This window comes from Mastigoproctus giganteus, chromosome 8 (assembly GCF_048544385.1).
Source record: "Mastigoproctus giganteus isolate SK-2022 chromosome 8, ASM4854438v1, whole genome shotgun sequence".
NCBI lineage: Eukaryota > Metazoa > Arthropoda > Arachnida > Uropygi > Thelyphonidae > Mastigoproctus > Mastigoproctus giganteus.
In genome coordinates, this window is record NC_143582.1 from 199657985 (window position 1) to 199905135 (window position 247151).

General features: G+C 37.1%; 1 protein-coding gene and 1 long non-coding RNA gene across 4 annotated transcripts; one reads left to right on the forward strand and one right to left on the reverse strand.

Annotated features, from left to right (window-relative positions):
- Positions 1 to 73882: 73882 nt before the first annotated feature.
- On the forward strand, positions 73883 to 175092 carry Wee1 (Wee1 kinase). Its single transcript, XM_090380023.1, has 10 exons — positions 73883 to 74419; positions 97688 to 97769; positions 103889 to 104058; positions 111528 to 111649; positions 115302 to 115448; positions 120374 to 120487; positions 124959 to 125104; positions 125939 to 126046; positions 130959 to 131104; positions 174939 to 175092. Exons 1-10 carry the CDS (start codon positions 73920 to 73922, stop codon positions 175060 to 175062), a joined length of 1659 nt encoding a protein of 552 aa, XP_090236149.1. The 5' UTR covers positions 73883 to 73919; the 3' UTR covers positions 175063 to 175092.
- LOC150082170 (uncharacterized) lies at positions 79478 to 242351 on the reverse strand. Of its 3 annotated transcripts, none has more exons than XR_016547311.1 (3): positions 242263 to 242351; positions 237752 to 237991; positions 79478 to 79637 (listed from the first exon to the last, which is right to left on the reverse strand). It is a non-coding gene; the product is annotated as an uncharacterized LOC150082170 (long non-coding RNA). The 3 variants fall into 3 exon arrangements; XR_016547309.1 differs by lacking the exon at positions 79478 to 79637 and adding an exon at positions 95118 to 95177; XR_016547310.1 differs by lacking the exon at positions 79478 to 79637 and adding an exon at positions 221675 to 221746.
- Positions 242352 to 247151: the final 4800 nt, after the last annotated feature.

Here is a 247151-nt window from a genome sequence, read left to right on the forward strand (position 1 = left end):
GGTAAAACTGCTATAAATGAATGTTCTAGAAGCAAACGTAAGTTGTGTTCTGCCTTTCAAAAATCTCTTTCACATTACTGAATTAGTTTATCTTTCTATAAATTGTTATTAAGATTTCAAACGATGACCTTTAGATCTCAACCATATTGAAAGCGTCATAACAGACAGAATTCTTCAGTAACCTCTTACAGAGAAATATTTTTCCAACGCGACATATGTGATCGGACAGCATTTGTGGTTTAGGGTTTGTGTAGGGTTTTAAGCGCATCAGCGATTTAGGACATATTGCGCCATATGTAATATGTCAGTAAATTGCGTGTTTGTTGGTGGTAGATTTGTTGTTTGCTGGACGAAAAAACCATACTACCCTCCCCTGAAACTGACTAACTCAAAAAAAAGCCCATAAAAACTCCTGGCATCATTGACGAGTTCGAACTCGAGCCTTTTCCACCCGCTGTGGGGAGGACAGCGATTCCACCAACTGTGCTATCGCAAGGGCATCTACGACGTGACTCCAATATTTCGAGATTGGTCCAATAACCGAATAACAGCTAGTCAAAGGCGATCCCCTGCTCAGAAACAGTTCGTTGATTCAGAAGCCAACGGACGCTGACAAGACTGCTTCACGCCGCTAAAGGCTATAGTCAGCCCAGTAGTAGACGTTCAATGATAGTATAAATTGGGACCATAGTTCATGGTGAGAGAGAAAAACAACCAAATATGGTCCGAATATATTGACTCATAGGGTTCACTGTTAACCAAAATATTCAATATTTTCAATCAAAGTTCAAATCAGTTCAACTTTTTATTCAAGGTCAATAGTAGAAAGAAAAGATAACATTAAAATATACCACAAAATTTCGGATAAGGAGATTGTTTAAACATGACACAAAACAATCCAGAAAATATGTGAACATTTTGTGCAAAGTATCTTTATATAACAATAAAATTTGTGAAAGCAAACAGTTTAGAAAATTCACAAAATCGTAACAAAATCTCAACAACTATCTAATTCCGTTGGCGCCTTGTGCGTCGGCTTAGAGTTAAGCCAGATGCACAGCTTACCCTGTTGTTATCAGTTCAACAACAGCAGGTGATTTGGAAGGTACATCCACTAAAACTAGGAATTTAACAGTTTTAGTATACCAGTAGTGTCCAAAGAGGCATTTTAGAACTCACAACTCGCAAAATATCGCACAGCCGACGACTACATCTGGTTCTACTGCTGTCAGGAAAAAAACTAGAAGATACTGTTACAGAAACACCAACACCGGACAGTAAAAGATTGGAAAAACATTGTATGGTCCGACGAATCCCCGTTCCTGCTTTTTCACGCTGAAGGTAGGGCCAAAATGTGGTGAAAATAGCACGAGTCCATGGACTCGTCCTCAAATGTCAATTGCAGATTGGTGGTGGTAGTGGCGGTGTAATGCGAGACGTTGCCAGTGGAGCAAATTCATTTGGATCCCACAGAGTATCTGGAAATTGTTCGTAGTTTTTCGTGATGCAGTGTATCCGTCTGCATTCTTTCAACAGGATAATGTGCCATCTCGCTAGACTTATAAAGAACTGGTTCCAGGAACATGGGAGTGAATTCGGTTTACTACGGTGGCCTCTCCATGATTGTGTTCTGGGCCAGAACATGATTGTGTTCTGGGCTCTCGCAGTACAAATAACATCACTCACATCAAAGTGAAAAGTATCCTTGACAATCGAAGTAATGATGATGAGATGAGGTTTCGAGCCATGTTCCTCATCAGGACAAATAAATTGGTGAGAGTTGTAAACAGAAAGCAGATGAAACCAAATTAGCCACATCGGAGAATATACATTCCATCTTCTTCGCAACACGATTTAGGGCATGCGCCAAACAGCCTGAATTATTTTTATATTTTTGTACAGTGGGTTTTCAAATGTAAGATGTCTAGAACATTCCACATTTAAAGTTTTACAATCGTATTACAAAACGAAAAATATTTATTCAAGACAGAATGCTGATAAACCTCGATTTAATAAATAGATTCCTTCTCCCTTAACATTTTACATGACTGTTTATATACAAGATCTTAAAAAGCCTGTAGAATAAACAGATGATGTTTTTTATTTTTATTTTAAAAGTATCATTTTCTTTAACAGGATTTAAATTTTGGATGTGTGATGCAGCTACACTTGAATTTGTTCCTGAAGAACCTATCGACTCTTGTGATTCTCCTTTGCTCGATGATATTTTTGGTTCGGTAAGAATTGATGCTAAAGAAGAGGTTTGACGAACTCATTTTTATTCTTGCAAATTTTAATTCTGGATTTATGAATAAGCATAACGATAAACAGAATGTATTAATTAATCAGTGGGATGTTGATCTATTTATTAATTTTCATTCGCATTGCAAGAGTAATTGTGCTGTTTCTTAGATTTACGAAGACCATTCGAATGAAAGCCGGAAAAGTTAAATAAAAGTTGGATTCCACGAAAATCAAGGAACCTGTGATGTCTGTCTTCAATGTAGACTCCATTACGTTCCACACGCTTTCTCCTACGCTGAACCAATACCTAAATCACTCGAAAGAAGAAGTAAATCTGACCAGAATTGACATTTATTTAGTACGTCTTTAAGTGGCCAAAAAAAAGTGTTAATCACATCGAGTTAAGTCTGGTGAATATGAATGGTGGGGGTAATACCTCAGACTTCACTCCTGTATCTGATTCACTGTAGACACACACTAAGGACAGCAGCCAAGGACTTTTCTTTCGAATATCTGGCTTGAAATGGTTCAGAAGCACATCATTGTATTTGTCCCTCGTCACTAATAATATTCCAGAATCACTCCTTTATGATCCCAATGTCCAAAGTCCGTATCGGTACTTTCTTCAGTCGAGGTTCCACTCTGAACTTCGCGTTTGCTTTCTGGTATATGTTGGTTCACTTGGGAATCATCTCCGGTTGCTATCAGTTCTAAGAACTCATAACTGTCCATTGACTCCTGTACTTTTCTCCATACTGAGCCAATATTCTGCAATAAATTTCAGCAGATTTTGTTTTTTTGGCATTCAAAGAGCAGATTACAAATCGCATCTCTACTTTGGTGTATGACTGCCACGTTTCTGCCATCTTGAAAACTAACTGTTTCTACATGAAGACAGCAGATGGTTCCATGCGGGTAATCAGTGTTTCCAACAGACTTTGATCAATAATCTGACACAATGCGGTTTTTATTTGAATGAACTTTGTATTTTAAAATTGAATTAAATGTTTCGATTGCTTGCCGAATGCACAGAATAGAGTACTATCCAACTGACTTATTGTGTCTCTCATGGTCATGTTTTTGGAAATGCGCCACATTTAGGCAAGAAGTGATCTTCTTGTATAGTAGAGTGGGAATCAGCTTATTGTCATTAAGAATTACTTTGGTCACATTACTTTGGCCTCATGTGATCAAATTTTAAGTCATTATGTATTTTTATTATGCATATTTTATTAGTTATCTTCATTCTCTGTCTCTCACGTTCTCTAACTTCATTCTTTTATTTCTCTTCTCTTTTTACTGTTCTTTTTGTTCCTTTTCCTCTTCTCTTATCGCGTTATATGAGCGAAATCATCTGAACAAGACATGCGCATATACCTAGAAGAGCACATAGGTTGGTCGAACAGTACAATTCCCTAAGATAGCCCAGTCGCTAGCAATTCCAAGAGTACTCCATCTAGTAGGATTAGGAAGAGTTACACGGTCCCAGACAGTCGAGATGCTGTGGATATTTCAACTTCTTATGACTTTAATCAGCCTGTTCACTTACCCACCAGAATACGGACAAACAATCTTAAGCATACACCCAACACTTATGATCCGTTCCTCAAAAACAATCATTCAAAGGTCGCGGTCAGAATTACTGTGGTCCTCTGGACACTTCTGATCACAACTTGGCGATGGTCCCTTCTCCAGTGGACTCATTCTCAGCCTTGTTTTGTTTGGCATTACAAGCTTGCGAAATGGAATGATCTGCGTGATTTCTACTCTTCTTTTCCTTATCTGGATAACTGTTTCAGATCTTCTAATGTTGCTCGGATCGTGTCAGTTAAATTACAATGTCACATTTCTCTATTGGGATTAATCCTGGCTTCTAATTTCTCTTGATATCACAAATTAATAGTGGACTAGAAAGAGTTTTTCTACTCCACTATTAATTATCAATGAGTAGTAAGTTGCACGTGAATAGCAAGATCATCTCATGATTTCAGTTATTAAAAACTCCTTGGCTAAAAAGGAATTAACGCAATGAACGTGTAATAGGATCACCTGGTTTGGTTCCATTATAGGAAACAAGGATAAGACAGGGCCCTGGACTCTAGGAAACCAGCTGGTTTGGCAGAGACGCCTGGGGTCCTATCTTCAATGGGCGAGCTATAAAAAACAATCTCTTCTTTTGTATTGTTAAGTGGATATTAGGAAAATATAAGGGACCCTTTCAAGGAAATCTAGTCAATTTGCCAACTAAATGAATTTTATTTCCATTTCAATGAAGCTTCAAATTTTCGGATTATTGCGTTTTGTATTAACCAAGTTTATCAGTAATCTTTAGTATAAAAAACATTTCTTCCGATCCATTATTCTTAAATTGAGCATTGCACTATTTTTTAAATCTAACTTCAGCTTTATATCTTGCAGGGTGGAGAAAAACCTGATCCCCTGAAAATTTCGAAGACAATGTCTGAATTTAGTGAAGACAATATGACTGAAAATGATGCAGTGACCTCTGTTCTTATGATGGGTATATTAAACAAGCAGTTTAAGCAGCATCTACAGAATACGAGTATATCTGAAAGAGAAAGAGAGATCTCCATCAAAAATTTCTCTGAGAACACCATAAACTCCATGGACAACTTATTATGGTTACACAAAGGTGTTCTGGACAGAATGGACCAGGTAACCATAAATTTACTACAAACTTGTACCCACATAAAATTGTGTTTTTCATATACACTGAGTGATCACTGAATTATGACCACTTACCTAATACTTCGTGGATCCTCCTTTTGCCCTCAGTACAGCAGCTGTCCGACGTGGCATTGATTTAACAAGATGTCGGAAGCGTTCGGGAGGTATGGGCAACAAAGCTGTGTGCAATGCGGTCAGCAATGCAGGTATGGAGGTGATTGGTGTATCCAGATGACTGATATGCCTTTCCATAGTGTCCCACAAGTGCTCTATGGGATTGATATCGGGGGAGGGAGTTCGGAGGCTAATCGATATGCTGGAAGTCAGAACTGTGTTCCTCAAACCATTCCTGCACAACAAGTGCCCGATGCCTCGGCGCATTGGCATCTTGGAAGACACCATCGCCATTCTGGAAAATTGTAACGTAGCGGGGTGTACACAGTCAGCAAGCAGTTGACGATAGCGGAGACCACTGATACGTTGTTCCACATGCACCAGGGGTCCAAGTTCCTGCTAGTGAAACATGCCCCACACCATACAACTGCCTCCACTTTTGATATGATGGGTGAAGGGCCTCGTGTTGTTGACGCCAAATCCGTACACAACCATCAACGGTGTGGAGTACATAACGTGACTCATCCGACCAGCACACCTTCTTCCAGTCTTCTAACGTCCAACTTGCACCAGGCTAGTCTTTTACGCTGATGAACCTTGGTTAGGAGAGGATGCCGGAGGGGTCGTCTGCTGGTATAGCCCATACGTGCGACGCATGGTCATACCAGATATTGTTCCGGGTTGGCCCATGTTGTATTGGGCAATCTTCAACAGTGCTGCGCCTGTTCGTGTGTATGAGTCGTCGGACCGGGAGTTCACCTCTAACATCAACCTTTCACTGACCTTTACAGTTTTGCCAACGGGTCGTTGTTTGACCAGCCCTGGTACACTTTAACTACGGCGGCTCTCGAACAAATTTCGTTTAAGAAATCGAGACCAGCTCGTCGAGCACCCACAATCTGTCCTTTATCAAAGTCCGATAAATCCTTCCTTTTACCCATCACGCTCAGAATTTTACTACCTACTGAACCAGTGACGCCTTATCTATGCTACGTAGGTCGACTAATTCTGCGCTCCCGTACCTCACGTGGTCAATGGGTCGCATTCAGCTTTCATAGGGGTGGTCATAATTCAGTGATCACTCAGTGTATATTCGTTATGATAAAACTTAATGTAATATAAAAGAGCTGTGTTCTATATTACCTTCAATTTAATTACCCTTAAAGTAAGATTGAAATAGTGCACAGAATGATTTCTTAAAAAAAAACAGTCCAGGCTACATTGTTCGATAAATCTTTATATTAAACTTCAATGTCAGATTTGGATTCCGAATTTTTAAAACAGTATGCTTAAAGTGGTATGAAATAATTAGATAAATAAATATTGAAACTTCAATTGAAGCACCACTCAGTCCAACTGATGCCATTGCATGGAAAGTGAAGTGCCTTCTTTCTCTATCTTTTATCACATGCGAATTTGTTGAGATCAGCATTAAGTTTGTAGACCTTGGAGAGCATCTGAAAAGGGAGGAATCCATCTGTCAGAAAGAGTCTGGAATTCTGGGCGGCCAGTCTAGGAGTAGTCCGCAAGGCTGAGATAGTAATCTCCAGCGCATGTATCCCAAATGGATGGCTCGGAGATAAGTCCCGCAACAATTTTCACTGTGATGACCAACCTCCGGGAATCAATAAGCTCGGAGAGACGGGGAACCCCTATTGTATTTACTAATGCTGCAGTTCTAGCTTGAGGCGGAAGATTGGATTTCCAATTGGCCCATTTGTGTAGTCAATATTCAGAAGCAATGAGAGGCTTTTTAGTCGTTTGGGTGGCTGAGGCCCAGACTTCCGATGCGTACAGTAATGGTGGGTAGATAATCGTTTTGATGTATTTCCTGATTATCTTGGGATCTTTAATGTGCAACAGATTTTGTTTTGTTATCCAACGAAGACTCGAAGCCCGTGAGGCGAGTTTATCCAGTTGCGTATTGAACCGAAATTTAGGGTCAAAGATTACACCTAAGTGAGAATGTGAAGTAACAACAAAGATTTGGGTGTTTCCAAAAGTGAGAGCAATCACAGACGGATTAGTCTTCAGAGAGAACATCATTATCTTAGTCTTCCCAGGATTGATCGTCAGGCCAAAGTGCTGTAGAAAGGATGCGATTTGCAAAAGACTATTATTAATGTGGTTAGTGGTTGTGATGAGGTTGCGACTGGGCCCGATTGGGATAAGAATCTTAAGGTCATCTGCGTAGGAGATGATTTTTTGGTTATTCCGCACCAGTGGGGCAATAATTGCTGTGAACAACAATCCAGAGAGGATACCCCCCCCCTGTGGTACCCCAGCGGTAACAGCCCTGCAATAGCATCCTCCTCCAGTGTCAAGTCGCAACAACCTCTTGCTAAGGAGAGCACATAGAAAGCACAGCATGTCTCCCTTGATGCTATAGTATGATTTTAAAATCCACAAAAGAGAAGGGACATTCACAGTATCAAACGCAGACTCAATATCTGTGTAAGTTATGACAAGTTCATGATTACTTTCGAACGCTGCTAGTATGGCATTTGTGGTTGCGAGGAGGTTTGTAGTCGTTGATCGCTGTGAGAGAGCGTAATGAATCTGGGGAGGCTTATCTGCGAGTATTTGTTTGGTGAGGACTGATGGCAGCATTTTTTCCAATAACTTCAGAAGTGTTGAAGCTTTAGAGATTGGGCGGTAATGTTTACTTAGCGATGGTTTACGGATCTTTGGTATAGGCCTGACAGTATAGCTGTTCCACTCAACTGGAAAGGAGCAAATCCTCAGGATGTCATTGTAGATAGACAGAAGTAGTTGAATAATAAAAGGGCTGAGGCACTTCACGATGAGTTGAGGAACATTTATCAGCTCCTGCAACAGCAGTGGGACCAATTAGTTGATGGCTTTTATAAGTTGAGGTGAAGTGAAAGTATAGCTGTGAAGGATATTAGCACTAGCATTAGCATTAGTAGAGGCATACGATGCAAGAAAGCAAGCTTATGCAGCATCAGCCAATAAAAACCCCTCCCATTTCATCCCTCCATTCGTTCCAAATGCCTGTCCAGCTCATCCTTAAATTTATTTAGGCTATTAGCTTCCACAACAAAAGATGGAAGCCTGTTACACCAATGAACTACCCAGTGGTTAAGGCAAATTTCCGCACATCTATTCTACAACTATCTTTCCTCAACTGTGCCCCCTCAGGTTCTTAGTCTGGGCGTCTCCGTAGCCAGGTGGGCAAGAGCAGCAGTGCGTAGCACACGCTTCTTGATTAGACCGGGGTTCGAGCCTGTGCCCACCAAATACGGAGGATGCGGAAAGGTCACCGCATATCCCCCTGGAGCAATATGGCCTTAGCTGCTAATGCTTCTAAAAACCAAAAAACAAACAAACAAACAGTTCTCAGTCTGAGCAAGACGAAGAATCCCATCAGCATTCAGCTTGTTCAACCCATTCAAGGACTTATACACCTCAATCAAATCACCTCGCAGGTGCCTACTCTCCAGGCGCTGCAATTTGCAGAATTTAAACCTTTCTTGGTAAGAGGACCCCTTTGTTCCCCTCACCAACCTTGTTGCCCTTCTTTGTACTCGAGATAACACATGTGATCTGGCATGTCAAGTTTTGGGAACAGCACACTTGACGGTTGAAATCTGGTAATGTGGTCCATCCATTGGTGAGGATCAACAAGGATTTGGTTGCTGAGACATCTATGACGATAGGAAATTTTTCTCATATGAAGCTGAGCATTGAAGAAATTGGCAATCGCTGATGATTTTCGTCTGTTGAAATGGTCCCTTGCTTTTGAGTACGAAATTCCATCACGAACATAATAATAATAAGATTCTTTATTAACATATATTTTATACACTAGTGATTCCTTACACAGAAAGCCAGAGAAATCTTACAATTAGTTGTTTATACAAGTGATTTTGATTTATAAAAAAAAATAAATAAATAAATAAAATAATAATAACTAAATAATAATTAATAGATCAAAGCAAAGATAATAGTCAAAATGTAAAAATGAATGAAGTAGTAATTACAGCGAAAAAGGACTACAAGCTGAGCAGAACATGAAATTACATCGGCTAACTAAGATCGGCATTTACATAAATGTCCTTTACAAACAGCAAGATGGGACAAGATGCCATCTAGATATGCCTTGTCTATAGTCCACAGGTCGATGTCGATGTTGAGCGAGTTGAGAGTGTCCAGAGTCACATTAGCGAAGTGTCTCTTGAAATTCTGTACCCGCTGGAGCCTTGAGCATAAGGAGGGAGTACTACGGAGATGTCTGCCTGGCAAACGCCAACCAACCGTGTTCCAGATGTTGATGTGATCCTGCTTAGCTGAGCACAGATGAAGGAATGACTTTATTTTCCGCACATGGGCTCTGTGGACTATGGGCGTATATTGCAGGTTGCAGCAGAGAGTAGATTTAGATGTTGTGTAGATCTGGTGCGACTACAAGTTGGCCCACTTCAGCACCCAGAATTCGAGGCCCCACAGTTTCCTGAGGCTGGTGGGTGGTGCCGCCGACCAAACTTTCACGGCATAGGAGAGTACACTACAGAAGTAAGTTGCAAGGTACTTCTTGATTATTTTCTTATTGTGCGTTTTGCACAGATCAATTTTCATTCCCCAGAACGCTCTCAGGGCTTTGGAATACTGAGCTTGGATTTGTTTTTTATAGGCGAGGTTGGCATCAAGGATTACTCCTAGGAAATTGACACTATCTGTGGGAGTCAGGACATTTCCTGCCAATTCCGGAAGTAGAGAAGATGCAGTATCAGTAGAAGTGATCCGACTTGGCATAAAGATGAGATAGTTTGACTCCTCTGGATTGACTGACAGGCCAAAAAATTTAGCATACTTATAAAATGTATTTAGGTAGCTGTTTACAGATTCAGAGGCAGTTTGTCTTTCTTGTGAAGGACCAACATGGCGTTTGCATGGCAAGTAGCAAACAATATCATCAGCATACGATAGGAACGCTGGAATTTGATCCATTAGTGGAACAAATATTGCTGCAAATAACAAGGCTGAGAGACAACCACCTTGTGGGATCCCTACTTCGACGCTTTTAGTGACTTCAATGCCATCGCCTTTGAAGTGAAGCATTCTCCTAGATAGCAAATTATTGAGGATCTCGAGCATATTTCCGGATATCCCGTAGAATCTCTCAGGTAAGGCAAGAAGGGGTGTTATTTGGACTGAGTCGAAAGCAGATTTCATGTCGAGAAAAATGGTGTGAAGATCTTCGTTGTCATTCCAGACCTGAAGTATTTTCTGTGATAATGACTGTAGGCAGGTTACCGTAGATCTATTAGGCATGGCATAATGGGTGTGTTCTGGCCTATGCGCAAAGATTGCGAGTGCTACATCATTATAGATGCACTTCTCGAGGCATTTCAGGAAGGGAGAGGCAATTGATATTGGCCTGAAGTCAGTCGGTCTTTTCGCATGACGCTTTTTCGGAACTGCCACGACTCTGTACGACAACCAGCTTGAAGGCACCTGTGCAACTTTGAGTACTTTGTTGTAGAGTTGAGTGAGCTCTTTGCTGATGAAATGAGAAGCAATTTTTAGACTAAACAGAGGTATTGCGTCAATTCCTATGGTGGACTTGTCAGGTAGTGAATTTATTATTTTTATTAGTTGTTCTTCGGAAATTTCTGTATTACTAGTAGGTGAAGAAATGTTAAACGCATCGTTCCAAGGATATGCTTCGGACACACGGTGATCTCGCTTAAAACGCAGCACATGCTCACACCATTCCAGGACATCTAAAGATAGAGGGGCGCAAGTATGGCTAGTGGACCACACACGTTTTCCCCTGGATAGCCGGCCGTTCATGAAATTGTCAATAGAAAATTGTTTCCTCTCCTGGAAATCCATCCTTGCTTTGGAAAATCTGGCGTATGACTCTTGTGAAGGCGACTTCTTGTAAGAGGCATGGGCTGCCTGTTTTTCCCTAAAGGCCTTGGTCAGGAGGTCATTCCACCATGGCTTTGAGTGGGGTCTAAGGATGCAAGTTTTGGACATTGCAGACCTTGCAATGAATTCCATCCATCTCGAAAGCCAGTAGGCAGCCTCATTTATGTTAAGCTCAGCCAGTATGTTCCATGGGTAAAGTTGGAAAAGGGTAGTAACTTTTCCAATGTTGATGTATTTTGGATTGTATACTCTCCTGACAGTGTTCGTAGTTTGTACTTGTGTACGTTCATCCTTAGGTGCCTGCAGAGCAGAGATATCATCACAGCAATCGGAACATGATCGGACGGGAGGAAGTTCTCAGTTATGGTCAGGGTTTCCTCTACTAAACAGTTTGAGAAGATGCGCTGCAGGGTGGCATCGCCGTGTGAGGGAGGAACATGAATAAGACCAATGCCCATTTCCGACATGTTCAATGACAGAGTATCTAGGAGCTTCTTTGTGGCTGGCAATGGAAGGTTAAAGTCTCCGAGGATGATGAGCTTTAGCCAATGATTGATTGTGGATGACAGCCATGCTGTCAGATTAAGGACAGAATCCTCAGAAACTGGTGGAGGTAAATAAACGGCACACACAGAGATCGACAAACCAGCAATTCGGTAGATTCCAAGAACAGCTTCTATGTCACCTCCTGGATAAGTGGATGCCTTAATCAAGGGTAGTGAACTCCTTTGACAGATTGCTACACCGCCACCTCGTCTCCCAATTCTATTAGCAGCCAGCGTGTGATAGCCAAGATTTGAGGTGAAGGCAGCAATTTCCATTTCATCTCTGAGCCAGGTTTCAATCAGAATGACGAAGTCGTACTCTGAGCAGGAAAGCAAATCAAGTAGACCATCTAGCTTGTTTTTGACACTCCTGATGATTTGTAGGAAACATCGAATTTTTACTTCGACAGAAGGTTGTACTATGATGAGATTACTCTTGGAACAGTATTTGCTTTTCACATAATGATCTGAAATCTCGTCCCGGGATCGATGTCGCGTTCGATGTGCTCTCATTCTGGATATTCTAACTGGAATGCGATCGGTCCGATGTTCGCTCGTACCCGCTCTCGGATATAATTTGGGAGACTCCGCTAGAGAGGACAGGTAGCTATGCTGGTGTAGTTATACATTGTTGTGGAATGGGGTTCGGGCTTGATAAGTTCTTGTTCTTTGGTGTCCCATAGTATGGCATTACCAACAGACCTGTGGGCCAGTTGAAGTATTGCTGGTAATTAGGCCCATCGATCTGAATCCTAAAGGAAACATAAGACGGATGCTTGGTATTGATTTTGAAAATCTTACCGGGTATGCCTAGTTCCATCAACAGTGCCTGAATTTCTTCAACTTTTGTCAACGGATCCAGCCTGCTAATGAAGATATTTGCATGAGTATTGCTGGTGGCTTGGCGATCTCGTATTCTCGTACTCTCGTGCCAATCAAGGTGATTTTGCTGTTTCTGGAATACCGTTGGCGTGGGGATGCTTGCGTCGGTTGAGGTCCGGGCATCTGGCCTTGCTGTGGTCCATTCATGCCTGCAATGTCAGAGTTCCGTTTCGTTGATATTAGCATGGCGCTATAGGCGCTGTCTTTAGAGAGTGTAACTGTATCCGTTGTATCCGTTTCGGGTAGTAGCGATGACTCAGGTGTGGGAGATGGGCGTTCCAGTGGGCCAGGACAAGGGAGTCTAGTGTTCACGGGCAAGAGACCTTGTAGTACGCTCAAGGACTTTCGTTGATAATCTTCAAGCTGGCTGAGACGTTCCCTTAGCGAGCTATTTTCTGAATACAGTTTTCTTAGAATGCCTTCAATAGTTTCAAGTTTCTCAGTGTTACACCCGCAAAAAGCGCAGCTGACTTGAGCCTGTGATTCCATTTAAGAATAATTATCAGCAACCCCAGCCAAAAATTTGCTATTTGTAGCCGATTCACTGAGAGTGGAATTGATATGTGTGGTGACGTCATTAACAACATTCAGCATTCTGGAGGGAGAGACTGTGGGGGGGGGGGGGGAAGGCAGATGCACTAAGGGAGCAGCCAATATGTCAGCTGTATCTGACGAATCCCTATTTTGCTTGCGGCAGAGTACACATCTCCACTTTGATTTCCTAAGTTGTGCTGTTCGTTTTAGATCTTTAATGCCACTACAAAAATTGCAAAAAAGAAGCTGGCATGATAATGATGAACATTTTATTAGACAGTCGGAAAGTTTTTCGCAGCTCGAGCAGGGTTGCATATTTTTCGACGGCTTTGTACCCAAAATTCGCTAAACACTACAGGGAGAGATGGCAAGGTTGCTGACAAAGTAAAAGCAGATTACTTACTGACCCAGGAATGTTCCTTCAGGCTAGGATTAAGTAGGGTGGTGAAGAGCTGACCACTTACTTTTCGCAGTATGTGGGCTCGAACGGGTAAATGAATACACACTGTACTCACAATGGCGAACAACAATGTCCGATTCAACTTTAGAAATTCTGCCAGGAAATCCGAAATTACTGGACGAAATAGTAGCAAAAGCACTTTGATTTTCACTCTTCACGAGCTATGAATATAGATCTAAGACATTAGATGAAAATTAAGATGGTTACACTAGTTTAAGAAACTAAAACAATTGAAGTAAGCGGAGCATGTAAATAACCCGACCCGAACAATCACGCGCACGCGCAGAACATCCTTAATTTCCTTCCAAATTTTGTGCAGTTGTTTCAGTTGAAAGGCTGCATTGAGGTTCTTGTTCCACCACGCGCCTACCAGTGGGGGATAATTTTAACCTTCTTGAAGGCGGAAAAGTCCAAACTGTAGATACATATAACTTTTAATATTTATGCAGTTTGGACTGGGCACCTCATGGTATAAGAAAGTTGTGATTGTAATTTGCATTTTGAAACATTCTAGTTTCAAAAATCAATATTTCAGTTGTTACTATGCGTAAAGTTTATAAATCGCAAACTAAACCAAGTACACTGAGTGATCACTGAATTATGACCACCCCTATGAAAACTGAATGCGACCCGTTGACCACTTGAGGTACAAAAGTGCGCAGTTAGACGACCTATGTAAGGTCTCAGTAGGTAGTAAAATTCCGAGCGTGATGGATAAAAGGAAGGATTTATCGGACTTTGATAAAGGACAGATTGTGGGTGCTCGACGAGCTGATGCCTCGATTTCCTAAACAGCTGAACTGGTGTGGTGTTCGAGAGCCGCCCTAGTTAAAAGTGTACCAGGACTGGCGTCAAAATGGTCAAACAATAACCCGACGGCAAATCTGCAAAAGTCAGCAAAAGGTTGATGCTAGAGGTGGGCGCCCAGTCCGATGATTCGTATAGGCGAACAGGTGCAGCACTATTGAAGAGTTGGCTACCCAATACAACATAGGCCAACCCAGAACAATATCTGGCATGCCCATGCGTCGCACGTATGGGCTATAACAGCAGACGACCCCTACAGCATCCTCTCCTAACCAAGGTTCATCGGCATAATAGACTCGCCTGGTGCAAAGAGCATGCAAGTTGGACATTAGAAGACTGGAAGAAAGTGTGCTGGTCGGATGAGTCACGTTATTTACTCCACACCGTGGATGGTTGTGTACGGATTTGGCGTCAACAACATGATGCTCTTGATCCATCATGCATGGTATCAAAAGTGCAGGACGGTGGAGGCGGTTGTATGGTGTGGGGCATGTTTCACTGGCAGGAACTTGGACCCCTGGTGCATGTGGAACAACGTATCAGTTGTCACCGCTATCGTCAACTGCTTGCTCACTGTGTACACCCCGCTATGTTACACTTTTTACCGAATGGCGATGGTGTCTTCCAAGATGACAATGCGCCGAGCCATCGGGCACTTGTTGTGCAGCAATGGTTTGAGGAACACAGTTCTGACTTCAGCATATCGATTGGCCTCCGGACTCCCCCGATATCAATCACATAGAGCACTTGTGGGACACTATGGAAAGGCATATCAGGCGTCTGGACACACCATTCACCTCCAAACCTCCATTGCTGACCGCATTACACATAGCTTGGTTGGCCATACCTTCCGAACGCTTCTGAGATCTTGTTGAATCAATGCCACATTGGATAGCTGATGTACTGTGGGCAAAAGGAGGACCTACGAAGTATTAGGTAGGTGGTCATAATTCAGTGATCACTAAGTGTATATTCAAAAGCTGTTTTTTTTTCACATAATATGCATTTGTCTCGCCCATGAGAAGACATAGCAAAACTGGACACGTTAGTGAAGCATTCACTGAGTTATTCAACCAAACTAAGTCATTTTGATGACTTCGTCCTGGATTCCTAGACCCTTGGAAATTCCATTTTACAGGATTCAACCCTCTATTTTATTCTACTAGCTGCAACCAACTATATTAGCATCAAGGAACAGCAAATTTACGTCTCCGTGTTCTCCACATCATCTTGTTTCCTAGTGGAGTACCAAAGTGAATTTGGATTCCAAAGGTTTCTGTGAAGCATTGGTTTTAATCTTGTTTCCACGAAAGAAAAATGTCTCTCTAGATTACCTGAACTTTTGATTGTTCTAGAACATCGACTGCTGTTGTTTTCATTAATCTGTTGACCAACGTATACTGCATGAATAGAGTTCCATAGAAGGCTCTGATATGAACCAAGGTATTTGTATGCATTTTCCCAGCCTGTGAATGCGCCTGTTGGGATGTATTACTGCTAATTCCACTTGTAGTTTTTTTTTTCTTTCCAATAAAGAAAAGAGACATCATTATACTATAACTAAGTGTTTTTTGTGCAACTTCAAAATATTTCTGGGCTTTCGTCTTAATGGTAAGGTACATAATTTCTTTTTGTTTTACCTCAGGAAAAGAAGAGGGTCAGTATCGCAACAATGATTGACAAAGTGGAGGAAGTGGGATGGATTTCTTCGTGCCACTCAGGTGAAGAAACAAAACAAGAACTTACAGTTCAAAAAACAAATATTGGTAATTGTTTTTCTGGCTTTATGTAATTGTTTGTAGAACACCTTCCTCTTAGCCTATCAACAACGTTTGAGCATGCTGGTGCTTGTAAAACAAATTGCAACTAGGCACTGGTCATCAGAAGACACAGATTGATTCAAATACGATTGACATTATTATATAAATTTGTATCTAATTTTATTCGCACTAACAACCATCGTTACTTCTTTTGTAGGTTCTGTCTGTTGGTTGGTTGGTTGGTTGATTGGTTGGTTGGTTGGTTGGTTGGTTGGTTGGTTATTGTAGAGTTTTAGGTGCATCAGCAACTTAGACCATATTTTGTGGCTTGTATATTATGTCTTTAAATTGCGTGTGTTGTGTGGTCGATTTGCTATTTGCTAGAATAAAACTGAAGTTTCAGGAAGAAAAAACCATGCTACGCTCTCTTGAGACCGACTAACTCAGCCACGTTTTCAAAAACACCTGTAAAAATATTCGGGTTATCCGAGAAATTGATTCACTAATGTGTATACTGCCCATGATTGCGCGAGTTCTCTGGTGGTGTTGCCTGTTTTGCTGAATGAAAAATCAAGTTTCTCAGAGAAAACATTGGCTATCTTGGCCAAAGACTCACTCATTCACTCAGTTATCTTCCGAAACTCTTTTTCAAAAAGGTTTTGTGGTTGTCGAACCAGAATTGCAAGGATCCACGACGGCTTCGTTATTTGGAATTTTTAGCGTTGTCGAAGAAATCTTTTAATGGTGCGAACAACACTACTCAAGAGAACTTTAAACCTCTTCGGACATGATACTGAATGATGATTAAACTAGTCTCGCTGTGCCTACTATAGCTAATCCTTACCCCTTCACCCGATAAGATCGTGGTAGCTGCTTCGCATCCCTAAGTTTCTTAATAACCCAGTACCAAAAACTCTAACTCATATTTCAGCCATCCTCATACAAACGATTTAACACAAGATCAAGTTAGAAAGCTGCAACCCAGATTGCCCTGCTCAGAAGGAAATAGCTGAAGACGTTTTCTCTGTGAGCAATGAGTTCACTGCTTACAAACTGCCATACCATTAAAATCCGGGCACCCATCAGTTGATAGTTGGCCCATTAACACAACTATAAATATGCTCGTAGAGCTTTGTAGGCAATCAGTCTGTAGGTGACATTTCAACGGCACTGAAGATTCCTGTATCGAAGATTGTATCTGAAAATAGAAGCAAAATGGCGCTGAAACCGTCACGAAACGACCTAGGAAACCTCCGAAGCTGATGGAACGTTACAGGAGAACCATGCAAAGAATCGTCTGTTAGGGGCACAGGTCGACTTTGTCGCAACACACACACCCAGGCCCTCAGTGCGACGACCAGTAAAGAGAGAGTATTATTAGTTATATGGGAACCAACGACATTTGGTGGATATATATGGAGAAATTCTGAAAAACGTCCTCGAGTTAAGTCAGAACATACAATCAGTGAATTATGAGCACCACTTCCGTAATGGTCTATGCCACGTAGCTTGCAGGCAGATGTCGGTGGTCGCTTAATATGGGACATGTTTTGGTGGCAGAAACTAGGATCCCGGGTGCGTATGAGCCAACATGTCACTGGTAAGGTCTATCGGCAGCTCTTAGGCCACCATGTGCACCTTGCCATGTTGCATTTTTTCCCAGAGATAAATAGGATCTTCCAAGACAATAATACACCGTGTCATCGGGCCTCCACTGTGCACGAGTGGTTTGAGGAACACAGTGAAAATATCCCCCATCTTGATTGGCCTCCGTATTCGCCTGACCTCAATCCAATTGAACACCTGTGGGATGATTTGAAACGGGAAGTGAGGCATATGGACACGCAACCGTCATCTATTCCAACACTGTGGAAACCCTTGCAGGTAGTATGGCTGCAGATCCCTACGACGTCTTCAGACATCTAGTGGAGTAAACGCCTAGAGATTAACTCAAGACCTGAGGAACCGAGTATTGGAGAGCGGAGGAGGGGGGATAGTCTGCCCTAGCTGATAGAAGGAACTTGTTAAGAAGATGAACTTGTATGTATGAGGGGTGATCATTTAATTCGCGCACTGATGCAAGATTTTATGTTTACCGCCCGAACTTTCCATAATTTCTGCTGGAGTCGCTCTTCCTGATCGCTACTGAGCAGATTCTTTGTGCACATGCCAGTACTTGTCGAGCTTGCGTTGCGTGAAGAGAGTTTTTTAGCCGCGTGTCAGTGACGATCGTTTTGAAGCAAGTATCATGTCGGACATACAGATTGAACAGCGATATATGATTCGCTATTGTGTCAGACGGGGCTTAAATGCATCAGAAACAGTTAAAGAGATGAATGAAGCTTATGATAATGAGTGTCTTGGTACGACGGCCATACTCAGGTGTGAAGTGGTTTCTCCATCAAGACAATGCCAGGCCTCATACGGTAATATTGTGCAGGCAGTGATCACTGTCATAGGTGCCGAGTTCTGCCACATCCCCCTTATTCAACGGACTTAGCCCCGTGTGATTTCTTCCTGTTTCCATGTCTGAGGAAAGCTCTGAAAGGCAAGCAAGCATTTCGCGTTCGCCACAACTGAAGCACTTCACAGTCTCTCAAAAAATGGCTTGCAAGAAGCATTGAGTGCGTGGGTACGACGATACCCACGCATTAAATGCTTCAGATGATGAAAATTAAGATAAGAACTTGCACCAGTCCGCGAATTAAAAAATTACCCCTCGTATATGATATCCATCTTACTCTTATTGTTTGTGCTTTGATTCAGTAAACTTTTACAATCACCATCTTCTATTAGTTTAGCTTCTTAAATAAAGATTAGAGAAAAATTTTATCAATTTATAACTGTTGCTGATTGAGAACCACAGCTCTGTGTTTTACATGACTCTCCCCTCATTTGATAATGCTTTAATAAAATGAATTAACAAATCAATATTCGCTGTAATGCATTTAAAACGCAGTTCTACTAAGATGTTTATTTTAAAGGCTCTTCGAACTTCTTGAGGAAACTCAAAGAGTTATTGTGGAAGACTTCAGTTACTTTCGGGAAGAGGTGGCATATAACAAATTAGCGGTTCGCCTAAGGAGTCTTATTATCTCGAACACTGTGATAAATGAAGTTATTGATTAGCTGAATGCAGCCACAAAAGTGACCATATATCGGCCTTCCAGCAATGTGCTCTTTTGCAACTCTGATAAATGCCAAGAGTACGCAGTTAATGGAAGAATGAAAGCCAAGAGGGTAATCTCGCTTTACCAACTGATTCGTGTCAAAACCCCAGAATTCAATTTTTATAAAATATGCAAATCTATTGAGATATTTTCCCTACGGCTTATTTTGACTCGAGAAAAGATTATTAATGAGCAGATCTCTTCGGCAACAGCCTCCTTGATTATCCCTTAAACCATTTAAATGCTACATAAATTATGTCGTTCTGCCATTTCGATACTGTTGTTTTTCTTTTGCGTCAAAGTAACCTAGGCTGTGATAAGTCAGTGTTTTGTATGTAAATTGCGTTTATTATATGTTCTTTGTTTTGCTGGTTTCGCCGGATGAAAAACTTGAGTTACTCATCTAGAAAGAATTAAAAATTACCTTCTAATTCTGCTTCTGTGTGAAAAAAAAAAAATGAAATAATAAATTATTTTCGGCTTTACGGGATTTTATTGCTACTGCTAACACTAGAATGTCTTTCTATTGCCATCTTTAATCTTTGGCTACATCGTGAATATGAGATCCAGCCTCTACGAACTTCTGGAGGACACCCAGAGTCATTGTAAACGACCTAAGTCATTAGGAGTCCGTCTTGGTCTGTTTGATGTTTTCAGCGAACTAGGTCAGTCGGGAACAAGGTTGAGTTGGCTTTGCGCTAGCAACCCTCCCCCCTTGTGTAGAAATGGACTGGTCTGTGACGCTGGTGAAGGCTCGAAGTTGGGAACTGCTGTTATACGGGGTGATCAGTTTTTTTGTCTGCGAGGAAGAATGGATTGGCGTCCAGATCTTTCCGACTTTGAAAGTGGAATAATTAGGAGAAAGACGTGCAGGTGCCAGTATCTTGACAACGCCCAACGTGGTTAATTGCTCCCGTTCTGTGGTGTCACCCGTCTACTATGACTGACTCAACAACGATCGAAAATACAGCCAAAGGTCGCACGAGGAACAGTCACGTATGGTCTACGGGCGTGTTACAAGACGACGCAGCACAGTTATCCCAGCTAACCACCCAGTAAACTATCCACATGGACTGTGTAGCGTACAGTGTAATGGGTCAGGCAACTCCGGAGGTTCCCTCAACTCAGTGTTTGTTCATTTGTGGTATATGCAATACTCTGCAAAGATCAGATAGTATATATTGGTGTTGGCTTGTGTGGGTAACTGTGGGGTATGTGGTTCATGTGGCCTTAGCATAAGACCCGTGGACCACCACCGACCTAAATAAATAAATAAATTTTCTGTTTATACTCCGGGACGGCCAAATGGTCAGTGGAGTTCACAAGATAGACAGAATTCAAGAAACAGCACCGTATTTAGCAGTCACGGTTTGAACCCCGGTCACTCAAGGAACCTGTATTTATGCACCTGCGGACTGACCACTCGGGCGACCTAGTTACCGTCCATGGGTACGGGGAGCCGGACTAGGACAGTAGGACTAAATTCACTGGCAGAGCCAACCGTAGAGTTGCCTGAACTTTCTGAGAAAGGCCTTTAAAAAAAATATTGAGTAAGCACGGGAAGATAGAATGGGAGTTAGATAGGGTAAAAAGGGAAATAGAAAAGGGTGGATGAGAGAAGGAGGCATGTCCCAGCAAAATGAAAAAAAAATGGGAAATATAAAAATATCTGAAAGAGATTTCCCCAAGCAAATCAAATCCTTTTGACAACGAATTCATCGTCCTCCCATGGCCGCCCAACTCAGCCGATTTCAACCCAATTGAGCATGTTTGGAACCTACTGGAAATGAGCGTTAGATGCAACTACTATCCACCTGACAATGTGCATACATTACTGGACACATTGTAAAAAGCATGGGTAGCACTACCACAGGATACCCTGCAACGCCTTGTGGAGTCCATGCGAATATGTGTATGGGCTGTGTACAGGCAATGTACATACAAAAGTTCGCCCCACGAGGTATTAGGTAGGTGTTTCTAATGCAAAGCCAACTCAGTATAAGTACCATATTGCCAAGATTACCAAGACTCCTCTGCGCGGACTACAACCATGTGACAATATCTGCAAGGTAGCATTTACAAAAAGCATCACGATAATTCAGACGAGGTCTTTGGAATGTTGAATAACTTCAAAATTATATCTTACACTACTTTGTCCTGTGATATCAAGCCATCTGTCGAAATTCAAATTCGAAAAGCTTGTTTTTGGATATAATGTATGTGACCTAAATTGCACTTCTACCTTAGAAAATTGACAGTTTTATCGTGTTTTCTCTCAATGTAGCTCTTCAGACGTTCTCGTTTGACAACGTAAGTGAACAGTTCCAGTTCCCAAACAACAAGATTCTTAATAAGACCGCCACCCTGACTCTCCCACAGAACTTCTTCAGAATTATGCCCAGTTCTTGTGAAGGAAGAAAGAAAACAGGTGTTGGAGTTCACCATCTGATTGTTGGAGAATACCTGACACCACGTAGAAAAGGGTAGGTTGACACAGTACTAGGTATCAGATCATATCAGAGTACTTGATAGACTGATAGTTTCAGAGAGCTTGCATTTCACTTTTTAAAAAAATGGCTATTTATTCATTTTAATTAAATAAAATACGCTTTAAATAATTCGCTACATACAGGGACACAAGGACCTTACTTGTAGATAAACATTCTATTTTTTATTGCAAATAAACACCATTAAAAGCGATAAGACTTAACTGAAAATCTTAATTGTAAAATATATTTTATTCTTCCAATAAATAAATTGAGACACCAAAAAGGATATACGAATAATCGTTATACAAAAAAAATGTAATTATTTAAATAAGTTTTATATAATAAGCAAAATTTTATATTCTATTCTTAATTTATTTAATTAATAAACGAAGATTTGTGTAGACATCTTTTATTTTTCCCTCAGACAGCGACTTCATGTTGCAACTGCAAAATTTCGAAGAAAAAGCAATTTTTAAAAATCAGTTTAAGAAAGCTTCCGAAATATACCGCTAGATGGCAGGTGCTGGATACTTTCTCGTGCCAGCATTCTCAACTGGAAATAAATATGATTGAAAAATAAATATTACAAAATAAATAACTGTGATTTTTATTTAAGAATAAATAGTATACATCAATTGTAACTATTTGCTTTATCGCAGTAATTATATAAATATGTTTTAATTGTTTTTATGATACTTATCAGAATAATTTTGCTTATAGGGACTCAGACCAATCGCAACAAATCGTGAATTCGGCTCTGATCAGTTTTAGCCTCAACGAAAAGAATGAATTTCATCCCCTTCCTCAAGGGATACTGGTGAAAATTACTTTCGAACACAGGCAGCCTGGATATGCAGATCCTACGTGCGTCTATTGGAAGAATGGCAGGTATTTGACTTCATTATTTGGTTTTATCCAAAAGTAACCAAAATGCAATGCAGAAGAAACAACCAGTTCGTTTATTTCATAAGTTCCCAATCATTATCTCAATAAAAAATTTCCTTGCTACCTGGAATCCAAAGGAAACAACTGATATTTTATTTAGCATCCTTAAAAGCCTCAACGGCTTTTCATTATACAATCTTAATTAATTGCTGTTGAAATTTATAATTCTTTTTTCTAACTATTCCTTATCACAATTATTTTTATTATGTATTCGTTATATTGTAGAACGCAAGGGGCCCCAGAATGAGAGAGAGAAAGATAATGAATATATACTGAGTGGCCACTTTATTAGATATCCCCAACCTTTTCATGAAATGGAGCGTGCCTTCTGTAACAGCATCACGTGCCCTTCTCATACCTTGTAGCGTAGGTGGACAAATACGTAGAGATGCAATCTATGTACAACTCATTGCTGGGATGGACAAGACTTAAGTAAGTTAAGATTTACTTGGAACGTGGTGTGGTGGTCAGCAGCAGACACGCCGGTATGCGTATCTCTGAAACGGCAACACTGCTGTAGTTTTCACATGTTTCGGGTATATCGATCTTTGTCCGATAACCAAATATCATCCAGCCAACGGCTGTAGTGGGAAATAGCTCATTGGTACGAAAGGCCAACGAAGGGAAAACTGATATTTTTCCTTCAGCCAAAGAAAGAATAGAATCAGTCAAATAATAACTTAGTACAACAATAGTGACCACCAAATACCCATTTGGAACTCACAAATCGTCGTATCTTATCGTAGATAGGATATTGAAGCCGACGACCGAACTTAGTTCCACTCCTATCAACAAAAAGCAAGGTTTGTTTAGGTTGGGTGGAACACAAACACTGGACAATGGATGATTGTAAAAACGTTGTTTACTCTGTTGAATCCAGATTCCTGCTGTTTCATGCTGATGGGATCTCTAGAATAAAGCGAAAACAACATGAGTCCATGACCCATCAATGGATTCATGCTGTCAGAGGTAAACAATGCAGGTAAGCAATGGTAGTGACGTGTGATGGTGTGGAGAGCCGCTACTGGTTATCAGGAAATTGTTTTTGACCATGCGCGTTCCTTCATGGCTGCAATGTATTCATCTGCGAATATGCTCTTCCTGTAGGATAATGCGCCGTAAAACAAAGCCAGAATTGGACAGAAGTGGTTTCAGGAACATAAAAGTGAATTCAGCCTGCTACACTGGTCTCTCTAATCACCAGATCTCGATCCAATTGTGCATTTGTGGAATGAGATGAAGCAAGCTCTTCGGTGTGGATTTACAACGATCCAATTTGCAACAACGTGGAAAGCAGCTTATTTAACGTAGATCAACATCAACCCTTTCGACACCTCATTGAGTCCATGCTACAAAGAGTCAAGATGTTCTGGCTGTTAAAGTAGTCAAAACATTTATTCACGATCGTGGAGGCAATCTGAGTAACTGCCCCTTGATTGTGAATTAAAATTGTTTTAAAGTCGACTCCAAAATTTGCCAAACTCACAAACTGAGCAGCATTTCATCCAGTGAATTTTTGCGGGCGATTAAAAAAACTGTGATGAATTCTAAATTTAAAGAAGGTTGATGATTTTTGAGAAAAGTAGTGTCCCTAAAATATTTAAGAAAATTCACTCACTTTTCATTCAAGTATTGCTATATGATAAAGTCTAGAATTATAGAAAATGTTTTGACAGACGACACCGAAAATCGACCATAATGTACCCTAAGGATCGATAGAAAATACATCCTTTGCACACTAGGGCCATCTTCAGAGGACAACATAGGCTGACTTACGTACTTCCTGCCTTTGAAGGCAGAAAGATTCGCTGTATAACATTTCAAAAGGAAGCCAAATAAACAAAACAGATTTACTTCAGTTATAGGAAAATCAGAAATAAAATACTGGCGTTAATGTCTAGCCTTTATATTCACCATTGCTGAATCGATTAAATCACTTCTAACAAAATCAAAAACTTCCATTTCTGAGAATAAGTTACGGGTTTCGTTGAAGACGTTGAGAATCAATTACTGTGAAAGATAAGACTTTAAAATGGTTTCCTTTTCGAATGAATGAATCCACCAACATTATTTTTATCCTGAACCATACAAGAGGAATCTGACTCCAAAGGTAACTAATTAGGAATTGACAAAACGAGCACATTCGGAGATTATTTTGAAAAGAAGGCTTAGAAATGGAACTCCGATGTCTGAATGTTCGGTAATTGTGCAAAAAAACGTAACCGGAACCTATTCAGAGGACTTGCAAGAATTACAGACTAAAATATCATTTTCTCTTGCTCATTTGCAAGAGAAACTTGGCAAAAAATCGTCTGCTGTTAAATATTGTGTTGGAGCAAGCCATAAAAGTATCGAAATCAATTTATAAAGCTTGTATTGAGATCTCGTTTATTTTCTATTCTGTACGTAAAGAAATGGGTTCTGAGAATGGGTTCCACAAATGGGTACCACTTACTGTCGTCTGCTAATTCTCGTTCGTCTGTCGAGTGATAGACTAGATGAATTGACGCTCGATGATAAAGTTATTTATTCGAGAAAATAAATACACGCTTAATAAACGAACCCGGTTATAAGAACACTTCTTTGGTTTGTCTGTAATTAGTTCAATTTTTGAATAAATAATCAATAGTAAACCTTCTCACGTTTAAAAAAAAAAAACTCGCAGTGGCAATTTCAATATATTTTCAGTTATTAAATAAAATAAAATCTTCGATGCTCACTTGTAATAGTAATTTTATCGAGCATTCTTATATGTGGCTGTCTTAATAAATAATTAATTTTACAATTTTATTTTTAAATAAAAACTCAAAGGTTTTGTTATTGTGTCGAGTAAAATGAATAGGTGGCGCTCTTGCAGTGTAGCATAACAGCGAAAATCTAAGGATTTATTATTATGATTACTGTATCATTAAAATCAGTTTATTAATTATAAATGATACAGCCATTAGTTCAGGAATGAATAAGTTTCAGTTTAAACATTTTGCTAAATTTATAAACAAATAAGGCTATGTAAATTTGTCGCGTTTATTTACAGATTTGCAAATTTAAACAGTGTATTTGTATATTAAATGAAATTAAATGAAATTAATTAAAATACGAGGAGTAGTCATAAAGGTCTGAGAACAGGATATATAAAATGTATCAATAAATTACATAAAATTATATAATTATATAAAATTAATAAATTATATAATAGGTTTTTTTGAAAGCTTAGTGTCTTATAAAATAACAAGGAAAAATTGTATGTCTTACGCAGTTTATAAAATTTGATTTTTTTATGTTGGTAGATTGAAGAAGAATAAATATTTAGCAAATCGAGCATTGTTCAGTAATGAAATGTTTGACCAAAGAGAATAGAAATGCTAAAGAAATACATGAATGAATGAGTAAAGTGTTTGGGGAAGTATCACCCCACGTGTTGATGCTTGGTTCCACTTGAGTAATTACGTAAATAGTCAAAACAGCATGGTATGGAATAATGGAAAAGCCTCATGTGTTTCATGAAAAGCTCTTCATCCACAACCAAATTGGGGTGTGGTGTGGTGTTTCACGTCGCCAAGTGATTGGGCCACTCTTCTTCTTCAACTGTGTTCACAATTAACGGAAACATATACCGGGATTTAACACACAAGTTTATTGCCCTACTTGACAATAACCAAGTTAATGATAATTTCAGCAGAACAGGTGACCAATGAAATAATGCAATGCCAAGACTTTTTAGATGGACGCGTATCTTTCTCATTTCTCTTTTCCTATTTCTTTCTGAAAATAAAAGAGAAAAAGTGAAATTAAAAACATATTTCCCTCAAGAAAAATGTACCGCTGTAAAGAATTAATATGAAGTGCATGTTATTTTAAAAAGGGAAATTTGTTGCCAATAAAAATCAATAATCTGCTTTCTCTAATGATGAACACTGGTCAAAACAATTAGCAGATCACTGCATAATCTATTAGATTCTACCATATCGATATCCACTCCAATCTCAGTAACAGCACACGTTCGTGGACTGACGTGCAGTAAATACAGTATAACGAATATTTTGCATGCTAAATATTCGTTAAATACTAGACCATTGAGCATGGTGGACTGCCCTAGGAAAATGTACTGAAATTCGTCGGGACTGTCCACTTTGCTTCTGATATGCCTTGTTCCAGTAAAGCCACAATTATTGTTCAATCAGTTGTTTTAAACCTTTTCTACATGAGATATGTATGTCTTAATATTTATATAAATATCGTTTGTACATACTGTGGTCCCATATTTTGATCCGTGTAGTTCCACCATCCATTAAAAATTTGTCAGTTATTTGCATTTGATATTTTCTTTAAATCTTGGTGAACTGGGGAAGGAATAGCTTCCTTTAATGAAATTCCTAAGGTTTTGTAATGTATATTTTTTGCTGATATCGCAGGTGGAATGACACTGGATGTAACATGGTGGACACCAATGAGACTCACACAGTTTGTGAATGCAATCACCTCACTAACTTTGCAGTCCTCATGGATGTGTCCGGTACAGGGGTGAGTCTCTTTCATTTTAATTAAAGTACTTGGTTTTTATATGATAATGGTATATTTAGTTAATAGCAAAAAATATACATTCAGTGATCACTGAATTGTGACCATCCTATCCGTAATGGACTAAGCCACATAGCTCGCAATAAACCAGGTAACTACCATCCAAGACTAAATAACTCGGCAATGGCAGGAAAAATGATCAAGATATTTGTAAAAACTAGTCAAATCGTACCAGAAATTCTATAGCAATTATCTAGATTCTTACTGTATCTAAGTAATTTCCTATATATGAATAACCCTCAAAAGTTTATGATGCTAAGTGCTTTACTGTTACAGAACCGTCTATAAAAAATGGGTTGGAGACCCATGCATAGGAACTTTACCCTGAAGAACCAGTTCTGTCTGCAATAATGACCCAGATTTAATTTGATAATTTGAAAATTTTAAGCAACCTTTCCTAACTGTAACATTACCATTATGTCTCCATTTGGTGATTGCGTCAGCCACCATTGATCTAGTTGCAATTTTCCTGCAGTTGTTGTTGGTATTTTAGGTCACATCAGTAACTTAGGCCACTTTTTTTACTGATTGCTGTTACTTCAAGCTCTGTACTGAATTTATTTTCCTCTCCTACTTCTTTCTTCTTCTACTCTCTTTTTTCTTTCCTGTTTTTGCTATTCTTTTTTTTTTATTTGGTATTATCAGTACGCAGATAATAGATCCCTGGCTGCCTCCACATGACAGTGATGGTAACTAATTAGTGATAGTGTATGTTTAATATCTGCACAATATTGTAAATAAGTGAGCGGGTCACTGCACAATCTGTTCGATTCTACCGTATCGATATCCACTCAGGCCTCAGTGACAGCACACGTTCATGGACTGACGTGCAGCAAATACTTCTTCATCATATGATGAAAGGCAGTTCCACCGTCTTGATGAACAAACTGTTTCGGATCCAGCAGGCATTGAATGATAGGGCTCAGTTAGATATCACATTATTTGATATTACAGCTGCATATGATAGAGTGAAAATCCCAGCACTGATCCAAACCTTAAAATACTGTTTGAATATTACTGGAAATATTCTTACCATAATTCAAAAAATTTAAAGCAAAAATACCTAATCATTATTAAAATTGATTATTTGCTCTAGATTTGGGCAACGCAACGCTGTCACCCTCTCGCTAGTGGACGAACCCACCGCTTGGCAGGTATATAGGTACACTGCATTCACGTAGACGGTAATTCGATGTCAGTATCAATAAACGTCGTGAGTTAACCGACTTTGAAAGAGGGATGATAGTGGGTGCCCGACGCATGAGTCACTCTATCGCGAACGTTGTACAGAAATTGCACTATCCCCGTTCGACATTATCAAGAGGGTATCCCGAATACGCCATTTCCGGAATAATATCTCATCGTGTACAGCACTGTGGGCGGAGAAAGGTGGTGGATGAACATGGCCGTCTGTCTCTCATTCTCATTGTTTAAGCCAACCAGAGAGCGACAGTGGCACAAATCACCGCCGACTTCAACGAGGGAGGTGCCAGAAACTACTCCACCAAGATCATCAGGCGATCATTAACCGCAGTAGGTTAGGGGAGCCGCCGACCCACAAGAGTCTCATTGCTAACACCACGACACAGAACTCTACGCCTCAACTGGGCTAAAGAACATCGGCACTGGACCTTGGATGATTGGAGACGGGTCTCCAGGTCCGATGAGTCCCGTTTCCAGTTATTTCGAACGGTTGGGAGGGTGCATATCTATCGAAAACCTCACGAAGCCATGCACCCGTCATGTCAACAAGGAACTGTTCAGGCAGGTGGACGGTCAGTAATGGTCTAGTAGTGTTTAATTGGCACACATTGGGACCTCTAGTAAGTCTAGACGCATCTCTGAACGGTTATGTGTCATCCTTGCAGACCATTTGCATTCCTTCGTAGTCATCGTGCACCCACAGGGCAATGAACTCTTCCAAGCAGGACAATGCGCCTCCCCCCCACAGATCCGTAGTGACTAGAACATGATTCGAAGAGCATTCCGCAGATTTTACCACCATGTAATGGCCTTCCCGTTCACCAGACATGAACCCTGTGGAAAGGTCCGTTCGAGCTTTGGATCCTCTAGATCGACCCATGAATGCGACGGAATTATGGACAGCGTTGCAGCAAGCATGGATGAAAATACCTGTGGCACGCTTTTGTGAACTAGTGGACTCAATGCCTCGCCGTGTGACTGCCTTTATCCGGGCGAAAGGTGAGCCTACCCGTTACTAGGTAAGTATCCCATGATTTCTGTCCACTTAGTGTACATTTCAGCAAGTTTTTGCTCGACTTTTGCAGAAATTTAACCTTGAGGTGCTTTTGTGGCAACACTGAAGCCATTGGTGCTGAGCCACACTATTTCCCTTCTAGAGGCGTCAGTCAGCCTGGGCCAGGCGTCTATCCGTGCTACACTTGTTATTTTCGATTGAGCACAAACTTAAAATTTAGCATGCTGCGTAAGTGTGTAAACAGTGTGGATAATTTTTATTATGTTTGTGGTGAAGTGACGTTTGCATCACAGAAATATGCCATTACTCCGATAAGAAAAAAAAAAACATGCAACTCTTATTTTGGCTGCAAGGTTAGTGACTAAGACAAAAGCTGGGTACCTCTATTTGCTACAATACTTGTGCGTCTAATCTCAGCAGCTGGTTAAATCACAAAAGTTGCTCAATGCCTTTCGCCGTGCCTATGATATGAATAGAGCCTTCAGATCAAATAACAGACTGTTATATTTGTGTGGTACCACCTCTTCAGCGGGGAATTTCCAAAAAGAAAAAGTGGACTTTAAGCTGCCCGAATATACCATCTGCTGTTCGACCTGTACCTAAGGAGGACATCTCGTTCGTTTTTAATGCTGCTTTCTCAACTCCGCACATATACAAAACAATACAGAAAAAAATACTTTCATCAAAGACACAAAAATATATTGCAAATTTGTTGACCAGTGTTATCCATCATAATTTCCATGACACATGCACACTTTACAAGGGAGTTCCTCAGAGAGATGTACCCCATTTGCTGCTGTCTTAGATATCTTTCCGTCCAGCAGAAATTCCTTTCGTATGTTCATAACTTGAAATTTTACATAACTTTGTCAGATCCCAAACAGGTACCCATCATATTCCAGCAAGCAAACTTAAAGATTCAGCGAATACCGAAATTTTTATCATCGATTGGATTCGACATAAACCCGAAGAAAACAGCCCACGTGACATTCACCAAGAAAAGGATAACATTCACAAGAAAAGAGTTTGCGCGGGTAGCACAGTGGTATCGTCACCGTCCTCCCAATACCTGGTGGAAAAGGCCCGAGTTTGAATCCCGTCGATGACGCTAGGAACTTTAATGGGCTTTTTTCAGTCCGTGGCTGAGTTAGTCGGTCTCAGGCGTAGATAATAAGGCTTTTCCCTCAGAAATTGGGGTTTTTTCATCCAACAAGCAGGCAAATCGCCCAGAGAACACGCGCAATTTACAGACAAAATAAATACAGTATATGGGTAGATGTAATCATTTACAGGGAACCCTAATATCATTTTTTTTTTTTCACCAAGAAAAGAAAATGTTTATTATTGCAAGGAAACCACATACCATCTCTAGATTGATTTTATACACCAACTTGAAAGTAACCCCCTGTAGAAATAATAACTGGTAATGCAACATCCTGACGCTAGCCAATTAATCACAGGAAGTCTGAAAGCCCAAAAGGTGGACAAATTGATCACAACTTCTAGGTTGGCTGGGAGAAATCCAGATTACCCGCGACTTCCTCTGTAGACTAATCTAGAAAACCTAAGTAGCCAAAAAGTGGAGATTCCAAACATCAATAATAAATTGCCTTGGAATGGACATCAACAAGTTTTGCTAGAGTTCATAGATCCAGAGCTAAAGGAAACTTATCAACACACATAGAATCTTTTAGCTTCACGATTGCCACACATGACTGTGCGGGCCATAGATTCCCCGAAAAGGGTCGGATTCATGACTGACAGCCTTGCAGATGGTCTGAATCATTTATTTACCCATCTACTACATTTCATTGGTGTGTTTACTTTTAACATGAACGCAGTTGCTTTTATCAGGCGTAGATAGCAAGGTATTTTGCAAGAAAAAACCGAGGTTTTTCGTCCAGCAAAGCAGGCAAATTGACCACAGAACACACGCAATTTAGTGACACAATACACATGAGTAATTGAAAGCAAATTTCCAGGTGACCCTAATGTAATAGTTAATAGTTTATTGATGTGGTAGTGGAAACATAGTGACTTGCATTTTATGTATTTAGAAAGAATAACAGATATCGTAGATTATACAGCAACTGTCTTACCTAATTCAAATCATTTTTCTTTCTTTAGTTTTCAGAGAAAGATGAATATGCCTTGAATATTCTGACTTATATATTTTGCACCCTCTCAATTGCATCTTTAATTATCACCATCATCTGCCTGCTTACTATAAGGTGAGATCTACCAAAGGTATGTTGTACTAAATGTATAAGAAATGTATATTTTCCTATATTCAAATTTTCTTTACAGGGTGGAAAATAAATCACAGTATCGCCTGTGTTTGGTTATACGGGTCAGTTTGCAAAAATTTCTTTTTTAAATGATTCGTTAAACAATATTATATTTTAAAACAGATAAATTTGTTTTATATTTTTAATAATTATTGTAATTTTATTATTAACAAGTATTTTGGCCTTTTATTTTTAAGAAATGTTGCTTTATGATTAAAGCAAATCTAAAGGAATATTTTCTATTTACCATTCTATTCCAGAGCTCTCCAGTGTCGGCGAAGCACCATCACCTGCAACCTGAGTGCTTGTCTTCTAGGTGTGAATGTGTTTGTCCTGGTAGGCCTTGATAAAGATGGACCATTCATGAGTAAAGTACCGGTGAGTCTGTCTGCTACATACCAATATTTTATTCTTTGCATTTATTTATTTATTATTATTATCTAATTCATTGAAACACTCACTGACCAAAAAATTAGAAACCTTTATTCAGAATCCAGTACAGCCGCCTTTTGCCTGAATTTGCTCATACACGTCGTGGCTAGTATAGATTACACTAGGGATCTGAGGAAGTCAGGATGTTTGTCAGCTGAAATATTGTGGTTGGTAAGGAACTGCGAAGCCGAACTGCTCCTTCCAACATATCTCAGACATTCTCAACTGGATTCAGACCTGGCCAGAGTAGAAGTTGGAAAACTTGAGAACAGTCCTCGGACCATCCGATACAGTTTTTGCAGGGTGCATAGTTGGGTTTTTGTCTTGTAAGAATCTATTGCAATCCATGTAAAAAAATGACTAAATCACTGCAGAGTGAAATTGGTCCGATACGACAGAAAGATATTCATCGGAGGTAATACGATCTTCTAACGGTATGAACGGATCCACTCCGTACGAATTGGACATAACCCATACCGTAATATGATATGGGTTATGTCCAGTCGTTTGAATGGTGGACACGAGACAATTTGGATGCATGACTTCATGACGTTCACACCACAGTGGAAAAAAGTGTAAATCGAGACTCCTCAGACCTCGTGATCTTTTTAAATCGTTCCACCGTCCAGTCTTAGCGTTAGCTGCACCATTCCTGTCGAATCTTAAGATTATTACAGAAAAATGAGCTATCATAGAAATCCTAGTTTCCTCAATTTCAGCCGCACAGTTTGGTTGGAAATGGGTCTTTCTTTACCTAAATTGAATTTTTCCATCATTTGCTGCACATTAAACCTTCTATTCGCTTTAAATTCCTGCGGTCTCGTTCTTTGAGCTGCATATTTCCTATCGTCTTCCACTCCTTTTGGTTGCTTTCGACACACCAGTGATTTCCTTTGTTTTCTCAATTGTCGCTCCTGCTAAACGTACTCCAAAAATAACACCTTTCTGAAAATCGGGAAGACCACATGAGTTCTCCATGATTGAATCGACTAAGAAGCCCCAGGAAATCGTACAGTATTTATTTGATGCTGAGGGACTTGTGATCATATCAAATGACAACTTACTAATCGCAAAAGGTTTCTAATTTTTGACTAGTGAGTGTACATTCTGCATCAATTAAAATACTTAAATATTTTAGAAATGCACCAAATTTAACAAACAATAATGAAAAGACTGAGCTTGCTCTTGTTTAAAAATATTTCTCTGAACTACTCTTTTGTATAGTTTCATCAAATTCACAATTATACAGATTTAATATTGATCAGTTCAACTGATGAGGTTCAGTAATCTCTCACTATATGTCACTTCTGTCCATTTTAGAAGTGGCACTCTCTCTTTATCCTAATTCAAAAATGAAATACTCCTATTGTAGAGTTAATAGTTATTAAACTAATCATAAGTAGTCGACGTATTCTTGCTGTTTATCTCACATGCAGGAACTGTGTCCCATTATGGCTGGGGTGATCCAGTATGCATTATTGGCTGCTTTTTCCTGGATGTTGCTGGAAGGTTTCCACCTATATCAGATGATAGTCCTGGTGTTCAGTAATATTGGGTACATTCCTATTTGGTTCATCTACACCTTTGGTTACGGTAAGTACTTTTTAGTAGTGAAATATATGTCATTATAAATAGGAAAACAATATCCAGAAGACCTGAGGCAGGTCCTAATGTTAGCCAGTTTAAATGTTGTGTTCATTTAGTTCTCCTTTGGACTGAGGGTGGGTCCTCCTTGTTTGGATTTGGTCTCTTTCAATCTGGAGGACCGCCACGTTGCATCTGTTACACCTCTCCCATTAGGACTATTAGGACTGCCTTTGTCCATGTCATTGAATAGATAGTTGACAAAGTAAACAGAATTTTATGTATTCCTTAATAAATATATCATTAAATCTTATTGGGTATGATCACCTTAAAATTACGCTACATCATCTTTACACAAATACCAATGTCTTTTCATGACTGGAAACGTTTCTGGACAACGGATATCTCAATAGTGATCTCAATAGTGAGATCACATTATTTCGAAGGATTTTATTTTAAATGTTTTATATGGATGCAAAATGAATTCCTTTCATATGATTTTTCTCCTAGTTTTAGGAACATGAAAAAGGCATAGTGCAAAGTTAAGGGAGTACGATGGATATTCCACACTTTTTTGGCCTTATCGAAAAATTTGCATGGAAGCTCATTGTCATGATTCAAGATTCGATCGTGTTCGACGAATGCGATAATAGAATTCCTCAAAAATTTCAATATGATTGTTTATTTTCAAGCATTACATTTGTAATGGACAATTTCTTTGACCTTCGATTTTGGTATGCGCACCTTTACGGTCTGGTAGGCCGTTGAAATTTTAGTGTTTTGTTTCTATGTTATATAGAAAGACCCAAGTCTCCTTTCCAGTTATATTGTTCTCCAAACGGTCAGATTCTTCCAAGATTCTTTCTCAAAGATTCGATCAGATTTCTTTTCTTCTCAGTTTTACTCTCCTCTCTGAGATTTTTTACACCTGTAAAAAAGGACCTGTAAAACTCTTACTACAACCATACCAAAACAAAACTGTTATATTAAGCCACCCGAATATTTAAATTCATATGCCGTGCTGTGTCATAGGTCTGTTAATTGCTTGTGTTCTACTCTTACTATTACCATTAGATTTATTGAATAAAACAGCTGATAACTATAATAATGTATTGCTAAGTCTTATAGTGTTGCCAAGTGTCCTCATCATGGGCTGCAGCAGGATATTTTGCATGTGGGAATAAATTTTTTGTTCACCAAATTTTCAAATCTTATGTTTCAATAAATTAATGAAAATATTAAAAATTAGGTTTTGAGCCTAATAACTCCTTACATGAATAGAGCAGACAAGACACTCTTCGAACAGGAATTAGCCGAATAGGCAATCGTTCGGGTACAGTGTTACACGTATTTGGGTTGACCGGATCTAATTTGTATCCTTGATAATTATTAACCCACAAAGCAACTAATCAGAATTAGTTTCGATTTTATCCGATAGATGGCTCTAGAAGTAGGATTTCTATATTTACAGTACCTTCTATGAGTCGAACTGTCTTGGATTCTGAGTGTTGGTTCCTTCTCTTCAAAAGAAAATTAAGTTGTTTTATAAGCGGGTTTGTCCTTTGTAGGCTCACGGCATGAAAATCTTTGTTTTTTTTCTTAAGTCACCTACCCATATACAGGTACTGTACTTGCAAAAGTTCTTGAGGACTGGGCATATTATTATTATTATTATTATTATTGCTCTTATATTATTTCTCCCTGATTGGGGGATTCCACTCCGTGACACACAGGGTGGTTGTTATTATTATTATTATTATTATTAGCCATATGGTGCAAGGAAGCCTAAGGCTTTTGCTGCACCAGCCAAAAAAATTTTCTGAGTTATCCTGAGAGAGAGAGAGAGAGAGAGAGAGAAAATCACCAAGAAAGAGAAGAATGATGATATCCAGCTCAGGACCCTGGGTGTTATGTCTGGTGTTACTGTTGGTCGAGGAACTCTCTGGCTATCCTACAGATATTCAGGATTGCGACTTTCTGGAGTTCCTTGTATGTGTTCTATGAGAGACCTATTGCTGCTAGGCTGCTATGTAGAGTCTTTGGCCCCATACCGGTAGTTGACACGATGATCGGAATGGTCGTTATTTCTTGCATATGCCACATCTCCTTGACCTCATGTGTCAGGTTCCTGTACTTCCTAATTTTTTCCTCATGGGTTTTCTGGACATTGCTAGTGTTGGGCACCGCTATGTCAATCAGGTAGGTTGCCTTTTCCATCTTGCCCACAAGGGTTAAGTCCGGTCTGTTGTGCGGGATGGTCTTATTCCAGTGGCGGATTACCCATTACGGCAATGAGGCACGTGCCTAGGGGCCCCAGGCTTTCGGGAGGCCCCAACCCAAGACATTTTCCTATGTTGTTCTAAAATAGATTAATGTTTTCAGTAAACATCATAAAAATCTTGATTAATTTAAGCAAAAAATTCAAAAGTACAAAATTTCATTTATTTGCCACCTAACTTTTATTTATTTTTTATTCTTTTTTTTTTATTATTATTTTTTGGGGGGCCCCCAAATATAATTTGCCTAGGGGCCCCAACTATCCTTAATCCGCCACTGGTCTTATCCGTTATTATGGCGCGGTCCCAGTACAGCTTGTGGGTTGGGGTTTCTAGTACTGCCTGGGGTTCGTACTTTTGTAGTATGGTACACTTCCTTTGGTCAACTGGTATTTCCTCGCTTGCTTATTATTATTATTATTGAGACTCTACATAGCAGCCTAGCAGCAATAGGTCTCCCAGAGAACACCTACAAGGAACTCCAGAAAGTCACAATCCTGAACACCTGTAGGATAGTCACAGATTTCCTCGACCAACAATAACACCAGATATTACAACCACCCTGTGTACTTGATGGTTGTAATATCTATTATTATTATTATTATTATTATTATTATTATAATTATTATTATTAGCCATATTAGTGCAAGGAAGCCGAGACTTTTTCTGCACCAGCTAAAAAAAAAAAAATATTTCTGAGTTACCCTGAGAGAGAGAGAGAGAGAGAGAGAGAGAGAGAGAGAGAGAGAGAGAGAGAGAGAGAGAGAACAAGAGTCAGAGGTAGAAGGAATCACCAAGAAAGAGAAGAATGATGATATCCAGCTCAGAACCCTGGGTGTACCAAGCCCATACTCACCAGATGTGAGTCCCTAGAGTTGATTGGTTTGAAGCTGTCTTATATCAATCTAACAAACGTTTAGGGAGCTTCATTCTCTGCAGAACTAAGAAACAGTAAATTGTCTAACACCATTGAAAAAAATCAAACTTCTATCAACTAACCATAAAAGTTCGTGTGAATTTTTAAGATAAAATTAAAACGTACGTAAAATATCAACCAAAACTATTTATTGGCCCTTTGTGATCGTTTGACCAGAAGGTAGAAAGAAGCTCGTAATAGAAGATAGCACCTATATTCCACCACACAGAGCAAAACCTTTTTTGGTGAAGTGGTTGTTGTTGTTGTTGCAGTAGAGTTTTAGAACCATCAGCGACTAAGGCCATATTGCTCCCTGCATACTGTTTATAAATTGCGTGTGTTCTGTGGTCGATTTTCTGTTTTGCTGGACAAAAAAAAAATCCAAATTTAAGGGAGAAAAAAACCATGCTATCCTCGCCCGAGACCGACTAACTCAGCCACATTGTGGAAAAGGCCAATAAAAATTCCTCACGTCATCAACGGGACTCGAACTCAGATCTTTTCCACGCGGTGTGGGGAGGACGGCGATTCTACCAAGTCTTTCGTGTTACTAACGTAAAACTTTTCGGAGTACGCCAACAAACATCAAAAATGGGTCATCATCGTGAAACGAAAATAGTGACAAGCAAATTGGTAGTCCCCGTAGGTTGTTGTTGCCTGTGAGTTTGTGTGGAACTCTTTTAGCTAGTGCACCTTTCCCAGTCGATGCAAATGAAAACGACTACTCTCATCACTCACTGAATTTTTCTGCAAGCATTATTCGATTCAATGGTTGTCTTCAATTCGTTATTATCAATAGCAGTTAGTCGCTCCTTATGGAATTCTTCATCGCCAAATCACCTGATTTTAAAAAATTCTAACCACATTTTGGGCTGTGTCTTTTCCAAATTCTGGGCATAGTTTATGGGTTGTTTGGCCCTTTGTGATCGTTTGACCGTTTGTGATAAAGTACAAACTGGGTACGAATAACTGTAATTGGAGCAGTCATTTTTAATTCACTTTTCACTACTTTAGCGACCAGGGCTTCACTCGTGCCAGATATAAACTGACTCAGTGTCGCTTGCACTTTCGAAATACATCGATGGATAATCTTTATCTACATTGGCTTCTACGCAGGATGTGCTGCCAATTTGTTAACAAGGGGATCGCTCAAGAATTTCAGCTAATGGCCATCTCCGCTTAAAGTAGTCTGTTAAATTTTATAGAACTATTTTTTTTTAACAAGGAACACGGATAATCCCCAAAAATTTAACAAGGGGCTCACGGCGAGCCCTCCCGAATTCTCTACTTACACATAATTTTAATCAAAATATTAATCATTAAAAACTGCACGAACTTGATTGGCTATTTATATATTAGAAAACTTTCTAAGGGAAACTTTGCCAAGTGTTCCATTAGTTGCATGAAAATAGAAATAGAATACAGTTCTAGTTCAACATAATGTCTCCAACCTTCTTTATTTCTGCAAGGCATGTTACCAAATCAAAAGCAAATCCCTTTACTGATTAAGATCTCTTCTGTCTCAAATAGACTTCTTTGCCTTAACTGTGGTAATTCCGCAGTCACTCACAAGCTAACCACCAGAGTCTTATTGGCTCTCCGGATTCTGTTTTCTGCATTCTTCATTTCGATTATCGCTGATAGCATGATGATCTTTTTTATGCAGATTACTGAAAATATGTTATCAACCCTGTAAAACATGCATTGATAGTCAACTAAATTCGTTTAATCAATTCCGCAGTCACTCACAAGCTAACCACCAGAGTCTTATTGGCTCTCCGGATTCTGTTTTCTGCATTCTTCATTTCGATTATCGCTGATAGCATGATGATCTTTTTTATGCAGATTACTGAAAATATGTTATCAACCCTGTAAAACATGCATTGATAGTCAACTAAATTCGTTTAATCAATTCAGAGATGCCGTGAAGGCATTCACCTCCAAATACGTGTAACGCAAACCTATCCCTGCAGGCATATTCTCTACCATGACATGTGGATCGAATACATCCATGTTCGTCTTATTTTCCAAATAATGGTGGCATCTTTCAATATGATAATAACCGTGCAGCCAAACGTGTACAGATAAGGTTTTTCAGGAGACTTAAAAGACTTTACTTTTCTCCAGTGATTCGTTAACTCCTCAGATTACAACAAATCGTCGAGCATAGGGCCGGCTCGATCCAGTAATCAAGGCAAGCATCGCATTGTGATGTCATAACGACAGGTTATTATAGGTGATTTGATCGACTGGTATGGCTACAATACCCGTAAATTCCTGTTGCAATCAGGAGAGTGCACTGATCCACCCCACCCTGCTTCTGATACAGAATGGACCCTAAAACGCTTATTAAATGCTTATAACATTTTCTTAACAAAAAAGGTAGTTTATCTTGATCAGTACTACATTTCACAGCATACTAGTTTTCGTTTAGCACAAATGTTTGTTTATTACATGGCTGCAATGCGATGAATTAATGAATTTATTAAGTCGTATGAATGAAAATCGGTGTTTTATGAAGCTTGGCATGCATATGTAATCATTTAAATTAATGGGATTACCATATTTCACTATGCATGATAACATATGTTCCTTTGAATTGCAGGTTTCCCCTTAATCATAACAATCATCTCAGCTGCCATTAAGCCCGGAGGTTATGGAAATGATAAACAGTAAGTTTTAAAAAAATTATACTTTTTTTAATATACAGAGGACGAACATAATAAATTGTATTTAGTTGATCTTTTAAAAGCAAAACCAATAGTTGAGATGCTGAATACAGTCACTGTTCAAAAGATGTAGTAGAAAATAACCCCAGGAGCTCACATCTGGTGAGTTTTTGGCTTGACGCACCCAGGGTCCTGAGCTGGATATCATCATTCTTCTCTTTCTTGGTGATTCCCTTCTACTTTCCTTTCTACTCGCTCTCTCTCTCTCTCTCTCTCTCTCTCTCTCTCTCTTTTCAGAGTAACTGGAGAATTTTTGTTTTGGCTGGTGCAGCATAAGCCTCAGGCTTCCTTGCACTATGTAGCTAATAATAATAATAAATTATAAAATATATATATACATAGTTCCAAAACCTGCCGTAAGGGGGAAACGGGAACTCATGTTTTCAAATAACAATTATGCATGCCTGTAATTTCTAACACTTGTCTTGTTATAACTAACACAACTATTTTTAAGCGTTCCTCTGAAAAACTAATTGACCTTCTTGTCAGGTAGTCCAATTTCGTGTTTCATTAAATATGGCACACTTCTTTTGCTAAACTATTTTCATAATTAAATAGCGAAATCCAAATGTAGCGTATTAATCAAATATGGCTGTTATCAATAATTATTGAAATGCTAAATTCGTTTTCAATTTAGTTGCTGGCTTTCGAATGAGGACGGTGTAATTTGGAGCTTCGCAGGTCCGGCTCTGGCAATCATAGCGGTAAGTAAAGACTGCAGTAGTTATCTTGTACAGTATATTGTACTAGCTTGTACAGTACTACATAATTTACAACTGTGTCATAATGAATATAAAATGCTTGAAAGATTAAAAGATCACTAGTAAGGACAATCTGTTAATTATATATTGTTTAAATTGGTACAAAATTTGAACGATTTTTAATTATTTGTTTCTTATAATTAATATACATATATGAAAATTAAAAAATCTATTAACAAAACATTCAAATTCTTAATGGAAAAATTAAATTCAAAAATATAAATATATATCCATACTTATTCGCTGTGAATATATGAAGTACATACGCTTTATTTGGAATTGAGAATATGATTTCAGTTGCAGGGAGGAGGGAGTGGTTGAAGTATGTATTAAAAGGGTTTATATTCAGAAATTCGAATATTTGCTGAGAATAACTGCTTACTGGTGTAAACAGAAATCCAGTCTGATAAAAAGTAAATGAATGGATAAAATATATGCTACAATATATACACGGAAATATCCTAAGTAGTTTGTTTACTTCTTCAGATATAGGATAACGGCTAGTGTCTATTACGTCATTTGACAACGGTTACATCGTTGACGTCATAAACACGTCTCTACACGTCTCTACACGTCATTTGACGCTAAACAGGCAAAAAGAATCCCCAGTTGTCAAAAACGATTATCAAAAGTATTTTTGTATTTCGAAATGAAGTCACTTAGAACTTAAAAAGAGCCTACTAGAGTACCCTAGTAAGCTATGACTTAAATCGTGACCTCAATTTACTTTTGCCTTGCATGATGGTGTTCTTTTTAATTTACTGGTTGTAGTTCTTGTCGTAGGGTTTTACACGCATTAACAACTTAGGTCATATTGTGCCGTTTATAATATATCTGTAAATTACGCTTGTTCTGTGGTCGATTTGCTATTTGCTGCAAGAAAAACCACCTGAGTTTCTCGGAAGGAAAACCTATGCTACCCACGCCTCAGACCGACTAACTCAACCACATTGTGAAAAAGGCCCATGAAAATTCATCATGTCATTGACTGGATTCAAGCTCAGGTCTTTTCCGCCTGGTGTGGGAAGAGCAGTGATTGTACCAAGTGTGCTGGCCAGCCTTAGTTATAAGAATCTGTAATTGAGTGGTATGGATCAGTGTGAAATTTTCATAGAAATGTGCTTAGAAAGTAACAAATATCGTGAAATTTCTGCAATAGAAATTTTTCTTTTCAGTTCTTTTGAGGCTTGTTTTCCAAAGGGTTAAAGGTAAATCGCCTCCATTTTAATCCTTTGGCAAACAAATCTCAAGGGTGGCAAAGCAATGGCACTTTTCATAATGGAAAGGGTCGGAATTTCATGTTTCTGTCTGGTCCCTTAAAAGTCTTGATACAGTTCTGCTTTTTCAATCTTTATCTTTTTCTTTTATAATATTTCGCTTTTTCAATCTTTATCTTTTTCTTTTATGATATTCTTGAAGCTGTGTCATCAAGAAATATCCTCAGTTATTTTGCAGTATTTTAGGGTGTAAATAAATATTTAATTCATTAATAAGGAAACTTTTTTATAACTTAGGCTTAATTTTTAATGGCAAAATTAAATTAAATTTTGCTTTCCACTTAATGATTATTAATTGTTAATCTGTCTACCGAATTAAATACGCAAAGACATTCTTGTAAGAAGTAACTTCTGTTTCACTAGAATTTCAATTTTAGAAACACCTACAGAATTAGTAATACAAAATAGATTAAATTTAAATCAACAGTTCGAATCATCACATTTAAGTCAAATACATTTTGTCTCTTTTCAGATAAACCTGATTATTTTTGTTCGAGCTTTGTATTCAGCATCTATGGTGAAAATGAAGGAAAAACTAAACACAACGGAAAAGTTTATGTACGTATTTTAATATAATATTTATATTTTTATTTATGTTTGTTTTTTGGTTATCAGATTTCAAGGCACCTCACATCCCCTTAGACCGCTATAAAATGCTATTCTCCTCAATAACGAGTATATAAAAACGGAATTTAAACAAATTCTGTAATCAGCAGCAACTCGCTTGAAAGTCGCAGAGTTGGATCCTTAGTACAGTTGAAAAGTTTTACTGCTCTGTGTCATCGAACTGTGCAGTTTTACTGGATGATTTTTGTCTACTCCTAAGTGATGGCATTCTTCAGCTATGGCTTCACAGGATATGCCGACCGAGGAGCAAAGTCGGTCCTCTGCATCCTACATATGATTAATTGGGTCAAGATCACGAAAGCAAGAGGCCATCCCACACATTCAATACCCTTCTCCTGCAGGGTATTGTCAAATGCCATGAAAATTGATGTAGAACATTTTTCTCCAATTGGCTATGGAAGGATTATTGGTCCCAGAATTTCATGTCTATATCTCTGACCTGTTAGTGATCTGTTCCAAATATGTACAAACAGCAGTCACCTACACTAATGTCTCCCCCATTCTAACCAGGTTAACCAAGCGATTTGTGATTTCTACGCACAGAATAGGCTTTTATAAAGATATAGATTCTTTGAGAATCAGTTTGCAAGTTTCTTGTTCATTAAGGGAATTTGGTTTCACCGATCATATGACCAACTACGACGTTTTCGAACCAATTCTTCTTGGTCCTTTGATGAACAAGGTCAGAGTCAATAGTCAGTCCGTCCATCCATTTTACTACAATCCTATGGAAACAAAAAGTGGTTTCCCATGAGACTTTCAGTGTGGTGGTATTTGTACAGTGTTGGAAGCCTCTTTTTAGGAAGAATATAGATGTTGAAACTAGCAACAAATTAGCCCGGAGCACAAAAGGTCACTCTAAGAAGGAAAGACGAATTCTGTAAATAGCGCCTTGTCGAAACTAGGCATCTGGGAGACCAAATTGAAACATTTAAGGTTTCGGTTGAGAAACTAAATTCTGATGGTATCCTTGCTCTTTCTCGGAGGATAAACACGAGGAGACGTAACCTGAAATTGGTAACGGATTGTTGCAAGATAGATGTGGGGAAATTTGCTTTTAGAGGAAATGGGCAAACAAATTGGACAAATTTTATTTATTTGTTTATTTTTTGGTTGTTGCTGTGTAAGCTTGTTCGCTTGCATTATTTTGCCACAACTAATACTAATATTATTTAAGATACTTTTTGTGTATCTCATTAAGTAATTTCAACAAGTGGTGTAATTCCTTAATTCTAAAGAAATATTTGAACAGGCCAAATCCTATATTTTCATTAAAATGTATAAAACACGTTTACAGAGAACTTTAATGGGAGAAAATAATTTTTGTTACATTCTTGTTGGTGTAGGGAAAATTTACGGTTGCGATACCTAACTTTAATCAAAATTTGAAGGTCCTTAGAATTCTCCAAACAACCAACTTCCACGTTGCACTCAATCTCTCTAGTAATAGAGTGTTGCCGCTATATTTTAAATATATAATTATAATTATTATAATTTCACAAAGTTTACAGCAACAGTCATCAAAGAAACGACTGATAAATACAGCATAAAATATCATTGCATAATATTTCGTGTCAACAAAAACGAATGTACTCTGTCATCCAAGAAAAATGGCTCTTTAATGATTGCTAATGTCTTTTTTTTTTTTCTTTCAGGAGACGAATGAAAGGATCTTTTTCCTTAATGTGCTTACTTGGAGTGACGTGGTCATTTGGAGCAATAAAGTTATCCAAAGAACATGTCGAATTTTCTTACATATTTGTAATACTAAACGGTTTGCAGGTAAATTTGATTTCAGTTGTTCAATCAACTGCCTACATTCAGTAAACTTGGTATCTGACAATAATTAAATTATAACGAGGTCGTTATTTTATATTTTATTATCTTATTTTTCAATAAATCTTTCAATATTATTATGCATTGATTTTTAAAATCAGTAGAGACTGATTTTAAAAACCCTTTCCTCTTCTATTTACTTTCCTTTTTAATTACCTTGATTTAGCTGCAGAAGTTGACACAGGTAGGAGTAATTAGGAGCATTGGCAACTAAGGCCATATTGCTCCGCATATACTGTCTGTAAATTGGTTTGTTCTGTGGTCGGTTTTTTGTTTTGCTGGACGAGAACCCGAGTTTCCGGGAGAAAAAACACACCCTCGCCTGAGACCAACTAACTCAGCCATGTTGTGAAAATCGCCCATAAAAATTCCTCCCATCATGGGTTTCGAACTCAGATCTTTTCCACCCGGTGTGGGGGGATGACGGTGATTCTACCAACCGTGCTACCCATGAGGCTTCTTTCAAGTAGTGCTGAATTTAAAAATAATTGGTACGCTAGTATTTGGCAATAACAGCAAGCTGAAATATATCTTTTGTCTAAAGTTCATCCAACACCAACAGCTGACACTGGGATGCCAGGATTATCAGTCTGATCCAAATTGTATTTGGGAATGACCATTGTAATTAACATTAAAATTTAATGTCAGTTAAGATGGTAATTAAAAATTAAAATTAAAATCGTCCGTAATATCAGAACTTTATTTGGAAATTTAAGAAAATTCAACGCCTTAAGCTTAATTTTTAAGAAAGTATACTTAATATAGACTAAGATTACAGACGCTTAAAATGGCGTTCGTCTGCGTCTAGTCCAATTCGGTTGTAAGTAATCTGGAAAATGATTAGTGCAATCTGGAAAACTTATAGTCCAATTCGGTTGCAGATAGATCTGGAAAATGAGAACTAAAGTTTAATGCTTCTGAAAGTAATATTTTTCAACTGAGAAACAGAATTCCAGTAGTTGCTTATAAACTAGTGAGAGAAAGGAATTGAAAGCGTTTCAGGACGAAAAGGATTTAGGGTTTGGATATAATTCAGATATAAAATTTACCATGCAGTGTAAATGAAGGATACTATGTGCTTTCGTAGGTAGCTGGTAAAGCACGTGGTGTCCTGTCTGCATTATAGGACATTTGCGAGTACAGAGAAGGAAACCATTGTCCCTCTTATAAGCCGATAGCGTATTTAAAATATAGTGTTCAGGTTGGGAAGCCACAGTTGAAGAAAGACACGGAGCTTCTAGTAAGTTCAAAAAAAGAAAACCAACTTGGTAAGGGAAGCCAATTGCTTCTTTGAGATGTCTGTATGAAGGCAGTTTAAAAAGCCTGGATGCCCTCGTGGGTATTATTACCATCCTCCCAACACCGGGTGGAAAAGACCTCAGTTCGAATCCCATCAATGACAAGAGGAATTTTTATGGGTTTTTCATAACGTGGTTGAGTTAGTCGGTCTAAGGTGAGAGTAACATAGCTTTTCTCCCTGAAACTCGGGGTTGTTATCTAGCAAAACATATAGTTCAACCAAGGAATACATGCAGACACAATATGTCACCATTCCAAATTTGCCCATTCCTGTGTATAAATAAGGTTACACAGGAACTGAGAAACAGAATCCAGGAAATAAATACATTTTCTGTTTATATTTCGGGATGACCACACGGTCTAAGGAGTTCACAAGATAGAGAGAATAGAAGAAACATCAACGTATTTAGCAGATCATGGGGTTTGAAGCCCAGTCACTCAAAGCACGCGTTCTTATGCATCCTCGCGCGTGACAACTCTGCTACGGCGACCTTTTCTTAATTGTTTATTTCAAAAGTCTTAAAAATTTCTTATAACATTAAACTCGTCATCAATCTTTTTTTATTGCGTTTTTAACATTTCAGTTAAATAATACCCATCTGGATATACACTCAGTAATCACTGAATTGTGACCACTTAATATTGTTTTGTACCACCGTTCGCACTAATAACAGCCACTGTTCTCCCAGATGTCTGAAGACGCCCGTAGAGACGAGACCTGCAGACATGCTGCCTGCAAGGGTTTCCACAGTGTCGCAATAGATATGACGGTTGTGTATACAAACGTCTCACTTCCCGTTCCAAAACATCCGCAGGTGTTCAATTGGATGGAGGTCAGACGAATTTGGAGGTCAATCAAGGTGGATGATATCTTCATTGTGGTCTTCGAACCACTCATGTACAGTGTGGGTCCGATGACACGGGGTATTATCGTCTGGGAAGATTCAGTTTCTGTCCGGAGAAATATGCGACATGGTAGAGTGCACGTGTTCTTCTAAGAGTTGCTGGTAAACCTCACTAGGGTAACGTTGGTCCATACGCACCAGGGATTCTAGTTTTTGCCAGAAAAACATGCCGACGATTACGCAACTATCGTCCCTGCCTGGATAATGGGCACCTTGCACGGTGGGATCATAGACTCGTGTTGCTTGAGCCACACACGAAGGCATCCGTCGCAGTGTTGTACCAAGTATTTGGACTCATCCGAACAGCACACTCGTTTCCAGTGTCCAACCAGGGTGTTGTTGACACCACAGCATTCGCCGTCGACGATGATCAGCGGTGAGGAGAGGATGTCTCTTAGGTCGTCTGCTGTGGAACCTCATACGACTGCGTGTGCAGCGCGTCGTCATTTTGGATATTGTTCTTGCATTCCCCATGTACTGTTATGTCAACTGTTGCACGGTGATCTGCCATTCAGCCCGTACAATGCACTGCACCCATCGTTCACCACGAAAATCCACCTTGCGTAATCTTTTAGAGTTTTGTCTACGGAAGGTGGTGTGATCCGTTCGACACCATTCTTTGTACACCTTAGTACAAAGTTGTACAAAGAATGTGGCCGTGAGCAAACAATAAGATGTGAAGTTTCCGATATGGAAGCACCCTACGTAAAAGCTCCCAAACTGATGCTCTTTTGAAACTCCGTGATATCTTTACTACGCCCCATAACTGCTACTTTATCACTTTGACTTGCACAACCAGATGCAAATTATCACTGCATGTACGAAGCTGTTCTGATTTTTATACTGCTAGTTATACAGCGTAAAGGTTTGATTTTTATCTGTTATAAAATGGAATGGCTGATTAAATAGCGTCTACTTTGATAATGAATGATTAAAGATCTTTAGTAAATTAAAATTCTTTTTTTTTTTTTTTCGTTTAGGGTTTCTTCATATTTCTGTTTCAGCTAGTTCTCAACGACAACTTTCGTCCAATACTTATTAGGATATGTCGTCGGAAGTGTCCTTTTTTGGTAAGAAAGTGCCAGTGAAAACTTGCATATAGCTTTTAATCTATGAGTACTTAAATTTTTCCTCAGTATAATTAAATATTGAAATATTAATCCAGTGCTTTACAAACATTTTTGATGCCAGCACGCTACGTACGTGCCAAAAATAATTCGGCATCCTACCTAGAATTTTGTAATTATCCGAGATCCTTATCTTTATCCTTATCTTTAAGTTGATGATATTTATATCGGTATGCTTGAATACATGATGAGAGTCAACCGAAAGAGCAAGCTGGCTTTAGGACAGGATTTTCAACTGTGGATTACTTTCATGTAATATCACAGCAATTGGAGAAAACAAATGAATATAAAACGTCATTATTTTTGGCATTTGTGGATTATAAAAAGGCATTTGACTCCATACAGCATAAGGCAATGTTTCGGGCACTGGAAAGAGAAGGCATAGATACCCCAGATATAATGATTTTGAAGAAAATATATGAGAGTGCTACTTCCTTTATTAGACTAGACAAAGACAGTAGGAAATTTAAAATTGAGAAAGGAGTTCGACAAGGAGACACAATATCTCCGAAGCTGTTTACTGCTGCACTTGAGGAAGCTTTTAGAAGATTGGGCTGGTCGCTGAAAGGAGTCAGTGTGAATAGACAGTACTAAACCATTTACGATTTGCAATTTACATTGTGATCATAAGCCACGATTCGGAAGAATTAGAGGAAAATCTTAATCAGTTATGCAGAGTTAGTAAGGATTTTCGTCTGGTGATGAATATGGCTAAAGCAAAAGTAATGATGGACAAGTATGCCACAGAAAGGGATATAATGATTGAAGGAGCAGTAATTGAAAAGGTTGAGTCATATACTTATTTTGGACAAGTCATTGGCTGTAATAATGATAAATGACTGAAAGTCAAGAGAAGAATAAATTTTGGATGGATAGCATTCAGGAAATATAGTCACATACTGAGGAGCAATATCCCAATTTGTCTGAAACGTAAAATAATAAACCAATGTATACTCCCCACCATGACATGGAAATGGAACTTGGGCACTCACCAAAAGAATGGAAAAGAAGCTGACAATTACACAACGAACAATGGAACGAATTATATTGGGAATCAGACTGTTAGATAACAAGAAAAACACGTAGATTAGACAGCAAGTTCAAGTAAAGGACATTCTTATCAAAACTAAAGAACTAAAATGGTCTTGGGCAGGACACATAGCGCAAAGACATGATGACAGATGGACTAAGAAAATAACAGAATGGTACCCAAGAGGAGCTAGAAGAAAACCTGTAAGACAACGGCGGAGGTGGACAGATGAAATTCAAGAGTTCGTGGGCAGTAAATGGACGGCCATTGCACAAAACAGAAGGAACTGGAAAGTTGCTGGAGAGGCCTTCATCCTGCAGTGGATTGAAAATGGCTGATGATGATTACGGTATGCAACTTCCTTTGCTTCGAGTCAAAAACATGCAGAAAGAAAGAACCTGTCCTGAGATCACAGCCGCTGAGAATGATATACGTGAAGAAATAAATATCGTTAATCTTTAGTGTATTACTCAATAATTGTATTCGAAAGAATCAATCACATTCATACATGCAGTAAAAGAAAATTAGAGTGAAATTTTTATGATACCCACTTTGGAAAGCTTGTATTAATGGAATTTTACGAGTAGTAAATTTACCTAAGTTACTTTAGCGATAGATTTCTTTAATCTGAATGTGCCGAACTACATTCCTTGTCTAACTGATTGTTTGTTTTTAGCTTCCGCCCAAAAGAAGGACACGGGTGTCCAGCTTAGTGCCACAACAGCACTTGGAGAGCTCATCCCTATCCATTCAGTCTTTCGGAAGTTCTACGCCCATGTGGAAAACAATGAGTACAGCAACTTAAAAGAGTCTTTAAAGAAGAAAGCTTAAAAATTGCCTCGCCGGACGTTGTTCTTTGAATATTTTGTAACTTAAACACGAATGAATGAAAGGAAAGACTTGCCTTTTGCGAAGTGTCTTTGATTGAGCTAAATAAATACACACACACACGCGCGCGCTCTGCCAAGAAAAATTCTTGTCCCACTGCAGTGCTCGAACTAGAAAACATTAAACACCGACAACAAAAACAAGATTAAATATATTTTTTAGCCAAAAGTTTGTTGAAAGCCACGAGTAATTGTGGCTATACACTTGAACTTAACTCGGCAATGATCATAGTAGACTTCTGATTTACTTTTCTTGATGTGAAAGCATCTTTAGCGGCACCTAACAATGGAACGTAACGGGAATGCGAGACTTATTTGGTCAAATAATTGTATTGTTGCATTTCCGTTACATTCTATCTTTAGTTGCACCTAATAATGGAATATCACGGAAATATGAGACGGATTTGTATTGTTGTGGTAAAATATTTCACCACAACAATGAGACGGAAACGCTTATATCACTGCCAACCAGGGGCATATTGAGGGGTGAGCAGAGGGCACATATGCCCCCTTACGATGATACCTGGATACGCCACTGCTGACCACTAGTCTGTTATTTGTACTGTTGTTTTTGTATTACCGTATTCGTATTTGTATTATTCTAACAATACAAATCTTCCTGCAGTAACAATGCAGAGTTTTTGTTTAAGAACGCAACAATACAAATATGAGAATAAAGTGTTACATCGTTCATAACTTAGGTCAGTGTTTCTCAATCTTTTTTACTCTCGTGGCACATTTTCCAAAGAAGAAAAATTTCGCGGCACACCTACGTAGTCATAGAAGAAGAAATTTCTAAATTTCGCGGCACACTTGGAAAATTTTGCGGCACACTAATGTGACGCGGCACACCCTTTGAGAAACACTGACTTAGGTTGTAGCTGTTCGATTAAATTAAATATTAAATTAAAAATTTAAGCGGTTTTGATTTTATAGTTTTGAAAAAAGTTTACAACCGACAACAGTATTTCGAAGATGGCTAAATCTCCACCTGAGCGAAATCGAGCGTATCATGCAAGAATCCTACCATATCGACAAAAGAACGAGTTAGAAAAGAGAATGGGGTAAAAAAGGCAGAGTTTAATAAAATTTGATTCTCAAGAGGCTGAAGATTTCGATCCAGAAGATTTGAGTTCAAATTAATTACTTGGCGATTTTCAATTGATTCCTGAACCAGCTGGACAGAATATACTGCAACAACCAGCTTCGATTGCATCGTCCAAAAAAAAATCATATTTTAGCTCAACTGCCTGTTGTAGACTCTTCACAAGTTTCAACAGTAATCGAGCATGAAATAATTTACAAAAACGTTGAACATGACCATAACTCCAGTAAAGGGTTTGAACGAAAATTTCTGAAAATTACGTTTGGAGCTGTTTGTAATATCTGTTATCGATTATGGTATGAAAATTATGTAAAATTGTACACTCCTGGAAGTTATCCGTTACTTCTCTTAGAATTTCCAACTGCAGTTTTGATGTGAAAACATCTTTAGCGGCACCTAACAATGGAATGGAACGGAAATGTGAGACGGATATGTATCTTTGTGGGCAAATATTTGACCACAAAAATACACATTGCAATCATACTTCAATACTAATTAAAAATCATACTTCACTACAATACACAACAGGAAGTATGAAGTCACAAAAGAACCATAATCGGGGCCGGACTTAAACTTGTAGCCCTAAGCTATAACATGTATAAGGACTTTCTCTCTTACCTGTGACAATATTAAAAAAAAAATGGATGGAGTTTACCAACTGGAACGTTTGAGTTTAATTTTAAAAACTTAACAATCAATCGGAGTGGATTTCAGGCCCAATGTTTTACTATTAGCTGAATGCCGTTGTACGTTAAGACATGCAAATTTTGGTCTATTAGCACTGACTTGGAGGCTTGAGAGGCCCTTCCTTACATTCTCCACACTCTTCAAGACCATATTAGACCCGATTGTACCGCACAATGCATGTAAAGAAAAAGTATATTTGGTTACCCCATTGATTAAGAGTTCCACAATTGACAAGTAATACTGTATACAGAAAGAACATAATGTTACGTTAGAATTCAAATTAAATTTTTTTTTTTTTTTTTTACATATTTAGAATGCAATACCAGAAATGCTCTTGAACAGATGCTTCTAATACTGAGGTCCACCATTTTACAGAGGTCGGGAAATTTGAAATTGCAAAGCAAATTTTTGTCGATCGCGATGCATATAAATAATAACACAATATAATATTATAACATTCTGGAGACCAACAGAAATCTCACTGATTGTTTGCCTGATTTTGTTTTTTATTCTTTTTAATTTGTGGCCGTTTTGAGTAGTTCATATGATGAAAAAGGTTGCTAGCTCCTGCTTTAGCCTCATATCTGAAGCCCGACGGCTTGCGTGATCATAGAAAGCTGATTCCCAATGTCAAGTACGCTAGTGGTATACAACTGTACGGTATGTTAGTTAACTGATATCTTTATCTTTCTTGTCAGCACTAATTAATGATAAGGAGTGAAGGGTTACTTACTTCTCTTTCTCTTGCCTAAAGTTTTCACCTGTTGTCCATAAATGGACATTTCATGGAAAGAGTACCCATTCAATAGACTTCAGAACATTTGATTAAGGACGATGCGCTTTTTTTTTTTTAATGCACTAACATTTACCACAATCTGAAAAGGCCTGTACATAACACGGCGAAATCTTAAAAGTCTTAAAGAGAGTCATGGATAAGGTGCTCAACCATGAATTATGAAGCCTGGTATAAATTTAAGAATCCAGGCAATTCCAGGATTTTGTAAAAGAAGGGGGCTAAAAGGAGAAACTAAAGCAGCGTTGGGAGAATTGAGCTTTAATCATCACATAACAGTAAAAAGATTCACATTATTTTGATCAAAAGTGGGCTATAGTCCATTTAATCTCTACCTGGGACGGCCACTGGATCCAGGCATAAACCCAATTTAAATCAGCTCGAAAGTTGTTTATTGTTAGATTTCTAAGGGGTCATTTTTACTCTACCTATTCTCCCCCGATTATTAAGAACTGAAAACTGTTCCCTTCTTAACTTTCACAGTTGAGCCCTATATACAGGAATACTTCGCTTAACGATATTTCGTTTAACGGCATTTCATTATAATGACACTTGAAAATTATACTCAAATTCAATTTGTGACACCCCTTGCCTCTTACAACGATATTTTAAAAGTAATTTTTAGGAATATTAAAAAGTAATCATTCTACAGAAGTGTTACAAGGTGAATAAAAGTACAATCATTAATTTTTTTCTGCCAAACTGAAGCATCATTTAGCAAGAAAGTACTGAATATGTTGTTTTTACTTTTTCTGTGTATACTTGATTTAGTTATCGATTTCGAAAAATTTATGGCCTGACTGTATCCAAAATTTCCTTCAATTGGGAGTTAGTATATATATACAAAAAAAAAAAATATAGCGGAGACTGCAAAAAGAGGAAACTCGTTTCCTAGAATGGCATACTGAAGATTTGACTACCGGTGAACGTCTTGAACTTAAAAACCAAAGCATGCAAGGCAAGGTCGAAAAAATGCTAACATTCTTCTGTAATTATTTACATCCGAGGGATTGGGTTGATCAGAGTAGGTGCTTGTAGTCCTCCTTGTGTTCTTCAGACCAGTCTTTCACACATTTAGCGAGGGGATGGTTGCATTGTCATCTTAAAAATAGGCCCGATGAGGATCGTTCAGTTGAATAAACCAATGTTGTTTTTGTTGTAGGGTTTAAAAGCGGAGACTAAGGCTATATTGCTCCGTGTATATTGTCTCTAAGTGAGTGGGTTCTGAGGTCGATTTTCTGTTTGCTGGACAAAAAAAGTAATATACAGAAGCGCAAAGAAACCCAAGTTTCCTGGAGGAAAAAAAACATGCTACCCTTGCCTGAGACCGACTAACTCAGCTAACCACGTTGTGAAAAAGACCCATAAAAGTTCCTCACGTCATCGACGGAACTCGAACTCAAGTCTTTTTCATCAGGTGTGGGTAGGACAGCGGTCCTACCAACTGTGCTACCCACAATTGGTAGGATTTCAGAATATTACCCACGAGGGCAATAAACCAACGATCCACGAAGTTTCGATTTTCTCTTTTAATATTACTTTGTTAATAATTTGGCTATTGCTGTTACTAGTTTATGCAAAATAGTCTATGTCATTTACTATTAGTGTATGAAAGAAAGAGTGGAATACTATTTAAACGCAGGTTATAAAAAAAATTAAATGGTTTTATAACATGACACTACTCTGCGTTATGTTTTACTGTCGACAGTTTGGGGACGATATTGTTCCTCCAGTGACGGCGACACCGCTTGGACTGAGGCTCTTGAGAAACAACTACATTTGTAGTCAACCAAAAGTAACTAATGTCGTTTTTAACCGCCCAGTAGGCGAATCCGTCACCATTAAAAGCTCAAATACCATGCTATAGTCGGATTTGGAACTATTACAGCAGTACCTTTGAATTATGAATAACAGATTCGCCTAGTGGGTGATGTTACCCAATTAAAATTGATAGTTACTTTAGGTTGACTGTGGGGACAATGTTTCTAAACAGCCAAGCACTGTCACCATCACTGGAGGAAAAATAGCTTCCAGAGACAGTCAACAGAACAACATAAGGCAGAGTATCGTTATATTATAAAACTATTTCAATTTTTCTACTTCTGTATTACACCTAGCTACTTATTTATTTATTTATTTTTATTTTTTTTTTTCCAAGGAACGCATCTATCATCACAACACGGAAATATACTAAAATTCGCTATTCGGTTAACGACATGTCGGTTAGTTAGCGACTCACTTTCGAGGAATCTAGCTCAGTCGTTGAGCGAGGTATACCTCTACTAGGAGTATACGTCTGTCAAATGCAAACATATTTTTTAAATAAATATTTAAAATTAAATAAGTGACTTCGGGCACATTATGTCTGAAAAACAAGTGCATAAAAAAGCTCGTTGTCTTCTGTGGTTTCTCTAACGCAAATCAACGAATGGTAGTTTAGTGATTATTTCCGACAAAGTGTCCTCCATGGTAGCTTAGTTTCCACGATACATTGCCGCCTGTAATGTATCGCACAAACTTCTATACAATATCATAGTATACTGAAAATATGAGAATTTATCAGGTCAGAACGTAACAAAAAACACTCTTCAGTGGGTCACTTTAATGAAATGGTACATGAATAGCTGCATCCCATTTCTCCAAAGCATCCTGAATATGGTCTGTGGATTTCTAGTTTGACAATGGTGTGTATTTTTTGATTGCAAGTACATCCTCAGGCCACTTTATTCTGAGATAATAATAGCGTATTGGACTGCTTGGATAGAATCGCTGCTCTGACACGGTGAGGGGTGGAAGAGGAGTATTAGATCATTCATGTAACGAAACTGTCCTGAATTCCTGTAGCGAGATGGGCAGAGGGTTGTGCGAACTAACAACCTTTCCAGGTCATCCCACAGATGCTGAATGGGATCGAGATTCGAAGGATTAGGTTGACCAGAGTAGGCGCTTGAAGTCTTCCTCGTTTCCCTCAGACCACTCTTTCACACATTTAGTGAGGGGATGGTTGCACTGTCATCTTGAAAATACCCCTGTCCAGAGGGGTAAAAATGCAACATTTTCTGGTGTTCCTGATTCCCTAATGTGTTCTAGTGCTCACGATAGCCTCCAGTGGGTTCAAGGAACCAAGAATATGCCAAAAAACATGATCCACACCAAATGTGCATTCTTCCATCTAGGATAAAAAGCGTAAATCAGGATTCATGATCACACGGCTTGCTTCCAGTCCTCCTGCGCCTCCATTGCCGGTAAGTTGCATAACTGATTACTGATTCAGCCACATTGTAAAAAAAAAGAAAAAAATCCATGAAAATGTCCTTCTAGCAGACAATGCTCTTTTAGAATGACGCTGTATTTTCTAAAAAAGGGAACAAATAATAATAATATTATTATTATTAATTATGGTCTAGTTTATCATACTTCTTCACTCAGATGGGGCTGCTCGTATGACCTCGAAGTTTCCTTCGTTGACAACGATTAACTTACCAAATATGGCAAAACAAATGCAGTACGGGCTTCAGCGAATAAGATAAAAGTTAAGAGGAAAGATAATGTACAAAAACACCAACAACTCCAAGTAGATACTTTCTGTTTCCTGTCAGTACTTTGTTCTTATAAGTAAACTGATATTGATGACACTGCCGGTCATTTCCAATTAGCAAACCAAATATGGCAACAAATGAGATATGGGCTTCATAGGGAAAAGTTCACAATTGCCGGAAATACAATGTGTACAAACGCTAAGTGGTTGCTTCCTATTGTCAGACAGACCTTTGTTCTTACAAATAAACCAATATTGACGTACTCCACTTTAGATACGCCACTGCAGTTGAGGTGGATACAAAGAAAAACCAAAGTTGGAAAAGATACACAATTCTCTCTTACTCCTCTACCTCCCTCTCCTCATTTTTGTAAGGGGAAGCAACCATATTTTAGGGCCTCAAAAAATATATGCGCCAAGATCTCCAAATTATGGATTTTTGGAAGGTTGTCGAATTCTCTTCACTTAAGAAATAGGAGTATACTAACCCGGTACATTTATTTCGTAATTCAAGTAAAAAAATAAATAAATAAACACACTTTTAAATATTTAATATGACCTCCTTTGGCCTTTACTCGTTTTGGCATGGAATCAATCACTTTCTTGCAAGTTTCGTTTATTCGAACTTTTAAAACATAGATCCAGATCCCAAAATCAAGACATAGATCAAGATCCCAGATCCCCAACTCAAGACATAGATGAAAATCCCCAAGATCCCCAGACTACCTAAATCTGACGCTGTTTAATTTATGCCCATTTACTTATGTTAATCAAAATTAACTTTAATTTTTGGAGAAATTTGTGAGTAAAAATGATTTAACGAGTGCGTTAACATGCATATATGCATAATGCTCCTCACATATCCGTCCGCTTGTAACAATTCGACTCCCAGTGGATGGATTTTCATATGAAATTTTCATATTTGAATCTTTTAAAAAGATTTATCGAGAGCCATTCCAAATTTCATTAAATTTCGACCAATGGAACTCCGGTAATTCTTATTTATTTGTCTTCCCACGTATTGCATAACGGGAAGTCGTGTAATAACTTGACTTTCGGATTTTTATGAAATTTTGTATTTGGGCTTTTTCGAAAGATTTGTAAAATCAGATCAATAGAAATCCGACAATTATTATTTCTTTGTCCGTTCGTCTGCATATAATAACTGGACCCAACGAATGGATGAACTTCCACGAACTTGATCCCATTGAATCCGTGATCCATGCTCCCAGTGCATGAATTTCTATATTTAGGTCGTTTAGGAAAAACTTGTAGAGCCTTTCCAAAGTCATTAAAATCAGACCGATATAAATTCGACAGTTATTACTTCTCTGTCCGTCCGTTCGTCCGCATGTGATAACTGGACTCCGATGGATGAAATTTTATATTTAATTAAAATCAGACCAATGTAAATTATTTATTTATTATTATTATTATTTTTTATGTACATATCACATAGGCTATCCATATACCTTTATATTGCGTTCTTTGGCGATTACTATTTGTTAACGCGCCTGAAATGTAATGCATTGCATTAATTAACTAATTTGATTTTATAAATCATGTAGTTTATTTTTGATGGGGAACAAAAAACCTTCATAGTATATAAAACACGTTAACTCTGCACAATATTACTTCAATCGGGTTGCCCAGTACTGCAGGTTCACACCACACAAGCTCTAGGCGAATGTGGTTGATTTTTAATGAAGTTAAACTCTGACTGAACTTTAGGTTGATTAAAAGTTCTAGGACATAAACACAAAATAAATATAGTGATATTTACAGTCGTCATTTTTGTTAACAGGGCACGGGTCAATGAATGAGAAATTATATGCATTAGGACTAAGTAACACGGACCTTTGTTTTTGCGGGGCCAGGGAAGGCTGGCAGCACATACTATATGATTGTCGAATATATGACAATGCCAGGACAGCGATACGTGAAATTCTTAAGAGTATAGCTCCAGGAGAAGAAGCTATATTTTTAAGAGACTAGTAAGTTTCAGATGCTCCAGGTATTTGCTAAAGAAGTGTTTGAACTAAGGAAAAGTCTGATTCCAGTGATACGACGTTGATCAAATCCATCTGGCTGGAGGCACCGAAGTGTTTTGATGCTGCCGTTCTTACTGGTTGCATAACTGGAAGATCTACCCTTTTCTTGACCTCTCTCTTCCGCCCCCCCCCCTTGGTTTCTCCCTTTTCACTTTTTGATATATATATGTATGTATGTTTGCGTATATATGCTAAAAACCAATATATATATATACTTAGTATATATATTTATTTTTATTTTTTTTTCTATTTATTTATTTATTTACTTTTTTTTATTATTATTTTTTGTTATCTTAGTTAATTATTTTTATTCTTTTCTTTCTCTTCCTTTCGCGTTTTTTTTTTTTTTTTTTTCCTCTGGAGTGGGCCCCAGAGAAGGAAAATTTTTTTTTTTGTCTCATACTCTGAGACCATAGGTGTCCCATCTACTGGAACTGGCCCACCTTCCCGTAGTGTGGACGAGTACCCAGAATCATCTGTCCAGGTGATTGATGCTTCTGGGTAGCCAATCGGTGAGAAAATAACAACAGAACACACACATAATACACACAAACCGACGTCACACATATATCTGGCCCATTTGTAGTGATACTGTTCCTCACAGAGATACAAGGCGGAGTTGAACTGACGTTCTAGGAGCCACCCCTTACATAAACACATGTCCACATAGTGATATGATGTTGTTATTTTGGCTTGTTTATTGCGTAGATTGTGCAGAAACACCGCTTTTCTGGATTGCGATAATAAAACGGCCTGGAACGCGCCGCCGCCTTGTGCAAATTAATGTGAACACAGAGATATTTTTCAAAAATATATATTTATTTCTTAATTCAAATACAAAACTTAAAGAAAGGCACTATTAGTATTTAATATGACTTCCTTTGGCCTTCATAACCATCTTTACTCGTTTTGGCATGGAATCAATCAGTTCTTTTTTGCAAGTTTCATTTATTTTTGGATCATTGAACCACACCTTTATCACAAGACAAACAATCTCTTTCATTATAGAGTCCTTTTTTGAGCATGTCCTTAAAGATAGCCCACAAATTTTCAATGGGATTGAGGTCAGAGGAATTTCCAGGCTATTCTAAGCACTTTGTATTGTTTCCTCTATATAAAAAAAAAAAAAAAAAAAACCCTACACAACTTTTTGGATGAATGACAGGGAGCAAGGTCCTGTTGAAAAACGGTATTCCCAATTGCATCTAGCCTTATTCAATTCTGACGACACTTTTATAGGTATAATTATTATGTATCCGTCACTATTACCGGTCCAGTAGCTTGATATGAAAAACAATCCCATAACATGAAGGAGTTTGTTTATGCATGGGTAATGCACACGCATAATTTCTACTACCAAGTAGTTTTAATGCATCGTTTTAATTATATCTCATATTGTGAATACCTTCACAACAAGTTGCCATGGTATTGCACTACCTCGAACAAGAACGCTTCACCTACGGAGAAGCAGGCGCGGTTTTTGGCGCCTCTAGGCAGAAATGTATTTGGTGCCCTTGAGATACTTTTATTAAATAAGACTATTGTTACTTATTCTCGGCGGATACCACCACCCAGACGGCACTGTTTCAAGGCTTTTTGGCCCCTCTTCGGTGGGTAGGTACCTTGTTGTTGCAATAGTGACAACCCAGTTATGAAGTATAACTCCACAATATGAGAGATGCCTGATAGGATTAAACCACGCACACTATCAGGCATCTTTCATATTGTGGAGTTATACTTCAAAACTGGGTTGTCACTATTGCAACATCAGGGTACCTACCCACTCACCAAAGAGGGACCATAAAGCCTTTAAACGGTGCCATCTGGGTACCTGCCCATTCACTGATGAGAAGCTTCGAAACGGTGCCGTCTTGGGGGATATTAATGGGGCCCTCGTTACCGCGAATAGGTAACAACAGTCTTCCCTAATGGGGAAGCGTTTGGTTTTAACAGTTAGTTCAGTGAGTGTGTGAGGAGTAACTGTCTCTTTCCTCTTTCAAAGGCATTTCTTCTTCTTCCTCTCCTACTATCACTTACCTACACCGTTTTTTTTCCCCTAAGTCTAATAGGGATAGTATATGGATAACAGTGTTTTATCCCATGCCATTTTTCAAACGGTTCCGTCCGGGTGGTGGTACCCGCAGAGAATAGTAACATCAGTCTTCTCCATAGATGAAGCGTTACTTATTCCAGGTAGTGCACTACCGTGGCAACTCGTTGTGAAGGTATTCACAATATGAGATATAATTAAAACGATGCATTAAAGCTACCATGGTAGTAGAAATGATGTGTGTGTATTACCCATGCATAAATAAACTCCTTCATACTCAGGCATTTAGCCAAGAAATATCTTTTAGATTAATCCCAAAACATTTTTAATAGGGTGTTTAACAGTCTGCTGCATATGCTTAGCAGATGCACTTTTGCCATTTACATGTACCTCCTTACATGCGTAAATCTCGCATGTCTTTGCTCTAGAGACTAAACCCATGTTTAGTCTCTAGAGCAAAGTTTCCGGCATTCCCCTCCCCCATACTTCTCCTTCAACCCATGCACGGTACTAAGTACTATATTTGGGGTTTTCATAAAAAAATAAAAAAAAAATCTCATTTGCTGTACCTTAATATGGTTTTCATCGGAAAAGAGAACTTTTCTCCAATCTTCTTAGTCCGGTTTTATACCTGTTGGCCCAGTTCAGTCTTTTTTTCTTCATGGCTTCAATCAAAAGTTGCTTTTCGAATTGCTTACTAGCATTTTACTGGTGTGAAAATATTGAATCACGTATTTTCACAGCCAAATCGTTTTATGAATTGGTCATATGAGGTTCTATTTTGCTTCTTCTGCTTATATAAGCATCAGTTTTGGGTGCTGTTTTCCTTTTCCGACCACATTGGCCTTTTCTTTGAGGTGAAAATTAACTTGTCTCATGATATTTTGTTAACAGCTCCCGAACTAACTTTGTACTGTTCTGCTATCTTCTTTTGAATAAGGAAAGTACTCTATAGCAACGGTTCCCAAACTTTTTAGACATGCAGAGCCCCACATCAGAAAGAGAAAAACATTCCGGAGCTTTAATAAATAAAAAAATAATAATAATAAAATAAAATACACTAAAAATAGAAACAGTCGGTCACTAGCACCAGATCTTTACATATATAACACGCACATTGACAGTCCAAGGTCACTTAGAAAAGGCCAAATTTACTTTTTACTTTTATGCACAGCGTATTCTGATTCTATTTTAGTTTTAGAAAAAAAAATTAGCATTCTAAAATTTCCTCGTGGAGCTCCAGATAACTATGGCGGAGCCCAAGGGATCCGCGGAGCATAGTTTGAAAACGGGTGCTCTAGAGGTCAACCGTTTACTAAGGATCATCCCCATTTCTGCAACGAAAGGTTTATGAACAAAAGACGAAAGCACTTCTCAGAATTTCTATTTAAAAGCACAGCAGCTCTTTGCATAAATCATTCAATTCTTGCATAAAATACACTTGTAATGACATCAAACAATCTTGTAAATAAAAGAATGAAAATAAAATTATACACAGCTGTTAACAAGTTGATAGAAGAAAATATACCCAAATTCCCATTTTGTTCACATTAAATTTGCATAAGACTGTACTGCCTTCACCACCAACATTCTCAAACAGAAATTATAGCGCCACCTACCGTGCAGAATTATCCGTCTCTAGCCTAAAGATAACTTAATTTTCCTCATGGATGATGCATTGCGAATGATCAATTAGGGATGATGCATTGCGAATGATCACTGTCTCTCATTTGCATAAGCTTTTATAATTGCAAGACACGCATCTTGATATAATTTAACTTTTTTTTTTTTTTTGGAGTACATAAATTTTTCAGAAAACTGAAGGAAATATTTATTCTACTGAATTAAAAAGAAATCTCATGATTAATTGTTAGACAAATTGCCGCAGTTAGAAACTTAATTTTCGATCTAATATAAATGCTGAAGGCCATTTTTCAAAACGATACTTAAATCTGTTTCTTTCCAACGAAATCAATTTTATTTATTTTAATGCATTAATTCGTAATTAAACCAATGATACAGTTATGGTTACATTAATACATGAACCTGCTTTTATATTAAAAAAAAGCATTACAACCACCCTTTATTAACTTTAAAAATATTAACTTTTTTATGACGAATTATTCATGTATACAGACAGTAATTTGCCACTTTCGCTACGTCAGGTTCATTAAATTTTAAAATTATAAATATATATTTCGTAACTGCTTCAACCAAAGTTCTTTTTTGATGACTATCGTCAGACAAGTTCAGTTGACGTTTTTTCGATCGTATCGGATCTTTATGATGTTTTTCAGCTCTCTTTCATTTTTTCTCTTTATCTTTCTTTTGTAGCTGGAAATAACGTCACTAAGACGCGATGACTCAACAGGAGCCCTACCCCTACACAGTTACGTCTAGTTCTTTTCCCGCCGTCTAATACGGATGACTGATGACTGATGACGCGTCTAGCCCGGAGATAAGAAAAGCAAGGTGTGAGAATAACGTCATTGCTTCCGTAAAATTTCATAGCAACAAAGAGGGGTTTAAAGATCTTATTTTTTTTAAAAAAATTAACTAGTTTAAACATTCGTTAGTAAAAAATAGTGAACGCTATTTCTAAACTTGAAAAATGACCTTGGAACGTGGTAACATTGAAAAGCTAGCTTAATAAGCTTCCTCCAGTAATGTTTCGCAATATTCGTGGGTGTTTCCGATGACATTGGGCCATCTTACTGAACAATAGAGGCTAACGATAACTGACAAAAGTATCGCTATATTTGCAGTAAGCAATGACAGGAAAAAAAAAAAAAAAAACCATTAAATATAGAAGTATAACCTTTTCTACAACTAAAAAAATCATAAAGTAGAAGCGTTCATGAGTTGTTCAAAAAAAATTTTAACACAATACATTTGACCTCTCGATCAACATCGTCCATATTTGGTCTAAAAAATCCAGGGATTTTTTAGACCAAATATGGATCGATGTTGAACTAGTTGACAAGTTGATTTTTCAACTTGTCAACTAATTCTTTGAAATTTTCACTGTTAATGTTACAAAGAATGTTATTCTATAAAAGGCAAAACGACTGCCAGTCATTTCACTCAGCATCCGTCATTTTATCTTCCAGTTCTTTCGAAGCCTGCTTAGCTTGAGGACCAGTAAACATGTCACTTGTCACCTTTGCATCAATTTTGGAAACGTAGACTGTACTGTATATGCTTGAAGATGTCACCCTGAGGATACACTGCTTTAATAATTGTTCGAAACATGGACTAGTGGAGGCAACATTTGTTTCTTGGAACCAAGGGATTGTTTAGAACACTGTGTGCTCTAGACTGCAACTCAATTCTGGCAGGCAATTCTTTTCTCCTGTTACATTGATCTTAGGAAGCCATCTTGCAAATCCAGATGGAACCCTGGTATCTTGAGGTCCCCCACAGACGTCTCATTTATATTAGTCGTATTTCGTGTTCTCTAACAGATGCTTCATATTTCCGCGGTCTTCCAGTGGTTCAATAGTTAATGTGCGCAACCACAAGTAAGGAGGTTTCGATCCCAAACGCTGCCACAAAAAATACACAGCATTGTAGCTGTTGAACTGAAAATCCGGTTAAACGTTAATAATTCAATGCGCATACAGTCACGATTAATTTGTAAACTCTTCTGGCCTCGGCCCTGTAGAGCAGCGGTTCTCAAACTGGGGTCCGTAGACAAGTTCCAGGGGTCTGCGAAACGACCCTCTGGAACTGGTCAAATTATTCTTTCTATGTATAGCAAATTGATGATAAATAAAGTTATTATTATATATTTATGTAAAAATTAGAATAAAGTTGAGTTGTTTTAAACATAAAACTTTGAATTTTATTTTCAGAAAACCCACTGTTCATACATATATATACACACACAGAAACATATACATATATATACACACACAGAAACATATACATATATATACACACACAGAAACATATACATAACATATATATAGGGAGTCCGCGAACTTTTTTTAATTTTTGAATGAGTCCGTAGATCTCAGTAGTTTGGGAACCACTGCTGTAGAGAATTGTAGAGAAAAGAAAATTGATTTTAATATGAACGGAACACGCAACTGGAATCAATGGGTTTAATTGGTATATATTCCGATTGTGAAGAAACCTAGCTTTCAAACTTTTACTTGAACTGTCTATGAAAACATGCCGCTCTTCTGGATTGTGACTAATATCAATTTCTTAATAAAGATCAGTCAAATCAAAACAATAACACAGGGACTCTGCAACAGTGTAAAAAAATGTGTATACAGACATGTATTTTTCTTACATCTCCGATCTAGTAAATGCCACTCTCTTTTATAACTAAAATTGCTTACCTTAAATAAACTTGTTTATAAATGCTATTCGTTTTAGTTAGCCCTAAAAGAAACTGAAGTTTGATAAAAGGGTTGAAACCTGATGATATAGATTGGCTAAGAATACGCATATAGTCTTCGGCTAAGAGCACGCTTACTTTTATTCGACATTCGTTACTGTAGTATGTTTGGATCCTCACTTCGCAAAAGACTGGATGCTGAAACAGATCCCGCCAACCATTGCAGAGATTTAGATTATAGCTTCTGCAGGTGGGCAACTACGAAATTAATATTTTCCACTATCCTGGAAAATATGAACAACCTCTTTCTTATAACTATCTTGGAAAAACTACTGCAATTTTCAGAGGTTTGAAAGCTTTTCCTCTAGTATAGAGCTTAGATGAAGCTCTGTACAAAATTTCATTAAATTTGGTCCAGTAGAAGATAAATTAAAGTGGAATAAATTTTCGTAACGCTTTTCGCATGACGGTTTTTCGCTACAAAATTTTTGGAATAACGCCAGTAAAAAAGTTTTTAACGTCAAAATAAGCAAATTCAAATGGGTTAACGAAACAGATATTCCCACTTACTTCTCCGAAAGTGCTAAATCTGCCACTGACTACCTACAGTCCCAGAATGATAAGATTATGACAGATGAATGTTCAAACCTCTGTGAATCACTATTGCCATTCTCAGTTAATCTCGATAACCTCATGAAAGTTGTATTGTGCCGTAAGCAGATGCATGTATAAATTCTTGATTCTTAAGTTAGCAAGACGGCCAATCTTGGAGCTTTTCCTTAACAATGTCCTAGAGCTTCATTCAACAAACTTCATGCAACTTAAAGCATTTTGGCAAAACTTCTAATTCATCCAGTGTATGATATCCAGCTTCAGTAATCATCCTTACAAATGAAGAGAAAAAAGGTTACTGTTCAGTTTTTATAAAACACAATTCTGTTGGGCACACAGGGCGATTTTCCTATGAAAAGAATTGCAGTTTAAAGCATCATAGACATTGGCAAAACTATTGATTCTGGGTCCCCCGCGAGAATTGCAAACGATCCCACGTGATCTAAAATAACTATACCTTATCAACCATCACCCCCCCCCCCCATCGCCTGGTGTGGGGTGTGGTGAACCCGACTGTATGAAAGTTTCGCTGCTTATCATAGATTTACAACAGTTTTACTATAGAGAACACCTTTATGCTACTAACCTAATAAGCTAAAGGGTGCAAGTTCATATCTGCAGTCGCTCAGCGTCTTGCTCTCTCACAGATACCTTTCGACATAACACCTGGAGGTAGTAAAAGATTACTCGCCTCATCGTGAAATGGCCAGTACTGCTTTGCCAATAGGTCACTTAATGATGACAAAGTTCAAAAGCGTTCAGCTTTGATTTTTAAATGCTGGATTATACGCTGTTTGATCGAAATTTTACTTGTTTATTTTTAAGTTCTTCTAAGGATTAAAGAAATGCAGTAATTGCTACACATTTTAAATTAAAAAAAAAAATTAAACTATCTTTGCGATTTAAAATTAATTATTATTTTTTTTTAGAATGGGTCTAAATGGTTATTTAACATTCTATGGACTGGTGAAGCACTTTCACCTCGATGGATCTGTGATTTGATCTCTTTTTCTTTGAAATGATTAACAATCAGGGGCATTTTGAGACATGCACAATTAGCGACGAACGGTATTTTAGCCTATTGAGGAGCAAAATTATCCCAGTGAATAGCGAACGTGGTTTACATGGAAGCATAATTTTTATACAGGGTGGTATTCCTTTCCATATTGTGTGTGTTAGGCGGTTCCTATGATGTCCCACCAATTTGTAATAATCCCATATTGTCAATAATGTCAGATAGCTCCTACTTGAAACTTTGCAGAAGAACGAATTATCAGGTGCCATTTTCCACATCTGGCCTGCAAGATTGCCCGACCAGCAGACTTTTGATTCTGGGGATACTTGAAACACCGCGTTTACAGAAATTTCCCTTCAACTCTTTCAGACTTGAATGATGCAATACATCAGGTGGTAATGAATATTCGATCAAAACTTTTGAAGACAGTTGCAGAGAACACAATGCCCACCCAGTCATGGTTGCTTATTAGAAAATACGGTGGATACGTGGAGATTTGATCATCAATAAAGATTGGTGAAAAATTTACATTTGTGTTATTTTTCAAAATTAATCACTTTTCTGATGGTCAAATTTAGAACTTTTTATTGTTTAAACAAATCCGATATGTGCGGATTAAAATAAGAAAAAGCCATACGACCTATACAGTCTTCGAGATACTTTTGGAGTTATTAATTTTTAGAAGTGGGGAAGGACTTTATTCTATACTCTGATAAGACCACAAGGCTCGGAGAAATTTACTACTAGTCATTTGACAAGAATATTATTTATTCATTCAGTTGACTGCTAGTTACAATCGCCCCTTGCCAGAAGGGTATATTTATAATACAGAGAATAAATTTACAAAATATTTACAGTTTAGAAATACAGGAAAAAGATATATTTATTTTAAAAATTTGTTCTTCATTGTTGAGTGTCTTCAGAGAGGAGCATTCGCAACACTAAAACTTTATTAACTTCACACACAAAGTCCGTTATAACATCACTCAGGGTGACTACGCTTGTGTGCAAAATTTAAGGACCAGTCAGGTTTTCACCTGTAGCTTCTCATAGGAGTGGCCTAGATATGGGAAAAGCATAACAAAGGATCCTCGTGAGGTATAGAAATGATGAAAGAAACAACATTGACACAACAACGGAAACAAAACGGTACAGAGGGACTTTATTCAAAAATGGCAACATAGCACTGGCTGTCCTGATACAGATGCATTACTGCCAAAGATGGAACAAAGTGAAGAGGTGGTCCTCAGTAGGAGATATGGCCACCCCTAATGTCGCTGCAGTATTTGCACCGCCTGTCCATACTTAGAACAATGTTGTTGACAAGTTCTTGCGATAACATCGTCCATTCCACTGTCGGCGCCATCTTCGGCTGGAGAACATTTTCTGGTGGGTGTGGACATGCCGCTAGGCGTCTCCCCAGAGCGTCCCATATGTGTTCGATGAGATTTAGATCGTGGAACGGGCAGGCCAATCCATACGAACAATGTCCTCACTTTCCAAAAGCATATCAACAGCTGCAGTGCGATGGGGTGTGGCGTTATAAATAAATAAATTTTCTGTTTATACTCTGGCACGACAACCAAGTCAGTAGAGTTTACAATAAATCGTCAATGCAAATATTTATCGTATTTAGTAAACACGAACTCGGGGCCAACGACACCTTGGAACAGACGCACATGGGGAAGGATTACCTCAGTACAGTAGCGCGCACCGGTTAAAGTACCGCTTTCCTGTATCTGGAGTTGTGTACGTCCATCCAAGATAATGCCTCCCCAGACAAGAACACCTCGACCGCCATATCGATCCCTTTCAGTGAAGTTTGCGGGGTAATACCGAGTGCCAACCTCTTGCCAGATTAGCTGACGTCCAGAATCGCTGCTGAGACTGAATCTACTCTCATCAGTAAAGAGTACCTTACCCCACTGCACTACTGTCCAGTCCTTGTGTTCGATGCACGACTGTAAACGGTATCTCCGATGGGCGAGTGTTAAAGGGACACAGCGTACTGGCCGTCGGGCAAACAGTTCACCTTTGTGGAGTCGCCTGGCCACAGTAAACCGCGATATCCTGACATGAGAAGGGCAACAAAGTTAGTGAACGGAACGAAGGGTTGCTCTTACAAAGAAAGGCTTATGTTTTGCAAATTACAGTGTCTGGAGACTAGGCACCGGCGAGGTGATCTGATAGAAGTGTACAAAGCCTTGAATGGGTTGAGCATGCTCAATGCTGATGGGATACTGCCTCTTGCTCAGAATAATCATCTGAGAGAGCATAAATTCAAATTGAGGAAAGACAGATGTAGAATAGATGTGCGGAAATTTGGCTTTAGCCAGAGGGTAGTTGGATGGTGGAACAGACTTCCATCCCTTGTCGTGGAAGTTGATAGCCTAAATAAATTCAAGGCTCAGCTGGACAGGTATTTCGAACGAACGGAGGGGTGAAGTGGAAGGGTTTTTTTTTTTTTTTTTTTTGCTGATGCTGCATAAGCTTGCTTTCTTGCATCATATGCCTCTACTAATGCTAATGCTAATTTGAAGACTGCATGATTGTCTCTGACTTCGTAGATGCGAGATGATGCCTCTAGTACTGGTGTATCATATCTACCTGTCAATAGATTGGCCATGATATGAATATTTGTCCTAATTACAATAAACATCCAACATGTCATTAACCTTATTTAGCAATCGCGTGACTTTGATCCATGCAGAGGTGTATAAGTCAGGCTTGTAAGCAACATCTAAAAACTAAGATTTTTAAAATATAATAACAATGATAAATAACATAAAAAACATTCATTTTTATTTCTTGCGAAAATATTGATATTTTTGGATAGGGACTTCTTTATTGATGTAAAGAATTAAATGATCGAGACTTGCAAAGTTACTTTGTGTTACAAAGCAACTTTGCAAAATTACAAATAAATAAACCCAACATAAAAAAGGTAATGTCTATAAAAGATGATTTACGCACTTCTATTTCAATTCATTTAGCTTCTTAATATTTGTAGTTACGGTAACACTAAAAGTTGTTCATTTTCTTTCTTGTTCATGAATAACGGAAGAAGAAATTGTTCACATGCTTCGTGAATGAGAGTATCCCTAACTGATAGCCAAAATGCCGGAGATTGACGTTCAGATATCACATGATGCTCCTTAAGCGGAAACAGGTGAATTGTAGCTTCTGCAGGTTGGGGTAGCAAGAAAATAATAGAGCAAATTTCCAGTAATTTGTTAGATAAAAGAAACTAGGAGATTGGTTTGACCTAGTATCCTTATACCAGGTTCAGTTTTTTTTTTTTTAATTTGAAACGTAGTTACGTTTATTTCAGAGTTCGCGCAGATGTTCGATCATTTCGCGTTTTACAAAGCATGCTCTGTACCCACCCCACCCCCTTTTTTTGGCTTGAGATGCGGGTAGTGTTGCCATTTGAGATTTATAAATCGCGCTAGGAAAATTTGTTTAACAATGTTTCCAAAGATTCACATATTCCTTCTGCATTGCATTGAATTCAGTCGTGTCAAGAAAAGTTCCCACAAATCGATTTTTGAAATTCGAATAGTACCGTATTACACTTCCCAACATTTTTATATCGCTAACGTCATTACTTTTATCGATAATTAAACTGAAGTTTCCATTTCCTAAAACAAATTTTATATCATACACGAAATATGGTGCCATAGCATTGCATATTATTGAAGTATATTTTGTTCTTCACAGTTTGAAGTCCTTGCTGTCTAAAAAACGAAATTTACAAAGACCACTCAAATGATCAACTACCCTTAACCCTCTGTTAGTTTTCCCTTTTTTTATCGTAACAAATAGTGATACCACAAAACAATATAAATGGCAATTCTGTACACACTAAAAATAAATCCTTGAATTTTAAAATAAATTTACAGAAGAGGAACGCGGACGTCGCATCACTTCAGTTGAGGTACTGTTTACATAACTAATTTACAGTGCAATGCTATTACAGTAATTGGGAACACCCAACGTGTTTATGATCCCGTTCTGCAACGGTAGGGATGATGTATGCACTTATGCAGACTATATTAAGATCCTAACACCCATCCAACCGTCCATGAACAATAGGGCATTGTGTGAGCAGATTAATTATAAGCTTCTGAACTTATTCGTGTACTTAGACAAATTTGGCTTGGCCCTAAATCCGCAGACTGTAATCATGGTGTACTCGCTCAAAAAATCGCCTACGCTCGTACACCCGAAACTTAATGGCAAACCTATCCCAGTTGTTGAGACGCATAGAGATCTCGGAGTAACATTTGATACGAAACTTACGTTCAAGTTTACAATCAGGTCATATTCACCTGATTGTAAAGAAAATGAACTACTTACGTTGGGCAACAAAACAGCACCTCTTGCACGTGAAACAGACTGCAACAACCGCACGATATTTAAGAACCACAGTGTATTCGGCCATTTTGTATGGCGCCGAATTGTGGGCGTCAGCCACCCCTACCCACATTAGGAAAATATATGCGAGTGAATTCTGGCTGCTGAAGTGGGAAAACCATAAGCACCATCTCTCTCAACAGTTAAGAACCACGCAGCTCTCTGAACAGCTTAAACTGCAGCGTTTACCAGACATCATTGCCTGGAAACGATTAATAACTACAACCAAAATGATGACTGGCACGATATCATCACCATGCTTCTGGTAGCTTTGTGAGTGGCACATCCCGCCATCTGCATTAAGAGGCACAAAATCCTTGAGAATGAAGACCAACAGACTGAAGATGGCCGACAGGTTTATACCCGCCAGTGCATTAGAATCAATTCAGTGCCTAACACATATCGGAATTGACCTACTAAGGCTCATAGAAGATCCGAAATATAGGAAACAAACCGCAGTGTGGCTCGCTGAGGCTACTGTTGCCTAGTAGTTGTGTGAATTTCTGTCAAGAACTCTGTGTACGCAATTGAATAATGTACATCTCACACAAGTTGATCAGTGGATGTGATGCAAAGATGAACTTTTGTATTATAACTGCCAGGACTCTAGACAGAAATGTAGTGAAGAGTAATGTAGTTTAAATGTCATCTTTTCTTGTATATTTTAGACATTCTTTTATTCGCATTTTATGGTAATCCCCTGGCATTTTCTGCCGTGAAGGGAATTTGTCACTTACCAATGTACACCTATATTTTAAATTTGGTAGGACAAATAAAGATTTATTTATGTGTCGGCAGTTACAGCACGATTATGTGATTTTCTGAAAAGTTTTGGTTTGATATGTTTCGACAGTCTAGTACTAAGTTTTCTGTTTATATTGGTCAGAGGAGTTTACTGGTTAGAGAATATAAGAACATTACCGTGTGCTGATCTTTAGTCAATTCGTGTACTACAAGCTAACGAAACGTGCTTCATATCTATCCAAATTGAACTAACAGGTTGTTTTGATATTTGTCGCTCAAAGCAACCAAGGCTATGAGACAGCCACAAAGTGTAAGTACGAGGTATGTTGTGTCTGTAACTTGCATATATTCTATAGTCCGTTTGCCTGTTTTGCTGGATGGAAAACTCGAGTTCCTGGAGAACGATCCTTGCCCCTCTCTTTTGAGACCAACTAACTAGGTCACTGCTCTTTCTAATCGGCCTTGTCAGTATCAGATCCAGCAGTAAAACGATGGCCTAGATTGGCGTTCGTAACTCATCTCCCAAAATTAATCGATAAAAATAATATCATTGCTGAATATAAATAAATAAATTTTCTGTTTATACTCCGGGACGACCAATTGGTCAGAGGAGTTCTATATGTTATGGTGGAAGTGTTTAAAATAGCGACATTCGACGACTTCAGTTCAAAAGATGAACTGAATTAATGTTGTCTAATTCTGTTCAGCATAATAATCTGATCAACAGAGCCTGAGTAGGTGGTTGTCTGGAGTCCTACAAAATTACGGCATTGGACAATAATTTTATTTGTTTATTTTTGCCACAGTGCGTTCCAAATTTTTCAGAAGCAGTGACGTAGATGAATAGTTTGACCCATTAGGGGAAATATGAGAATTGCGTAACTCAAGGAGGAAGGCCTGTGTTTGGGGGGGGGGGATTAAGATAACACACCTTTCCATGCTTTACGGGTGAGCGATTGCACGAACATTACGTAATAGGTTTTCATCAAATCTTATCAAAACATAAAAACAGTTTAAAATTTGCGTTACTGTGCTTTTATCCTAAATTTACTTGCGTTTTTGAAAATCATACGCAATTTGCAAAGATCCCTTTTTGTATTTTATATTTTCATGCTGATTTGGTAAGCACTGGAGCCATGAAGTATAGTCACATACTGAGGAGCAATGTCCCAATTTGTCTGAAACGTAAAATAATGAACTAATGTTACTCCCCACCATGACTTATGGAAGTGAAACTTGGGCATTCCAAAAGAATGGAAGAGAAGCTGGGAACAGCACAGAGAAGAATGGAACGAATTATATTAGGAATCAGACTGTTAGATAAGAAGAGAAACACATAGATTAGACAGAAAACTCAAGTAAAAGACGATCTTATCAAAACTAAAATGGTCTTTTGCAATTTATTTAATTTAATTTATAGACAATGAGAAAGTCATTGTCTATCTATTGTATTAAATAAAAAAAAAATTGTTTATCCATCCACATAGCTCTAAGACATGATGACAGATGGATTAAGAAAATAACATAATGGTACCCAAGAGGAGCTAGAAGAAAACCTGGAAGACAATGATGGAGACGGACAGATGAAATTCACAAGTTCGTGGGTAGTGAATGGATGGCCATTGCACAAAACAGAAGGAACTGGAAAGTTGCTGGAGATGCCTTCATCCTGCAGTGGATTGAAAATGGCTGATGAGGCCATGAAGAGTGAGAAAGTTATCTATAAATTGTATTAAATTAAAAATAAAAATAAATTGTTTATCCAGCCACATAGGATCAGAGGAACATTATCCTTAGAGCCCCACTCCACCAAAAAAAAAAAAAAAAAAAAAAAATTCCTGTAGCCTACAACGGAATCCATATAGGGTACAGAATGAGTCTGTGGAACAGAACTGACGGGGATCCGGTTCGTCACAGGCATCGGTAATGTCAGGTACATAACTGATTATTAAAAATAAGACAATTGAATTGCAAAGGCGCAGGGCCAGATTTAAACGTGTTATGGCCCTAAGCTATAACATGTATGAGGCCTTTCTCTCTTACTGTTCACCTGTGATAATATTTTAAAAAAGAATTTTTTTAAGATGGAGCAAGACCCCTTGTAATGCGAGGCTCTAAGCTGTAGCTTATATGTAAATCTAGGCCTGCAAAGGCGTCATGTGACGTCAGTGTACATTCTTCATTTTTAACATTTTCATTTAATTAAATATATACCCCCCCCCCCCCCACTTTATTTTTGGAGCTGCATCTTTTTTTTAAAGATTACTTACCCCACTGGAGCGGTATTAGTAATCGTAAGTACCGGTAAGTCATTAGCTGATTGGTGGCGCACAAGCAAAGTTATTCGCTGCGCGACCAGATTCCAATCTGGCTTATTTAGGGCACGAAGGTGTCAGAATGAACTACCGGTGCACTGACACTTAAGAGACAAAAAAAAAAAAAAAAAAAAAAGCACGTTCGCTGCTAGCAACGAACGGCTAACGTCTTCGGCGAGCAGATTAGAAGAGGCGTGTTACAGTTGACGAACACGTCCTTTGTTTTCACGATAATAATACAAAGTAGCAGTGTTGTGAGAAGATCTAGTTCAGTTATTTTCTTATTAACATTCATAGGCTGAAAATGTGTAAAATACCCATAGAGAGAAATTATTTGTAAAATTCATTAAAGTTTATTTTTAATGAATTTTATTAAAATCGTGAATTGACTCATTAAATGTACTAAGTACATTACAAATAAGCAGTAAGAGTATCAAGTAATAAAGCAAAATTATGCTTTTCCATTTTTATTTAATTTTGTTTTTGTGAAAGAAATGGTCTTCAAGGTGCAGTTTTCCACTCCCTTTTAAAGTAAATGTGCCAATTAGCACGACTGCAAAGCAAGGTATTCCCATGAGACACTGCTGCCGTTACTATGGTCACGGCGCTTAACTCACTGAAGAAATTTGGCGGGAGAGTGTAACGTGTTCACGTGATGCAGTATTAGTCACTGTTGTATATGCAACTTCCAATTGGTCAGTTTACACGTGCGTCACATTGTGCGGCGCCATTTTCGATGGTAGCTCTAGTATTGAAAATTTACGCGTGTGATTGAAGTGAGTAGTTACAATTTTGTATTTTGAGTTTACGTTGGTTTTCATTATAGTGTTTCAAGACATGGCGCTGATAAAATCAAGAGTTCTAATGAACGATAATCTACATAATTTAAATGATGACGGAGTGGTTCAGCGATTGAAATTTGACAGCGACGATGACGATATGAATTCTCCCGAGAGCCAGTTAAGCGCCAGTGGTAATTCTACTATTGATTTTGAAGATGAACAGTGTAATATATCTATCGATTCAGGAACATTACAGAACAGTAGCAGTTCGCCGGAACCCTACTGCCATGGCCACAATGGTTTTCGACTCGAATCGGATAATAATGTGAGAAATGTAGAAAAATCGGACAAACAGAATGGTAGCCATTCAACAGGTGACACGCCACCATATAGACGTGTGCGAGCGTTAAGATTGTTCGGGTCACCTCAAACACCAAAAACGTTGTTGAAGATATGTGAACAGAGCACGGCAGAGTTAAGACGTCGAAATAGAACTCGTCTCTTCACGGAAAATGCCCAGAACTCTGAAAATGGCGTGTCACGCGAGTCCAAGACTCCTGTTTTATTAGCCAATATTAATCCATTTACGCCTGCAAGTATGCATATGCAATACAGAAGTAAACGGCGGAGGAAGAAGGCTGCCTATAGTTTGAATAAGTAAGTCAGAGTAATCCTTTACAGTTCGGCTATAGTTTGATATCCAGATTTAATTCAAAGTAATCCCAAGAATTTAGCTATAATTTGATATTTTTTTAATTAATAGCACGTGTTATGGAATACCATGACCAAGTAAAGGTTTTGCCCATTTGGTTAAATTTGAATTTATCCGCTAGTGAGATTGTAATTTTTATTAAAATAACAGCTGGTTCGTTCAGATTAGTGTATATTTTACATTTTCGGTATCATAGTACTGCATTAATAAAATGTATTTTTTAATGGGTGGCGCATTTCTTATTAAACTCATCTTTGGATAAAGTGTATCCTTGGACTCAGGGGAGGTTCCCACGGACCGGAGATGTGCAAATGTATCCACAATTCACAAAGGGGATCTTAATGGTAGTACAAGTGGGTTGCACAAGTACACGTGGGCTGCAACTGCTCAGGCATGGGTAACTGTACCGGTTCTAGTGTAATAAAATTTATTTAGTATAACTCAATTTTATGACAGCAAAAACTCAAAATACCCCATTCGTTAGTTGGCAAGCGGAAAAGTGGGGGCGGGGGTTTCCCTTTAAAAAAAAATAAAAACTTCACAGCTTTGGCTGTGCCATACCCAATAAAGAACTTTCAGGAATCATTTACAGAAATCGTATATAATCAATGATATCGCTGTATTTCTGCCTCCAAAATGTACAATAAATATAAAATGTTACAGCATTTACTTTATTTTTATCATTAGTAAAAAGAAGATACTACTCACTTATACCGGAAATGTGTTAATATAATTATATAAATAATACTGATACTTTTTTCGTGGTACTATATAAGTTTGCACTTATCTCTGTAATTATAAATTTGCTCTTTAAATAAACAAAAATATACTTCTTCCTTTGGAGTAGATCTTTGTATTTAAAGTGGGTGGCAGAGTACCGAGGCAACTCTCCGTGAAGTGTCTCCACATTATCAGATCTACGCATTTAGTAGCGAACTTAATTGTCTGTGTCTATCGGGCTCCTCCGTAGCCAGGTGGGAAGGAGCAGCAGTGCGTAGCACATGCTTCTTGATTAGACCGGGGTTCGAGCCCGTCACCACCAAATATGGAGGAAAGGTCAGGGAATGACCACCACATATTCCGGAGCAATATGGCCTTAGTTGCTAATGCTCCTAAAAACCAAATAACAACAAATAACAAATTGTCTGTGTTACACAAATTGAGCATATTCCCTACCTGTACAATATTTTATAGCTCTCTTGTTAGGTATTCCTTAAATTACCTCAGATTTTTAATAAAATTCTCTTAAAGTATTAATACCTTCTGAAAAATGTCAGAGATACGCTATTTAACCCGCACAACAAATGTGCTGTGTGGGATAAATGGCATATGTTATGAGTATGATACATAATGTTGTATTCAGACCAAAACTGCAAAGAAACTCAAACCAAAAGCTTATTTTAAATCCCTCTTCCCTTCCCCAAAGAATTCTGGCTGTATCCATGGTTTGATGAGTACTTAAATGATATTTTGCATTAGCAGGAAAATTACAGTTGACATTTAAAGTTATAAATTAAATATGTTAATGATTAATCGTTATAATTACTATGCTTAAGCATAGTAATTATAAATGAAAATTAAACATATGAGCTTTCTTGCCAGAAAGTATGTTTAATCTCAAGTTCATGTAGATGTGTGTTGAAGCCAATTGAGTGGAGTTATACAAAGGAATATATTACTCATTAAACAATTTTTTAAATATGATTTTGGAGTTAGACATAATTCTTAGTTAATCTTTGACATAGCTTTGAGTTTTAATTTTATTATTTTTTTATCAGGCCTGCCTGACTATCTTGCTTCAAGACTAAAATCAATTACACCCCCCCCCCAATGGTCCATCTGTCAAGACCAAATATAATGTTTCTTCCCCCTTTTTTGGTATTTTTATTTTATTTTTAATTATGGGTTTAACGTGATCAACCATTATTAGCTAAAGTCATTTGAGACAACTCAGTACAGTATTAAGTTTTAGGTTTATTTTCTTGAGCACATTTGTTGCTTTCTAAATCATTGGATGTGGGTTTCGTTATTTGTTCAATTTGGTGGATTGGTGTGACATTTGGACTCAACATCCTATACAATTAGTTATCGTGTTTGATGCCTGGATGGGCATGTATCTGTGTAGTGTTGACTTTAGTGAAGCATTTAAAAAGCAGATCTTCGCTAATAAAAGCATGTCTTGAATACTCAGAAAAGCACATTTCAGTTTCGAATACAAAAATAAATTTGAGTTAAAGGGTGGCTGCATGTATAAACATCTTGGAATTATTATTCATTCATCTTTGTATCTTAATATAGGTTAAGGTTAGATTAATTGCCAATCTGCAGTTCAGAACAGTGTTTCTTAGCTAGTGGGCTATGAAGGAAGTTGAAGTGAGCAAAGACTTTTTGGATTAGTTAAAAAATATTTCTGAGTGTTGCCAGTCCTTTTTGCAGTGGAATAAGCTGCCTCCTGGTGCGAGTCTGGCTGAGCTCAAAGCAAATTTGATTGGTTATCTAATGGGAATGGTGTGAATATATATATATATATATATATATATATATATATATATATATATATATATAATTAGTTACCATTCCCACAAGGTAACTAATTTTATATATATATATAAAATTTTGCTTATACAGGAAAAAGTATGCTTTCTGCATCATTTGGTCTTACTGGTACAGATAGGGATTTGATTATTTTTGAAAACCTGTAGAGCCATTTGGAATATGACATGCTTGAGATGTATATTAACCTGGATAGTGCACAATAAATGTGTTGTACCAGAACATCAGTCATGACAGCTAGTGCTTCTTGCTAATTTAGCATTAGTAGAGGCATATGATGCAAGGAAGCAAGCTTATTTAGCATCAGCCAAAAAAAACCCCCTCCCTGTTTCACCCATCCATTCACTCAAAAAGTTTTACTGATTTATAGTCAGATGTGTAGAAATTTGCCTTCAGCCAGAGTAATTGGTGGCATAAACTTTCACCTAGTGTTGTATAGGTAAGAAGTTTTAATAAATTTAAAGTAGAATTGAACAAATTATTAGAATGGATGTGCACATGAACCAGTAAAAGTGTTTTGCCAATTATCTAAATCTTGTCTTCTTGCATCATTTTGCCAATATTAATACTTTCAGCACTTCCAGATTAGCTAGTTTATTTTTACATATATATTTTTTACAATAGTCTCACAAAAGAAATCTGGTGATATGGCAAGAAAGAAAATTAGTTTTTCACCAAACTTTTGGCAAGACAAATCCATTACCCACTGAATGACAGTTTATCTTTCTTGTTGGAACCATTGAGAACACATGAACTTTTTTTTTTTTTTTTTCTGTGAAGTTGAAGAAAGCTATTCTGATATGTAAACTATAAATGCTCTTTACTGAAGTAAGGAAAAATGCATGTGGTATTCTTGCAGCAACTGACCAAACAGGAAATAAAGAAAATTTAATATCAGTAATATCAAATTTTAAAGTGATAGTCCACCCTTATAGAATAATTTGAGGACACAGGAAAAACTCTAAAATGTCTGAATCTGTAGGTATCCTTTCTGACATTGTTATTACAAGTGACTTACATAAAATGATTGGAAGAAATTTTCAGAAGTGAAAAACTCCAGAAAACCAATGAGACAATGTCTCTTTTTCCAGTCTAAAGCAAATATAAATTGAACTGGAATGAAATAGTCAGTCTAATGGATTGGAGATGGGAGGTTGTGCAATGTATAAAAAAAATATATATATATATATACACACACACACACCTGGGAATATGCAGAAATAAAATTTCAGTCACTGATGCCCTAGCAGCTACCATAGCTAAGTGGCCAGACAGAAGGGTGCATAAGTACACATGCTTTGGGTGACTGTGGTTCAAGCCCATGTGATTACTAAATATGGTGTGGTTTCTTATATTCTCTCTGTCTTGTGAACTCCTCTGACCACATGATCATCTCAGAGTATAAAGAGAAATTATTTTTTATCTCTTCTGGGAAAGCTGCAAGGCACACCATAGCAGGTGAAGGAAGAACATATGTTTCAATAACCCTCTCAACTTGGAGAGGGTTATTGAAACAGTTCAGTTCCCTTGCTTTGCTGTCCACTAAAGCAACCAAAGCTGTAAAAATGAACTATGAATTAAAATGTGTGTACACAAATATAATTTGCTGGATAAAAATGTTTGCTCATTGGTTGCTATGGCGTAGGGGCTACTGCTGCTCAACTCAAGATCTTTCTTAGTTGAGGATTTCGAAACATTACATTCTTCCTTTGCCTCGTGGGAGTGCCTTGTAGTTTTCCCAGAAGAGGTCAGTCATTTCAGCAGAACTTTTTCTGAAAGGTGATCTACTGTCTTGGTGATTTTGGAGTTTTCTTCTTTCTTCCAATTACCCTATTTACTATATATAAGGTGAACTTTATCTCATTTTTAAATCTGATATTACCAATATTAAACTTAGGCTTTATTTTCTGTTGCAAGAATATCATGTGTTAGTAATGCTCTGATGTGACTGCAGTATGTTACTAATAACATGTATTATCTTCAAGGGGGAGGCAGTTGTAGTTGGCAGAACTAAGTACACTATATACTGACACATTGTTTTTCTTGGATGATATAATCATTTTTTCAGCGAAATTTATTTTAAATTTTCTGCTTGTCTTCAAAGATGTTTGGCATGATTTGTTCCCATGATCTGTAAGTTTCAAATTATAATCAAGTTGGAGTGTATATAGAAATAGATTTTTGTGTATTACTCTCCTCACCCTTTCAGACTAACATTTCTTTCCAGTTAAACAATCACCAAGTTATTACTGTCCAAATCCACAGAAAATTATTTGTGCTAAATTAAGATTCAGAGTAATTTTCATCAAGTATTTCAGTTATGTAATTCATTGGTAATTTCTTGTGAATTTTCAGGACATTTTTGTGCTACAGCACTCATTACTGAGTTGTTTTCAGTTTTATTATTGGAGTTGATAATGAATGTGTTACTTCATTTTGTGTGAAACTTCAGATTGCTGGTTTATCCTGTGGCTGTTAGTACCTCTACAGTGCAGTTTTTCTTCTTCTTCACTTGCTCACTCTTTCATTTATGCTGAGCAGATGCAGTGGTACCATGCTTGAAACAAGTCTCCAAAGCTTTTAGTTCTTTCTGGAAAATCCAGAGTATCCCTGCAAGTAGTTAAAATGACAGTAATTAAAACTGAATCTTTCACAACTTGAACAAGATGGAAGAATTAGTTATTATTACAAACCTTATCTTCAAATTTTAGTATGATTTGTAGTGCATGACTGCATTTATATTTGCATTACTACTTCTTGACCACTTTATAATAAAAGTTAGTTGTTGAGGGTGGGAAGTTTCTCATAGCTGACTTCATGATGAATATAACTTTCAATTTTTAGTAGCAAAATTAAAATATAGTGCTTATTATTGATTTCATAATTACAGTACTGTATAATGAAAATGAGTTTACTTTGAAATTTATCATCCCTACTCATTTTGTAGATTTTGGACATTAATAACTTGGAAATTGTTTAGCAATGAAAAAAGAAACTAATGACATTTTTTTTTTTTTGTCTTGAAAATTGTATATGTTGAATTTAAAATTCATGAAACCCACAGATGAGTAGAAAACTAATTCCAATATTTTTGCATCTTGTAAAGTAAAATCAATTTTTTTAAATATTAATATTGGTAAAATGTCAAGAAAGAAGTTTATATAAGTCTGAAAAAAATAATAAAATACTGCTAGCATAACTGGAATATCTTTTACTTGGTATCCATCTCATCTAATTATATATCTGATTGCTTTTTAAATTTTTATAAACTGTGCAAAAGTTTAGGTGGCAATTTATTCCAGTAGCCAAGTACTCTATTGAAAGGAGAACTTTCAGAATTGAAGAGAATTTAAATTCATGATCTCTTGAAGTATTTTGAGAAGATATACCAATAGTACAGATTCACTGCTAGAAACAGCAAACCTACATGGCACCATGGGCAACCAGTTGGCTTGCCTATTCATAATATTTGCTTTACCCCTGTCCTTAATTGACTTGACTGAAAAGTCTTTAGTATGCCTGTCAAATCACTGTGCACATGCCTGGTCTTCAAGAATTAGCAGTGGGATCTTTCCATTTAAGAATGGCTTTCTAATATGAAGCTGTTTTTAAATCGAGAATGAAAAAAAATGGCAGTTCAAAACCTGCATACAGAATTGAAGGTATGGACAAACTCTGCATTATACCAGTACTTCTGAAACTGGATTTGTGGGAAGGTGTTCCATAAGAGGCATATAGTGAGACTCACCATGAGTAGTAATCTTTTAAGTTTGGCACAAGTTAGTCTGAGAAATGCTTATAATCATCTCTATTATATCCCTCTTCCTTAATATATAATAGATTATGTCAATGACATCAGAACTCCTTGATGTTATTGATATAATCCCCTTCTCCCACATCTGTTGCCTTAGAATCCTTACTGCTGAGAAAACTTAAATGTTTTAATTCAGTTACTGAATTTAATACAAAGTTAGCTGCAATTTTAGGAGGGCTTAGCCACCTGCAGCCATTCAACATCTCAATTAACAAACCTTTTAAAGCATTCATGCATGAGGAGTAGACAGATGGAGGCAGCAAACCACAATATGATATGATTAGGATGAACGAAGTAGCTAACAGTTTCACAGATACATGAATGGGGGAAAAATTCATGGGAGTTACTGAAACATGAGATATTGTCCAAGTCTTTCAGGAAACGTGGAATCAGCAATGGCCTTGATGATGCTGCTGAAGGTATTTCTCTGAAGAAAGTGAAAGTTCAGATCATAACATTGGTAATGATTAGTGTGACAGTAGTGGGCGATGAATTTTTGGCCTTCTACAGTGAGCATATTTGTTTAAAATAAATGCAATCAAATATTTTTTTCCAATATTTGCATTCAAAAACATGGGTACATCTTATCATCCAGAAAATACAGCTCGTTTAAATTTAGAGTTGAAAGCCAATGGGTTATGCAAGTATTATAAATAATGGATGGGGTTCTTTATCTTATGAACTAAAAACATCATGGTTATTTGCATGTTGTTTCACCAGAAAAAGTGGATCTGGCAGCATTGGAACCTAAATCCATATTACTCTAAATAGTGTGTGACAGTTTCTAAACTGGAATGATTTGTAAATTGCCTGCTGTTGTCCAAGGATTTGATTCTATATATTTAAAAACTTATCAATAGGATAGTGATTTGTAACCTATAGTTTGGAAGGCTTCTTGCTGTCTGCTGGGTAGTTTACAATTTTTCTTGTTTTTTTTTAATTACAACCACTGAACTGTAATTAAAATGCATGTGGCTTTTCAGTTGCAGATAGATAAAAATTAACGTTAGCAATAAATAATAAAAATGTTTACTTGAAAATATCAATTGCCCTAGCATTATCTTTTTTGTGAAGGATGAACGAGAATTCCAAAAAATTATGAACAGGTTGATAATATTTTGTAATGATAATAATTGTAAAAGCTTGTTTGTGTGTGTGATGTTTTCAGCAACATAAATTTTGCTGGAAAAGAAAAATATCTTGGCCTCGCCATTCTATAAGTTTTTCAATAACTTTTAACTTGTCAAGTTTTACTTGATGTATTAAATTAAGATTCTATAAGTAACCTCCCTGTGGTCTGTATGGTGTTTGTTCTACAAACAAAATGTGCAAATTTTAGTTTTTCATTTTTTTTTTACTTCAACACTTTATATTTAAATTTAAATAACACATCATAGTAATAGCTAAATATTTTTTGTTTATACAGTTATCTGTCAAACTAATGCTTGCAATGCTATCCATGAAAATTTTTGTGAATTGAGTCAGAAAAAGATTAAGAAGTACTGATGCAGGAAATAATGTGAAAACAAGGTACATGTGCCATTTTGCTATGGAGTGATTGCATCAGATTGAAGTACTGGGAACAATGTGAAATGCTATGTTACAGGAAAGGTAAAAATTAATTTGGTATAATATAAGCAGGTCATGAAACAATCATCAGATTAGAAAGCTAACATCTGCTTTGATTCAAAGCAAAGCAGATGTTTCTGGTAATCAGTTCCCATTATCTCTGCTGCAGAAGGCAATAAATATGGATCTGCAATCAAAACAAATTGCCACTGAGACTTAATTTAGATGCTACAGCATCTAAATTGTCTTATTCTGACTTTGTGTCTTGAAGTAAGATGTATTAAAGTCTTTTTTTATTTTAAAAATAACCTTAAAATTCTGTTTGTATTATGTCTAAAGAACACGATTTTAAAGGTTATTCAGCATTTTAAATGAATGTATTTTTCTAATAATGTTAATGCTGTATATTATTATTAATACTAATGTTATTTATTATATTTATAAGAAGCCAGAACTGCATATTTATTTTTGATAAAATTATTTTCCCTTAGAGTAGATAGGGTTTTTTTTTTATGCTTCTGGGTGTCTTCAGTTTATAATCTGAAAGCTATAGTATGTTTATGTTTATAATCTGCAGTATGTTTATAATCTGAAAGCTACAGAAAGCTACCCACCCATGAGGGCAACAGCTGTGTTGCCCTCGTGGGTGGGTAGCACAGTTGGTAGGATTGCAGTCCTCCCCACACTGGGTGGAAAAGACCCAAGTTCGAATCCTGTTGATGAGTGGAGGAATTTTTATGGGTCTTTTTCACAATGTGGTTGAGTTAGTCGGTCTTGGGCGAGGATAGCATGGATTTTTCATCCAGCAAAACAGAAAATCTACCTCTGGAGACATGCAATTTATAGACAATATACATGGAGCAACATGGCCTTAGTTGCCTATGCTCCTAAAACTCAACAATTTGTCTGCCCTCTGTAATGGGAACTTTCTTTTATTTCAAAAGTATAATCAGAGTGAACCAAAAGTCTAGGCCTTCTAAAATACAAAATAAAGCATAGAAATAATTATGTACTGGATTAAACATGATGTAATTAGTTGGAAGAGAGGCTTTAAGTGGTTATTCGTCTTATGGAAATGAAGCTGTTTTATTAAAAATGTTGCAATTAAATGGAATAGACCTCAAAGTTAAGATTTTCTATTGAGATGTATTGAATTTAACTGCAATGTTTTCAGTAATACAGCTTATGCTTTCATCTGGTAGATTAGTGTAACTTAATTTAGTTCATTTCCATGAACAAGATACGTTACAGCCATATACCTTTTCTTTAATTTAAAACTGGCAGGTGTCAATTATAAAATTGTGTCCTTAATGATACTTCGTTCTTCCCATAACTTTGGTAAAGAAAAAATGAAGTCAGTAAGAGTGTTGTGCAGAAAACTAATGGTTTGCAAGACCACTAGTGGTATCAGAAATATAAAGCAGATTCTATTGAAACTTTCCATGAAATGGAATTGTGCTTACAAAGTAGGGGAATAATCTTAGCTTTATGTCGAAGTGCCATCTCTAGTATTGTACGAGTTTGGATCCCTCATCCAGAAAGAAAAAAATAAAAACATTTATTACTAATAACACCAACATATATGGTAAATGAAAATTTACTGTATATTCTAGTTTATAAGTTTTCCTTTGAAGAACTAAGATGTGTGAAATTTGAGGATCATTGTGTATGCTGAGTACAACAGCCTAAGCTTCAATTAATAGCCCCAGGGGCCCACATATGGTGAGTATGGGCTTGGCACACCCAGGGTCCTGAGCTAGATATCATTCTTCTCTTTCATGGTGATTCCTTTCTACTCTCTATTTCTGTCTCTTTCTCTCAGGGTAACTCGGAAATTTTTTTTGGCCAGTGCAGCATAAGCTTCAGGTTTCCTTGCACTATATGGCTAATAATAATAAAAGCACCTGCTTAGGGTTAGAAACACTTGAATATATTTGTAATTTAGAAACCAATATATTTGTAATTTATTAAATATGTATATTTACAAAAGTATGCATTGCACTTTAAAACCAGAGAACCTGTTCATCTTTGTGAGACATTGGAAGTTCATGAAATTCATTGGGAGTTTGTTTTTTGGATTTTATTCTCGAGATTGTCAATTTATGCCACGCTTTCGTACCAAACAAATAGTTTGGAAATGAATTTGCCCAACAGTACCAAACAGACAAGAATTGGCTTGGTTGCAGTCGGAGTCTCCCTTGTATACATACAGCATCAATGAGAGAGTATCGCCATGTAGGCTTTGCACACGGAAGACTGCTGTACAAATTGGAGCAGTATGTCATCAAGGGTAAGTTGCTACAATAGATAAAAGGATGGTTGAGGGGAAAAGACAGAGTGGTAACCAGTGGACAATGTCTTTGTGGACTAAAGTTATTAGTGGAGTGTCCCCCCCCCCCCCAGGGTTCAGCATTGGGTTCATTGTTCTTTTGTATATTTATCAATGATATTGATGAAGATATATCAGGCTTAAAGTCCAAATTTGCAAATGATAAAAAGGTTGGCAGGGTTGTTAGTGACAGTATGCTACTGCAACAGGATCTAGAACAGATTGCCTGAGAAGTGGCAACTGAAGTTTTAACATTGACAAATGCAAAGTATTGCATATGGATAGAAGTAACCCCAGAGAAATGTACCAACTTTGCGGTACTACACTCAGGGTGGTAGAGAACGAAAGAGACCTGGAGGTAATTGTACAGTCAGATATGGAGTTTTCTTAGCTAATGCACACAGGCCTGCCAGAGCAGGTGATGGGGTCTTGTCATTGATATACAGGAATTTTGCCAGCAGGGATAAGGAGGTAATTATCCCTTTGTATAAGGCAATGGTCAGGCCACACCTTGAGTGCTGTGTACAGGTCTGGAGGCCTCATTTTAGAAAGAATGTAGATTTGGAACAAATAGAGAGAAGGGTAGCAAGATTGGTGAGGGGACCAAAGGGATGCTCTTACCAAGAAAGGCTTAAGTTCTGCAAATTGCAGCATATGGAGATTAGGCACCTGTGAGGTGATCTGATTGAGGTGCCTTGAATTGGTTGAGCAGGCTCAATGCTGTTGGGATTTTTCTTCTTGCATAGATTATGAAATTAATGAGGGCATAAACTTAAATTAAGGAAAGACCATTGTAGAATAGATGTGTGGAAATTTGCCTTTAGCCAGTGGGTAGTTGATTGCTGGCAGTTGCATTATTTGTCATGCGTGAAAATTCCGTCTTTGTGTAAGTTGATAACTTAAATAAATTCAAGGAAGAACTGGACAAAATTTTGGAGGTAATGGGATGGATGAAATGTGAAGGGTTTTTTTTTTTTTTTTGGCTGATGCTGTATAAGCTTGCATCACATGCCTTTTTTTTTCTTTCTTTTTTTTTTTTTTTTTTTTTTTTTTTGTCCTCACTTTTTCCCATTATATATGGTATGGGGTCAGTGTTTTTATTGTTTTGGCATGAAATTTTTGCGGCTGGATGCCCTTCCTGACGCCAACCCTCACCCTTTATCCGGGCTGGGGATATGTAGTGGTCATTCCCTGACCTTTCCTCATCCTCCGTATTTGGTGGTCACGGGCTCTAACCCCCGTCTAATCAAGAAGTGTGTACCGCGCACTACTGCTCCTGGCTACGGAGGTGCCCATCACATGCCTTTACTAATGCTAATTTAAAAAAATATATTAAGAAAGATCGAACAGTGGATAGCTGTATTTGTCTAAGTTGGACATAAGACCAAGCCTTAGAGGGAGCAGAATACTCCGTGATTGTACACCTCATGCAGTAACAAGTCCCAAATTTGTTGATTTTTACTTCTGTTTTGTTGTTGTCCCCTCCTATTAGCATATAATTAAACTCCATCTGTTTTCCCCCCTCGGGTCTTGCTGTATTAACTTTTCTATATTATGTTATTATTACTATAATATACTCTACTTTTTACTGCATTGACAGATTTTAGTAGAAATGTAATGGCAGCAATGTTAGGTTTTGTTTTTATGTCGGAATTAAGATACATATATAGATTTATAAATTAACATAGTTTTATATAAAACTATACATTTGCATAGTTTTAAGCATATTGCCGTTCTAAGGAATTCAAGCCGTTGCTTACATTCCTGAAGTTTGGTAACAGCTGGATGTCAGCTGTTTCGTCTTTCTGAGCTGGACAAACAGGTGGGAGAGAATAGGACAGCTGGTCCAGGAAGTGGTCCACAATGTCTTTTGTTGCGAAAAAATAAGGTACAGTACGACAGCATTCAGCTGTCGAAGGCTTCCGGAGTCAGATGGTAGGACGGCGTGTCGTTTGGGTCCAGTAAATATGCAACATTATTTCTTTGATGGGCTACAGCTGCTGTATCAGACTAAAACCCGTAACTTCTACGTACGTTCACTCAAGTCGAGCACCAGTTGCGTTATTTGTCACACGTGAAAACTGGAGTGAAATTCAAACTGCATTATCGTTTAACGCACTATTAGACTCATACAACTTCCTGTCCTTTTGCACGTAATATCGAAGATATGGTATAATCATAGCAGCATATTTAGATAACATTTTTTTTCTTTATTATATCCTTTTCATACCATGTCTCAAAACGGTTTTTTTCTTTTTTTGGCTCTATTTTTCAGTGTAGTAATGTCGCATACCTAATAAAAGGATAGAGCGCTAAATCGAGAAGGTAAAATGCAAATCAAAGATACGTATTTATTATTCGTTTTTTCTTCTACAAATACATGTCTTGGAATCTCATCGTATATCATTTTTATCTTTTTAGGCGAATTTTATTTTGTTACAATTTTGTTCTTTTGTTGTGCTTGTTTCTGTACCAGTGTTGCTTAAAAAAGCAGCTGAAAGTGTTTTTTTTTTTTTTTTTTAGTTGTACTACAGTAAGGTAGTTTTTCGGTTTGCAAAAAATTATTGGAAAATAAATTCTCAGATAACATCTCTTAAAAAATTAAATAGCCTAGTACACTACAAGTCACAGTGAAAAAGATAACACTCCTCAGTCAAAGAAATCAGTCCGAGCCAAAAACTAAAATGGATAAAAAGACAGTCAGATTTAATTGTTTTTTTTTTTTACTCAGTATGGGATATTTTTTGTGAATAAATTATTCTTCAGGGTGTTATACTATGCTGAAAATGCAGGTAGCCCGATGATTGGAATATGGTATTGGTTAGTATTATGATGGCTAAATGATGCAAAGAAGCGGTCTTTTTCTGCATTTCCCAAATTAAAAAAGAAAATTCTATTATTCATACCTTCCCTGTCGTCAAAAAGGTGGGTATCCAATTCCCCTTTGGTCTTTACCAGACTATCCACCTTAACCACTGTGGCAGGCAATTCATTCCAATGATCTACCACGCTACCCGAAAGTAATCTTCATCACTTACTCCCCAGAAGTTTGTATTTGTGCCTTCTGGTTCTTCCTCCTCTTTCATTCAAATTATATCGCCCATGTTTATCTTACTGATTCCCTTCGGATACACACGGCCTTCATGGCGTTGTATATCTCCATCAATCCCTCCCTAAGATTTCTAGTTGCGGGACTTTGCAGTCTGCACCCTCTATACCTTTCTTCATTTGGACATCATTAACACCTCCTAAACAATCTGGTTGCCTGTCTCTGAACTCATTTCAGAAGTTGTTTCCTCAAGACATGAACACGATATTTTAAATGCGGTCTTATATAAATGAACAATTTACTTTACTTGCGAAGGTCCTGTATAAACGTAGACATGACGCTGTGCCTTCCTAGCCGCCTGTTACTCTTCTTGGTTGGAAGGCGGCGGCAGAATTTCTAGTTTTGTCAATGGTATTATACCATGTTTCTTGTATGTATCATATATGTTTGGTTATCTTAGTTGAGTTGTTGGTGTCTGACGTGATGAGACATTTTCAGTTTTGAAGTCGGAAAGTTTAGATTTATTGCCGCTAACGTACTGATGCCATCTTTAAAATTACATTGTAATATTTAAAAAATTTTTAATTTTAACCCAGCAGGTACTCAGTAATTAATTGATTGGGGGATTATTATGGGGTTTGATAGGATGCAAATTACTAAGGTTCCATCTCAAAACGAAAAAAGGGAGAGAGAAAGAATACAGAACAGTGTACTGATTTGATACTAAAAGTCTGTCTACTTTGCGCCCTTGTCTTCCTACGTCGCCGATGTGGATAGCATAGTTATTGCAAACAAAAAAATTAAGCGCCATTCCAGTTTGATTAGACAAGGGGGGGGGATTGTTCTTACGCCAGACTTGCTGATCAGGTCACTTAGCAAAAGAAGCAGCAGACACTGCGAAAAAGTAACACTCGTTTATTCTGACTTTCCACTATGTCAGTGAGCGTCACGGCTACATGAAAATGATTAAAAATAAATATACTGTATATTTATTCTACTTTCTTATAATTTTATTTGGTTGATAATTTGGACCGCGAAACCTGGGGAAAGCGCTGAAGACCGGCAACGTACGAAGGTTCTTTCGATTTATGAATTTTATTATTATTATTAAAGTCTCCTTTAAGTATCACTATTTTTACATTATTTTCACATGGGTTTTAACATTGTGAACCCATAAAAGTTGGCAAACTATTGACATTCCGATTTACCATCTTGCTGCATAAATTAATGCATTAAGAATGGCAGAATACCTTAGTAGTCATAGAACCTTCCTACAAATTTCCCTGGGCTGTGAGGTGAATGGCCAACCGGAGAACTACCGTATATTTCGGTGTATAATCTAAACTTATGTTTATTATTTTTATTTTTTGCCGTAAACTTCATGCTTAATCATATATTCTCCGTATAAGTCTCTTCCCCCTATACTCATCTTTCGCATCTCGAGTAGTGCTGGATTTAAACTTGTTGTGGCCCTAAGTTATAACATGAGGCCCTTCTCTCTCTCTCTCTTACAATTGACCTGTGACAATATTAAAAAAGGATTTTTTTTTTTTTAAGATGGAACGAGTTCCCTTGTAATGTGGGCCCTAAGCTGTAGCTTGTTTAGCTTACATGTAAATCCGGCCCTCGGTGTATTACACTAAAATATGGATCATGGGCCACTGTCTGCTTTTTAATTCAATGCACAATAAACTATATTTACAAAAAGGGGGTATGCGTATATAATACTTTCTTATGGCACAAAACCAACACTTATAGGCACAGATAACTTTAATACCTCCCTTATTGATGCTATATATATATATACACATCGGGACGTTGATTGTGTAAACTAGTGGTTCTCAACCTTTTTTTTTTTTTGCTCGTGGCCGAGTTTCATTCACCTCTGTGGCCCACCCCTCATATTGTTTAATTATAATAAATGTATACTTTATCAACTGCACTTTTTATTTATAACGTGTTAATTGTTTTTAATATAAGGATTTATAATAAAAAAAGGGTTTATTAACTACAATCTTTATTTATAATAGAATTTTTACTCATATAATATTTTGTTTATTCACAATGTACAATTATGCTTCTAACAAAAAATATTACAATATTATTGTCACTTAATTTCTTTTTATATTAGTAATAATTTTATTTTAGAAGTTAACTTTTCGTGGCCCACTTAACAGTTTCCATGGCCCCCAATTTTGCGTTTTACCTGTGGCCCCTCAGAAATACGGCATACGTTGAGAATCACTAATGTAAACGATCTACTCCTTGTTTCCTGTTTAGTACTGTACTGCACTGCATTGAAAATTGGTTTCTCTGTGAATGGTGGTTGGTTTCTGTTTTTCTTGCGCAAAAGCAACTGAGGCTATAGTGCGCCATGCCATCTGTAAACAGTGTCTAAATGTGGAACTGTAAACCACAAAACATAATTCTGTGCACTGTTTTCGTCTGGTGAAGATGAACCAATTTGTGAGTTTTAAAAATCGAGCAACAATGCATATTTGTGTAAATAAATATACATATATATATGTAATAAGATTAAATGTATTAATTCATGTCTTCTAACTAGCTGTTTAATTTGAAGTTTAGGATTTTATATTCGACGTTATAAGTCGACTTTGATGATTTTTTTTTAGAGCTTCAAAGCAAGGTAAGCAGCCGCCATTATCAATCTACTGCTCGATGGAAGCCCCCTCAACAATTCACGTTGAGGGAAATGAGCTTTAATCTGCCACTCTGGTCCAGTGCGGGTTGGCAGATTTAGTGCTTCAGAGATCGACTTTATCTCGGTAAATTTGCCGATGTTTGGGTTTGTTGGATTCGGTCATATTCCTGAAAATATCTGGAAATGGATGATGCCATATTTGGGAAGTTCCGCTGTAGTACGAGTCAAACCAGTAATGTGATATCATTGTTTGTATTGTCTTGTTTTATGTCACCCCCCACCAATCTCCACACTTGTGTATGGATATTATATTAGCATAACTTTTAAATTAGCTGTAACAATCATGCATTCAAAAATGAGTTCAGGTAATTAAAGAAAGACGAAAAAAAAAAAAACAAACACATTGATAACATTTAATTAGAACTTTGTTATTCAACCAAAAATTAATGGATTTTCAAACTGGCTAATATATAGATTTTAATGTAAAAGTGACGTTTTGAAGTGTATATATTTATCATCCATAAACCAGAATAGTGCCAGCTAGCTAGTATTTATAATAATATTATGATAGTTGACATTAGATAGTACCAACAGTGAAATATAAAATATCTAGTGCCATTCAGAAATCTCTGTACAGGCATAAGACAAAATTTAAAACTAATGCTAATTACTGTCCTTACACATTGAAGGGTCTTTATTTCCGATATTTGCTATTATCGTTTTTCTATAATAATAATTGCTGCCATTCTGATTTTTATGGAGGTTGAATGGGGGTTTCACTTTTACGCTAAAATATGTACATCGCGTAATGTTTAATTGTAGCGCTGGCATTTAGATGGTCTTATAACTAAATTCAAAAGGTTTACCGACATTATAATCCTATATATGAATAGGATGGGTTGCCTCTTTGTGAATGTTGGGAAGGGTGGGATTTCTTCCCTTTTATGGGGAGGAAGCTTTTATCGAGTTAGGTAGCGGCACGTGGCAGGGGTAGGATTTGATTTTTTTTTGTATGTGTGTGTTTGAGGAGGGAAGTCTTTCTTGGTGCAGATACGTACGTGACGGTTTGTTTGGAGGCCTTTGTATTTTGCTGTTGACTGGGTGGAGCTACTTAGATGTACATGGCATTTGTATATTAAAATCATACAAATTAGAAGTCAGATTTAAAAGGATATGTGCCCAAACGGAAAGGTATAAATGGATCAACACATTTAATTTTTATTCACTGAGCTTCTTCTTGATCGGGGTCATGTGTCTGTAAACATTGCATGAAAAATCTTTAATATTTGTCATAAAAACGTATTTAATAAAATAGAAGAGTGGTTTTGCCTTTTGGTATAATATCCAAAGTTTCTGGTCATCCGTGACGGCACAATGGTTTTGTCACTTGCTTTGAGAGTATTGGGTTCGAATCCTGGATTCTTAGGCTTTTTCAGTTAGAGCCGATTGAAAAAGTTAGGTGAGCTTGCACAGCGTGCGGATTGCAAGTGCAAAACACATTTACACAGGTATAATACGCATGGGAGGGGATGCAACAATCGACATGCTGTGGGCCTAGTGGCTGATTTGCACCGAAACTTTCAGAGGACAAGATGAAAGTTTTCAGTTCATTGAAAATTTGAAAGCTAGCATTGCTATCACCATGTGTGCGCGCGTCTGTAAACGGTACCATTGGTTACCCTCAAAACCGCATGTCTACGTGTGCCTCTCCTCGCATAATTTTTGTATTTAGGGATCAATTCAGAAGACCAATCTTGCAGTACATATGAGACGTTCTGAAGTAATAAACCGTACGCGGAACGTCTCTCTCCATTTTGTATTCAGATCATGAATGTGTAAATAGGTTTGTTTTCTCAAAAGCCTGCTCAAATGTAAGCGTACTTTCTTGCATCATTTGCCACTATTAATACTAATAAAACTTATAAGCACCACCGTATGTGTACAGTTCATGCTTAGTCCGATGAAACCAGAACATAGAGAGAGAGAGGATCTGGTGTGCCTTGATGATTGGAGACTACCTTTATCGTCTCCAATCATTTAATTGTTTCTCGTATTTTATTTTATTTAATGTTTCGTGATTCTTGTTGGAATCAACTTGCGATGTTTTGAAGATGCTTAGAATTCTGCTCGCATCTACATTGTCATCTTTAACGAAGGATATGCATGACAGTTGTCCGTCCACACGGTAGTAATGTCTTTTGTCACGTGACCATTCGCACGTGCAGGTATAGAGGATTTTAGTTCCCCTTTGTCCAGCCATCTGCGTCGCGTGGCACGTATTGTTAATACGGAATCAACACGTGGCTGTTGTTGATTTTGCAGCTGCTTCCGTCTGAAGTTTGTCTCGGTCAACGGAATCCTTGTTACAAGAATTCCGTTGGATTATAATCGGGGGGAGGGGGGATGAGAATAAAAAGCAGGAAGGCAGAAAAGAGATGCAAACTTGCCTAGGGGATTTTCTAGCCTGTAAAGAGAAATTAGTAGATATAAACAGTGTCGTGCGAACATCTGTCACTTCTGTTCAAACAAGAAATTTAATTTAGGCCTCAGGTAACTTAGGCCTAATTTTGAAATGCCAACCCAAGTTTAGCCGTTAGCGGTTCACTGAACTAAACGTTTATGTATCGTGTTCGTTATTCGCTAGGTAATGTTCTCTATTTATTATTAATATTTTCTTCCTGCAATATTTAAAGATTTTTGGGAGAAATTTTAACCACTTTTGTTTTTAATAGTTACAAATGGTGCGAGACCTCCCCTCCCTCAGTTATTGTTGGCGGAAAAAAGTATTCGAATTTCCAGTAGGAGAAATGAAATTACCGAATGTACCATTTAAACATTTTGCATTAATTTTTAGTGGCCCAAACTATAAATAAAAATTTTAAAATTATTGTAATAGCCTAAGCGTCGGCGATTGGAAGCATTTTCTAGTCTGGTTCATTGTTGACAAAATTCATGTAGCAGGCATTTTTTTTTTTTTTTTTTTGTAGTTGTTGGCGCATAGGCTTCTGTGGCCATAATGCACCTCCCAAGGTTTTTGCAGTACTTTGATCCAAGCCCGAGGCGGGAATCGAACCCGCGACCTTTGGGTTGCCAGTCAGGCACTTTACCCACCCGGCTAGCCGGTCGGCTGTAGCAGGCATTACCCGTATTAGATCTGTTACTCAGTACGGGAGAAAACATTGCTTTTCCTGAACATAACCACTTCTCTCATAACTCCATTAGTGTTACCTAGCTGGTTGTAAAAAAATTAAGGAAAATATAATTATTGCTATGGCTCTAAGAGAATAATTGAGCGATAACTTTCCTGTGTATGGTTTAATTAAATTAAATTGTTTTATTTTACACAGCGATACACATCCAGCAGAAAGTTGCCCAGATAATGGATGCACATGTAATAAATAAAAATTTTAAACAATGTCCTGTCTGTGCTTATGTTATGGGCTATGATTATCAAGTATGAATTAAAAAGGTAGGATCTCATTCAGGCCAATAACATAATTTTAAGAAAATTCTACGAGCATCCAAGCAAAGTACAATCATGTGAATTCCAGAGAGAGATACAAACGAGGAATGTAGCCCTCCTTTTCCTGTTTCTTAACTTTGCAGGTTGTGGAAATTTTTAGGGGCATAACATATTTGATGTCCATTGATACTGTAATGAAATATTTATTTATTCATTACAGCTTCTTGAATTAGAGATATAATTACTTGACTTTTCTTGCTACCCACAGCCATTTACCAGCTGTGGCAGGGTGTTCAGTTAGGGTACCTCTAGGAGATGCAAAATCCATTTGTGGTATCTACTACTTTCCTTGAAGACTTTATTGTATTACAAATAAGCTTTTGCAGTAGTAAGGTTCAATGTAGAATTCTTTATTTCATGAGTATGGCAGTCTGTATTTTTAAAGGATTGGTGTAATTTTCAAATAAACAGTATGTGGTGGACTCATTATTATGGATGCTGTGCTGTTGACAGCACTATTAAGTATTAAGATACATGAAGCAAAAATAGTTTTACTGGTACTGAAGCTTTTTGTATTCACATGTGTATGCTTCTCTGTAGAAGTGTGTTCAGTGTGATTTACATGTGGTGAAATCTGAAAAAGGTGAATAACATGGACAAAAATCCTGCTCCCTCCATCTAAGATTGGCTAATTACAGTCCTAATTGAAGAGGACCAGTTGTTGATAGGATTTGTGCTCAGGTCACTCTCCATATGAGTGGCAGACAAGTGATATATTGCAGTGGTTCTCAAACTTTTATCACTGAAGTCCCACTTGAAACATTGAGCTCTATGGAGTTTTTCCTAACCTTGCAGCACATCAGTGTGCCAGGGCACACTGCTCGCGAATCACTGATGTATTGTGCACATTTGACTGGGTGAGTAGTCCTATTGGTCAGAGGAATTTAGAATAGGTTTCTCTTCCCCTCCCTCTCAAAATGTATATTATTTGAATGAACAGAAATTTTTTTTAAAAACTGATAAAGTAATATAAAATAGTTTACAAATACAGAATATTATCCAGCAAAAATTAACTGTACGGTGCATTTTTTTATTTTATTTTTATCCACCATTTCAGTTGTGGGCCCGTAAAAGAATAAGCAAAATTTTAAAATATCTATTAAGACTGATATTAATGAATTTTAGTATTATAGTTTTGACTTTGAGCTGCAATATTCTTTCAACATCGATGCGTTTTATGCACTGTGAAAAATCTGTGTTGCACCTGTGTAAAGAAGAAAAAGTTAAGATTAATGCTGTGAAATGCACACTACCTTTTATTTCAAAAATATTAAAATATTACAGCCCTACTTGTGTAAATCTGATGTACAGTGTCTACATAAAATTTTGGAGATTGTTAGGTGACATTTTATAATAGCTTAAAAAAAAAAAAGAAAAAAAAAGTGATTTCATAAAGTGGATTAGGCATAATTATTTCTTATTGTAAGACTGGCTGGGGTAGCATACATAGTCACTATTTTATGGAGCATTATATGAGCTGCTATGAACTGGAGTGCAAAAATATTTTTTATTTTTCAAAATAATTAAGCCAGTGGTTTTCAACCTTTTTTAATAACGGCACCCCTAAGTAATTTATTTTATTTTGCAGTACCCCTACTCAATTTTCTGCCTGTTAGATCTCTCTCTCTCTCTCTCTCTCTCTCTCTCTCTCTCTCTCTCTCTCTCTCTCTCTCTCTCTCTGTGTGTGTGTGTGTGTGGATATATATAAAATATTAAAAAACATATATATGATATTTATTATAATAATATAATTATAAAAAGTACAGTTCATAATACAAATTATATATATACAGTATGTAATAATTTTATTCTTTATACAGGGTGTCTCAAAAATATTGGTACAAACGTTTAGAGGAGGTAGGTAACATCTAAAGGAATGTGAATCGCATAGGAACCTATAACCGGAAACATCATGGGAAAGTAGTAGCAGAGGCACAAGAAGCAGAAATGACACCAGACAGTAATTAGTGGCAAACATTTATTTGACATAATATTACACAATAGATTTGAGGGCCCCCCACAGAAAGAAATCAAGGCTCGATAAATCAGGTGAGCGTGGGGGCCAGGCAACGGGTCCATCACAACCAATCCATCAACGCCCAAAACACCTTTTCAAATGGTCACGACCACACCTTCCATAATGGGCAGGTGCCCCGTCATGTTGAAACCAAATGTTGCGTCTCACATTTGCTGGAACGTCAAGTAACCCTGGTAGAACTTGTTCAAGAAAGATCCAATATTTAGCGGAGTTCATTTGGGATGGTAACAGGTATGGGCTAACTAAGCAGTCACCGACCATACCTGCCCACACATTTATTGTGAAGCGATGTTGTGCCGTGTGGGTTGTCGTGAGCCCACACATGACCATTGTGCTGATTGAATAAGCCTTCCCTAGTGAAATAAGCCTCATCCGTGACCAAAACATAGGGTAGAAAATTCAAGTCTTGAACACTTTCTTGGAGAAACCACTGCGCAAAAGCCACACGTGCAGGATGATCTTGGGGGAGCAGTAACTGAACCCTTTGGAGATGAAAGGGGTGTAAGGAATCATCGTAAGGTAGAGGCAACGACATGGGTGCTGGTAGTAGGATTATTCTGGACGGCACTCAACACACTTTCTTCCATGGCGGGAGTTTGCGTTGAACGTGGTCTGCCCGCACTACTCCTGTTACTTCTAAATGATCCATAATCGCACAAATTTTGATGCACACGCGCAAACAAATGGTGGTCCGGTACATGTCTGTCTGGGAAGCGTTCTCCATAAATTCGTTGAGCAGCTCATCCATTGCCCTCCAATAATTCATACACTAGGTGCATGTCTGCCAGCTCACAGTTCGTATATCGATGCATGCTCTTCGTGCGGCGACTACTGCTTGAATGAGTAAACCAGAAACTTTCCCTCTCGCGAACTGATGAACAGCACCATGTACCGACTTACGGTGACGTTTCCGGTTATGGGTTCCTATGCGATTCACATTCCTTTAGATGTTACCTACCTCCCCTAAACGTTTGTACCAATATTTTTGAGACACCCTGTATAGAGGTACTAAGTAAACATCAATTATAGATCACCACAAAATTAAAAAGATACTGTACACCTTTTTATAATGAAATAAACATATGAATTAAAAAATAATAAGTTTAAGTAACTTAAAGCCAAATTATGTGGCACCTTGGTTGAAAACCACTGAATTTGTGATTTTTATTATTATTTTTTTTTTTTTTTCAAATGAATCATGCTGATCTTGAAACAATTTTGTCAAGCCCTGAGTACTACTGTTGTAAGAAGTAGTAGCTCAAGGCAGCCCAGTCAGTTTTAGGTTTATTTTAAACGTTAATTATGTTTATAAATGTCAATGATAGTAAGTCAATTTTTAAACATTTTGGTTTTAATGCACTAATAATAATCTTAACCATCAGTGCTTCCTGGATCATTGTAGTGATAAATTCCTTGAAGGATATGGCTTGATTATGCTGTATTGCTTTAATTTTATTCTGTGCATTTTACTTGTTTTTTTTCTCTTTAACTTTGCATGGAATGAGAAAAAGATATTAGATTATTGTTAGTATTAAACAACAAGAGTATAAAACATCACACGCATGTTTAAATAACAAACTTAAATGGAAGTGTCTTGTTTCATAAAATTTACTCTTACATAAAAGTTCTATTGTCAAGTCAATTCTTTTTTTTTTTTTCCCCTTGTTTAATAATAGACCACTGAACAATGGTTTAGAAGAACTTATGGAAGAAGATGAAGATGAAGTGGAAGATGAGGAGGATATTCTGCCTACAAAGGTATTAGATAACAGTTGCAATTGGGTGAAAATTTATTTCGTATGCATATCAGTATATCTATTTTCTTTTATTTTCAGGATGTACAAGTATTGTTCAAAAAGTTCATATTTTTAATACCAGGGAATTAAACTACTGGTTTAAATTGTATTAAAGTTCACAGTAATCTTAGGATTGTGCAACAAAATTTTATGATTTTTTTCCTAGTATACCTTTCTTTTATGCAGGTATTTGTGTGAAAATGTCTGAAAGACGAGTATCAGGAATGTTGACAGACAGACAAATTTTTTACTGAATAGTTAATGATGTATTTGGAGCTATTTCAGCAAATCCTGAAGACTTCTTATTGTGGTTTATCATCATTGTGGATTTATACATAACATCACCTTGTCCATGGATACCATGTGGCAGAGTATGGTTCAGAAACACTGAATATATCCTGAATAAGCAGCAATGAATACTTGTGAACCAATCTCTATGAATATTAATAGGGGAATCCTTCAGTAAAGTGTCCCACCATTCACCATATTTGTGAATTACTAAAATGATTTTTTTATTTGCAAACAAAGCCAATTTAATGCCAAACCAGCATATCAGTCTGTTTCGTCTTTTTATTTATTAGATGTAGTCGGCAAGTGATATTTTTCAAACCATAATGAAAATAATTTTTGGCCCTGTAAATAATAAACTGGACTTGGAGGGCATTCCTCACCACTCGGTTTCCTGCCATTTTTATGTTTTTAAGCATTCCTCGCACTTGTCTCATACTCATACATTTCTTTTGTATTTGAACTCCTGTTCAAATACAAAAGAAAGAACGTTTTAGTTTCATGCTTTAAGTGCCTTCCTGCTTTCATTACAGCTTTAAACAAGCATTTTTTTTTTTTTTTTTTTTTAACATTATTATTGAATACATTTTGGTATTATTATTATTAAATATCAAGTTCAGAGAGTAGCTTTTTTCTTTCTTTTCATTAAAGTTAATTCAGGAGTACTGACCTCAAAATGAGTAAGAGGGCAGTGTTGAATGTAATGAAAAAGAAAGGTGTGCAGTTACAAAGAAAAATACCCTGGTTAACAGCCAGCAGGTTATTGTGGACCATTTATCTGCTATATGGGGGTAAACTAATAAGTTGGCACTGTTGGAAACAGTGAACAAAAGAAATGGCTGAATCAGAAAAAGTGAAGCAGCTTAAGGGACCAAAACATGAAAAGCTGGAGGATGCATTAGTATTGGACAGGTTAATGCAAGAAATGGAATGATAACTGGTGAAGTAATTAAGGAGCAGGCAAAATTAATGGGAGAATAGATGGGAATCACAGATTTTGTGTATAGCAGTGGTTGGTTGCATTGTTTTAAGCAGTGCCATCAATTGATTCAACAAAACAGATATGGAGAAATCAGTAGAACAATATCATCAAAAAATTTTTATATTTTTAAAAATTACAATCAACAAGACATTTATAACATGGATGAAACAGCTCTCTTTTATAGAATGCAACTAGACAAAACAATATTGAGTGGTACTGCAAAAGGATGTAAAAAAATTAAAGCTAGAGTTACTCTTGCCTTTCCTACAAATGCAGATGGGAGTGAAAAAGGGATTGTTACTGTAATTGGAAGGGCAGCAAAACCTCAGTGCTTTCACAACTTCAACCCATCAATTTACATGAATTATAGACATAATAGCAAAGCATGGATGACTGCAGTAGAATTTTGTGAGTGGCTGCCAAATTTCAACAAGGAAATGAGAATTAAAAACTGCAATATGCTTTTGCTTTTAGATAATGCTCCTTTCCACAAAGCAGTAGATCTTAGTAATATAGCGATTGACTTTCTATCTCCTAATTGCACAGGTTTCCTTTATTAAGTGTTTTATGACCCATTACAGGTGACATCAGTGACATCACTTTCTATCTCCTAATTGCACAGGTTTCCTTTATTAAGTGTTTTATGACCCATTACAGGTGACATCAGGTGAAGAAGATAAGAGAGCATCAACATGAATTGACCTTGAAAGATGCATTGTAAGTGATTAAAAAATTTGCAGCAGAACTTCATCCCATGAAGTTCCACTGCAAACAATAAGTAACTGCTGGAATCACTGGACTTATCAAAAGTTCATTTAGGTGAAATAGATGTCTTCAAAAATTCGTCAGTTCCTTAAAAATAACTCAGATGACAAAGACCTAGTGAAACATGTTATAGCTCTGAACATTTCTGTAAGTAAAATTGAAGACAAAAATAAAATTCAAAATTAAGTATTTTGAAAAAAAAATAATTTTAATATATTTTTATTTATATTGTAAAACCTGTAATGCATAACTCATGTTTTTTCAATATACCAAATAATTATTGGAAATGATCAAATTTTATTTATTGTAATATTATTAACCTTTACTTTGTATATCTGAGTAATCCCTAAATATTTTTCTATCTGCATTATATGTTTTTCTTATACGTGTACTTGACTTTTGGCAGAGTGCATGTTTTGCATATATGCAAATATATGTACCCCATTCTAATCTACAAAAGATACAAATTGAACCCACACAGTTTGAAGACATGGTATGAAGTTTTGACTGCACAATCATTTGTTAACATGCTAATATTGCAAATGGCCAATCTGGAAACCAGAGATGGATTAACAACCCATAGGGTCCTACATGCCACCTTTTTGGATTCATTCACCTAAATAAATGCAACCATATTAAAAATAGGACAGAACTAAATATAAAAAAAAAAGTTAATTAATAACATTATTAATTGTACAAAATTAATAAATACTCTATTTTCTAGAATATCTCTCACATTATCCTTAAAAAGGAACCAAAAATATGAGAGTGCAACTTATTTATTTGTGAAATTAATATGAAGCTTGAGATAACACCTAAAGTCAGACTGAATAAAAATACTGTTTTTATTAACATAAGTGTTTTCACTAGTAGTTTTTATTAGTTTCTGCATTCTCATTCATCTGTCTGGTCATAGCCTAAGAGAAATGTTTTGTTTGTTACTGATTTATTATGATAGGCCATATGATAGTTTACTGAGAAATAATTTGTACAGTTTAATTCTTGAAGTCAGTTTCATACTCATATTTTATTAATGTTACATTTACCTAATGTTATTTGACATTCAGATGAATTATATAAAATGTAATTTACTTCTTGATAAATTGCATCTCCTGGCAAATTGATTTATGGCCCACCCTATCTACTGAAATGTACTGAAACATTACTTTGAATATTGCACTGTACAAAAAGTTAGATACTTGCTTTTAGTTGGGTGATTTCTAGTTTCCTAGCAATGTGCACAATTCATTCGAATATTAGGATAGCGTGATTTTTGGCAGAATTGAAACATAGATGACAATGCTGATATTATCTACAAACTGAGTGGAAATGAAAGGTAATGGGTCATGTTCATTTGTCACTTTTCTTTACCTATGATAAAAAAATGTTGAATTTTGGAGGTTTGACTGTATAAAGTAAATTCCAATTTACTATACAGTGTATGTATAGTAAATTGTCTATCTGTAACATGTCTAATAATATGTCTGTCTGTAACATGAGGGGTACTTGAAAGTTTTTGACTTACTGTGGATGCCACATATTGTGATCACTTCAGGACTCAGCTTAATTAATAACAATAACTGAAAAACAAGAATTCAACTGTTCAGGAATGTATACGTAAAGAGGTGAAAGCAGACAGAAAGAAAACATTAATATCAGGCAGCATAAAATGCTTTAATTTGACTGTCCACTTTGAAGAAAGTCATCAGTAAAAATGAAACTCAGTGTTTCTGTACATCTGTACAAACTGATAAAAAAAATATTAAAATCAAAAATTAGAAAAGGGTTAATGCTTTACTATAAAACAGTCCAATTGGCAAGCGTACAGATACAGTACTTTTGTTCACAGAGTATCGACATCAACAGCCATTCAAACTGTACAAAGCAACTGCAGTAACTAGACACACAGAATTTCAGAGTTCAAGAGCAAATCATGATTGTACATGATCATTTCCACTGCACATGTGTAAACTGCAATAAGGCAAAGAAATTATAACATATAATCCATAGCACTGATTGCAATAAACACCATTTTTTTTCCTATATATTAGTATACATCTGATCAAGACTTCATAAAAGTGATAACATTATACGAACGGCAATATTATCTATGATCAATACAAGCAGTATGCACAGTATTTAAAATAAACATACTATTAAAGTCAAATGTGAAACCAAATTTTTAAATTACTATCCTAAATATTATTATTTAGGTTTAATTTCAATTGTCTACTGAAATCAGTAATTCTACAAAAAAAAAACTGCAGAATTATTATTATTATTTTTTTAAATTTTATTTTGTTGAAAGAACTGAGAAACAGGAAAAAACCCAAAAGAGTATGAAGGAGACATTACATGTGTATCCATCACATGTATCATCAAGAAATGAGTTACTGAATTCTAAAGGGTGGCACCAAAGATGAATCTGAGTCTGGATGACCAGTGAATGTGTTAAGTGCAGAATATATTTCTGTTATTCATGACCTGATTTTGAAAGATTGTGGGATTGGATTGTAATATATAGCAAAGACACCAAACATATCCTGTGAATAAGTCCATATTTTCCACAAAGAACATTAGCATTAGCAAAGGCACATGATGCAAGAAAGCAAGTTTTTTTTATAGCATTAGCTAAAAAAAAAAAAAAAAAACCCTTATTCACCCATCCACTCGCTCCAAATGTTTGTCAAGTTCTGCCTTGAATCTATTTAAGCTATCAACTTCTATAACGACAGATGGAAGTTTGTTCCAGCAATCAACCACCCGCTGGCTAAAGGCAAACTTCCACACATCTATCCTACAACCGTCTTTCCACAGTTTGAATTTATGCCCTCTCAGGTGATTATTCTGAGCAAGAGGAAGAATTCCATCCGCATTGAGCATGTTCAAACCATTCAAGGCTTTATACACCTCAATCAGGTCACCTCACAAGTGCCTAGTCTCCAGACACTGTAATTTGCAAAACTTAAGCCTTTCTTCGTAAGAGCAACCCTTTGTTCCGTTCACTAACCTTGTTGCCCTTCTCTGTACTAGTTCCAGCAGCTCTACATTATTCTTAAAATGAGGCCTCCAGACCTGTATACAGTACTCAGTGTGGCTTGACCATTGCCTTATACAAGGGGATAATCACCTCCTTATCCCTGCTAGAAAAATTCCTGTATATCATTGACAAGACACTTTGCAGACCGTCTGCACTGCTCAGAAACTTCATATCTGCCTGCACAATTACCCCAGGTCCTTTTCATTCTCTACCACTGTCAGTGTGGTATCACAGAGTTGATACGTTACTGTGGGAGTACTGCTTCCATATGTAGTACTTTACATTTGTCAATGTTAAACTTCATTTGCCACCTCTCAGCCCATCTGCTCAACTTTTCTAGATCCTGTTTTAGTATCATTAACAACCCTGCCAACCTTTGTATCGTCTGCAAACTTGGACATTAAGCCTGATATCATTTATAAATACAGAAAACAATGGACCCAACGCTGAACCCTGAGGGACTCCACTAATAACATTAGTCCACGAAGAGCAGTGTCCATTGATTACCACTCTGTCTTCTCCTACTCAACCATCCCTTTATCCATAGCAGCAATTTGCCTCCAATGCCACACGGCTCCAATTTGTGCAGTAGTCTTCCATGTGCAACTGTATCAAAGGCTTTTCTAAGATCAAAATATATGATATCAAAGCTATTCTTTGCATCCAGTTCCTTTGTGACTACATCATAGTATTTAAACAAATAGGGTTGTCTTGAGAAACATGCAGGGTTTATTTGTTTTTAGATTTTATTTGTGCATTTTTTAATTTACAAATATATGATACCTTTTAAAATTGTCATGGTTAAGGATGTAGGCTATGTAGTTATGAATAATCTATTCATTAAATGTTTTACTACTTTTATAATTTTTCTTATTTTTAAAATTTTATTATTGTAATTTCTAGGCTCATAGTATAAACCTATATGTTAATATTGAAATATTTTCTATAACATTTTAATACCTAGTTTGATATATTCATTCATAATTTTTTCTTTCTTTTTTGTTAGCGTATTCATTTACGCGACAGTAACATAAGTCGTTACAAGGAAGAGTTCCATGAACTTTGTCAGATAGGCTCTGGTGAATTTGGAAGTGTTTACAAGTGTGTAAATAGGCTTGATGGCTGTGTATATGCATTAAAAAAATCATTGAAACCATTAAAAGGAACATCAGATGAGTAAGTTGCTTTAAAGAATTCTGTGTAAAAAATAAAAAAAAATTAATTTCATAATGCACTTGTTTTTTAATAAACTTTTATGTAGAGATTTGATATGAATCGAACAGAAATTTATCAAGGTTCAAGAACCTATAGAAAAATTCATTTGTCTATGTTTTTCCTGTATTATTTATTTATTTTTTTTGGTCTTTATTTTTTTAATTTCTATCTTTTTAAAATTTTTTAGACCTTTCTGCTGCTTCTCAATTTCATCAAAGTTGCATTTTTTTGTTCTGAATGTTATCAAATTGATGGAAGATTACTTGAATTACTTTTTTTTTTTTTTTTAATTTACTAAAATTACCAAAAATTATCAGTTAATTTTTTAGATGTTTTAATAGAGGAAACAATGAAAATTATTAATACATGTATGGGAGGCATTTATCACCAGAATTTTATTTATTTATTCCCCCCTAAGTTTAGTATCTGTTTGATAATTTGTGTGCCACCTCTCCATGTATATTAGTACAGGTGACTTTATTTTTCATTGCTATAAGATTGGACAGTTATGTGAACGTCAAGGAAAACATAGGTTTAAGTATTATATAAGGAGCTAAAGGATCTTATAAACTGTATTTTAGTCTAAACAAACTGAGCTTTATCTCTTTTACATTAAATTAAAACTGCAAAAAAAATAAGGAAACTTTTTAAACAGAGTGGAACATACCAGAATTTTAGGGGTTGATGATTTCCTTGACACTTATTACCTTATATACAAGGTGTGGCTATTAAATAATAAAACTGCATACATAGCAACTATGCACCAAGTGCCACCTCTGAAACAAAGGCACATAAGTTGACTTTGAACTTTTCCCTTGTTTGCTAAGTAATGTTTCAACATGCTCATTGCTTTGCAGTGAAACAGGTTTTCATGACCTTGTGCTTTTTGCAGTTTGGCAGAAAAATGACAGACAAAAGAATCAAACAATAATTAAACAAAACTAAAGAAAACATTAACTGAAAGTTGTTACATCAAGTTTTTGGGGAAGATACTAAGTCAAGAACTTGCATAAAAGATTTTCAGAAAGAGTATGGAAGACTATGAATGACCAGGCCATCAGGTATCCATGAAAACTGATGAAAATGTGGATCGTGTAAGAACATTGATTAGAAGTGTTCTTTGTTTAAGCATTAGAATGATTGCATCAGAGCTCTGTATGGACAAAAAAAAAGACAAATTTTAACTGAAAATTCAGGTACGAGAAAAGTGTGTACCAAAATGGTGCCAAAAATTTTGAATGATGATCAAAGGATGAGAAAACTCCAAGTGTGCAAAGATCTTTTGAAAAAAACTGAAGATCCAGACTTTGAGTACCATAATTACTTGGAATGAAAGTTAGCTGTTCCATCACGACCCAGAAACTAAAAGACAGTCAATGCAGTGGAAGACAAAACAATTCCCTACACCAAAAAAAGCAAGAATGTAAAAAATGAAAACCATGCTTCTTGTTTTCTTTAATATTAAAGGAATCATTATGGATGAATACATCCCACCAAATCAGACTTCATCAAATGTACTACATCAAAGTTCTGACAAGGCTGTGTGAAAAAAGCAAGCTTATAAAGAATCAGCCAAAAAAAACTTTCCACATCACATGTCCATCCCCTCCAATTGTGGAAGGATGACTGGATGCCCCAGCTCTCTGTTCACTAGTTTCTGGCCAAAAATATCTGTGTGTGAACATGCACCCTACTCTCCAGATGTGGTCCCTTGTGACTTTTTTCTCTTCCGTAAACTGAAGAGTGTACTGAAGGGAACCCATTTTCAGTCCAATGAAGACCGAGTGGTCAGGAGCACGAGTGCAGTAGCACACGCCCTTTGAGTGGACCGGGATTCAAGCTTGTGACTGTTAAATATGATTAACATTTGTATTGATTGATTTATTGTACACTCGACTGACCTGGCGGCCATGCTGGAGAATAAACAAGAACATTCAGAAAAAAAAAAATAACTGAAGTGTTAAAAGGGCTTACAGAAGATGATTTCAGAAAACCTCAAGGAAATTATTGTGAGGGGATTAACTTGTATGGTACGAATTATTTCATTATTTTATTGCAACAGTCTCGTTATTTAGTAGCTGCACCTCATATATAGCATGTATATAATCTTACAGCCCTCCTTGCAAGAACTGTATCACTATTTTAACTACTTTTCATATTTTTTTTATGAGTGGTTTCTTCTTTTTACCAGTAAGCGCCATTCATATTTTAATCATCTGACTGAACCCTATACTCACAGATTTAGTCAGCTCTTTAGCTTTTTAAAAAAATTTGAACTTCAAATATATTTAAAATGGAACTATTATTTTTTTATTTTATTCTATAATCTAGAATAAAATTATTGCAGTTTTCCTTGCCTTTCTTTTATAAGATCTGGTTTTGACATTTCATAGCCTTTGTTGCTGAAGCACCAGTAATACAAAATCAGGCATAGTCTGTAGTTTGAAACAAAAGTTTTTGCATGATAATTATTTTAATGTTTTTGAGCCTGCTACTACAGCTGTTGTGGATTTTTTTTTTTTTTTTTCCCAAATTAAAAACTGCCCATAACATTTTTAGACATTAGCTTTACAGAATTCTCAACAACATACATTTGATCTACAGAAAATCTATGGACAAGTTTAACAATCACTGCAGATGTTGCTTCTAAATTCTCTCAAAACTGAAGTTTTCATAATGTTCATTCATAATCTACACAGACCATCGTCCAGAACTGGAACTTTTTTTCATATTACTTATGTAGCCATCAATGCAAGAGCATTACAGGTGCTGCCCACAAGTTCAATCATCCTTTCCAAGTGTGGATAATCACAACAGTGGCCAGAAAAGGTTCGTGTCTATTTTTCAGGATCTGGAACAATCAGTCAAATGGCCAAAGACGTGTATCATTAAGCCCTGTAGAATACAATTTCAAGATCTGCTATGACTGTGGACCTACCTACACTCAGTAGGAGGGTGGATAAGCACATAAATGATGTGCAGTGTGACAGAGTCAATAACTTAGGAACTGTATTCCATTCCATTGTGTGGGAATATCTCAGGTGACATTCAAAGAAACATTTTTATCAGATGTCATATTTGTAATGCCACAAGCAGAAAACCCAGAATAAACTTGGATAAAGCAGAATTTTAATTTATTTAGAGGTTACAATCTTGACCTTAACAATCAACAAAAACTAAAGAACCCAACAGAGAAAACAGGTCCATCCATCCCACAGATCTTAAAACCATAGTCAAGCTTCAAGAGGGACCAAAACTTCAATGAGGACCAAAAAGAGCACCATCAAGCATCAAAAAGATACACTTCCTTAGATGTACTGCAGCCAGACACATGCATAATGTCACTGGATGAATCATCTTGAAGAATAGTCTCAGTAACAAAATGATTTCCTGTTAATCTAGTTTCCAGAAACTAAGATTTTCTTCAGTCCCTTCTGACGAGTATTTGGTAGGACATCAAAAGGATCAGAGTGGCATAACGACAGGTATGCATTGTCTTGGTTTCACATTGTGTAGTTAAAATCAAATATAAAAATAACTGAAATGTATGTCTAAATTTCCGAGTGTCATAATGTATACCATTTTCATTGACAAAAATATGCAATTCTGAGTTACCCAAATTAATTTATAATTTGGGTAACTCAGAATTTTAGTTCATCTGCAAAATATTTGCAGATAAACTAAATCATCTGCAAATATTTTGTAAGACAGATTAATAATCTATATAAACTTCTCAGTGTTCTTTAAATTATATGAACTTAGGTTATTTGTAAAGAAATCTAGAGTGAAAAACCAAAATCAATTGCTAATCATAAGTTATATCCCTACAAATAAAAAAAAAAGGGGGGGGGAACTATTCATGTCATAACTTGAACTAAGTCATGATATAAAAGATTAATTAGTCCTTTTTTTTTTTTTTTTTGCTTTAATGTAGGATTAGGTACAGAATTCAGAAATGCGAATTCAGAAATGCAGTCAATTTTATAATTTTGTTTAGATAATGGGAACCATACCTTCTTATTTTATGAAAAATAAATTAAATTTTAAATATCATGTGGACTTGTATTTTCTCGCATAAAAATCTTAATCAAAATAGTGTAGTTAAGTATATGTGACTTCAACCAATATTTATGCTTTGAACTTTACAGGATATCATATTCATGAAAGTTGACATACTTGAATTGTACAGTTTCTCTTAAAAGACAATCTTTAAATTCTTTCAGTAAATATTAAATATACAAGAAATTTCATAAGATTGAAGTTAATTTAGAGCTTGTTTAATTAATTGTAATTAAACATTAACGATCTTTTTAATAGAAGAAAATGCGGACTTGAGTGAAAAGTCAAAATTATCGTGTGTGTGGCATTTTTTTTTTTTTTTTATGAAAACCCCAAATACAAGGGTATTAGAAACTTATATTACTTAGTACTGTTTGTGGGTTGAAGGTTGAGAAGATGAAAAAGATACTTGTTGACATTAGACTTGAATTTCTGTAGATTGTAATTTTCAGGAAATACTTATGAAGGAAAGGTTGTTGCAGAAAACGGAAGTTGAAAGGAATAAATGAGGAAAAAGAAAAGTTGGTTCTGTAAGCTTGAAGTTGGACAGCAAAAGGATTTTGACTGGTCGTGGCACATGTTCAGACTGCTTTGGATTAGAGAGCAGGAATTATAGAAGGCAATTCAGAACAGTGCTCATGGAACTATATATAGAAAAGGCATACAACAGAAACAGTCTGTGAGCATTTGGGCAGAGATGAGTCGTTAATTGGCGAATACAAAGCATATTACCGTATGCTTCGTATATGGTAAGTGCCACTTCTGCATTACAAGTTTTCTATCCAAATCTGATCCATGTTACTTGCTTAGCCCATGGCTTATATAGGGTGGCAGAAGCAATTCAGGAGACTTTTGGTGAAAGTAATAAATTTATTCTAGTATAAAAAAAAGATTTTGTCAAAAGCACCTTTGAGAATAGCAACTTATAGAAAAATGCTACTTACTCTTCCTCTCCCACTTGATCCTGTTCTCACAAAACGGGGAACATGGTTAGACGCACCATCATTTTATGCTAAAAATTTTGATTCTGTAAAAGAATTTGTTGATTTCTCAGGTAGTACACATTCAGTGGCTATTGATAGCACTGAGGCAATGCTTTCTGATTCTTTGGCTAGAAAATATTTATTATTCAGCTGGTTATCTAGTTGTACAACCGAACTGGAAACATGGGCTTTCTTTGAGCAGCGCAGTTGGAGAAATGGAAAAGGTCAAATTGCAAATTTCAACTGTGCCTGGAGGCATAGGAGAAGAAATAAGAAGAAAATACAATAATGAACTTTTAACCAAACTATTTCACACTTTAAGGAAAATGGATGAAATTATAAATGGAAAAGGAAATGAACTTCCATTTCAAATAGAGGCTTCAAAAGATCACGATTTTAAATACAGCCCAGTCACTTTCGTAGAAGTAGAGGTCACTGTCTGTGTATAAAATGATCTTAGATGATAAACTTCACAAATTTACAGCGAACCACTTTGAGAAATATATTACTGTGTATTGTAACAAAAATTATACCAGGTGTGAGTTTGAAAGGGAAAACATCTTTAAAAAGATGTTAAAACTTTTCATAAATGGTTTTATTACTTTAACATATTGAATACAAAGAAATTATAGGTCAATTAAATGTAATAACTCAATAATAAATGTAAAAATTGTAGTGCTTATTATTAGCATTTTGGCGCATATTTGACCTGTTTTTAAGTGCATATAATCAGTTTGTTATACACAATATTTGGGTTGGGGGGCACCAACGGTGATGGCCTGGCTTGGAGCAGAGTAGTGCAAAAACCTTGAGAGACATTATAGCCACAGAAGCTGATGCACCAATAACAAAAAAAAAAAAAAAAAAAAAACACCACTGGTGATTTCCCACAACTGCACAAGTCTGTTATACACAGTGGTCACTATGGTAGTACAAATCAGTCCTGGAGTTTCCATTCACTATTTTCTTCCATTCTATCCTAGTAGATTTTTAGCTCTAGCTAGAGTAAAGTGGCTTACTCTGGTCACATAAGCCATCTTTTGCCGCTGCTTGTTTGATATCATCAATTCACATTTGATGGTCTTCCAAGATCAGGTAGATCCAAATCCCTATGGACTACCTTTGTACCTTTTTGTAATAATTATTTCCAACAACGAGGAAAACATTCTCTTTTGAATGTTAATATTCAACAAATACGTGATACTTGTGTGCAAAATTATCCCCACATCACTAAAATGTATATTGTTGGTATAAAGGCTGAAGATAAAGTGCCTGCAGCAGTCCTGATAGTACTGTTTCTGTATCACTTCCAGCTGAATATAAAAGTCATACTGCATAAATTATATGCCATAAAGTTTGCTCTTGAAAATATTTTCAATCTGACAGTTCAGCAAAATATAATGTATAGTGACTGCCTCATAGGGTGCTCTTAGCCCTGCAAAACACCATCTCATTTAGTCATCCTGTACTAAAGAATATAAGTTCTCAGTGGATGTGTCTCCACAAGTTCCAGCAGGTAGTCTTCTCTGTTTGATCGAATTATCTGGCAAGAGCCATAATTAGATATACATGTCTTACCTTTTTCTGCTTACAGGAGATGATTTTCCTTAGTATACACACTACCACACCCTCCTTACAGAAAAGCATATACTCACTGAATGTGTCTTATATAAAAATGCTGGTCTGACCACCCTCATTTCTCTCTAATCTGCAAAAACTTTTATTACTGTGCAGTGTCATTGGAAATGAAGTCCATCACTCAGAATTTTTTGCTTTTTAAAAACAAGTAAAATTGTATAACTGCTTCTGAATCTTTTGTGTTTGTTCCATGAGGAGTTACCATATTTAACATATTAATCTTGATCATATTGATAGGCACGGTATGGTCTAAGTAGCCCTTCTGTCAGAAACCGACAGAACAGTAATAATAACTTTATTCTTGGTTTGTTTCTTGAACCATTACCATTTTAATTCAAATTCATTAATTCAAATATTGCTGATTTCCCTTCTCCCATCCTTTCTTCATGCCTATACCATATTAAATTTGACTCACTTGTCATCAATTGGATGTTTGTTATCCTATGACTTTTTTATTTGTAATTTTATCATTTGTAAACAATCTCTTGCTTGAATTTAAATACTGTTTGAATTAAATACTCTTTATTGTTGTATAAGGAGTTGCATAATTCATAACATGGCTATAAAATTACAGATAATACAGTTAATACAAAAAATTACAAAAACAAAATCAGTAATCTAAAAATACCTGCAATGAATTAATTGTTTACTGATCATACTTGGAAATTTCAGTTTCCAAGTCTTATATAACAGGGTAAATATACAGTAACGGTTTCTGATCCACCCTTGTCCTCTCATCTGTTCTTTTAGGCGAACAGCTCTGAATGAAGTATATGCACATGCAGTTCTAGGAAAACACCCTCATGTTGTAAGATATTATTCAGCATGGGCTGAAGATGATCACATGCTAATACAGAATGAATTTTGTAATGGTAAGTATTATTTATAAAATAGTTCCTTTCTTGACTTTAAATATTCTTTATTGTTGTACAAAGAGACCTGTACATAATTCCTGCATTGGCCATATTACCAGGGCTGCTAATGGCATTGTCAACCTTAATAATTCTAAGGTGCAAGTGCATAATAAAAAAAAAAAAAAAAAAAAGAGAGATAAATAGGTGTTAATACATAATTAAGTGGAGAGCTACAAAGAGAAGGATAGTAAATAAATACATATGCAGATACAGAGTAATAATTGCACATATAAAGCAGATAAAATATTGTCTATGTTCCACCTTTTTGGGTTTGAACAGGGCAAAGTTAGCAAACTTGAGGAGCGTGTTCATAGAAAATAGTTGCCATGGTGATAGTGGAAGTCACCATGGAGGCAGGATACATCATTCATGATGTGTGTGCTGATGTGCTGATTTTCGTTAACAATTTGGTTGTCAGGTGTGCTAGTGTGGAAGATCAGAAAAACTCGTGCCTTGTTGTGTATGTGTTCAACATTCTTCATAATTTTTATAATTATTTATTTTTATTTTTCATTGTGTGGCATGAAGCAAATTAATGACCTTCAGTAAGATTCTAAAAAAATATGAAAATTTTTAGGAGACATACAAAATTTACCACGTATTGTTAAATCTGGAAAAGCTAACACATTTGCTTTGTGTGCTTTTTGATAGATGTGATTTTTCAATTTTAAGTAACAGAAAATGTGATCAGACATTCGTAAACAAATAAGCATGCAGACAATGCACCGAAAAGAAATGCAAAAATAGACGTAACATTTCAGTGAACATAATGTTGTATGTGCCAAATGTTTATGTATGTCTTGGAATGTAACCTTCCCCTGAGTTGTGCTAATTATGTAGGTGTTTTCCGAAATATTTTCCACTAGTGAAGTAATAAAAAAATACACTTGTGGATGAAAGAAAACAGCAGGCAGTTTTAAGTGAAATTGCACAAGAGAGGATAAGAAGAGTTAATGTTGGCTCTGAAAAACATGCCATTTTCAGTTCTACAGATGGCAGTTATCAAAGGGATTCCAAGCTATATCCCACTGTGGTGACCTCCTATTTAAAAAAAAAAAGAAGAAGAAGAAAAGCATCAAATAGAAAGCCATTTGTTTACAGATGGCTTTCTATTTGATGGATCTTCTTCTGAACAACCTGAGAGGTATGGGATGTTTTTAAAAAACTTGCACTTATTATTGATAATGTTTTCGTTTTTGTAGACCTAAAAACTGGGGTAACAATCATACTAAAAGTGTAGACTGGGCATTTGTGGTATAAGGTTATCCTTGTGATCTGATTAATTTGTGTACTGTAAAGGGGGTTGAATGCCATCCTTTAAAGGTGCATGAATATGAATATTTGATGGACATTTACTATTATTATTACTATAGAAAGAAGTGCTAAAAGAAAGGATAGATTTAAAGAGATTAAATTAATGCATACCATTGAAGTAAAAAAGATTTTTAAGCATGTATATACAGGTTAGTTGTCTTTGGGTAAATGTTTAACTAGACTGGTAGAAACTCTGACAATTCTATTAGTAGAAAAGAAGTAGTAAGAAAAACAATACAAGCACTTTTCAGAGTTACTAAATTGAAAAGGATGACAAATGAAATTATCATTGAAAAGAATAACATTGAGTCATGTCCAGATCTGAAATAAGTTTTGAAAGAAGACAAATTAAAGAGCTCCTCGAGAAAAAGAACAGGTTTGGAAACTTCAGGCGAAAGAAATTCTAAACAAGCCAATAACTGTACGATTGTATATTCACTCATGCAGGTCTGTTCATGTTCCTCTCTTCTGGCTTGAGTAAAGCAATTTGCTCATTTCATTTAAATTTTATACTGACATTTGAAAAATTCTGACATAGTTCAATCTGACATCCATATACTGAGGTCATTACTTCTATATTTTTGAAAAATGAGACATAAACTTAGCCATTGGCATTTCTCCTGAATGGAGAGTCTAAATTGAGAAGATACTGTTCTGTCATTCAGCATTTATGTTCTTATAAATGCTGAGGTAATAGTACAAATTTAATCAGTTGGCAGTGCATAATTTTCATAATGGCCAGAATGAATAACATTGGAATTTCAATAAGGATTTTTTGTTTTGTCAGTATTTTTATTAACCAGTGGAATAAAATCTCTGAGTAATCAGGATTGACAGTCTGGTAAAACTTATGGGTCAAATGGACAGATATCTTCTTGGTGATAGGAAAAGTAAATATAGGACTGGTGCATCAACTGCTTTCTTATATATTTTGCAGCTTATATTCAAACCCAGGCTTTTTTCACATGGTATGATAGAATGATGATCACAGTCTCTGCACTAAATAATTTCCATGTACGTTTTTGAAGATATCTTTGTCTTCCCTGGCAGCTTAGTCAGCATAACAGTGCTGACAACCAAGCACCATCATCAACAACTAAGTGTGAGACAGTTCCCCCACGTGAAAATGACTTCATGTATTGTTTCGTGATGATTAACTGACTGAAAACAATTTTAATGTCATGGAATGTTATTTTATGCCCAACATATTTTATAAATCAAGTTAACAGTGCATTCAAGGGAATGTCTATTTGTGATGAAAGAGGTGTTTTGTAGAAGCTTTTCTATTTTATAATAATAATGGAGAAAGTGTTTCACTTATGAGCTATTCCATGCATCTATTCCCCCCACACACATACACACCTTCAGTGAAGGGTACTAAAGTAATAATTCTGCTATTCCTGACAGCAATTCCGGAACCCTTGTTCTGTTATCTTTTGCAGTGTTTCTCTCGATTTTTCTAGTGTTTCTAAAATGTCATTATCTGCAAAAAGTGCTCGACTGGCCTAAAGTTAACATTTTTTGTGAATTAAGCTTATAGCCCTTTCTCTTTTTTTGTGAAAAGACAGTTACTGGTGTGCATCTGGATGTGCTTGAATTTTGTGAAAAATGTGTGATGATGACTCAGAAGAAAAGAATTGCTTTTCAATGAAGTACCACACCTCTGTTACCTGTTGAGAGATTTGCTTAGATCAATAATTCTTAGGCTGCTGATCAGTCATGGTTGCTCCCTTAAGTGGCCTTGCTTACCAGACCCAACTCCATTCAATTTTTTTCTGTATAGTTTCATCAAAGGTATTGCTGAAATCCACCCTTACCCGAAATAGTAATCTTTTCATTCAATCATTTCATGAACTGAAGGACCAGGTTACCATTGCTATCACTATAGTAACTCTTGACATGCTCCATAAAGTGTCGAAGAAAGGGAAATTTTGTTGTCATCCACATAACCTTCCGTGTCTGTATTGAGGATCTTTAAGCTTGATTATCTTTCTTCCATGTCATCTCTTTTCTTTTAATGTAAAAAATCATTGAAGTTGTAATGCTAATTTTTAATTACCCTGTATATCATTTCACTTCCCTGCTTTTAACAGTGGAGTGAAATGATATACAGGGTAATTAAAAATAACAGTGTAACCATTTATTGTGCACAGTGTCCATTTACACATGCAAAACCTCTAGAATCTGGTTAGTGTTAGGGTGAGTTAATTGATTGCATAATCTGTTACTGAAAAATTCAGTTGGTTATTTAGATTAATTATATTTCAGCTTCTTCAATTAAAATTATCTGTTATAGGTGGTAGTTTAGCAGATGCTCTAGATGACAAAAGGAAATCGGGTACTACATTTAATGAATCTGAAATAAAGAGGATACTTTTACATGTAGCAGAAGGATTAAAATATATCCATTCACAGAACTTAGTACATATGGATATCAAACCAGGTTGGTATATAACTTTTGTTATTACAGTAATCTCCCACTTTAGAAAAACACCTTATATATCTGGGAAGTAGTTCATAAACATTGGGAGTGATTTTCCAATGTGTAATGTTATAATGGAAGGATGTCAAAAGAATTTAGTCTCTCACATTATTTTCATTATATGGTGTTATATTGTAGGAAATATACATAAGAATTTTTCTACATATTATCATAGCTAAGTCTTTCACTCTCAGCATGGATTAGGAAAATGGGAAATTTTCCTGTAATTAAATGCAAAATAATTAAATAATTGAATTAAAATTATGCCTGGGTTGATTTCACTGGATTTCAATCATATGTAATCACGTTTTAAAGTTTATATCAGAATTAATAACTATACCATTGTTTTACAAAAGCTTTACATTGCGTAACTTTGAACCAGAGCATTATTATAGTTTGGGATAGCCATAGAAATAGCTTCAAAATTCATGGAAAATCACTGATGACATCATATAGATACTATAAAAAAATAATATTACAGATAAAATAAATGTACTTTTATTTAATTATCTAAATAAATATTAAATTATAGCATGTTTGCATCTTGAAACTATGTTTTTCATTATTGGATTTTCATCCTTAGTATTTGTGGGTTTTTCATTTTTTTGTTATGTGTTAACTCTTGCTAGTAGACAAGTGGTAGCTGCACCAGTAGTTGAATAAAAATATATGGGGAAAAAAAGGTTAAACTATGCTCCATAGGGACATAGTTTGAGGGACTACTACACTCAAGTATTAATTAAATAGGAAATTAAAACCAACAATTGTTTTACTCTGCAGTGGAGAAATGTATAATATGTACATTTCTCCATGGCATATAACAATGCCAACTGTCCAGCATCATTATTTGCCATTAAAAGGTTATTCAGGATTTGGGATGTTTGTCAGAATTAAAACAAATAAGGCTACTCTTTCTTGGATTAAATGCATTGTAAAGTTGTAAATTTACTAGAAGTTGTCATTTTATCTTAATAAAAAAAATGACTCAGTCCATTCATTTCTTGCATTATGTTTGACCAGGGTAGTCAAGAGTAAGAGGATCACATGATTTAGTAAAATAGTTGCATCAACAAGAAAATGAGTGTATGACCCATGCAAGACTGCTGAAGAAGCTAGTCTCTGATGCATTCTGCATACTGATGAGTTGTCCATTTTCCTCTTGTTGTTTACCATGTTTTCTAATCAACAGATCTGAGCATTTCTGTACAAGTTCTATAGCAGATAAAAAGAAAGGAAAAACATGGAAATTAGAGAATACAGTGGAACCTAAATAATAAATTCCCACATAAGTTTTCCCCTGTAGTAGGTTTGGTTTCTTAATTCCAGATTTCAACTCTGTGTTGTAATGTGTTATTTTCCTGCGTAAGAAGTTTCTCTCATAAAAAGTATGTGATAAAGAATACACAGCGTATTATTATAATGATGTTTTCCCACTCTATGTTTTTTAAATATAGAAATTGTTTATTTTTATAATAAAAAAATATTAAACAATATAAACATTTTGGTAATTGACCAAGTTAGTGCATAGCATCATTTTAGTTTGTAGTAAACCACCGAAGTACATGAAATGGCATCATTTTTTACATCTCATATTGTCAATGCTTTCACGAGTTGTCCTGATATTGCACCACCTTCAAATTAGAAACTTACCTCCAATAAGCATTAGCCTTTGCCACTGGAGAAGACTAATTTTACTTATTCTTAGTGGATACTACCATCCCTGGGTGGTAGTATCTACCGAGAACCCACTATTGAAGTGTTGCTTATTCAAGAATCCAGCGTTAAAGGTAGTTCAGTATCAGGGCAACTTGTTGTGAAGGCATTCACAATATGAGATATAACAAAAACGATGCTATTTCACCTACTTCAGTGATTTACTACGAACTAAAATGATACTATGCACTAACTTGCTTGATTAGTGAATTTTTTGTAGTTAGAGGCTTTCAGCACTAAAATCTTTTTAGTATAAACATTTTGATATAATGGAAGTGACATATTGCAATTGTTTTCATTGATATCCATAAGTGGATACATCAACCATGTTAAGCATTAAGTTCTGATAGTTGTGAACAGTTCTGAATTACTAAGTGGATTGTTGCTCTGTCTTATTGTAATTGTATGTATTTTAAGGTATGTTGAATCTCCAAAGGAGCTCATTCTTCCAACTTGGTAATGAGTTTAATGAAAATAATGTTAAGCAATTAAAAATCCTCAGTTTAAAAATGTTTCCCATAGGCAGATTAAAATAATTATAAATTCTGAAATAGTACTTAAAAATGATCTTTAACTTATTTGTTTCTCTTCATTTTTATTGGTACAGTTAATATTACATACCCTTAGGTCATTTTCCCTTCTAAGAAGTTCTAAACCCCCATTCCCTTGGAAAACTTCTTCTCTGGGTTCTACTGTATTTAATTTATGTTGAAATTAATATCATGTAGGTTAGTGCAAATGCATCATTTTAACATAGCTATCTACCAAAGTAGTTGAATTAATTAATTAATTCAACTACTTTGGTAGATAGCTATGTTAGTGACAGCCCAGTTATGGGTTGTCACTAACATACTGGTGAAGTATTATTTATTCGAGGTAGTACAAGACCATGGCAACTCGTAACTACTTTGGTAGATGGCTAGGTTAAAATGATGCATTTGCACATGATAGTCATTCTACCTTGTAGCACGAGGCCTTTGCCCTTAAACACTTTATAGTTGAAATTAATATTAGTGATTTCACATTGATAGCTTATGGCACCCTCTGAAATTTTTTGAGGCAAGGAAATCCTCTGTGTCATAAAAATGAATCCAGGTTTTGCATCCATGTTTACCACTTGACTGATCAACTTGTTTGAATCCTGGGCAATTTTTGCAAGCATTGTCTTTGTGCAGTGCTCCCCTTATACCATCTGGTCTGCATTTAGATTTCATGCATCCCCCCACATAAAAAATAAGTATGAGTTTTTTTTGGATAGTATAGACTTGTTCACAGGATGTGTTTGTGTTTTTGCTATCTGTTGCAAGTATTTCAAAATAAACTTATGAACTTCAATATTTTTTGTAGTTGACATAGCAGAGATGTATGTAGCATATATATATATAGTAAACTTGTGCAATGTATTGGGTGCCCTCCAACTGAAAGGACCCCTAAATCTTCCCCCCCTCAACATTCTCGTATGTTGAACTGATTAAAGGCACAAACAAAAGGGAGGAATGCACGCACCATTTCTCCCACTTTTAGAGGCCTTGCTGTTTAAAAGATGCTTTAAATGAAATTTGGCATATTGCTGCAAGTGATTTTCCTCACATTATATTGCCATTTGTGTTCCCCATGATCCCATTCTTCGAAATTCAGTGCAACCTTTTCCTGGACAAAAAAGTTTATAAAAGATGCCTTTCTTCAAGACTGGCCCACAGGATGCAGTAAAGTTTTCTTGGGCTTCCTAACAAAGGAGCATGAATACATCACCCCAAAATTAAAATTTGCACTGGGGAACCATAGGAATTCACTGCTGTGACATTCATTGGTTGTCAGACCTTTGTTTACCTTTTGTTATTATAAGTTCCTCTTAGCTTCAGCAGTTCAGTTCTTGATAGTACCGTATGATTGGCAATCATTATGTAAGAGCTCTATATCCTCATGAATTTGCTTCCTAGACCATAATTGTCACAAATCAGTCACATCTCTGTCTTTACCTCTTTCTTCAGCTGATCATAACCACAAGCTTCTGAAATTATTCAATATTCCAAAATTTTCCTTCTTCCTCTTGGTCTTTTGCTCTTCGCTTTCCCCTATAGTTGCATCTCTTAAGTGCTCTTTCCCCTTTTTTTCTTACCACTTTTATCATGCTTTCCTACCTCTTCATTTCAACCTTTTGAGCTTCTTCCACACTCATTTCACAAAACTTCAATTCTTACAATTTCTTCCTTCTTTAGTGCCCAGGTCTCAGCCCAGTAAAGTAAATAGAAAATCATATTTAACTAATGTGGTGAGCTGGACATCAGAAATTATTTTTTATCGTTTTGCATTTTAGTAAAACAGTTAACTCTGTCCAACATTATTGGTTACTGTAAAATGTTGGGATCATGGGTATGATCCTGAGATGGATTGCAGAGTGGTTGAATGACAAGAGACAGAGTTGTGATTAATGGTTACTATTTGGATTGGACCAGGGTTAGAAGTGAGCTTTTTGTGTATCAGTGCTGGAACCATTATTATTTTGATTTTCTTAAATGACATTGACAAAGGGGGTACAAGGGAGAGTGTTAATGGCTAATGACAAGCAGCTGTTTTAGTGCAGCAAAATGGTGCAAGGTCTTATACTTGTGAATAGCAATCCCAAAATAATTTATACACTTGGAGGTTGAATTAAAGGTGGTAGAAGAAGAAAGTGATTTGGTGATTATATGAGCTGACTGAAAGGGTTCTTTTGCTGATGTCAGGGCAATACACCTGGTTAGATTGGCAAAAGAGCAAGCATTTGATGAAGGATTTTGAATATGTGGACTTGCAGATCTTGGTAATTAGATATTGGCATGTATTAGCAGTATGGTGCAAGAAAGCCCTAGGCTTTTGCTGCACCAATCAAAAATTAAAAATAATTAATTAAAAAAATCAATAAATAATCAAATTAACTATGTTAAGGGACATTTCAAATACCCCTTGTACATAGAATCTCCTGTTTTAGATGGGTGAATATGAGATATTCATTAATTTCTTTAATTATTTTAAGAAGTGAGAGTTAAAAAAAATAATAAAACTTATAGATTTGTGTGAATTATTTTATAATAGTAAAGTTAAAAAATAAAAGCTGCCAACTGATTTTGCATTTAGAAATAAATTTATTTATTATCATTCATGAACCTGAATAAATGTTACTCCTTTTGTAGGAAATATTTTCATAACACATAATGCAAAGCCAACGCCGACGCGTCACATCAGTGAATCTGATGATGGTTTTGAAGATGATGACATTGAAGAGGATGATATTGTCTATAAAATTGGTAAACATATGAAATATGTTCATAAGTCTTGTGGTATATAGTAGGGCTGCGTACCGTATTGTAGTCTTAAATGTTTAAAATAGACATACAGTAAACCCCCGGTATTCGCGGTTTCACGGTCGCTGATTTAATATAAAATGAAACCTAAAAAAACGTGAATTTTAAAGCGCCGTGAACATTTTCCGCCATAAAAAAACATGGGCGTGGTTAAAATTATCTTTCCCGGTCAAAACAGCGCTCAGTGGGTGGGGGGAGAGGCGTGACAAAATCGCGAGCGTGGAAGTTTCTCGCTAATCCTTGTTCAGTATGTGTTATGCGCTTGTCATGGAAGGTTTCGTCGTTTGCTTTTAATTTATATGCTTATAAATTGAATAAATTTATCAATTTATAAATTCATATGCTTACAAAAGTGATAAATCTACCGTTTTGCAGTGTAAAACAGACTTTTTCGAGTGTGTTAATGGAAGAAAGTGACTTTATTGTGGACAAGTTCTTCCTAACCCGTACAAAAATATGGCTACGAATAACAAGGGAAATGTGAAAAGATCAAAGAAGGTGATGACATTAGTGAATAAAATTGAGTTATTAGACAAAATTTCTAATGGTGAAAGTGTCTCCTCAGTGGAAAAACATTATAAAATCAATGAGTCAATGGTACGATCAATCAAAAAATCGGAAGAAAAAATCCGCCGTAGTATCCATGAAAACGCGCTAATTGCTTCAAAAATTTGCTCTGTAACTCGTGATGTTAAATTAGAAAAAATGGAAAAGGCTTTAAATCTGTGGATAGAAGACCGAACTCAAAATAAAATTCCGTTAAGTTCACTCATCATTCGTGAAAAGGCAAAACTCCTTTATCAACACTTTAACGAAACTTGATAGCACTGGCGGGATAAGTTTTTTTTAGCTAGCAAAGGCGCTGGTTTGAAATTTCTAATAAATATTACATTTAATATTAAATTGTTTCTTATTTTCATTTCGATGCCATATGCTTGCATTTCACTATGTATTGTCTATGTATATAGTCATATTATGAAAGTACATATAATACATACAAAGACAAAATTTTAGACTAGTTTTCCAAATTTTTTCATACTTTGGAACGGAACCCCTTTATTACTATGGGAGCAATAACTCAGTATTCGCAGGCGCCTCAGTAGCCAGGTGGGAAGGAGCAACAGTGCGTAGCACACGCTTCTTGATTAGCCCGGGGTTCGATCCCATCACCACCAAATACGGAGGATGCGGAAAAGTCAGGGAATGACCACTGCATATTCCCAGAGCAATATGGCCTTAGTTGCTAATGCTCCTAAAAAAAAAAAAAAACCAAACCAAACTCAGTATTCGCGGCATTTCTCAGGAACGTAACCCCCGCAAATAGCGGGGGTTTCGCGGGTTTACTGTACTTTGTAGTGCATTTAGTACCATTAAGTCCATGCACTCACGTAAGTAAAATCAAATGGGACTGACAGTTTTTATCAATAACATGTTTTCATTGGTGACCTTTTAGCTTTTCTTTTGACAAATATATATATGCTTCTGTAAAGAGTTTTAAAATGATTTTAAATCTGGGATAAAATTATATAAAAACAAAACATCAGTGATAATGTGTGTGTGGGTGCACGTGCACACACACACAATATATAATTTTTGAAAATAAAAAGGTCAACATCTGGTTAACATATATCCACCAAATAAAAAAACATTTTTTTCAAAAGAATTTTAAATATAAACCACATTTTACTACTGTCTGCTTGCACATGCTCTCTGGAGATAATATTGGTTTGCAATAAGCATGACTTGGTAAGTGGGCAGTATCATATCCACCACATGTAAACAAGTATGATAGTACTATCATATTTGTTTACATGTGCATTTTTGTTGACATTTTGCAGTTTCTGTACTATTAAGAAATTGGTATTGTACTGTATACAAATTCTGATCATAATGAATGAGTGACACAAAATTAAATATACACGCATAGAAAAAAAAACCTAACTTTTGAGGAGAAACTGCCATTTTAAACGAGGCAGAAAAGTTAAAATATATGGCAGCATAGAACAAAATTTAAGTTTGAGCCATTCTTAAATTTATGAGATGACAAAAAACAATCAGTAGTGATGCATGTTTAAGATGTGATCTTTTAGCAGTTTGTATATACAAATAATGGCATTTTACTTTCAGCTAGTGTAAAATATGATTATCATATCTGGTAATATTACGATTAACAAAGTTCAACTTGGTGTTACTATATTTATTTATTTATCTCTATACAAAGGGTACTAGGAAAGTTTTGCAATACAGCTTTGTTTATTTAATTTTTTCAAAGTAATTTCCTCTACATTCAATACACCTCTCCATCCTCCGAAACCAATCTTTAAACCAGTTCTGCCAAGTTTCACTAGGGAGTAAAGCACACTCGTTTTCCCAAGCCCGTAGAAGGTCCTCATCACTGGAAAACCGCCTCCCTTTTAGCTTCATTTTCACATGCGGGAACAGTGCAAAGTCGCAGGGAGCAAGGTCTGGACTGTAGGGAGGGTGCTCGAGAAGTTTCAGTCCTGTCGTGGTCAAATATTCGGTGCAGGCTTTGGCGCGGCGAGCTGCAGCATTATCGTGATGGAGGTACCAGGTGTCCATTCTTGACTTTGGCCGCAGCTTCTTCATAGATCCAATGACTTTAGGCAGGCATTGTTCAGTATACCACTTAGCTGTGACTGTCTTCTGCGTGTCCAAAACGACACGTTCCACAATTCCACTCGATTTGAAAAATACAGCTATCATTTTCTTCTTTACAGATCGGGATTTTCTGACAATTATGGGTGTGTGGTCATCATCAAAGACCCAAACTTTGTTTTGGTCTTTGTCAGTCCAGGATTTGCAGTCCTTACACCATGTTAATCGGCATCTAGCATTTGTTGAGGTAATTCTGTTGAACATGTCATCTTGCATCTGTAGCCAGGTGGGAAGGAGCAGCAGTGCATAGCACACGCTTCTTGATTAGACCGGGGTTCTAGCCCGTCACCACAAAATACGGAGGATGCAGAAAGGTGAGGGAATGACCACCGCATATCCCGGAGCAATATGGCCTTAGTTGCTAATGCTCCTAAAAACTAAAATAACAATAACATAACATCTGTGACATGTTGCATGCATAGGATCTTTTCCCGTATTAACGGAGGGGTGTCCTAATGTTAATGGTAGGGCAGTGTATTTTTGTTTGTTTGTATTTTTTTATTTTTGAATAGCATAGGAATGCATTTTCCTGTAAAAATTTGCTGTATGAGGCAGCTTGTAACTTGAATGAGTGTTATCTACTATATATCTGTTAAAAAAATTTAACTAAAATTCACAAGTTAGTTCCTATGAGTAGTAAAAATCTAGATAATTAGAAATTATCTTCATCTCTTTTGCATTTCCAACCACTGTTTCAAACTAAAGAGCAAATGAGAATATAGCAAAAGGTGATCCCTAGAACCTGAAAACAATTGAAATTGTTATTAAAAGTAAAAGATCTTCACAATGATTCAAATTTAGTGATGTTCTTCTCAAAAAACTTTTTCATACTCTACTAAAAATAAGTGACTGAGAATACAATCAGAAAGCTCTCAGATTGCAAGTGCACATCTGCAGAAATTTATTAGTCATTTGGAACTTCTTTCATTACTGTGTGTTTGAGGTGCATTTATTTTATTCTGGAAACAACAAATTTTGCCAACACTTACTACTAGGTAAATCTGCTTCTGAAGCATTGGAAATCATGTATCAGATTTACAAAGAGGATTCTTTCATCAGGAATAGTATTGTAGATTCGACGAGGGGATGAAAGTTAAGCAGATGATGATCATACTGGAAGACCTCTACCTCCTACTTGTGAAAACTTCAAATATTTTATATGGAATTTTATCATCTGAACACATGTCTGTATGCTCAGTATGTGGTGTCTTGGTTGCTTACCAGTCACTGCAATGAGAAGATAATTTGGCAGTTTGTGTATTGTAGCTTTCTCTGTAATACAAAAATGAAGCATGAATCAACTTGAAATGACCTCATTCACTGCAATCACAAAATTTTGGTAAGACAAGTGATGTCAGGAGGTTTTTTTTTTTTTGTTTTTTTTTGTTTTTCTGATCATTGTGGTATCCTGCACTAAACATTTATTCTTCAAGGTGCCAGTACTTGCAGTAAAACTTCCTTCTGTTATCTATCTAAAAATATTTTACACCATGTCTGATGACTTGTACTCTATTGACAGTATGTTATATGGTAAATCATCTTTGATTTACAGTTTAATATAGAAAACTTTGCAACTAGCATGTAGATGTTATTTTGGCAAAGTTGATTACATATTTATTTCATGTTATTCTTGAGTTAAAAGTTGTACAGGTATAAGATATATAATATCTGTTATCTAGATGTTTTATACTAATTAATAGCTTAGTCAATGCTATTTAGAATAATATTTGCATTATAGGAGATCTTGGCCATATAACATCACTAAGCAACCCTCAGGTGGAAGAAGGAGATTGTCGCTATTTACCGAATGAGATACTTCAAGAAAATTATAATCACCTTCCTAAAGTTGATGTTTTTGCCTTGGGACTCACCATTTTTGAAGTTGTAAGTCAGTTTTCAGAATATTAAAATAAAGCCTCTTATTACAGGAGTTTCAACTCTAAATTTTTATTTTTATTAATAGAAATGGGGTGACGTACATATTTTGAAATATCTGCATACATATAAATGAAAATGCGTTTATAATTTCTGATGTTTGAACTACAAATTTTCAGCATATTAAAATTTGTTTTGTTGGTCTTCCTGTATTGGAACTGGAATTAGGTTTAAGTATAATTCCAATTCTATAATCTTCTCCCAGAGAAACATTGCTAAAATGTGCAATGCCAATTCTGATCATTGGGGGGGGGGGACTTAATTAGGAACTTCTGTATGTACCAAATTTGATGTCGTTATGCTAACTCTTTTCCTCTAATGTGTATCAGTTTTTCTGTAAGGAGTCGTGTCTGGTATTTTCAAGGCTTTGATCATGTTTGTCATATTCTGTTAATGAATCTCTCCACTTTGTCATTTTGTGCATACCTTTTCTATAGACATTTCCATGGGCACTATTCTTCTGATTTGGCATCTTTAATTCATCACTATCTTCCGAACCAGCATTCATTTACTGTTTAACTCCACACTCAAAAAACTAACTTTCCACATTTATCCTTTCTTCTATCTGTTGCCGGGGGCAACCTTCTTTCATACGTATTTCCCAAAATTTACGATCTATGGAAACCTATGCATGGTAGTATGAGTTCTTAATACCTCTCGTGTTTGATGCATTTAAAAGTTACTAGTTTTGTAGTAAGTAATAGTTCTTCCTGCTGTTGCATTAAATTGTTTATAATCTTCACTTGAGATGTTAAGAGTAAAATGTTTTTCTTCTTTTCATAGGGAGGAGGTGGACAACTACCAAAAAATGGAAATGTATGGCATGATATCAGAGCAGGGAATTTGCCATATCTTAGTCAATATTCACTTGATTTAAACAGTTTATTAAAGGTTTGTTTATTTATTTTTTTTTATTCATTATTTTAGACTAAGAAACTTAATTCAAGATAAATTTTAGAAAAGTAATTTATTATTCCTTTCCTCACTATCAGACTCACAATTCTGGCAGTTTATGTACTTTTTTTGAAGTTATATTAAAATTATCAGTCCTTTTTAGATAATGCAAGTTATTATTGTGAGAGAGTGGGCAGATTAGTGAAAGATTTGCATCACATTTAATTTGCGAGCAACATAAAATATCCTTCCCACCATATTTGCAAATCACGAATTTCTTTGAATGGCTTTTGAGAATGGATGATGCTTCAATACAGATATTTGTCTTCTCTACAGGTGTGATGCAACTCTGTTCAACTGGTGACATTTCATAAAGTATAAATTTTATTTTTTAGATATTTTATGCAAATGAAAATTTAATATAAACAGAACTTCAAGTTTATAAAATAGCTAATGCTATCTGGCTTTATTTGAAATTATATAAAGTCGGAACAGATGTCTTGCCCTTTTGTGTGTTTTTCTGGCCAGCAGAATTTAAACTGTCTGGTTAATACTATCTAGCAAAACATGGTAACCCACTGTGAAAGCTGTTTGGATTGAGGAAATGCCCTTGTTAGCCAAATGCCAAGAATTGGGAGACTAAGAAACTCTGGAGTTCTCTATTGCTAATTATCAATTGGTCACTAATCTTTCTCACAAATAGCAAGAGAATCTCATTATTTAACAAACTTACCCCATTTATTAAATGTAATTATGCACCTTAAACATTGTAGATTGTGTATGTGGTTATAGTGTATTAGTTCTAATCATGAATATTCATAGAATAAAATAAATTAAAATTACAAATAAGATTATAATGGAAGATAAAGTAAAAGTGAAAAAACAAAACAACAAATATATGTTAACTTTGAAAACTGATCTGTTTTCTTGTGCTAATTAGTCTTCTAGACCTGCAAATGTGGTTTAATTATATGCTGCGGTGCTACTTATTGCTCACATGGAAAGGTACAGAACATGTTGATGCCTGTAGGAATTCCTTAATGGCCTTTTCTCTTTTGGCTGCAGCTAGCTGGTTTCAGATAGAAATACATAGCCTCCCACCTCAAAGTTTTTACAGACATATTAAGGCATTTTCCAGGAATTCAGCAGTGCTGGATTTTAGCCTCCCCAGCCTATATTCCATAACACTCCTAATTGTTGTTATATATTTCAGTATAATGGATAATGCCCATTACATAAGATATTTTGTTATTGGCCATACACTGAAAGGACAGAATCCATGGATTACCTGGTCCCTGGGCAATGTGATGCTGTCACCCTTCTTGCTAGTGGACGAACCTGCCGCCTGGCAGGTATATAGGTACACTACATTCACGTGGATGGTAATTTGATGTCAGTATTGATAAACATAGTGAGTTGACAGAATTTGAAAGAGGGATCATAGTGAGTGCCCAACAAATGGGTCCCTCTATTGCGGAGGTGGTATACAGAAATTGCACTATCCCTGTTAAAAAGTACCAAGAGTGTACCGGGGAATGTGCTATTTCTGGAATAACCTATCATCATGGACAGTGCTGTGGGTGGAGAAAGGGTGGTGGACGAATGCCGATGTTTGTCTTGCATTGTTTCAGCCAACCAGAGAGCAATGGACTGACTTCAAAGAGGGTGGTGCCAGAAACATCTCTACCAAGATCATCAGGCGATCTTTAACCACAAGGTTATGGGAGCCACTGACCACTAGAGTTCCATTGTTATAACCACAACACAACTCTACGCTTCATCTGGGCAAAAGAACACCACCTCGGATGATTGGAGAGGGGTCTCCTGGTCCAATGAGTCCCATTTCTAGTTATTTTGAGCAGATGGGAGTGTGCGTATCTGGCAGAAACCACACAAAGCTATGCACCCGTCATATCAACAAAGAAATGTTCAGGCAAGTGGATGGTTTGCATTTCTGAATGGTCCAGGTTATGTGTCGATCCTTACAAACCATCTGTATCCCCTTCATGGTCATTGTGCACACACAGGGGAATGGACTCCCAGCAGGACAGCATGCATCCCCACAGAGCCGTGGTGACTAGAACATGGTTCGAAGAGCATTCTGCAGATTTTACCACCATGGACCCTGTGGAGCATCTTTGGAAAGTCCGTTTGAGCTTTGGATACTCCTCTTCAAATAGGCCTCTGGGGTTGGGTATATTCATACTATAACTTTTAGTGTTTCTCACCAACCATTGAAGTAAAAACGAAAACCAAAATCTTAAAAAGTTAATGTTTAAATCTACAATAAATTTACAGTAGATCAACAAAATACGATTATACAAAATGTTACTGATAATGAAATACTGAATTAGTATAAAACAAATGTAAATTACAGTGAATGTACAAATAAAATGATAATAAAATACTGAATTAAAATGCAATAAAATATACTAGTTAAAAGCGCTAAAATAACTGAAGCTTTCAAAGGCTTCTGTCTTCTTCCTCAACAGTGTACTTCTATACTGCGGTGCCTCATTAAATACCAGTAGGTTCACGGTGCATCTCAAGTAAACGTGTACTGTTCCCGTACATGTTGGAACTGGAAGCAGCTTGGGAGTGTTCCAGGCGAAAAGTTCATCCCCTCCAAGGATTACCGCCTCAAAGAGGGGATGAATGCGTGTACCCCTGTCTCTATTTATATTGTTCCCAATAGAACTAATTCGTAGGCTCTCGAGCCACTTGAGGTTTTTGGACCGGAAGTGGCTCTCGAGGTTTTCGTTTTTACTTCAATGGTTGGTGAGAAACACTAAAAATTATAGTTTGGATACTCCACCCAGGAATGTGACTAATTACGGACAATGGTGCAGCAAGCATGGATGGAAATAATTGTGATTTTTTTTTTTTTTTTTTTTTTATGTAAACTCCAAACACGAGAGGTATTAGAACCTATAGTACTTAGTACCGTGCTTGGGTTGGAGGTTGAGAAGACGAAAGAAGATATTTGTTGACATTGGGCTTGAACTTCTGTAGACTGTAATTTTCAGGAAATACGTATGAAGGAAGGTTGTTCCAGAAAACGGCAGTTGAATGAATAAACGAGGAAGATGAAAAGTTGGTTCTGTGAGTTTGAAGTTGGACAGTAAATGGATGTTGGCTGGTAGTGGCATGTGTTCGGACTGTTTTGAAAGAGAGAGCGGGAATTATAGAAGCCAATTCAGAAGTACAGTGCCCATGGAAGTATCTGTAGAAGAGGCATGCAGCAGAAACAGTACATCTATGAGACAGCAAGTGGAGAGAGACTGTTAGAGATGAATCATTAATTAACTTAACTGCCCTCTTCTGAATGGAATCAAAAAGCCTGAGAGAGGTTTTGGGGGCACCACCCCAGATGTGGGAACAATATTCCATGGCAGGGCAGATTTGCGATTTATAGTGTGAGCAGCTGTTTGGATTGGCCTTATCAGGGCGAAAGGTGGGCCTACCTGTTACTAAGCAGGTATCCCATGATTTCTCTCCACTCACTGTACGTGTAATAGTGGATATTAACGATATTTATAGAAATGCAAGGTTATTATGCAAATGAAGGGATGAATTTGACATATGTAGATTTTCAAGATAAAAGAAATAAGTTCAGATTCCTGTTGTCCCAATACCAATTATATCTAGAAATATGTACTGGCAGTATCCAGGTTTCCAAATCCCCCCCCTCCCCAAAGTATCAAGAAAATTGAAAATATGAACGTTAAACATTCATAAATACCACATTTCAAACCACACGCCTAGCTATACAATACAGTGCACCCCGCTTTACGATATTAATCTGTTCCAGAAACACCATCTTATCGTGAAAATATCATAATGTGAACTCAATAACATAGTGTTTTTCAGTTATTCATACCAAGACCTTGGAATTTGAAATTTTTACTATATAGTGAAGCTATTTATCTCTAAAAGATCATTTTTATAATGTAAATTGTATTAGTTACCAATTGAAATCATTAAAACGCAATACACTTTCATCATTATCATATCTGACCGACAAGGGTGGCCAGGGCACAGAAATGCTCGACATTGTTCTGTTATAAGAATCAATTTTAAATTTGTGATATTTTTCTAAAGCACATTTCTGGAGGTCACGACCATAAAACAAAAACAATTAGCAGTTTTCAGTTTATTGGACTTTTCTGTTAGTGCAATCAATTATAAACAGGTAGTAAACTTGATGTTATTGCATTTGTGAAAATACCGATAGCTGAAATTGTGTAGTTTTTATGTTATTATGGTGAAATGTGTTTCCCCTTCGCTGCAATCTTCAATCATACAAAAAACAAATTTTCAGAATCTGCTCTTCATTCCTTTTTTAAAGCTTTGTAAGCTTCTCACTTTTGCGTATCATGTTAATTAGTTGCAATTTGTGCGTGCCGTTAAAAAAAGGTTATGCATACTAATGTTAAATTTATAAAGAAAAGAGTAGAGATTATCTTGGAAACAAATGCCCCTTGAAGCATTTCCTTGTGCAACAAACCAATGAGTGATCGACGAGTGTGCATTTAGTCGATGATGATGAAGAATAAACATTCTTTAACATTTGTAAGTCATAAATCTTTATCTTTAAATTATCTAATTTGTCTTTAAATTATAATTTGCTTGACTTTGCAGGCTGTGTTTTCATTTCTTTGGATAAATTAAACAAATTAATTAGCTAGCTAATTTCATTGTTGAGAACGTAACCCGTTTTTAACATTGTCTATTGGAAATAAATTCCTGGTTTACGAGTGCACACTAGGAACGAATTAACTTGTAAAGACAATATAGCCTGTAAAGCATTGTTGCTTTTTCTTGGAAACAACTTAAATTTTGAAAGTCATGGTATGTAAAAGCATTCAAGGCTTTTATTTTATGTATATTTTTTTCCCCTTATTTTCAGCAAATGATCCATCCAAATCCAGAACTGAGACCTTCTGCTGCAGCAGTAGTGCAACATAGAGCACTTGTCCCGTTTGCAAATAAAACTAAAGCCCAGTTACGAAAAGAACTAAATGCAGAAAAATTCAAAAATGAACTTTTATCAAGGTAGGCTGTGCAGCATTAATTTCTTGTTACTTACATTAGCTGATAATTTCTCAGTTCTAGCAAAGAACGATTGTTTATTAATTTGAAACATTACAAATGATTTGTTTCAAATTGGAAAAACACTAAAATGTAAAATATGCAGTACAACCTTGAAAAATAGTCTCATTATACTGCAGTTTCAGATATTCCATAAAAAAAAAAAAAAAAAAAAATTCTTGTTCAATACAGAAGTACCCAAAATTTGATCTCAGTGGATCCCACATAAAAATATATGCTTTGGTTATGCTGTAATATCAAACAAGCTTAATCCTTTGTTCTTTTCACTAAAAGTTTTGATTACTATCAATTGTTCATGATAACCAACTTGTGGAGGCATTATATAATGCTGTCATGAAGGAACATTATTTGAATATTAACTGCCAAATAAAATGGATAGAAAGTGTCAGTTTTCAAAAATTCCATTCTGAAAATTAGTGTTTACAAAAAGCAATTTGCATGTAAATGTTTTGTGGCACTTTATCCAAAATGCTTAGTGAATGTGTTATGTCAGACCTAATCAAATTAGATGAAATCAAATCTTGTTCTCTCTTGTTGATTATCAATGAACCACTTATGAACAGTAACAGATTGCTTGATTGATGCTATAAATGAAATTAGAACAGCACAAACATGCCTTAATTCTAAAATTCTACTATATGTTACCATAAGCATACTTTAAAGTGGTTGGAATGCAGTAAAGACTTAACTCTTGTGTGAAAGCTGGAACCCACTAAAGGGTAAAAAAAAAACATGGTTTAAAAAAATTGCAACTTTTATTTGATTTCTTCGGCAAAACAAACGCAAGCTTCATTATACCCTAGAGCAGAGGCTCCTAAAAGCATAGCAGCAGTTCACAGAGAGATCTGTCAGTGACCTTGTCTGGGCAAGTGTTCAGTCTCCGTAAGGCCCCCCCCCCCAATGATTTTTCTGTAATGTAAAAAAGTATTTCTGCAAAAATAGAAAACTTTTACCACTGAAATCACTTCATTAACATTTTTAATGCAAATACATTTTGAAATGTTCATAATTGCTGAGACATATCTACTTATTTATTACATTAGAATAATCTATATTTTTAAAATTGTAAATAATTTTATTTATCTTTAAACATCACCTACTTAGAATGCATAATTTTCTATCACATTTATCAGTTTGTTTCTTGCTTTACATTTAATTGACACTAAACTAGAAAATCAAACTTCAAAGAGATAACTAGTGGGAAAAACCACTTGGGCTTGTTCTAAGCTGATTATATTTTTATTTTCCCTTCATCTTTAACCAAAACTATTATACTCTCACCAGAATCTAGAAACATTTTGGTAACTCCATCTCAGTGTAAATTCAGTAGATGAATTTATTGCTCTAGTTCCATTTTTAGTGTTCGCAAATGTTTAACCTTACTTAGATCTACCTCATGTCCTCTATCAACTGCACCAGTGTAGACAAAACAGCAAAATGTGTCTTTGCTACATGATTGAAAGGTCAAGCTTGTCTTGGAATGCTTGGATTTTCTCTGTTGCTTTGATGACTGTTTTCTCTCGTCCCTGCAACGTTTTATTCAGTATTTTATGTTTGTCAAAAATTTCAGCTAAATATGCCAATTTAGAGATCCACACTGAATTCTCAAAGTATAGCACTAACTCATTCTTCTGTTGTCTCAGAAATATAGCTGCCTCAAAGGAATGTTTGAGCTCCAATATAACCAACATGCTTCTAGATGAAAAAGCACTTCATCTTGGCTATCCATATCCTGGCACAAAAGATGAAACATGCATGGTTTTTAAAGAACTTCCTTTGATATAATTAGTACTTATCACAACTTCAAATCATCAGGTAACATTTTTGCAGTTAGAGTTGCTTGGTGTAAAATACGATGAAGGCCAATAATGTTTTGAGCAATACTGAACATTAAAACTCGAAGCCCTGATGTGACCTCCATCATAGCTGCCACACCATCTGTTGTTATTTCATAGAGTTTATTTCAGAACAAGTTATGTAAATTACAGAAATCTTGCAGTTTACAAAATATATTAACTGCACAAGTGCACCTCAAGGAACAAGCAAAATAGACAATCTTCTTTAAATGTATGGCCTGCATATATCTCACAAATGCCATTAAATGTGCAGTACTAGTAATGCCTCTCATTGATTTGAATACTCCATGCTTTGGTTGTTTGAGCTCTACAGTCAGTTGCTCATAAGTATTTGCTTGTCATATCAAAAATTTGTTTCACTGTTAAATTACTCTGCAAGATCTGGTCCAGTAATCCACCTTCCTCAGCAATGGAGTGTTCTTTTTCTGCACAACAAGTAAATAAACTTCATAATTTTCTTTCAGCGTTGAATGATGAGCCTCATGTGAAACACCATAGGCATCCACAGCCTTTGCCATTTCATTCTCTTCTTTCAGCTTGAACTAATCTAAGTCTTTGTTCAAAAGTTCAGGATGATGTGTTTTAAGATGCTATTCCAGTTTGCTTGGTGTCAATGATTCTGGTGATAGAACCAACATGCAGACAACACATTGAGGCTTTTTTCCCCCTCTCAAAAATACCAGTGAATCCAAACTTGATGAAGGCTTCATGGTAGTTCCTTTTATTGCTCAAGTTTGCTGAAATTGAAAATAATATGCAGTTTTTTATATTGAAAAGCTTCAAAAAATTTATAAGTATAAAATTTAGCTCTGCTTCAAGTTAAGTAACCCTTACCTCAATTCACATATAATAAAATCAGCCATGACTAATGCATGGAAATACAGTAGAATCTCATTAACACAATTACAAAATACTGATTTATATGAAGCAAATATCATTCCCCTGTGAAAGGATAGGCTTTTCTATGAAACTCATTCGTTTATTATAAAATTTAGTTAATATATATTACAAAGTCTGTTTTAACCCCGTGAATACAAAGTTCCACACAGCATATTGGCACTGAATTGTTAGAATTTACTTTTATGTAAACAAAATCATTTTATGTTAGCTACAGCATAAATACATTATGAAAAACATCATTAGAGTCAGTTTCAATCGTTAAGCCAGGTTCAAAGAGCCTTTTGCTACACTTGTGATCTATTTTGTGCCATTTTTATGGGAGCTGTCTTTTTTGGAACTTTTAAAAATCAGTTGAAAGTTTGCTTATGTTAAACCTCATCTAGCAGTGTTATGGTGTGACAAAATGTAAATGTGGAGAAATAAGCCTGGAAATAAAAACTGAAAATTATACAAGAGGCTGATAGGATGGAACGAAGCAAAAAGGACATTGCAAAGGAATACAACATATCTTTAGTGCATTCACCTAAATATTTACATTGTATAATCATTGCATTGATTATTCTACTGCAGTGTAGTTAAGGATTCAGAGAATAAGTAAAAATATTGTTGAACTAATGAAGACTGCTCTTGACCATCACAACCCTATAACTACTGGCATAAGTAACTGCATAATCTTTACATTTATGTAAAGATAGAAACCAATGTGGTAAAGTATCTAATAAATCAGATTAAGATTTTGTTTCTAATATGCTCCTTGTAGAATATATTAGAAATGAAATGATTTCATTTCATCTAAGCAAATCTATGCCTATTAGCAATAGGCATAGATTTGTTTAGATGTGATGTAATGAAATACTCATAGATTAAGCTGTTTTGTATTATCCTTTGCTAGCATGGATTTTGACAGAGTGTAACTGAATAAAATAAATTAAAAGAACAAACAATTCCTTTAATAGCTAAATGCATCATTTAGCTGTTAAACTTACCTAATGTAATAAGATCTTACATTACAAAAAGTTCAGTAATCCTTTATGGTATAAGTTTTGGGAAAAATATAGTATCTCAAACTTTTGCAGTTGTCATTGTTGGTCATGTATGATGAAGAATGACTGCTCTGCAACCAGTCAAATCTCAACAACAGAGTTTTTTGGAAAGGTTAATAATACATTATTGTTAATATTTGTTGCAATCTCCCTTCTTTTTTGGTTTCAATATTGTGAATTGTGCAAAAGAAATTATAGCTTAATAAAAAAGGTGGGAGGAGGGATCTAGCTTTGGAAGTACAGCATAAGACTTTATTTGGCATGCGTGGGATATAAAGATTGCTGGATAATCCTGCCATTTTCTACTTTCAAATGAAGGTATGGCGAATTTATAAACACCAATTATATGGTCAATCATCTAAGGAAAAAGTTTCAGTCTTATCTGGGAAAGCTTTTGGAGACTCGAGCTCTAGAGTTTATAAAGTGCCTAGTTAATGCATTAGTTTTAATGCTTACAGTAGAACAAACTGCTTTACAGAAAGTTGCCCCTGTATTGCACTCATTATGAAAAGGAACTTCACTGGCAACTCATTGTTGAAGGCAAAGTTCATTCTGCTCTGAGCATTAACGTCATTACATTAACTAACTAGGCACTTTAATTCCTGTTGACCACAAAACCAGAGATGAAGATAAGCTAGTCCTAATTGCATAAAATTTCAAGGCCAGATAGCATTAGGTACTTTATAAGTTTGAAACTCTAGTATCATCTAACTTAAGTTGTATTTAGTGAAAGTTCTTGAATTTTATGAACAGACATGCAGTGCTTTGAAATTAAATCTCCATATTACATCCTGTGAGTCAATTCTGCACTTCTGTCAGTAGGAATTTTTTCTTTTACAATGTGGCATTGAATGACCATAGACTGTACAGTTAGGTATATTCTGTATACAAACAGTAAACAAATTGTTTGGTTATAACATAATACTGACTTTCCTCAATTTGAATTTATGCCCCCAAGTGCATAATCTGAGAAAGAAGAAGAATCCTATCAGCATTGAACTTGCTCAAACCATTCAAGGCCTTATACAACTCAGTCAGATCAACTTGCCTGTGCCTAGTCTCCAGCTACTGCAATTTGCAAAACTTAAGCCTTGATAAGAGCAACCCTTTGTTCTCTCTCACCAATCTTGTTGCCCTTCTCTTTCCAGCAGCTCTACATCCTTCCTAAAATGAGGCCCCCAGACCTCTATGCAGTACTTAAGGCGTAATCACCTATCAGCATCGATAGATGATTATGCTTATCCTTGCTAGCAAAATTCCTGTATATCATTGACAAGATCCCATGAACTACTCTGGCAGCGTGTCTGCACAATTAAACCCGTGTCTTTTTCATTCTCCACTGCCCTGAGTGCAGTACTGCACGGTTGGTACGTTAGTCTGGGGTTACTGCTACCCACATGCAGTAATTTGTATTGTTAATGTTAAACTTCAGTTGCTACCTCTCAGTCCATCTGCTCAACTTTTCCAGATCCTTTTCCCATACAATAGGCCCAACACTAAACTCTGGGGTACTCCACTAATAAACATTAGTCCACAAAGAGTGGTGTCCATTGATTACCACTGTCTTCTCCCACCCAACCATCCCTTTATCCATAACAGCAACTTGCCCTTAATGCTATACTGCTCTAATTTGTACAGCAGTCTTCCATGTGCAACAGTAGCAAAAGCTTTTCTGAAATCCAAGTATATGATTTAATATTATTTCTTGCATCCAGTTCCTTTGTGATCACATTGTAGTATCCAATTAAATTGGTCAGACAAGACTTTCCCTTAACAAACCCATGCTGTGTCTAAATTATTACTGCAGTCTTGTCTAGATAATCCTGCAATGCTTCTTTAACAAGTGATGCCATTATTTTCCCAGTAACAGAAGTCAAACTAGATCTATAATTATTCATGTCACCCTTTGTGAATTGGGGATACATTTGTGTATCTAGGTAACCATGGGCAAAAGATAGCAGTTTACCAGATGGCATTCTTTGTACATGATAGAGATCTGATGATTCTCTTAAGTTTTCCAAAAGTTAGACTAGAACCTTCCAACATGTTCTAATTTTTGGACCCCCCTTCCCCGTCATACGTATCCTTTGTAGATCATATATCTATCCTTTTAAAACTGCTATTTTTTTTCAGAAAGCTGGTTTTTGCTGTGATTGGCAATGGAGTAACTTTGATGAGCTTAGAGCAATGGCATCATTGGTGGTTCCATTTTGAAGAACTTTTGGTAATGACATTGTTTGTAAGCCCCATATTAACAGTTGCTGAAATTTTAAATGAACTAAATTCCCTACAGGTGATAACAAAGACTAATTACCAATGAAATTGTCAAGATACAGTTAAAGTGTTAAGATGCTATAACAGCTTACCAGATAAAGTGGATTTCTTTAAATTTGATTGTAAGGTACGTGCAATCTAGCCTAAGGAATATATATATATATATATATATATATATATATATATATATACACTGGATGATTCACTACCAGAGTGACAAACTTGCAGGAGTAAGGGGCACAAAGACGAATCGGAATCACATAGCATTGCAGGGGCTGAAATGACGAGGCAATAGGATGGACGAGTATTCAAACGTTGAACAGGCCGACATGCACCTTGCGTATGGAGCTGTGGACTGTAACGGGCGCACTGCTCCTCATCATACGATTTTTGCACGTGTGCACAGAAGGTTACATGAGACTGGTTGTTTCATGAGAGGTACCATGAATCGAGAGCGAACGACGAGGACACCAGACAATGAGGAGAATGTCCTACGTCTTGCAGAAGGCAATCCGAGTACGAGTACTCGAGCGATAGGCCAACAATTGGGTATTTCCCAATCCACTGTATGGAGGATACTGTCAACAAACCAAATGAGTTCATACCATCTGCAACGCGTCCAATCATTGGAGCCTGCGGATTATCCACTCCGGAGGACTTTTGCTACTTGGTTTCTTCAACAGAGTGCGGCAGACGGCGCATTTGCTGAGTCCGTATTGTTCACGGATGAGGCAAGTTTCACAAGAGAGGGAACCTTCAATCAACATAATGCCCATTTGTGGGCTTTGGAGAACCCCCATGGTACGCGAACACGTGCAACTCAACGCCGTTTCTCTGTCAATGTTTGGGCTGGCATTGTTGGAGACCACCTCATTGGACCGTGCCTTCTGCCCCCTCGTCTGGACAGTAGGGCATACTTGATCTTTCTACAGCAAGTCCTGCCTGAACTTATTGAAGAAGCACATGTTCCTCAGTCGTTGCGCCGCTCAACGTGGTTCCAGCATGATGGAGCCCCCCCACATTACACCAGTGATGTCCGCCAACACCTAAACATTTGGACAGCACTGAATAGGTCGTGGTGGTCCAATTCATTGGCCTGCTAGATCGCCGGACCTATCATGCCTGGACTTCTGCTGGGGTCAAATGAAGACATTGGTGTACGAGACCCCCGTTGATTCAGTTGAAGACCTCGTCACTCGCATCTCTGTAGCTGCCGGGGAGATTTGAGACATGCCAGGAATCTTCCAGAAAGTTAGGGATTCCATGCGGTGGCGCTGTGAAGCCTGTGTGACTGCTTCTGGTCGAACTTTCGAACACCTTCTGTAGCATGGCTTTTTGCCAATGTAAAACTTGTCATTAAAATGATTTCTGTTACACTAACGAGTTGCTGTTTCTGTTCTTTTTCTTTGCTTACGCGACCTCACGCATGACGAAGGCATTTCGGACCCTGCAATGCTATGTGATTCCGATTCACCTTTGTGCCCCCTACAACTGCAAGTTTGTCGCACTGGTAGTGAATCACCCTGTATAGCACACACTCTTTGAGTAGACAGGGGATTCATGCCCCTGACTGCTATATATGGCCAATCTGCCAACATGCACTGTCCCAGCATGGCAGATTATGGTCCATTTCCCTCAACATGACTTGTTGAGGAGGCCTCTATCCTGCAGTGGATTGACAATGGCTGCAGATTTATTTATTTATACACACACACTTGAACTCTCATCCATTTTCTTGAAGTTACTTTATAACTATGTGTAAATTCATCGTAAAGTGTAATAAACCAGTTAAAATTTACAGAACATTTTACAATTTTCTATTGTAAATTCTAACTAATATAATCTTTAGATGTTTTTTAGATGAAAAGAATGATTTATTCCAAATAAAAAGTACACCCACTCACCTTGTCATATGTTTTGTTGCTAACCATGTTAAAGCAAGAAATAAATGGTCTAAATCTACAAGTTGTATATATCGTTCAATTATTAAAACTATAAAAAGTGCAAATCAAGAAATGACTGTACATACATACTAGAAGTTAAACATTTCATAGCCAGCACCCCAGATTTTTTTTTTTTTTTTATTAGAACCCCAAACACGACAGGTATTATAACCTATAGTACTTAGTACCGTGCTTGGGTTGGAGGTTGAGAAGACGAAAGAAGATATTTGTTGACATTAGACTTGAACTTCTGTAGATTGTAATTTTCAGGAAATATGTATGAAGGAAGGTTGTTCCAGAAAACGGCAGTTGAATGAATAAATGAGGAAAATGAAAAGTTGGTTCTGTGGGTTTGAAGTTGGACAGTAAATGGATGTTGGCTGGTGGCGGCACGTGTTCGGACTGTTTTGAAAGAGAGAGCGGGAATTATAGAAGCCAATTCAGAAGAACAGTGCCCATGGAAGTATCTGTAGAAGAGGCATGCAGCAGAAACAATGCGTCTATGAGAAAGCGAGTGGAGAGACTCTGTTAGAGATGAATCATTAATTAACCTAACTGCCCTCTTCTGAATGGAATCAAGAAGCCTGAGAGAGGTTATGGGGGCACCACCCCAGATGTGGGAACAATATTCCATGGCAGGGCGGATTTGCGATTTATACAGAGTGAGCAGCTGTTTGGGAGAAAAGTAACGCCGAGAGCGAAAGAGAAAACCAAGTTTTTTAGATGCAGAGGAAGCAATATTTGTAATGTGCTTGTGCCAAGAGAGATTAGAAGTCAGGGTAATCGCCAAAAGAGATATATCATTTTGCCTAGAAATCGGAGTGTCACTAAAGATAAGCATAGGAGCAGAAGAATCCTTTTTGCGAGATATAAGACAAGATTGAGTTTTAGAAGGGTTGAAATCAACTAAGTTGTCTTTGCCCCACTGGAGAATTACCTGAAGATCGGCATTTAAGAAATTGGCAGCAGATTTTCGGGAACTTGAAGCTGATTGAGCTGGACAAGGTTTCTCAAAATGGAAAGTTGAATGCAATGTGCTATCATCGGCAAAACTATGGATAGGATTTCCAGTCAATGGAAGAAGGTCATTGATATACAAGAGGAAAAGAGTGGGGGAAAGAACTGAACCTTGGGGGACACCGGCATTAGTGGAGTAGTTAGAAGACAGAGAGCCATTTACCATCACCCTCAGTGAGCGATCAGAGATAAAACTGGATAACCAATTACTAAAAACAGTTGGCAAACCATAAGATGGAAGCTTGTTTAGAAGACCTTTATGCCAAACACGATCAAAAGCCTTTGAGATGTCAAGAGCAACTACTTGTGTTTCACCGAACCTTTCCATTGAGTAGAAGTAATTGCAATGGGACGATAATTGGATGGGAGGCATTTGTCACCCTTTTTAGGAACTGGCTGGATATGAGCAAATTTCCAAGCAGAAGGAAAAACGCCTTTGGAATAAGAAAGTGAAAAAAGGCGGGAAAGAACAGGAGTAAGTTCAGGAGCACAGGTTTTGAGAACAAGTGGAGAAATACCATCAGGACCTGGAGCTTTCTTAGCATCAAGATTCATCAAAATCCTTCTGATATCCTTTTGACGGAAGACCACAGGAGGCATTGAATGGAGCGTGTTAGGGATGGTGGGAGGTGTTTTACCAAGATCATTAATACATGAGCTCGAAGAAAAATGGGATGCTAGCAGGTCAGCTTTATCCTTGGCTGAAGTGACAACAGAACCATCTGGTTTGGACAGAGGTGGGAGCAGAGATGGGCAAAAGTTGTGGCCAATAGCTTTGGCAAGAGACCAGAATGCTCGGCTACCATTAGGGCAAGAAGCAAGTTTTCTACTGGTAGCCTGTTCAAACTCTAGTTTGGACTGGTTAATAACTGCTTTACAATTGTTGCAAGCTTTGGTGTAGGCAGAAAATGAAACTGAAGAATTAGAAACAAGCCAATTATGATATGCAATGTTCTTCTCTTGGACAGCCTTAGCACATTTATTGGAAAACCAAGGTTTAGATAAAGGACGAGATTTTAAAGTGGAGTGTGGGATAAAGGATTCCATTCCTGCAAGAATAATTTCACTGACACGATCTGAGCAAACGTTGACATCAGAAGTTTTGAAACAGTAATCAGACCAAGGAAAAGAAGAAAAGAAGTCTCGCAGGTCATCCCATTTTGCATTCTTGTAATGCCAAACAATACGAGGTTGGGAATAGCCATGAGATAAAGGTTCCATTGGAGAAGAGACAATCACCAAGTTGTGATCTGAAGTGCCTAAAGGACCTCTCACTTCAACCTTGTACTTAGAAGGGTTGTTTGTGAGAAAAAGATCAAGCGTATTGGCTGTATGATTAGGATTGTCCGGTATTCTTGTAGGTAAATGAACAATCTGTGCTAGGTCATTAGTAATTGCAAAAGCCTCAGCATCTCGACCTGCTGGGTCGGTGTGACTAGAAAACGGAAGCCAGCTGGAGTTGTGAACGTTAAAATCGCCAAGGAAAATTACCTCACTGTTAGGAAAGTTGGACTGGAGAAAGTCAAGTTGAAAAGAGAGGAAGTCAAAGAGCTCCAAGTGATTAGTGGAGTTGGGAGAACGGTAGAGACAACAGATGAATTTTATACAATGAGGTAGAGAGATTTTAAGCCAGAGAAGATCAAAGAGAGGAGATTCCAAATTGCCAAGTCTCTGACAGGGAATATCAGAACGGACATATGCACAAGTACCACCTTTGAGGCGAAAGGAATCATACAGCAAATAATTTGGACATCTGAGATGAGCAGTAGTTGAATCAACTGATAACTGAGATTCAGTCAGAAAAAGTACATGGGGTTTGGAAGACTGCAAGTGGAAATGGGCAACGTTGAGATTAGAATTGAGACCACGTATATTTGTGAAATGAACTGGAAGTCCTTGGGAGGTTTAGATCTTTTCGCAGATAAGCTTGCTCTATTATTTTGACAATTCATGGTGTATTCAATAGTAAGAAAAAGTGGGTGGGACATGCTGTATGAAGTAATGAAATTTTTGGATATGGCGTACATGTGGTAAGAATATACCCAGATCCTTGACATAACGTGGCCTCGACAATGCTCCCCGCATACACACTACTCGGACTCCCTCCAGTCACTATCTGGCAGAGTAGAGGTAGCAAGATTATACACTAGCTGATCCGGAAGCTTCCTAGAGAGTTACCAATAGGTTCAGTCCGGTGTACTAACTAGCGGCCAGCCTGCGAACACCGTTTTAGAGCTGTACCCTCGAAATGTAAGGAATATTGGATCTTGCCACGACATTCATCATAACCTCAAAAATCATCAATCATACTGCATGATGGAAGAGATAGGTAAGGGTTGGCCGGAACTTAGCTCTAGAGACTAAACATGGGTTCCACCACTTCAAGCCTCCAATAAGCAAAGTGGTGGTATTTAACCAGTTGATGAGAGTCATCTACCACCTAGTACTGCCTGGTAACATAGAGGGGCGGCGTTCCTCCATGTGGTGTGGGCGCCACACCTCGACCCCTGCTTACGTTGGTTCACACCTGGGTGGTCACCCACCATGTACTTGTGCATGAAGGTTATACCCAGGATTACTAACAGTCCCACCATCGTGAAGGTGCAAGCAGAGGATTTGGCTGTCATAGACCGTCCGGACTTCGCCGAAATTGGGTCCACTTTGACTTGAGTGTCACCCGAATATCAGTTCCATCAGCGTTTTAGACTCCCAGGTAGCAAGAACAGCTTGTCTGGCATATCTGAGAGAATGTCTGTGACAACCTCAAGATACTTTGTAGACTGCACCTACAAAGATTTCTTTTACATTCAGTTTCCCCCCATTTATGCCACTTGCTTTGAAATCTGCAGACGTCAATTTAATTAAGAATAAAACACACACTTGCCATTTTTTTCTTTTTTGATACAGAAGCCTAGCAAGCAACTGTCATTACAATATTAGTGTTGTACAGTTACAACATTATGTTGTAAATATAATTGTAATATGAATATATATATACACTCTAATCTCCAGACGTGTTGGGACACATCCTATGCCTGGGCAGTAAAGGTTAATTTTAGAAGTCATATGAGAGGTTGATGGCAATTACACTTAAAGGATATGCACATATACACTAAATGACAAAAATTCCCTGTGCAATATTTATGACAAGAAGTTGTCACATAGCAGGCATGTTCATCTTGTCAGATAGTACAAAGAGTGGGGCACTCAAAATCAGCTGTTGGAAATATCTTATTCAGTGGAAAATTGATGATATTAATAACTCCAGAGGCACATTGAGAGTCGAAAGATACTGAGATTCCTCTCAGAGGCATCGTTAATGAGCTGATTGCAGAAACAGTCAACAGAACTGGAGTAAGTGTAGGACAAAACCACTGGAAAAGATACTTCATACAATAGATTTACATAGTTTTACAGTTGTTTGTAAGCTAGAACTTTTATCCTAGTAATACACATCATTGCCTATCTTGATGTAGAGGATAGACGCATTGGACATTACATTAAAAAAAACATGATATGAACTGATCATCGTGCTAAACAATTCAGGTGTCAACTGGACACATCTCAGCAAGATGTATGCCCAAATAATGGCTTCATCCAATTGCACCAGTGATGAGGTTCAGTGGTGATAATTTGATGGTGTGGGGCCTTCTCTACCTGGCTCCATTGATTGCCATCAATACAACCATGAGTATAATTTCCTGCTTTGACATTCTGATTATGGCAGTTGTTTAGAGGAAGACTATATTTGTATCTGCATGACACATTAAAAAGCACAATTTAATTTTCACACTCAGTAGTACAACAGCAGTCAGGGTTGAATCATATGAACCTGCTATTTCCATTGCAGAATCGAATAATTGAATATCATTAGGGAGTATTTTGGAACAACAATTCGTAGCCATAAAAAGATATCCTAGTTCAAGCAAAGGAGAAGCATTAGTCTTACAGTGGGAGGGGAGTTTTGTGATGCTTTAAACTTTCTTGAGTCTTCTTGCCTAAGAAGCAGAAAGTCAAGGTGTTGAAAGCCATGGACTTTAGGGCCTGTTGGACCAGAGATTCTGCTGGTTAGGTATATAATTTGGAAGTAACCAGGCATTTTGAGATTAATTGGGAAAATATGGTTCAAGGTCACTTAATTTAGTTGACACAGTGAATGATCTGTGTAAAGATAATTTTATATATATATATATATATATATATATATATATAATATATATAATTATCGACAATTTCTTGGAACAGTCATCCTCCCAGTCCCCAACTTTGCACACCCAAGATTTGACTCTTCTAATGTCACCATGCAAATATCACACAATTCAAACTGCTGAAGTGCTTCCAAGGACTAGGTAGGAATTTCTTCCACAGATGTGGTGGAGTGTTCTTTTTCCACTTAGATGTCAGATTAACCTCTACAACAGTTACAAGACTATTTTTCTGCCTTTGCATAAGTGTGTTTACCTTAGAAGAAATAAAATTACTATAGAAGATTCAATTCTGCTAGGAGAAACACATGGTATTAAGACTTCAAACTAATGCCATAGAATGCACAGGATTTTTATAGTAGGCAAAGGCTCCATGTTTTAAGTTTATAGGCATTTAGCAAAATTCAAGTAGTGAAGACTAAGAAATAACCAAATGTGCAATATTAGTGGTTAATCTCCTTTGCATATAAACTTAAGAGTTCTTAAGACAAAGTGCAATTATTTTCTTTTGCTTTGTGGAAAGGCTCGGATCTTGATTGCATTAGCAAAGGCACATGATGCAAGAAAGCAAGCTTATATAGCATCAGCCAAAAATGAAAAAAAAACAAACCTTATTTCGCCCATCCACTTGCTCCAAATGTTTGTCTAGTTCTGCCTTGAATCTATTTAAGCTATCAACTTCTACAACAACAGATGGAAGTTTGTTCCAGCAATCAACCACCAGCTGGCTAAAGGCAAATTTCCGCACATCCATTCTACAACTCTCCTTCCTCAATTTGAATTTATGCCCTCTCAGGCGATTATTCTGAGTAAGAGGAAGAATCCCATCAGCATTGTGCATGCTCAAGCCATTCAAGGCTTTATACACCTCAATCAGATCACCTCACAGGTGCCTAGTCTCCAGACACTGTAATTTGCAAAACTTAAGCCTTTTTTATAAGAGCAACCCTTTGTTCCATTCACTAATCTTGTTGCCCTTCTCTGTACTCGTTCCAACAGCTCTACATCCTTCTTAAAATGAGGCCTTCCAGACCTGTATACAGTACTCAAGGTGTGGCATGACCATTGCCTTATACAAATGGATAATCACCTCCTTATCCCTGCTAGAAAAATTCCTGTATATCATTGACAAGACACCATGAGCTACTCTTGCAGACTGTCTGCACTGCTCAGAAAACTTCACATCTACCTGCACAATTACCCCCAGGTCTTTTTCACTCTCTACCACTGTCAGTGTAGTACCACACACTTGATACATTACTCTGGGTTATTGCTTCCCAAATACAGTACTTTACATTTGTCAATATTAAACTTTAGTTGCCACCTCTCAGCCCATCTGCTCAACTTTTCTAGATCCTGTTGCAGCAGCGTACTGTCATTAGTGTCATTAACAACACTGCTGACCTTTGTATTGTCTGCAAACTTGGACATTAAGCCCAATATACCATTATTAATGAATACAGAAAACAATAATGAACCCAACACTGAACCCCGGAGGACTTCACTAATAATATAAGTCATGAAGAGCAGTGTCTATTGATTACCACTCTGTTTTCTCCCACTCAACAATAGCAGCAACTTGCTTCCAATGCCACACTGCCCCAATTTGTGCAGCAGTCTTCCATGTGCAACAGTATCAAAAGCCTTTCTAAGATCCAAATATGATATCAAAATTATTCTTTGCATCCAGTTCCTTTGTAACTACATCATAGTATCCAATCAAATTGGTCAGACAAGACTTTCCCTCAACAAACCCATGCTGTGTCCGAACTGTAACTGAAGTTTTGTCTAGATGATCCTGCAATGCTTCTTTAACCAATGCCTCCATTAATTTCTCTGGAACAGAAGTTAAACTAACAGGTCTGTAATTACCTGTGTTTCCCTTTGTGGATTGGGGTCACATTTGCACATCTCCAGTTCACAGGTACCTCCCCTGATTGGGCTTAGTCACACTCATGGAGTAAAAAAAAAAAAAAAAAAAAAAGGTAAAGTGCAGCCATTATCAACCCACTGCAGGATGGAAGCCTCCTCAACAATTCATGTTGAGGAAAATGGACCATAATCTGCCATGCTGGTCCAGTGTGGGTTGGCAGATCAATCGTATTCAGCAGTCAGGGGCTTGAATCCCAGTCTACTCAAAGAGTATGTGCTACTGCACTCCCACTCCTGACCACTCGGCTATGGAGGCTGGAGTAGTAAATGTGAACTTAGCATTATGAAGAAATTTTTTAATAAAAATTACCTGAACTCCAACATCTCGACAAAAGATCAAATCATTCACAGGAACAAGTAATAAACATCTTTCTATGTTGGTAAATTCTAATAACTAAAAATTAACAAGCAGATTCTCTCCTCTTATATTTGAAATTGCTTAGTTTTTTATTTAATAAAACTTTTTGACTGCTTAAAATGTCTTATGGGGTACTATCAAACATTTATATGTAGAGGATGTGCTAAGCAACTTGTCTTAACCACTTACATATTTGCTGGTCCCTTGAGGTTGTTATATTAAGTTACTGGTGATATATCAGTTTCAACTAGGATTATAGTCTTCATCTTGAATTTAACAGATCTACTAATCAACTTATGAAGAATCTTGAAAGTATGGTTATACCACCATATCCTGTTATTTATTCCCCCCCCCCCCAGTCTCTAGTATTAAGCTGATAATATTTCAACCAATGAGAAAGAAAATTTTATCTGCTGGCATAAACTTAAGATATTAATTTAAGATTTTCTAGATACTAGATAGAGAAAAGAAATTTAGAAATTTCTTTTCTCTATCTAGTTATATCTTGAAAATAGGACCAAAAAGAGATTCCAAAACATTGAATATTGTGTGCTGGAATTTAGTTTGAGAACTTGTGAATCATAATTTACATGAATATATATTCATTTTTAAATTAAGAGTTTAATTTGCCCTAACATATAATCTTTTGCACATAACTTCTGGATTATGATTTCAAAGTTTCCTGGTATGTAATTGAAAACAAAGGCAACCCTACAGCACATAGATAGGATCTGATAAGTTAAAACATAACTAATTGATATTTAGTTGCTTTTCAGATAAAGAATGGATAACAGCTTACATATCCAGGAATGTGTACAAATTGGTGCAAGATAAGAGGTGTGGTAGTTTGTCAATGAAATCCAAAAATGGTGACTAGTAACATGTGGATGGCATGCAGTTTTGGATTCCCAAATAATTCAAGCGAAGTTGATTACCACAAATTAAGGTAGAGCTGGAAAGAAATGAAGCCTTCAGCATTGCAGATTTTACATGTTTGCCTGTAGCAAATTTCATTCTGTACTGAAAAAGGAGCTGCACTGCTGAACATAGAAGCACACTTGCAAGCCTTGTTACTCCTTGCTGAATCTTTCATGCAGATCCACACAAGATAACTAATACCCAAACTATAGGCTAATACAGTACCTCAAATTTATAAGTTCTATACTATTAGCCATTTTTTTAGTTCAATTAAGTAATTTATCTGGGACTTGGCATATGATGCAAGAAAAGCAAGCTTATACAGCATCAGCAAAAAAAAAAACTTCCCATTTCACTCATCCATTTGTTCCAAATGTTTGTCTAGTTCTGCCTTGAATTTATTTAAACTATCAACTTCCACAACGACAGATGGAAGTTTGTTCAGGCAATCAGCTACCCGCTGGCTATAGGCAAGTTTTCACAAATCTATTCAACAACTGTCTTCCCTCAATTTCAGTTTATGCCACCTCAGGTTTGTAATCTGAGCAAGAGAAGAATCCCATCAGCATTGAGCCTGCATTTAATGACAACATTATACCTGCTGGAAAAATTCCTATATATCATTGACAAAACCCTATGATCTACTATGGCAGCCTGTCTACACTGTTCATAGAACTTCATATATGACTGCACAATTACCCCCAGTCTCTTTTAATCTCCACTACCCTGAGTGTAACACCACCCAGTTGGTACATTTCTCTGGGGTTACTGCTATCCATATGCAGTATAGTACTTTGCATTTGTCAATGTTAAATTTCAGTTGCCACTTCTTAGACCATTTGCCCAACTTCTCCATATCCTGTTGCAGCAGCAGCATACTGTCATTAACAACCATGCCAACCTTTGTATCATCTGCAACTTTGACATTAAGTTTGATATACCTTCATCAATATCATTGATAAATATACAAAACAACAATGGGCCCAACACAGAACCTTGGTGGACTCCATGAAGAGCAATGTCCATTGAAGCCACTCTCTGGCTTCTCCTAGCCAACCATCCTTTTATCCATTGTACGAACTTGCCCTTAATGCCATACTGCTCCAATTTGTACAGTAGTCTTCCATGAGCAACAGTATTGAAAACTTTACTGAAATCATATAATATGTATATGATATCAAAATTATTTTTTTTGCATCCAGTTCCTTTGTGACCATGTCATGGTATCCAACCAAATTGGTCAGACAAGACTTCCCCTTAACAAACCCATGCTGTGTCTGAATTATTACTGCAGTCTTATCGAGATGATCCTGCAATACTTCTTTAACCAGTGACTCCATTATCTTCCCTGGAACAGAAGTCAAACTAATAAGTCTGTAATTACTCGTGTCACCCTTTGTGAATTGGAGATACATTTGCGCATCTCCAGTCTGTGGGGATTTACCCTGAGTCCAAGGATGCTCTCATAATTATGGCTAATATTTTGCTTACTTCCCTTGCCAACTCTAATATAACTAGATAGATCCTATCCACTCCAGGTGTCTTATGTTTATTTTCAACAATTTCTCCTCCACTTTGCTCTGAGTTATTACAAAATCAATTTTTAACTCCCTGTTAGAGTTTGATAAATATCTGGCCCTCTCCTTGAATAACTCCTCATGTGAATGTAGATGCAAAATACTCATTTAGTTTGGCAGCAATCTGAGAATGATCATCTACAGTCAAACCATTGATATGAATTGGACCAATCTAATTCACTCCCTTCCTTTTAGAGTTTATATAAGTAAAAAATTCTTTTTCTTACCATCATTTGCAAAAGATTTCTCATAATCTGCCTTCATTGCTTAATCTTCTTTGTGACTTGATTACAGACTAGCTAATACCTACCATATGCTTCTGTATTGCCTGATAATTTATTTGCATCCCATGCATTTTTTTTCTCTGCCACGAGTCTCAGTTCATCTGACATCCATTTGGGCCTAAACCTAGAGCAGTATTTCTTAGCTGGAACAAAAAGCCTAGAACAAAAAGCCAACTACAACTTCCAGGCAATATCTGGGAAGTTAAAAGCCCCCATTGTGAGACACTGATTTACTGGCCCACTCTACTTCTCTGTATAACTGTTCCTTGAATGCTTACTGAAGCAAAATCCCTTCCCTTTACCACTGATGGTAGGCTACATCTGTAAGTAAATACCACATCAGTACACTGTGATCACTGCCACCTAGTAGTTCTTTTATCTGTAAATTCTTAATGCATGAATAATCATTGCTGATAATCAGATCAAGAGTGTTACTCCCTCTGGCTGTCTCTCTAACATGCTGATGTAGAAAACAATCATCCAATAATCCATGCTAGTGGGAGAGTGACCAAATACAACTTCCAGGTAATATCTGGGAAGTTAAAAGCCCCCATTGTGAGACACTGATTTACTGGCCCACTCTACTTCTCTGTATAATTGTTCATTGTACCCATTATAGGCCTATAGCAAACTCCTACCCTCATTTTTGCTTTCCCAGTGCTTGTGTCACACTAAACTGACTGAACATTGCACTGTCCACCTATGTCAACTGGATGCACTTCTTTAGATTGTGTGTGTTTCTTAACTAACAGCATAACCTCTCCTCCCTTCCTATCCTTTCTGTACACATTGTACTCCCCAAATTCCAATTCTGCATTCCTTATATCTGTGCAACACCACGTTGCTGATATCCCAACAATATTTGCATTTAATGTCTTGACCAGCACTTCAAATTCATCAAATTTATTTATTATACTCCTAGCCTTGGTTTACTGCAATTATACATGCACCTGTTCTTATTCTTAGTTACTCTAACACAGGCCATGTATTTACTTGTTTCACAGAATCGGCGTCACCCCACCCAGGTGTAAAATACCAAAGTTCGAATCCTGTCAATGACGGAAGGAATTCTTATGGGTATTTTTTACAATGTGATTGAGTTAGTCAGTCTCAGATGAGGGTAGCATGTTTTTTTTTTTTTCTCCTGGAAACTCTGGTTTTTCGTCCAGAAAAATAGAAAATCGACCTCAGAACACATGCAATTTGAACAGACACAGCAACATAGCCTTAGTCGCCGATGCTATTTTTTAAAAAATAAAATTATGATTACTGAAGATGTTCAAGAATTACTGGTAGAAAAAAGAGGCTGGTGAAGAGGATTTGGTGGAAATGGCATCAGAGGCAAATCAATTCAGAGGATGATAGCACAGATGAAAATTCAGAATTTCCAAATTTTACACTAAGTATATGGAAAGGCAAACTTAGCCGAGCAATTAGAATCTTATTTTTTGAATTCAGATTCTTCGACTGAAAGGAGCCCAAAGTTCAAAAGGGATCTTCAAAACTGCTTAGTTACATACGATGAAATTACAAAGATCTATCAAGCAAAAGTAAACAAACCCAAATTAATAATTTTTTAAAGAGAGCAGAAGATACACAAAATATAGAATGGTGTATTTTTGTTAGCTCTTGGAATATAACCCCCTTTTTGTATTGATTCTTAGTCCTGTATAACACGGTTTCGGACTACACAAGATTTTAAAGGAACTAAACTACCATGTTATGCAAGGGTTACCTGTACTTGCTACATCTGCAGTATAGTTTATACACATCTCTCATCCTTTAAATCATCTTTCACATGTCTAGTGTTGATTTGGCAAGCCCAATGGTTTCCTCTATATCTAGACAAAAAGGAAATGCAAATTTGGGTTTGTCTGATTATACTGGGGGGGGGGGTTGAATGGTTCTTCCGATGGCTTTATTAATCATGATTTCTGAATATTGCCTAAGTTCTAGCAAGCTGTCTGGTAAGCAGTCTGAGAGCACTCAAGGCCATACTTTTATAATGTCCGTTTTAACGCATAGGGTGGTTGCAATGAAAGTTTAAAACTGAAAGGGTATCAGTGGGTTTCTATGAACAGAACTGCTGTTTTATTTTTAATGGAGGAAATATTTACATCTAAAAAAGGAGAATTTTGCCGTCACATTTTTCACCTCTTTAGTTTCATATTTTTGTCAAAGTTGTTCGTGAAATGGCTGGAGAATTTCTGCTCCATGGTGTTCTATATAAAGAATATATTATCTGCTAAACTTAATCATAATTTAGGGGAGGGAAGAATGTCCATGTAGATTTCTGCATTAGGGGAAGAAAGAGAATTCCCCCATGATGAGACAAAGAATCTTCTGTCGAAATTAAAATAAGCCTGCCCTATAGTTAATGCAAAGCTTCCCTAACACTTTATTTCGAGAGAGAGATCGTGGGGGGGAGGGGAATGCGGGAGGAGAGATGTTAGCGGACATAGATTCTACAATGAATCTTATTAGTGTGTCTTAATAAAATCTGAAGTATTCTTTACCAAAGTGGGGTTGGAGAGTAAAGACTTTGACATTTGACTAAATTATACCCTATTATCTGTCACTAATGATCAGTTGTGTGCCTTAATATTCATGAAAATGCATTGGGCATCTCAGTTGTTGAGGTTCAACCTTTTAAATGATATATCATCTCTGTTTTTTTCTTTTCATTAATGAATTGATCAATCATGTCCCCACAACTGCCCGAACCCTTCCCCATTACTCTGACATCCTTCCTCAAATATCATTGATAATATCGATAAAACCACAGATAACCAAACTCGTTTTTCAAAATAGTAGACCTTTCAGCCCAGCTCCTGAAAACCATTTCTTCCTTAGTTAATGCAAAATAAATGATTTTGCATTAAATAAGACTTGCTCTTCATATCAGTAAAGCTGACATGGGTGGCCTCACTGTTCAACAAAGACATATTTAAAAGCAAAATTAATGAACTCGGCAATCCAACCATATACAGTTCCCTCGATAAAGACCGTACCAAAGCAGCTGGGGGGGGAAAAATGAAAGAGTTGCTTAAGATACTTCTAAACAAAAATAAAATAGAGATGGTTTAACATTTAAAACTCCAACTTTATTTTCACAAATATTAAGGCACATGAACAAGTGCTTCCGGCCAGATCAATTGTTAGCAGCAGATGATGCCCAAGGTATAATTTAGCCAAATTACCAGGACTTTCCTTTGCAAAGAATACTTCAGATTTTATTAAGAGTTAGGCAATTACAATTTCGAGAAAGACACACTAGTAAGCTTTGGTGTGAAGTCTGTTCACTAATGTCTCCTCTCCACCTCCTAGAAGCCATCAAATCCCCCTCCCCCGCGAAACACGAAACCTTCAATTAAAAATGGTGATTTCAACCCCCCCCCCCTTTTTTTAGGCTGTAAATGTTTGCATTAAAAATAAAACTTAACACATCTGTTTCATTCTAACCACCATATGTCACAACTTACAAGAACTTAATATAAAGCTTAATAATATAATTTTTTTTTTCACAACAAGAACCACCTTTATTAATCATCCACATTCTGATGATCCTTTTCAAGGTAGTCCCCATTTGATGAAATGCACTTACTCCGTTTTTACCATTCTTCAAAACATGGTGGAAGCCATTTTTGACATGCATTTTAAAATCACCTCTGATTTTACAGCCTCTTCTGGGGGCCTAAAATGTTTTCCTTGCAGCTCCTCCTTGCAAATAAAAAACAAATTGCAAGGTCCAAGGTTGCGGATGCAAGGCCAGTGAGGAACGCATTTGACATTAATGCTGACTGAGTACTTGAAGGCAGTATGGGCAATATGAGGTCTCGCATTGTACCCGCCTGCATATAGTTGTGGTCATTTGCGATGAATGTGATCCCACAAAGTGTGCACTATAGTTTGGTAGTAAGGTCCTGTAACAGTCATACAAAGTGTCACAACATGTTGATAAACCATTCCTTGAATTTGAAAACAGGTGACCATAACCTTTTCCTCTGGAAGCCACAACTTTTGCTGTTTTGATGGCAATGATATAGACTTCCAAACAGTCTAGTTAGACTGCAGCTGTGGCAAGTACAACGGGCGTTCAATAAGTTATCTACCTAGGGTACTTTCCATAGTTATATTTCAGTGATTTATGATTTCTCATATTCCTACCTAGCTCAACTTGAATCATACTAATTTTGATCCCACTATGTTTTTAGGTTGTTCTGCTGTAACAGAAAGAAGGAAGACACCTGTATCAAATTATGGATTTGCTGAAATTGGAGCATCGTTCAGTCATCAAGTTTCTCACCAAAGAAGGAAACGGGCCAAAGGCCATCGGCCGTGTATGGCAACAGTGCACCTTCCGAATACCAGGCAAAATTCTGGTCAAAACAATTCAAGTGGAGTAGAGTCCATCGAAAATGATCCGCTTCCAGGAAGGCCCATGACGATAACCACTCCAGAAATGTGCCAAGCTGTGGAAACCCTTGTGCTGAATGGCAGATGTTTAAAGGTGTCCTAAATCTCTAGGGAATGTGACATATCTGAGGGAACAGTTATAACCAATAACCATCCTACGTGAACGTTTAGGGATGACTGAGCTCAGTGCAAGGTGGATCCCCAGATTTCTGATCCCTATGCAGAAGCAATTCAGAGTACAGCGTTGTGAGAAGTTAGAGCTTTATTGAAGGAATCCTGAAACTTTCATTTCCTGAATTGTTACATGTGATGAAACATGGTTTCATCACTGGGATCCCGAGACCAAGCAAGAAACAATGCAATGGAAGCACAAGGGTTCTCCCCCACCCAAAAAATTTTGGACACAACCTTCAGCTGGCAAGATTATGACCACCAGTTTTTGGGATCCTGAGGGAAATTTGTACATTCACTACTTGGAACACAAGCATACAGCCACTAGGGAGTCATATGCATCCGTACTGTACAAGCTAAGGGAAATCAGAGGAAAAATGCTGTCGAAAACTTTCTAGAGGTGTGCTGCTGCTGTGAGAGAACTTTGACTTTACAGAATTATCCATCTACCTTACAGGCTGGATCTGGCCTGCAGTGACTATTTCCTGTTTCGACACTCCAAGAAAAACATGGACAACATGGACATCTGTTTGCTGATGATAATGAACTGAAGCCTGCTGTTTCTATGTTCATTGATGGACAGACAAAGAATTTTACTTATCAGGTATTTTCTCATTCCAACAAAATGGAACTAGTGTATTAAAGTTCAAGGGTTTTACGTTGAAAAATAAAAACAGATTTTTGCCTCTATCTCATTTCTTTCATAGGTAGATAATTTATTCAGTGCCCCTTGGGCAAACACTCAAGAAACTAGTAAAATGGATCAAGGCAACCTAGCTCAAAGTGACATAGCATACCACACCATTTCTGTAGACTACATCTTCTAAACTGATGATGACCCAAAGAAATTAAATGTTGCTCAAACAAAAAAGGAGACACATTATTATTATTATTATTAGCCATATGGTGCAAAAGCCTGAGGCTTATGCTGCACTGGCCAAAAAAAAAAAAAAAAAAAAATTCCCTATTACCCTGAGAGAGAAGTAGAAAGGAATCACCAAGAAAGAGAAGAATGATGATATCCAGCTCAGGACCCTGGGTGTGCCAACCCCATACTCACCAGATGTGAGCCCCTGGGGGTTCACATCTTTGGGGGTTGCAGTCTTTCTGTATTAACGTACGGAAAGACTGCAAAAAACTGTAGATATACTATTCCTCCATTCTGGCTAACTCACTTCAACTTGTATCGGCAAGAGATGATAAAATAACACCCACCAACAACAACCCACAGAATAACCAGATCTGACAGAGTTCTGTCAGAGGCTGTCAACCTTCCCACTCCATGGAAAAGAGGATTTAATTTTTAATTATCCCACTGAAGATATACCTCAAGATTAGCATTTAAGGGATTGGTAGTAGATATTTGAAAATTGGAATGTCATCGAGGCCACATTTGTGAAATGAATTAGGAAGTTCCCGATAGGATTAGATCTCTTTACAGATAAATTTGTTTCATTATTCATGATGGAGATTAAATAAAATTTGTGTATGGGCAGATGGTAAAAATGTATGAATTGAAATTAGTTCATGCATACTAACTGATCTAGCTACTGGGCTGCAAAAACAGCTTTAAAACTATTTCAGAATGTAAGGATCTTGCTGTGATGCTCAAAAAACAACTCGCTGCATAACAGAAGAAATGTCGATATGCTGGATCAATGTTCTGGAAACTCAGTAATTTTTGCTACTCTGATCCTCCATTTAGCAGTGTACTAGCTGCTTGGCAAGCAAGAAACCAAAGAAATTCTTCTCTGGTGTTATCCAGGCATTACTTTTGCACCTATAGAAGTGGAACTGGAAAAGTAAATGTTTGCTGAACCACCCTCAATATTTCAAGGAAAAGGTGAAAATAACCGATAAAACATGACAAACTTAAGTCACAGTACATGCAGAATATGCTTGTTATAAAGATATAATATAGTATGGAACACACTTCCATCTGGAGTGGAAGTGGTTAGTCTAAAGAAGGATTAGACAAATTATTAGAAGGGATTGGCAAATGATATTTTTGTTAATTCTGTATTCAATGATTCATCCTTGAATCATTCTGCTACTTAATATACAGAATAATTACACTGAGTGGACAGAAATCATTGGATACCAACTTAGTAATGCGTAAGCACACCATTCGCCCGAATAAGGGCAGTCACACGGTGAGGCATTGAGTCCACTAGTTCACGAAAGCATTCCAAAGGTATTTCCACCCATGCTTGCTACACCCACTGTCCATAATTCCATCGCATTTCTGGGTAAAGGATCCAAAGCTCGAACAGAGACCTTTCCACAGCATCCCAAAGATGCTCCACAGTGGTAAAAAAAAATCTGCAGAATGCTCTTCAAACCATGTTCACGGTTCTGTGGGTGCACGATGACCATTAAGGGATACAGATGGTCTGCAAGGATGGACACGTAACCTGGACCATTCAGAGATGCATCTACCAGAAGTCCCAAAACGTGCCAGTTGAACATGCCCCAGACAATTACCACCCTTTACCTGCCTGATCAGTTCCTTGTTGACATGACTGGTGCATAGCTTCGTGCTGTATCCACCAGATACACACACTCCTGTCTGCTCGAAATAACTGGAAGTGGGACTTGTCAGACCTGGAAACCATCTGCCTGAACAGTTCCTTGTTGACATGACGGGTGCATAGCTCCGTGCGGTTTCTGCCAGATACACACACTCCCGTCTGCTCGAAATAACTGGAAATGGGACTCATCAGACCAGGAGACCTCTCCAATCATCCAAGGTCCAGTGCAGATGTTCTTTTGCCCAGTTAAGGCCCAGTGTCGTGGGACTCTAGTGGTTCCCATAACCTATTGTGGCTAAAAGTCACCTGGTGGTCTTGGTGGAAACGTTTCTGGCACATCCCTCATTGAAGTAGGTGGTGATTTGTGCCACTTTCGCTCTCTGGTTGGCTGAAACAATGCGAGACATACATCCACCATCTTTCCCCGTCCACAATGAGATGTTATTCTGGTGTGTTCCCGACGCACTCTTGATACTGTCAATCAGGGATAGTGCAATTTCTGTACCACCGCGTGGGCATGCCCCACTGATCATTTGGGGTTGTCTTCTCTATCGATCCTATATTTCTGTCTCCCCCTTACTCTTCCTATACACCAGCGTACACCCCCACACGTCTAAATTTAACTACATAAAATTGAACTGCACTCATTATACGTTTTGGCTTTTCCAATTCCAGTGTATCTCCAAGAATTTTTTTTTTTTTTTTTTTTTAAGGTCCTAGCCACTGAAATATCGGGAAATTAGGGAGCAGGACCTGCCAGAGTATTAATACTGGTGTACCTGACTTGCTTCCACGGGACTTAGTGTGGGCAACAGTGGGTCCCATTATGGGGCCCAACTGCTAAAAGGTCAGAAGAACAATGGTACATGACATTACACTTACAATATCCATACATTTTTAAATCTCTGGCCTCTACAGTGTTCTGTATCACACGGCAATGTGTACTACGTGGAGATGGGGGAACCCCTGGTGCCGTTAGACCCTAAACACACTTTACCACCTCTGCGATAGTGACCTATTCATTGGTCACCCACTATGATCCCTCTTTCAAAGCCTGTTAACTCACTACATTCATTCATATTGACATCGAATTACTGTCTATGTGAATGCAGTGTACCTATGTACTTGCCAAGCGGTGCATTCATCCACTGGCAAGAGGGGTGATAGTTTCTTATCCAGGAATTGGACATCCCATGAATTCCATCCTTTCAAGTGTATATTTCTCGCAAATTACAGAATGATTTATAAAAAAATTAAAATAAAAAAAAAACAAAAAACAGAAGTGTGCAAAGGAAATAAATATTTTCATAATTTCATCTAATTAATAGGGGATCATCCAAGGTAATTCTCAATTACGAAAAAGCCCACCACATACTTCCATGGTAGGGTGGATTTTAAATTTTTCTTCCCCTTTCTGATACAGAGTGATCCCAACAGAGATATGTGATGCCTAGAAATCCAAGTGTCATTGAAAATGAGCATAGGAATAGCTCTTTTTTTTTTTTTTTTTTTTTTTGCAACAAAATATAGAAGCTACTTTCTTTGTACTATTGGAGAATTACCTGGAGATTGGCATTTAAGGAATTGGCAAATATTTCAGAAGTCTTGAACTATCTGTTCAGGGCAAGGTGGAGTGTAGTTTACTATTATCAGAAAAACTGTCAATAGGATTTCCAGATAGTGGAAGCTGATTATTAACATACAAGAGGGAAAAGAGTGGAAGGAAGAACTGAAGCTTAAGAGACACTGGCATTAGTTCAGAAATTAAAAGTTAGACTCAGCAAGCAATCAGAGAGAAAACTGGCTACTCAATTAAAAACAAAACACGGCAATCCATACGATTGGAGGTTTGTTTTACAAGGCCTTTATGCCTGGAAATGTCAAGAGCATGTGCTTAAGATTCACCAAACTTTTCCATGAAATTTGTTCAAAGTTGAGCAACAGAAGTGATAGGTGGAACAGGACCAGGGTATGTCTACAAGGGGCAAAGGTTGATGATCTTGTAGAGCAGATATCATCTTTTAAGGGCACGAAAGGTGATTTTGTTGTACATGTTGGCACTAATGATATTAACAGTAGGAGACTGGTGGAATTACTTAACAAAATACAGGTTACTGTTGAAAAAAAGCCGTGAATTAGGGTTGAATTTGAAAGTGTCTGTAATTCTGCCCAGACATGATAGGAGGGAGTATATGATGAGAGCCTTGTCGATCAATTCAGCCATGGAGAGATTGTGCAAGGCTCAAGGGGTAGAATTTTTCTCAGCCTGGCCTGTGCTTGTTAACAGGAGAGACTGCTTCTACAGGGATTGGATACACTTAAACAGAAAGGGTGCAAGAATATTTCCTGATGTTATCGAGGCAGTGTTAGGTGGGTCGGAAAACTGCTATTTTGAGATTCACCAAACTTTTCCATGAAATTTGTTCAAAGTTGAGCAATAAGTGATAGGTGGAACAGGACCAGGGTATGTCTGCCAGGGGCAAAGGTTGATGATCTTGTAGAGCAGATATCATCTTTTAAGGGCACGAAAGGTGATTTTGTTGTACATGTTGGCACTAATGATATTAACAGTAGGAGACTGGTGGAATTACTTAACAAAATACAGGTCAGTGTTGAAAAAAAGCCGTGAAGTACATGGACTAACAGATTAACAGTAGCTGCTAACAGATGTGAAAGTGATTCTTGCACTGCTGGGAGTCATTGCAGTACAACTAAACACATGGGTTGTGTTAGGGTAGCTAAGAATAGGAACAGGCGCATGTATACTTGTGTGTACACCAATGCTAGGAGTTTGGTAAGTAAATTTGAGGTGTTGGTCAAAACATCAAAGACAGATATTGTTGGAATATCAGAGATGTGGTGTCACACAGATATAAGGAATGCACAACTGGAATTTGGGGAGTACAATGTGTACAGGGAGGAGAGGTTATGCTATTAGTTAAGAAACACATAAAATCCAAGGAAGTGCAGCCAATCAACACTGTTGGACAGTGCAGTGTCGAGTCAGTTTGGTGTGACATAAGCACTGGGAGATCAAAATTGAGAGTGGGAGTGTGTTATAGGCCTAATGACTCTGATGAGTATAATAAAAAAACAATACAGAGAAATAGTGGGCCAATAAATCGGAGAGTGCGGGGAGAAAATAGAGGATTTTAATTTCCCGGATATTGACTGGAATTTGTGCGTTCATCACACACGCTAGCAAGGCTTTTGTGGATTTACTGGATGATTGTTTTCTACATCAGCATGTTCGGGAGGCAACTAGAGGGAGTAATACTCTTGATTTGATTATTAGTAGTGATTCTTTGTGCATTAAGAATCTGCAGATAAAGGAACCACTAGGTGGCAGTGATCAGTGTGCCCAAGTGGGATTTACTCAAAGAGATTAAGGGGTAAAGGGAAGAGTTTTTACTTTTGTAAAGGCGATTACAGAGGACTGAGACAGTATTTAAATTCTACATGGTGGGACCAACTGATGATGTTACCAACAGCAAATTCAAAATGGGAAACATTCAAAAAATTAATCTTGGAAGCTACTAGGCTTTACATACCAACTAAGAAATATTGTTCAAGGTTTAGGCCTAAACGGATGTCAGACGAACTAATGAGACATATGGCAGAGAAGAAAAATGCATGGGATACATATAAATTAACACGTGACACAGAAGGCTATGATAGATATGAGTTGATCTGTAACCAAGTTACAAAGGAGGTTAGGCAGGTTACGAGAAATCTTTGGCAAGGGATGCAAAGAAAAACAGCAAAGAGTTTTTACTTATGTAAACTCTAGAAGGAAGGAGATGAATCAGATTGGTCCGCTTGATATCGATGGTTCAACTGTTGATGATCCTGCTCAGGTAGATAACAAACTAAATGAATATTTTGCATCGACATTCACACATGAGGAGTTATTCAGCAAGGGGAATGCCACAGGTGTATTCAACTCTGGCAGTAAGCTAGATAATCTTGTAATACCTGAGAGTAAAGTGGAGGAGAAATTATTGAAGATAAACACAAGAAAAGACACCTGGGGTGGATGGGATCTATCCAGTTATATTAAAGGAGGCAGCAAAGGAAGTAAGCAAACCCTTAGCCATAATTATAAGAGCTTCCTTGGACTGGAAATGTGCAAATGTGACCCTAATTTGCAAAGGAGGATCAAAAGGCGACACAAGTAATTATAGACCTGTTAGTTTAACTTCTGTAACAGGAAATTAATGGAGGTACTGGTTAAAGAAGCACTGCAAGATCAGCTAGAAAAGCCTTAAGTTTTAGCTCGGACACAGCATGGTTTTGTTAAGGGAAAGTCTTGTCTGATCAATTTGATTGGATACTATGATGTGGTCACAAAGGAACTGGATGTAGGGAATAACTTTGATATCATATATTTGGATCTTAGAAAGGCTTTTGATACTGTTGCACATGGAAGACTGCTGCACAAATTGGAGCAGTGCAGTATTGGAGGGAAATTGCTGCTATGGATATGGGGATGGTTGAGTGGGAGAAGACAGAGTGGTAATCAATAGACACTGCTCTTTGTGGACTAATGTTATTAGTGGAGTCCCTCAGGGTTCAGTGTTGGGTCCATTGTTGTTTTCTGTATTTATAAATGATACTGATGATGGTATATCAGGCTTAACGTCCAAGTTTGCAGACGATACGAAGGTTGGCAGGGTTGTTAATGACATTATGCTACTGCAACAGGATCTGGAAAGGTTGAGCAGATGGGCTGAGAGGTGGCAAATGAAGTTTAACATTGACAAATGTCAAGTACTACATATGGGAAGCAGTAACCCCAGAGTAATGTATCAACTCTGTGGTACTGCGCTGACAGTGGTTGAGAATAAAAAGGAGCTGGGGGCAACTATGCAGGCAGATATGAAGTTTTCTGAGCAGTGCAGACAATCTGCAAAAGTAGCTCATGGTGTCTTGTCAATGAATACAGGAATTTTTCTAGCAGGGATAAGGAGGTGATTATCCCCTTGTATAAGGCAATGGTCAGGCCACACCGTGAGTACTGTATACAGGTCTGGAGGCCTCATTTTAAGAAGGAAGTAGAGCTGTTGGAACGAGTACAGAGAAGGACAACAAGGTTAGTGAATGGAAAAATGGGTTGCTCTTACGAAGAAAGGCTTAAATTTTACAGATTCCAGAAATTTTGCAGAAACTTTGAAAAAGTAAACTTTTTCAAAGTTTGCCGTGCTTCTCACGTAGGCCTCTTTGTAGGATAGATGTGCAGAAGTTTGCATTTAGCCAGTGGGCAGTTGATTGGTGGAACAGACTTCCATCTTTTGTTGTGGAAGTTGACAGCCTAAATAAATTTAAGGCTGAGCTGGACAGATATTTGGAATGAATGGAGCAGTGAAATGGGAGCAGTTTTTTTTTTTTTTTTTTTTTTTCTAGCTGATGCTGCATAAGCTTGCTTTCTTGTATTGTATGCCTCTACTAATGCTAAAAAGACAGTATATCACTAGTGGATCAACACTTGATCGAATTTGTATTGGCAATCACTAATTAGATGGAAGGTTAAGCTAGTTTAAGAGTTTGTGGTAAATGGATTACTTTAGAAATAGAAGTAAGTGCCATGGGGTGATGGCTTTGAATGAAAGTACAGCCACTCTACATAAGTCGGAAATTTCCCCAAATGCTTATGCAGCACTCTCAGCTATGTTCACTGAATTTGATTGAAGTAAAAAAAGAAATGTTCAACGAATGTGTAAATAAAAATATTTATTCAGTTTTTTATCTCGTGCATAGGAAAAATTAAAGGTGTAGAATTACAAAAATTCCAAACAAAAAAAAAAAAAAAAGAAAAAAAAAAAGAGAGATAGGCATAATGTCAACAAGTTTTACCTCTCAAGCATTGTTGCCAGAATCAAGGTCTTTAGCTGATAAGTTGCCGCTGTATCTTCATAAATACTTCTTGCTATTGCTTGACTGGCCATTAGACTCAGTGGCACTCGCTTCTGAATCTGATTTGCTATCCATATTATTAATAGCTTTTCCATCTTTGATATAGCACCAGAATGTTTGTTTCCTAGCACTGCCACCACTTGCACTTTCTGTTGGTTGCTTTCCCTTCATCATTGTAATAAGTAAATAGAGATGAAGAGAAGATGCTGAAAATTTGTTTTTTTATATGAATGAAGATTTCAGAGAAGGGGAAACACATTTCACCATAATAATCCACACAATTCCAGTTATTGGTATTATTGCAAATGCAATAAGATCAAGTTTACTACCTGTTTATAATAGATTGCACTAACAGAAAAGCCCAATAAACTGGAAAGTGCAAATTGTGGCTAAGGTAAAGAAAGCCCATGCAAGAAGCATGAAAAAGTTCAATGAAATTCACTGGTAAAAGACTTTGCTGTAACGGCATTTGTATTGTTGCTCGCTCAGTAAACAGGTGGTTGGTGTTATCAGTCTGGAGTAGAAGTTGAATTCCACAGGAGCTTGAAACCCTCCCGAAGGAGGGTTTCAAGCTCCTGACCTCTTCTCTTTAGAATCACGAACAGAGTCAGATTAGAAATTCTGGCGTTGTAAAAAATGTTCGTAATGTAGTTTCACCAGTAAACTTTTTCAAAGTTTGCCGTGCTTCTCACGTAGGCTTCCTTTACCTTTTTTTCCCCCTTAATAAACAATTTATCCACTAGTCCAACAGTGATTCTAAAGAAAAAAGGCCAGGTTACCCCCTCCACTTACTTTGGAAGGGTTTCAGTTTCTACTCCTGACCAGTAACAATACAAATGCTATTACAGCAAAGCACTTTTACCGGTAAATTTATTGAACTTTTGCATGCTTCTCATGTGGGCTTTCTTTACCTTTGCCCAAATTGTTTTTGTTTTGTGGTCATGACCTCCAGAATGTGCTTTAGAAAATATCAACAAAGCTGTTCAAAATTGATTCTTATAACAGAACATATGATAACTATGAAAGGGTAGTGCATTTTAATGATTTGAATTGGTAACTTATTGGTACAATTTACAATTATTGTAATTGTATTATTGTGCAATAATTGTTCAATACATATTATTGCACAATAATATTCAACTTCTACTCCAGACTGATAACACCAACCACCTGTTTACTGAGCGAGCAACAATACAAATGCCGTTACAGCAGTCTTTTACCGGTGAATTTCACTGAACTTTTTCATGCTTCTTGCATGGGCTTTCTTTACCTTAGCCACAATTTGCACATATTGTACAATAATTACAATAATTGTACTATTTAACTGTAAGTTACAACTAAGTAATACAATTTACATTATAAAAATGACCTTTTAGAGAGATAAATAGCTTTGATATATAGAAAAAATTCCAACTTCAGAGGTCTTGGAACGAATAACCAAAACACGATGTTATTGGGTTCACATTACGATAGTGTCTCTGGAACGGATTAATATTGTAAAGCGGGGTATACTGTATTGTACAGCTATGCATGTGGTTTGAAATGCGCTATTTATGAATGTTTAACAGTCATTTTGTTTTTGCAATTAATGTTCATATTTTCGATTTTGTTGATACTTAGAATAACAAAATCAGATCCCATTTTCCATGGACAGAGGAAGCATAGCTGAAAGTTTCTGAAACCTCAGTTTTAAAAACAGGTAGATTCAATAATAAATTATATAAAGAAGCAATAGAAAACAACAGGCTGAAACAGAGATGCAAATAGATCAGAACCATGTCCCTATTCAAAAAGAGAATCCCAAACCAAATTAAAAAAAAAAAAAAAAAACCAGTACAATCAGCCAAAGCTTTTAGACAGCCTAGAACAAATTCAAATTATTATTTTAGGGCTACCCATAATCTCTTACATATACCCATATATGTATTATGACTGTAAATTGCGTGTGTTCTCTGGTCGGTTTTGCTGGACGAAAAAACCCGTTCCTGGGGGGGACATTGCTATCTACACCTGAGACCGACTAACTCAGCCACGGAGTGAAAAAGCCCATTAAAGTTCCTTGCGTCATCGACGGGATTCAAACCCAGGCCTTTTCCACCCGATGTGGGGAGGACTGTGACGATACCACTGTGCTACCCACGCAGACAGACAGCTTAGAACACTGGAACATGGAGATCTTCACTTAAACATTCTTAATTCCTGTTAATCGATACTTAAAACCAAAAAATTAATACTAATTATTTTTAGACAATCAAATAAAATAAAATGCCTCCAAGGTCCAAAGTATATATATATATAACTGTAACCATATTAAGAAATAGTCAGTTTTGGTCCTTTGGTGTGTATCCTTGTGACAGTGCAAGTGTAGAATTGTAGGTGGTTACCTAAGAATAAGTTTAATTAAATATTATTATTATTAATTTCATTAACAACCTTTAGTTGGATTAGATTATACTGAAAATTAAAAAATAAAGTAAAACTTAAAATTAAGGCAATCGAGAACCACAATAATTTAAGTAAATAAAATTAATATATAAGCCATGTATTTTTAATTTTGCAGTCACTGAAGAGGAGGCAAAATGTTTGCAAAACATGATTTTTTAGACTATTAGTAATAAACAGATTATAATCCTTGCACAAGTGAAGTGCTTTAATTTCAAGTAATTAGATTAGTTTTTTTTTTCACAATGGAAAAAATTCATATTGAACAAAATGGTTCACTCATTTATCATAAAAAACAAAGGCCTAAAAATGATTAACCTAATTTAAGTTAGAGGAACTTAAATCCACCAACAATGTCTGAACAAATATTTTTAATTTTATAGTACATATCTGTAGTACACAGGTCCTCGAGGCTTGTCACAGACATTCTCTCAGGTACGACAAGCTAGGGCTTACTAACTGGGACTTTAGAATGGGTCTGGCCCAAAATCCTGACAGTATCTACTATATTGTAAAAATACATGACTATAATTCTATATATTTATTAGTTTTTCAGTAAGTAAAAATTTAACTTATTATATAAATTTGGTAGAATAACAAAATTTTTAACAACAAATACCAACTCCTAATTTGAAGATGACGTTTTCTGTTACAGAAACAAACAGTTTTGAAATATGATCAAACAAATAAAGTATTAATTTTTACTTTATTTTGTTGAATTCTGGTATTTGTATAGGGTGTTTGAGCAATAATTATAGGTATAGCATTGAAATGCTAAAGATAACTTGAAATAAGATTACTTTCAGAATATGAAAATTTAGAGTAATGTATTTTGCAGCTGCATCATAAATGTCATTAGCATAACTAAAACTGTAATTATACAGGTATTTGTTATTAGCTGTACTTTCACAAATTACTTTGACAAGTACATTAGGCATGACCATGGGCTCCGGCAGGATATTTTGAAAAGGGGTAACAGGTAAAAATATCCCATTTTTGTATTTCTTGTTAAAGTCTCTACAGTGGGAGAGGAAAGAATTCTATTTACAACAAAAGTAAATATTCAATGCTTGTCAATATTGGATTATGAATGGTACATTTAATATCGTGCTCACAATATTTTATCAATTATACACAATACATGTACCCGTTGGTAATGAAAACTATCGAATTCTTCCCTTAGTTTACGTGTTGATGACAAATAAGAGCGAAGAAAATTATAAACATGTTTCTAGATATGATTGACTTTTCCAAAGAAAATGAAATTGAATTGAGATCACAGGCCATATTAACTGACCTGGAATTAGCTGCAATAAATGCCTCCAAAGGTCAGTTCCCTAACATGTCTAATACCGTCCGTTTTTTCCACCTGGGACAATGTGTTTAGAGAAAAATTCAAGCAAGTGGACTGGCATCTCAGTACAGCACCACCGATGGAGAATTTAGTTTTCTGCTTCAAAATTTGTGTGCCTTTGCATTTATTCCTTCTGGTGAGATACCACAAGCATTTAATGTTCTAAATGCCACATTTACCGAGGGAAGCTAGTGATGTGATAGTGGTTTGAAGACAATTATATATATGGGAGAATTTGACAGTATATGCATAATGGTACGGTAATTTGCACTCCATTATTTCCACCAGCATTATGGTTCGTATACGATTCCATTCAACTGGGAATTGCACGCACCCAAAACAGTGTTGAGGCTCGGCATAGAAGATGGGAGTGTATAGTTGGACGAGCACATATTGGCGTATATAGGATCATCGAGGAATTTCAGAAAGAACAGCAATAGGTCAATAACCAGGCTGAATGCATACTTCATGGTGAATCCTTGTCAAAAACGCAAGAAAGCCACAGCCGAGAGAGACAGAAACAAGAATAATGACAGTTGTGAACAATCGTGAAAATAGATCTGCAATGGATTACCGTCGCAGCATTGCACACAATGTATCTTTATAAATATTATATTATTTTATGCATATATATAAAGTGTGTAGTTTATTCATTAATGTGACATAAAATATAATTATCACCTACTGTTTGCATAACTTCAATGTACATATTCCATGTGTTCGAATAAAAGTTTAATGTTTTTTACCAGCCGTTTTGATTATATGAAAAACATTTTTTATCACAAACTGTTTCTGAGATCTGGACTCAACTTTGTTTTCCAAAATACAACCAATATGTCGGGATTTTGGCGGCATTGCTCCAGGTGACACTCAAATAAAGTGGACCGAATTTCAGCAAAGTAGTCCTTCTGCTTGCACCTTCACAATGGTGGGATTGTTAGTAATACAGCACCTAGTATACTGGAGGTGACCACCCGGGTGTGAACTAATGAAAAGGGGTTGAGATGTGGCATCCACAGCGCACAGAGGAATGCAGCCCCTCTATGTTATCAGGCGCAATACTAAGTGGCAGATGACTCTTGCCAATCACTTTGCTTACTGAAGGCTCAAAGTGGTGAAATCCATGTTTAGTTCCCACAGCAAAGTTCTGGCAACCCCCCCCCCCCCTCCATCATGCTGTATGACTGATGTCTTATGGTGAGATCCAGTCTTCCTTACATTTCAAGGGTACAGTTCTAAACCAGTTTGTAAGCCGGCCACTAGATAGTCCACTGGATGGAACTTATAACTTTCAAGGAGGCATCCGGATCAGCTGGGGCAGTGGTTTTCAACCTTTTTTTTTTTAATAATGGCACCCCTAACTCATCTATTTTATTTTGCGGCACCCCTACTCAATTTTCTGCCTGTTAGATCCGATTTTCTCTGTGTGTATATATAATTCTAATTAAATCCAAATGAATCGAAAATTAGACTGCAGAAATAAGAGCAAAATTAAGTGAAAATAAGGAAAGTATAGCAGACATCAGTGGTAGCAAAAATGCAAAAAACCACAACATGTTGCATGTATTTATCTAATATTATGTTGCATGTATAAAAAGAAATGAAAGTATACCAGTAGCGTGGCAAGCTAGTAGAGCAAAGAATTTAACATGCAAAATTAAGGATAGAGTAATGTTGGAGGAACATTATTAAATAATTTAGAAAATAGAATCCAAATTAAAGAAAAATTTGGTGGTGCCCCCACCAAATTTTTCTTTAATTTGGATTGCACCCAGATAAGCACCAGTTTCTGAAACATGTGAAATATCACTATCTGTAAATGTAACCAGCCAACAATACCAAAATTAATTTAAAATAGAGAAAAAAGTAGAAGAAACTATAATATCGAATTGAATAGAAAAGACTAACCATTATGCCCCATCACGAAATGGGGCATACCATTTTGAACATATTGATATTTCACATGTTTCGAAAACTGGTGCTTATCTGGGGTGGTGCCGCTAAATTTTCCTTTAATTTGGACTCTATTTTATAAATTATTTAATAACGTTTCTCCAACATTACTCTATCCTTAATTTTGCATGCTAAATTCTTCGCTCAACTGGCTTGCCACGCTACTGGTATACTTTCATTTCTTTTTATCGAAACATATTACAGTTATTTATATATATATATATATATATATGTCCATGTTAGGCAAACAATTATTTATAAATTTTAAAATCATAGATAACTTAAGGTTATTAATAAAATCAGAACAGATTAATGCCATATATGTGAAAGATTGTACATTACATCGGTCTGTATTAATTTGATATGTTCTAGATATATTAAAAGGTTGATATGGTAGTGTAAAAACATCGGAATAGAAATGAGGTCACAAGCTGAGTAAGTTAAGGTGCAGTCTGAGAATAACCTGTAAGTCAAAACAGCCCAAGTAATGTGCAAAGGCCAAGGCCGACACTGTGGCAAAACCGAGAAGTACATTATATATACAATATAAGGTGAAAGTAAAGCATAATGAGATAAAGAGTAGTAATAGTAGTAGTAGCATAAAATGTAATGAACTAAAAAACATAAATTGAAATATAATAGGGCAAAATTATAAAATGTGTTAATTATGGGTTAGTAGATATTTCTACTATTAAACTTCCCGTCCCTTAAAGAAAGGGATCCTGGTTATGGTTACAAGTATCACATCATATAGAATGTAGGAGATATACTGGAACTGAAAATAGGAAGCTAAAGATATAAGTAAGGAATTAGCATAATATAGATAGAAAGGACCAAATGGATGATATATTTATAACAAACTCCTAGTGAAAAATATATATATATGTAAGTATGCTTACCAGCGGTGAATGTGAAGTTAGAAAGACCGATAAGTGGAGCATGTGTATTATTTATCCGAGGCTGGTAGACATAAGTGCTCCCTGGGGCCGGGAGTTAGTGAAATAAAATCAGAATCAAAACCAAAAAAAAAAACGCCCTCTGGAATCTAGGTGGAAGAACTAGCAAATTATATATATAATTTACTAGTAATAGGTGGTGGTATAAGTGAAGAACAGTAGATGGTTCTCTGATGTAAAAATAGAGCATATAGCAAATAGGAATATAAAGAGATATAAAGAAATTTGTTCCTACCATTGCAGCAAATATAGGTACTACTTTTTCAATGAGTGTAAGATATATAACTACATGCAGGGTGTCTCAAAAATATTGGTACAAATGTTTAGGGGAGGTGGGTAACATCTAAAGGAATGTGAATCGCATAGGAACCCATAACCAGAAACGTCACGGGAAAGTAGTAGCAGAGGCACAAGACAGTAATTAGTGGCAAACATTTATTCGACATAATATTAACAGAGTACGAGATGGATGCATTTCATGATGTTACAACAGATGCTCAAAGGTTCCACCATGAGACGCAATGCATGCGTGACACCGACGCAGCATGTATTGGTAGACACAGTCCAGCGCAGATGAGTCTTGCCATGAGATCCATTTCCATCTCCACAGGCGATTCATACATGATAGATTTGAGCCCCCCCCCCCCCCCCCACACACAGAAAGAAATCAAGGCTTGATAAATCAGGTGAGTGTGGGGGCCAGGCAACGGGTTCACCACGGCTAATCCATCGACGCAGTTCATATGGCGTGCAGCGACTACTGCTTGAATGAGTAAACCAGAAAATTTCCCTCTTGCGAACTGATGAACAGCGCCATCTACTGACTTGTGGTGACGTTTCCGGTTATGGGTTCCTATGCGATTCACATTCCTTTAGATGTTACCTACCTCCCCTAAACGTTTGTACTAATATTTTTGAGACACCCTGTATATACAAACCCTGTGAAGGTGAACAAGTCAGTGAAATCGAACACTCGGTATAAGTCTACCTTGTTGCTAGAACTTTATCTGTAATAATATACGGGTTAAGGTTATTGTTATTTTTTTTGTTGATAGCTATCAATATAGTTTTATGTAGGTTTCGTGTTATAAAGTAGTATGGGAATCCGTTGTTAATTAATTTGGATTTGAAATCGACGAATGTGTCTTTTATGTGATCTACATTATTGCATATGTTAATCCTTCTGATGCTTTGGGCCACTATGATGTTACTATGAAGGCGTTTGGAGATATTTGAGTTCCAGTTGGTTAAGTCTATGGATTTGAAAGGAATATATATTATTCTTTATATAGCTACTAGATAAACATCAATTAAATTAAAAAACAATAAGTTCAAGCAACTTAAACACAAATTATGTGGCACCCCGGAACATTGTTGCAGCACCCCAGTTGAAAACCACTGAGCTAGTGTATAATTTTGCTGCCTGTGCTCTGTCAGATAATGACTGTAGGGAGTCAGAGTAGCGTACTGTTGAGACCACATTATGTCAAGAAGCTGGGGTATACTATTGTGCTGTGTTGTATGCCATATCCAAAAATTTCATTACTTCATACATGTCCTCCCCACCTTTTCTTTCCACCGAATACAGCACAACATGAATAGTCAAACTAATCTGCAAAAAGATCTAAATTTCCCAACCATTTCCTCATTCATTTTTCACAAATATATATAATCTCAATTCCAAACTCAATGATGTGTATTCCCACTTACTCTTTCTGACAGAATCTCAATTAATGGTTTACTTAACTACTGCTCATCTCAGTTCTCCTAATTATCCACTGCACAATTCCTTTCTCTTCACAGGTGATACTTGTGCATCCACTTTGATATTCCCCATCAGAAACTTAGTAATTTGGAATCTCTTCTTTTTGATCTTTGCTGGCTTAAAATATCTCTATCCCATTCTGCCAAAATTTGTCTCATCTCCGTAGATCTTCCAGTAATCAACTGGAGCTCATTGGCTTCCTTTCTTTGAAACTTGACTTTCTCAGGTCCAACTCTTAATAGTGAAGTGATTTTTAATGTTCACAATCCCAGCTAGCTTCCACTTTCTACTCACACAGATCCAGCTGGTTGAAATGCTGTGGCTTTTGCAATTACTAATGACCTCGCAGAGATTATTCGGTACCTACCAGAATGCCCAACAATCCTAACCGCACAGCAAACTCTTCATCTTTTTCTTGCAAACACCCCCATCCAAGTACAGTCGAGGTGAATGGTCTCTTTCTCTTGTGGCCATTCTTAACCTTGTATTCTTTGACATTACAAGAATGCAAAATGGGATTAGCTGCACTATTTCTATTACTGTGTTAAGTCTTCTGGTGTCAATGTTTGTTTAGATCGTGCCAGCAAAATTATTCTTGTAGTCCTTTATTCCACATTCCACCTTAAAATCTTGTCCTTTATCTAAACTATGGTTTTTCCATAAATGTGTTAATACTGTTCAAGATGTTGTTGCTTATTGGAATTGGCCTGCATCCAAATTTCCAGGTTCATTTTCTGCCCTCAAGGTTCAATAATTGTAAACCACTTATTGAACAGTTTGGACTAAGAGTAGAAAACTTGCTGTTTGTCCAAATGGTAGTTGAGCATTCTGGTCTCTTGCCAAAGCTATTATTGGCTGCAACCTTTTGCCTATCTCTATTCCCACCTCTGTCAAAACCAGACTGTTCCATTGCCATCTCAGCTAAAGATGAAGCTGACCTGCTTGCATCCTACCTTTCTTTTAACTGTATATTGACAATCTTGGTAAACCAGGTCCTACCATTCCCAGTACACTCCATTCAACACCTCCTGTATTCTTCTGTCAAGGATGTTAGAAGAATTTTGAACAATCTTGATGCCAAGAAAGCACCAGGTCCCGATGGTATCTCTCCACTTGTTCTGTGTTGCCTTTTTTGCACTTTCTTATTCCATTGGTTTTTCCTTCTGCTTGGAAACTTGCTCATATCCAGCTGGTTCCTAAAAATAATGAGATTCCTCCCATCCAATTATCGTCCCATTGCACTTCCTTCTACTCTTTCTAAAGAAATTAAAAATCTCAACTACCAACTATCTAGGAACCTTCTGTCTAATCAATGATGAGCAATATGGATTCCATAAGTGTTGGTCTACTGGTGATATATTGGTTTTTGTTACCCACCTATAATCAAATTTAGTGGAAAAGTGGTAAACTCAAGCAGTTGCTCTTATATTACAAAGAAATTTGATTGTGTTTTTCAATAAAGATCTTCTAAATAAGATACCTTCTTATGGATTGCTGACTGTTTTCTGTAATCGGGTATCCAGTGTTCTTCCCAACTGCAGGTAACAATAAATAGCTCTGTCTTATCTGCTAATTCTGGTGTTCTCCAAGCTTCTTTCTCTCACTCTTTTCCTCTTGTTTATTAATGACCTAGGCGCTGCCGTAGCCAGGTGGGAAGGAGCAGCAGTGCGCAGCACACGCTTTTTGATTAGACCGGGGTTTGAGCCCATCACCACCAAAATACGGAGGATGCGGAAAGGTCAGGGAATGACCACCGCATATCCCGGAGCAATATGGCCTTAGTTGCTAATGCTCCTAAAAACCAAATAACAAACAAACAACAATATTAATGACCTTCTTTCAGTGACTGGAAATCCTATTCATAGTGTTGCTGATGGCAGATTGCATTCCACCATCCATTTTGATAAACCTTGCCCCACACAAGCTTCAACTTCTTAAATATCTACTACCAATTCCATAAATGCTGATCTCCAAGTAATTTTCCAGTGAGGCAAAGGTAACTTAGTTAATTTTAATCCTTCTAAAACCAATCCTCTTATATCTTGCAAAAAGGATTCTTATGCTTATCTTTGATGATACTTGATTTTCAGACACTCACATATCCCTATTAAGGATTACCCTGACTTCTAATCTCTCTTATAGCATAAGCATATTGCTTTCTCTGCATCTAAAAAATTGGATTTTCTCTTAGTGTTACTTTTCTTGTAAACAACTAACTCTGTACAAATCTGAAATCTTCCTTATCATGGAATATTGTTCCCACATTTGGAGTGGTACCTTCATAATCTCTCTCTCAGGCTTCTAGGCTCCATTCAAAAGAGGGCTAATTAATAACCCATTTTTTAAAATGTCTCTCCACTCTGTCTCATAGATTGTTTCTGCTGCATGCCTTTTCTATAGATACTTTCACAGGCACTGTACTTTTGAATTGGCACCTAATAATCCTCCCCCCTCTAAACCAGTCCAAACACATGCCGTAACCAGCCAGTCAGCATCCTTTTACTGTCTGACTTTTTTTCTTCCTACAACTTCCATTTTTCTGGAACCTCCCTTCACATGTATTTCCTAAAAATTATAAACTACAGAAATTCAAGTCTAATGTTGGGGTTGGGCTGCTTCGACCCCATGTGAATAACAGAATTTTGTGCTTCATCTAATCTGCCCACACAGCTGAAACACCTAATACCTGTATTAAAATGGTTTCTTTGAATTTATTGCAGAAAATTCTAGAAATGTCAGTTATTGCACACTTAGTAAAATCACTCATGACTAAGTTCAACTTAATTATATACACTTGTTGATTTATGTGTGTCATGAAGAGATATTGATAGTAATTTGTTAACTGCTTCATGACACTGGTGCATCATCTGGAATCAAACTATTTGCACTGCTCTTAGTGAAGTGCTCTCCTTGAATCAAAGCATAGATTGAAGGGAGGGTTTTCAAATATGCATTTGCTTCTCTCAACAGGTCTAAAGTGAGTTTTAATTTTCAGAAATTAATTTAAAATGTTTTTTTTATAGAACAGATTTTTTTTTTTTTTTTTTTTTTTTTTTTCAGTTCTGTTCAGAAAAGACTGAAATTATATTTTGCTGATTTCCTCGGCACAGAGCAATTTTGCATTTTACCATGACTAATTCGGGGTCAAATTAAATAAATTGGAAATTGCTACTTCTTGTATTAGGGATGTGCAGCAGAACTGTACATATAATGATTAGTTTTAAACAATTTTCAGTCAAATTTCAGTACAATAAAATAATTCTCACACTCCCAAGAAGTTCACTATATTACAATTCTACATCTTTAAAATGCTTTGCAAAATGGATAGGTTTTGTTTATAACTACAGAAAATTCTAAACTGTTTAATAAGACCTAAAAATTGGTAAAATTATGCAAAAAGATAAAGCTGTTAGCATTTGATGTATGTTGCTTGACTTTAATCTATTCTAAGTACTGTTGAAAGATGTAAAAAAATAAAAACTGTATGCAATAAATAATACAAGGTGGATTCAAGTTATGGTATCCTGATTTGTATATTTCAGGACTGTTTGAAGTGCCTCTCATAGTGAAAATAACTTCTTTCCTTACAGAACTAGCATATCAGGTTTTTTCCCTTTGGTGGCAGTGAATTAGTGGGAAGTGGCACTTTGAAGCCTTTCTCCGCTCAGATACAAAAACCTGATGGAATCACTTTCACCATTGTGCACACATCCTCACACTTGGAGCACTACCAATAACTTATAGTGCTGTCATTCAAAAATTACAAAATCACAAAAATTAATAATTTGTGAAATATAAATTAAAGACCTTGTAATTTTAATTACTTTGTATTCATAACCACATTAAAAGAAAAACAGGGATTTTGAGGAAAGCTAAATAAGAATGATCTATTTGTCTCTAAAAATAACAATCAGAAGTACATATTATGATTAGTGATTTCTAAACTTATTTCATTTCTTTTCTTACTAGACAACTTCAAGAAGCAGCTATGTGCTTACAAGGGCTTCCCACAAAACAGTATACTAGTGAACCGAAATTAACCAGGATGATTGGAGGCAAAATAAATCGTAGCAACAGTGTAACTAACTTTTGAAGGACTTTTAAAGGAGATTGAATGTGTAGATATAAGGCTGTATATAATATGTATATGAACTATAATATTAGGTTTTAAATTTTTAAAGTGTACCTGGGTTTACAAAGTTACCTCTCGTAGAGAAAACAGGCTGTAATCTCATCCAGAAATGAGAGCTTTGTTTTGAGCTGTTAGACTAATTGCTAACTGTCATTCACTCAGGTGACTAATGTTAATATAGTTGTTGCATGAATTGTCCCCAGTGCCGTCATGCATTGAGGGAAGGGCATGTTAATAGTGATGTTGCTGGCCATTAGTGCCCAAGTTAGATTGTTAGATTTTATATATACATATATGCAATCATTAACAATCTTCCTTTACAAGTGATATATAATACCATGTGATAATAAAAAACAACCATTTATTATTGAATTCCTAGGGGATAGGGGGAAAAAACAATTATGTTAACATGAAGTTATTTTACATTTGCATTTTAAATGCCCCGTTGCTATTCTTATCAGTATCAACCTAATTTTCCAGGACTGGAGCAACTATGTTGAAGTGTGATAAAGTGAGTATTTCCTATTTATGCCTGTATAGTTTAACCTTGTTAACTAAACGTCTCACATGCATAGAATGTTATGATATGCATGGATTGTACCTTAGAAAATGTTTAGTATATTTAATAATAAAAAAAAATCTCAAGTGTAAGCATAACTAATGTAGTGTTATAATTAGTTGGCAAGGATAATTTTATCAGTGCTTATAAAATAGTGTTAATTGCTTATCACTGTTTTAACTTAATGTTTAAATTGGCTGTAAATATATGTACAGATTAGTTTGTGGTTTTTTAAACTGTTTTATTGATGTGTCAAAAATGCAAAGGATCTCAGCACTAAAGTTAATGGTGCATAACTCCCAGGAATAGATTTAGTGATGTCCGGACTGCTTGTTACCTTTCACTAAAAAAAAAAATAATAATAATAAATGAAAATAAAGTGATGTTTTTTAAACAATTGTAGTGTTCCATTTCGAAACGTACATTGCCCAAATATTCCAAATGGCCACTGCCGCTTAGACCACCTTTCATGGGAAGTTATTCACATAAATATTTTCCATAGCAGGGGAGGGGACAAACCGGTTTATAATAATAAAAACCAATTTCTTTAAATAAAAAGAAATAGCTGATTAGTGTTTTTTAATTATTTTTTTTTTTTTTTTTTTTATTGATCAGGCAGCTATGATCAGACAGCACCAAACATGCTATTTTGAATGTCTGGAACAATGTTGGGAAAAAAAAAAAAAAAAAAAGTTTATAAATGAGCACTGATTGTGCTGCAACTAACAAAATGTTTGGAATGGAAGCAGCATTACAAAAGTCACTTCTCATATCTCTTTCTTTAAGCCCATACATGAATTAACAGATTTCTAAGGGGAAGAGAAAACTCCATTCCATATGCATTCATTGTTTTTTGTAAAACCATAAAATGAAGTTTAGTTTAATTTTTAACTTATTCAATGGATTTCTTTATCTCAAATTTTCTAGAGAAATCAAAAGGCCTTTATGCCAAGCACAATCAAAAGATTTTCAAGAACAACTGCTCGAGTTTCTCCCAACTTTTCCACTGAATTTGTCCACAGATGGGGAATGTAAGCCAGTATATCACAAGTGGATCAACACTGACAGAATCCATACTGAACGTTTATTCTGGATGAAGAGATGTAGCAATTGATTCACCTCTTACCAGAGTTTAATGTTATGCCAGATGAGCTAGTGTTTATATTAACAGTGTTCCAAGTCATCATACACAGTATAGAATACTATTCTTCAAAATTGGCCTATCGACATTCATACAATTCACAGACATGAAAGTTAATTTTTAACCTATTCAATGGATTTTTTATTTCAAATTTTCTAGAGAAATCAAAAACTTGTCTTGACCAATGAGTTACAACTGGATGAAAAGTGGTTTAGCATAGAAAATAACTTAAAAGAAATCAAATGACATATATCATTGTGAACAGGTTAATTTTTTGCTTACAACTGATTACTTACAATTGATTGCTTTTTATGGCTTGGATTAAGTAATTATTACTGGTTGTAGTTTTATCTGGCATTCCCTTATAGTCTGTCTGGAGACTAGGCACCTACGAAGTGATTTGATAATGGTTTATAAGGTCTTGAATAGTTTGAGCATGCTCAACGCTGATAGGGTTCTCCCTTTTGCCCAGATTAATTGCCTGAGGATACATACATTCAAATTGAGGAGAGACTTTTGTAGAAGATATGTGGGGAAATTTACCTTTAACCAATGGGTGGTTAATTTCCATCTGTCGTTATAAAAGTTGAACAGCTTAAACAAATTCAAGGCAGAACTAGACAAATGTTTGCAGTGAATGGATGGGTGAAATGGTTTTTATTTTTTTTTTTGGCTGATGCTGTAAAGCTTGATTTCTTGCATCATATACCTATACTAGCACTTCAAGGGCCAGAAATTTCCTAGAAGTGCTAAATTGTGATTCTGATAAATGAAAATAGGAGGAATATTATCCGCAGGCTATAAAAGTAAAGATATAAAGCATAAATTTATGCTTTATTACCTTGGCAATTAAAAAAATTAAATGATGTGTGAAAATCGGAAGAATATTTTCCATGGGTTAGCAAAATAAAAATAAGTTTGTGCTTACAGCTTAATTACTATTGTAATATGTACATGTTAACTAATTGATATTTCTGTTCACTGACTTTTTTTTTTTTGTGAAATTTAACAGTAAAAAAAAGATAAGCAATCAATAAAGAAAAACATGACATGCATAAGAAGGTAGTAAAATGCAAGGGTACTTTGGGAATAGGAACCCCAAAATAATGTATACACTTGGAGGGGGTGAATTAAAAACAGTAGAGAAAAAAAAAGAAATCTCTGGGAATTATGATACAGGCAGTTATGAAATTTTCTAAGCAGTGTAAACAGGTGGCCACGATGCCCTATTGATGATTTCTTGAACAATACCCTGCAAAGACAGAGCCATAATCCCACTGTATAAGGCAACTGTAAGACTGCATTTGTCTCCAAGTATGGAAACCTCATCTGCAAACAGACATTATACTTCTTGAAAGGGTTGAAAGATGAGCAATTCACATGGTGAGATTGGCAAAAGTGCAACTGTACAAGGAACAAAATTGATTATGTGGGCTACAGAGCTTGGCAACCAGACACCTTAGAGGGGACATGAGGTTTATAATGCTCTGAGAGGGATAAGTAAAATAAATTAAGAATTTCTGTTATAAAGAATTCCAGAACCAGGGGCCATAAATTAAAATTACAGGGAAAGAGGTTTAGACTAGGTTGTAGGAAGTTCTTTTAGCTAGAGAGTTGTGAATTACAGGAACAAATTACTTCCACAGGTAGTTAAAGCTGACAATTTGAAGAAATTCAAAGGTCAACTGGGAACTGAGGAGGAAAGCACGCAATTTGTATTGTCTTATTTACTTTTCAGGGCTGGTGCAGCAAAAGTCTGGCTTCCTTGCACTATATGGCTAATACTAATGCTTTCCTGATGGACAGTGAGGAAAGTACATTATTCATTTTCACTATAAGCTAGAAACTTACTGAGAATGTGGTCTACTCATACCTACTTGCTCTCCAACATGGAAAAAATCTGAACGTCGTGGCACATTAACAACTGCTCCGAGGAAACAAACATAATATATTGTTGTTTGTGAGGAATGCCATGTAACTGTCCGAGAAATTACATCAATATACTGGAAATTTCTCACTATCCTAAAATAGTTTTCCATATATTCTTTTGCATGATAGAGTAAATTGACTTCATTCTTAAATACTGGCCATCAAGTATGCTATTCAAATGTCGATTAAATTTTATTATTATTGTTTTTCCATTTCCTGTTAAAGTATAGTTTTATGCATGAAATTGCCAGTCCATATTTCTCTGGTAGCTATAGTTCACACATCAAAGAGCAGTATGCAGTTTGACAATGTCTGTCCTCTATCCAAAAGAGGGCTTATCAAATAGGTGTCCAATTTTTCTTGTCTCTTCAGCATCTATTTCCACAGACACTGTTCTTCTGCATCAGCAATTGATTCCACTTATTCCTTCCCAACCACTGCAACTAGTCAACGTTCATTCAAAGTTAACCTGAAATTCAGAACAAACATTTTTTTGTCTCTGTCATTTATCTTTTCAAATTAGTGATTTGAAGGACATACAAAGGTAAGGTCATTCCATCACTGCAATGGCAATAGAAAATGGAGAGAGAGAGAGAGAGAGAGAGAGAATAAACCGATTTTCAAAGACCAATGCATTACGAACTGGGAACTGTGTGAACAGGCCTTAATACATTCAAAACAATTTCAGATACAGGAAATTGTGTGACTGCTGGGTCCCACACATACCCCCATCATATCACAAAGAATGCCAGCTTAGGCTGATCTTCTGAAGCAGCGTGAGACCACATGTGACAATTTTTTTGACAGCACTGTCACAAAATATGAGACTTGGGTACAAACCATAATCAATGTAAGAAGTAGCAAAACAAGGATTCACTAATAAGGGAAGAAATTCAAGGATCAGCACCTGCTGGGAAAAGAGACAGGTTATACTTTTGGATTTCCTGAAACAGGGAGACAATCAATTCTGCTTGCTATGTGGGATGCGAAAGAAGCTGAAGACAAACTACAAGCATTAGGCCAGAGAAGAAAGGAAAATTTCTCCTTCACATAATAATGCCAAACCCTACCAGCGTCTCAAAAAAGGGTGAACGCTATGGAATTTGCATGGACTCTTCTGTTCCACACCTGTTTGGCCCTATGAAAGGAAGATGATGACATAGACTAAGTTTAGCAAAGATGAAAGTGTATATAAAATGGTAATGAAGGAGTAGAAAAATTAAATGTAACTATTAAAAATAATTGAAAGCACATAACACAGTTTAAATTGCATACCTGCAGTGGTATCATAGAAAAAAAAAAAAAAAAATTGGAGGCATTAGTTTCAGAATAATCCTTGTATTCTGTGGCCCCAGTTAATACACACAGCATGCCCAACTTTTAACTTTAAAACCAATTGGACAGTATGTACTCATGGAGATAATACCAGTTGTCTAATTTTATTCACAACTAAGGATTTATAATTATGATTACCAAGTGGCCACAATTAAATAATAATTGGAACATGATGTAATGGAGGTATTGCAACCAAGATTGGCATGTATATTCTTTGGTAGATTTGGAAGAGAATTACTTCAAACACAAGTTTTAAAAATCACCACCACAAAGAAGTGTTTTGCTGTGAACTGTTACATATTCTGTAACAGGTTAATTGTTCATTTGCAATACATGCAAGATGTTAACAGACAAGGTATACACTGTCTTTCAGGTAGCCACGGAACGTTAAGTTGAAAGGAATGAAGCCTGGCAATCGAGGGAGGACATGCTGTAGGAATGAAGGGCTGCTTACATTTTCAGTGGTAAAATGCTGTCATGGCAGTTCTTGCACAGATTTCCCAATATATGGTGGTGTTCTATTTTGCATAAAAGCTGTTGTTTCTCCAAGCAGATGTTTGTCATCTGATCAGGAATGATATTTCTTATGGGACATGCCAATCAATTTTAACACAAGATTTGGGAATGCAGTGCATTTCAGCCAAGTTTGTGCCTTGCATCCTCACTGATGATCATAAAGGGCAGCAATTCTTCCATATCAGAATCTTTGTCAACATGCTGCCGACCTACACTTTGCGTCTTTCATCTATACTGATGACAAATCAAGGGTGTATGGATGCTTCTAGAATTGTTAGATTCAGTGTGATCTTACCTAATTTCCCAAACACCAGTTCCAAACAATTTAAAACACAAATTTTTGATACCCATCTCATATGAATGTGTGGAGTGGGGCATGCTAATAATTTGCAGCACAAAATTTCCCTGGCAGCAGTGATTTTGGAACCTACAATTTTTTGTATAATTCTGTTGCACATCCTCTGAAGGTACCTGCCAAATCTGATTAGATCATGCTCAAGATAGTTATAAATAGGGATACTTCAAGGCAAAGAACACTCATAATTAAATTTATTATGATCATTTTTTAAACACATTTAATCAAAAATTATCCATATTCTTACTTATAAAACCAAATGTTACAGTTAAGGAGATTATTTCTTTTTCAGTCAACTTGACCAACACCTTAAAAAAAAAATTACAAAATACTACTTGCAATATGTATGTATAACAACAATTTATGTAACTTCTATATTAAATGGAACTCTTGCAAAAAACAACTAAGTGTATTTTGCATTCTGTTTCATCTTTGTTGGGAAAATGGAATAAGATACCTTACTTAAAAACAATTGTTAACCAATGATGCATATGGATACCAAAGATCATACCAGAAGAATATTAAAATAAAACTCTTGTAATTTTAATAGATATTTTAATTTTTGGTTGCTAGAATACAATATATCCACTATAGGACAAAGGAGAATTAGATAGATATCTGGTTGAAAACTAGGGTTACAATTTTTAAAATGCTGATGCACAATAACCTAGCTTTCTTGTCAAAGTGTGTCAATGAAAAGGACCTGAGGGCAATTGTGCAGCTTCAGATATGAAGTTTTTTTGAGCAGTGCACACAATCTGCAAGATTAGCTCATGGTGTTTTGTCAATGATATACAGAAATTTTTCTAGCAGGGTTAAGGAGGTGATTATTCCCTTGTATAAAGCAATGGTCAGGCCACACCTTGAGTATTGTATACAGATCTGGAGGTCTCATTTTAGGAAGGATGTAGAGCTGCTGGAACGAATACAGAGAGGGGTAACAAGACTAGTGAATGGAACAAAGGGTTACTCTTACAAAGAAAGGCTTAAGATTTGCAAATTACAGTGTCTGGTGACTAGGCACCTGACAGGTGATCTGAATGAGGTGTATAAGGCCTTGAATGGGTTGAGCAAGCTCAATGCTGATGGGCTTCTGCCTCTTGCCCAGATTAATCGCCTGAGGAGACAAATTCAAATTGAGGAAAGACAGTTGTAGAATAGATGTGCGGAAGTTTGCCTTTAGCCAGCGTGTTGCTAATTGCTGGAACAAACACCCATCTGTTGTTGTAGAAGTTGACAGCCTAAATAAATTCAAGGCATAACTAGACAAACGTTTGGAGCGAATGGATGGGAAGGGGTTTTATTTTTTTTTGGCTGATGCTGTATAAGCTTGCTTTCTTGCATCATATGCACTAATGCTAATGCTAAATAAAATACCCTTTGAGTTAAAACTTTGGATCCCAAAAATACTGCTAGTGACAAGTTAGGAAACAGAACTTTCAGAGCCAATAACTGAACTTAAGAAAACTACTCAGATATTACTATATTTGTGGATGTATGCAAATAATTTTAGGCTTTATATTTAGAAACAAAAGTAAATTCTTGTTGCTTTTCAATATAGATGTTCAACATTTTTTGTTCTTTTAATTATGGAATGAACTGGACTGGCTACCAAAATCCATTTATCGAAGCATACATTGGAAAAAAAAAAAAATCCACTCTGTACATGTCTTTCATAAGACTGCCTTATAAACAAAACTGTTTTCTTGTCTGGTGCATAAAATGAAAACATTAACCGCTGCCTTGGGAACATGCCATGCGAGTTAAAAAAAAAAAAAAAAAACATACAGTTGTATCTCAAATCTATATCAGTCACATTTTAAGATTCCTGCAGTTCATTTATATTTATTGCAAAACACTTTAATTGGAGATTTAAGGCATTTAAATCCAAAGGGTTAATATAGTGGAATTATTATTAGTAGAAAGTGTACTCATCCACAGGATCAGTACACTTGCTCTATAGTAAAAATCAATCAAAAACTCAGTGGATCTCAATTAAATGCTAGGCAGAAATCAGAAAATCCTAGCGATATGGATAACAGTAAAGAGCCAAGAGAAAACTCATATCCACACCACAAAAAAGCTGAACAATACTGAGGTCATGCATTGATCATGATATCTGGTAGCTGGGAGGGAAAGCCTTGGGAAATCTGTGTTCAAGAAATTTCCATTTTCAGCTGCCACAACAAAACAGATATTTAACATATTATATGGCCCGATGGCATGCAGAGGACAGAGAAGCATACATTAAAGACGCTAATAATATAAATTTCTGAATGCCATTCAGGCCATGTAAGAAGTGAATGTATATATCATTGTATTCCTCTGACAAATAAACTGATATGAGGTACTGTATGTCACAAAATTAACGACAGATTTTATAAAATGTGACATGGCAACACTGTGCACATAGGTCAATGTGTGGATTGAACCTGCCCCACCATACGAGTAGTCATGTCATGTTGTAGTCAGTCTGTATTGAGTCATTGCGAAGCAACCATGTTTGTCAACTGCATCACAACAAATGGAATGGAGGGATATCAAGTAATGTTACACCATAAAATTTTGTGTCAAACTTGAGAAAAGTACAATGGAAACGCACAAAAAGGTATAAAGAGCTCATGGAGATCAAGTTTCATCCTGAGCCCAAGTTTTCCAATGGCACAAGGCTTTTTTGGAAGGGTGTAAAGCCACTGAAGGTGAACCACATGCAGAGTGTTGTTGCCAAGACAGGGTGACCTGTCTTGGCAACAACAGAGAAGTATTTGGAGAGGGTAAGGGCTGAGGGGAAGTTACATAAATTGTTGTTATACATACATATTGCAAGTAGTATTTTGTAATTTTTTTTTTAAGGTGTTGGTCAAGTTGACTGAAAAAGAAATAATCTCCTTAACTGTAACATTTGGGGGGCTTAGAGGGGAACAGGTATCCTGTGTGTTATCAGACACTCAGCCTAAAACACTGATGGATCCAATATCTCTCTATTACAGAAGATTTAGAAGTCCGGTTGGCCTGCCTCCCTAAAATCCACTCATGCACACCTCGATGGTAAGCCCTGTTACGTCACTTAGGTGGCAACAAACGTGTAGAGTGGTTCTCTTCACGACGCCTGGTCAGCGTGAAGAGGAAAAGACCAAACCCTCCAGCAATGAGAGCACAACAATACAAATGGCCCTCAGTCCCCAGCAGCTTTCACTCTCCCTCTTACGGCAGTGAGAGGATCAGAGTGGAAGCAGAGGGTGCTAAGAATCTCTGGGTACGACCAGGCTGCCATGCACGGAAATTGAACTTGGCCTGTTATAACGTACAATCACTCATCGGTGAAGACAGGATATTAGAGCTGGAAAAGGAATTAGAAAATGTGAATTGGAATATTATCGGTTTGGCTGAAACAAGAAGAAGAAATGAATCACTTATAAGTTTATCAAGTGGAAATCTGCTGTACACCAATGGAAACAGTGAAAGGAGTGAAGGTGGAGTTGGGTTTCTGGTCCATAAAGATTTTAAAAACAACATTTTGGAATTCAAAAGTACATCACCAAGGGTGTCAAGACTAATACTCAATATTTCTAAGAGGTACAAGCTAAAGATTGTAATGATTTATGCGCCAACATCGAGCCACGATGATGAAGACGTTGAAGAAATGTACACTGAAATTGAGAGTCTTCTAGATGAGCAGAAAACCCACTACACTATTATTATGGGGGACTTCAATGCTAAGGTTGGAAAAAGGCAAAACAGCGCAGAAAGAGGAACAATAGGAAATTTTGGAATTGGTGAAAGAAATAAAAGAGGTGAAAGACTTGTGGAATTTGCAGAATCTCAAGGAATGTCAGTAATGAACACTTTTTTCAAGAAAAGGGTGAACAGAAAGTGGACATGGAAGAGTCCAAATGGATTAACAACTAATGAAATCGACTTCATCCTCACTAACAGAAGATATATTGTGAATGATGTTACCGTCCTGAATAAGGTAAATGTTGGAAGCGATCACAGAATGGTAAGATGTATACTTGATATAGATGTAGGAAAGGAAAGGAAAAAACTGACTCGAGTAAATAATACAAAGGTCTTTGAAATAACAGAGGAGGAGAAAAAGCAGTATGTACTGGAACTTAAGAACAAGTTTGAGCTTCTGCAGACTGCTCAGGACAAAGATATCGAGGAGGAATATTACAACTTTCTGAAATTGATAAAGCCCAAGAAACCTATAGGGAAACAGAAATCCAAAGAAGAAAAAATTAGTCATGAAACACTTGTCATGATGAACCAAAGACGACAAATGAAGAGCAAGAAAAACACTGACATGGAGAAAATTGATTATACTGAGTTATGCGAAGCCATTAGAAAGAGACTCAGAGAGGACATAAGAAGATTTAACACAAGAAAAGTAGAACAAGCATTAAGGGAAAACAAAGGATTTAAATCAGCAGCCATGAGCAGTAATACAGAAAGACAAATGATACTGAAACTGAAGAATAGGGATGGTGTACTTATAAACAGCAGAGAAGGCATAATTCAAATAGCAGAAGACTACTATAGAGAATTATACAAGGAGCGAGGGAATGATACCAGCAGTGGGGAAGATGGATTGCAAAGTAGCAACACATATGACATACCCGATATTCTTCCTGATGAGGTAGAACATGCATTGAAGAAAATGAAGAATCGGAAAGCCCCGCGGGGAAGATGAAGTTACTGTAGAGTTGTTAAAATTGGGAGGAAGAGACATAACACAAAAACTGGCAAGGCTCTTCAAAAAGTGCATTAGAAAAGGTGTGATGCCTAAGCAGTGGAATAATGCAATCATAGTTTTGCTGCATAAGAAAGGAGATAAATCAGAAATTGGAAATTATAGACCAATTAGCTTGTTATCCCATATCTACAAGTTGTTCACAAGGGTCATTACTAACAGATTAGAAAGAATACTTGATGAGAATCAACCGAAAGAGCAAGCTGGCTTTAGGACAGGATTCTCAACTATGGATCACCTTCACGTAATATCACAGCTAATGGAGAAAGCAAATGAATATAAAACACCATTATGCCTGGCATTTGTGGATTATGAAAAGGCATTTGACTCCATACAGCATAAGGCAATGTTTCGGGCACTGGAAAGACAAGGCAAAGATACTCCATATATTATGATTTTGAAGAAAATATATGAGAGTGCTACATCCTTTATTAGACTAGACAAAGACAGTAGCAAATTTAAAATCGAGAAAGGAGTTCGACAAGGAGACACAATATCTCCGAAGCTGTTTACTGCTGCCCTTGAGGAAGCTTTCAGAAGATTAGACTGGTCGCAGAAAGGAGTCAATGTGAACGGAGAGTACCTAAACCATTTACGATTTGCAGATGACATTGTGGTCATAAGCCACGATCCCAAAGAATTAGAGGAAAATCTTAATCAGTTATGCACAGTTAGTAAGGATTTTGGACTAAAGATGAATATGGCTAAAACAAAAGTAATGATGAACAAGTATGCCACGGAAAGGGAAATAATGATTGAAGGAGCAGTAATTGAAAAGGTGGAGTCATATACTTATCTGGGACAAGTTATTAGCTGTAATAATGATAAATGGCTGGAAGTCAAGAGAAGAATAAATTTTGGATGGATAGCATTCAGGAAATATAGTCACCTACTGAAGAGCAATATCCCAGTTTGTCTGAAACGTAAAATAATGAATCAATGTATACTCCCCACCATGACTTATGGAAGTGAAAATTGGGCACTCACCAAAAGAATGGAAGAGAAGCTAAGAACTACACAGCGAAGAATGGAACGAATTATATTGGGAATTAGAATGTTAGATAAGAAGAGAAACACATGGATTAGGCAGCAAACTCAAGTAAAGGACATTCTTATCAAAACTAAAGAACTAAAATGGTCTTGGGCAGGACACATAGCTCGAAGACATGATGACAGATGGACTAAGAAAATAACAGAATGGTACCCAAGAGGAGCTAGAAGAAAACCTGGAAGACAAAGGCGGAGATGGATAGATGAAATTCATGAGTTTTTGAGTAGTAAATGGATGGCCAGTGCTCAAAACAGAAGGAACTGGAAAGTTGCTGGAGAGGCCTTCATCCTGCAGTGGATTGAAAATGGCTGATGATGAAGGGCTGAGATTGTTTCACATCAACTGTTGATGAGAGGCTTTGCTGGACATGAGTCACTTATTCTTGGCAGAGATTAAACTACGCACACCACCAAGCATCTCTCATATTGTGGAGTTATACTTCAGAACTGGGTTGTTACTATTGCAAAAACAGGTACCTGCCCACACACAGATGAGACGCCAACAAGCTTCAAAATGGTGCTGTCTGGGTGGTGGTATCTGCTGAGAATAAGTAACATTAGTCTTCTCCACCGGTGAAGCGTTACTTATTCAAAGCAATGCTAACAAATGGCAACTCATTATGAAAGTATTCACAATATGAGATATAATTAAACAATGCATTCAAACTACGTTGGTATTACAAATGACGTATGTGTAGTACCTATGCATTAACAAACTTCTTCATACTCTTAGGCCTTTAGCCAAGAAATATTTTTAAATAGGAAGCTAATGCTAGGAAAACTGCAAGAACATTTATTCTTAACCATGTCTACAGTAATGTCAGGAATATTGTCAATAAAATGAGTGAATGTGAACTCCCAGTTTAGGCCAACTAACAGTGACATAATAGGGCACGGGGAGCTCACTATGTGTAATGTATTTAAGAAGGATAGGCAAAAAATAGAAGGGGTGGAAGCATCACGATTATCAAAAATAGCCTAAACACGACAAAGGCTTTTCCAGACAGATTCAGAACTTGCACATGCCAGCTAGAATCTGTGTGGTGTGATACAGTTGGAAGCAATGGTAAAACAGGAGTGGGGGCATGCTACAAATCAGAAGATTGTGAAGAGTATGACAAGAACCATTACATGTAGAAGGAATAGGAAAGCAAGTGCTTTCCTATTACTGGTATTTTAACCCTTTATTGGTTGAAGCCAGTGGAAACTCACCATGGGAGACAAGTTTTAAATAAACTAGTTGGTGTTATTTGTATCAGCACATTAAATAAAATATTAGGGGTAAGAATATTCTAGACCTGACCATCACCCACAAACCAGAAGACATACTGCTGACAGTACTAGAACCATTAGAAAGGAGTGATTGTGCAGCTCTAAAAGTTGGAGGATGAAGAAAGAGGTTGCAGTTGCTAAAGGAAAATATTAAATTCTCTGGGCAGTGTAGACAAGCTGCCAAGACAGTTCACAGGGTTTTGTCAATCATATACAGGAAATTTGGCTGCTGGGATAAGGAGGTAATTATCCCTTTGTAAAAGGCCATGGTTAGGCCGCATCTTGAGTACTGTATACAGGTTTGCAGTTCTTATTTTAGGAAGGATGTAGATCTGCTGGAACAGATGCAGAGAAGGGCAATGAGATAGCCGAAGGGAACAAAAGCATGCTCTTACCAGAAGAAGCTTCAGTTCTGCAAATTGCAGCATCTGGAGACTAGGCACCTGCAAGAACAACTGACTGAGGTGTTTAAGGCCTTGAATGGATTGAGTAAGTTCAATGCTGATGGAATCCTTCCTTTTGCTGAGATTACACGCATGATGGGGCATAAAGTCAAATTGAGAAAGGATGGTTGCAGTATAAACAAGCAGAAGTTTGATTTCAGCCAGATAGTGGTGGATTTTTGGAATAAACTTCTGCCTGTTGTTGCAGAAGTGGGTAGTCTGAATAAATTCAAGGAAGAACTGGACAAATTCTTGGAGAAGATGGGTGAAATGGGAATAATTTTTTGGTTGATGCTCTATAAGCTTGCTTTCTTGCAGCATATGTCATTATTAATTAAGTGCACATAGGCTAATGAGCCAGACAGCACTTTTATATGTCCTTTTAAAATGAATGTAGCTAGACATAATGCCAAAGGAAGGAATATGTCTGTGTATTAAGTGTAGAGAGTGTGAGGAAATTGAGCAGATGTTCGCATTTTGTTGGATGAATTTCAATGCTTAAAGAAAAAGGTCACTGCCCTCAAATAAATTAAATCAGAGGCTTCATCAAGCACTCAAATACATATCATGAATTTAGCTGCTTTAGGACTAGTGCATCTTGCTCATTGTAAACAAGATGTACTAGTCCCAAAGGAAGTAATTATTCTCGGCAACTATTGTCAGTAGGAAGCAAGGAATATTTTATGCAGTTGGGATAGATGGAATCTTCAATTGGTACTAACATATAAAACAATACCAAGAAGTTAGGCCTGAATTTAAAAGTTTTCGAATTTTGGCATCACACAACAGGAGACTTTATGATGAGCTCTATGCATCAATTTGACCTTGGATATAATGAGCCAGATTCACAGGGTAGAATTTTTCTCAATATGGCCAGTGCTCGTTAACAGATGGTACCGTATTTATCAGAAGAAATGGGATACATGTAACAAGGGGTACAAGAATATTTGCTGATCCTATTGAGGCAGGTTAGGTGGTTCAGAAAACTGTTAATCTGGGTATGGGGATACACAGACAAATAATTTAATGGCAGCCATAAACAAAGGTGGTTTTATTCTCGCACTACTTCCATTTTAACATGCAGTAGCATGAAAAGCAGGAGGAGAGCATTACAAGGGGTAGGTAAGAGTTAGTGAAAACACACAGGAACACATTTACTTGCTTATACACTAACACTAGGAGTAGTAAATAAATTTGATGAGTTTTAAATATTGGCTAAGCTATCAAATGCTAACATTTGATGGCTTAGAGATAATCAAGGTATAGCAAAAACATGGTATCGCTCTGTATTGGGGATACATTTGCACATCTTCAGTTTACTGAAGATGTGCAAATATATCCCCAATTCACAAAGGGTAACTCAAATAATTATAGACCTGTAAGTTTAACTTCTGTCCCGTGGAAAATAATGGTGTCACTGGTTAAAGAAGTGATGCAAAATCACCTAGGCAAGACTGCAGTACTAGTTCAGACACATCATGAGTTTGTTAAGGGGAAGTCTTGTCTAACCCCCAGGGGCTCACATCTGTTGAGTATGGGCTTGGCACACCCAGGGTCCTGAGTTGCATATCATCTCATCATTCTTCTCTTTCTTGGTGACTCCCTTCGACTTTTGGCTATCTCTCTCTTAGGGTAACTCAGGAATTTTTTTTTTTTTTTGGCTGGTGCAGCATAAGCCTCAGGCTTTTTTTTTTTTTTTTTTTATGAAAACCCCAAACACGAGAGGTATTAGACCCTATAGCACTTAGTACAGTACCATGACTTGGGTTGGAGGTTCAGAAGATGAAAGAAGATATTTGATATTTGTTGATATTAGACTTGAACTTCTGTAGACTGTAATTTTCAGGAAATACGCATGAAAGAAGGCTGTTCCAGAAAATGGCAGTTGAATGAATAAACAAGGGAGATGAAAAGATGGTTCTGTAAGTTTGAAGTTGGACAGGAAATGGATGTTGGCTGGTGGCAGCACGTGTTCGGACTGTTTTGAAAGAGAGAGCGGGAATTATAGAACCAATTCAGAAGAACAGTGCCCATGGAAGTATCTGTAGAAAAGGCATGCAGCAGAAACAGTACACCTATGAGACAGCGAGTAGAGAGACTATGTTAGAGAGGAGTCATTAATTATAATCTAACTGCCCTCTTCTGAATGGAATCTAGAAGCCTGAGAGAGGTTTTGGGGGCACTGCCCCAGATGTGGTAACAATATTCCACGGCAGGGCGAATTTGCGATTTGTACAGAGTGAACAGCTGTTTGGAAGAAAAGTAACGCTGAGAGCGAAAGAGAAAATCAAGTTTTTTAAATGCAGAGGAAGCAATATTTGTAATGTGCTTGTGCCAAGAGAGATTAGAAGTCAGGGTAATCCCCAAAAGAGATATCATTTTGCCTAGAAATCGGAGTGTCACTAAAGATAAGCATAGGAGCAGAAGAATCCTTTTAGCGAGATATAAGACAAGACTGAGTTTTAGAAGGATTGAAATCAACTAAGTTGTGTTTGCCCCATTGGAGGATTATCTGGAGACTGGCATTTAAGGAATTAGTTGCGGATATTCGAGAAGTTGAAGCTGATTGAGAAAGGCAAGGCATTAGTGGAGAAGTTAGAAGACAGAGAGCCATCTACCATTACCCTCAGTGAGCAATCAGAGAGAAAACTGGATAACCAATTACAAAAAAACAGTTGGCAAACCAAAGGATGGAAGCTTGTTTAGAAGACCTTTATGCTAAACACGATCGAAAGCCTTTGAGATGTCAAGAGAAACTGCTTGTGTTTCACCAAACTCTTCCATCGAATTTGTCCATAAATGGATAACATAAGCCAGAATATCACCAGTGAATCAACACTGACGGAATCCATACCGGCAATCATTGAGCAGAGGGAAGGTTTCTAGGTAGTTTAAGAGTTGGCGGTTAATTAATTTCTCCATTACTTTAGAAAAGGTAGAAGTAATTGCAATGGGACAATAATTGGATGGGAGGGATTTATCACCCTTTTTTGGAACTGCCTCGATATGAGCAAATTTCCAATCAGAAGGAAAAACACCTTTGGAATAAGAAAGTGAAAAAAGGCGGCAAAGAACAGGAGTAAGTTCAGGAGCACAGGTTTTGAGAACAAGTGGAGAAATACCATTGGGACTTGGAGCTTTCTTAGCATCAAGATTCATCAAAATCCTTCTGACATCCTTTTGACGGAAGACCACAGGAGGCATTGGGCATTGAATGGAGCGTGTTGGGAATGGTGGGAGGTGTTTTACCAAGATCATTAATACATGAATTGGAAGAAAATGGGATGCTAGCAGGTCAGCTTTATCCTTGGCTGAAGTGACAACAGAACCATCTGGTTTTGACGGAGATGGGAGAAGAGATGGGCAAATGTTGCGGCCAATAGCTTTGGCAAGAGACCAGAGTGCTCGGCTACCATTAGAGCAAGAAGCAAGTTTTCTACTCTTAGCCTGTTCAAAATCTAGTTTGGACTGATTAATAACTTTTTATTTTAATAGCTTTTAATAGCCTTACAATTGTTGCGAGCTTTCGTGTAGGCAGAAAATGAAATGGAAGAATTGGAAACAAGCCAATCGTCATATGCAACGTTCTTCTCTTGAACAGCCTTAGCACATTTATTGGAAAATCAAGGTTTAGATAAAGGAAGAGATTTTAAAGTGGAGTGTGGAATAAAGGATTCCATTCCAAGAATAATTTCACTGACACGATCTAAGCAAACGTTGACATCAGAAGTTTTGAAACAGTAATCCGACCAAGGAAAAGAAATCTGGTAGGTCATCCCATTTTGCATTCTTGTAATGCCAAACAATACGAGGTTGGGAATAGCCAGAGATAAAGGCTCCATTGGAGAAGAGACAATCACGAAGTTATGATCTGAGGTGCCTAGAGGACCGTGTACTTAGGGCTGTTTGTGAGAAAAAGATCAAGCATGTTGGCTGTATAGTTAGGATTGTCCGGGATTTTGGTAGGTAAATGAAAAATCGGTGCAAGGTCATTAGTAATTGCAAAAGCCTCAGCATCTCGACCAGCTGGGTCGGTGTGACTAGAAAACGGAAGCCAGCTGGAGTAAAATCACCTCACTGTTAGGAAAATTGGACTGGAGAAAGTCAAGTTGCAAAGAAAGGAAGTCAAAGAGCTCCAAGTGATTAGTGGAGTTGGGAGAACAGTAGAGACAACAAATAAATTTGACACAATGAGGAAGAGAGATTTTAAGCCAGAGATCAAAAAGAGGAGATTCCAAATTACCAAGTCTCTGACAGGGAATATCAGAACGGACATATGTACAAGTACCACCTTTGAGGCGAAAGGAATCATACAGCGTATAATTTGGACAACTGAGATGAGCAGTAGTTGAATCAACTAATAGAGATTCTGTCAGAAAAAGTACATGGGGTTTGGCAGACTGCAAGTGGAAATGGATATCGCTGAGATTAGAACTGAGACCACGTATATTTGTGAAATGAACTAGGAAGTGTTTGAGAGATTTAGATCTATTTGCAGATAAGCTTACTCCATTAGTTTGACAATTCGTGGTGTATTCAATGGCAAGAAAAAGTGAGGGGGGGGACATTCTGTATGAAGTAATGAAATTTTTAGATATGGTATACACATGGTAAGAATATACCCAGAGCCTTGACATAACGTGGCCTCGACAATGCCCCCTGCATACACACTACTCGGACTCCCTCCAGCCACTATCTGGCAGAGTAGAGGTAGCAAGATTATACAGTAGATGATCCAGAATCCTCCTAAAGAGTTACCAATAGGTTTGGTCTGGTGTTCTAACTAGTGACCAGCCTGTGAACACCATTTTAGAGCTGTACCCTCAAAATGTACGGAAGGTTGGATCTTGCCATGATGTTCATCATAACCTCAAAAGTCATTTGTCATACTGCATGATGGAAGAGATGGGGAAGGGTTGACCGGAACTTAGCTCTGGAGGTTAAACATGGGTTCCACCACTTCAGTAAGCCTCCAATAAGCAAAGTGGTGGTATTGCAGCGGTTGATGAGAGTCATCTACCACCTAGTATTGCCTGGTAACACAGAGGGGCAGCATTCCTCCATGTGGTATGGGTGCCACACCTCGACTCCTGCTTACGTTGGTTCATACTTGAGTGGTCACCCACAGTGTGCTTGTGCATGGAGGTTATACCCAGGATTACTAAAAGTCCCACCATTGGTGAAGGTGCAAGCAGAGGATTTGGCTGTCACAGACCGTCCGGACTTCGCCAAAATTGGGTCCACTTGAATTGAGTGTCACCCCCGAATATCAGTTCCATTAGCGTTTTAGACTCCCAGGTAGCAAGTACAGCTTGTCTGGCATATCTGAGAGAACATCAAGGTCCAAGGCTTCCTTGCACCATCTAACTAATAATAATAATAATAATAATAATTCCACAACATTGAGCTTGCTCAAACCATGCAAAGCCTTAGACACCTCAATCAGTCACCTAACACATGCCTAGTTTCCAGACCCAGCAGTTTCATAACTGAAACCTTTCTTGGTAAGAATACCCCTTTGTTCACCTTACCAATGTCACCCCCCTTCTCTATACTCATTCTAGGAGCTCTACATACTTGCTAAAATGAGGCCTCCAGACCAACATACAGTACAGGAGTGCACGACTTTATGAGTTGATTCGTTCCTAGCGCGCACTCATAAAGCAGGAATTTATTTCCCATATACATAATGTTAAAAATAGGGATTATGATCTCAACATTGAAATTAGTTAGCTAATTAGTTTGTTTAAACAATGATTGATTTACCCAAAGAAATTAAAACGTAGCCTGTAAAATCAAGCAAATTATAATAATAAAGAAATTATTTATGACTTACAAATGTTAAAGAATGTTTGTTCTTCATCATCATCATTGGCTAAATGCACACTCGTTGATCACTCATTTTTGGCTCGGCACTCGGTTTGTTGCACAAAGAGTCATCTTCAGAACTGCTTCAAGAGGCATTTGTTTCCAAGGTAATCTTCTCTTTTCTTTATAAATTTCAAATAGCATGCATAAGCATTTTTTAATGAAACGCACATGCAACTAACAAGATTTGCATGGAGTAACAAGTTTACGCAGGTTAAAAAAAAAAATAAGGAATGAAGAGAAGATTCAGAAAATTAATTTTTTTTTTTTTTTTTTTTTTACGATTGAATATTTCAGTGAAGGGGAACTCATTTCAACATAATGTAAAAAACCACACAATTCCAGCTATCGGTATTTTTGCAAATGCAATAAGATCCAGTTTACTTCCCATTTATAATTGCTTGCACTAACAGAAAAGATCAATAAACCAGAAAGTGCAACTTGTTTTTATTGTTTTATGATCGTGACCTCCAGAAATGTGCTTTAGAAAAATATCACAAAGGCATCACAAAATTGATTCTTATAACAGAACATATGATAACAATGAAAGTGTAGTGCATTTTAATGATTTGAATTGGTAACTAATACAATTTACACTATAAAAAAGACTTTTCAGAAAGTTATATAGCAAAAATTTGAACTTCCAAGGTCGTGAAACAAATTGCCAAAAAACAATGTATTATTGGGTTCACATTACGATGGTGTCTCTGGAACGGATTAATATCGTAAAGCGGGGGTACACTGTATTCATTTTTTGCAATTAATGTTCATATTTTCGATTTTATTGATACTTGGAGGGGAAAAAAAAAAAAAAAAAAAAACTCAAAAACCCCGGAGCTGCCTGTACTTAAGATGTGGCCTAACCATTGCCTTATACAATGGGATAATTATATCCTTATCCCTGCTAGCAAAATTCCTGTATATCATTGAAAAAACCCCCCACGAGCTGTTATGGCAGCTCGTTGCACTACTCAGAGAACTTCGTATCTGACTGCACAATTATCCCCAAGTCTTTTTCATTTCCCACTATCGTGAGTGTAATACCACACAGTTGGTACATTACTCTGGGTTACCGCTACCCATATGCAGTTCTTCGCATTTGTCAATGTTAATTGCCATTTCTCAGCCCATCTTTTACTTAAGAAGCACACAGGACTCTAAAACAGTACAACCAGTAACCATGTTGCCAGTGTAATAATGAATCATCTGGTGTAACAAAAATAGAAAAACAAAAATGAGAGTTGCAGTCTATTATAGGTCAAATGACTGTGATGAGTATAATAATCAACTATAAAGACAGATAGAGTGCACCAAAAAATTAGAATATCTATCAGAGATTTTAACTTTATAGAATTCAATGGTATGGCAGCAATTTGCCTCCAATGCCACACTGGCCCAATCTGTGCAGCAGTCTTCCATGTGCAACAGTATCAAAAGCCTTTCTAAGATCCAAGTATATAATATCAAAGTTATTCCCTGCATCCAGTTCTTTTGTGACTGCATCATAGTATCCAATCAAATTGGTCAGGCACGACTTTCCCTTAACAAAACCATGCTGTGTCCAAGCTATAACTGAAGTCTTGTCTAGATGATCCTGCATGCTTCTTTAACCAGTGCCTCCATTAATTTTCCTGGAACAGAAGTTAAACTCACAGGTCTATAATTACTTGTGTCAGCTCCAGTTTGAACATCTCCAGTCTGTGGGTACCTCCTCTGAGTCTCATAATTATGCTAAGGGTTTGCTTGCTTCCTTTGCTGCCTCCTTTAATATAACTGGATAGATCCCATCCACCCCAGGTGCCTTTCTTGTGTTTATCTTCAACAATTTCTCCTCCACTTTACTCTCAGTTATTACAAGATTCTCTAGCTTACTGCCAGAGTTGAATACTCCTCTGGCATTGCCCTCACTGAATAACTCCTCATGTGTGAATGTCGATGCAAAATATTCATTTAGTTTGTTAGCTACCTGAGCAGGATCATCAACAGGAATGAATCAATTGGTCCACTGGATATGAACTGTATAACTGATGATGTTCCTCTAGTGATTACTGATAAATTGAATAAATATTTGAACATACATTGATACATGACAAAGTTTTTTAGAGGTAGACTTCTGCTAATCCTATCTAACACTGATTGGGAGTTAAATGATTTTATAATAACAGAACTAAGTGGAAGGGAAACCGCTGCAGTTAGTGAATAACACAAATCGAGCTGACAGAATCTATCCAATTATATTAAAAATAGGTGCATAAAATAAGGCAGTTTTAGCTATAATAATGAGAGTACCTTAAATTCAGAAGTAACCTATAGATTGTGCAAATGTATTTATGTATTTCTATTCACAAGAGTACAAAGGGTAAGTATTTACTCAAGTAAATTAGTAGTGGCAACTGCCTAATTCTGCATGCAAGAAAGCAAACTTATACCTAGCCCTCTGATAGTTTGTCTAGTTCTTCCTTGAATTTATTCAAACTACCCACTTTTAAAACACCACATGGAAGTTCATTCCAACAATCAACTAACTGCTGGCTGAAGGCAAATTTCTGCACTTCTATCCTGCAACCATCCTTCCTCAATTTGAATACACCTCCTCATATGTGTAAGCAAGACGAAGGATTCCATCGCCATTGAGCTTACTCAATCCATTTAAGCACTTAAACACCTCAATTAGATTTCCTCGCAGGTGCCCAGCATCCAGGTTGCAGTTTTCAGAACTGAAATCTTTCCTGGTAAGAGTACTCTTTTGTTCTCCTCGCTAATCTTGTTGTTCTCTATACCCATTCCAAGAAATCCATATCCTTCCTAAAACAAGGCTTCCAGAGTATATAACTACAACCCTGTAAATTTAACCTCTGTTCCAGGGAAAATAATGGAATCAACAGTTAAAGAAGTATTGAAAGAGTGGAGAAGAAAAAAAAACAGTTAAAGAAGTAATGAAGAGTGGAGACATTAAGCAATTGCAGCATGGGCTTGTCAAAGGGAGTTCATCCCTTACCAACCTGATTTGCTACTATGGAGGTTTTTCAGTGCCTTTGATACTGTAGCACATGTACAAATGTTGTACAAATCAAAGCAGCATGGATTAGCAGCACTACTATGAATGAAGGGACAATTAATTGGCAGAAGACATATATTGGTTATAAATGGCCACCACTCTTCAAGGACTAATGTGATGAATGGAGTTCCACAGGGGTCAGTGTTGGGCCCTAACTTTTGATGTAGTTAATTCAAATATGATGTCTAAGTTTGCTGATAATACAAAGATAAGCACAGTGGTTAATTACATTAATCAGGGTATGCTACATCAAGAAGAGCTAGATAAACTAAGCACGTGAGCTGGAATGTGAAATGGGCAATTGAGGTTTAACAGTGATAAATGCAAGGCACTGCATTTGGGTAGTAGGCCAGAATAATATACCACTTGGACGTGGGACTCTCTTTAGAAAATACAGCTGCGAGTTACAGGCTCTGAAAAAAACGATAAGTGTTTGCTTTTTATTTACATAATTGTTATTTTATATTGTACTTAATACGTAGTCTTATAGTTCTAATTATGCTGGTTATTTTTATTTTAATTTATATAAACAGTTTTTGTAGATATACATAATACTTTATAAAACCGTTAGTCCGTTCGAATCTTGCAGGCATTGTTTTTTGTTTATAGTGATAGGGAATTCAAATTTTTAATTGAGGTAGCTAGGTAGCTCTAACGTATAATTATAGAAACAGTAATACGCTTCACTGTTTCTATTAGATAGCGTAGTATTGACATTTAATTTAATTTAATTTATTGATCTTATTAATTTAAAATATCATGCCCCAAACTAGAGCAGCAAAGCAACGGGCACAAAGTGGCAGGAGTGCTGTGACTCGTGGGAGAACTGAGGGGGGCAATTCTCCAACGAATAACAGGCCTAAAAAAATGTGCAACTTGTGAAATGTTTGCGGAACTATATGGAACGGAACATGATATTGCCATGGGGGATGTCTTTGTTTGTGCGCGATGTAAGGAAATCAGGCGACAACTCAGCGTTGTTATGGGCCTATATGAGAGTTTGAAGGACAGGGTGGATGCCCTCAAAAGATCTAAATTGAGGGGCCCATCAGGCTCTCAGCTGCCCACATCAACGCCAGAGCTTGCACTTGGTCATCACGCAACACAGCGGCAACCCCCAAGGCAGATTGCGCTGGTCCCAAAGGAACTAGTAGTTGTTGGCGACTCTATTGTCAGGGAAACGGGGAACATCATTTGTAGAAAGGATAGGTGGAACAGGACCAGGGTATGTCTGCCAGGGGCAAAGGTTGATGACGTTGTAGAGCAGATATCATCTTTTAGGGGCACAAAAGGTGATATAGTTGTACACGTTGGCACTAATGATATTAAGAGTAGGAGACCAGCAGAATTACTTAACAAGTACAGGTCACTGTTCAAAAAAAGCCGTGAAATAGGGTTGAATTTGAAAGTGTCTGCAATTCTGCCCAGACACGATAGGAGGGAGTATATGATGAGAGCCTTGTTGATCAATTCGGCCCTGGAAAGATTGTGCAAGGCTCAAGGGATAGAATTTTTTTCAGCCTGGACTGTACTTGTTAACAGGAGAGACTGCTTCTACAGGGATGGGATACACTTAAATAGAAAGGGTGCAAGAATATTTGCTGATGCTATCGAGGCAGTGTTAGGTGGGTCGGAAAACTGATAGCTTGGGGGGATACAAGGACTAATAGTTTAACGGTAGCCGTAGGCAGAGGTGAAGGTGATTCTTGCACAACTTCTATTAGAATAAGTAGTGACCTGGAGCGAGGGGTGTTGGGGGTTTCAGGGACGGATGGCAGTCATTGTGAAACAGGTGGGTATATGGGATGTGTTAGAGTAATTAAGAATAAGAATAGGTGCATGTATACTTGCATGTATACCAATTCTAGAAGTATAGTAAATAAATTTGATGAATTTGAAGTGTTGGTCAAAACATCAAAGGCGGATATTGTTGGGATATCAGAAACGTGGTGTCACACAGATATAAGGAATGCAGAACTGGAATTTGGGGAGTACAATGTGTACAGAAAGGATAGACAGGAGAGGAAGGGAGGAGGTGTTATGCTGTTAATAAAGAAAAACATAAAATCAAAAGAAGTGCATCCAGTTGATATAGATGAACAGTGCACTGTTGAGTCAGTTTGGTGTGACATAAGCACTGCGAAAGCAAAAATAAGAGTAGGAGTGTGTTATAGGCCTAATGACTTGAATGAGTACAATGTACAATTGTACAGAGAAATAGAGTGGGCTAGTAAATCGGAATGTCTTATAATGGGGGATTTTAACTTCCCAGATATTGACTGGAACTTGTGGGTTGGGCACTCACACACTAGTCAGACTTTTGTGGATTTATTGGATGATTGTTTTCTGCAGCAGCATGTTCGAGAGGCAACCAGAGAAAGTAATACTCTTGATCTGGTTATCAGCAGTGATCATTCATGTATTAGGAATTTGCAGATAAAAGAACCACTAGGTGGAAGTGATCAGAGTGTACTGACGTGGGATTTACTTAAAGATTTAACTACTATCAGGGGTAAAGGAAAGGGTTTTTGCTTCCGTAAAGGCGAGTACAGTAGTCTCCGACAGTTTTTAAATTCTGTACAGTGGGATCAACTGATGATGTTACCAACAGTAAATTCTAAGTGGGAAGCATTCAAGGAATTAATCGTGTATGCTACTAAAAGGTTCATACCTATTAAGAAATACTGTTCAAGGTTTAGGCCTAAATGGTTGTCAAATGAACTAATGAGACTCGTAACAGAGAAGAAAAATGCATGGGATGCATATAAATTATCAAGCGACTCAGAAGCATATGGCAGATATAAGTTAATCTGTAATCAGGTCACAAAGGAGGTTCGGCAGGCGAAGGCAGATTACGAGAAATCCTTGGCAAAAGATGCTAAGAAAAACAGCAAGGATTTCTTTACTTATATAAACTCTAAAAGGAAGGGGATGAATCTGATCGGTCCACTTGACATCGGTGGTTCGACTGTTGATGATCCTGCTCAGATAGCAAACAAACTGAATGAGTATTTTGCATCTACATTCACACGTGAGGAATTATTAAGGTTTGAAAACGGCAGAAGGTTATCAAATTGTAGCAAGATACTTAATGATTTTGTAATAACCGAGAGCAAAGTGGAAGAGAAATTGTTGAAGTTAAACGTAAGAAAAGCACCTGGGGTGGATGGGATCTATACAGTTATATTAAAGGAGACGGCAAAGCAACTAAGCAAACCCTTAGCCATAATTATGAGAGCATCCTTGGACTCAGGGGAGGTTCCCACGGACTGGAGATGTGCAAATGTATCCCCAATTCACAAAGGGGGATCGAAGGGTGACACGAGTAATTACAGACCAGTTAGTTTAACTTCTGTTCCGGGTAAAATAATGGAGTCGCTGGTTAAGGATGCATTGCAGGATCATCTAGACAAGACTGCAGCAATAATTCAGACACAGCATGAGTTTGTTAAGGGAAAGTCTTGTCTGACAAATTTGATAGGATATTATGATGTGGTTACAAAGGAACTGGATGCGAAAAATAATTTTGATATCATATATTTGGATTTCAGGAAAGCTTTTGACACTGTTGCGCATGGAAGACTATTTTACAAATTGGAGCAGAATGGTATTAAGGGTAAGTTGCTACAGTGGATAAAATAATGGTGAGTGGGAGAAGACAAGAGGATGGTAATTAATGGGTGCTGCTCTTCGTGGACTAATGTTATTAGTGGAGTCCCACAGGGTTCGGTGTTAGGTCCACTGTTGTTTTGTATATTTATCAATGATATTGATGAAGGTATATCAGGCTTAATGTCGAAGTTTGCAGATGATACAAAGGTTGGCAGGGTTGTTATTGACAGTAATGGCAGTGTGCTACTGCAACAGGATCTAGATAATTTGGGCAGATGGGCTAAGAAGTGGCAACTGAAGTTTAACCTTGACAAATGCAAAGTACTACATATGGGTAGAAGTAACCCCAGAGAAACGTACCAACTGTGTGGTACTACACTTAAGGTGGTAGAAAATGAAAAAGACCTGGGAGTAATTGTGCAGGCAGATATGAAGTTTTCTGAGCAATGCAGACAGGCTGCCAGGGCAGGTTATGGGGTTTTGTCAATGATATATAGGAATTTTGCTAGCAGGGAAAAGGATGTGATTATCCCTCTGTATAAGGCAATGGTCAGGCCATGGCTTGAGTACTGCGTACAGGTCTGGAGGCCTCGTTTTAGGACGGATGTAGATTTACTTGAGCATGTACAGAGAAGGGCAACAAGATTGGTGAGGGGAATGAAGGGATCCTCTTACCAAGAGAGGCTTAAGTTCTGCAAACTGCAGTGGCTGGAGACTAGGCACCTGCGTGGTGATCTGATTGAGGTATATAAGGCCTTGAATGGGTTGAGCACGCTGAATTCTGATGGGATCCTTCCACTTGTTCAGATTACGAATCTAAGGGGGCATAAATTCAAATTAAGAAAAGACAGATGTAGAATAGATGTGCGGAAATTTTCCTTTAGCCAGCGGGTGGTTAATTGCTGGAACAAACTTCCATCTGTCGTTGTGGAAGTTGATAGGTTGAGTAAATTTAAGGAGGAACTGGACAGGCATTTGGAGGGAATGGTGTGATTTTTTTTTTTTTTTTTTGGCTGATGCTGCATAAGCTCATACATTTGCTTTCTTGCATCACATGCTACTACTACTACTACTACTTGGGTAGTACCAAACTCAAGATAGTGGAGTAGAGTATGAAAAAGACCTAGGGGTAGGGCTCTGTACAGGCCTACATGATATTCTCTGAGCAGTGTAAACAAGACACTAGAACAACCCATGTGGTTCTGTCAATAATATAGAGGAAACATTGACTGCAGGGAGAAGGGAGTGATTATCACATTATATAAGGCAATGGTTAGGCCATATCTGGAATACTGCATACAAGTTTGGAAACCTCATTTTAGGAAGGACACAGATCTGTTTGGAAAGGGTGCAGAAAAACCAATATTCTTACCAAGGAAGACTGAATTGCAGAATCTGGAAACTAGTCATCTACAAGGAGCACTGAATTATTAAAGCTCTAAATAGGTTGAGTAAATAAAATTCTGATGGTGTAAATTTAAATTAGGGTAGGATGATTACCAAAGAAATGTATGGAAATTCCCGTTTGGCCAAAGTGTACTGAATTATTGGAATAAATTTTCACCTATCATTGTGGAGGCAGATAGTTTTAATAAATTTAAGGAAGATTTGGACAAAATTATTGGAAGGAATGGGGAAATTAAGTGGTAGTTTCTTTTTGCTAGTGTTGTATGAGCTTTGCTTCCTTGCATCATATTGCCAATACTAATAAAATGTTTTTATAGAATTTCTTAGAATTTAAGACCAGTGAATTGAAATGCAAATGCTCATGTGGCATCTGTTAGATGCCACATTTTGTTTCTGTGAAGCTAGTGAAACTACAGAGGTGGGGAATCTGCGGCCTTTTGTCTATTTCTCTCAAATGCAAAATCCACCTTTTATTTCATGAGATAACACCAAACTCAAAACATTTTCAAGGTATATTTTATCTATTTTCTTTTTTATATATCATTATTCACCTTATATAAATTAGTTTACATTTATGCTGTACATTACGAAGAGAAACAGAAAAGGCATAAAAATGTTGGATAGATCAATAGAGGACAAAACAAAGTGAAGAGGTAAAATTATTTATATCAATAACTGTGTAGTTAGCAAGAGGTCTGTCAGTGGCAACTTGGTAATTGGCGAACTGGCAACCACCCAGTGATTCACGTCACAGGCCCGAGAGCTTCTTAAGGAAGAACTGTAACGTGTTAAATAAAATGTATGCATTGCCTTTTCTAGTTCATCATCAGTAATTCACTTTTGTGACTGGTCAGTTCCTCTGATGAGCTGTCTCCATCTTTGTCTCTCTTGTGCCGTTTGTTTTAGTTCCTCAAAATTTAGAAGTCCTACTTTATCCAGCAACATCCCAATGAAGGTATTTTTTGGTCTTCCCCTAGGGCATTTTCCCTTCAAAGTCTCCTCCATGGCATCCAGAACCAAACCACCATGTCTAATCACATGGCCCACCCATTTGAGCCTAGTTGATCTTATTTTACCTAAAATTTTCCTTTGTTCTTGGACACAGGAGAAATTGTTGAAGTTAAACATAAAAAAGGAACTTGGGGCAGATGAAATCTATCCAGTTATATTGAAGGAGGCAGCAAGGGAAGCAAGCAAACTCTTAGCCATAATTATGAGAGCATCCTTAGATTCAGAGGAGGTCCCTATGGACTGGAGATGTGCAAATGTATTCCCAATTCACAAAGGAAGTTCAGAGGGTGACACAAATAATTATAGACATGTTAGTTTAACTTCTCTTCCAGGGAAAATAATAGAGTCACTGGTTAAAATGATGCAGGATCACCTGGACAAGGCTGCAGTAATAGTTCAGACACAGCATGGGTTTGTTAAGGGGAAGTCTTGTCTGACCAATTTTATTGGATACTATGATATGGTGACAAAGGAACTTGGATGCAAAAAAATAATTTTGATATCACATATCATATACTTGGATTTCAGAAAAGCTTTGATACTGTTGCACATGGAAGACTGCTGTACAAATTTGGGCGGTATAGCATTAAGGGCAAGTTGCTGCAATGGATAAAGGGATGGTTGAGTGGGAGACAGCAGAGTGGTAATAAATGGCTGCTCTATGTGGACTAATGTTATTAGTGGAGTTTCCTAGGGCAGTGGTCTCCAAAGTGGGGTGCACAAGATGATCCATGGGGGGGGGCAATATAATCTAAAATAAATCAATATTTATTAATTATGAAAACTCTAGTTTTTCGAAAAGTAATTAAAAATAAACATTATAAATATTGTAAATGTTTTTTTAATACTTCAGTATGTAGCTTTGTTTGATCATGCCATCATGCACATTGTACTTGAACTTCAAATTAATTTTGATTTGTATTTTTTTATTTGTGATCTTTTAAAAAGGTATGTAATGCCTTCCATTATGTAATGGAAGATACTTTAGATGTAATGCCTTCCATGTTTTAATATCAATTATTGATTAATGATTTAATTAATGATGTAATATTATTTAATAAATTAATGATTTATAAATAAAAAAATATATTAAACTTATATATTTAATTTTTTATTCCGGGGTGCATGCTAGTCCTTTTAAGTAAAATAAGGGTATGCGACCAAAAAAGTTTGGAGACCACTGCCCTAGGGTTCATTGCTGGGCCCATTGTTATTTTGTACGATTATCAATGATATCGATGAAGGTATATCGGGCTTAATGTCCAAGTCTGCAGATAATACAAAGGTTGGCAGGGTTGTTAATGACAGTAAAGACATGTTACTGCAACAAGATCTAGAAAAGTTAGGCAGATGGGCTGAGAAGTGGCAACTGAAGTTTAACATTGACAAATGTAAAGTACTGCATATGGGTAGCAGTAACCCAAGAGAAACATACCAACTGTGTGGTACTACACTCAGGGAGGGGGAGAATGAAAAAGACCTGGGGGTAATTGTGCTGTCAGATATGAAGTTCTCTGAGCAGTGCAGACAGGCTGTCAGAGCAGGTCATGGAGTTGTCAATGATATATAGGAATTTTGCTGGTAGGGGGTGATTACCCCATTGTGTCAGGCCACACCTTGAATACTGCGTACAGGTCTGGAGGCCTCATTTTAGGAAGGATGTAGAGTTAGAACGAGTACAGAGAAGGGCAACAAGATTGGTGAGAGGAACAAAGGGGTGCTCTCACCAATCTTGTTCACTGTATTCATCTATGCCCTCCTCAAGTTCTGTAAGTTGCAGCAGCTGGAGACTAGGAACCTGCAAAGTGATCTGATTGAGGTGTATAAGGCCATGAATGGTTTCAGCAGGCTCAATGCTGATGAGACACTTCCACCTGCTCAGATTAAGAACCTGGGGGGGGGGGGGGGGGGCATAGATTCAAATTGAGGAAAGACAGTTGTAGAATAGATGTGCAGAAGTTTACCTTTAGCCAGCAGGTAGTTGATTGCTGGACATTACTGACTCAGCATAGGTGTTATAACTGCGAATTTTCATTGTCACGAGGAGTTACTGGCTTTGGGTACCCTTACTACCAGGACACGTGGAATTGACATCTTTCTTCAACATCTTCAAAGAAAAATGCCGCGAAGCAAAACTGTAATTTAGTAACTGTACACACAGATGGCGCACCTTCCATGAGAGGAAAACACGAAGAATTTGTTGCATTACTACAGAAAGAATTGCCAGATCCAGATACTTTGATTTCCTTTCACTGTATTCTTCACCAGCAGAATCGGTGTGACCAATCTAGTTTTAAGTGACACATTAAATAAAGTTATAGGTACTGTAAACTACATTCGAGCAAATACATCATGACATCGCCAATTTCGCAACGTGCTTCAGCTTTCTGAAACATTCAGTGTGGAACTGCCATATCATTCTAAAGTGCGCTGGTTGTCGCAAGGACAAATACTTCTTAAACTTTATCTTTGCGAAAACAAATCACAAGCATTTTTGAGGAACTAAATCAACAGTGTGAATTGTCAAAAGTGGAATTCTGCAGAGATATTGCATTTTTGTGTGATATTATGTCAAAGCAAAATGATCTGAATATTTTTTTGCATGGTAAAACCAAATCTATGTATGATATATGGCTTAAAATAAAGGCATTTCAGAAAAATGCTGACCTTTTTCAAAACCTTGCTTACCCGATTGGAACTTTCAGCTGAACGCTTTCCTGAATTAGCAAAAGTAATTAATGAACAGGATATAAAAAATCATTAAGGAAATGTGACACGAAAGAATACACAGCTGTTTTAGACTTCATGACTGAAGAATACAATGAAAGGCTTGCTGATTTTAAGAAACATGATCTCACGCTGAAACTAGCTTTTCAACCAAATGTGATTGCTGTCTCCAAAGTATCCGATGACTTACAGATGGAACTAATTGAACTCTCAGAAGATAATATTCTGCAGTCTCTATTTGATGCAAAGAAGAATCCTCTTCAAATGTGGAAAAATGCTGTTGAATACCCAAATCTATGTCAACATGCTCGTTAAATGCTATCTTGTTTTCGCACAACCTACTGTTGTGAACCAACATTGTCATATATGACACAAATTAAAACAAGCTTGAGATCTTAGATGACGAATATTCACTTGGAGGACCAATTAAAACAGTGCTCAACAACGTTGGAACCAAATATCAGACTACTATTTGGCATTACGTAGTCGCAAAAAAAGTCATTAAAAGTCGTCCATTTTTAGTTTTGTTATCATCTTTGCTAAACAAATGTCTACACTAATTTTTTTGTTTAAATTCCTCATACAATAACAGGCTGTAATTAAAATTGTAAATATGCCTACAAAAATATAATTCTTTTTGTATATATTTAATTCTCAGCATGTGGCCTAATAGCACCTTGGTTAAATAAAATATGGCCTTCCAATATAAAAAGATTCCCCAACATATGTAAGAAATACACTCCAGCACTTCTTACATAAGCTGATTTTTACATAACTTAGGAATGACTAATAAAATATTTCTACTATATCCCTGATATGGAAAAATTACAAAAACCACATAATATCCTCAAAAGAATGAAGAAAAATAGTTATTATTATTATTATTATTAGCCATACGGTGCAAGGAAGCCTGAGGCTTATGCTGCACCAGCCAAAAAAAAAAAAAAAAAAAAATTCTGAATTACCTACCCCAATAGAGAGAGAAGTAGTAGGGAATCACCAAGAAAGAGAAGAATGATGATATCCAGCTGGGGACCCTGGGTGTGCCAAGCCCATACTTATATATCATAACAATTAAAACCTTTATCTGGGGACAGTAGTGAATTAACCAAAGTGGCACATAAGAAAAGAAAACATAAAAGGAAGAAAAAATGCATGTTATTGTACTGTAAAAACTGATATATATTTTATATGCCATGTAGGCTTTATAACGGATACTAAGAGAATCTAAACCAAAGTGTACATACTTAAGAAAATTTGTCTAAACCACACAATGAATCAAAGTCTATACACTTCAGGTGATGAACTGAAGGTAACTCAAAACAAACCTGAAGCATTAATACGACTCATTAATCACAGGTTGTTGTAGGCTGAGTAGAGGTCAGGGAGGTAGTACATGATATGAACTCTTCGATCTTCATCTGTTTTGTATGCTTTTTATCTGTTCATAAATTTCGCGACAAGCTGATAAGAAATCTTGAACTTTTCTTTCTATTTTCAAGAAATTTTCACCTTTTTCATCCATTCCATAAAATATAGAGAGACCTTCCCTAATTTTATAAAATGCTTCTACCATTCCCTTTAATTTGAACTGCTTCTTGGATTGCTCTGATTCCTCAACGGATTCAGCTCTCCTTTGCTCCTCAACTGGGCTAGGTTGTCTGTTGTTAAATCTTCACCTCATCCATCCACATGCTTGTCTACATCTTCATCCTCCAGGACTAGCTGCAACTCCTGGGCTAAGTTACAATTTCTTTGGTAACAGACGACATCAGCTCATCTTTGTTAAGCTCGGAATGTTTTAGAAGTTTTTTTCCAAACCCCGCTCATACAAGTTGTTGTCACATCATTCCAGGCTCTTAAAATGTTGCATATCCCATCAAGAATGTTAAACATCTTCCAAATTTGCCACAGATCCATCTTCCCTTGCTCTGTTCATTTATAGCCTCAGAAAATGTTGTCCATATGTAATAAGAAGAAGAACTCTTTATTGCATACAAAACGCACATGCCGTACACAATACCCTTCACAGCTAAAAGCCAGGGGTTAAGCTTTGAATGCCCTGATAACTCCCTGATCCATTGGTCAAATCAATGTAGATGTATTTGATGTTGTCTTGCAGATCATCTAGATGTTTAGAATGACTGGGAGCATTGTCAAGGAGTATTAATATCTTAAAAGGCACTGACATTGGTAAGCAATATTTTTCAACTTCAGGGCCAAACACATTTAGAAACCATACTTTGAACATGGTTATTGTCACCCAGGTCTTTGAGTTAGCCCTGAAATATACAGGAAGCAATTTCTTGTCAATGCCCTTAAAAGCCTGCGGGGTTTTCTGAGTGATAAACCACTAAAGATTTAAGTTTATAACCCACTATGTTACCTCCCACTAAGAGCATTACCCTGTCATTGGCCGCTTTAAACCCAAAGATTGACTTTTCTTCAATAGAAATATGAGTCTTATTAGGCATTTTTTTCCAAGAAAGGTTAGTCTAATCCACATTAAATATCTGTTGCAGAAAATAATCACCACATCTTATAATCTTATCCAATTTGTCCTTGAATTTTTCGGCAACCTCACCACCTCTGCTTGTTGCTTTGCCACTTATGGCAATGTTATGATATCTGCTTCTCTTACAGAACCTATCAAACCAACCATGAGTCGCAACAAAATTGGTTTCAGTATCATTGCTCTTCTTCTTCTTAAGATCCTCAAAAATGGCACGAGCCTTTGCTTTGATGAGGTGGAGGCGTAAGGGGATTTGTTTTTGGATCTGGTCTTCCATCCCACACAATAAGTAACTTTTCCATCTCGCTTATTAGTCCCGTTCTAGCATTGGTTATTATAGTTGACTTCAATGGTGCCAATTCCTTTACTGCTTCATGTATTCTGTCTGTCCTTTATTATTATGTTCACTGCTGACACCGACAAATCTAAATTCTGTGCAATACTTGTTAATGTTTGAACATTTTCATACATTCTTATTATTTTAATTTTCTGATCCAAATCAGTTGCTTTCCTTTTCTTGGTAGATTTACTAGTACCGCTGTCACTTATTCTCTTAGGCGGCACCATGTTAACGGTCAAAATGAAATTTCCTGTAAAGAACTTCATAGGGTTAAGTTACAAGAGATGCTGTCACACCTTATGACATGCGAATGAAGCATGCACTACACAATGATAGTTTGACACAAAGTCTTTGAAAATGGTAGGACAACATGAATTTCAACTTCACCACAATAACCAAATGTGTAACAAATATTACATACAAAATGCAAACAAAAGCTCCCACTTTGCTCTCAAAAAAAATTGAACTGACCCTACAATCCAGAAAGAAAAGAAGGAAAGGAGGCAGAGATGAAGGGCTAAAGTGCAATCTTCCAAAGGAATAGCTTATGGAATACAGTCCACATGGCTTGAACGTCGTGGGGGGTTTCTCTCAAGTGCTTTGACGTAGTTCACCTGTCTCAAACATGTTGCCGAATATTTCTTCAGAATTCTTAAAGGAGAAAATGAAATGTTAACTCTAGTTATTTATCCAGGTTCTAATTACGCCGCAGGTTACTATCCAACATAGTTTGTATGGGAACGAAAATAAAAACTTATTCACTTCGTTCCTTCATTCGACTTCACTCTTAAAATTTATACAGAATGTATCTTTACGATTTTACCAAAAAAATTTACTCAAGTCCAAAGTTACATAAGTCAGGGACTAACTATATATCAAGAAGTAAACAAATACTGCATAATAAGTGAGTCTAAACATTTTTTTCCCTCATGAACTGCTAAAATAATTTTTCATATCCTGAGGAGGCCTTACCTATGAAAACATTTACAGGTCAGAAAAGGTTGATGGCAAGGAGCACAATTCATTTATTGTCATATATATGTCAGTTTACATTATAAGGGGGAACATTTTTCTTATCTCTTCTGTATTATTTAATCTTTTCTTTTCTTTTTTTCCCCCAAATATAAAAATAACAAACCAAAATATATCCAAAGTAGGCTACTTTCAGTAGCCATTTTGTATCTTCAAGAAAGTCGGAAAAACTGGCTTTATTATTATTTTTGAAGAGAAGCAATACTTCCTCTTGCAGATTAAACACCTTTGTTAAAAGTTTCCCTTTTGAAAACTGTCTAATTTCAGTGTCATCATCTTTTACATATTTTCACATAGCTTTGCAAACATCCATGACTCAAGAAGGCACTGCTTTATAAAACTGACCATATTCACAGCTACATCAAGGACTTGTTTTACATCTTTCCCATCAGTTGCTGGAACAAGAACTTCCCAGTGGGGAATGCAGTGGATCATTATGACACCAGGGTTTTTTTTTTCCCCCTTTGATGAGGGTAACAAAGCCTTTTATTGAGATGATCACTGAGGGGGCGCCATCAGTGCAAATTTCAACACACTGGCTCCATGAAAAACCACAGGATTCCAAATAAGACAAGGTGTTAAAAATATATTGACCTTTGGTCACCTTTGGCAGTTCTTTTCAAACAAAATTCTCCATTATTTCACCTGGCGCCTCCATAGCCAGGTGAGCAGGAGCAGCAGTGCGTAGCACACACTTCTTGATTAGACCGAGGTTCGAGCCCGTGACCACCAAATACGGAGGGTGTGGAAAGGTCAGGGAATGACCACTGCATATCCCCGGAGCAATATGGCCTTAGTTGCTAAAGCTCCTAAAAACCAAATAACAAACAAACAAACATTATTTCACCTTTGTTTTCAAATCATATGAATGCCAACAGCTGGACTTTACTTATTACGTCTGTTGACTCATCAACTTGGAGAGTAAAGTTGGTATTTCTTAGTATTTCAGGGCAAGCAAGCATTGTTTTTTTACAAGTGGCCATTATTAGTAGCAAAGAGTTGATTTAAATTGGCCAGGCCCATAACAGTGTTTACTAATTTCTCCCAACAAACAATGCACAGCAGAATGAGGCAAATTTCATCTGCAGTCCATGTAAAACCCATGGACAAGTAATAGTCATTGTAAAGGCAAATTTTTTTTCAAAAAAATTATCATTACTTGGCAATGATAATTTTGATTCCTTTTTCACTGTACCCTCCTTCAGTGATAAGCCTTCTTTTCATATATTTCAACGTTTTTCAATCTTCAACAGCTGTATGAAAATACTGTTACATGGGCGGCATTTTAGATACACAAAAAAGGACCATGGTTGAAAATGTGGTAAAAATGCTCATTACAAAACTATGCAAAGACTACAAGATTTGTAGTCTTTGCAAATCTACAAAACAGCAAATGACAATAATACACACTAAACACCGCTTATAAAATCACTCCCAAAACATTCACAATTGCTGAGATCTATGGAACTGCACTATCTACTCAAGACTGACTCAGTTGCCCAATCATCACTCTTTAAAAAGTTTAAATAAAGGAAAAACCTTCTCCAACAATCTCTGATAGCAGAGAGAGATCAAGAAAAGACTAGAAACAGTGAATACTGGTTGGCAGTGGGCAGGCAAAAGGGATTCTAGGAACCTGACCTGCAGATATGGACACCATTTCCAGAAAATGTTTGCCGCACTGCTCTTTTTCTCTTGGTGACATAGAGCTTGCCTTTCTCTTGTTGCCCTGGTGAAGTGCTCTGTAACAATACAAAATTAACACAGACACAATACAACTAATTTTTTTTTTTTTTTTTTAATGAAAAACCCCAAACACAAGAGGTATTAGAACCTATAGTACTTAGTAACGTGCTTGGGTTGAAGGTTCAGAAGATGAGAGAAGATATTTGTTGACATTAGACTTGAACTTCTATAGACTGTAATTTTCAGTAAAGACATATGAAGGAAGGTTGTTCCAAAAAATGGCATTTGAATGAATAAACAAGGGAAATGAAAAGATGGTTCTGTAAGTTTGAAGTTGGACAGGAAATGGATGTTGGCTGGTGGCAGCACGTGTTCGGACTGTTTTGAAAGAGAGAGAGCAGGAATTATAGAAGCCAATTCAGAAGAACAGTGCCCATGGAAGTATCTGTAAAGGCATGCAGCAGAAACAGCACATCAATGAGACAGCAAGTGGAGAGACTGTTAGAGAGGAATCATTAATTAACCTAACTGCCCTCTTCTAAATGTAATCTAGAAGGCTGAGAGAGGTTTTGGGGGACACCACCCCAGATGTGGGAACAATATTCCATGGTAGAGCGGATTTGCAATTTGCACAGAGTGAACAGCTTTTTGGAAGAAAAGTAACGCCGAGAGCAAAAGAGAAAACCAAATTTTTTAGATGCAGAGGAAGCAATATTTATAATGTGCTTATGCCAAGAGAGATTAGAAGTCAGGGTAATCCCCAAAAGAGATATATCAACTTGCCTAAAAATTAGAGTCACCAAAGATAAGCATAGGAGCAGAAAAATCCTTTTTGCGAGATATTAGACAAGACTGAGATTTAGAAGGTTTGAAATTAACTAAGTTGTCTTTGCCTCACTGGAGAATTACCTGGAGATCAGCATTTAAGGAATTGGTAGTAGAGGATATTCGAGAAGTAGAAGCTGATTGAGCAGGGTAAGGTTTCTCAAAATCGAAAGTAGAATGGAACGTGCTATCATTGGAAAAACTATGGATAGGATTTCCAGTCAATGGAAGAAGGTTATTAATATACAAGCGGAAAAGGGTGGGGGAAAGAACTGAACTTTGGAGGACACCAGCATTAGTGGAGAAGTTAGAAGACTTCTCCACTAATGCTGGTTAGAGAGCCATCTACCCCTGCCCTCGGTGAGCAATCAGAGAGAAAACTGGATAACCAATTACAAAAAACAGTTGGCAAACCATAAGATGGAAGCTTGTGTAGAAGACCTTTATGCCAAACATGATCGAAAGCCTTTGAGATGTCTAGAGCAACTACTTGTGTTTCACCAAACTTTTCCATAAATGGGTAATATAAGCCAGAATATCACCAGTGGATCGACACTGACGGAATCCATACTGGTGATCGTTGATTTCTCCATTACTTTAGAAAGAGAAGTAATTGCAATGGGACGATAACTGAATGGGAGGGATTTTTCACCCTTTTTAGGAATTGGCTTGATATGAGCAAATTTCTAAGCAGAAGGAAAAACACCTTTGGAATAAGAAAGTGAAAAAAGGCGGCAAAGAACAGGAGTAAGTTTAGGAGCACAGGTTTTGAGAACAAGTGGAGAAATACCATCAGGACCTGGAGCTTTCTTAGCATTAAGATCCACCAGAATCCTTCTGACATCCTTTTGACGGAAGACCACAGGAGGCATTGAACAGAGCGTGTTGGGAATGGTGGGAGGTGTTTTCCAAGATCATTAATACATGAGTTGGAAGAAAAATGGGATGCTAGCAGGTCAGCTTTAAAACTGACCTGCTAGCATTACAAAACTGACAAGAGAACCATCTGGTTTTGACAGAGGTGGGCAAAAGTTGCAGACAAAAGCTTTGGCAAGAGACCAGAATGCTCTGCTACCATTAGGGCAAGAAGCAATTTTTCTACTCTTAGCCTGTTTAAAATCTACTTTAGACTGATTAATAACTGCTTTACAATTGTTGCAAGCTTTGGTGTAGGCAGAAAATGAAACTGAAGAATTATAAACGAGCCAATTATGATATGCAACGTTCTTCTCTTGAAAAGCCTTAGCACATTTATTGGAAAACCAAGGTTTAGATAAAGGACAAGATTTTAAAGTGGAGTGTGGGATAAAGGATTCCATACCTACAAGAATAATTTCACTGACATCAGAATTTTTGAAACAGTAGTCTGACCAAGGAAAAGAAATCTCGCAGGTCATCCCATTCTTGTAATGCCAAACAACACGAGGTTGGGAATAGTCATGAGATAAAGGCTCCACTGGAGAAGAGACAATCACCAAGTTGTGATCTGAGGTGCCTAAAGGACCATTCAATTCGACCGTGTACTTAGAAGGGTTGTTTGTGAGAAAAAGATCAAGCGTGTTGGCTGTATATTTAGGATTGTCCGTTATTCTTGTACGTAAATGAACAATCTGTATGAGGTCATTAGTAATTGCAAAAGCCTGAGCATCTCAACCAGCTGATCTAGTCACACAGATCAGTGTGACTAGAAAATGGAAGCCAGCTGGAGTTGTGAACATTAAAATCATCAAGGAAAATTATCTCACTGTTAGGAAAGTTGGACTGGAGAAAGTCAAGTTGCAAAGACAAGTCAAGAGAAGTCAAGTTGTAACTAAATATAACCTTAAATGTGAACCGACCAAAACAAAATAGAGACAGTTTGCAGTGCATGGAGATTACATCATATTTTGCCAACTGCCATATTTTTGCAACATTTCAAGGGATATATTTATTAATTTTTTTTGTGGTAATTCAAAATTTTTATTATTTATTCTATGATTTCTTGCAGAAGCCTGGTTGAGAAATATTGGTATAACCATTTAGTGAATATTGGTGGGGAAAGGTACATGGAAGATTGTTTTAATTTCAAATTATTATAAAAAAAAAAAGTGATGTCTGAGAGATTCCATGCTGGCTAGAAAGAGTTCAATATACTTTCAGAGGTTTCCACTGTTCTACCAGTATAGTTAAATATTTAACCAAAGACAACCAATATGTATACATATGCTTCAACATCTATCCCCAGGGGGGCTCATATCTGGTGAGTATGCATTGACACACCTAGGGTCCTAAGCTGGATATCACCATTCTTCTCTTTCTTGGTGATTCCCTTCTACTTCTGAGTCTTGTTCTTGTTCGTTCTCTCTCTCTCTCAGGGTAATTCAGAATTTTTTTTTTTTTTTTTGGCTGGTGCAGCATAAGCCTTAGGCTTCCTTGCACCATATAGATGATGATAATAATAATAATAATAATCTTTTTTCACTTTGGTGGCATGAATCAGTTGAAACTGTTTAACTTATCATTCCACTTAACACTTTTTTCTAGATAGTAGTGAATGTCCAAATAATCTTTCATTTTCACAGGAAGGCAAGTAGTCCCTTTTTTCAGCTAAAATTAGTCACACCACAAGGATAGCCTGTTACCACCAAGTAATCAACCTACTCTTTTAATTTATTTCCTACTCCAGTTTTAGGCCTACCATACGGGGGGGGGGGGGTTATTTCAATGTAGTGTTGAAGTGTAAATAATTTCATAAGAAATGCTTCACTGCATTATTCCTTGCTGTCTTGGAAAAGCTTTGTTCCCTCCAGTGACAAGTTTGGGCTTATGCTCACTTTTGAAACAACATCATTATCTACAACTGAATATCATCAATCCATTATTCATAAAAAACCCAAGGAACCACTTTTATGACTATTTTCAGTCTTATTGGACCCTCATTAGATAGTGGGTGGGGGCCTTCTAATACAACTTCAGGTCAAAACTGTAAATAAATGTACAAATTCTAAACAAGTAGCCAAGTGTTGGATGGAAGAAAAACTTCCAACGGAAATATAACAAAAGTTAACACGAATGTTAAAATGTTAGTGGGCAACATGGGAGAACTGCAAAAATTCAGAAAAAGAGGGAGGATACATTTCAAAGCAGATTTTGAAATTATCTGATAATAAACAATTTACTGCATTAGCTAAAAATGACCATCCACTATCTGATGAGGGCCCAGTAAGACCTGAAAGGGATGTAATAGTGATGCCTTGAATTTTTAATAAATAATGGATTATTTATTAAAATATTAAAAATATTAGTAATTTTAACACAACTTTTGGATAACAATATCATTTATAAAGAGAGCACAATCGCAAGCCTTTCACTGGAGGGGAACCAACCTTCTCTAAGACAGCAAGATGGATATACACTGAGTTAGCTTTACGTTATTAACACCTATCTAATACCTTGTGGTCACATGTAGCTTTCCCACATTTGACCTTTGGCTGGTTGCTGACTGCTGTTGAGCCAGTCAGAGCAGACTTGTGAAACCACAGAATGGGAGCACTTAACTATGTTGGCTGTTGTTGAGATACTAACACCTCACATTCTGCCACCATAATCATTCCATGTTCAGAGTCAGAAAGATCCCAACCCATCCTTCCTCATAGACACTCAAAAAAAATTATCACCATGTGGGAAAACTACAATCTTGTATCAGCCGTTCCAGACTTTGAGTCTTCACCAGCATTACAGATTAGAATCCATTCCTACACAAGGGGTCTCATCAATATAAACCCAACTCAGTGTATATAACACAATTAAACATTAATCTTGCTTTAATCCAATTGGCCGTTAACTTCAAAAGATATAAATGTGGTCACTACAGTTGCTAAAATGTTAACAAAAGTGCTTTACTGTCAAATAAAATTACACAAAATGTTGTAATACTGTATTTTATTGCACTTATTGTATTCAGTAGATCAGCTTGAAATTTTGCAGTGTTGTATAGTGGCAATTGAAAATTATAACTGAAACTGACTGAAGCTTATCATATCTAACCAATGTTAGTTATGATCAGCATGGGCTGATAGTGAACAAAGAATATTTATTGGGACCATGCCTGCCTTAACATGAGGCAGTAAAAAAACAGTAATACATATATATTACTGTTTTTTTTTCCTGATATACATTAATATACAATTAATTCTTCAAACATTAAACTTCAAAAATTTTCTAGCTATCAGGGTTCTTTATCTTCAAAAACTTAAATGTGTTAAAAAAAAAAAAAGCAGAATTTTAATAAAAATCTTTATTTCTGCAGTCTTTAATTTTAAGAATTACATATTTGGTTCGAGTAAATAATAATAAAAAATAAGTCAACATCCACTTCACTGTTTTTTTTTTTTTTTTTTTTTCAACAAAGATAAATCATAGTCTTCATTCTATTTGCTCCATTTCTGCAAAATTTGAAAACTTTTTTTTTACCAGTTCTTCAAAAATCTTTGCATATTCAAAAATCAACATCCATATTTCAACACTGATTCTCAAAAGATACTTTTAAACAATTCAACAATTTTCCTTAATAATGAGTCATCCATTTAATGCCTTGAATTCATTCAAATTTAATTTATGGGCTTACTATTTTTCTCCCTCCAATCTGAGATAAAACAAACTTTTTGATTTCTGGACTGAATCTTCACGTTAAAGCTACTTCTAGAGCATTAGCTTGAAGGATCAGTCCAGAAATAAGTTCTTTTGCTCTCACAATGATTTCTGATTTCTCCATGTGTAATTCTTTATATTCTGATTTCCAAACACTTTCTCTTTAATGGCTTCACTGTTGGATATGAATGATGAAACACCACTCTGTGAGAGATTAAGGATATGGTTATTGAGCAGTGGCTGCCATTCCTGATTATAAAATAGGTGCCACCAGACAGCACAGAACAAAATACAAGTGAATACATTAAGTCAATGCATATAGACAGAGAAAAGTAAAATATGGTACTCTCAATAAACACTAGAAAATGTAATACAAAAAATATAATACAATAGAACCTCAAAAATCTGAAACTTTTTGAATATTTACGAGTATAGTTGACTGTAAAAAGACAGAGGGAAAATAGGCTGGCCAAATTTAAAATGCAGCAGGTGCCAAATTTATGTATTATGTTCCATTAATAATTTTCATACAATTTCTTTTCTGTTTTATTTACATTGAAAGTACAGAATTCGTGGGATACCTGGTCCTGGGCAACGTGATGCTGTCATCCCTCTCGCTAGTGGACAAACCCACCGCTTGGCAGGTATATAGGTACACTGCATTCACATAGATGGTAATTCTATGTCAGTATGGATAAACATTGTGAGTTAACCGACTTTGAAAGAGGGATGATAGTGGTTGCCTGACGCATGGGTCACTCTATTGCAGAGGTGGTACAGAAATTGCACTATCCCTGTTCGACAGTATCAAGAGTGTATCGGGAATACACCATATACGGAATAACATTTCATTGTGGACAGCGCTGTGGGTGGATGAACGTGGCTGTCGACATGTCTCGCATTGTTTCAGCCAACCGGAGAGTGACAGTGGCACAAATCACCACCAACTTCAACAAGGGAGGTGCCAGAAATAAGTTATGGAGTTGCCAACCCACCAGAGTCCCATTGCTAACACTAAAACACAGGGCTCTACTCCTCAACCGGGTGAAAGAACATTGACACTGGACCTCGAATGATTGGAGACAGGTCTGCTGGTCCAATGAGTCCAGTTTCCAGTTATTTCGAGTGGACGGGAGGGTGCGTATCTGGCAGAAACCGCATGAAGCTATTCACGCATTGTGTCAACAAGGAACTGTTCAGGTAGCTAGACAGTTAGTAATGGTCTTGGGAATGTTCAACTGGAACATGTTGGGACCTCTGGTACATCTAGACACATCTCTGAACGGTGCAGGTTACGTGTTCATCCTTGCAGACCATCTGCATCCTTCATTGTCATTATGCACCCACAAGGCAATGGACTCTTCCAGCAGGACAATGTGCCTCCCCTCAGAGCTGTGGTGACTAGAACATGGTTCAAAGAGCATTCTGCAGATTTTACCACAATGGAATGGCCTCACTCACCAGATATGAACCCTGTGGAGCACCTTTGGGATTCAGTGGAAAGGTCTGTTCACGCTTTGGATCCACCACCCAGGAACGCGACAGAATTATGGACAGCAGTGCAGCAAGCATGGAGTCAGAGTGACTGCCCTTACCCAGGCGAAAAGTGGACCTACCAGTTACTAGGTGGGTATCCCATGATTTCCATGCACTCAGCGTATTTTCCAGCATGTATGTCAGTGTTACTATGTAATTGCAACATATAAAATCATCAATTTTGCAAGATTTTCAATACTAGTTCACAGTATAGTATTTAATAGTAGTAGTGTGTTTACTTTTTAAACTAATTCAGTAGCTGAAATCATATTGCACTGTTTATACCTATGGTTTATACTGTTTATATTAAAAACTATTGAACAATTGCAACACCCACACTGGAGGCAGCAGCCAAACCCACAACCTTTACTTAAGCAAGTATGTTACCACCCACCAGACCAATCTGACAGTACAAGTTAACATTTTGCCATAATGCTGGTGACTATCATTCTATGAAGATTATAAGAATCAGAACTACTGCATTATCTAATAAAAATAGATAAAAAATTTCCACTGAATAAATAAATTAATTTTCTGCTTATACTCTGGGAAGGTCAGAGGTGGTTCACATGATAGAGAAAATGCAAGAACATCACTTTACTATATAGGTCATGTAGGTTTGAACCACAGTTCAAACTGCTCTCGGTTATGGAGACTTAAACTAAGCATAACCCTCAAAATGCCACAATTTTCAAAAACCTGGAATGTGCTGTGTTCCTGAGGATACTAGATTTATAAAGCTCTAAAACATAATGCACAGTAAAAAGATGGAGGCTGAGTAAAAGAGTGAACCATATGTTACAGCCGAACATGTTATGCACCCCCTAACAATAATTTGTGTTTGCATATTGCAAGTAGGGGGTCTTCGATATTCATCTCAGCAACAGAAAAAGCTGGGACCATCCACTGTGTGGAGAGGGTGAAGAGAGTTTATAAATTGGTTGATAGTTCTTTTTAGTATATGCTTGACTAAGACAAGGGCGCTTGTCTCAGTCAAGTCCAATTCCTGGGGGCTACAGATGAACAGGGTCTTTGTGGCCAGACTCTAAATCATTTTAACCTTGAAATGGGATAGGAGAGATTGGAATGAATCAAGAAATGTATTGGTATCAGTGGGTTTCTGGAAGTCTGTCATGTGAATGGGTAGGTCCACTTGATCAGAATGCCAAGGAAGAGGCAAGCACCATGCTGCTTCAGTTCCCACATGAAAGGAGGGTATGGTTTCCCTTACCATGGTCTCAAGTTAGGAACACCTGGGGTGGGAGGGGGAGGAACAGCGATGTGCCTGCTCATAGCATCTGCAAGGGACATGCTTTCTGACAAACAGTGCCATAAGAACCTCCAAGATGATACATATGGACCTGAAGAGAATTTCTGGAAGCTTAAGCTATCCAACACTGCCCAGGCTCCAACATCAATATAAACAAGCATTCTGTCCTCAACAAGCACCAGAAGACTGCAACACGCATGCAAGGGTGAGCAAGCAAATCTACAGCCATTGGAACTCTCCTGTCCACACATTTCACTTCTTCCTGTATTTTGCATGTGTGCTGTGTGTTGGCACCTACACCAATGAACAATGAACAAAAACATTATGACCAGCAAGTTGTTATGCAAGTCAAAGCAACTGCAGGTGGACTACAGCGCGTGTGCATATAAAAAACACCTGATACTGAGCTCCCTTAATCAGTGTTACTCTTGTTCTTCAGATGAGAAAGGCAGCGGACTTAAGTGAGTTTGACAAAGGCCAAATTGTATTGGCCAGACAACTGGGTCAGAGCATATCCGAAATGACAGGCTGGTGGGTGCTCACGGTCAGCAGTGGTTAGTATCTACCAAAAGTTGTCCGGGGAAGGGAAACCCATGAACCGCCAGCGAGGTGTTGGATGAACACAGCTCATCAATGCTCAAGGTGAGCGAAGGCTCTCCTGGATGGTATGTGGCAACAGAAGGGCAACTGTGGAACAACTTGCCAGTAATTGGAATGCTGGTGACAGGAGTGATGTGTCACAACACACACTACATCGAACCCTGCTGAAAATGGGGCTGCGTAGCTGCAGGCCACTCCGAGTGCTCGTGCTAACCACGGTTCACTGGCGACAGTGCCTACATGCGAGCATTGAAACTGGACTCTGAGTGATTGAAAGAAGGTCATCTGGTCCGATGAATCACGTTTCGTGTTCACAAAGTGGACAGCCGGGTATGCATGCGGCGTTTACCTGGGGAAGTGATGGTGCCTGGATGCACTGTGAGACGAAAACAAGCCGGTGGTGGCAGTGTCATGCTTTGAGCAATGTTCTGCTGGTATACCCTGGGTCCAGTCATCCATGTGCCGGGCACTCTGACTTCTATTGCCTACCTAAACACCATTGCTGACCTTTCAAAGGTCAGAAGGAAAGACCGTTGCCCTTTTATGGCAACGGTCTTTCCCTCTGGCGGTGCCGTCTTTCAGCAGGATACCGCGCCATGCCACACTGTCCAGATTGTTCGAGACTGGTTCGTGGAACATGAGAAAGACTTCCAGGTATTCCCCTGGCCTCCAAATTTTCCCAGACATCAATCCCATCGAGCATCTGCGGTTTGTGTTGGAACAGCAACTTCGATCTGCAGCATCTCAACCACGGACCTTACAGGAGTTAAGGGATCTGCTGGTTACATGCTGGTACCAGATACCGCAAGACAAATTTAGAAATCTTGTAGCATCCATGCCTTGTCAGGTACGAACTGTTTTGGCTGCACATGGAGTACCAACATCATATTAGGTAGGTGATCATAATTCTTTGGCTCATCAGTATATTTCATAATCCACCAATCAACAAACATATCTAATTTACACAGACTGATGTTTAATCATTTGTATCCAATATGCTAATTTCATGTGTTCAAATGCACATCAACTTAATTTGTTCAGATATTCATGAATCTGCACCATTCCACATTTAAATGGTCAACGATTTGCTTTACTTTCAAATTTTTCCTTTCCCCCATTTTGATAAATGTCAGACTTTTGCTTCAAATTCAAAATCAACTATTCCTTAGCCACCATTTCCTGTAAAAATTAAATATGTACAATATGTAAGTACTAATCCAAAAATTTAAGTCAAAATTTTATTTTTAAAAAATGATATAAAAGTGACTACTTACATACTTATCTTTTATATCAGATTATCATGATGATATGCTCAAATAACCTAAACAACTGAATTAAATTAAATTGAATTAAATTAAACAACTGAAGCATATGAAAGAACTGAATAGTTGTGTAATAGAGCAGAGGAATTGTGGTATATCTGTGTCAACAAGAATGATAATTTCTGACGCAGCAGCAAAGGGACTTGATGATTTTGGTGGCACAACAAGTTGGTATTATAGATTTATGAAGTGAAATGGCTTAGCTCTGAGGACACACACAAGGATAGCCCAGAAAACGCAAGAACAATGTGAAAACCAAATTCTGCAATATCACAGATTTATATTTAATGCTAGAAGCACACAATCTATGAGCTTGGCCAAATTAGTAACACGAACGAAGTACCTTTGACAATTGATGTACCCTCAAACAGACGTGTGGATGCTCAAGGTAAAAAAAAAAAAAAAAAAAAAAATCAATAACTGTGAAGACATCAGGTCACAAAAAGACACACTATAATACTGTTTTAGCTTGCGTTGATGGAAAAAAACTTCTACTTCTCATATTCAAGAGAGAAACTTATGCCAAAGGATTTATTTCACCAGGTATTTTTGTCCATGTTCATCCTAAAGGGTAGACGGATGAAGATGGAGTCAACCATAGCTGGAAAAAGTGTGGCCTTCTCAAGAAACAAGCCCTACTGGTATGGGCCAGTTTCATGCACCTAAAACAGAGGCCACAAAGAGGAAGGTGGAAAAGTTGGAACACAACTTGCTGCAATTCCAGGTGGGCTTATTGGCCAACTACAAACACTGGATGTTTCTAATAACAAGCCTTTTAAAGCTTTCATGAAAGAAGAACAGACTTAGTTGTGAAGTCATTTAAGAAGTTTGGCATCAGTAGCACCTAGGATGGCACAGATGATGATATTCTGTTTGACTAGAATGACAGTTCACTTTCAGACAGCAGCAGTGACCATGAGAAGTGTGATGATCATCATGACAAGAATGACAGCGGTGATGGATTTCTGGGTTCTGAAGATTATTATTTTTTTTATTTTATTGCTCCATTTTCTAATTGTTCTTTGTATGGCAGTAATATTTTTGTATTATGAATTTTGACACGATTAAAATATTTTGGATTCACCTAAGTGTGTATGGTATTATAAATATAGTCATATGTGTAATGAAATGCTTTTGGTACAATAGAATTAGAAGTAATATATGTGCAATAAAATAAACCAGTTCATTAAAAATGTTTTTTTTCCTCTAGATAATCTTGCCAAATTATGGGTGCATCTATTACAGTGGGATTTATGGTATGCTGATGCAAATTTTATTAGGTACCTAATAATCTTTTCAATAACTCCGCCATGGACGGTCCCAAGCCCGGCTGCGAAAGGAGGAGGGTGGTCATCCTGCCGAAATGACCAGAACCGGGAAACCGGGGAAACTAGGCAAGAAACCGCATGAAATTCGGAACAAGCTCTTACAACAATGTTACCGCATCCGGGGTAGCCGATGCGCCAGCACTGGGGACCCAGGGTACTGGTGTGAAGTGGACCACTGGCCACAGAACAAGCTGTTATAACAATGTTACCGCATCCGGGGTAGCCGATGCGCCAGCACTGGGGACCCAGGGTGCTGGTGTGAAGTGGATCACTGGCCACAGCAATAAGCTTACTACGCCGAAAAGGACAATTAACATTGGCGAATGGAATGTTCGAACGGGGCACCACGTTGGACAAAAGGAAATCATTGCCCAAGAACTACTTAGGTGCAAGATATCAATCGCGGCATTATCCGAATTAAGACTCACCGGGTCTGGAACGATGATCATCCAACCACCAGCACCTAATGAAGCGGTTATGCTATTCTACTCTGGTGGTGAGAAACGAGAAGCAGGAGTGGGCTTTATGGTCGATGCTCAGGCCACCAGTAGTGTGATCGCTTTCCAACCAATATCGGACCGCCTGGCAGTCCTTACTGTCAAGGGCACCATCAAGACCCATATTATCTCCGCCTATGCGCCAACTGAGACTAGCCTGGACCCGACCAAGAATGACTTCTACAACTAGCTCCAACATACGCTGGATTCAATTCCGCAGACAGAAGTGATCATTCTCGCAGGGGACTTTAATGCCCATATTGGCGTGGACAGATCTGGTTGGGAAACAACAATGGGCAAGTTTGGCCATGGGAAGATCAATGACAACGGCTTACGTTTGTTGTCCTTTGCCGCATCTAACAACCTGATCATTGGAAACAGCCATTTCCAGCACCCTCAAAAACATCAACTTACATGGCGAAATCCATCTGGCAAGGACTCAGCAATCCTAGACTACATTTTGATCAATGCCAGATTTCGCTCATCACTCATGGACGTTCGTGCCATGAGGGGACCTGATTGCGGATCTGATCACTACCTCATCCGGGCTAAGGTGCAGCTCAAATTACGGCATGCAAAAAGATCATCTCGGTCAGCCAAGCTGGACTGGAGGCAGCTAATGAATGCTGCCAACAAACAGGCATATCAGATCGCCCTATCCAACCGCTTCGAGATGCTGGCTGTGCCCGAGGATATAAATGAAGAAGAAAAGCAGATCTCTGATGCCATCCTGGAATGTGCCAAGCCCCTATGTCCACCTGCCCGACGTCGAACGCAACCATGGATATCAGACGAGTGCCTCGACCTCGTGGACAAACGGAAACAGGCAAAGTTGGTCGACTTTGAACGGTACCGGCAGCTAAACCGAGAAGTCCGACAAAGAATGACAGCAGAAAGAGAAGCATACTGGAACCAAGTGGCAGACGATCTTGAAGTGGCGGCATCCAAAAACGAGTACCGCACTCTCTACCGCACCCTCAGATGTCTGAGTGGAAAGACCAAATTGACTAGTGACAACATCAAGAATGCTGATGGGACCTTCGTGCGATCACCATCCGAACGCCTGCAACGGTGGAGTGAATTCTTCAAAGCTTTGTATAATCACGACCCACCTCAGGGACCGCCAGCAACAGCACTCTCGATCGACCCCCCTGAGGTCTCCATGGTCGATGTTGAGCCTACAGTAGAAGAAGTGAAAGCAGCCATACAATCCCTGAAGAATGGCAGGGCACCAGGAGTGGACCAAGTCACCACAGAAGCGATCAAAGCCGGGGGAGATGTACTGCTTCGCCGACTACACTCACTCCTCAAAACCATCTGGTGCACTGAACAAATTCCGTTAACATGGAGGAAAACTATTATCGTACCGATCCACAAGAAAGGTGATAACCGGGACTGCAAGAACTACCGTGGCATCAGCCTCCTTTCCATCATCGGAAAGGTCTTTATGAAGATCATCCAGTCAAGACTGCAAAAACATCGCGAGCAAACCAGTCGAGAAGAACAGGCAGGATTTAGACCCGGGCGAGGATGCTGTGATCAAATCTTTGCCATTCGTCAGCTGATGGAGGAGAGGATCCGGTGTGGACAGCGAACCGTCATTGTTTTCATTGACTTTAAGTCTGCTTTCGACTGTGTCCACCGGCCTGCCTTATGGAAACTACTAGAGGTTGAACATGTACCTTGAAAAGTCATCACACTCCTCCAAACTGCATACAACGGTTTAATCAGCCAGGTGCGCATCCAGAATGATTTATCTGAGGAATTTACCATCCAAACTGGAGTCCGCCAAGGGGATGTAGCCTCCCCGTTGCTTTTCAACATCGTGGTCGACGCCATTATGAGGCAAGCATTCAGAAACAGACAGGGCATACAATATGACAAGGATCACTATGTGACTGACCTGATGTTTGCTGATGATAGTGCTATCCTTGCCGGTAACGACGCTGAAGCCACGGACATCCTCTACGACATTGCCCGCATTGCCCGGCCATACGGTTTGAAGATCAATGCTGGTAAGACAAAGGCCCTGACAACAGATGGGTCACAAGCCACCATCTATCTCGAAGGCGTCCAGATCGAGCAAGTGCAGGACTTTAAATACCTTGGGTCGCTGGTCCAGGAGAAGAAAGTTGCATCCACCATGGAAATCCACAGCAGAATTGGACAGGCGGCCACTGCGTTCGCCTCGCTCAAATGGTGTCTGTGGAAGAGGACCAACATTTCCACAAAGACTAAAATCCGACTCTTCCGGACTTTGATCCTGCCCATTCTTCTTTACGGATCGGAAACATGGATTTGTCTCAAGTTAGATTTGAACAAACTTGAGGTATTCCAAATGCGATGCCTGCGGCAGATCTTGGGCATCTCTCTTCGCGACCGCATCACTAATGATACCATCCGCGCCAGATGCCAACAGCAACCAACCATTGCCGACCAAATCCAGAAGCGAAGGCTCAGATGGTTTGGCCACGTATGTAGAATGGGCACGAACAGAATACCATCCACACTCCTTTGGAGACAACGACCCACCCAATGGAGCATCCAACGGACCGCGCCTAGGAAAACGTGGGCCAAGCAAGTGGAAGATGACTTGAAGAGCCGACGTCTCGACCTTAACCAGGCCAGGACTGAAGCCATGGATCGTAAGGTATGGAAGAACATCACAGAGCAAGTCCGAAACCCTGCGGCACCTACAGCAGCATACTGGTTGCGTGGCCAACCGCCTCCCCCAGCTGCCAGCTAAGGACCAAAGAAGAAGAAGAAGAAGAATCTTTTCAATTGCAATCAAAAACTTGATTATTTTTTAAATGGAAAAGTGCAGGTATCAAATATTTGTGCTGGCATACAAAATGTACCATGCACCTGCCAATATGTAATTTTTCCATAGTTTTGGTTTCTGCTTCAATTTCACTCATTCTGTGATGCTTTATGCTTGAACTGGGTATTCAGTAAATATATACTTACACTGAGTGATCACTGAATTATGACCACTCCTATGAAAACTGAATGCGACCCGTTCACCACGTGAGGTATGAGAGCGCCTAGTTAGTTTTCCTACATAGCACGGATAAAGTGTCAGTGGTTCAGTAGGTAGTAAAATTCCGAGCGCGATGGGTAAAAGGAAGGATTTATCGGACTTTGATAAAGAACAGATTGTGGGAACTCAACGAGCTGGTGCTTTGATTTCCCAAATGGCTGAACTGGTGGGGGTGTTTGAGATGTTAAAGTGTACCAGGGCTGGCGTAAAAATGGTCAAACAACGACCAGATGGCAAAACTGCAAAGGTCAGCAAAAGGTTGAAGTTAGAGGCGAGTGCCGGGTCCAATGACTCGTACAGGCGAACAGGCGCAGCACTGTTGAAGAGTTGACTACCATACAACATAGGCCAACCCGGAACAATATCTGGCATGACCATGCATCGCATGCTTGCACGTATGGGCTATACCAGCAGACGACCCCTACAGCATCCTCTCCTAACCAAGGTTCATCGGCATAAAAGACTCACCTGGTGCAAAGAGCATGCAAGTTGGACATTAGAAGACTGGAAGAAGATGTGCTGGTCGGATGAGTCACGTTATTTACTCCACACCGTGGATGATCGTGTACGGATTTGGCGTCAACAACATGAGGCCGATGGAGGCAGTTGTATGGTGTGGGGCATGTTTCACTGACAGGAACTTGGACCCCTGGTGCATGTGGAACAACGTATCACTGGTCTCCGCTATCATCAACTGCTTGCTGACTGTGTACACCCCACTATGTTACACTTTTTTCCGAATGGCGATGGTGTCTTCGAAGATGACAATGCGCCGAGCCACCGGGCACTTGTTGTGTTGGAACGGTTTGAGGAACACAGTTCTAACTTCCAGCATATCGATTGGCCTCCGAACTCCCCCGATATCAACCCCACAGAGCACTTGTGGGACACTATGGAAAGGCATATCAGGCATCTGGATACACCAATCACCTCCATACCTGCATTACACACAGCTTGGTTGTCCATACCTCCTGAACACTGCCAACATCTTGTTGAATCAATGCCATGTCGGATAGCTGCTGTACTGAGGGCAAAAGGAGGACCTATGAAGTATTAGGTAGGTGGTCATAATTCAGTGATCACTCAGTGTGTGTATATATATATATATTGGACAACAAGACTACTACTGTTCCTAAAGATGTTATTTATTCTTCTTTTTCTTATTATTCAATATAGTATCAGAATAAAGATCATAAATTTTAAGTATGCCACTTTTAACTATTTCTTGTCCTTTTCCAAAAAATCTTGATGTGCTACATGTAATGCAACAGTGTGCTTGCTTGTGTGACTTGCCGAACCTGTTGCAGGGTTAAAGGAAATAGCAGAGGCAACACTCAAAGTGCAGACTGTGACCAAAAGAGCTATAAACAATGAACGGAATAGGGAGCATGCCTCTGCATAAATTTCTAGAGTTAAGTGTGTGTATTAAGTGCCAAAGCAGCTAAGGATATGAGGTATCAATATATTGTGTCTGTAACTGTGCATATTCTTAGTCATTTGCTGAGCAAAAACTTAAGTTTCTAAGTGAGGGAAACCATAAAACCTGAGACCAACTAATTCATCCACATGGTGAAAAACATTGGAGAAATTTCAAGGGCAGCTGTTCTTAAACTACTGGCTTCTCATTAGCTGGCCCCTATTAGCATACATATGCCAAATTGTGAATAATGTTGTCTAGGTGAACAGCAAATGGTGTATGGAAGTAAACCTTCCATTTAAACACACAGCAAATCAAAAATCAAATGAAGTAAAGCTTTTACAGTAAACCCCCACTATTCGCGGGGGTTACTTCCTGAGAAATGCCGCGAATACCGAAAACGCAAATACTGAGTTATGGCTCCCATAGTAATAAAGGGGTTCTGTTCCAAAGTATGAAATATATAAGAAAAACTAGTCTATGTATGTATTATACGTACCTTCATAATATGACATGTACGTAGACAGTACATAGTGAAATGCAAGCATACGGCATCGAAATGAAAATAAGAAACAATTTAATATTGAATATAATATTTATTAGAAATTTCAAACAAATCTTTCAATCCAGCACCTTTGCTATAGCAAAAAACTTATCCTGCCAGTGCTATCACCAGTTTCGCTAAAGTGTCGATAAAGGTGTTTTGCCTTTTCACAAATTAAAGGGAATTTTATTTTGAGTTCAGTCTTCTATCCACAGATTCAAAGCCTTTTCCATTTTTTCTAATTTCGATTGGCATCACGAGTTAGAGCAAATTTTTGAAGCAATTAGCGCGTTTTCACAGACACTACGGCAGATTTTTTCTTCCGATTTCTTGATTGATCATACCATTGACTTATTGATTTTATAATGTTTTGCCACTGACAAGACACTTTCGCTATTAGAAATTTTGTCTAATAACTGAATTTTATTCGCTAATGTCATCACCTTCTTTGATCTTTTCACAATTCCCTTGTTATTCATAGCCATATTTTTGTAAGGATTAGAAAAGAACTTGTCCACAATAAAGTCACTTTCTTCCGTTAACACACTCAAAAAAGTCCGTTTACACTAACACACTGCAAAACGGTAGATTTTTCACTTTTGTAAGCATATCAATTTACAAATTGATAAATTTATTCAATTTATAAGCATATAAATTAAAAGCAAACCACGAAACCTTCCATGACAAGCGCATAGCACATACTGAACAAGGATTGGTGAGAAACATCCATGTCTGCAATTTTGTCACCCCTCTCCCCCCACCAACTGAGTGTTGTTCTGACCGGGAAAGATGATTTTAGCCACGCCCATGTTTTTTTTATGGCAGAAAATGTTCACAGCGATTTAAAATTCACATTTTTTTTTTTTAGGTTATCATTTTATATTAAATCAGCGACCGCGAATAGCAGGGGTTTACTGTATTTGATTTTGATTACCGCACTATACATCTCCCTCTTATCCTAAAATACTCTGCTGCATAGGACAAAAGATGCCCAATTCTAAGGATTAAAGGCACATACACACACAATGATGTGCTTAAAAAGGAAGTTTTACCTCTATACAAAGAAATAAGACATACCATTTGATATCATATGCAGTTAGCAGTCAAAGAGTAAACTGGTTCAGAAAGTCTCCGTGCCAGATCCAACTGAAAGCTTTTGAAATATCAAGAGCAGATGCTAGAGTTTCTCCCAACCTTTCCATGGAAACTGTCCACAGATGAGTAATATAAGTCAAATTATCACCAGAGAATCAGCACTAATGGAATCTATACTAGTGACTGTTAATCAGATGTAGGGTTTAAAAACAGCCTAAGAGTTGTCATTTGATGATGTCACCAGTGGATGAAATCCTCCATTACTTTAGAAACATTTCAGGTAAGCAAAATAATAAGACAGCAGATTGATTATTCAAGCAATGGAATAACAGGGTTAAAAAGGCAACACAAAATAGCAGTTATTGTATGGGTTTCAAGAACAGTGAAGAAATACTCCTAGCACCAGTTGTTTGGTATGGTAAATGGACATTTATCAAGATCATCAATGCAGGAGTTAGAGAAAAGACACACTGTAACCCCCACGGGAAGAATTATTAGTGATAATAGTTAGTTAGTTAGGTGTGGAGGCGATGCTACTGAATACAGCTTATGGGGATGAGGAATGATGTCTGTCTTGTGCCTCTACAAATTCTCATATACACTGTTGATATATGACCACACATATAAAACCATAACAACATGGGAGAAGCATACTGTCTAAAGCAGGGCTTAACAAATACAGCTGCCTTGGCAACTAAGAAATCTGGATTGTGACTAGCATTTTATAGGAAAGTCTAGCAGCTGTTAGGCTGAGCTTCCAGTTCTTTGTTTTTATATTTCTGTGGTCTTTCAAGAATTGGTATGACTTTAACAAAGTACTCTTAGTACAGATGCTAAACTATAGCCTACCATTATTTTATTGTTGGTTTAACTAAATTAAACTAATAGTTAACTGTTGGTTTAACTAATAGTTAAACCAACCATATTGCCAGCTTTTGTTAGCTAGACATGGTAGGTTGGACAAGAATTAAAGTTAACAGGAGAGATTTGATAATTACTTTCTTATTCAGCATTGAGAAACAAACTTTATCCTTTTTGAATTAATCAGGGAAAAAATAAATATTTGAAGGTTTCATCCACAGAAAGATGGTCATTTTGTGTTCATTTGCACATTATACTAATTATCTTACAGAGCTCTGTTTGCATACACAATTATTGTAAGTTAGATGTTTGTAACTTGAGAAAAATAATTTGCAGTCTCTTGCACTTTTCTGATTTTTGTTGCTTCAGTATGCCAGCAATAGTTCATATATCATTTATAACTAATTTAGCTAGATAAAAATTAATCACATTAAAATATTTATTTATTTTTTTTATTTCCAGTGTTCGATACTAAATGGACCATCTAATATCATAGCATAACATTGACTGATATTAGCTACTTTGGACAAATTGGCATTATATAAACTAAATAACATGAATAAATAAATAAAAAAATAAATAAATTCATTAAGATTAACACTAGAATTTACCTCATTACACAACTTAAATTTACTGCATAATGGCTGCTCAAGAAGACTATTTTTATAGTATATCTCCCATTCCCTCAAGCTTGTAACCAACAGTGGTGACTACACCTTGAACAGATATGAACAGTCAAAAAGATACAATGCTATTTAAGATTCTTGTCTTTTTTTTGGGTTGGGGAGTTGAAAGGCCATTTCCTCTGAGGCACCCTAAGCCTCCATTGAATTCATAGCGATATACAGAAAATTTATATGGAATGGAAGCAACTCAATTATGTAGCATAGGATTTGGAGAGGCAATGCTTCTGCAGAGAATTTCAATTTTCATTTGCCTCAGGCAACATATCTGTGAATCACAACCCACGAGAAAGCCTAATTACTGTAATGATTAATGGCACCTTCTCTCTTATATAAACGAATTTTAAGGTATTTGTTACACAAGTTGCTGTAAAAACCAAAACTGTTTTCTGTGTTGCTGATTATATGCAATGTCACTGCAAAGAGATACCTTGGTACTGTATTATGCTTTCCTTTCATTACTTGGAGCAAATTCTCTTTTGTAAATACAGCCAAACCTGGTTATAATGAGCATTAAGGGACTGACAAATTTTCCTTGTTATAACCGTTACTCACTATATCATATCAGTGAGGAGTTAAATCTACCTCCTATTTCTTTTTTAAATTCTCAATAACCTGATAAAAGGCTAGATTCAAAAAACAAAAGAAATATTAGAAAGAAAAAAAATAATATTAGTATATACCTACATATTATTTGTATTAATATGCTTGTATTTGGTTTTTAAATCGATCCAGCCAACCGTTGTTACAGGCAAAATCGTAGCATCCAAATTGTTTAGCAAATTTTTCCACTTGAGCCTTTAAGATAGGACTATCTATTGAAAATAGATGGTCCTTTCCCTACACTTCTTTGTGTAGGGAAAAAAATTTTTTTTTTTTTTTTTTTTTCGGTTATGTTCTTTTCCAGTGCTGATATGTAAACAGGACAAAAAAACTTTTTACACACTTCAATATTTTTTGCACCATGTTCTAATTCACAAATAATTTCAACATTTTCACGAATCAAGAGACACTTTCTTTTGTTAGTAGACATGTTATTATTATTATTATTATTATTATTATTAGCCATAAGGTGCAAGGAAGCCTGAGGCTTATGCTGCACCAGCCAAAAAAAAAAAAAAAAAAAAAATTTCTGAATTACCTACCCCAATAGAGAGAGAAGTAGAAGGGAATCACCAAGAAAGAGAAGAATGATGATATCCAGCTGGGGACCCTGGGTGTGCCAAGCCCATACTCACCAGATGTAAGCCCATGTTTCCGAAGGAAGGTTTGTTTCTAACTGATTTTATTTAAAATGACAGTAAAGTGATCTGCATACAAAGTTCTTAGAAGTCCCATTTCCAGAATTCTTAGAAGTCCCGTTTCCAAAATTCTTAGAAGTCCCGAAATAAATTTATGGTTCAGTGAATACAAGACAATATGTGAATAGGGTAATGTAGCAAGGAGAATGCCAATGCACTATTGTATAGCCCACATCCCCAAAAGGTCATAAACCGGCAGTTAATCCGATGCAATGCGGGTGGTCATAAAAGCTAAGTAGCCCTTTTCGTTTTTGTCTATTCCAAGAATTGAGTTTTTTCGACTATTGGAGCAATTAAGAATGTTACCAAAATGTGTACAGTATATCAGTGTAGTACGCTCGTTATAACAGTGAGCGACTGTATGGGAATACGTGTAAATTAAAATCATTGTGGCTTTTTGCTTGTTATAGCCGTGATCTCGTTATTTCCATGCTCGTTATAACCAAGTTCGACTGTATATATATTTTTTCAGGGTGTGGAATGTACAAAATCTGTGTATGTTGAGGTCTCAGAAGAAGTGGCATCAGGGTTGTAATGCAGAAATTTTTCACCTGAAGCATAACATAAAAATTTTAAATAATAGGTAAGTCCTAAAATAAATATTAATTGAAAATATTTTATTTAACACATAAGCTGTTCCTATAACATGATACACATCTACCACAATAAATAATCAAAAAAAAAAAAAAAACTTTTTTTAAAAAAGAATGATTCTCAAATTCCATCAAAGTAATGATAAACTGCAAAAAAGTATAACCAATTTTTAATACAAGATTAATTAAATTCTGCATCTAAATTTTGACAGATAAAACATTTAAATCTACAAACCTTTTCTGTAATACCGAGGAACTCAAAACCCTAGACAGGTTAAGGTGTCTTAATTTAATATTCACAGTGCACATATCATACCAAAATTATATGCTTAATTAATAAGGTTAGTGATTAAATTACAAGATCATTGAATTGTTCAGGTAGGGCATAATAAATCTATATAGTGTTCAGCAAAATATGTTTGCTGCTAAATGCATCGATCTCACATTGTGGAAGCACTTCACAAGACAATTTGTGAAGCTGTGAAGAACTTCACAAGTTGTCTTGTGAAGTGCCTGCACAACGATCTTGAACAAATATGAAAAAATGAACAAATATTTCATTTATAGTGCACTGTGCACTTTAAATGGAAAGCACTGCTCCAATGGAAAAGTACACTACCCTCCAAAAAACTATCCAGACACATTAGTTTCACACTGATATCACTGCTACTCACTTCAACACAGTGCATCAATCCTACTCTTAGCTTTTTTTTTTTTTTTTTTTTATGGCAACCCCAAACCCCACAAGTGGTAATTAGAACCTACAATACTCAGTATCGTGCATGGGCTAAAGGTTGAGAAGATGAAAGAAGATACTTGTCGACATTAGACTGAATTTCTGTAGATTGTAATTTTCAGGAAATACATATGAAAGAAGGTTGTTCCAGAAAATGGAAGTTGAATAAATAAATGAGGAAAAAGAAAAGCTGGTTCTGTGAGTTTGAAATCAGACAGTAAAAGAATGTTGACTGATCGTGGCACATGTTCGGACTGCATTGGAAGAGAGAGCAAGAATTATGAAGCCAATTCAGAAGAAAAATGCCCAATCTATAGAAAAGGAATGCAACAAAAAAGAATGTCCATGTGACAGAAAGTGGAGATACTCTGTTAGACTTGAATCATCAATCAGCCTAACTGCCCTCTTTTGAATGGAATCTAGAAGCCTGAGAGAGATTTTGGAGGTACCGCCCCCAGATGTGGAAACAATATTATATGGTAGGCAGATCTGCGATTTTTACAGAGTGAACAGTTGTTCGGAAAAGCAATGCCAAGAGTGAAAGAGAAACCCCAGTTTTTAAATGCAGAGGAAGAAACATTTGTAATGTCCCTATGCCAAGAGATTAGAAGTCAGAATAATCGCCAATAGAGATATATGATCTTGTCTAGAAATCAGTGTCATTGAAGACAAGCATAGGAGCAGAAGAATATTTTTTACAAGATATAAGACAGGGCTGAGTTTTAGAGGGACTGAAATCAATTAAGTAATCTTTGCCCCACTGAAGAATTATCTGGAGATCAGCATTTAAGGTATTGGTAGTGGATATTCGAGAAGTTGAAGCTGTTTGTACAGGGGGCAAGATTTCTCAAACTGGAAGATGAACTGCAATGTGCTATCATCAACAAAACTATGGATGGGATTTCTGGTCAGTGGAAGAGCTTCATTAATATTACAAGAGGAAAAGAGTGAGATAAAGGACTGAACCTTGGGGAACATCAGCATTAGTGGAGATGTTAGAAAACAGAGAGCCACCATCCGCAGTGAGCAGTCAGAGAGAAAACTGCATACCCAATTACAAAAAACAGTTGACAAACCATAAGATGGAATCTCATTTAGAAGACCTTTATGCCAAACATGACCAAAAGTCTCATGAGCAACTTCTTGAGTTTCACCAAGCTTTTCTATTGAATTTGTCCACAGTTGGGTAACATAAGCCAGAATTTCACCAGTGGATTGACACTGGCAGAATCCATACTGGTAATCACTGATCGGGTAGAAGGTTTCTAAATAGTTTAAGAATTAGTGGTTTTTTGATTTCACCATTACTTTAGAAAGAGTAGAAGTGCAATGGGTCGATTATTGGATGGGAGGGATTTTTCACCCTTTTTAGGAACCGGTGGGATATGAGCAAATTTTCAAGCAGAAGGAAAAACACACCACCTTTGAAATAGGAAAGTGAAAAAAAGGTAACTCAGAACTGGAGTAAGTTCAGGAGCACAGGTTTCGAAAACAAGTGGAAAAATACCATCAGGACTTGGAGCTTTGTTAGCATCGAGATTGTTCAAAATCCTTCTGACAAGGCTACAGGAGGCATCAAATGGAGTGTACTGGGAATTGTAGGAGGTGATTGACCAAGATCATAAATACAAGAGGTGGAAGAAAAGTAGGTTGCTAGCAGGTCAGTTTTACCTTTGGCTGACACAGCAATCAAACCATTCATTCTTATCATGAATAGCCAGCACATTTATTGAAAAACCAAGGTTTAGATAAAGGATGAGATTTTAAGGTAGAGTGTAGAATAGAGGATTTCATCCCTACAAGAATAATTTCACTGACATGATCTCAGAAAACGTCATCAGAAAAACTGAAACAGTAATCCAACCAAGGAAAAGAATCTTGCAAGAATGCAAAATGAAATTCTGCATTCTTGTAAGGCCAAAGCAAACAACACGAGGTTGAGAATGGCCACAAGAGAAAGACTCCATTGAAGAAGAGGCCATCACCAAGTTGTGATCTGAGGCACCTAGAGTATCACTCACCTCCACTGTGCTTAGAAGGGTTGTTTGTGAGAAAAGGATCAAGCTGCTGTCACACTCCACCAGCAAACAAGACTGCAGCAGGTATAGTCCTTCATATCTCTTGCCGAAGAGTGACTAGATATGGTGTAGTAAGATTTTCACTGTTCTGTGTAACAATATGGTTTCTGCTGCAAAAGCAGGACTGCTGACTGAGGTTAGTGCCGACTGGCTTATGCACTGCCACTCTCCCACAGAAACTAATGCCATGAGCTGTTGATTACTTAAACTCCTGGTTAATGTTTTGCAGTAATGTCTAACCAGATTATCACACTACCCTTCCAATCACCCTCTAGTCTCATGGGGTGAGCTTCAATGATGATAACTGTCATCTCGTGATGACATCACTGATAGCTGACTTTGGATAATATTGGCAATTACGCGAATCAACAAGCCAAACGTAACATCCAACAGTAACAAACCCCCCTCGCCTTACAATCAGTCGGATTGGCTCTACATGCAATGACAAAAACAAGTTATTTGTTCTTTTCAAAAGTAACTGGACATCTATGAAGAAAGGGTTGTCCAAATACTTTATGGAGGATAGTATGTATCTATTTATTCAAAATGCATACCATTCTACATACTGTGGTTTCAACTCTTTTTCGGGATCTTACTAGTGGGAAGTAGGAAATGTGACTCATGACCCAGTGATGATAAATATCCACAATGTGAGTTGCTTGATGGTGCAGAAATTTTAAAAGTTTTAAAACCAAGATGGAGCATACATACATTTTAAATAAACAGCATGCACTTCTCTACTGGAGCAGTGCTTTCTATTTAAAGTGCAATACCAAGTAACTCAAGATGAAGTGTCTTCACAATAGGAGATTGATGCAACTGGTGGCAAACAACTTACTGAATGTTACATACAGACAGACTATGCCCTACCAGTGCAACGTTTTAGAGATCCTGTAGCATGAATTTTTACCAAAAATTCATTAAGATTACTTAAAAAAATAACAAAATTATAAAAGTTCTTTATTAATGACAGTATCAACTAAGAAGGTCCTGGGGACATATACACAGGTATTGATAAGTATGTTGCAAGCCTGGATGTTGCCACAACAAATGTTAACTACTGTTAATTGTTGTGCTTGTATCTCAGCTACAGTCAAAATAGTTACAAACTCTCATGGCCCTAGTTGTACAGAGTATAAATGGAGATTTACTTATTTTTGAAACAAATGAAAACTTTTTGATACTTATTCACAACAAATGCATAGATCTCTATGTAAATTTCAGGGCATAATTACATGCAAGTGTGAATTAACTATTTAAAAAGGAGACTTCACTGTGCAAGTTCCAACTAGTAATTCTTGGGAACACTGAATGGACAGTTGATAAACAATATTTAAATTTTCTTCTATGATTGTTCAAAGAAAGTGATGTAGTCTCAGGAACGTTAACATCATGAACACCACCAGTGATATCACACACCACGAGTAAACAATTTCATTTTTAAAACAGGGTATCTACAACAGCATCAAAACTCACTTCTCAAGAACTAACATACACTGACTATCCGGAGAAGCAAAGGTCGTGGTAATGGTTATTGTCATCGTATTGAAGCAAAGGTAATGGTTATTGTAGTGCCCTGTTTTATATAAACAAAAGGTATTGATGTCATGATACTCACAAGCCTTACCTGCATTAGAGTAACCCTTTGTTATACTCAATTTAGGAAAATAAATTACAACAGTTACTTACTCTGTTATACAGTGATGCTAAGAGCCTCATGGGTTGACGACTGCCTTGATAATTGACTACTATCTGTACCAGTGCTTTCCATGTAGTTCTATTCTCTCTGGTGTTTTTCTCACACCTCTTCTTGAACAGTCCTTCCATTGGTTGGGCACCCTTTGGGACACCAGTCATGCCCTGGTTTGTGTCTTTCCAGATCATGAAACATATACAGCCTATCTTAGTTTTCTTGACTTGTAATTACAACTGCAAAATACATACATGTGAGTTTATTATTATTTTATAATATCAACAAGAAGTGTTATACTGGTTAATAGTAACTGAAGTATAAAAACAAGATAATTTAAAATTGCATTTTTAACCTTTGATTTGGCATAATGGTGTAAATTTATGTGAATTAAAAAAAAAAAAAATGAATTTTGGTATTCCTCAGATATGGTATTCCTGCATCGTTAATTGGAAAAGTATAACCATGAAATTTTTTTAAAGCTGTTGGAGTCAAAGAGCATTTTTTACACTGTCCAATGTTAATTTTCCACAGGACTTTTGGGTGCCCTTAAATTTTGCCCACTTCATGATCTTGAAATCAGACCTTAAGACAGTTGGGGAGGCGCCTCCATAGCCAGGTAGGCAGGAGCAGCAGTGCGTAGCACACACTTCTTGATTAGACCAGGGTTTGAGCCCGTGACCACCAAATACGGAAAGGTCAAGGAATGACCACCACATATCCCCGGAGCAATATGGCCTTAGTTGCTGATGCTCCTAAAAACCAAATAACAAATGTTGTTTTTTTTTGATAACAAGAATGTTATTTGTAATGGCATTTTTTGATCATTATCTAATATAAATAAAATAAAAAATAAAGCTGCAGATGTTGTTAATCCACTGCAGGATGGAGGCCTCCTCAACAATTCATGAGGCAAATGAACTCAAAGAGCAGGTGCTACTGCACTCCCGCTCCTGACCACTCAGGTAAGAAGGCCTTACCCAATATAATGAAATATAATTAAGAATAAATTTTTCGAATAATTTTCCCATTTTGAACTATATCTAGCTTTATCCAAAAAATAATAAATAAAATAATAATATGGTCAGTGAATTCTATAGACTAATGTGTCTAAAGCTGTGATTTTTTTTTTTTTTTGACATGCCTGCTAGAAGGTTACCATTCTTTGTAATCTTCTTAACCATGTACAATCATCATCATCATCCTCACTGTTCCAACGTAAGATTGGGTCAGGTGAGTCATAGTCTTCCATCTTTTTTTATCTTCCCAGATTTTGTCTGTCATTCTCTCCCTACTCGATTCCCTTTGTTTCCACATCTCTAATCTGATCTCTCCATCTCTTCCTGGGTCTTCCTCTTGTCCATTTTCATCTCAAACATTCTTCTTGGTAATCTGTTCATTCTCTTCATGTGTCCAAAACATTGCAAACATGATGTGATCATCTTTTCCCTTAGAGACTTTCTATTCTCAAATTCATTCTTATGTCAGTATTTCTTATTTTATCTCTTCTAGTTTTAGCTAGCATAGTCCTTAGCACCATTTCCATTGCTTGGATTCTGCTAGAATCCTTTTTTATTTATCCCCCATATCTCAGCAGCATAAGTCAAATTAGGGGCCAAATATGTCCTATTTATCAACTTTTTACACTTCATTGGAACTTCCCTAGCCCATAACAGGCTATTAACATTACAAAAGAAACTCTGAGTAGCTGCTATTCTCCTAGTTATTTCCATATCTAGGCTGCCATCCTTTGTTAATAAACTCCTTAGGTACTTAAAATTATCCACCATTTCCTTCCCCAATTTTACACTCACCTCTCCCCATCACCATCTCTGTTTTTTGGCTACTTATCTTTAGACCAAACTCACTAACTACTATTTCCCAATGTGTTAATTTCTCTTATAAAGTTCTTCCTCCTTGTTTGCTCGGAGGATAACATCATCTGCAATCACCACTGTTCCACCTTATTGTACAACCATGTACAATATCCATTAGAATGGTCATTCTATACAAAAATTAAAATTACATAAAAATTACATTTTGTTTGTTAAAAAAATTTTTTTTAATGAAAAGGGTCTTTTATTAATTATTATTTACAAAATTTATTCTACTTCTCAGTTTTGGAATATTTTTTGGTGAATATTTTTTTCACCCATATTCTATTACATTAACCCCCCCCCCTTCCTAAATTCTAGCTTTTAATGCTGTTATACCTAATTTCAATTTAGTGCTTTATATTCGGCTTAACCATTATTGTTTTTTGTATATAAAACCTGTTTCTTATTTTATCAGTTATTTATCTATGGGTCTGCCACTTGATTGCATTGATGTGTGGTGTAGTTTGCACAGTGTTCAATAATGTTTACTCTTTATTCTTCTGTTTCAGACAGTCAGACATTTTTAGTGTGTCTTAAATACAATGGATTTCAGATCATTTGGTATGACAGGGTAACAGTTTTGCGTTTTTCAGAAAATGAAATGCCCCTCCTGAAATCACAAATTTTATAATGCTTATTATTCTTACAAAAAACTAATACTGCTGTTGAATGCATTTTTTTTTCTATAAAATCTAGACTACTGAAATGATGAAATTAAAGTGGAAATCTAGAGAAAAAAAAAAAAAAAAAACTATAGTTTTCCTTTTTTTTTTTTTTTTTTTTTTTTTTTACAGGCATCCTGATCTTATATTTACAAAAACACTACGTCTTGTTATGATACAGCTGCATAATATAGGCGAATTCAGGGTAGGGGAACCGGGGGAACGTGCATCCCCTGTCGTTTTTCGGAGCATATACACCAATCGTTTAAATTCCCTTTAGCTACATAAAAAAATTTTTTCATTGTTAACATAGGATTATAGCTAAATATCTATTGTGTCCTAGCTATTTTCAACAGACTACAGTTGGCAACACTGATGCTGATGTGATTGCCATTCTAGTTTAAGTGTCACACAGTTTGGTCGTGCATAATGTTTATTTCAAAGTAATTCAGAGTTTAGCTGTGTGACGTTTGAGTGTCGTATTTGTTTTGTTCTATGCATTTTGTGCTTTTTTTGTACACAAGGCACAAAATTGGTGCCCCTGCTGTAATTTTTTTCTGGATCCACCAGTGCTGCATAGCATAACATTTTACCAGAGCTTCTGGCTTTTCTTGCCAGATTGGTAAGAGAGTTATACCCAAAATATATCATTCATAAATAACATCCCCCACTCATATGATGGGGGATGTTATTTATGAAGGTCGGTTAGCACCAGGCAGATTCAGGGTAGGGACACCAGTGCAGGTTCCCCTTGTCATTTTTCGAAGCATATACACCAATCATTTAAATTCCCTTTAGTTACAAAAAAAATTTTTTTTTTCATTGTTAACATAGGATTTTATCTATTTTTGCATTGTGGCTCAGCTATTTTCAACTGACAACACTGATGCTGATGTGATTGGCATTCTAGTTCGAGCATCATGCAGTTTGGTCGTGCATAATGTTTACTTCAAAGTAATTCAGACTAACTGTGTGCCTGTGTCCACCAGTCACATTATGTTTGAGTGTCATATTTGTTTTGTTCTTGTGCCCCCTCTTGTTATTTTTTTCAGGATCCGCCATTGGGTGAGGGTATAAAATTATGGGTAATTATGGTTGTTGGATGAAGGGTGTTTGTATATTTCTGCTAATTTCAAAAGAGGTAGGTGGTGGCCATAACTATCTTTTCTTGATTATTGCTCTCTCTATTAGACACCAAACAAGCAATCTACCACAACTCTAAATATATCATAATTAAAATTTACAGAAAATCATGTTTAACATCAGCAAGTATTTTCTGTCTTCTTAACCTTCAACCCACCACCGTACTACAGGTTCTAATACCTTTCATGTTTGGGGTTTTCACAAAAAATATAATTTCATAATTATTATGTAAATAATTATATGAAAATATAATTTCATATAATTATTTACATATCGTAAATAAATACTCTAAAAAAAAAAAAAAAAAGACGATGTTCAGATCTAAAAAAAAAAAAAAAAAAAAAAATGGAAATGGCCAAACAGTACAAAAGTGATGTCAGCAGTCGCCTAGCCAGCTCCTCACACTAATACCCTACCTAGCATTCCTTATCTCCTAAGTGCCAAATCGACACTGTCGAGTTGTCACGCTACGTTGTCGATACAGAATACTTTCAACGCAAACGCGGTAAAATAGAATATATCTTTCTCTAGAATACATTCTGACATCTGCACCACTCAAATAACTAATAACTAGAAAACCTAGTTAAGTTAGGGGTACAAACAAGTTTTGTTTAAAAAAGCCAGAACAGCGTTCCGCTGGTTGGCACGCTTGACTACAAAAGTACCGGAACGCCGATCCGGTACATTCCAAACACTGACCACTATGGAAGTGCTACGCATACAAATTTATAAATAAACAAAATTATATTATGCTGCTGCACATAGAAACCAATTGTGAATGTGAACTTACAGTGAATTGTTTTCAAAACATCACTTTGCAACACTTACCTATAATTTCGCTTCATAATGGAACCTAAAAAGAATTTTTATACGAGCTCTTTGTCCCACGCACACTATGACAGACCAAACACGATTGCCCAACAGCCGATCGGCTGCAGTCATGTGCTTTTCCATTCTTCCAGCTCCCTCTATAAATATGCTAATTAACTACACATTAAATGAACTGAAAACTTTTCCATTTGGATCCAATAAACCAGTATGGTACTATATAAACCAGCGTTGCCAGCTGAAAATTACGTATACTTACAGACGATCAAACTTTTTTTTTTCTTTTTTTTTTTACGGACATTTTTATGTATAATAGAAGTCCTTTTATCCGACGTGATCGAGACCGATTGTTGGTCGATTAACTGAATAAATAGGTCAAAACAGGGAATCGTATAGAAGTAAACATGTACCTTAAGAATTTTATCTTCAGTCAAAACATAAATTATATATGTATGTATATTCGTTTATATAAAGACGCATAGTTCCCTCACTTTTTTTTTTTTTTTATAAATCATATCGCATTGACTGCTGAATCAGGTGTTCAATATAATCTAAAGCTGTAGTTAAGGCGTTTATGGCGAATGAATGATGAATTTTTTGTCTTTGGATTGGATTTAATTCAATCTCTTCTTCATGATGCATTTGTTTTTGTCATAGAGTATTTCTGCATCCTCTATAATTTCATTTTCCAACAAATTGTTGCCATAAGTTGGGAAACATTGTTGAATCTATTGTTGTAAACCTTCAATTTATCAGAAATAAGTTAATCAACATTGTTCTTCATTATTTTCTTGTAGCTCAGGATATTCGTTAGCGTATGAACCTCGGACCCAAGTTTACTACATCATTTAGTAAATTTCGAACTTGCAATTTCGCTCATGGTAGTGCTATATAGAAAACATATATTTGATGTATGACTTTCAACGATTCTATTAGATCTTTTCTATTTTATCCAGAATTTAACTCAAAAACTTTTGCGTACTTCGTATTTTTAGACATTCTAAAGTCTCCTGATCCAAAGATCAAAGGTTACATCAAAGATGTCACATTAGGTGTTAAAAGCATGGCCTTCATGTTTCTTTTGTTCAGTTCCACACAATTAGCAAGTGAAGCAGCGTTATCCAGAGAGAGAACAACCGTTTTCAGGTAAGTTTATTTTATTCACGTATTTCTTTACAGATAGTAAAAATTCATGACAAAATCAATCTTTAAATAATTCAGAGTCTATCCATGCTGATTTTGGTGAGTGGTAATACACTGATAAAGATGACTAAATTTCGAACTACGTAGGTTGCACAGTTGGTAGAAACACCATCCTCCCCACACCGGCTGGAAAAGACTTGAGTTCGAGTCTTGTCAACGACGCCAGGAATTTTTATGGACATTTTTCACAAAGTAGTTTCAGCCAAGAGGGAGAATGAATTTTCTCCCGGAAACTCGAATTTTACGACCAACAAACAGCAAATCGGCTAAAATTTACAGACTTGTTATATACGGTGCAATATAGCCCCTAAGTCGCTGATGCATCTAAAACTTTACAACAACATCATCATGACTACCATGATTCTCTCTTTGGATTTGTTAGTGTCCTGGTACGGCAGGGCTCCGCTTTATTTCTCCATATTTTTTCAGCAGCATCTTATAATTATGCTTGTTTGGTCCATATTAGAGGGCTGGTCTGCCAATCTATTTTTATTTGTTGATAAATGACCTTGAACTTTTGTAAATTTTTATGCAGCACACTGATCAGTCGATGGATATCACTACATGGATACCATGATATTTTTTATAGCGTCCAAGACATCCTTCACTTGTTAAAAACTTTTTGTATCACCATTCTCTTGATTGAAGACCAAGTCCTTTTCTTTGATGCTGCTTTTATGAATATGTTGATCGAAGTTGCATGTTGTTGTTCTTATAGTAGGGTTTCAGGAGCATCAGCGACTAAGGCTATATTTTCCGTGTATATTGTCCGTAAATTGCGTGTTCTGTGGTCGATTTTCTGTTTACTGGACGAAAAACCCTAGTTTCCCGGAGATAAAACCATGCCACCCACGCCTGAGACAAACTAACTCAGCCACGTTGTGAACAAGGCCCATAAAAGTTCCTCCCCTCATGGGCGGGACTCGAACTCAGGTATTTTCCACCCAGTGTGGGGAGGACGGACATCCTATCAACTGTGTTACCCACGAAGGCTTTCATGCAAAAACTCCATAGCCATAATTCAATGTCTAGTATCTCTAATTTTGTTTTTTTTTTAAGTGGAGCAAGAACTTATGACACTTGTGTTACAAACTAAGAGCAAAATCTTTCTAGGCTTTTCATGATTTCTTTTTATAATCTTTTCTCTCTCACCCACCTAAGTTAGGAGCAATTTTTTTGAGATTCACATTTATCGAGTCTTTCCAGAACGTTCAACTTAGTTTATATAGAAACAATTTTTCTTTTCTCACCTATATTTCATTAATTTAATTAAACTACATATTGTAATTACAATAACAAGCCCTCGCGGGTGCATACCTACACCAGGTTGAAAAGATCTGAGTTCGAATCCCATCAATGATGCAAGAAATTTTAATCAACTTCTTGGTCTACTATTCAGTCACGCTTTGATTAATTCAGCCACGTTTTTTTTTTTTTTCCTCAAAACTTGGCTGAATTAATCATTCTTAGGGGGGGGGGATGTCATGGTTTTTATTCCTGAAACTGGAAGTCCAAAATCTAATAAACTCGACCACAGAACACACATAATTTACAATCATGATATATAATACATTACTCAATGTAACCTAATCCACTCACGTGCCTGAAATTCTACAACAACTAGCTGAAATCATACTGGACCTCTGCTGTGGCCATTAGACAGTATGTTTTGAAGAGGGAAGCAGAGAGAATGTTAAGCTGAGATCGGTTAATCAGGCTTCTACTGTAATATCAAGGTAGCTCAAAGTCCCATAAGTGCCATAAAATTTAAGAATAAAAATATAAATTAATAATAATAATCAACAGCAGTAGCAGGAACAGGCTGACAATTTTTTTCCAGGTATACATTAGGGAAAGTCCACAATAAAAACTGAAATTCACTACGATTCTTTTATAACAGAAATTGTCTATTCTTTGACTGCGTTTAAAACCATCACTTACGAACTAAACGATGCCCACCGATATGGGGGAAAAGGTATATTAATTCCCAGCGCCCTTGGGAAGTTACGACGCTGAATTGTTATTGTTATTATAGGATTTTAGGTGCATCAGCAACTTCGGCCATTATTGTTCCATATATAATATGACAGTAAATCTCGTATGTCCTGTGGTTCACTGTTGTTTTGCTAGAGGAAAAACCGAGTTACTCGGAGAGAAAAAAACTACGTTGCTGTCGTGGCGTTGTGTATTTTACGAGCATCAGTGACTTTGCTCAGTATATACTGTCTTTAAATTGCGTGTGCCCTGTGGTCGATATTTTGTTTGCGGGATGAAAAATCGGAATTTCCAGGAGAAAAACCATGCTACCATCTCCTGAGTGCGACTAACTCAGCCACGTTGTGAAGAAGACCTATAAGAATTCCTCGGGTCATCGATGGGATTCGACCTCGGTATTTGCTATCCGGCGTGGGAAAGACTGCAATTCTACCAACTGTGCCATCAATGAGGGCCGGCTCCTAAATGTGCTATTTATTCATATTGATATTTGGCCTGGCACACGACTTGGAGCGCTGAAGGTAATGGCCACAACAAGGGTTGGGTTATAAAGGTAGCGCCCCATTCCTATGAAAATAAAACTTTTTTTTTTTTATTCGTGAGTAAATGAACCAAGAATTTTATAAAGGTTCCAAAAACAGGTTTACTCACCCGAGATTATCTCCGTGTACGACAAGGAAATCACTGAAAAAGATAACAAAGGTGCGATCTAGTCTGAACCTTGTGCACTACTTAAATCAGGACTCGGAATGTATCTGAGCCTTCAAAGCCTTCATCACACGCATTAGCAATGCGTACTTATTAAAATTACATAACTGATTATTCAAATTAAATTAAAGAGCAATCGGTTTCATGGAATTCTACATTTCGGTTCCTGCTTTAAGTATATTTGTTATACACTGGTGTGAAAAATTTAAGGACCAGTCAGGTTTTCACCTGTAGCTTCTCATAGGAGTGGCCTGGATATGGGAAACGCATCTCAAAGGAACCTCGTGAGGTACAGAAATGATGAAGGAAACAACACCAACACAAAAACGGAAACAAAAAGGTACAGAGGGACTTTATTCAAAAAATGGCAACAAAGCACTGGCTGCCATGATACAGATGCATCACTGCCAAAGATGGAACAAAGGGAAGAGATGGTCCTCAGTTGGAGATATGTCGATGTAGGCTTAGCACCTGTCCATACTTAGAACAATGTTGTTGATAAGTTCTTGTGGTAACATCGTCCGTTCCTCTGTCAGCGCCATCTTCAGCTGGTGAACATTTTCTGGTGGGTGTGGACGTGCTGCTAGGCGTCGCCCCAGAAGTTCCCATATGCGTTAGATGGGATTTAGATCGGTGGAGAACGGGCAGGCCAATCCATACGAACAATATCCTCACTTTCCAAAAGTATATCATAGCTGCAGTGCGATGGGGTGTGGCGTTATAATCCATAAATACGAACTCGCTGCCAATGGCACCTCGGAACGGACGCACATGGGGAAGGATTACCTCAGTACAGTAGCGTGCACCGGTTACAGTACCACTTTCCTGTATCTGGGGTTGTGTACGTCCATCTAAGATAACGCCTCCACAGACGAGAACACCTCGACCACCATATCGATCCCTTTCAGTGATGTTTGGGGGTGATACCGTGTGCCAACCTCTCACCAGATTAGCTGACGTCCAGATCGCTGCTGAGACTGAAT

Bases quoted from the DNA above. Each gene is read 5' to 3' on its own strand.
- Wee1 (XM_090380023.1), top strand. From the start codon at position 73,920: ATGAATTCTCCCGAGAGCCAGTTAAGCGCCAGTGGTAATTCTACTATT. The intron at 111,650-115,301 runs GTAAGTATTATT...TATCTGTTATAG, and splicing joins ACAGAATGAATTTTGTAATG to GTGGTAGTTTAGCAGATGCT. The intron at 125,105-125,938 runs GTAAGTCAGTTT...TTCTTTTCATAG, and splicing joins GACTCACCATTTTTGAAGTT to GGAGGAGGTGGACAACTACC.